The following is a 258,880-nucleotide window of genomic DNA, read 5'->3' as shown; positions in this document are numbered from 1 at the left end:
TGCTTTTCGGCCTCTCTCGTTAGCGTTTCCCTCTGTGAGAGTAACAGACGCTTTCTGTAATGTCGTTCTGGAGATCTGCAGCTCCTTTGCTGGAGATGGAGCATTTCTTCACCTCTCAACTGCAGCTAAAGGTGAAACGTCTACGAGGTCACTGGCAGGAGAGTCCATGATGCCCCAACTTGTGCGGGTGAGCATTTGGTTCTGCACAGCCTTGACACCAAACCCGCCACCCCCGGGGATGAAATCTGGGTTATATAAAGCCATTCCTGCCTCGAAACGGTGAGGTTAAAATGAGGTTGTCCAAGATGAGAGCTGCCTCGGGAGGACGATTCACTGCCTGCACCAAACTTGGAGTACAAGTGAAAACTGAAACGCTCGGTGCTCAAATGCACATAAACACACAGGCCAGGACACTGGGAGCTGCTTGAGCATTCAATGTGTTTGCAAATGTTCTGGAAAATAAGTAGGTAGTGAGCTGGCAACATCTGGAGGTGATACAAAATCAGCAAGGTGCATCCATGGTAAAACAGTGAGGAATCTCATGATGTGCAGTGGCTGGGTAAAAAATTAACTTATTAAATTCAGAATTTGTAGGTTCGAAGTGATAGGTTAAAAAAACCCAAACCGTAACTGAACATATTTAAGCGATGGATGTGGTGTTCCTCAGACGTTCACGGAGAGCTGGCTGCAGGATGTGGGAAGGAGTGCAGCTACCTGCCGTGCCTGTATGCTCCTTCCCTGGCTGCTCCCTACCAGGCACCGTGAAAGGCAGGCTCCTGGCGCGATGGATTTGCACAATCCCAGCAGGGCAGGGCTAATTCTTATATTTGCACCATTCCATTTAAGTGACAAACTGTACCGAGCAGGCAGCGTGACGGTCCACAATCACAGAGCACTCTGAAACTGTAGGATGCCAGATAAACACACCAGAGAGAAGTTTTATACTGTATCTAACCACAGTTCCTACTCATTTCACAGCCCTGTATATAGGCAGCACTGAAAACTGCACAATTAAAACATTTTTAAAGGGTGCAAAGCCTGCATTATTCCTTCTTTCAGTGCTTTATGAAAACGGCCAGCTGACTGGTATGCTGTGGAAGGGCCACCACATGAAAGTGGACCCAGGTAAGAAAGGTGTAACAGAAATGCTAAATCATACTTTAAAGGCAGATATTTATTTTCCAGAATACTAATGTAATTCCTACAGCACAAAGAACAAAAGCTTCCTTCTGTAAATCCATTTCACAGAGACCACGAGATGGGGAAATCCATCACGCTTAGGTAACTGGCATTGGAAGGGAACTACTCGGAGTGGCCCGGGTTTAATGTATCAGCGAGCTTCGATGCTGGAGATTTAGTAATTCAGTGACTGGAGAGAATGGCAGTGGTGGAAACCACTAAAACCAACACACAGACGCCTTACAACTTCAGACCATCGCAAAGGAAGAGAGACAGAAGTCATGTTATCAAGACCACACAAGTTTGTTGAGAAGGACCTACTGCCTTCTAATGGCATGGACAAAAAAACCACCTGACTTTCCATCTCCATGGTAACTCCTTCCTCCAAAGCATTTTTAATGCAATTTGTTTCCTGTTCCTCTTAACTTCTTTGATGGCTTTAGAACAGAGCAGTCAAGGCTGAAGTGCTGGTAACACACCTACAGCAGGACAGTAGATGAGAAACCATGTCTTTGTCTTTGGCAGCAAGTGACGAGCTGAGCTTCTGTCCCCTCCAAGGAGATACCTGTGTTACCATCGCTAAACTGAGTATGTGCGGAACGATTACAGATTCTTTCTGCCTGCAGAAAGAAGCCAGAGGCAAATTCTCTGCAGAAGACAGCAGGAGAGGATCAACGCTGCTCCAGCCTCTCTCCTTGCAGGAGTTGGTACACGAGTTACACAAGTCATTTATCCCATCTCAGGATGGATCCCTGTATTCCAAAGGGCCTTGGTTTGTAATGGTAATGTTGTTGTAGGTAACTACCCATGCTGGCCTTTGCTGCTCTTAGCATCCACACACCCTGTCGTGTTACTTGTCTTCCCTGTTCATCTTAGAGGATAGCCAGGGTGAGAGCTCAGAAGGGCCAGCCAGGGCGATGCTGTCTTACAAAACCCTGCTCCAGTCTGACGGAGTGGTACTATGAAAGGGAATTATCCTGAGTACAAATATTCACTCAGATGGACCATGGACACAGCCGCAGGACGCTTTGTTAGCAACTGATAATGTACGAAAGAAGTATTTTGTCAAATGGGCAGTGAATGAGAACATGTCTGAGTGAAAGAAACTTCAGCCTCTTAAATATTAAAGTTCCAAAATTAAACCCTTGTTTATATAACGACTGGGTCACTGCTGCAGGACATGGGAGTTTGCAGCACTGTACCAAAAAAGGCCCTACAAAACGCAGCCCTTCATAGAGGGCACCGAGCCTCCCGCAGAAGCAGACTCTGCAGCGTGCTGCCGCTTGCCACGGGGGCTTTCTGCTCGTCTCTCTCTGTCTCTCACAGGCCTCCCCCCCATTCATGTCCCCACCTGATCCACCCGCTCAGCCGGCACCGCACCATCTCCTGCAACCATCGGGTGAGGTCCCATCCGCCGGCCGGGCTCTGCGCAGGCGGGGGGCGGCACGGGGGAGCCCCATGCAGGGAAGATGCTCGCGGGCCGCTGGTGCCAATCGCCTCTGCGGGGAGAGGGATCCTGGTACCTGCAAGCAAAGGGCTGCTTTGAGACTTAACCCTGGAACTCAGATCCTCGTCCTTGCTGCTCATTAAACCTCCACGGGGGTGGATGGGGTGGAAGAGCAGGGGTGGTGCCGCTGGCTCCTAGCTAAGCGTGTTGAATGAAGTCCATCCTCGGCACCTTTTCCAAAACTCTCCTTCCTTCGCACTGTCCTCCTACACTGAACACAGTCATTTTGTAGGCCACGACTTGGATTTGGGGGATTTAAACAATGAGGCAAACTGTATTTCTTACTCTTTTCGGAGTAAAGAAGATAATAAAGACATTCGGTAATAAAGACAAGAAGTCTGCAGTCACTGCAGAAAGCAGTCGGATATCCCTGCTGCTTTAGCTTGGCTAATTACAAATATCACCACAGCAAACTACAAGTAAGAAAATTTACACACAAAATATAGAAAACAACTTTATGGAGCTTCCCTACTGCAGAGTATCTTTAAAAAGCCTTCTAGAAAGCCTTTTACCACATTACTAAACACACCTTTATTTATTGTTTTTTAAGAAAAGAGCATAAAAGAACTTAATCCAAAATAAATATTTAACCAAATAGCAATTAACTAACAATGATGAATGGTAAACAGTCCTAGTCCCACGCTAAACCAGGACTTGAAAGCCCATTTATCTAAGCTAAAGCTGCTCAAGGGGAAAGGCAAGTTTATTGAGTAAACTTTGTCTCAGCCACCTCGCTATTAAAAGTCTACAAACAGAAACTACATCATATATTCTGAGAGAAAAAAAAAAAAGGAGCAAGAACATAACAATCCTTCGCACAGAAGTTACAATGCTATATGGAGCAATTATCCCTAAATATAAAAGCGGAGAAAACATGAAGCTGTGAAGGAGCCACTTTCAACCCCCGTGGCCTTGTGTTAAAACAGAAATAAGTGAGGCACCCCTTAAATTCCACCCGTTGCTCCCCGAGGGCCTAGGACAGTCATTCCCACTTACCCACGAGCAAGGAGCGAGCCTGGGCAGAGCTGCCCCAGGTGCGGACCCCTTCTTGAGGTGTAGCAGAATCAGCTGCTGCTGCCTCTCCTCAGTATTAGTAGTAGTAGTGGTATTTTAGATCATCCCCACCGCTCTGGCGAAGCAGACCAGCCCGGGGAGGGTTGGGTTGGGCCGGGCCGAAGCCCCCGGCCGCCCCCGCTCCGCGTGTGCCCACCCAGCCCCGGGCGCCTTTGGCAGCGGGGGCGGCGGGAGCCCCGTGGCCGCTCCCCATCGCTGCGCGCCCGGCCCCGGCTGCGCTGGGGGAGCAGCGGGCGGCGCCGCAGGGCGGGGAGCGCCCGGCGGGCGGGGACGCGACCGGGATGTGCGTGGGGTGGGGCGCGGGATTCGTGCGGGATGTGCGTGGGAAACGCGTGGGAGGGAGAGGGGATGTGCGTGGGATGCGCACGGGATGCGCGGCACGGCCCCGGCCCCGCAGCCCCGGCCGGCCCCGCTCCCCCCGCCGCCCCGCGCGGTACCTGCCTGCTGCGCAGCATCCCCGCGGCTCCCGGCCCGGCCCCGGGGGGGCCGCAGCGGCCGCCGGGGCTGCCGTGGGCCGGGGCGGAGCGGGAGCGGGAGCGCGGCGGGGGAGGCGGCGGGGCCCCCCGGGCCCCCGGCCGAGGAGGCGGCCGCCCCCTCCGGCCGCCCCCGCCCGGCGCAGCGCCGCGGGCCGCCGAGCCAAGGTCACCCCGCGCTGCCTACAACTCCCAGGAGGCAGCGTGGGCCCGGGGGGGGCCGGGGGCGGCTGGGGGGCGAGGGGTGCGCTCCGGCCTCCCCCGAGGTGCCGGCTCCCGGCACGGGGCGGCGTTTTCCTCTTCCTTCCAGCGGACCTGGGCCGTCCCGACGCAGGGCATGGCAGAGAAACCTTTTAAAATCCTGCACGGGAGGGACAGATCTATTTCGGGATTTTCTTCAATACCAAAGCAGCAGGAGGAGAAATTAATTTCTAAAGGTTGGTTTTAAAGTGCTACGTGTTCCTTCCAGGGCTGCAGCTACCACGTGTGTCACTGCGCATCTCCGTGGCCACCTTCCAGTACCTCCACAATCATTAGTGCGTATTATTTGCGTTCCCTCTTAGGAAGTAGGGGGATAATCATTCCCCATTTAACGGATGGGAAACTTGGCACAGCACAGATTAAGTGATTTGCTGACAGGCACATAAGAAAATTGCGCTAGTCAAGCATTCTCTCAATTATGCCATCCTTGCAACTGCATAATTTCCCTGTGTGATTCCAAACACGGCACATACTCCCTGTGTAAGGGCTTCAGCTCTGCAAAGTGCGTGGCTAGCATCAACTGGCACCCGCACATTCACGGCGGGATGGCTTACACCGCTCTGTGCCCTCGGCGTGGGGGTCCGCAGGGCACAGAACAACAGCTCTGGCCCCGCAGACACGTACCAGCCGGGGGGGGCAAAGATTGCTGGATCCAGGAGGGCAGAAGCCCAGGACGTGCAGGTATGAACTGGGGGGACACGAGAGGTCTCGGGAGCCTGAGGGATGCTCCGCTGCACGGGGTGTGCTGCACAGACGCCCGCTCCAGCGCGCACCGCTGCAGCCAAATGCTGCCTTTGCAACCCACGCAGAGGCCAGCAGCTCCTTCCGCAGCCCAGTGGAAATTCCCCAGCAGTGCCAGCACCGGGGCCTCCGGGGACCAGCAAACCTCCCTGGACCCAGCCAGGAGTTGGGGTGCTGCCATCTCGGTGCAGCATTCCCCCCGCAGCGAGCCTGCCCGGGCGCCGGGGAAGGATAATCTGGAGCAGAGGGGCTGGTGGGAGCTGAGCTGGGGCTGCACCTGCCCCTTTGCCGCTCCCTGCCCTCGCCTCGCTGCCTGCGTCATCCCTGCGTGTTTTTTCGGGCTCCCCTGCCCTCATTTGAATGGGCCCTGCCTGCCCAGCCTCCTAATCTGCCACTAAGTGGGACTGCCGATGAACGCTGTGATAAATTTAGAAAGAAATCTTTGTGTGGGTCAGAGGAAAAACACGGCGGCCTGGGGAATCCGAGCTGCAGCGCAGTGGTTTGATTTCCCTCCGCCGGCTCTGCTCTCTGCCTGCGAGCGGGATTTAACGCTGAGTTTCTTACTGGTCAAAGCAAGAGGCATCCACAGGGTTTATAGGTGGACCTTACTGCTGGAGTGTAGAAACCAAGGATGCCTTCATATAAAAAGAATCAGTTTTAGCAAATATTAGCGAAAAAGGAGCGGAGAGGATCGTAGCCTGTGAGCGGCTGAGCTGCCCCAGCTCGGAGCACGACCTGACATTTCAGCTGGAGCCTCTTAAAGAGCAAGTTTACCTTCCCCCAGGATTTGTTTATATGCAGAAGTAGGGAAGGCAGTTTTACTTAATTCCGCTTTCAGGCTCGTCAGGCTCCTGCCTGCTGCACCACAGTGACATTGTTCCTTCGCAATTGCTTTTGTTAATCTGTTAAATTGTTTTTAAACAACAACAACAAAATAATAGTATTAGTGGTGCAAAATCCCCCCATGAAATCACGAATCCAGTGCCACTTTCCTTACTAAAAGTCTGAACGCCGTTCAAAACTGCTTTATCGTTCGCTGGTGAATTATATTGTACCAACGCAAGAAAAGGAAAAGAATTTTCTGAATGTATTTCCTTTAATAAGCTATTAAGACCTTGTACTGCTAATTATACTATTAATTAAACGTCTTATCGTTCCTAAACACATTACCAAAGCAGCAATAAGCCCCTGGGGCAGGCAGAAGATAAGAAAAGAATGAAGATGCAAACACAAAGATTAAAAAAAAGAAGAAAAAAAAAAATCACAAGTAAAAATACCAGAAATAGCAAATAAATAACCAAAGGTTGGTAGCATAATGTATTGTTTAATTTACAGGAATAAAAAAAATATGTACCCTGAAAATGAACTTTCTAGGTAGAGGCCCTTGGGACATCTCCTATGTCTTATGCAAGGCAAAAAGAGACATAGCTGGTTTCAGACTCTTTTTTTTTCTACAGTTGGAGTGGGAACCTGGAGCTAGTCTCCTTTTCCCCCAACAAAATAACTTCCCATTAGAAAACTAACAGAAAAACTGTTCAATTTTTTTTTCCTCCAGAAAAAAAACATGGACAATTTTCAATAGGAAAATCTTAACCCAATGCAATTCCCGCATCTGCCGCCACGGCCGTCCTCCCCAAACCAACCCTCTTCCCCAACAAACAGCATCCCAGGCTTATCCCTTCTTGTCTCGCCTGGTTTTTTTAAGGTTAAAAGAAAAACTTGAAGCCTCACAGCACTTAGGACACTGTCTCTGCACGCTATGAAGGTGTTTCCTCTGACCCTCGTGGGTCCTTCAGAAATGAAAGGAGCAGGTGAGCCTGCAAACACGGAACAGCTCCGTGCATCAGCCCCAGGGTCCTTCTCACGCGGCGCGTTGGGTTTGAGACCTGAGCCCTGGCTCACACTGATCTACGTTCATCTCAGGCTCCACCTCAGGGTTTGCAACACGAGCATATTAAAATGTTTTTAGAGCCCAATTCTTCAGCATTTGCCTTTGACGGTTTATCTCAGGGGATAGATAATCTCATTTATGTCTGTTACTACAAATCAAAACACCAGCAAATTAAATGGATCTGAAGGCTAAGATTAAAGACTTAGAATTAAAACACCTGTGAAGTGCCAGTAATGCAAATAGTTGTAAATATCTTTTTTTTCTGGGGGATGGAAAAGCCCTACACAGATGCTGTTCCCTTTCCCTTGAAAGCAAAGGCAGAAATATCACATCCGCGCAGACAGATTATGTACACGGGTGTTACATGACGCTGGTTTATTTTCTACCGTTAGAAAAGAAAAGGAAATGAGCCCTTTACCAACGCTGGGAGACGTCTTTACGGCCATCTGATGATGACCGAGCTTTTGGCTGACTCAAAACTGGTATGACACACGAATGCAGCGGGACTGGCTGGAGGAAGCCGAGGGCACTGCCAGTTCCCAGGCTGCGGCCGCAGGGATGTGCCCTGGCTCCACCGACGCTGCTTCGCCAGCTTCTTCTCCATCAGCCACCTGAAGTGTAACACAGGACGTTATCAAAGCCTGCCTGTGTTTCTGCGTTCCCTGTGCTTGGATCGAAATGCCTGCGTGGCCTTGCAGCAGATGGTGCAGCAAATATTGTAGAACTCCCACACGAGTTTTGCAGGATCAGGCATCGAACAAGCAGATGGGAAGTGGATGGATGGGAAATTCGTTTTAGAAATTTCATTTTAGATGTTCCCCGTTCCTAGGATATGAGCTTCAGAGCCCACTGTATGTATTACTTCTTTCACAATTTCATAATGTTAATAGGTCTTGGCTGTATTGCTGGCACCCCGGGGTGCAGCAGGGGATGGTGGTGGAGCAGGACTCTTCTTCAGGTGCACTGTTACCTAAGTACCAGCTTCCCTCTAGAGCAAAGTATTAAATGTTTTAGCAAAGCATAGCCAGCAGATAGCAGCATTGTTATATATAATATACTCTAGACTATTTCTGCTGTGGTTTCAAAGTCATGCAGAAACCTTGGTGCATTGAAGTCTGTGGCCGTGACCCCCCTCCATTTCTGTGCAGCGGGGCGGTGGGTACGCCGGGCACCGAGCACCCGCTCAGCTGGGCTGCAGCCTGTGCTGCAGAGGCGAACACTTACACTTAAAGAGAAGCAGCATTTGTGTAGCCTCTAAGCTAAATTGCATTGAACAAAATTTTACAGGCGGTGAAAATTTCACAGCGCCAATGCATGCGAGGCATCTACCCTTAAACTGAAATTTTAGCACAATGCTCAAGTAAATCTGTCCCGGCAGATCTGGAGCACGGAGAGCACCAGGAGAGCTCATCTTTTTTCTGCTTTTTTCACAGCAAAAGGCAAAACATTGGTATCTTCAAAGGGCCATGAGTAGGAATTGGGCATCTTGCTGCTGGTGGAAGACTGATCCTGCTGCTGAGGGATCTCGGGCATCGGGGCAGCTCTTCCCAGCGCTGAATCAATGAAAAAGAAATTAACAACCAGCAAACAGAGAAAGGAGCTACTTTTCTCTGACCTGGGACACGCTGTTTTGCTGTGAAGGGCCTGTGATACTGAAGGGCAGGAGTTTTCTCAGCTGGGAGGGTTGTGCTGTTTTTATTATGACAGGGATGGAAGATCCACTGACGGACAGAGCTAATAAGACTTAATTAAAACTTGTTTGCTCTGATAAATTTGATTGGTTTCAGCAATACACAGAGCAAGCCACCTTAAACTCACAGTAGCATTTTATAGCAGTTCAGATAGGAAGGTATTTCTTCATTTCTGAAACAGTCTTTGATTTCAACCTGCAGAAGGATTCGAGGGCTGCCTGGATGGGTGTCAGAGCTCCTGCTTCTGTTTCAGGCTGGGACATGGACATGTCCTTTAATGGCTGTGTCACATTTATGTTTATCTGTAACACCTTGTATTTGTATTTGCCACCATTCTTCTCCAGAGGATGCTTTCATGCTGATTATTTTCATCAGGGCATTTCACACCAATATAAGGATCCTCACCAGCTAAACAGACTGTATATGCACTGGATACGAGCAGGACATGAGATCATGAACCAGGCAAGAGCCCTGAACCATGTTTATGGGAAAGCAGGTCGCTGTTGGAAGCTGAGATGGATTTAGCCCCCCAAAAGCCCCCAAAAGTGGCCCAAAAGCAGCTGCGAGCCCGCAGGCAGTGCAGGATGGCGAGAGGAGGAGGTTGCCTGGCAGACGGTGGGACCGGCAAGGAAGGAATGCAAGGGGTTTGATAAGGAAGGAATAATAATAATAACCTTTTTGGCAGGGCCAGAGCTGAGCCTGCCTGTGCTTACACACAGGCAAAAAACTTCCTGAGCTGGAAGCGTAGCCTTTTCCGCTGGCTCGGCACGGTCCCTGCTCGGCCACTGCCGCTCTCGGCATTTCCCTCAATCTGGATGTTTTAGAGAAAGCTTTTGTTTTGCCAAAGCAATTGACTGTAACTTTATTGTCTCTGCTTGGCTGTAGGACATACCCTGAGCTGTGAAAAATGCACCTGACGTTTGATTAGATCTCCTACTTTCGATACGGCGAGTAGCGCTGATTAGATAAACAACTGCCAAAAAACCAAAGAGCCAACCCCAGCTCCCTCTCCTACCCCGCAGTGCAAATCAAGCCTCCGGGAGAGCTTCCCCTGCGCTCTGCGGCAGCCAGGCCTCTCGGGAGAGAAAGTAAATTCCTTTTCCTGCATCTGTTCCCCTTGCAGCCAGGCTGTGGAGGTCAGAACACCCTGAACTACCACAAAACTGGCAGCGGTGGCTTCTAGCTGTACTCAGTACCCCCAAGAAGTACCCGGTGTGCCGCTGTCCGTGAGCCCATGCCTAGGAAACAAGCACTGGGAAGGGTCGGGCATCCCAGAGAGGAGGGGGCCAGGTCAGTAAAGATACCCAGCCCCAAACCTCCTGCTTTCAGTGCAGCTTGAGCATCTCCGCAAGAACACACACTAAAGGACTGCCGTGCATCGCCCTGCCAGTTCTTTGAGGCCAGAACCGTTGCTGGTTATTGCACAGTGCAGAGTGAGGAAGCCTTCATCTTCCTACGTACACACACACGCGTGCACACACGCACACCCCGATGATCCCAGCCCTGCAGATCACTCCATGAGACTGGACTCTCATTTATTTATCCAGGAATTAGCTGGGCATCTTAAACATCAGACAATCAAACAAACGAGGTTTAATAAAGTGATGTACGGCACTTGTCCTGCAAACGTGTTTGTTGAAAGACAAGGAAAATGTGCACAGAACAAGCCACAGCCTTTAGTCATAGTACTTCTGCTGGGAAACGACCTCTCTGCGAGGCGTTGTCCTCTCATCGCGCTGGCACACGGTGCAGCCAGAGCCACGCGTCCCGGTGGGGTAAACACGCTGTTGTTCCAAGGACACAACGGAGAAGCTGATTTTTTAATACTCAATTTTTTTTTCAACTGGGATTATTTACAATGAGATTTGGGAGAAGCAGTTCACACCAAAACAAACAAAACCTGAAACTTTTAAACCATGTTTAAATGACTCTTGCACCCATGCAAACAGCCCCTGATAATGACGGACGTTGCTGTCATTCCTTTAAGCACTGTACCAAAAAAAAAAAAAAGCCTTCCCCTCAGGTGTTCAGCACCAAGAAAAGGTTGTGATAAATTCTGTATCGAGAGGGTAGATCAGCTTCAAGGGCCATTTTTGTCCTTATTTTGGATGTGGCAGTCACTGCTGGTGCCAGCAGAGATTCTGGTCTGAACCGCAGCCTCTCGTGGTCTCGCACCATCAACACGGGGCTTGGACGACAACACCTTTGGCTCCCTACAAACGAGCTGCACTTGCTCGGGACTGAGCTCAAACCTGCCCCGGGGCCCTGGCTCTCACCGAGCTGCACGTAGCTCAGCCTCGGTGGTGCGGCTTGCAGCACCGCTTGCCTCGGGAGCAGGATCAGTGCAGAGCTAGGTAGGACCTGCTCCTGCTGTTGGGATTTTGGTGTTGGCCTTCACTTACCAAAGCGAAAAGACTTCTTTTTGTTCATGTATCCACTGCTGATGCAGAGAGAGAAACACCCGTCACGGAGCCAGGTTTCTGCCTAGCACTCATCCCACTGGGAGCCCCTTGGCATCTTTTATTCCCAAAAAGTCCCACCCTGGGCAGCACCCCCGCGTGTCGGGAGGGAGGGCGATGGGACTGCCGGCCCCGGGCGCGTGCAGAGCTGTCCACGGCCGTATCAAACGTTCTCCATCTCGCTCGAGTCATTGATTTGCTGGCTCTGCCTCATCAAACGCCATCGCCAGTCCCTGACATGAAGAGACCGGGGAAGATTTTACTCTGAAACAACTACCTGCATACTGGTAGGATTAAAAAAGAAACAAGTTTGAGGTCTATTCACATTTAAACCTTCAATTCCACATGGAAAGTTTTACACAGAGCTTCAGCAAATTCTGCTGGAGTAGGAAATACGAAAGAAGACATAAAGCACAAGAAGGGGGATTAAATGCCTGATGTTCTTATAAAGAGGAAGAAATCTTGCACTTAAACGTAAAGATGAGATAAAAAACAACTCTGTTAACCAAAATTATCTGAAACCTGAGAGGTTTTTGTCACTGAACTCCCAATTTAACTATTTTAATCAGCCTAACACACTGCCACCAAAACTTTTGGCTGTTTGGAGTCTGGCTCAAGGCTTCTGTAGCTTCAGTCTGCCTCTGCTGAAAAGCTGTTCAGGGCTAAGGGCACTTGCATTTCTCATTATGTTCTTCTAACAAAAGCAGAGAACAGCTGTGAAGAAGTGTCTTGTGTGGTCAACGGGAGAAGTAGGAGGAGGCAGAGAAGCAGGTCTTTGGCAGCTCTGGCGCTTAATGTGCCTTAGGCTGATTTTGAAGTTCTTCACAGAAATAATAATAATAAAAAAGGTCTGCAATTCCCTAACTGTCCATAGAAAACTCCTGCCCTCCCTTTTCTCTCCGCTCCCCTCTTAGTTCGCGCTAAGGATGCACTTCTCCGCCCGGTTCACATTTCAGTGTCGGCAGGACTGTGCTGCCTGGCTGAGTGGCCGTTTTTGGAGGACGCTTGCCCAGTCCCGTTCTCCTGAGTCCCACCGTTGAGGTTTGGCTTCTCCTGCAGCTCAGGTTGCTCTTGGGGGGGCATCATCAACATCGTGTTTCCCTGGCTACCGTTTTCCGTGTAATATGGGTCTTCAGCCTAAACAGGTACATAAATAACAAAGGCAGAGTTAGGGAAGGGAAAGGGCTGACAGCAACCGGCTTGGATTGCAGGCAGCGGCTTGGCTGGCTGCCCGCGCTTCCTGGACAGGAGGGACAAACAACTGCAGGCATGGGAACCTGCTCTTGCTGACAAGAAGGGGAACAGAGGGCCTGAACCATGCCGTGGCAAGATGAAGCAAGAAAACCAGCCAGGAACTGCACTTTTTTTCTCTCCTGGACCTGAAAAGAGAAGCTGTCAGGTTTTGTTGTTTTCTCATACAAAGGGTTTTGGAGCTGACCCTGCCTTGGGTTTGCAAAGCTACCCCGTGACAGACCACCTCTGCTTTCCACTTTGGCCAAGTAAGAAGCACCATTGAATGGAAACTATGGAAATTGCCTCTTTTTCTTTCCCTATCCTTCTTTCTTTCAGCCTTCTTTCGCAGCAAGGTGCTAGCAGAAGCGCAGGACTGCCCTCCAGCAAATGCAAAGACATGCTGCGTGGCTTGTTACTGCTATTGCTATAAGGAGCAGATGCCTCTGGAGGATCTGGAGCAATAGCAGACCTGCCTGCGTCCCCCACCACGGTAACGTCCCACGTGTCGGACTGTGGCAGGACTGATAGCAATGCAATGGGCGCTGGTGGTCCTGGGCTGCGGGCGGCGATTGCCAGCTGGTAGCAGATAGCCCCGCTCCTTGTTTGCTCAGTGGCATCCAGCACACATGGAAGACTGCCGAGCTTCCTGCCCGCCCCGTCGTTTCGCTTGGCCCCTTTGCTGACACCCTCATCCGTGGCAGGGAGATGGGCGTGCGGGACACATCTTACCTAGAAACTGGATTGACGCTGCCATGCATTTACATGGGCAGCTCCCAGCCATGCATTTACGTTGCCTTTCACTTGCTGCCAGCATCCAGGAGACGGTACCTGGAGGCAGCAGGCTCGAGAGCACAAGCTGCGATGTCCCTGCCTCTGACACATGCACTTGACTTCCCAGCTGCATGTTTTGCAAGCATCCTTTCTGGCAATGAAATAACCTAACGGCTTCCCAGGACACAACTGTTCACGTGTCCACGAGCAGCGATGGGGAAAATGCATGGCCCATCCTCACTTTACAGAGGGCTCACATCCCCAAAAGTTACTGGTAGGGAAGAGTCCTCGGTGGTCAGCCTACCTGGAAAGGGGAAAATGGAAGTAGGAAATTTCTTTCTCTTTCTTTCTTGATATATTTTATTACCATTGCTTGTTAAGTGAGGGGAGAAATAGCCTTTTATACAGCATCGGTACAAGACAGACATATAACTCAAACGCAGAGAATGGAAAGTTAAAGTGTGTCACTTTTAATGACAAATTCATAAGATTTCGGTGTCTCTGGAGGGGGTCTTGCTGGATGAGTTCTTACTGCTGAGCAAAAATAAGTGTTAGACCTAGACGTACGAGCGAGAAAGGGGCGGTTTTCCCACAGGAGCAATCAGCTAAGAATTAACTTTAGAAGGCAAGAGAGGGTTCCCTTCACCCTGTACAGTCTGGCCTCCCCGCTCCTGCCCTTCACCTTGCCCAGGCTGACCCAGCCCCGGGTCACAACGCCCCGTGCGCCGGCCGAGCCGTCCCGTCGACCTGGGGACACACACACAGGCTGAGGGTACCGAGCCGCAGGGTGCGGGGCAGCCCCCTCCTCTCCCACCCAGGCACCCCTCCACCGCCCCGGCACTGCCGGGCTCCTCTCTACCGGCTGTTCTGCCATCTATAAGCACTGACCAGCCTCTCCCCCGCAGGGCTCCAGCTCCGCCGCTTCATCAGGAAATATCCAGCCAAGCCCAGGAATGCCAGCATCAGTCCCGATGTGACCAAGGCGATCAGGGTCTTCTGAGAAAAGTCCTGGTGGTTCCTCACGCTCCCCCGTTTAATGGATTTTATTCCAAACTGGAAAAAAAACAACAAAGAGAGCCGGGAGGCTGACAAACAGGAAACATGTGCATCTGCTGAACAGGCACCAGGCTTAAAACAATGCTGCTCTTCACCTCCTTGTTAAACTTCACGTAAACAAAGCTGGGCTTTGCTACCCAAGCTCGTGAGCTTTGCACTTGCCCTGTGAGCTCTCACATCCTCGTGGTCTCATTTCCATCCTAGTGTCTTCTGTGGCTTAGGGAAATTTTCTCCCTTGGACGAGAGTGTTCAGGCCCTGAGATTTAGGGCGTGCATCTGCACGGCTGAGATATCTCTGTGCACCACTGTTGCAGCTCTGTTGGCTGCCTATATATAAATATATAGGCAGCCATGCCTATAAATGGCAGCCATTTATATAGGCACCTGGAGCTCAGCTTTACAAGCCAATGGCAGCCTCACTGGAGTGTTGAGAGGAGGAATTAATTAATGTCAGCGTGGTACTTTGAAGAAGCAGAGTGCCAATTACATCCTAAGAGTTATTGTTGGAATCTAGGCCTTTTTTAAGAAAATACTACCAAATTTTACAGTAACTATTTCAAGCATTTCTGCCTTCAGGGGTTGTATTAGTGCTCTTACGGCGCACTGCTGCCTCGCTGCAAGTCTGGTGGTTGGCTCCAACCATCTCATGTACCAACGTTCAACAAGCACCTCCGAGATGGAGGCAGGTTCAGGTCTCAGCCGTCTGGCCCAGCCTCAACTGACCGTCTAAAAATCTCCTTTCTCCAGCCACTCAGGTCATCCCTTTTTCTCAGCTGAATTTGCTCAAGGAATTTACCTTTTCCCAGAGAGACTCCTGGAGCACATCTGTAGCAGGATCTGCAAGGTTTAAAAGAGGAGAGGCACATTACATGGAGGGTCACGCTGCAGTATTGAAGAGCCTGGCCATTGCTGAACACGGAGGAGCTGTGAGCCCCTTCGCTGCTCTGGAGGCAACACCACGGCTCTGTGGATCTAGAGAGACCCCAGAAGAGCAGTAGTTGCAGAGAGAAGTTGCAACCTCCCAGGCTGCAGCTGAGGATTTGTGTTCCACAGCCTCTCCCCACAAACAGTCCCCTCTCCCATTGCCCACATCGAGGTCGTTATCCAGCAGTGTCGATGACAGCCAAAGGAATTAGCTCAACTGACCTCTCTCACCGACGAGGATGAGCAGCATACAGTCATGGTCCACCTCAGATTTAGCGAGCTTAATCTGGCAGGGGGAGGGAACGTGGTGGGTGCTCTCTTCACATATTGCACTCCATAAGTCCGATCCTTTCGTCTCTAAAAAATCTTTCTGCAAAATTTTCAAACAAACAGCCATTGAACCAACCAAATCGACTAATTCTCCATCTCAGCTATGCTGAAGATGTACCTTCTACTGGTAATGATGTTGTGCATTCACCCTTTGTGTTTTGGTGGCTTATCTGTGCTGTGCAAAGCTGAGCAGAAGCAGCAACAAGTGACAAACAGCGCTGGGCTGGGCGTCAGACCTTCACCTCCCACTTCACCACTGCTTGAGCCCCAATACCAACACCTAGAAAATGGAGATGCTTACTTCTTGTTTCTTAACTTAATGAGATTCAATTAGATGATGATATTATTAGCAACTCTTGCAAACGGCATTTAAACAAAGCTAAATTTAGGATCTGAATTGCACGGCAAGTCCCTCCAATTTTTGGACTGAAACAGCCGCCTGAAGAGCCCTATTGTTTCAGAGTCCCAGGCAAGGGCTGGGAAAGGAGGGAAATAACAAAGAAGCATTGAGCCTTCCTGTTTAGGAAATGTCTTCAATGTTTTTGCTAGGTTGCTGATCAAAGACTAGGCAAAAAAACCCAAATTTCTCACATTTTAGAGCTGAACCGACTCTTGGGTGGAAGAGGAAGAGGAGTGAGGAGCTGCAGCCTTTCCCTTCTGTGGGCCAATTTCTGTATCAGACAGGATAAGCTTTCTCCTCGGGTCTATTTTCAGCCACAGTCAGGCTTAGAGACAGAGCCCACAGTTGCTAAAAGACGTTATCAGCTTCCCTAACATCCTCCCAGCTGGGGACAGCATCTGAACTGTGGTCATGCCCACCCCCTCGAGACAGAGAGCAGCTCCAGCTGACTCCCCTGTCCTGCCCCTGCCCTGCGCTCGCTCCCCGGGAGGTACCCACCAACGTGGGGCTGCGAAAGAGGAGAAAACCCTCTTGTCTTGCAGTGTTGTGCAGAGCCAGGCAGCTCAGTACCTTCCTCTCTTTGCCTTAGAATTGCCTCAGTATTGTGCTCGGATCGCCACATCCTCTTAGCATACAAAAATGCAGAAACTTGTCCATGGGAGAATAACAAACAAATCATTTTCAGCTGTTTCTGTAGAGCTTGGCTTGGGGTGAGAAAGGCCAAGATGGAACAAGAGACCCAAGTGTGTATTTTCCTTTCTCTGCTGTGGAAAGAACTCATCGGAGTGTCAGAATTTCCCTTTGCAATTAGCAGCACTGGGTGCCAGCTTATTGCTCATTTGCTTTGGGAAAGGCCAGCAGGAAAGCAAGACACGGCACGGTCCCTCCTATCTGCTCTCCTCGCAGACGCTCTTATCTGGTTCCCAGGTTCAGCGGCTGCTGAGCCTGAGCTGGTTTTTCCCACTCGGTGATTAGTTGAGCTGGAAGCATGGGAGAGGTCTGCTGTGGGGTGAGAGCTCCCAGAAAAACACGGTTGGAAGTGGGGCAGTTTGACTCGTTTCACGTGGCGGGAGGGTTAAGAGTAGGTGCAATGAGATACAGCTCTGTAGGATGTTCTGTAGGTTACATACGCATCCATTTAAGTATGTGCAGGTGTGTAATGCGTGCATAATTGCTAGAAACCCGGTGCCCGGCGGTGCCGTCGCCACTAGATGGCATCTGTGATCGGAATCGCTCGCTCCCGGAGGAGTTTCCATGTGAATTCCTGCTAAAGTGCAGTCCCTGTCAACAGGAACAAATCTAAATGCCATTTAATCGCCAATTTGCAGAGAAAAGCCAAGTTAGAATTCACTCATCCCAAGCGGTGGCAGTACGGCTGACCAGCAGAAGTAAAATTAATCACCCTCAGTTTATACCCAGGGCATTGCCGAACCTGCTGTCCCACAAGATCCAGCACCATCTGGCCGCTGTTGCAGGTTGCACCTCCTGCATGAAAGGTTTCTTTCCTCCCACCCACAACAGTGTCTCAGCCGGACCCTCTTCTGCTTTTATAAAAGCGTCATTTTTGGTGCACAAGGCCAAGGGCAGTTGCAGAGAGCCTGGGATCCCCTGAGGAGCTGGTGCAGATGGGGACACTGCTCTGCCACCCGTGCTCCTTCAGATGCCCTGTTTTCTTTCCTAGGGCAGTTGGCAAGACAAAAAAAGGCACTTGCCTTCCAACAGGAAGAGGAAGAAGAAGAACAAAGGCAATTTCCTGTTAAACATGGTGGGAGATACTTTAGAAGCTAAACTGACCCCAGAGCTTAATCATGAAAAGGAGGTTTTATGCAACCAGGAGGTTGCATTTCCCCTGGGACTGCTGGGATCGTCCCTTTGGGATCCTCCTGGGACTGCTGGGATCTGTCAGTTTGGCGCAGCTCAAATGTTCTGCCCCAGGGATAACGGTGTGAGCTCCCCACCCCAAACCGACCCCCCAGGTATGGTGGGTGACCCCATCGCTGCAAGCCTGAGAGCGCTGCAGGAACCTGCCCTCGGGTGTTTGCTTGCAGCCCCCCTCCTCCTGCATGTCCCCCCCCCAGAGACGCGTGCCCACCCGGGGCTGCAACTCACGCAAGTGTTGGACTCTTTGAGCTGCAAGCAGATGGCTCCAGTGTCACTCACTTCTTTGACATTGTGGCATGTGATGGGCTGCAAGGAAAAAACCACAGTGGTGGTATCGGTGAACTGTCAGGGGGGTGTGAGACAAGTCCAGCCTCCTCGCGGTCCCACAGCCCACGGTGCCCAGCCGCATCCTCACCTTTGGGATGTCCCTGTCTGTGTGCAGTGGCATGGTGGCAGCTGAGACGCGAGGATGCCCCGAGGTGGCAGGAGAGCTCATCAGAGCCGACGTGGACCCTGGGGTTTCTGCCGTCGTGCTGGGTCGAGTCGCTGGGCTCTCGGTTGTGGGGACCCCTTGGCTCGTGTGGTCTGGCTCCGAGGGGGTGCCCAGCAGCTGCGTGGGCGCTTGGCTGGGCTGCAGGCTCGTCCGCTCGCTGCCGAGCCCCGGGGAGGTGGGGCTGGCTGCCAGGAACCTGGTCGTAGCTTCGGTTTTGAAGAAATGCAATGAAAAGGATGCATGAGAAAGCTTAAGTTCTCTAAAATCAGTGCGTGGCATTGCGATGACTGAAGTACAATATTGATTTGTCATAGCTGGCGGTACCAGAACATGTTATTGGCCGTATAAGAAATGCGCATTAGACTTGCTTCAGTTACCTAATTGTTACATGCGCTTCATAATCTCTTTACAATGGGCTAATTTCCTGGGCATACGCTGCACCACAGCACGGATGCCATCGCCCGACCTCCCCTGCATCGCCCTCGCCTCCCCCTTGGCCCAGAGTCTTCACAAAGATGTACTGACTTCAGACGGCATAAGAGAAAGGCACCGTACATCTGTGCAAGGGTCCCTGCTTCACAGCCCTTCAGAGCTTACCGTAACGGCTGGCAGACCTCTTATGGGTGCCATTTGCTGAGCAAAGAACAGGTATGTTGAGATAAAAGATTAATGAGCATTTTGTCCCCTCATCTCTTGGCTGTTTTGAAAAGGATGGGTCTAAGCCGCCTGTCCTGAAGACAGCAGTGTTAGGTTGCCCCAGGTGGGATTTTCTGGACAGGATTAAAGCTTTTGACCATACTATCAGGCTCTTTTTTGAGAGCACAACCCATGCACTGACTCTGCGGTTTCTTAGGGCAAGCCTGTGCACTTAATAAATCTGATTATTAATGCAAATGCTACCAGGCATCACGGGGGGAGCAATTACCGGATGTCTCTGGTGTCGGCTCGGCACTGCTGGGGGCTCCGGGGGCTCCGGTGGCTGCCGCGCTGCTGGTGGCTTTCGTTTCTGTGGCTGGGGCCGTGGGTGTGGGGGTGTCTGTTGGGCTCCCAGAAGCTTTGCCTGGGGGCAGAGGAAGGTGTTAGGGGCTGCCGTCCCCCCCCCCCCCGGCCCCGAGCCCCTGCCTGCCCCCGACAGTCCCTGCGGGCAGGGCAGGGAGGCATTAGCTGCTTTCACAAATTTGCTTTCTTCTTGCCCCAAAATGGCAGGCTGCCTTAGAGCTCATATGGGAGAAGCTCAGAGACTAAACATTTCGGTTGGGCGAGTACCAAATTTTGGTGCAGCCCTTGCAGAGGCTCCAGGGCTCCTGGGGCGACACTGGAGGAGGACGGGCTCGTTTCTGCCCTCATCCTGCCTGACCCTCGGGCTTCCCGAGGGATGCACAAAGCTCTGCACAAAGGTGGGTTTCATAGTATTTTGGGTTTATAATCCTTGGAGGAAAGACTCAGGCCTTGGAAGAGATCACTTGTGCGCCTCAGGAAAAAATAAGTTGGATTTGCAGTTGCAGGCACAATCTCAAAGTAAATAGAAACATTCCCATTGGCTTGGGATCAGCTCTGACTCATGAGCAAAAACATCTTTGGAGGTAAAACTGAATGTTTGGAGAATGGTTTGCTGTTCTAACTTAAAGTTTATATATTGCTTCCTGCTACGTTACAAAGGTGACACTTCCAGCTTTTTCTTCTGAAATGAACTATATGAGTCAGTGAAAATGCATTTCTTCCCATTTCTTAACCTTTTCTATCCTTAAGATCTATTTCCACTTTTTACAAACAGCTTCAGTCTCTACTCCAGGGCTGTTGCTGTTTAAGATTCTTATCCAGACACTAAAGAGAAAATCATACAAAATACGTTGTTTCATTTGTATTTCTGCCCAGGAGAGCCCGAGCTCCAAAAAGAGTTACTTCATCCTTCCAAACAACCCTTCAGGATGGAGCAGCACTGAGAGATCCTGAGCTGGGGCCCAGCACCAGCGTCAGGGCAGCGGCTGGGCTGAATGCAGCCCCTGCCAGTTAAACGTGCATTTACGTGTTGTGCACTGCACTGTCGTGCACTGCACTGTTGTCCTGGCAGGATTTTTTCTGAGTTGGGGTGTTCGTACGTGGCTGGATCAGGTCCAGAGAACCTGGACGGTTTATGAAAAGCAAAGACTGAGATCACCGCAGTTCATTTGGGCAATGGGTGACAGCAGGCAGAGCTGCTCGGCTGTTCCTGCAGCCTGTGGGTGGTTGTACCAGAGGGTGCTGAGGGGGGAGCGTGCCCCAGCCCAGCCCCACGGGGCCACCCGTGCTGGCGCATCCCGTCCCATCCCATCCCATCCCATCCCGTCCCATCCCATCCCATCCCGTCCCATCCCGTCCCATCCCATCCCATCCCGTCCCATCCCGTCCCATTCCATCCCATCCCGTCCCGTCCCGTCCCGTCCCGGGCCGGCCGGGCTGCAGCTGCTCTGGGCGCGGGAGCACCGGGGGGGAGGCGGGGGCCCTGCCGAGGGCTCGGTGCAGGTGTCTGGAGCTGGGATTTAGCTTCTGGCATGGCTTTCATTTAAGGGAGAAGTTTCTTCTCTCCAAGACAATTCAGTTCCAACTGGTTAAATCACCACGTTTTTCTGACGAATTTTAACAAATCAAAAGCAGGAGGCATGACTGCATGCCCAGAATAACGAGTAGCACAAAGTTAAATCCACGCTTGGCACACAGCTTTGTGTTTGCATGGCCATCAGCAGGAACCTGTACATCCCTAGAACAATGTAGCGCCTGGGCTTGACCTCCCCAAGTGCCACAGCCACCCAAGCACCTTTGAACTATTCCAGATGTTTGTAAAGCACCAGAGGTATTTCTAATCAAAGTCTTTTCACCGCTGAATATCATAAATTGAAGCCTGGATTATTGCTCAGTGTAATTTGTGAGAAGACTTGTCACATAGTATTTCTTTTTCTTCCCTTTATTGTAGTGTATGCAGGCACTTTTATAGAAAACATGGCTAAGTTTTCTGAAACCTTAGGACTCATGAGATAAATAATGATCCAGATGTGAGCTGGATAATCCACATGGTGCTCAGCTAAAGAGGGTCATTTATTGCACCATACATTTTTACTAGCTTTGCTAAGCTTTGTCAATTTGTTAGTATTAAGGGTTTGAGAGTTTAAGCCCAGCCGTTTATTAACCTCAGAGAAATCTTCACCTGGTGGTGCTAGCACATGCAGGAGAAAAAGCATGCAGATATGTGAAAGAAAACTGTACTCCACAGTACCTATTGTATTTACCTATCTAGCTTTTAAAAAGTAAATGCCTCTGATTTTTAAAGATATTTTCATAATGGGGCTTAGGAAGTATCTCAGCTCAAACCAAATTAAAAAAAAGCAACAATATAAATGTTAAAGTAGTTGACTCGGTCCAACACTCATCCCTGAGCACTAAACCAGGACCGTAGCAGGCAAAACTCTGCAGTGGCAAAGGCTCAGGAAACAGCAGAAAAGTTTCCGTAATTTGTGCCCTACTCTGCACCCACAGCAAATTAAACACGGGGGTTTGTCCCCTGCACCTCCATCCCTGCAGGGGACCCAGACAGTAATTCCACCTCCTGTGCTGATCCCGGCTGATACACGAATCTCTTGGTAAACCTTTTGATAAACCTTTTGCTAACCGGGTGCCTACTTCAGTGCTCCGACACGGAAAGCCTGTGCCAGGGTAGTTTCTCGACTTCTTCTGTGTGTTTCACGAAGTGTTTTTCCAAGCTCAGCCGGTGCACCAGAAGGGCTGCGGCCGAGCACGGCAAAGCGCCGCAGGTGAGCCGGCACCGTGGTACCGCTGGTACCGGCGGCTGCCGAAGAGGAGGGTGAGGAAGCCAGGGGAGCGGGGAGCTCTGGAGCTGCAGCCAGCCCGGGCTTCCCGCAGCAGCTCCGCCGAGGGCTCCAGCCTGCATTACTCACGCCTTCCCAGTTTTACTGCTCTCAGCCATGTGGCAGGAATTCAAGCGGGTGGAGCTCTCTTCCCTCTGGAAATATCTGATAAAAATCCCTTCCCTCCCCCTTTTCCTTCTCCCGGACAGGATATGGGTGTGGGGCCGCAGTCACGCAGGGCGCCCAGGGCAGGGGGCTGCGGGAGCCCCCCGAGCCGCTGCGCCAAACCCCAGCTGCTGAGCCAAGGTTGTCTTGGGCTCGGGGCCTCTCCGGCAGCGGGGTGCTGCTCAGGAGCCCGACGCCTTCCCTGGGACCGAGGTTGCTCCTGGCTCGCGCAGGGACGATGTGCAGCCCTCTGAAGGACGTTAAGCTCAAGTGGCTGCGAGTTTTAAAGCGCCTTTTGCTTCCCTGATTTTTAGAGCCTTTCTAGATCTTGTAAAAGGAATGAAGGAAAGAACGACTGTTTTAAAATGACAAGAAAAGATATTTTTTTAAGAATCAAGTTGGGCAGAGATGAATAAAAAAGATATAAAACAGAAAGATAATTTTTTTTTTTTAAAAAAAGAACATGTTTGTATTAGGTACAACTAGAATATATACACTCTTTTCCATGTAAGTTTTGAGACAAGCACAGGACAGCTCTACACGTGGTTTATTGATACCCAATTTTGCCACCGTGAACCGCTCACAGCATCACCCGGAGGGTTCTCGAGCAGCCCCGGAGCATCAGCCCGCTCTGCGGACCAGGGACAAGCATAAAGTTCTCCCACCCTCACTGCAACTCAGGGGTTCCCCAAAGGATCAGGCAAACCCCAGAACTGCGTATTTCACATGCGATTCACTCCCTGCGAGGCTGGGCGAGGCTGCTCGTTGCTCAGAGTCAGCGTGCAGTTAGCAGCTAGTGGGTACCCGGCCTCGGACCTCCCCGCGCCGCATCCACGCGTGGCATTTGTGGAAGACCTCGCCTGGCCCAGCGTGGCACGGGGGGGGGTTCCCCTGTAAAACGCGTGGCTTTAGCTGAAGCTGTCCTGGGGGCAGGTGGAGGCTGGTCGTCCCCGTCCCACCCTCGTCAGCGCTGCCAGGAGCCAACCTGAGCACAAACGCCCCAGAATTGGGATTTCCCTCCGGAGATGCACAACTGAAACCTTCGCTTAATTCACTTGGACTCCCCAAAGAGATGAAGAGCCTGCAGAGCCCCAAGGATGGGCTCCCTCGTTTTTCTCTGCTCTGCACGGCAGTTACATTGAATAGAAATAAACCTCCTCTACTTTCCAGCAAGTGCTAATAAAGCACCATAATATCCTGCAGAAATGTGGAACATTGGCTGTGCCGGCAAAAGGAATGACATTTTGCAGCACTAAACCCCCTGTCGCCCGGTAGCTTCGTCTTTACAAAGGCAAAGCTTTTTATCACTTTTGTATCACTTTTGCTTTGTACTACAAGGAACTCAGGTTTTGCATTTCAGGTAAACACTTTTGTCTTACACCCTCGCTCGCTGCTCACTTCAGCCCAGCCAGACAGTCTTGAATTTTATTTCTCTCAAATAAAATTGTTTTTTTTTCCTTCCTGTAAAATTAACATAGACTGGAGGGTCAGGCACAACGGCTCGGGTGAGCAATATACCTTGGCAGCAAAGGGAACATGAAAGGAGCACCGTGAAACAGAAGAACAAAATACAGCAAATTCTTTCAATAGATCTAGTCGCTCACATTCGTGTAAGGAAAAATTACATTTGAGGAGACACCCGCAGGTTCCTGGCTCCTGTCCCAGCACAGTGTGCAGCACACAGAGTGCTGCTTCACTTTTTTGAAGTCCCTTTTTATTACTTCATGGTTGTTGGGTTTGGGACAAAAATGATAATATTTCCCTAAAATATAACCCTTTAAAAAGTACTACCTGGAGGAAATCTCTGTATTACTATTCACTTTTTCATATGATGAATATTTGAAGAACTGGAATAGGAGATGTTAATATTTATGGAGATGCATTTGGTTTTCAGAAAATGTTTAGTTCCTACCACAAAACAAAAGTAAGGCTAATTTACACCAATGCAGACTGAGAAAGGACTTGAACTGCGGCTGCACTTCACAGCTGTGCACGCTGCATTTGCATCCCCTTGTGTTATCTGCAATATTACAGGGAGCTCTTATATCCTGGTTGCTCTCCTTTTCAAACCAGCAGCATTTGCGGTTTGCAGCACATTGCTGTGAATGTGTTGGCCAGGATGCCCGATGCAGTGCTGGTCTGTCAAATGTCACTGCAGTGTTCTTTATGTGAAATTGCAATCCCCACTCATTAAAATGCATCCCCCCAAGCTGCTGTCTCAGAAGTTAGAAAGAACTTGCCCCATGCACTAGTCTCACGCCGCTCAGTGCTTGTAAGCCTGGTATTTTCTGCAGTCAATACTCACCAGACAACTCCACAACACAGAACGCAATCCAGAAAAGCTGCCTCCACTTCATTATTTTTAAACTTCCCAAGAACAGCATTCCGGCTCGCAGCTCCCACTAAAACTGGATCTGGCTGTGACAGCTCTTGGATTTTCAGTCCTGCAGCAGCTCTGAGCTCATGTAGCTTGGTTTGAGTTCAAGCCTTTGAGATCACTCGGCTGTGGGGTGGGTTTCTTTTCAGGGGTTGTGCTTATGGTTCAAGACTGCGAGGTGGAGTTTCTCCGATTTGATTTCACAGTTTTATACAGTTCATGGCAACCTCACTATCACTTAGGTAATTTTCTCCTCCCTACTTTCCTGCCAGCGCTTCAAAACAAACAAAAGAGCAACCCTCTCCCCAGCAAAGGATCCCAAAGCCTCGCTGGGCTTAACTCTTTCCTGAGAGCTGCTTGCTTTCCCATTACAGCAAAGGCTCCAGCTGGAAGGAAGGATTACGGTGGAGCCTGCTGCTAAACTTCCCTCAAAGCAAAGTAAACACAATCTGATGGGAGCAGAGAAGTGGAGAAACCCCAGGTCCAGCCACCCCCGGCGAGCCCCGTGCACGGTCCCAGGGCTGTGCTGTGGCCAGTGCCCTGCAAAGGGGGAACTCTGAAAACTGTCTTTAGAACCTGAAATTTTCTCAGCAAATTAAGCAAGGAACTCAAGGATGCAAAATCATCACTGACCTGAAGAGAAGTAACTCCATTAGCTTCACTAAATTGACTTCGGTCAAACAGAGAGCACGAATGAAATGGTTTAGAGAAGGTCTAGAGGAGAGGAAAACCCACAGGCAAAAACTTCTGCATAAAACCTGGAGCAGAAGAGGGACTTGAGACTAATAAATAACTTCCTGGAGCTCATTTCCATTAATAACGCATTATAGAAACATTAAAAACAGTATAGAAATACTGACTTCAGTTTTATTACCAGGCTGAACTTTACCAAGTGGAAATGGTTGGTCCTGGCTCCCTGGTTTTCCAGTGGCTGCACCGCAGGCGCACGCAGGATCAGCTCTAGAGCCGGGGGATGCTCTGCAGTGGGCAGCAAACGGGGCTGAGTCACTGCATCCTAACGTGGCCTTAAAGAAACATGAGTTTCTCCAAAAGTATTGATTTAAAAAAAAAATTAAAAAAAAAATTAAAAATACTTTACTGTTTCCATTTCTTGATTTTTATGTCTGGGGACACCAAAGACAACAGAAATGTCTTAGTAATCATTTTGGCCTTTGGGGGTAAAAAACCCGCTATGATCATTTGGGAAACTAAACTCTAGTTAAGTCCAAATTCTTCGTTTTCTTTTACAGCTAAATGATGCGGTCACTAAAGGCATCATTGCTAACAGGAAATCAAAAATGAGGTGGCCAGGAAAAGAGCTACGGAAGGAAGGACAATGAAGCACTGTCTCAATGTAGTATCTTTTTGTGGATGCCCCCATTACACTTCTACAGTCATATGGCTACTGTCGGCAAAAGGATTAAAAGAGCGAAAAAAAGATAGGGTAGTATTATGTACAAAGCAAGCCCCAAATAGCATTTCCAGTATACACATTTATTGCTATGACAAAATTCCAGTAGCTTTTGTTTTTAGGTCAGGACCGGGGTTGCCCGAGGTGATGTTTAAAGGTCCCTTCCAACCCAAACCATTCGGTGATTCTATGATAGGAAAATGTCTCTTGGAAGGAAACATCTGTAGCTAAGAAATGTGCTCCAACATCTATATAAAGATTTCTATTATGTTCAGTAATCTATTACTGAATGACAGAGCTATACAGCTCCATTAAAGACCAAAATATCCTGGTAAAATATGGTCTACAACACAGCGTAAAACCTGAGTGCGGACACAGCCCGGCTGTCTCCAGCAGCTCCCACCAAACATTTTCTCTTTTTTCCTCTCTCAAACACACACATGCACACATTGGGAATGCGTGACTCAGTGCAAGCACGGGTTTGCATGCATATAAGTTTAGAAAATATATTCAAAAGATGAAATGAGAAAAGTAGAGTGAGACAAAGGTCCTATTTAAATAACAGAGGGTTTTTTTTCTGTTAAAGTGAGAATTTGGATTGACTAACACAACTAAACATAAAAATTTGAAATTTCAAAGTTCAAAGTTCAATGAGGTGAACAATGAGGTTCACCTCATGGTCCATGAGGAGGACCATCTGGTGAGGACCAACATGCCATCACACTGAAAAGCTTCAAGAAAAGCTGCTGAGCTACCTGTGGCAGGGCAGGGCTCGGGACCACTCTTGTACAGTGGAGGCAAAAATCTTAGAAACGCTTAGAAATTTTATTTCGGTACTAAAAATAAGCGAACTGTAGGAAACGAATAAAACAAACCAGTTCGTGCCGAGCCCCTTGTTTGCACGGGAGTTGCAGGGGAGCTCTGGACCATGGACTGGTGCAGCCCATGGTGGGTCCCCGCGGCGGCCGGTCCCCCTGCGCCCCCCAGCCCCTTCCTGCCTGCACGGGGGGCTCTCCCCTCCGCCCTGCCGGGTTTCCTGCCATTCTCCTCCAGCGCGGCTCCGGGCTCCTGAATGAAAGAAACCAACAGAATCATCCGGGTTTGGCTGCCGGTTTTATTTCACCTTTCAAAAACAGACTAAAAATAGAGAGTTGGACTAAAAATAGATGATGACCGGGTCTGCCAGACACCGAGCATGGGAAGCTCATGGGTTTGGTTTCCAGTGGTAGTTGGGCTACGTTTAAATGACATTCCCCGTGTCAAAGATGTAGGGTTTCATTAATGCTTATGTCCACTGTGTTCACTGTATGTCAGATCATGCTTTAGAACTCATTTTAGGATAGTGACTCAGCTAAGCATGGCACAACAGGTAAATCTAACATACCCTCAAATGAAGAACCAAAAAAACCCCAAATCAGTTACTTATTAAGATTATTCTTTAATTGAAAGCACTGTCTTCAGAGGATTTTAGAAGAGAGACCTAGAGATGCTTCCACCCATCCAACCGCTCTGCTTTTGAGCCTCAGCCGTTCCTCTTGCGCAGGCATCGCCGTGCTCCCCGTCGGGGGACGCGTGGCAGAGGGTGGTGGCAGTGGGACCGCCAGCAGCGGGGCTTAAACAAGGCCAACCCAGCCTAACCAGGAGCAGGTCAGGCTTTGTTGTCTGATGTCTATTCATAACCATGTTTCAGAGACGCTGTGAAGTGGGCAAGCTCTTTGGTTGGCAGGGGGGGTGTGGGTGTGTGTATGTGTGTACACACCTCCAAGCATATTCCAAATATTCAGAATATCCAGCTGTAAACAGGCTCTTCAGTTATTTCCATCTGTTTATTCAATGAGCGGAAGATAACACCTTTTCTCATTGATATGACTCTCCATTTAAACCTCCGTGTAAAGTGACTTCAGCATGTTGCAAGTGAATACTGTAGAATTATTTCCTCCTTTCAGACCCCCTAACAAATTTTTATAGTTAAAAATTTAAAGCCCAAAATAAGAAACATGCACTGGAATTATCTCGAAGCAGTCTGTATCAGCTGTATAAGGTTAACAACGGCTGAGCCAATTTCAGCTAAACATTTACAGGATCAAGTGTCCAAATTTCAAGCAGCACGGTGATGAAGGCTTGTTCACATAGACTGGGAATTTGTCCAAGTATTTAAGGGTGATTTAATTTAATTGTGAATGATGCAATAGACATATGGCTAGGAAGTTATATGCCAGGAAACATGTTTTCTATAAGTATTTTAGCAGGCAGATGGCATACAATAGTTTTGGTGTAGTCATTTCCTCACCTCTTAAAAAGTTGCTATTCTGGACAGATGAAATAATTAGATTCCCACCATCCTCCCAAGACACCAGCACTGCTGACCCAGTGGATGTGCAACGTTGGAGACCTATTTCTGTACAAAATCCCATCAAATAAATCAAACCTTACACTCACCTATCCATTGCCATTCAAGAGTTTTAAAGCATTTTAATAACTTTCCCACTTAAATCGCAAGCGAGCGAGTATGAATGCTTTACAGCACTCCCACCGCACGGGCGAGAACAGAGGGACGTGGAAGCACTTGGAGCAACGCCACACCACAACTAAACCCCAAAAGCCAGAAGTTTTCCTTCTCAATCCTCAGCCTTAGCAACCAAACTGCACCACTTCCCGGACAGAGCAACGCTTTCTAGAAATTACAACCGATCTCCTACGTCCACCACGCTCAGGCCTCCAGAGAACTGCTGCGGGAGATCCAGCTTTCGGGAGCGGTACGAGCATCCCTACGCCTGTACGGGGCGGGACAACCAGAGCAGAGTATGAAGCTGCAAATAAAATGGTATTTGAGTGAAGCTTGGGTTATTTCTCCTAGTAAAGCTTCTAAGATGCTGTTGGCGTAACATCTCCTTGGTGTTAACAGGAGGCACGGGACCAAATCCTGACCGGGGCTGAGCAAGGGGGACTCCTGTCCACTGCTAACGCAGGACCCAAGCTCTCTGCTCTGAGCAAACGGCTCCTGAGGAACAAACTGGTTGTGATTGATCTAAGAAAGGGCAAAGAGCTCAAAATCTTCCCTACTATCATCATCCTTATCGCAATTTCCTTAAGAACTTGTCATCTATTTGTTTTCTTGTGCTTGCTTTTGCACGTTATTATATTTATATTGTAACTCTTGGGGCAGGAAATGCTTCCTTTATTAGTGTTTCAGAAACTACATCCTGAGACTCCTCTCAAGGCATCCTTTGTGCGGCGAAGGCTGTTCTGGAGAGATTACTGCCTCAATTTCTACATCAGAGCTTCTCCGAAGCCATCTGCTTCGCCCAGCCCTGGAAGAGCCGCTCACCCCTGAAGAAACATCCCTGCGTGTGCCGTGGGCACGCTGCCCTCCATTACAGGAGGATGCTGGACGAGACCTCTCTTGCCCCTTCACCTCACCTGCAACTCTAAATGAAGGTTCCCCCTCTCCTCCCTTCTTTGTCATCTCAAACAAAAACCTCTTGCTTCAGCAAGCAGTACGCAACTTGTTGGGCTCTTAAATTTACTTCCAAACGGAATGCACAGAGCCTTTGATAACCATCATTTATGAAAGAACGCTGCCTTTCTACACCGCTGTTTATCTAGGTGTTTGTATTCTTTTTGTAAGTCTTATTTAAATATAGTTCTCAGAATTAAAGACCAAATATATATCTTTTTTACCTTGGGAAATGCCTTGCCTCTTCATAATCCTTGCAACCGCATTTAATGGGTGCCTTGCTATTTATTACCCCCTTGCACAGCTACTGTTTATTCATTTACACTCAGCAGAGTCATTCCTCAGAGAGAGACAGCTGAAAAAACCCAAGAATATCAGACTTTTGATCTCTAGATCTTATATTTTATTTTAAAAAGCTTTTGGAAATCTTAAAAAAAAGAAAAAGATGCATGGTTGTTGCAACTATAACATACTGTTAATGAAAGTGCTATATTAAAACAAATTGCTTAGTATGATTATGCCACTAAAATCAATATCTTCAAATAATAAAGCAAATATGAAGCACACACATGACTACATGCAAGCAAACCATACGGTGGATGGATTGCTGAACAGTTTTATGCCTTAAACTTTTACTTCAGGATTGTTGGTTCAAATCTAATCAAGGCTATGCTCATTTACTACCTTCTGTCTGTTCAGCACTTTGTAGGATATTACTAGGTCTTTAATCTAGTTTTAAGGGGCAGGCTACAATGTAAATCAAGTCACTTAAGCATTTTTCCATGAAACTGTTCCCCAGGTGCGTATTTTCTGCAACAATACCGGAGGTTGAACGACTCAGAAGGAATTGCCTTGAAAAACAAGGCAAGAATCAGCAAAACCAGAAGCCTACAAAAAGCAGTAGCTTTTCTAAGTTGCAAGAACGGGAGCCTAAATGTGAAGAAAGAAACTCTGGCACAGGACGGGCAAAGAGCCAGCAGATGCTCGGCCGGAGCTGCTGGTGTGACCTGGAAACAGTTTGCAGCACATTGAACACCGCAGGCAGGAAACCTCTCCAACTGCCCCAGCGCAAGTGCTAAATAAAAACCTTTGTTGTCTTTGAAAGAAATTCCTCCTGGCTTTGTGACGGAAAGAACGCGATCCATGGAGATGATATCTCACCACCGACCGGACAGAGACAGCAATGTCAGAGAGCTCTGCAGCACCAGCGCATCGCGCCTTCCCTTCACGGGAAAAGGGCCAGCGGCGAGGGAGCCCACCAGCTCGCGTCAGAGCGACCAAGAAAAGCCGGCAACAGCAATGAAACCTAGCTGAAAACTCTTTCAAACAGTGCTTCTGTCAGCGTGCGAGACCTGGCGCTCACCAAAGTCATGATAATGCCTCGGAAAGAGCAAATAAGCTAATTACACACCTCTATAGGATGTGGCCGTATCACTTCTGCCTGCACTAGGTACAGTCGAAGCCACGGAAGCGTAAGTTCAGACGGCTGCTGGTGGTGCGTTGAAGTGACGAGATATCCTCAAGATCTGGGTTTTTTTGTTTTTCTGGAAATATGCACATTTGTTTGAATATACAAAGAATGACAAGTAGCTGCAGCAATATAAGAAAACGAACAGGAGAGGACAGAGATGAACTAGTCATATTCCCGTTACTATCCATCACTACTTTCGGACTGTATCAGAGTCTCATTAACCTGGCTGATTTCATTGACTACTTTTCATTGCTGCACCGTCCAAAGTACTTAACTATAATAAACAGCAGCACCACAAAACACCAATAAAAATCATTAAAGCATAAGTCTCGTAATTTAGTACAAAGATTAGCTTCTCCATCCAGATCTGCAGACTGCTGATTGCAATTTATTTCTCCCATTTATGGATGTCATATGAACATGCAAGCTGGATTCATTGCTTGGGCTTTCCATCCATCACCAGGACTGCAGCAAGTCCATCTTGTTGATACACCGAGCGAACAGTACCTGAGAGGTACGAGATGCTTAAATTTTAACTTTAATTCCAAATAAATGCTATTTGCAATACTGCGCATTTTAAATGTGATGAAATTATAGAACCATAGAAACGTTTAGGTTGGAAAAGACCCTTAAGATCATCGAGTCCAACCGTTAACCCAGCACTGCCAAGTCCACCACTAAGCCATGTCCCCAAGCACCGCATCATGCGGCTTTTAAATCCCTCCAGGGATGGGGACTCCACCACTTCCCCGGACAGCCTGTTCCAACGCTTGACAACCCTTTGGGCAAAGAAATTTTTCCTGTTGGCTGTTTTTATATTTTTAATTTGTTGTATTTGCAAATATACCTTAAATATAGCCACCTTATGGGTTGCCTTATGGCCTTGCTTATTCCAAGCTTATACTGAGCGTGCTGGGCACCATGAGGGAGTGCTGGAACCGCGCCTGGCTGCTGCCGAGCATCGCCTCTGCCCAGCTCAGCTGCAGGATGAGAAGCGCTGCAGGATGAGGTAGATGAAAACCAGGGAGACACAAAGGCCAACAAGAGAACCCATCTCTGACCACCCTTCCCCTTCCCCACAAAAACCCTCAGGGGCACTCTGAGAGCCACCAAATCTGACTTCTACATTGGGTCTCAGAATTTAGGTTCCTGCCCTGTTGGGTTTCTTTATTTTTATTTTTTTACGCAGTTTAAAAGTTCTTCAAGAACTTTTTAAGTTCTTTTAAAGAACTTAAAATATACGGAGCGGCGCGGAGCAGCGCCGTGGAGGAGCAGCGCGGAGTGGCGCGGAGGGGCGCGGAAGGGCGCGGAGCAGCGCCGTGGAGGAGCAGCGCGGAGTGGTGCGGAGGGGCGCGGAAGGGCGCGCAGCAGCGCCGTGGAGGAGCAGCGCGGAGTGGCGCGGAGGGGCGCGGAGCAGCGCCGTGGAGGAGCAGCGCGGAGTGGCGCGGAGGGGCGCGGAGCAGCGCCGTGGAGGAGCAGCGCGGAGCAGCAGCGCGGAGCAGCGCGGAGGAGCGCGGAGCAGCAGCGCGGCCCAGGGGCTGAAAGACAAAGCATGGCTGAAGCCGAGCAGCGCGGGCGGCGGCAGCTGCTCCCAGGCTGCTACAAGAGGCCGTTGGTGAAGCAACGCTGCCCGAGACTGGGGGGGAAAAAAGTCTCCGTCGCCTTCCTTTCCAGGGAGAACCCCCCCTCCGGCTGTAATTTATGTAAAGTAAGCACAGCCTAAAAACTAGGGTGGTATTTCTCCGCGAGAAACCAAAACTGTAATTAGGAAATAAAGGAGTGGCTTTTACTCAGAGTAAATACCAGGTTCGTGCCAGGTGCTACTGAAGCATCAGATGAGATGTAAAACTCATCAGCGGCAGCAGTGAAAGGCATCTTTAAAAGCACCGGGGGAAAAGGACTGGAAAAGGCTCTCATCTCCACCCTGGCAATTGCTGATAATAAAGTGCTGCTGTTTTCTACCTGGGAAATGAGGTCCCAGAGGTATGAGTCTCTCCATTTTTCAAAGGAGGGTTTGTTCAAATACGTAGACAGGAGCGTCCTCAGTCATTACCAACTCCTGCCGCTACTGACCCACCGCACTGGAAACCGTAACGGCCCGCATTCAAAATGCCCTTTTGGTTTGGTTTTAAAGTCGTGTCCTTGGTCTTGGAGGGATAAATAAAATGGAATAGAAATCTAAGAGCCACTTCTTTGGTTGTCTCCTGAAGAGAAGGCTGCAACAGCAAGACTATTTCAACGTCAGTGCTAGATGACCTGAAAAAATGACAGGGCTCTGCTAACAGTTATGAGCACACAGCTAAATTCAGACACCACTTATTTATTGATGTGTTTGTACAATAGGAGTGGCTGGGAAGGCTGCAGACTCCCAGGTACCTTCTGATGGCACATAATAAGCACAGACAACACAGACCTACAGTGAATAATAGAACAAAAAGCTTCCAGTATCACTGAAAATCAAAGCGCATATGCAATCAGATGCTATCCAGTGAAACCTCCTGGGAAGGGGAGCGAGGGGCATCTTACGAGCCTAGCTCTTGCCTCGAAGGAGGCGGGTATTACAGGACAGTTGCATTAAAATATAAACATCCAACAGTATTAGTGTTTAAAATTATAGTGCTATTTCACCTTACAAATTCCAGTGTATCTCATATAATGCTATTGATAAGGTCCAACGAAAGAAGCGGCATAAAAAAGACATCCAAATTGTGGACGCAATCCCAAACCTATAATCTCAGTACTATGATGATCTGGGGGGAAAAAAAATAAATCTATTTATGAGATAATAAAAGATGCATTAGAAATGACCAAGATGAATAAACTTCCCACAGTAACAGAGAGTTAACGACTCTGGTTTTCCCCCAGAGCTGCGGGACGGATTTCAGGCCGGAGCAGAGCTTTCCAGGCACAGCACCTCTGTCCTCGCCGTGCTCAGGGTGGCACCTCCTCAGCCGCAGCGGGGTCTCGGCCAGCCCACGCGCCCAGGCGCAGCGGGGACGGTCCCAGCCCTGCTGGGCCTCTCTGCCCTGTCCCCTCCGAGGGATGCAGCCAGACCAGCCACGGGGCTGTGGTTAAATCCTCCCATTTCTGATTTGGAAATACAAGCGATTTCACACACAGGGAATCCAAAGCTGACGAGAAAAAAAGCTTGTTATTTCCAGTCCCTCCGTGGGCCCCAGACATCTGCCTACCCTTGTTGCTCTCTCCGTTTTCATGTATGACCGGTGTTACAGCAGGTCCACGTGCTCGCCGCATGGCCGCTGTGCTGCGACCTGGTGCAGTCGCTGTGAGCCCACCCTGCGCGGGCTGCCTGCCTCCCAGCACCGGCATCCCCAGGCAGCAGCCCTGAGACACCGCCATCCTCCCACAGCTCCCCTTTGCCCACGATTAATAAAAACTGTGGTTTCTCCAATTACATTTTTTCTTCCAGATATTTTTCTTCTTAGCTCCATCAAATGCATTTTCCCCCTGCGGTACCGTGCCAGAATTACTGCTGCTGAAGGTCCTGACACGATGCAGAACAGCCTCCGTCAGCTGCTTTGTGAAGAGCAGAACTCTCCGATATGGGAATCTTTGTTTCGTGCTTTTAGAAAATATTTTCTGCAAGGATCTCAAGCAATTACAACGAACAAAGAACACCTTAATTTTGTACAGACAGAACCCAGGGATCCATTAAGGGGGGAATGAGGGGAGGCCCTGCGGGGTGCTGCGGAGCGGAGCTGGGGGAGATGCTGCAATGGGATTGAGGGGAGCAGGTCAGTACGTGGGCACATGTGGGTGCACAAGGGCAGACAGCAGCGTCACAAGAAGGCCAGCAGCGCACAGCCTCTGCTGTAACAGGATTCGTGTTTTCCCGTCATCTCCCACGCAGAAGGAGAATTGCAACGGGCACAGCTTTTAGTGCCGCTCGACACGACTTTGGCTGGGGCAGTCGGAAGACTAAGGGAATTTGCACTGTAAGTTTGGAATGAGGAATACTACAAATCGACTGGTTTTTTCCACCTCCAAGAACTTTTCCTCTGACCCTTTGGGATGCAGCCCCTCTCAGCAGCATTTGTAATCTTAGGGAGAGCATTGGAGATGAGAAGTGACACCGCATCATTTAGCTAAAGCGCTCCAGTGACACAGGGCACACGATCGATACATGAAGGCTGAGGCTCCATTACTTATAAGAAGTGCTTTAGAGAGCGCTTTGGAAATGCAAGCCCTCTCCTGAGACCTCTCCTAGATGGTTTCAGATTAATTGTTACAGGTTTGTTGGTTTGTTTTTATGGAAGAAAGAAGATTTGTTTGCTTTTCCCCCCCCTGGAGTTTTACCATCATCTTTTCTCATTAGGATGGTGGCAGGAGGTCAATAGAGTCCCCTGTCTGAGCGAGATCCCTCCACAATTTGGAAGGGAAACTTTCAGAACTGCAGTGTTCGAGGTACCTTCCCCAGCATGTTGCTCTGTGTTTCACAGCAAACCACGGAACACACGACAACCTCCCCGCTACCAGGTTCTTCGTAAAACACAAAGGCTTTATAATTACTACCAAGGCATAAGAGACAAATTGTGGCTGTGCTATCCTCCAGGCTCAGACTTGCTGGCCGAAGGGTCTCCCAGCCATGCTTCTGGTGGCATTTTATTACCACGCACAGGAACAAAGCAGAGCAGAAAAGCTCCGCAGCCCAGGCTGCTTTGCCGAGGTTAGTCAGTCCTTCCCACCCAGAGGACAGGTCGAGAGCTGCCTCCCTTCCCTCGGCCCATCCTCCTTGTCACCGTTCTCTCTGGTTTTTGGTTTTCTTAATTATTTTGGAATCTAGAGAATAATCTGTCGTCAAATCCTGCAGAACAAATTGAACGTCAGGTTTTCAAACCATTCTAATAAAGCAGATGGTATCACGAGCCTGTAAATCTCCTCCCAAGTTCAATGCATCTAAACGCTGACAGATTATCCATTAATGGGCAGATTAATCCTGAACAGCAAAAACAGTGGGAAGGAAAATACATGCTTTTGTCTCCATAACAGGGAAAATGAACACGCTAATATGTACAACTCACAGGAGAGGTGCAGTTACATCCATTACGAGCACATGGAGCGACTGGCACGGCCCAGAGGCGCTGGAAGACATGCGCGGCCGCTGAGCACGAGGCGACGGCTTCCTCCAGCTGCCCAGGGCCTCACTGGGACCAGTAAAAGGAAAACAACTTCATGATGGAAGGGACAGGGCTGATTGTCCTGATGCTGGAGTCTACTTCCCAAAGGGGCAAAGTTATTGTCAGCGGTTCTGATTGTTTCCCTTCCCTTTCCTTTCCTGCCAGGCTGGGAGGGGACACGGCCTTCCTGCAGACCCCCTCCCTCCCAAGAGCTGTTTTGCCGATGTCCGTTTGGGCCAACTCCTCTTCGTCGGTCTCAACAGTAGCAAGTGCTACTTCACTGGCCATGGCACAGCCAAGCACAGGATTTTTGGTCTTCTGTGTTGCAAGCGGCGGCCCCCCCAGCACAGCATCCCCTTCTCAATGCCATCCCCTCCTCTCCCCGCTGCTGATTTGCTTGGCAGGTGTGAAATATTAATTGCCTCACATGGGAGCTTGGCTCACTGTCTGTCGCATTTGACTGAAATATCATTCTCTGCTGCAAATATAATTACTGGGGGTCTGGATTTTAAAAATAGCCTCTCGCCTGTCTGTTAATTAGGAGCCATGCTTTGCTACACAATGAGATATTTTGGTTAATTATAAAAGAGAAAAGGACAAATTTGTCACGTCTTTTGTTTTCGTTCCACCGTGTCTCCCGGTGACAGCAGTGCCGAGCCGTGATGGACTGCTCAGCCGACAGCACCAGATGCTCCCTCCCAAAACGGGGAGGGGGTCAGCGCTGGCTGGGATCTCGCCGCTGAGGGGGGGTGCTCCCGCCTCCCCCCACCACCGAGAAGTTAAACAAAGGAAAGAAAATTTCAGTCAAAACCTCGATCTTTGCTCAAATGCTCCCCAATCAATTGTCTGAGGACTCCCTGCTTCGAAGCGCTGATATATTCTTACAAAATCTGCCAGAAGCACTGACTTGAGGCATTCTGGGCTGCAGCTCCAGCATCCAGTAGAGCCTCTCCTGTCCGTCCTCTGCTTGGGCTGGCAACGTGGCAGAGGTGGCACTAGTGCATCCTTCCCTCACCGTTCCCAAATTAAGACGACCTATCTTCTCAGGTTTGCTGAATGCTCACGCCAATATTCATACACATTTCTGGTTTGTTTCTTAAAAAGAAGAAAAAAGCCATTTCATAGGTGCCAGCGCAAATAGAGGAGAGTGATGACAAGTTTGGAAATGGCAGGTGAAAGTGCTAACAAACCTCCCCTTGGCCTCATGTGCTAATTAATAATGTGTTAATAAACCTCCAGAAGAATAAAGATCAATAGAGCTGTTGCATTCCCAGGCCCTGCTTGAAACCCGCCGGGCAGCAGCAGCAGATGCAGCCCAGGAGAGGGAAGGGCCAAGCGCAGCTTTATCAGTCATGAAATTCCTGGTTACAGAAAGCAGCACCTACCCTTGGCACCTGCCAGATACGAGACACCGTTCTGGTTAAGCAAACTCATGTTAACAAGGGTCATGGAAATAAGCAGATGATCCAGCTGTGCCATCGGGGCACGAGGAGAACGCGGAGGAGTCGACCGGCGGCAGGAGCTCGCAGCCAGCACCCCAGCCTGCAGCCTGCCACCACCCCGCCGGGTTCCTGCCACCCGGGGTGCCTGTCCATCGCGAGCAGAGATGTCTACATTGCAGTAAAGGTTTTCATATGCTGCTCTGAATCATCATCCTAATGGCCAACTTCAGAGAAAAGTACCAGATCATCCAGATCAACGGTTTGATTCGATGCCCAAGAACCTCTGCAGCTGAAAAGGCGAAGGAGCCTCAGCCAGCTCTTGTCCGTGGACCCAGGCAGCAGCAAGTAAGAAACCGAAAGGAGAGAGAAGGGAAGCCAGAGGGGTGGTGACAGTTTATTTCTTGAGCTGATGCTCGAATTGCCTGGTATTCAGGTACGTGCATAAGGGAAACAACCTATTCAGCATGGTGCCATGGATTCCCTCTGCCTTTCACAAATGCAATTTTTAGTTCTGTGTTTATAGAAGATCAGCAGCAATACTTTGCACCAAGATACATTGATAGAATGTTTCATAATTATTTATGTAATTATCCAGCATTTCAAAGAACCCATGATAACAGCTTAAATTGATGTATTAAATGAGCATAATAATTATTCCAGCAATATTGAATGCTGTTCTGTCAGATAATCATTTCATATATATGAAGAAAGCTTTCAGAAATAGCACCATAATTCAAGATGCTACCAGATTAATGACACAAAAATTCCATATCCTTTTCCTGAAGACAGACAGAACTTTGTATATGGAAAATTAAATATGTATGTACAGAGCATATATGGAAGGATCATACATCAAAACCAGTAAGAAACAACAGAAGAGGGAGACCAAAAAAAATTGGCACTTCTTTAGCCTAGAATAATTGTGCGAGGATTACACTGCTTCAGAAACTTCTCCAGGTACCAAGGGAATAGAAAATATCGTCTCTAAACCAACAGCCTGGATGGTATCTTTGTGGCCCAAATTCCATCCCAAGCCAGGTCCATATTGTCCTCCCAGTCTTAGTCTCCCCCAATAGTAGTTACTGGGGAAAATAATAATAATAATAGGTTCCAATATAGCATAGTAAAATCCCACTAAAAGAACCGCAGCAAATCTGTGCTTGCCTCTTCCTTCTGCTGATACTTCAGTAACACTTAAAAGAGTGGCACAAATTTTATAACCTTGTGATGAAGATTAAAAAATAAAGCCCAGTAAAAATCCTTGTGAATTATTGAAACTGTAGCTCATTATAATGGAAGAAGTGTGCCTTTATTTTCAGTAAGTGACATGGGAGCAGAAAAATGGCAGGATAACAATGCTCAGGCAGAACAATTATTTCATTGTGATAGAGAAGTGTAAAGTTTATCACTTTGATTACTACCCTGATTTTTTTTGTGCACCCAGTTTAGAGACCAATAAATCAGGAGGGTTTCTGATACTCCATCTCTGTTGCTGGAACCGGCTCCCTGCTCAGACACAGAAGGCTGACCTGCCGGGGCGGGCGCTTGGTGCTCCATCACGTTGCTGCATCCTCAGCCCTTTCCTGCCTAAAGCACTGGATTTGTAGCAGCCCCTATCCCTCATTTTGCAATACAGAGCTTTGAGACAAACATTTTGAGCTTGGACAAAAGGCAAGCTCAGGATTTACAAGGGTCCCACCCTTGGACATGTCCAAGCTGAGCGTGTGATGCTGCTGCTAATGATCAAAACCAGCTGCTAATGGTTTTGGCAGAGCAGAAAGGGGAATTTGTGTTTTCTTGACTGTAGGAAAACAGACAACAAAAAACCTGCAGAAGGCACAATCCTTCTGCCCAGCCCTGTGATGAGCACACCTTTCAGGAGGAACCTAATGCAATGGCCATAACCCAAGAAGCAGGAGAGGCTTCCACTGGAGAGAGCCGCGAGCCCTGAGCAGGGAAACGGTTACCACCCGCCTGCTGCTCCTGCAGCACCGCTGTTTACGCTGCTATTTCTGCTCTCCTTTGGGTATGTTTACGTGACACTTTGCCCATAAAACATGTCAGTGTGATGCACTGTGTAAGAGTGACATAACTTTTAGCAAGGGGAAATTTAAGGCTTAAGTGCCTTTAAAATGCTGGCATCACTCACCATATGTGCTAGCTCTTCTTGAATATTACACCCATTATATGTAATTCTTTTTCCTCTTGGAGAAATATTAGCATGTACTTTTCGCCTCGTCAATCACTTTTTTTTTTTGACCTTTGCATCATCAGCCATCTTTAAGAGGGTCACATTTATTCTGATGTCTGTGCCTTCCAGAGCCTCCGCTAACACCACCACGAAGCCAGACTGGAAATGGGATTCTTGTACATTAATACCGCACGCTCCCTTCAGGGAATTCAAGCTGCTTCCAACTCAATACGGAGGCTCCCATCACTCACTAGGGAAAAGCAGCCATCGCCAGGGCAGGGATGAGCTGAAGGATCCCTGTGCTCGTGCGCGCGCAGACAGGCCCACGGGGAGCCTCTTGCTGAAACGCGCTCGATCCCACTCAGTTACCGAATCTCACCTCTGCTGCCGCAGCAATCGGTCCTTGCGGCATTGTGGCCGTAGTCCTGTGCTCCGGAGGGGCTCCCACCCCGTCTGGAGCGGGGTCACCTCCCGCAGCACTCCAGTATCCATACCGGGGCTGCCCCTTGTATATGCCCAGCTCCTGATATTGCAGGGTGCTGGGGTGCAGAGCATCTGAGCGCCTGAAAGGACTGATCCAAAGCCTCTGGAGCGTTTTGGGGTAAGGACCACACCGCAGGCCCTCTAAACTGGGCATCGAGCGCGTAAGTTCTCACTTCTTTTTGCACTTTTCTTTTCAAATGAGGCAATAACCCTAAAGCTCAGAAGCAGAAAAATAGAGCGCTATGTCCCAGCCCCCAGCTTGGCATTACAAACAGGACAAGCTTTTCAGATACTTTTAAAGCCATTTACAATCCCCTGTCTCTACATATAGATTGGGATTTTTTTTGTTCTTGTTTACCATTTGCCCTGCTACACAGCAACAAATCAGCATGCTAGACCACAACCGTCTTGCAAAGACAGGACATCCCAGATAATTAGTCAGGCTAGAGCCCTTGTTCTTGAGTTCATCACTGACATCTTAACTGCAGAGAAAGGATTGCATTTCATTGTCTGTGTGCACGGGGTCAGAAACACATTCAGGGCATAAACAGGGAAAAGCTCAACCAGAGGAGATACAGAAACGTGCCGCAAGAATAAAGGGCCGATTTCACTCCCTACCTAGTGCTAATCCTGTGCAATCTGCTGTTGCCTTCTGTCCCTCCGATCCCTCCAAAGCCTGGCCAGCACTTCGCTTCTTACCCCATCTCGGAAGCGATCGTAGGAACCGCCGTAGGAACTGCTCCGGGAGCTGTGCATCCCCCCAAAATAAGCAGAATAATACAAAAGCTGGAAAGCCACTAGATGGCAACAGCCCGCCGGGAGCTGGAGCATCCCCCGGCTGCCTCGCACCCCTCCTTGCTCCCCCGTTTCCTCCACCCCTTTCCTGGCATTAACGGGGTGGCGGGTCCCCCCGTCCTGCATCACCGGGGGGGGGGGGACGCGCCCCTGGGCCGGGGACACCTGCGGGGCGATGGGGGGGAACCGGGGCCAACGGCGAGGAAGCTCCACTCTCCCCAATTGCGTGCAGAAATTATCCCCGTAATTACCCCGTATAGCACAAATGGTACCTTATTAAGCACTAGAGAACGCTAATTCCTCTGCCCGCCAGCCCCGGCCTCGGGGGGAGCCCCCCGCCGAGCCCCCCGGCTTTGCCGGCTGAAGCAGCCGGAGCTGCTCCGGCCCGGGTTCCCCTGGAGATGGGCCGGGTTTTGGGGCGGAGCAGCCCTCTCCCAACGGGCGGTCATTAACCCAGCTGCAGGGTGTTGCTAGCTGAGAAATCCCCCTCATTTCCCTGAATGGGAGGCGTTGGGGAGAGCCATTTGTTTTAATAAGGCTCCTCTGTGCGTGTGTGTGCGTTTGGTGGCTGTTGCTGTGTTTTTGGGGGTTGTAATTGCGATAACAGATGCTGGAGGAGAGAAGTTTCGGTCCTGGACCTCTTGTCCTGCTCATTACAGCCTCTGTGAGCTGCCACTCGCACCCCAAAGCTGCTGTTTAATGAGCCTCACTCGGCAGCAAGAATCAATTAATACTCAAGCACCTTGGCTCGGTCTTGGTAAATGCAAAGCCATTGAGTTAAAGCAAAAATAAGTGGAGAGCAAACCCTCGCGTAATCCTCCACCACGGGGCAGCCGCAACAAACCTGGGCTCCGCTGTTAGGCGAAAGGTGTGTTATCATTATCCGTGTTGCGGGCTCGGGTCCGTTCTCCCCCCAGTATCCCACACCCCACTCCCCGGCCCAGCCATCTGCAATATTTCAGATGGCTTATTCGTGAAACATGCGGTGCGAAGGAAATTAAAAGCCCTACTGCATGTAAATGGGAACCTGTGCAAATGTGCTCAGGAGCTCTGGGGAAGGAGCAGCTGTGATTTGCCAAGCCAACCAGAAAATTAAAAAGATTGTTTTACAAACACGCGGAGGGCATGTGCGTGCGTGCCCACACGTGTGCAGGGGTGGCCCCAGCTTTGGGCACGCCCGTGGGTGCCCTCCACTCCTCGCAGGGTAGGAGCGGTGCTTGCCTGCGCTGGAGCGAGGGCAGCGGAGGCAGGGAAGGATTTGCAGTCCCTTGGTTCTCAAATCCCCTCTGCCAAAGGCTGCTTTCATCCTGAGAGCAATGAAAGGCAATTGCAGGGACGTGATCTGTAGCTTTGAGCTGCAGGGTAGGTAATAAGGCAGCTGAAAGTCTCCTTCCCTTCTAGGTCAGTGCTTTGCAGACAGGTCAGAGATCCATCTGTACGTTTAACCCCCTTTTGAAGTGAAGAGGACACCCTCGGATTCAGGGCTCAGCAGAGATGGGAAAACTCAATCCACTTCAGAACATCTCAGGCACCCCACGCCTGAGGTGTACAGTAGATGCTTTTGCTCAAGACTCGTCCTGCAGCTGAACCGAGTTCACTGAAGGTAACACAGCAGCAGAGGAGTGACTCGTGTCTGTGTGCCCAGAGCCAGGAGCTGTGCCACTCCGAAGAGCGGGGTGAAGGAGACGGCAGCGAAACGCCTGCGAGCAGTGCCTGGGCACAGGGTTACGCGCCAGGCTGGGCTGGCCCCAGCAGCTGTAAGACACATTCCCAGAGGCTCTCCAGGGATCTTCTTGCATTCTTCACCCACCAGGCCTGAATATATTTCTTGCTGCAGGTTATAAGAATGCACTCTTACACTCTAATTTAATGAGGTGTCTTAAATGTGGATTTAATCACAGCATTAAGGTAACGGTCACTGCATTCAAACTGGTGAGTGCAAACATCTTTCCTGAGCAGGCAGCTCTGCTGCATCCATATTAATCCAAAAATCATATCCATATTAATCACTCCACAGATTATTGCTCAACCCATATCCACTACCAACCTGCTAATCCTCCAGCCTGTGCACTGAGGTATTAGCTTCCCCCCAGCCACCTCCTCGCTGCTCCTCTGCAGCTGGAGGAAGAGATCTTGCCTTGTTTCGGAGGTGCATCCTTGGGAGCGAGCTCCCCGCAGAGCTCCCCACTTAACAGCTCCGTATCAAAAGGCAGTCAATTTATTAGTGTGTGTGTAAATGAGGGATTTGTTTCAGACCTGCAGTTAGCACAGTGCTGAGACTACTGTGGACGCATTTCCTACAGCCTCACCGTACCAGTACACACCGGGCCCCGGCAGCGCCCTGCCGCTCCCGCTCCGGCTCCTGCTCCGGCAGGAGGAATACCGCTCTCGTGTGCCAGACGGGCACTTACAGCATCTCCAGAGGGTGATTTAGCTCAGCTGGGGTGACTTACCTTCTAGAGGCACTGATCTTTTTTATATGTATCTGTAGCAGGAGAGGTGAATCCCACCCATTAGCGTGATCGGAGCTGCTGGCCAGGGCCATTGTTTTGCTGCCAGCCTCGCGGCCAGCAGAGCTTATAATCCTTCTGGAAGCATCGGGCCGTCCTCCTGCTTCTACCTGTATAGAAGGCAAAAAGGCCAGGCCATGCACAGAGCAGGCCTTTGAGTTCTCTCCCAAAGTGGATTTGAGCATTTCTGGTGCTTGATCTATTTGTTTGGTGTATTTGTTCTGTGTAGCCTTGAGCCACTTCCCTCCAGGGCAGGGTGCTGGCACTCTAACCTGTGCTTGTCAAAGGCTAAAATGCTGTTTGAGCACACATAAAATATGCATGAGGTCTGTGACCTAGTCTATAAACTCCTGTACAGCCTGAGGCAATGCCTTTGTGGCAAGCTCAGAGAGATTGCAGGTTCCCGCTGCAAAAATCAAATGAACGTCAAAAGAATGCTTAAAAACTCGTGCAAGAGCAACTTTCCCCCCCGAGATCATCCCAACACTTCCCTTTGTGAAAGCTGAACACGACAAAATAAAGAACTTTTAAGCATTTATATCTGCTCCTCAAAGCTCAGCCTAATTGAGTGCTAACAAAAGAGAAAATGCTTTCTCCTCTCCGGGCAGCCGGCACCGGCTGGAGCAGAATGGCAATGCCGGCCGTGCAGAGACAGCCAGCTCCGTCCAGCCCTGCCTCGCATCCCGGCGGCTCCCGGGCCACCCGCTGCCGCCTTAGCACGAAGGGTGCGTGTGTCCAGAGCCAGCCCCGGCACCCAGCGGGACTCGGCTAATGAATGTATTAGTCGCCGGTGCTTCTGCAGTGCCTTTCATCTGAGGCTCTCAAAATATAATTAAATCTCCCAACACCTGCATAAGGGATGGGAAGTAGCTCCATTATATTTTTCAGAGGGGAAGGAGGCAGGCAGGTTGCTCACATGGCAAGGCAGCAGCAAAGCTGGGAGTGAACCACAGGGGAGAAGAATTCTCTCCACTGCAGGAGTAAATGGAGGCTATTTATTGCTTTGAAACACCAGGAGGCTGTGGTATCGCCAGGTTTTGTGTCTATGGAGCTGGAGGTGCCAGTACTGGGCTCTTTGCTTTAGCCAGAGGCTGGCCATCAGCGGCCCTTCGAAGGTGCCGGGGAGGCGGGGGGGGCTGGAGGGGCTCTGCAGCCCCGGGGCAAACCCCCCTTCTCCTCCCCGAGGGGCTGATGCTGCTGGGGACCCCGCTCTGTGCACCGGGGGACCGCGGGGGCTGCCTGGAGCACAGCACATCCCCACAGCTCTTGGTGAGTGCTGAGCAAAGCAAAGCAACCACGGAAAAGGATAATTTTCAAATTATAATGACCGTTGCTGCTTTTGTTTTAAATGGGCTACAAAGCAGAAACCCCATGTTTTGTATTTATTTCAAACTGCTGAGAGAGCCTCCTGCTCCCTTCCCAGCCTGCTCCGAAACAGAGATGCTGTGAGATAAGCTCGAAGCACCAAGGAATGACCCACGCACAGCCCCATGTGGACCCAGTTACGGGGCTCCAAGATTTGCCTTGAAGTAAGTCTGGATGAAAAGAAAAATAAATAGAGTTTTACTGGGGAAAGAACGGGATCTGTTTATAAACCCCCAAACATTATTCCTGGTGCTCAGGCTATAGACAAGCCTATTTCCAGGAGCAATAAGGGCGAAATGGCAGTCATAAAGCTCCAGTAATCAAATGTGAAAAGAACAGCCCAATTAATTAACACCCAGACAAGCTGATAGAGACATTCTTAGTTATCAGATATTACCATGGAGTTAATTTTTACCTGAGTTGTTTAAGCCTGGCCATCCTCCTTCCCTTTTCTTAGACATTTTGCCATAGGGCAGCATCGAACATTTGTAATTAGATTCCTTCGCTGGAGTTAATTATGAAGCGACAATAAAGCCTGAGTGGTTTCCATTTTCATAAGTATTATTTTGAATGAAAAACAAACCCTTTGTTTTGGCATCGATATTTGTAATTTTAAGTTTAACATGAACCCTGGGGTATACTCTTGAAATAAATAGATATAGACACATTCATGTTGTATTATGCTGTACATCTATTTTATATTGTGTTATAATACTTTCACATTATTTTATATACCCTTGTCTGCACAAACATATCTATATACTGGAGCAGATACAAGATTTCTCTTCTGGAAGATCTCTAATTAGCTGCTTTTCATCCCGTTGATGTCAGATCAGTAGCCCCCACTAGCAACAGCAGGACTCTGCAGGTTCCAGATTGGGGAAATCTGGTTCCAGGAATTGCAGGTTCCGGCACTGGGGAAATGTGCCACCAGAGTGGGCACGGTGAGGGGTCCCGAGTGTCCCACGCAACAATTCTGGATTAGCGAGGAGAGGTTTTAGCACGGTTATTAGTGATGTGCTCCGTTTTTAAGCAATGAAGTGTCCAATCAACACTAAGCTACATTTCCATTACAACTGTGTGAGTTAGCCACTTCTTAAATGCAGCAAGACCACGTGTGCTTATTGGAATAAAAAGCAATAGCTTTTGTGGTTGGTATTGCCAGTTTAAAATAACTGTCTGATTACATACAATTATATGTCACCCTCTAGCTAAGCATTCACAGAGGAGGAAAGATGCTGGCATTTAAACAGGTCAATATTAATGCCATGATTGTATTTGATAATTGAAAGTGTCACCTCCATTAGCTCGCCCTGATAACCAGGCTTGAAAAGCCAGCACCAGGACGTCCAAAATCCTTTCCACTATTTACAGAGCGATGGTGATTAGTAAGCAACAGGGCAATCCCATATATTCAGAAGGTGAAATAAAAGCTGGCATAGGGGATGCAGAGGGTGAGCACAGACAAAGCTAAAATAGGGGATCGGAGGATAAACTCAAAGCTGTTTTGCTGCTGTTTCAGAGCAAAGAACTGCCCCAGGCAGCCCGCAGAGCTGCGGTACCCCCGCTCAGTGCTGCCTTTCAGAGGACTGTTTGCTCGGACCCCCAGCCTTACCCAAGTAAGGTCCAAACCTGCTGGTTTAGTGACGCCTTCCAAAGCGTGTCTTTGGGGCTCTTCACTCTTCTGCATTGGACGTGGAAAATGAGAGAGGGATCTAAGCCATCTGCATTTTATATAACCTTTATTAAGCATCACTTGACCTTATCAGTGCCGATAAAGCCCTGTGAAGTGCATGCCAGATAAAACGTAATTTTTAATTGAGTATACTTATTATATTAAATATATTAACAAGGTGCAGATGACTACAAATGACTCCATGGTCAATGCTGTCGATTCACGTTGAAATTTCTTTTGTCTTTGCTGAGCTGAAGGAGTCAATAACCTCTCAAAGGTCACCCATGGAGTGGAAACGCCTCCTGCCAGCAGCCGGCCGGCCGCCTGCCTCCAGAGTCTCTACTACAACGCAGCGGCCACGAGCAAGGCAGCACAGAGATCACCATCTCCGGAGGTCCCCTGTAAAACACTATGCTCCTCCAGGCTTTAGGAAAGCGCTGGGAACCTCAGTTCCGTTCATATTTTATTCTTGGTGTAAATTTAGACTAACCCAAGGCACAAGTGAAAAACAATCATCTCCTCTTTTATTCCCTAACTTCACAAATCATGTAAAAAGTCACTCAACGTTGGGTTGACACACCCGGTTCAGCACTGGAACCGCCAGCACCATAGCTCAGAGAGCCCATGGGATCGATCCGTGGAGGTTAAAATCTACTGGTTTAAAGTGGGAGACGGCAGGATGTGGCCCCGCTGCCTTCCAAAGGTTGATGTGAAGCTTTGCTCTCAATTTGAGGAAAATAAGATAAAATGACCTGCCTGAGGAGCAGACTGCTGCACTGACATGATATATTTGCATTAGCTTCAAACAGGAGTAGCTTCCCATCACCCTACACTACACTAAAACAAGCGGACTCAGTGTCAAACGTCTGTATAAAAACTACATCTTGGGGCAGCTCTGAACTCCCTGCTGTGATCCACAGCGTGCCATGCCTTTCCCTTCTGGGTTAAATTTATCCTTTTTAGTACCTAATTTAGAAAAAAACCCCTAAGATCCTTCAGAAAAAGCAGTAAGACCTCTTGTTCCAGATCCCCATGTTTCTTTTTTAATGCTTCCTTAAGGGTCTCCATTTTTCTGTCACTTATCATCATCCAGAGTAATTTTGGGCTGTTAGAGAAAGTTCATTGCTGTAATTGCAACCATATTGGTCATTAAAGTTGACAGGCAGCTGCTGAAGAAGTCACTTGCTGATTCCCGCTACTCAGCAGATGCCTCTCAGTGTTTGCTAAAACGTTAGCTTGAATTTATGAAATGGAAGCAAATGCATTTTACCTTAAGGACTGATAATTTCAAGGAGGGGAAAACATGAAGAACTCATCCAGGCCTTTTATTTGTAAACAGCGTTTGCCTGCTCCTTCCCTAACTGGAGTGGAAGTACCCGGTATTTCCCGCAGCCCACGAGGCTGCCTGCGTGCCCTCCCCTGCCTGCGAGGATCGGCGCTCCTCAGAGACAGCTCAGCCCTTCGGCCCCTCTTTCTGGGATGACGAACTAGCAGATCTCACGGGACATTTCTGAGCTTGAGGCCATTTAGCAACGATGCTAAAACTCTGCACTGAAGGCTCTCGAAGAGCAGAGAGGCCAGCAAGGACGGCAACAGCCCCACCTGCCCCGCTCTGCGGGGAAGGTAGCCGTGAAGCAGCATCGCTCAGTCCCACAGAGCCTCCCTGCCTCGACCGCACTTTGCTTTTCATTTACGACTGGAACAATGTTCCCTGCTGCAAAGGTGGAAGTTGCTTTTCAAAGGCCGGAGGCCAGGAGGCAATGCCAGACCCCCGTCCAGCCCAGCTGCCCCCCCAGCTTCGCTGGACAGGGGCTACTGCCAGATTTCCAGCTACCCATTTATTGCTGGTGTGACTCAGTAAGTAAATATTTCTCACCAGTATACTCAGCTTATACAATAAATGCCACACACCACATGTTAGAAAATAAGGACCCACTCAAGGGGGCTTTTTTAACCAGTAAACTTTATTTATATATAACAACAGTACAAAGTGAGTCCTTGGCTTGCAAAATAGGAGTGTTTCATATTTACAATAGGTACACAATAATATATTAGAATAATAACAAAACCCCCTTTTTTCCTTGGAACATTTTTAAATACTTAAACTTTCTTATATTTTTTCCACAACACTTGTAAAAACAACAAAAAACAGACAATCATCTTAAAAAAAATATAATACAGAACTCCAGTGTGTCAAGTATAACGGGGAGGGGAGGAGCCAGAGAACGATACGGTGGAATGGGTACGGATACAAATCAATTCATCATTCCTGCCAATACACAAATCCCCTGGAACTGGCATGTGTTTATTTTAAGGAGGGGGGGCAGAAGAAATCAGAATCTGTTCCATGGCTGATACGTCTACATTCTGTGACATTTTTGGGGACTCCAGAAGTCTTAGTACCTGTACATTCCCTTCCCCTTGCTGCTTCCCACTGCTTCTCGTAACGGCCCCCAAGGTGCCATTAACATAGAAACACTCATCAATGCGAGAAGGACATTTTACTGCAGTATCTTCTGAAGCTATGAAATAACATGGCAAAATCAGCTCATCAGCTCATTTACTTTCCATCGGCTCCTCTTGCAGGCGCACCTTTCTGCTGTCCAGTCCATGAGATGGAAACATCTGATGGAGAAGCTGTTGCATAAACTTCCAAGCTTATTTGAAATAGAGGTATTGAAAATCTCAAAGGAAAGGCCATACAAGAGATCTCGTATTTGATTTGGCAGCCTCAGGAGGCCCAGAGAGTTCGTCCGTGCAACTGGATGGACCCTGCAGGTCTTTTGAGCATATTCTCACGCGCTGCAGGAACGTCTGTTTTTTCAGTACTATATTCCACTTTTACAAAGAAAGGAGAGGAATGGGTAACACAGGGGCAAACGGGGATCTGAAAGAACAAGCACACAGACACCGCCGTGCTCACAGCATGGCCAAAACACCCGCTGCTGCGTTTGAGCTGCTCCCGGTGCAACCGCAGCAGCAACGTCGGTGCAGACGCCCGGGCGAGACGAGGAGCTGCTTTTCCAGGCAGGGAGTAGTCGGTCTCTGCCGTCCCGTGCTGCCCCGCTGCCTTCGCCTCCCCACCTCCCGTCCCTCGGCACAGCCCCCAGCCCGTGCCGCCACGGGCAGACAGCGAAGCACCCCGGGCTGCAGGCCGCGTAGCAGAGACCCAGAGCTTTCTGCCGCACGCGTGGCCGAGGAGGAGCCGGGAAGGCAACACGTACCACCCGCCGTTGGGACGCCGGCCTCTGTGTCGTGCCTTGCCTAGAACGGGACCACCGCCCGAAGCTGGGGATTTTTCATGGCGAACAGAGGCTTTGCACAAAGCCTTCCAGGAGGCGAAAATCGGTTCAAGGACTCCCATCGTCTTCCCCTTCAAAACTAATCTGACCAACCTACATTTAAATTGCACGTTCAGGCTTGCTCAGCTCAGCAAATCCTGAACGGCGCCTTCTTTGTGGTCCACACAGGCATCTTCTATTCCAATTATTTCCCCACTGCATGTCTGATTAAAAAAAAAAAAAAGCATCCTGTCAACGCAGGTGCTGGGTGGCCTCTTAGCTCTCACCACTGGTCTTGGTGGCCTTGGGCGAAGGCTGTCAGGAGGCTGGGGCGATGCAGGAGTTTTCACCGAAGACACATTCACTAAACAGACGGGACTGCTCACCTAGCTCTACCTAGTACGCAACTATATACAACGTCGCAGCTCCCTGCGTTATTGGCTTGCGGTTTATGGTACAAATGCAATTCTGAAATAGGATGGCTGAAGCTTTGTGGCATTTTAATGCATCTTTGATGTCAGTTATTTATCTTTCTCTGAACATCTTTTCTTCTCTCCAGGGTACAGTCACTCATGAGCTTTCCCTGATGTCCCAGCTTATTCAAGTCAGTCTATTTTAGTTTCATTTAGTTTGGCGAGCTGGGTCCCCGTGACAGGTGAGCTCTGACAGCACTGGAAACCGGATGGAGAAGAGCCAGCGACAGGCGAGAACGTGGCTGGGCTGCTGCCAGGGAACGGGCTTGAGGCACAGGCTTGGACAGGAGCATCACGGGGACCGTGCCGGGAGCTGCTCTGCCCTTTGCCAACCTGCCACCCTGGGGACGGGGCGAGGGCAGCCGGCAGGTCGGCGCTCCTCATCCCCGCTGGCTGCTTGGGACTTCTGGAAGTAAGACCTTGTTTGTAGGTTGTACCCACCGGGGGAGGGAAGCCCTCCCATCCTTTCCACGCAGACTTAAATGACCGGCACCAAGGTGCTCGGTGTCAGCAGCATGCGGGAACGCAACCCCAGAGCTTTAAGTCCTCTCGCTTCTGTCTTCCACGTGCTCATCCAAATTGTTTCCTACATTATGACATTTTTGGTGAAGTCCACTTGAAGGTAGGAGAGAGAACTTACATGGGGGCGGGCCGTTAGGATTTTAAGACAGTGTGTTGAAGGCACTGCTGTGATGAAGGTCTCTGTTGCCACCGCGTCGAGTGGCTGCACTCGCCATCCCCACTGCGTCACAGCACCGAGACCCTGCGGGAAGGCATTGCCGTCCGGCACGGCCACGTCCAGCCTCCTTAGGGATAAACCTCCCCAACACGCTTGCTGCCTGGGATGCTGCCCACCAGCAGCGAGGCCATGGCAGGGGTTTTATTTCTCAGGGCTGGTTCCCGTGGTGGGTCTTCACACAGCTGTGGACTGGTCCATGCTGGATCCCACCAGGGCTCTAGCACTTTGGCTGTGCTGATCTCTCCTGCCTCCCTTTAAACATAAATTCGTCCTTTATGGCAAAGTGTGGACCACTTGACGTCCACATCCTCTGTACTTTGGTGGGCTGCAGTGTTGTGGTGCTCCACAGCAGGGCTCATGCGGAGACAAGCTTGCCTATAAGTTAGACTCTTGTATATGGGTTTTTAATAAAGGCTTTCAAGGTGGAGAAGCGTTTGATTAGCACCTTGCTCCCCCTTGGAGTGGGTGCTTTGATAGCTCATGAGCAGAAGATTAAATGGAATTATTTAAGCAGTGACACCAGGCAGAGAGATTCCAGAAAATGACGTCTCCCACTTTGATGTCGAAATACCTGAAATGAAGTGAACTGGAGAATCAGAACACCAACCGGCCTTGCAGGAGGAAGGGGGCAATGAGAGGGATGTGAAATCGTTTCATCTAAGGCAAAGTCACTGCCCCCTCCTGACCAAACCTCGAGTCCAGTTTGCTGCAAGTGCGAAGAAAATGCCATTTTGAGATCTGAGGCTTCCTCTTCCCGAAAGAGTAACTGAAAAGTCGGATGCAAACAGGGCAATAGATTACAAGCGCTTTGCCCCAAGGGGATATGTTGCTTCATTCCATATAATTGCCTGTAAAGATCCATAATTCATGTCAACCACCACGAGCAGACACTTGGCAGATTATTTATAGGCCACCCCTTCCAGCCAGCACCGTGCTGTTCCCTACGCCATCCTCCTAATGCCTTTTCAGATGATGGAAGAAGAGATGTTTCTGCTGCTTCCCTCGGAAGTCAGTCAAAAGTGTAATAGCTTACTGGTTTGCAAAGTGCTCCTGCTTCTTTCCCTTTCCTCCTCTGCCCAACTTCCTTCCACAGCACAGAAAATAAACTCAGTCGTCCCCTTCTCTCCTCAGTGCTCTGGTGTATTCACGGAATACAGACCCCGTGTTTAGCCAGCTTGGACACGTCGGATTCCTTTAATCCTTGCTCACAAACCGACCCCTCTAGGCTCTGCAATTATTTTTCTTTTTCCCCCTCACCTTTACCTTCCAGGATAATCCCAGTTTATGGGCCCTTTCCCAGGCTCCTGCCAGCGGAGAGGGAGAGGCTGCTACGGGGCAAACCAGCCGAGCAGGGCGGGCAGCCCGTCGCGCCGCACCCGGAGCATCTGGAGCAGGGAGACCTCCTGCGTGCTGCCTCTCCTGCCGCCCGCCCACGGGGGAACAGCCAGCCGAAACGCACGTGGAAAAGAGACCGATCGCCGGCATCGCTGCTGGGTCGCTGCAGCACCCACCCTCCGCACTGCCCGGCGATTGTCCTTGCCAGAGAACCCAGGGGACGGTCGGGGACCTCCGCCTTTGCTGAGAAGATACTGGGGAAGGGGGAATGACAAAATGTTTGCTTATGGGGTGCTCCTGGCCAGAAGGTAGAGAGCGGGAGGAAGAAAGTAGGCTTAAAAGCGGCTACCCAAAAGCCTCTCAAATAGATGTGAAGAAAAGAAGACCACGAGGGCCTGACTCAGGCTGCAGGGCAAGCACACATTCATCAGCACCCAGGTGATGAAAAGCCAGGTCTTTGCTCTGGGCAGTATTCATATTTCGTGAATCCTGCAGAAATAACTATTCAGACTAATATTTAAAAGTGTTTGGAAACCATCTAGAGTGCTTTCTTTGGGTTTCAGAGTACCATAAGAATTTGGTGGATTTCTGGATATGAATACCCAAAACAATGACTGCAACTAGAATATAGATCTGGAAATCACTCACATAAGCTGCATGCCGGATCGCTGTGAATAGCAGTAACAGAAACCAGTAAAAAATGAGACCTGGAGGATTTCAAAACCTGACAGTCCGCAGTCCCCTGTAATGCCCCAGCAAAGAGCAGGGCAGGCTGGCGGCTGCTGCAATGACGGCTTGTTCACCAGACTTTAATAGGGCAACCTGAATATTTGCACATTTTCTGTCTTTAAAATTAGATTCACTGTGCAGAAGAAGGATCCCTGGGAAGGGAACTCTCCCGATAACGGGCAGTACGAATCCTGCTCTGCTTCTCAGTCTCTCTGTTTCTGCCAGCTCTCTCTGTGTCTCAGCAAATCTGAGCCCTCCAGTTACAAAGCTCAGGCTGGTGTAAATGTCAAGAACTTATTGCACAAGGTTGATCATTAGTATTTTCTTCCAGAGTATTAATAGGGCCTAGAGAAACTCACAAGAGCGGATTACCAAAAGAAAGTGGCTGTGGCATGGCTTTTACTGAATGGTAATTAAAACAACAAGTTTCCTGAGTATTTCTCTACATGCTTCTCCCCTCTCCTGTTGCTGGCTCCCCTTAGGACTCATCTTAAGACCTAAAGCCGGCAGCTCTCCGGCTGCATGGGGAGCCCGCGGTGACCCTCCCGGGCTCCTCTGGGCAGGAATGGTGGAGGAGGCAGACAGATATGAAAACGGATTTTCCTTCGACACACACTGGCTGCAAACTAAGGTCCCAGTCCGGCACAGCACTGCCTGGGCAGGGCTGAGCAGATGCTGGGAGCTGTTTTGCTGCCACTGCCAAGCTCATGCAGTTAATACTTGTATTTCCAGTAGACCTAATCACCCTGTCCTCCCCACTGCAGCCTGCACAAATATCAGTATTTATTACAGAGAGAAATATTTACAGCGTTCCTTCCCCTCCTGGCACTCTACAAAGGGACACACATATGCTTTGGTGTCTTTGAAAGAAATAACACTCACAAACATTTGCCTGTCACTGGCCACAAGAACACGTGCCGTCGGGGCCAGCGAGGAACTGAATATCACAATGAGACGCCGAGACAGAGACAAGACAGCAGCGCTAGCTGGCCCGTGGAGTGCTGGTTAAGGGTTTCCCTTGCCTACAGCAAACATTTCTTTCCCCTCCCCAGTGGAAATCCAAGCCCTGCGCCTGACCCCGGGCGACACCGCGAATGCTGGCAGAGAAACTCAAAGGGAGCCTGTGCTGATCAACTCTGCAAGTCAAACAGAAAAGCAATAAATATCTCATCTTGCTCTGGTGAGTCTTTTCAAGTATCGCTCACTGTAAACATTGGGGGTTTGTTGGTTTTTACTGCAAGAAATCAGAGGCGGCTGCCAGAAACCACCACTAAAACGCAACCAAGGAGGCTTCATCCCAGCTCTGCCTGACGGGGAGAGGGCAGCCGGCCGCTTCTGCTCAAATTGTACCTGCAGAAACCAGCAACGCGCCGACTGCGGCTGGGCACGACCGCGGCCACACCGCCGCCCAGGGCTGCCGGATCACCGCGGCGGTGCTGGCGTCCAGCGCGGCGGAATGGCGGGGGAAAGGGGAAAGCATTTAAAATCAGATCTTTCCTCATTCAACAGTAAATGGGATTTAAAAAAAATATATATATATTGACACTATATAAATACATAGATAAAGCTGGATTTCAAGACAGGTTGGATGATCTGATGGTTTTGCAATTCCGGTAAAGTTCCTTCTAGTGCCTATAAGTTACTCAGCCACTGAACTATTTTCTGGCTAAACTGCTATTTTACTTGTGTAAAAAGGTGTGGTGCAAACTTGTGCTCATACTTTTTATAAGATCCCAAAAAGAAGACAATTTCGGTTTTCCAGACTTTCCAATTGGCGTAAGAGTCCGTTCGCAGAATGCCTGAGCCGCGTCCTCAGGAGTCTCTCGAGGACAGGATTCAGAGCTGGACCTTGTTGCCAGGATTCTCTCTGTGGCCTCTGTGGTTTTTGCTCTATTTCTTTTTTTTTTTCCTTTTTCTTTCTTGTTTTTTTTAAAAAAACCTTTTAAATAAAGTTTTATTTTCTAATACACATCAAACAATTTTCATGCAAAGCAGCAGTCATGGAGACATCCAGACTTTCCAGGTTCCTTCTTTCCATGTATGCTCGAAGAAGTGATCCATCTTGATTTGACTTTGAGATGCTTTGTCTTTTTTTCTTCCTGCCTTTTCAAACCAGATCCTATATGATTTTGAACACAGTCAGTCCTTGGGCCAGTCTCTGCTCCCTCCAGAAGAGCCTTGGTATTTATGTGTCCAGCACCTTTCTTGCTTGTTCTCCCTCTTAATTCCCGAGAGTCTGAGCAATCCTCTGCCCTTTGCCGTCCGTGAGCACCGCAACCTTTCTTCAGCTCTCAATAGACATGGCACCAATAAGTTGCTCTACTTTGTATGCCAGACGCTGCCTACGTGCCTGTTCATCCTGCTCCAAAGCCCCAATGAGCTGGTACAGAGGAAATAAAAAGGGAAAAAAAAAAAAGAGAAAGAAGTCAGTGCGCGAGAGGGGGTGGTAGAGGTGGGTGGGCAGCAAGATGTGAGCAACTTGAAATGTGGATGTGTGAAACTCAAATAACGAATTGCAAAGCAACGCGACGAGCGCTTTGCCATGCTGCAGCCGCGCTCATTGATTTGTTGGACCGCTCGGTGCACGTTACCCACAGAACACAATCATTCCCCCTCCTGTACCTTGGACTCCACTTTTCTTGTCTCATTTAGCATGAAAGTTATGAGATTTTTGAACCCTAATCGGAAAACAGCTATGGCATTGTATCATAAACGCATACATGCAATTAAATGACAAAACCCTTCCTTTTAATGGACACAACTGCAAAACAGGTTCTTCTTACACTGAAATGAAGGGGTGGAACAGATGGCGAGAACTTGGTTTCAAGTGATGCATTCATTAAAGGAGCTCACGCTGCCAGGGATTCTTTGCAAACAGGAGTCTGCGTCACTGCAACATGGGATTTGTACCACGCTGTTCCCAAAAGACAGGGATGTTTCTGGGGAGCTTCACTGGGTCATGACGATTTTCCACTGCATTTAGGAGTGGGCTGCACTGGGCGTACGCCAAGGCTGAGGAATGCAGTTGCTCCCACAATATTTTAGCTCTCAGTCCTCCTGGGAAGTACGCTACAGGCATGGCTGGGACCCGAACCAATTTGTGCATGAACAGAACAGAGCTGGGCAGCAGCGGTGCAAGCTACGGTGGTGCTGCATCAAGGGTGAGGCAGAGGAAGGAGCTCTGGGTGGCAGCGGGGGATCGCTGCCCGACCCGCTGCCGCCCAGAAGCGCAGCTCCTCTCCCACGCCGCATGTGCCCGCCCCAGGGGACACCCACCTCTTCGCTGTACTTGCTGACATAGGAGTAGATCTCGTTGAGCGCGCTCAGCATGTTGAACTCGGCAGAGTGCAGGCGCGACTGCTCAGCGAGGTAGGCGTTCATGTCCTGGTCGCTGATGGCGGGGAGCTTGGCGATGTCTGCGTAATACCTGCGGGAAGGAAGGGCCAAGAGGGGCCATGAGAAACACGGAGGCTCAAAAGGCCCCTCTTGTCCTTGGGATTTAAACTAAGCTCTGCAGGGAAAAGGACATCATTTCGCTTTATGCTTACATCTAGCAAAATGGGATCCTGGTCTGAAAGGTGAAAATAAGAGCAGCGATGCTCGGCAGTGCTGAGCTGTGCTACCAGCTTGCTGCAAGAGCCACCCCGCTGCATCATCGGCCACCGAGAGCAAAGCTGCTCGGCTCAGGAGGTCGGGCAGGACTGGAGCGCCCAGGCCGGCCCTGCACCCACGCTGCTGCCGCCCGTGCACTGCTGCTCACCTCTCCACCCAGCTCTTGTAGCTGGGGATGTCCTTGGCATACAGCAGCTTGTTGGAGGGGGAATCCTTGCCCAGGCGGTGCTCTGAGGTGGAGCAGGAATCCATGAAGGTCTGAGCCACAACAGAGAGGCAGGCGTCCGTGATACTGCCTTTGTGGATATCAAACACAAACTGGGGGTTTTTGATTACGTTCACCCAGAATCGGAGAGGGAGGCTGTAGGGAAATCAAGAAACAAAATTAAATGTTAAGACAAAGGCTAGGAAAGGACACTTGCTGCGGTTTGTGTTCCTGAGCAGAATACAAATGGTAGGAAGAAGCAATAATCTGAACAGGAGCTGGGCCAGGTTCATCAAACACCGGTCAGCCCAGTCCTGCCTGGATTGCTTGTTATGGGTCCCGCTATGCCTGGGCTGGACACTGCTGCCCTGCGCGCCCCGGGAGCCACTCTGGGGTCTGATCCTGCACGGAAAGGTGGAGAAGGCGAGAGCCAGGCGGGCAGCAGGCGCGGAGGGCAGGCCGGCTGTGCCAGGGCAGAGCTGAGCAGCGTTCGGTGGTACCGGTGAGCGGCTCTGCGAGGAGCCCATTAAACTGAGTTTGTTAGAGCGGGAGTCTGCGGTGCAGGGCTGAGCCCAGGGCAGCCGCGCTGCTGCCCTCCTGCTAATCAGCCGCTGCCCGGCCACTCCGCAGCCCGTCATCTGCGAGCGGTGCAGCAGGCATCAGAGGCTTTGTCCCCAAATCCCGAGCCTTTGCAATCAAAGGGGAATTATTATTCCTTTTTTCTTCGGCTGTATAGCAGGATCAAAAAAACAGCTGCTGCTTTCTATTACCTTTCAAGTCTCAGCTCCCTCTATCTATCCAGCTAGCTGCACCGAAGGCTTCAGCCTTAACTCTTGCTGCACTGCGGGCAAGCAGCTCAGCCGCATCCCAGGCAGTGCCAGCTCCCCTGGCCCCCATTACCCAGCTCCCTCTTCCAAGCCCCCGTTCGCTTTGACCTGCTCCGAACCTAAGCCTTCTCCCACCTCCCCCCCAAAATTCCCTTTCTGGGAATGCTGCAGCCAGCCAAAGTGCTCAGCAGAGCTGTTAGTTCAGAGACCAAATTTTAACCCTTCTCCCGAGCTGCCCGTGCCCTGGGGCAGAAGGAAGGACCAGGGCTCGTGTGGTCTGGTGGCTCTGGCAGAGCAAACTCTGCTGGTCGGCACTTTCTTTTTTATTGCTTTAAGAAGTCTCATCTTTTTTGTGATTCTAGAGTTTTTATCCCAATAACTCCTTCTTCTAAGGCTTTCAATAAATTGTTTTTAGCTTCCCACAGCCTTAGCGGGCAACCCAGCTTTTGCAGCCATGATGATTAGAGGCCTTTTAAACCACGAGGGACTTGGGAGAAAATACAAAGTCTTCAGGGAACAACCATTTGTTGTACTTTTTTTTCTTCCTCACAGAGGTAAATTTCTAACCCACGGAGCTTTTAATCCTAAAATAACAGCAGAGGCAGAGATGTGAGAGCTCCTGTTGTTTGGAGAAGGCTTAACCTGGCTGCAGTCCCTGCCAGCCGGTGGCACGCGGGGCTGGCTCCTTCCCCCCTTGCCACCTCCTCCCACTGCCCAAATGCTCCAGCTGCTGCCCGAAGCGACGGGGACGGTGCAGCCGCTCGCCGAGCTCTCCCCTCCCAGCCTGTGCCGGCATTCACGCCACAGCACGGTTGCGCAGGCAGGGTTGCACGGGCAGGGTGGTGCAGGCATGGAGCCCTGCTTCCTGCTAGCCGGCTGGCTCTGCAAACCCAGCGATTTCCAACGTCCAGGTGTGTGGATCTATGGCCTGGGGCCAGTGCCCAGCTCCCACCGGGTAGAGGAATCGGAGACAGCCGGGCTCGTGGTTTAACGCTGCACTGGGGTTTCAGCTCATGTGTGTGCGGGGGGGGCAAGCACGAACCAGGATCAAACCCCACTGCCACATCTGCACGGGGCACTGGGACAGCAGCGGTGCTGGCTGAAAAGCATTAGCACGGCTTCGTGGTACATCTCATGCCTTGGAGCTACGGGACTTGGTTGTTCCCAGCCTTCCCAAAGCCCTTCCCCACCTCTGTTTCTCCCCAGGACACAGATAACTGCTCAATGCTCAGGTCTGCCCGCCCTTCCACCCTCCTCCTCCATTCTTACCAATTGCTCTTCCACGTGTGCCTCACATCTGTGTCATGGATGCCGTGCTTATCTGCCTGCTCATCCAAGAAATCGAACATATACTTGATGGCCAGCGGGAGCGCGCTGCCACGGTGCACGGTGCTGAACAGCGTCTCAAACAAGTCGTCCACAAATTTCTGCAGCGTACCCTAATGGGAGCAGCAACCGAGAAGGTGAAGGGAGGGACGGGCGCACGCTTGGCTAGGCAGCGGTGGCAGGAGGGGATGCCAGATGGTGTTGCCAGCTCTGCACAGCCCTGCAAAGTGCCGCCACAGACCCCACAGGAATAAATAAGGTCGGGGTCTTTACAAACGCTGACTGTGCTGCCGGAGGACCCCGGGGGAATGCTCCAGCCTGCAGCTACTCTCGGCTGCACTTACTCTTTATTTCTAACCTGAAACAATTTCTTTTGCTTTCAAAAGCAAATCTGCGTTATCTGCAGTGATGAACACATGGTGAAAGGCAGGAAAACTCTCTCTGGCCAAGGAAACGGGTTAAATATTTACAGGCACTGCTGCATCTCTCCTACTCTTTGTGTTTTAATACTGTGCAGAAGAATGAAGTATTGCAGCGATCACCTTGCAGCATGAGGAAATGTGGGCTGTGTTCCTGTTGCTGTTCCAGGACCCCTGGGGCCCAGGAGAGCCTGGCAGGGTCAGTGCCCACCCCCTGGAGCTGAGCATCATTAGGGGCTGCACAGGACCCCCGGCAAGTGTGTGTAGATGGACCTCCCTATGCATTTCTCAAGTGAATTTAGCGCACGGCAGTTACCTTTGTAGCTAGTAGCCTGGTCAGGTAGATCTCGGACACCATCTTACTGCCTCGGTCTCCTTCCTTCTGGTCTCCGTGGTCGTGGTTTTTGACCAAGTGCCAGACCTTGACCCCGCTCTCCAGGTCGGGGGTGATCATGGGGGCCCGGGAGCGCAGGCTGTCGGGGCTGCCGGTGTAGCGGAAGGTGGAGTCTGAATGTCAAGAAGAGAAGTTGGTCATGCTCAAAGCAAACCCCTTTTTCATTTCCTTGTCTCTTCTCAGTGATGCATGCCACTGTGCTCGCTAACGCCAAAATCATCTGCACTCGCTTTTTTTTTTAATGGGGTAATGAAATGAAATACCACCCAAGCACCAACAAAATTCGGTGTTTGCCAAAGATGCATGTTGGTCTTCACGGAATAGAGTCCCTCAGACTCGAGCCTTTCTGTTCTCACACTCAGACGTGGGACTTTTCTGCTCCATTCACATCCTTTACTTACGTGAACTCAATAATACAAGTCCATGCAAGACATCTCCACGAGTTACAGCGCGTACACATTAACTCTGGGCACCAACTCCTGCAGCACGGAGTCCCGATATCAGTATTTTCTAAATAATAACAAGTTGCCCAGCACAAAGGGCAGAAGAAAACTGTTGTTCTCGAGCCTTTCATTAGCGCAACAAGGGCTCAAGCTGAGCACTGACTGCAGAGCCTGCGGCCAGTCCTGCATCCCTGCCGTGCCACCCGCGGGGCTGAGCGGGGCGGCCTCCCTGCTGTCCCCACGTCTGTCCTCCTTCCCAGCAGGGAAAGGGGAGCAGACAAAGGTTTTTCCCTTAATTGCTCGGAAACCGCGGATGGATGCGAGATATATTTAACTTCCCAAAGAATGTGCCTCCCTGGCTCCCATCCACGGTGTCTCCGAGCTGAGACACGGTGCTGAATAGCACAACCGCGCGTTGTTGGGTTTTTCTCCCTCTCACTACGTTTCTTTGTTCTCTGGGAACCTCGTGCATTTTCTCAAGTTTAGCCTCCAATTCACTGCTCACTCTCCTCTGCGAGAATAAGGGGATCAATCATAAATCAGCCGAGGGAAATACGCAAGTCATTACCAAACTAGCTAGATTTTCATCCCTGATTAAGGCTTAGATAAATGAGTACTCCAACTGATATAATTAAGGAGACAGACAGGGGGACAGCTAGGGAAGCATCTAGTAATTCTATTTTTAAACATAGCTCTGTACTGATATATAATGGGGGAAGTAAATAAGTATCTCATTTAAATTCTGTCTGCACAATTAGAAGTATTAATCTTTACATGAGCAATGAGAGTTCACATCGGTAGTTTGCAAAAGCTTTTCCTTCTGACATAGATCAATGAGCACTGGAGACTCGGGTTGTGTGACCCAGCCTCGGGTTTTCCATCACCCGAAGCGCGGGAAGCGCTGGGCACTCGGCTGGACTACACCTCGCAGGGAGAAGGGCCTTTTCTCCTGGCTTTTGCCTAAAGATTCTCCTGTGGACGGCTCCTCAGAACCCTTGCTCGAGAAAAAAAACAACATTATTTTGGGAGCTATAAACAAGAGAAGGAGACGGGTTTGCCGGGAGACCTTTCGTTTGGAAAACACTCTATAAAATGAAAGATAATGAAAGATCAGCGCACTAGAGATTTTGCCACTGCTGCCTTTTATGGAAGTATATTATTGCTATTATTGTGGATTTAGTGCTATAAACGCACACCTGGCACCTTGCAGACTCATTTACCCAGGCTGCAGCGTCTTCAGGGACCCTCTGTGAAGTGCCGAGCCCTGCTATTATGCAAATAATGAATTCCCAGGTGTGTACATCCGAGCATGCCGAGTTCAGACTGCCGTTACCCATTTTTGACCCATTAGCTAAGAATTCAGGATCCTCCACTTAGAGGAGAAATAGAGGAAGGAATCAGGCGTTTCTCTCCTGCAGCCCTGCTTACATGCAAGGGACACGAAGCTGCTTTCCTGCAGCGGGAGCCCCACGGGTGCCCTGCAGCATCCGTCCCCTCCGAGCCAAAAGCCTTTCCCTTGGCTTTTCCAAGGCCCACATTTCCAAAGGCTGCTCCTGGGCTTGGCATTTCCTTTTCCCTCCTCTCTGTTTCTCTGATCTTTTTGCTGTTCTGCTCATAGATGGAAAAGCCTTTGCAAAAAAACAGTAGCCAAGGATGTTTTTCTGTTTGGCACATGAATGTACGTTAATTTTGGCTGACGTGGTGTGGTTCTTTGGGGGAAGCTGCTGCTTTTTCTCCCACCTAATTCCCTTCAGGTGTTGGCCTCCTGCAACAAAGCCAGCTTCAATACCAGCCCCATCACGATACATTCTCAAGTGAAGCTGCAAGCTCCAGGCTGGCTCTAAAACATGCAGTGCAGCAGGAGCAATGCCCAGTCGCTACCCGTGAGCCATCATCTCCCAGCCCTTAACTCTGCTTCTTACCGTATCTACTAATAGACGTCCGGGATATACTGGCAGAGGCAGGAATGTTGTAGGAGGAGGTCTGTTTGGGAACGAGAGCCACAACTGAGCGGTCTGATACCTGGGGAGGCAAAGGATGAGAAGAAAAGATCAGCAAGATCCACCATCCGCACTGCGATCACCAGCTGCTCATCCAGCAAGTGCAGGTAACACAAATCCCCAGGGCCCAGCCTCAGCAGGGAGCTGCTGGCACGGCACGGCACGGCACGGCACGGCACGGCACGGCACGAGGGCATGGGGAGCAATCCTGCCGGCCAGCCCCTGCAGGGACACGCTCCTGGTCCGGCTGAGCTCCGCGCTGAGTCGGCAGCAGCTCCACAGCAAGGGACTGAAGGAAAGGAGTGATAAATCAAAAGACATATTGAAGATGTTTTTGGTTGTTCTGATTTAAGATTACGTTTTATCCAATAAAAATGAGAATCTCAAGAATTGTTGTGATCCAATTAAAGTAACAATGCAGAGGGAATAAAAGGGCTATAATAACGTTATGGACCATAAAACATTCCTATTAAACCATTTTTTATTTTAGCAATTTTTACAAACTTTAAAAGTTTGATTTACAGCTAAGCAAGTCATAAAGCCATCTTTCAGGGTATTAAATTGTCAGTCCCTCTACTGCACCAGAGAAGGAATTAAATGCTGGGAAGTCAAACTATAAATGAACATTAGTGCTAACAAGATTTTGTTACAGCAGATTTTAGTAGCCATGTTTAATTTTATCCTCCCTATAAATCTAGTAGTCACTGGAAGTTTTTTAACTTATTTCCCTTAATTAAGAATCTGCAGGTTTCCAGCGAATGGGCCTGAGTGTCTTTTAATTTTGAACTTGTGGCCCGTGGTGCAGCACAGCGAGGGAGCAGAGTGGAGTCACCGCATCTCGCGGGCTGACGGACCCGCCGGGGCCCAGCCAACACATTATTTAGAGGAGCTCTACAAAAGAAATGCCCCTTTATGCCAGAGAAACTGCTTTTGGGGCTAAGTCCTCCGTTATTTGCCAGGAGTCCTGCGAGGGACTCGGCACTGTCCCTACGCACGGGGAAGCTCCAGGGCAGCAGTGGATTTTGCTCGCCCAGCATCTCCCCACGCTACCCGCAGAAGGGGTGTTTGTACAGCGTCCGCCGCCGCGAGCTGACCCGCACACAGCGATCGTCGCTGCCTAACGCTCCCTCCAAGGCTTTGGGTTGCGTTCAGATGAAAGGTTTCATGTAAATGCGAGTCATTATTATTGCTAGTGATAGTGGAAATAATAGTCACTTGTGTGTCACAGTACAAAACACTAAGCAAAACACTTCAAACACCTCTGTTATTTCCTCTTCTGCTCCTGCCTCACTTCATCCAATTTATTAAGTCAATGGAAGAAACGATCAGTGGTGATATTATTTTCTTAGGCTGTTATTAGCTGCCACTTCAGTTCAATTCACTAGGGAGAAACCCGAGCGTGCCGACAGCCCAGGGTGCTCCCGCGGAGGCAGCAGCTCCCCGGCCGCCGTGCCGGGATCCATTTCTACCAGGGCTGTGGTTAACCGGGAGAGAGGCATTACAAATTCCACACACACAGAGCACTCTCACTCTCTAAATTTTGGGTCGAATGGCTCTTGTCAGCTAAAAAATACCAGCGTGCAAATTAGCATCAGATGTAACACACATTCGTTTCCCATCTCGCTCTGCTGTTGCCACACTCCCATAAAACCCCAGAGACGCTTGCGAAGCTGGCTGGCTGTTTTACAACTTTATAAATATTCTGATTCTTCTACGAGCTGGAAACATGCTGCACAAAACACCTTCAAGAAAATAAAAATAAAACCTGGAGCAGGGAGAGCAGCGGTGCAGAAGCCCAGACAACCACACTGCGTTTGCGTGGGCTAGTGAGGATGCAGTAAGGATGCTGGCTCCACGTCCATGCCACTCTCAGCTCCTGGGTCTCATTTTCCACACAAATCTTTCCTCTCTGCTTCTAATTTTTCATTTAAAATAGTTTTCTAGTCTCTCGGCCCTTCCAGACTCACAGTGGCTGACAGGTATTCATGCTCTGCTGCCTCGGAGTTAACCCTGCATGAGCCACTGTAAATCATTTGATATTAAATTCAGTGTTTCATTTTTCTTGAGTAAAGCCACGTGGGGTGAGACTCTCCCAGGGAGTTTAATAGGCATGAAAAACAAAAGGATACTACACAAATGTAATACAATTCCTTCAACTCAGTTTAAAAGCTCCAGAGAATTTAACAAAGAATTACACCTATTTAACCTATACAACTATTTTTATAAATGAAGGAATAAGCAGCAAGCATATAGTTGTCTATATAATTCTATAAAGTGGTTCAAAAATATTACAGAAAGATTAATATTTCTTTTTAAATCCAATCTGGCTTTTGCACGTGAAGGCTTCCCATGAAAAATACATTTGATCAGTTGATGCAGATATATGTCGTATTGTTATCATCCTAAACATGTAGAAAACAAACATAATAGTGTCAAAATCCAGCAGCCAAGTGTGGAGCTGAGAAACTCTTGGCGTTAAATAACTGCCCTCCGCAGAGCCTCCCCACCCTGCCCCAGAGCACGGGGAGCGGGAGGAGGCTGGTTCGGTCCCCGGCAGGAGTTGGAGCCCAGGAGCTGCCGGGAACGGGGCTGCGGAGCAACGGGACCCCAGAAATCAGGAGCAGGGGCAAGGCTGCGAGGATCAGGCGGTTTCTGGTCATTGCTTCAGTGCTTACTCCCAGGTGACAGCGTCTCTCCAAAATACTACGAAATGCCAGGTGTTATCGGATGGAAACACGGGCTGTGCATCTCCAATTACTGCCTGCAAATCCAGAGATCGCTTTGCCTTCAGACCAGCAGATAAAAGTAGATGGCATCTGACCAAGAATAAAGACAAGACAGCTCTGAATAAAAGATGGAGAGCGCTTTACAGAGCTGGCTTTTCTTTTTTCTAGAAATTTAGAAAGCATCTTCACCAGTCCTCCAGAAGCTGGAGAATTCTAGGTTTCATTTTTAAGGCTTGAACCACACCCGTTTTATACGTAGCACTCCTGTCCAAATGGTCAGACAGCAGCTCTTGAAACTCAAATGGTTTTATACCCTCTTCTAAGCTGTGCCTTTGCCCACATATTGGTTTTACTGTGTAGTCCTGGAGCATCTGTATTTTTGATACCTAATAAAAACACTTATTACTCAAACAGAAAAAAACCTGGTAGGAACACAAAAAAAAAAAAAAGGCAGTGTTTATTTTTGGCGAAAGCCCTGCCTTGACAAGATTTCTGTTGCAGTGCAGAGAGCTTGGCTTCTTTTTATGGCTGAAACAGCTCTATGGGGCTGCGCAGAGCTCGGGCCAGAGCGGGGAGAGACACGTGCAATTGCGACCGTTGAGGTGTTTGGCAGCAAACTTCTACTTTGTTCCGGAGCAAATCTGACATTCAAATGGCAGGAATAGCTGCAGCATCTTGAGTGCTGCAAGGACTTTGTTTATTTTAAGGGTAAACTTGTGGCTCAGATTTTCCCACGGGCGCTAAAATGAAAGTACTCCCTCACCTCGCAACCAACACACATCAGACAAACCTGGCTTTCACTTGTGACTTCCTTAGATGACTTTTAAAGATCAAGGCATAATAAAGTCTCGCTGCTTCCCTGCATGTTGGTTAATCCCTTGCAACTGTCAGGTAAAACAGATTTTAGAAACAATGGAATTCATCTGCACAACTCGTATGACATTTTACGGTAATCCGTGTTTAAATCCTTCGGGCTGCTTGGAAAAGTTGACCCTCGAGGTGCTTTTTTACATGCACTTTGCATATTTATGCCATTCTCCCTGCCTCGCTCCCTGATTATATGGCTCCTGTCAATACTGGCTCACATTCAACTTACACAGCATGAGTCACGCTGATGGACTTGAGATGGTGTATAAACAGGGAAAGATGCCAGATTAAATACTAAACACTTCTGTGTAGGTAGTGATGGACAGTAGCAGGTTACAGGTCCCAATTAATGCAGTTATCCTCTGCTGCAGACAGGCTTTGAGGAAAAGCCTTTGATTCTCTTTAACCAAACCTTCCTCAGCTCCGTCTTTACCTCTTTTCCATCTTTCGCACACCACCAGAAGCCCTTTCCAACAGATCCACGCCTATCCAGGGCAGCCTGGGCTGGGCTGGGGCACGCACGCGGCAAAAGCTAAAGATGGCAACAATTTCTTAGGTCACCTCGCCCACCCTGGCCGATGCACAACAGAGCATCTTCACTGTCTAGCTTAGTTTTTTATGACTTTAGTGGCAAAGCTCCTGTTACTTGGCTTGGAAGACTAGGTCTGCGTCTTAGGAGGTTTGATGTCACTTTGTCAAGAAGTAGCCCCTGATATTCACCCTTTCTTGACTGGGCTTCATCCCGTACCTCCCCGCAGCACTCTCTCGACCCTCCCATGTGACACTACTTGAAGTATTTGCTCTGTTTCCTTTCTTCACTCCTTGCACGATGCTCAAGAGTCAACACATAGGAAGATCACGAGTGTAAGAGACGAACTGCCGCTGCAGCCTGCGCTTCGCATCAGATCATCTGATCGTGTGGTGTTTGCAAAGCTTGGAAGGAAGGCAGACACTCCTCTTCCTTCCCTGCTGCACTCCTGGTTGTCTCAGATCCCCACGTGAAGACCCGAGCCCCACGTGCCATCCCTCCCCTGGCCCCGCGTCTCCAGCAGCGGCAGCTCAGCCCTTGCCACTGCTCCCTCTATCTCACTAGCACGGCCGGCGGTTTTAATTTAGCCAATTTTCAACTCTGCTAGTTTCTTTAAGATCCATGTCAAGGTTGCTTTCCCATCTAATACGTAAGCACATTGAACCCTTCTGGTTTATCATACAAATGTGACCTCCCTGTCTGTCTTGGTAGACGAGATACTTGGGAATTAAATTTCTGCTTCTCTTTTCTTCCCTCCTGGCAGCTTTCTGGGAGCTGTCTGCTGGGGCTGCTTTCTTACCTGATAATGCATCAAGGTGTTCAAGCGCTTCCAGTCTCCTTCAATCTTGGTGGTGATGTCTTCATCTTGCAGGACCACACGAGCTATCCGGCCCTGCCGCCACTCTGCGGGAGAGGCAAAAACCAGGCAGACACGATGGTCAGAGAGGGAAAAGGCACTAACAGGCTCTATCCAGTTCTGGCCCAAGTAATGACTGGACAGAAGAGCCTGTGGAAAAGCCCACCCCCCAGGAACAGGCACCCAGAGAAAGCTAAATTCTGCTCTTAAATCTTACAGCTACAAAGAATGTCACACTGATAGTTTTCCTGCAGCGAAGTGCAGCATTTTAATTCCCATGCAGGGGGTTCTGCAGTGTTTAGCTAAATTAAGGCGCAGGAACCTCTGCCGCCCTGGCTCCAGTAAGATACACAAGCTTGGTGAGAAGCTTTGCTCAGCAGAGTGAAGGAGGCTTCAGGAATCATTTGCTCTGTGGTCAATGGACAATTATCTGATCCCACAGAGCTCAAAACCTATCTGGCAGGAGCAGCGCCCATGCTTTTTAGGGGCAGAAATGTGTGTGTCGTTGTGCAGCCTGAGCTCTAGCTTTTAAGCTTTGCAAAACCCACGGAGAATCACTGCTAACAACCACCTCTCTGATATTCCCCTTCCTATGAGGCAGGGAGGCTCCTACCCAAGTCCATGTCAACAGCTCTTGGTCTTTGAGAATATGGGACGTTTTTGTATACTGCATCGAGGATCTTCTCTTTGACTTGAGTGATGGTATCACAGTTCAGCACCTTCACAGGAATCTCTGGACTGTTCTCATTTTCTGGGTTCACACAGTTTAGAATCTGGAAGGGAAGGAGAACCACACCATGCTCGAAAGGGCTACAGACAAGCATCCAGGAGAACTGTAACCACACCTGTCACAACAACCCTTTCTCATAAAAAACCCGCTACATTCCTATTTGTGTCACTGCAGTTGCATCTGGTATATCTTTATAACGATTATTAAGATAGGAGCCCTGGATGTCCGTTTTCATTTGCTAGAGGGAGGGCAATGCTCAATGCACAGGGAGATAAAATGCTCCCCTCAAACCCTGCCTTTCAAAACCTTAGCTCAGGCTATTTGTATCTGCAAATTAGGGACACACCTGACTTGGGCATGGGTCTAGCAGCATGAGGCTTTATTGCACTGGCAACACTTGTGCTCCACGGTAGTGTCCTAATCACTGGAAGGTCAGAACAGCTCATGTCCAAGTGGGGAGGACAGAAGCGATTCAATGGCAGCTTCTACAGTGATCACTCACCAGAGTCTTGTACTCAATTTGCTGCCGGATCAGCTTGTCCTCACTGAGGGAGTAACGGGCTTCTCCTGTGATGGCATCAATCGGACCTTTCTCCATCTGTTGCTTGATGGCACAATAGAGCATGAAGAGCGGCTCTCCAGCACATTCCTACACAACGAGACAGACAGCAAAACTAACACAGAGGTGAAGGTGCATCTTCTCCAGGGCCACTGGCCTGCAGAGAGGTTTTGCACATGCTTCATTTCAGCAGAGGCATAGTCCCATTGACTCAATCTTCAGCACATGTGCAATCCAGGCTCAGCCCCCAGCAGCTCCTGGAGAGGACAGCCAAAACCATGAGCTCCGTTGCTCAATGGGTATGTTGTCTTTGGCTTGGTAAATCTCTACTAAATCTATATGGCTGTAAAAAAAGGAATTTGAGATCTTGATCCCATTGTTCACTCCCATGAAGCAAATTCTGTGGGGCTTCCAAAACCACAAATAAAGTTAAAAAATATGGGAGCCCAGGCACGGAGATGTAAGTGAGAATTTCTCTTAAGTACTAAAGAAGTGCAACAGAAACTCCATTACATAAGAGTTACACCAGGAGATCTGAGGGCTGAAGAAGGCTGAGCACGGAGCTGTGACAGCTTGGCTCAGCCCAGGTAACAGCAGCCCCAGGTGTAGGCATCTCCGAGCAAATTTCCACCTCTCCTGCCTTGCTACAACACCTTTTGACTTGGAGCCTGACTGAGAGTTTCAAGCCTCGATTCACCCCGGGGATGGCTGGTGGGTGAGACAGCAAAGCGGCAGAGGGGTCTCAGCTCCATCCCTCCTTACCTTGAGGAACTTGTGGAGGAGGAAGGCAAACCAGTTAGTCAGCATCTTCTCAGCCACTGACTCGGTCCTAGGGAAGCCAGGAGGACACGCACGTTACATACAAAACCAAACCACACATCGGAGGCCCCAGATCTCCCCGGGTGGTGTGACAGATGCACTCGACCTCTTAACCGAACTAGCAGTAGTTTGGTACAGGCTCCAAAGGAGGTAAAGCCATGACCAGGACCAAGATCCTCTGGTCCTGATCTGTTCTCCGAAAACCCACAAAGGAGCAGAGTGGCACAGTGAGCATTGATGCATATGAGCTTGGAACACCCATCATGCGGTTAATGCATGAATAGCGGGTGGCTTTTCCAAGACTCATTTATCAAGGAACAAAGAAAGTTGTGGGTACAAGGAGTCTCATGCATATCGTTCCTATCGCATGTAATTTGACTACAAGCCAACCACTTTATCTATAAACATGACAGCCAAAGTAAGCCTTCTTTGAGCTCTCCCTGCTAGGCAGCGTGGCTGCACGGCAGTGATCTCCCCGTGAGCAGGGACACCTCTCAAGGTTGCTCCTCGAGGCAGAGAGACCTTTTACCAACGGCAGATCTTTGGTAAGCGACCGATATCGCACATAACCTTGTAGTATGGTAACATTGATTCTGTCTTGGTAACTTTGATTGCGTGCTGAATTGATAAATCTTGCATATATAATCCCTTAGACATAAACTGTTGCCCAAGTCTGAGACTAAGATTGGACCTAGCCGCACCTAAGCTCCATCAGGAGTTTAGAAAGCAAGGGGGTCTACTCTGAACCTCGTGACTCAACAGGAGGGTCTTCATGACTCTTCATATTCCTTCCATTAGACATAAACCATTGTCCAAGTCTGAGACTAAGATTGGACCTGGCCGCACCTAAGCTCCATCAGGAGTTTAGAAAGCAAGGGGGTCTACTCTGAACCTCGTGACTCCGCGGGAGGGTCCTCCGTACCCTTTGTATCCCCGGTCTCTCTGTGAAGCACTTCAACTCGAGTGTAACCCCATTTTCCTGTGTATGTTTCTTCCAGGCAGTAATTAATAGAGTGAACCTTGCCGTCGATCTTCGTTAAGTCACACTTTTATACATCACATTAAAACCACTTTTGCTAATACCTTTGCCGGCGATGTTTTTGAGCGATCTAAATCGCTCACTTGGACAGTGGCACCGCACGGCTGCAGGCTGGCACGGCTCCGGCCGTACTCTGAGCCGGGGCCGCGGCCCTGGAGCGGGTGGGCAGCAGGATGTGGCCAGCGCTGTCCCCCCGCCCCGCTGCACGGAGCTGACAGCAGCTTGCCCAGCTGACAGCCCATCACAGCCCCGATGGGGCTGGTGACAGGGAGCCTGGTGACACTCGGCTCCTCGCACGTGGTGCAAATTACAGCCTGGCTCAGTAAATCACTGGGATTTGCAGCGGTTGCTGGCAATCAGGGACAGCAGAGTGACAATGGCAGGGAAATTGCAGCTTTCTCGCCAGTCCCACCCAGCGTCCTCTCCCCACATTGTGCCCAAGATTATCTCTAATTTAAATACAATGGCTCCTAATGATAGTTTTTAACGCTGGCTCTGCAGGACCCAGAGACTTTCCTTAAAGCACCACAACCTCTCTTCCTGGGACAGGGTGGCAGTGCTGGTGGCAGGGTGTCTCACAGTCCACATCTGAGCCCCAGCCACGCAGCTCGGGCTGGGGATGGCAGGCAGGCAGGGGAGGGCTGCTCCGCCGCCAGCCGAGCCCGCTGCCAACGTCACCCCGGGCAGCCTGGCTCTCTGCACCGTGGCTTTGCCATGGCTGCCAGCCTTCCCCTCATGCCACGTGCGATACCAGGATCTGGTCCAAATTTCATCAAGCCGCGAGGGGCGGATCCAACACCTCGCCCTCTGCAGCACCCCTTCCTCTGGGGACCATGCCTCCCCGCACCTTCACCTGCAGCAAGGCAGCAGCCCCGCTGGGTCTGGGCACCTCTCTGCGCCTTCAGCCCCTCGGCCGGCAGCTCTGCTCCCGCTGCCATTCCTGCCAACTGCCTTTTTGATCACCGTGCCACCAGCCTGCTCAGGAGATGCCCAGCGGGCACGGCAATGCTCCCAGCCTCCGCCTCTGCCCGTACCCTGAACTCGGAGCGAGTCACCATCCCGCTCCGGACCCCTTTTCCCCGTTCTCCCCCATCTGCTCTGCTGCCTTGAATTAAGGACTGCCCCTTGGTATGTATCTATACAGCATCCCGCATGTCTGAAAACTCCGGCATTTAATGACAAACACATCCTATAGAAGCAACAGGGTTTGATCACAAAGTCAAGCAGACCAAGCATAAACAGGGGTCGCAGATTTCAGCAAACAAAAACTGACGCCAGTCAGCAAACGGACCTGGGGTCACGTTATCCACCATCTCTTAGGATCACAACATCTGCCAGGAATTTGTGAAAATGTCTGCAGATCCCCAAAGAATTTAAGCCTGAATTGATTAACTGCCTAAAAATTCATCCTACAAATTGACGCACACGTTGTTCTCCCGTTTAAAATATTTCAGTCACCCAATTAAGGAGGAGAGCCACTAGCACGCTGCCGCACCAATGAGCCACAGAAAATGGAGAGTCAATGATACAAACCAAAGAATGGGTGAAAAACTCAGAAAATGATACGTTCAGGACTTCAGGGTGAATATTAATTTAATAAACTGCTTTGTTAACAGAATATTAAATTAAAAATTGGCAAGCCTCCCGATTAGCCCTACCAGTGAAGTAATACTGTGTCCCATCCCTCTTGGCTGCTCATGGCCTGACACCAACACCAGCACTGTAAAAATAACTGAAATACGGAGTGACAGAGAAGCTGGGGCATATTGTGTGGGAGAAGGGTATCGGATACTCCCGTGCCTAGCTGTTCCCTTTCATTTCTTTGTCAGAAATACAAAATCAGCTGAATGGAACAGCAAAAAAGAAACACCTTGGAGCATCTCTGTCAAATCCCATTTCTCCTTACCTCCAAGCAGCGAATCTCACTCTCATCTCGACACAGACTGACACCGTGAGATATTTGCAGTACATCGGTCCCGGGAATGGCCAACAATAAAGTTAATCATCGCTGTCCTACACTGGCCAAGGAAAGGGGCTGCTTATAGCCTTCGTCACTGCTGGGTGCAGCACGAGCACGGTAGGCTCCTTGCAAACAAGCCTGCTGTATATACTTTCCTTGGCCTCCTCTGCCTTTGAAATGGGATCGGTGCTGGAGGGCTGGGTAAGCCATCCCTTAAACTCTGCCTGCCGCCACGGGGCCTGACCTCTCTTTCTCTCTGCTGAGCGAGGAGGGGTCTGCTGAGCCACAGCAATAGCTGCTGCGGGGCTTTGGGCTGCCCCTCGGCAGGCATCGCTCTTGCTCCGTCGCTGGGTTGCTATCTGAAACACTCTTATAGATCTGCCTCTAAAAATAAAGAATAAGCTCCTGAAGATTAATGTGGCAGGGGAGAATCCCTGGACTTGGAGAAAACCCTTCTCGTATTGACCGCATAACAAGGGCAAAGCACGATCCAGGGATGACTTTCCAAAGGAGTCTGATGCCAGCAACCTGTGCCTTGGCTGCTCCTCTGACTTTCTGCGGCACCAGGAATAAAACAAAACTAAACAAAAAGAGCTGAGAGAACCCAAAAAATAAATATGTATTTTATTAATTTTCCCTGCTATATCTAGGTCTCTGAACTGCTGTGTGCTGCTCTCTGTGCCAGAAACCAGAGCAGCTATTTGATTTAATGTCAACTTTTTTGCTGTCTCCCGCGAGGGGTAGTTGCAGAAGAAAGAGAGAGGGGGAAACAAGGAAGAAAGAGAGAAAGAACCGAGTGCCAATTATCAGCTGCTGCCACCGGAGAGCTCAAAAAAAATATATATAAAAAAAAAAATCTCACTTTGTGGCTGATCACTCCTTATTAAGTCACAGCAAGATGTTCCAGCCCAGGCTGTTTTGTGCACCAACACCACCCGGGAGCCCGCGGGGCACAGGGCTGGGACAGGACTCCAGCCGTAGGTTTCCCAAGAAATGGCTAAATCCTGGCACAGGACAGCCAGCCTCGGCACTGCTGGCATTGCCCACAGCCCATCTCTTTGCTGGCTGCTGCGGGGAGGAGCGGGCACGGCTCTGATCACCAGACGTGTATTTTTGGAGCACCGCGAAAAGTCATTATTGATGGCTGAGGCAGAAGACGCTTTCCCAGCGACTCGTCAAACCACCGGGGAAATTAAGACGGCTTCCTTTTCCGATATGAGTTATTGCCTCCGCAAACACAGCCAGATTTAAAGCAATTTCCTGTCAAGTATATTCATTATGGCTGGAGGAATCCCTGAAATTTTCCTGGAGCTGTGAAATCCTCCCCTTGCCTTCATCCGCTCGCTCCAGCGAGATGCTGGCGGAGCCGCGGGCGCAGCCGATGGGGCAACTGTGTTCCCGCCGCCGGCCGAGGCCAGGCTCTGCAGCACAGCCAGGACCCAAAGGGACACGGGATGGAGGTGACTCACGACATGGAGAACAGGGGTAGCCTTTTACTTGTGGCTGCTGATCTGGCCTACATTAACACACACTTTTCCCCCTTTTTCTTTCTGCCATTTCCCAGCACGATCTTGGGTGAGGTGCTTAATCCATTCTTGAGCTGCTTCCCCCCGCTGTGAAACACAAACGCTGCTGCTCCATCCAGGCAGACATGGATGCTGCGAGGATAAAGCCCATAAATACCTGCAAGATATCTCAGGCACGTGAGGGTGAAGGTCACACAGGCACCCTGGCTGCAGAGGATGGGCTGCCATCAGGAGGGGGACCAAGCCTTGCTGGCCAGCCTGACGGCTCCAGGGGCAATTCACGGCACCGCCCATCCAAGGGGTACGCTTCTTCACTAGGTCTTTAATGCTTTACTCGCCACGATAATACCACAGCTCATGGGAGCAAGGACCCTAAGTACTGTACATGTAAGAAATCAGGCTCCTGCTCATAAGAGCCTAAAGTCCAGTAAGGTGACTTAAGGAGCTGCATCTCTGCTCCTCCAGACCCTGCTGTACCTGAGCTGGTGCCTCCTCTTCCCTGCCTGGATGCACAGGACGCTGCTTGGTACCAGCAACGTGCACACGATGGAGAGCTCCAGTTTTTGTGCCATTCACCTCCCTGCCACGACGCTGCCCTGAAGCAGCCCCGCACAGGACTGGCAGCGGGGGCTAAACCTCTGTGCTGAACTGCTCAGGCATCTCTGCACACACAGGTGAGAGATGCAAGAGCTCGGTCAGGCGGATGCAGGCAGGGCAGGGCAGGAAGGAGGCAGCTGGATGGCAGAGGTGACAGTGTAGTCTAACAGGGTAGTCTAACAGGAGCTGGTGGAAGGCCAGGGCTTACGGAAAGTTGATAAGGGGGACTCAGGATGGAACGTGGAACGTCTAAACAAGAATTACTGTCCTTGGGAGTAAAGCACATCCTGGAGAAGTATGTGAGCTAATTAAGATGTTTTGGGAACCATCTGAAACAACTAGCAGAAGCGTGATAAGAAGCACCCTCACGCGAACTATCGCCACTATAATACTAAAAGTCCCACGCCTCGAGCTGGAGACCCCGGCCCAAGCAGAGACCCCTCACCTCTGAGCGTGTGCAGAATATTAAAGTAGCACTGTAGCTTTAAGCTGAAATAAGAGAAATGTAGACCAATGGAAAACTGCTTTGTGTAATTACTTATGCCTATGCATAACTAGACTGTATAAATACTGTACCTGCGTGACCGAACTTTGTGCTAGCTTTGTGGAGCTACCACCTAGCACCCATCTCTGCGCAGACATGAAATAAAACGCCTCTGCCCTGGGTGTATATTGGCGTCTCGCACACCGGGGAAACGACCTCACACTTGTGGGATACCAACAGTGCTGGCTTGATCACCTGCTCTCAGCCAAGCCAGGGGAAGGGGGGACTGCTGGGGCTGGGGCAAGGTAAGAGGTTATGAGTGAGACAGACACATCAGAGGTAACAGCTCTCTTGGATCCAGTTTAAGACCCTGTTCAACCATCCATGGAATCATACAGTAGAGTTAACCCTGTGTCCTGGAGACAGGCGAGGAAATGGATGGGTCATCCAAAGTCCCCCGTGGAGAGCAGCGTTCTCCTTCCAACGCCAGCACCCCGGTCCCACAGAGCCCCCGGATGCTACCAGCAGCACAGCTGTGCAGCCCCGTCTCCTCCCCGTCCCCCTGTGTTACCTGCGCAGGAGCAGTTTGGGGTGGTTCTTGTTTTCCAGGTTCTTCTCGATGAGGTCTGAGAGCAGCTGCTTCAGCACATCGGTGGCGTACTCCAGCTTGCCTTGCAGACCCGTCATGATGAGAGAGGCCACGTTGCCGCGATCACGCATGGAGAAGCTGCGCTGCAGCTCCAGCGTTCGGATGAAGGTCAGCAGGAAGACTTTGTTGTTGATCAGCTGAGCGAAGAGCTTCAAGGCCTTCTCCACACTCTGCTGCCCGTTCCCTTGGACCTGTGGTGGAGGAGAGCACGACCATCAGCCGAGGCATGGGAGGACAAGGGACCGCAGGGCAGCCCTGCACTGCCGCAGGTCATTCTGCCAGCACTATGGGTGGGGTGAATGCTTTAACCTGGGGTGCACAAGCCAGCACCCCATCTCTCAGGGTCTCAGCATCCCCAAACGTGGTCTCTGGCCAGTCCTAAACAAGCATCACTCTTTCTGTCCTCCCCCAGCGCTTCAGCACGGCTCGCTTTAATCATTGCTCCGAGCTGTACTCTGCATGCCATAAAGCTGCTGCTTTGAGGCTAACAGCCCTATAAATGACATACAATTTTGCTTGTTCTGCACAAAAAGTGACACTCTTGTAAGTAAATTAAATACTAATTTAGACTATTGCTTTATTATGGGACAAGCGTAAAAAATTAATTGAGGCTTTCAGCCAGTTGCAGATTCAAGTAATTCATTACAAGTGAAAATGATGAACTACATTAAGCAACTCTTTACCAAACATCTTGGAGACTTATGTATTGGTTTTACTAACGTTACATAATTAAGCAACTGTGTAATTGGCAACACATTTATCACTTCTGCAATTCTGTTTTTCATGAGTAAAACAAATAAAAAGCACTCATATTTGTTTGCTAGAGGATCAGCTTATTTGGCAATTTAAACAGCGAACATAATGCGTGGGACTGGAAAACTCAGGGCATGGGAACGGGCTGGGAGAGGCTGGTCCAAAGCCTGCTGAGCTTTACCAACACCACGGCAACTGCTCAGTGGCGGTGGCCCACTGGAAGGGAATCTAATTCGATGCATTACGCTAAGCTGTGCTTGCCTGGGAAAGCAATGCTTGCCTGGAGCACAAGCAATCAAGACTTCTTCCTCTTACATCTCTGGCTGAAGATCTGGGCCACCCCCCGGTCGGTGTGAAGGCAACGGGACTTTCAGGAATTACTGGAGCAATGCCAGTGTCCAAGAGGGAGCGCTGAGGCCGGGACCTCCAGCATCCCGGGTGGAGGATGGCAGCCCCACGCTCGGTGGCAGATAATGTTTCTTGAAGCACCATCATTTTTTTTTTTTGCACTCTCACAGGTGAGCAGGGCCCATCTGCAAGGCGATCTGATGGACCCTTGTCTGTTAACTATTCTCCTAAATCCTCAGTGAAACCCTTATGTATATATTTACGCATACTGGTGGAAAAACCAGGGAAATGGAAGTGCTTGCGCACAGGCAAGCGGGAGGCCGGCCGTGCCTGGGCTCGGCGCTTGCCCTCCTGTGGACACGCCATGGAAGAGCAGCAGCAGCAGGATGCTCCAGGCAGGATGCTCCCAGGCACACAGCCTTCCCCTGCACCGCAAGGTGATTAAGGAGGACTTTAAAAAGACACCGATAACTTATCTGGCATGCTTTGCTGCTGGCCTATAGCAATACAAAACCCCATAAAATAAAACTAAAGCAACACTGGGGAGAAGAAACCGAACGGGATCAAGCAATGTGCGATGGAGATAAAACACCAGTGCCTTATTTAAAAAGAACTCGGGGCTCATCCTGCTAACCCCAGCGCCTCTAATAAGATTTGGTGTGGAAGGCATAAAGGCGCTTTGGGGTTTCACGCTGGCTTCCCCGAGGGCTCAGGGAAACTTCGAAGGGCCGGGGCACAGCCTGTTCGTTACCTCCAGCTCCCGCAGGACAGGATGGTCCTCGATGCCAGGGAAAAGGACCCTCATGGCATACGTCCGATAGTCGAGGTACGGGATCCCGGAGCGATCCAGGTCGCTGGTTAATTCATTGATGTCTGTCTGCAGCTCTGCAAAAGCTATTCGGGGAGAACAGAACAAGACAGAGAAACACACGTGAGCTCCGGGAGCCGAGGCTGCGGGGCAGAGGCTTCGGGGAGGGCTGGCTGCTGCTCTCCCTGGGGGCACGGCAGCAACCGTAAAGGGGCCAGCTCAGGAACCCGATTCAGAGGAGAGCTTGCCAGGTAGCTCAGGCAGACCCTCGCCCTTGGAGACTGTCTCAGCAGCCGAGAGCGAGAGAGCACGCACTGCACAGAGCAGATGACGAGAACAAAAGATGCTTATTAATTTGTATGCAGTTCACACCTGTGTATACACACCTAAACCACCTTTAAAGGCTGCAGATAGAAACGAGGATCTATGTTCATAACTCGGTACCTCCCATATTTTCCTTTCTTCTTCTTCTCCTCCCCTATCAACAGTTGCCAAAATAATCAAATCTGATGCAGATCAAATCCAAGCAGAAACTGCCTGCTGCAGGGGTCAGGAAGGAATTTATTCTTCCTCTCGTAACATAACATCACCATGTTATACAGCTCTATGTGTGTCCCTGTGTTCATTCGCCGAAGTATGAAATGTGGGCTCAGTAAGGACTCTGTACCCCGGCTAGGCTGTGCCCAGGCTGAAGCTGTGGTCTTTCCTGAATATATCTCATTTTTTGTCCTGTGCTTTCAAGGCTATCCTTTTAAAATCAGCTGAACAAATCCAATGCAACACTCTATATATACAGAGGTCACACTGTGAAATTTGCAGCTTTCTATTTATTTTTCTTTGATTCACTAAGCTCCCTTCCAGCTGAAGGATGTACGAAACAAGAGCAGCAGCCCTCCCCAGAACGCTTTTTGTCTCAACCCACCAGCTACAGAAACGACTGCCCACCTCCACCCTCGCTCCCCTGCAGAGACGCCAGGCTCAGCCGCCTCGTTGCAAGGGACAAGACTTGTGGGTGTTGAAATCTGCAAGCGGCAGGTCTAGCTGCTCCAAATAACACACAAGATTTCCCAGAAGCAAACGCTTGAGGAGCTTCTTCCTATCCCTCAGACCTGCTCCAGCTGCTCTGGGCTCACATCTTAGAGACTGGAGGAGGGATTGGATCACCTTTCCAGCCCTACTGCCTTCCATCTGGGATACGTGCTGTTTCTTGGGAGTCCGAATCTTCTCCACTCCCTACCTCACTCAGCCTTTTTAAAAGCCCTTCACTAAAAGGCCATTAGACAAGAGGGCATATTGTGCCGGGCACCCCGGGGCTCGCACCGTCCTCACAACGCGATCCAGGCATGTCGCTTAAGCAGGATCAAGCTCTAATCCTATTCTCTGCACATTAGGCAGCAGAGCCGTGTCTGCTGCTGACACGCTTGTCGCTGCCCACCCTCCCACGCAGCCTCGCAGGGCACGCACCCTGCTCCTCTGCAAAAAATCGGGTGACTGGGGTGGCTCTGGTGGGGAAAGCTGGGGACCAGAGCACGGGGCTGCAGCACGCAGAGGGTGCCCAGTCCCGGGCAGTACTGACCCTCCTTGCACTCCAGGGCCACCCGGGACTCCAGATTGTCCATCTGCATCTGCAGCCTCTTGAGGGTCAGGTCGTTCTCTCGGGACTTGCGCTTGTAGGCGATGAGGACGATGATGACGATGATGAGGAGCAGGCTGCCTCCGGCTGCAATGCTGACGATGGCTGGCAGGGTCAGGAGGCTGTCTGAGATGATGCTCACCGAACCAGGGGAGAAGACGATACCACCAACACGCACCTACAAAGCACAACGGAGGTAACCAGCAGCTTCAGGTAAGGGCGTCAGCCTGCCCCAAAGCCCCGTCCTTCCTGGCCAGGGCCCACACCACACGGGCTGTACAGACCCCTAAGGAAGCACTCAACTGCCTCTCTTTCAGCCGAGACTATAGCAACTCCGATTGCCTCCAAACACAGAGGGTGCAGCTTATGTGAATACAGGGAGGCTTCAAGTCATGATAAATGTGCCAGCCCTTCACTATCTGGGCTTTGTTCTTATTATCTGATGGCTCCATTTGACTTTCATTTTATAGGCTTTCAACTCCCTTTTGTAAACCGTGGACATTAGCAACCCGGTGATAATTTCCCTGACAAGAAACCAGAGCGACTGCAAAGAGAGAGCAGAGAAGGAAGAGAAAGCCCCATGTGAAAGCTACAGAGCAACCACGCTGGAGGTTAATGCCGGGACAGGCTTTTCCTGGATGTGCCCTGGCCACAGATGCAAGCAGCTCTCAGGCAGGTTGCACTTCTGTGAATCACGCTGTGATAATCTGAATATGTTTTGGATGCTGAACTTAAAGGGAAATAAATCACAATTACAATCTCATTTGGGCTCTACTCAAGCACTTCGGCAGCTGCGTGCTTGGTCTGTGAGTGGATCAGAGGAAGCAGAAACGCCCAAAACCAAAGCAGAAGACATCGACTGTTATCCTGGGCGAGGCCGTTGATCCAACCAGTCCAGCGTTCAGATGTCCCTAGCTGCTTCTGCTTCGGGAAAAGGCAAAACTTTTCCATCCACTTAGCAGATCAGGTCTGGCTACAAGGACTGATAAAATCCCTTCCTATCCTACAGGAGGGAGAACACAGGAGGGAGAACTGAAAATGGTCTCCCCTCGTACTGAAGGAAGAGCAAGCAGCAGCAGAGAAAGGATGGTACCTGGTGCTGAAGGCAGAAATATTTGTTCCTTCTAGAAGGCTCTGATAGTAGAAGGTGAGTCTCAAGGAGGAAATAAGAAGTTTCTCCATGCTAATCCACATCAATATTTTAAGCTTCCAATTACACAGCCATAAAGATCTAAAATCCTACCGACCCTTGGACAAGAAATTGCACTCAATACCTGAGTGAGTCAGGGAGATGATGGAGGAGGAGAAAGGATGGGAGGGAGGGAAGGGATGCTGACAGGAGCGTTTGGTCCCTCACCATCACTTTGTGCTGTCCGGTGAGATTTGGCGGCTCGCACAGCAGCTGGGTCTCGGAGACGGTGACGGTGCAGGGTGTTTCTCCGATCAGCACGGTGTAGTTGAGCTTTGCTCCTCCAGGAGCGGGTGGGCACAGGTTTCTGCCCTAGGGACAAGGGGAGAGAAGACTGTACAAAGATGCAACGCATTTCTCTGATTTTCATCTTGTTCCCAGCTTGGGCAAACGACGGGAGTCCATCTAGTGTACCCCAATCTCCAAAGGGGATACAAAACTCCTCTCTCTTGGATTTTTTTGCTGCTTCCCCCTGGGTGAATAAGAGTCTCCTTACCTTCAGGATGATGGGTGACCCCGGCTTCTGCTCCAGCACCCCAGTAGGGCTTAGGAGTTCAAACGTCGGGTTGGGGTAGTATATGAACTTGGTGTCGTTGTAGACCAGCAGGGACTGCACGTTGTTAAAGATAAACCCAAACTCATCCGGCCGCTCGACGGCGTCCAGGCCGGGCCGGTACTCGGAGGTGAGGGGGGGGGCGAGGCAGGCCAGTGCCGTGGCGTTCACCACCTTGCAGACCTGCGGGAAGGCGATGATTTGAAAGACGGCAGGGAAAACTTCACCCTGACCTGGACAATGATGTTCTGATTCCTTACATACTCCCTGAAAAGTCCAGTGGCTTCAAGTTTAGCTGGAAGTATTTAATCCAGGTTTGATGCATTGCAGCCATAGTTTGGGGGAATTTGCTTCCCTTCCGGCCAGCACGAAGGCACCGGTGCAGAGAAAGCGAGCTTCAAAATGAGCAGTGTTTTAAAGGAGCTAGAGGCTCACGTAGCAGATCACTGAGCCCTTTTTCTGTATTTTTTCTTTTCTTTCCAGTCGCATCCTCTTTGGCAATGCTGGCTTTGAAACAACCCTTAGCGAATACCTGGTCCCTGCTACAAATTGGTGATTAGAGGCAATTCCCTAATGCCAGCGAGGGAGAGGAACGATCATCTGACGCTCGGAGGTAACATGAGGGTCATCTCCCGCCGGGCTGAGGACACCCACAGCTCCTCCAGCCCTGGAAGCAGGGAGCTGGCTGATTTATGAGACTCTTGCCTTATAAAGCAGCAAGAGCCCAACCGTTTGGCCTCCCTCCGTAAGTGGAAGATTTAATTTCACTCAATTTTGTGTCTTCAGAATTATTTTTGTAGCACTATAACTGCAACTGCTAACAACAAAATTAGATGTCTTTTTAAAAAGAGCTCAGATGAAAAAGGTCTTCAGAGGGGAAGGGAGAAAGCGAATAGGAAAAGACTGCTAAGTGATTTGCCCTTTCCAAGATAATACAGATTCAGTCAGAAAGATCACTGCATAGAAACAATATTTTTCAGTTTTACTTGGTCAAAATAATCTCTGCAGGTCCTGGAGGTCCAATTCTTATTTGTAGCAAACAAGAACATTGCTTAGTTCCCGTTTAGCTGAGGATTCACTTCAGTTTCTCACTCTTGGACTGAAAAAATACAGATAGGGGAGGGAGGTGGCATTCCAGGTTAATCCCAAACTCTGCTACCAACTCCTTGCTTCGGGAACATCAGGGTGATAGGAGGGAGGAGGGGAAGGAGGCATAAAAATAACACCCGACTTCACCAAAATACCCGGAGCCGCACGCCCAGCATCCTTCGCACGGCGAGGAGGGCGCAGGGAAGCAGGACCTGGCCTTACCGCAGTGATCAAGCTGCAAAAGCGGCCTGCAAGCTTCTTGTTCAGAAGCGGTTCCCCTCTCTGCTTCCCTCCCCGGGCTGGTACAGGCTTGCCAGGCCCAGAGCTGTGGGAATAGGAGGTTTATTTATAGAGAGGCAGCTAGGGAGAGACTAGTTAAACATAGCAGCCTCATAGCTGGCAGGTCTCCGTGCCTAGCTCTGGGCTTTTACAGCAAGAGCAGGACTAAAATGGGAAGCGAGGAGCAGCTGGGGATGATGGGGACAGCTACGCTTGGACTTCCCATCATAATGTGCTTGCACAGCTGAGCTAGGTACAGGGAAGGGAAGGATGCTGGGGAGAGGAGAGCTCTCGGGGCTTAGGGGCTCTGACAAAAGGGGGAATTTCAGGAGTGAAACAAGTTTATCTATCTGACCCAAGACAGAATTTGAGGTGATGGAGATGACCTAAAATGGAGTCCTCCATTTCTAGCTTTGAAAACTCCTTGGCAGTTACTGAGTTGCTGAGGAAGCAATTTCCCATTTGTGTGTGTCAACACCCTTCTTTCCAGGGTCCCCAGGTTTTGCTGCTAACAGTTTGGGTAAGTCTAGGGCAATACCCCCTTTCAGCAGCTTTTGCCACAGCAAGTCTCACCATGCAGAGAGCACCGGCACCAGTAACCGTACGTAGGCATCTGGGGGGGACCCGCTGTGCGGCAGCGCACAGGAATGCTCCCAGGCACAGCCCGGCCGTACCGTGCTGACAGCAGCTACTTACGTTGACAAACTCCTTGCCATTGTACTTGACACGGATCCTCGGCTCCTGGATCACATCTAGGTTGGAGCCGGTGACCGTCAGAGGCGTGTGTCCGCTGCGGAGAACCAGGAGACACCTGATTAATGCATCGGGCAGGAGGGGCTGGGGCTGTGCAGAGAGATTGTGCTTGACAAGAAGGATGCTTGTTGATCTCAGAAAGATGTTTTCTGCAGAGACTTCAGGCACCAGGCGACAGCGTGGATTAATACCCACTCCCCGAGTCGCTGGGGAGTGGTGTCTCACACGTTAGCTAGATTCCCTACTCTCAGCTGCACCCTCTCCCACCAAACAGCATTGCAAGGCAGCAGGATGGGAAATGGGACCAAACAAATCAACTGAGCTGAGACTAAATATGTAAGACAATAAATTAGTCACGGTGTTTAATGATTTACATAGTGATGTTTTTAAGGAACACGATAAATGGTACGTGCAGTGAAGGAACGGACGTGCACTTGCATCTGGACTGCAGCCACAGCACGTTGTCGCCCAGAGCTGGGGAGGGATGAAGAGCAGCCGGTGCCATCAGGGCCAGGGAGGACACAACCCCCCCAGGCTACAGTACCCCCATTCTCCTACAGCCAGTGCCCCTGAGCAAAGTCTTTCACTCTTGGTTTCTTCTTTCATGTGTTAATTGGAGCAGCACAGCCCAGATTCACCCGGGTCTCCAGCACCTCTACAGCAGAGCCCAGCCGGTCCCTTAGGCCCCCTCTGTTAGCAGTCCTGACCGGCCCATCTAACCCATCTCACCCCAAACCAGGTGCCATCTTCACAGAATCACAGAATCGTAGAGGTTGGAAAAGACCTTTAAGATCATCGAGTCCAACTGTAAACCTAACGCTACCAAGCCCCCCACTGCACCATGTCCCTAAGCACCTCTTCCAAACGGCTTTTAAATACCTCCAGGGATGGGGACTCAACCCCTTCCCTGGGCAGCCTGTGCCAATGCTTGAGAACCCTTTCAGTGAAGTCAATTTGGGCTCAAAGCAAACATCTCGCACAGCCTGCTGCGAGACACTTACTTCTTTCATGGACAGTTTTAAAAAATAATTGGAATTTGAAATGAATAGCTGTGTTACAGCCCTTGTGAGCACAACCATTAAAATAACACCAGGGGACAAGCATGGCCCGGGGTTTTTAGCAGCGACGACGTCACGGTGATGTGACAGCGCCGGCCGCCCCGTTCCTAGCAGCGAATCTGGGACAAACAGTACATTTTGATTAGCATCAGCTTTTTCCTTTCTTGGTGGTTGCTGGTTTTGTTTTATTCCAGGACTACAAGAAGGAGCCTTTAATGAGCAATTGTGCACTTCTTCAGCAGATGGAAGTGATCTTGGGGCTTTATTCGTGCTCCCAGAATCTTGGTGCAAACTGCTACTGCTGTAATTGCCTTGATAAATACAACTACTTTAGTAACTCTGGACCTGATTTTCGGTAAATGCAAACGCCCAGCACTGACAAATCCATGACGCTGGGTGGGACGTGCGTTTCCAAATTGACCCTCTTTTGCCCTCACTGAGCGTATGCTGAGAGAGAAGACCCAGACCGGGCAAGCTGGCTCCTCTCCCCCTGTTGAGGACCCGCTGTCGGAGCCTTGCGTTACCTGGCAATGCTCCACTCAGGTTCGATGTGCTGCACCTTCGGATCGTCGATGTACTCAAACAGCAAGGTCTGCTCCAGCTGAGCCCGGTCGACGCTGACGGAGACATGCACAGCCCCCAGGCCGTGGGCTGATGGGGCCGACACGCAGACGATCTCGTTCATGGATCGCCTGCGCAAGAGAGAAGCCGGGGAAGCGTTAACGGGCGGTCATGGCGTGGGGGCAGAAAACGACCCTTTGTCCTGGCGCTGCCCCGCACTAAAAGGCTGAGCCATCGGTCAGCCCCAGACTCTGACACCTGCGAAGGGGATGAGCTCTGGAGACGGGCAGGAGGGCTTCGCTGCCACGGGAAGGAGGGAACGGAGCTCCATGCGGGAGGGGACTCTGCCTGCCCACCAAGAGCGAAGCGCAGGCTCCCTGAAATTACTCTTTGTGCCAAGCTGCAGCCTCCCGCATCCCTCTGTGAACCCGCTGCCTTCTGTTGGGCGTGTGAAAACAGATGGCTGCTTTTTAAATGGGATGCATAAGCTCACTCAAAAGCCAAATTCTTCCCCTCCCCACCCCACTGCACACACGGGCCCTTGTGAGCGGCATAATGGAGCCCGCGAAGCCCCCGCCGGGGAAGGGCGATGCCACCGTCACCGCTGCCTTCCGGCTTTGTCTGCCCGTCAGAGCAGGGGTGACCTCGGCCTCGGCGCTGGCTGGCCAGACACAACAGACCATCTGCTTCCATCAGAGCCCCGGAGAAGGTCGAGGCGGCAGGGTAGCGAGGTGCTGTCAAAGCACAAAGGCGCCGGTGGGCGGATGGATGGAGAAGGGGAATGAGATCTGAGCAGTGCCGCTCCCGCTGCCGGGAGAGAGCTGCAAGGAACCGCACAGCTCTGCGGCGAGCCTGGACCCTGTTCCTACAAAAAGTGCTGGAGTGACATCCCTGGAAGGCCAGTGCCCCTGCACGGCCGCCCACAGGTCGTCCCGCCTGCCCAAACCTGCCCCCGGCTCGCCAAAAAGGCCACGCTGTTTCCGTGGCTCATTTAGCTTTGGCTTCTCAGAGGGGAGAGGGCAGGCAGGTCTTCAGTACCTCGCTGCCAGTTTGGCAGTTAAATCAGAACCTGGCACTCCTGAAGGTCCAGGCTTCACCATCCTCACCCTCCTCCGAGGCTGCACAGCTCGCAGAGGTGCCTGAAGAGCTGAGGCTCGAGCGCAGCCGTGCCCCTGCTCTGCTTCCAGCAAAGCTCCCGTGCCTCTACGTGGGCAAGGGGATGCTGTGTGGTCCCCTTCTCAGGGCCCTTTCACACTCCCCACCCTCCCTGAGGAGTACGGGCACATCACTCAGCACTGGGCATTTCAGGGGGTATCAAACAGCGGGTACCACAACGTTCCCAGCTCACACCTTGGCACGCCTGTCCACCACAACCGAGGGAACAGAAACAACCTCCTAAAATATCTAAAACAAATTGGACCTGACTCTTTCTATTGCTGCAATTACGTGTCTACCCCTTCCCGCTCTCCTCCTCCTCCCTCCCTCATCTTATTCTCACTCTCCACCTAGGTTTAATTTAACCACGAAGGCATCCTTGCGTGAGGAGTGCGTTTCTCCACCCTCCTCGCTGATTCTCGCAGTGTTCCCGTGCATGCCCATGCAGCTGAAGAGCTGCCTGCTGCCTGCTCTGCCGCCCCGCGCCGGCGCAGCCGCTCAGCCCTGCCAGGCTCCACCGCGCCTGCTTAGCTCTGGCGTGAGATCCAGAGTGACGCATCGCTGCTGGCAGAGCTGCTCTCAGCTCCCTGTGATCAGTTAATTAGCTTTCTGTGCTATTATTATGTCGTCATGGTGAATCTACCCACTCCTCCGATCAGAGAGGGGAGAATGGGGGAAGCTGTAATTAGAGTGAATCTCATTAGAAACTGCTTCATCTAATCAGGCTCCCCCACACCCTCGAGTACAATTGAAGTTCATTGCCTCAAAACAGTCCAAGCAAAACAAAGTGCACAGCGTGACCCCACATGAAGGATGGTGCCATTCATATACTGCCGCTTGCTTTGTTTAAGTTTCTGCTTGCCTGCTGTAATTAGAACATACAGAGAATTCAAAACTCTTCCAGCTTTTGCAGGTCAGTATCTGCAGGTTGCCTGAATATAACCGTGTATTTAAGGGATTACATTTCAGGGCTGCTTCTGCTCTCAGGCCAGCTTGCAGGCTGCTCCTGCTACTGGCAGTGCCGTTGCCCGTGTGCATCTGAGGAAGCAAACTGGCATCTTTGCTTCGGATACAGGAAGAAATGTTGATGGATCGGTTACAGTGCTTAGCACTTGGAGAACTGATCTGCACTTGAAGACCTCGGCATGTCCAGGCCTCCCGAAGCACCGCTCTGGGATGGACATAGGATAAGCACTGCTAATATCCCAACAGCTCCCACGTCTGAATGCCCACAGCTCCCGTATCGGAGAACCTCTCAGTCTTCCAGATGAGAAATTCACCTCCAGGGGTCTTTACTTTCCCAGAAACTTCCTCGGTTCCCCCTGGGAAGCCTGAGCGAGGATCTGACAGGCAGAATCCCTTTGCACATCACACCGCTTTGCTTAGGTTCCCACACAGGCTGCGCCCACGCTATGAAATGCATACTGCCAGCTGCCTCGGGGCACCTATGTACGTTTGGTACAGGGCACAGATGTGTACGTGATGCACACAGATGTACACTGTATGTATCTTTTTTTAACTAAGCCCCAAGAAAACCCATTAAACCCTGCAAATGTCAACCCTCTGTTTACACTGCTGGGTAAAAAGCAAATTTGCCATAGAAATCCCAGAGGCGATCGATGGCTGCGCAAGTTTCTCAGCAGAAGGTGTGTGCAGATCCTGGCTTTGCTCTGCCACGCAGAAGCCCACCCCTCGCTCAGACCACTTCTAGGAGGTCGGGGTACCTGCAGCAGTGGTTGCAATAAAAGTAATGCAAGCTGTTGATCTGTGAAAAGAGAAACTAGGTGTTTCTTATAGATGTTACATTTTCTTCAGATAACCGGGCTGGGGCAGGTCCTGATGACTACCATAAACATTTTACAATTGCAGTGATGCTTGCCCGAGATTTTTGGACCAGTTAACATTGTAACTGCATTAAAATGAAATAATGGACAGCACTAATACTGATGCAATCCCTCCCTTGCCAAGCAAGGCTCAGTCACAGTAAGTGAGAAGATGGTTTCATGTAATAAAAGAGGGAATGGGAGCCTCCAGGGGTTCCCAGATGAATCTTTGCCATGGCTGCATGTTCAGCTCCAGCAGATACATGGTGCTGCAGCCCTGAGAACCAGGACGTGCACGGCAGGAGCCTGTGCTGGCCTGGCTCGGCCCCTTACCCGTAGAATTCGCAGGTCTGGTTTCCCAGGAGCACCGACACGCGGCTGCCGGCTCCCAGGTAGTGCCCGGAGATGGTCACCATCGTCCCTCCCGACTCCGGACCACGGCTGGGATTCAGAAAACTCACCGCTGGAGTCTGGAGAAAGAAAAGGACAAACTCAGCGCTCCTGCCTGCTGCGAGGGGAGCCGTCAGCAAGCGGCTGCCCAGGGGCCGTGCCAGCCGGAGAAGCACCTTCCCCCGAGCGTCTTCATGCTTTGGCTGAGTGGGGATATCGTTTTTAAAATGGAAAAGCAAAACAGGGATGCGTCCCGGACATCTGACAAATCTCCTGCTAAATTTTCGAACACAGCTCTGAAAGAGAGACGCGCCTCAACAAAACGATTGCAAATTCAGCCTCGGCAAAATTATGTATTTACCTTCATCTTTTTTCTTAAACAAAGGTAAGCTGTTTGCACCGCAGTTCCAAAAACTAAATATATCCCAAGCTAAGTGAACTGCCACAACGGACACGTGAACCCAAATGTTTAAAGTTTGCCAGTGTGGTAGAGCATCAAAAAACCCCACCAGGGTCTGGTAACGGGAAATACTGCACAACTTTAACAAAAGGCAGTACCATCCGCTCCAGCTTAATATGAACCACCAGTGACAGCACTGTGGGGGCAGAGCCCATTTCCCGTTGCTGATGGAAAGACATCCTTGGTGGGCAAACTTAGATCCCACTTGACATTTTACTGGTGACATTATTGCAGCAATGCCACCTCTTTATCCTGCCTTGCACCACAATAGCTATTTATCCCCCTTAATAGAACTCGCAGAAAGCAGGTACCTTTTTATTTGTTTTCAATCAGTGGATATTACCAAATTGTTTTACTAATGCTTTCACGTTACCCTCTTTATGACTCTCATCTGCAAAGGCTGGCAGCCTCCCAGCTCCACTCCCCTGGTACCACCTGCCTGGCAGCTGGGTGAGTTCGTCCGGTTTTCTCTCCTGTTTTCAGAATGCAACATGTGTTTTCTGGGTGCCACTGCATTTGCCGAAGCAGCTTAGACCAAAAGCCTCTTTGACCCTGACTCCTGAATAGACCAGAGAAAAATACACAATCCACCCTGTTGTGGGTAATTATGGAATAATATTACAGGAGGGAAAGATTCGTCCTTCAACTGCTCGTGGTCAGCTCACAGCTCTTATCCTAGCTGGGGTCAGGAGTTGGACTCAATGATCCTCGAGGGTCCCTTCCAACTCAGGATATTCTATGATTACCCCAGCTAATGGCAATACTAGACAATATGAATTGTCACCCTCAGTAAGTTTGCAGATGACACCAAGCTGCGTGGGAGTGTTGATCTGCTGGAGGACAGGAACGCTCTGCAGAGGGACCTGGACAGGCTGGATCCATGGGCTGAGGTCAATTGTATGAGGTTCAACAAGGCTCAGTGCAGGGTCCTGCACTTGGGCCACAGCAACCCCATGCAACGCTACAGGCTTGGGGAAGAGTGGCTGGAAAGCCGCCCGGCAGAGAAGGACCTGGGGGTGTTGGCCGACAGCCGGCTGAATATGAGCCAGCAGTGTGCCCAGGTGGCCAAGAAGGCCAATGGCATCCTGGCTTGTATCAGGAATAGCGTGGCCAGCAGGACTGGGGCAGTGATCGTCCCCTGTACTGGGCACTGGTGAGGCCGCACCTCGAATGCTGTGTTCAGTGTTGGGCCCCTCACTCCAAGAGAGACATGGAGGGGCTGGAGCGTGTCCAGAGAAGGGCAACGGAGCTGGGGAAGGGTCTGGAGCACAAGGCTGATGGGGAGCGGCTGAGGGACCTGGGGTTGTTCAGCCTGGAGAAGAGGAGGCTGAGGGGAGACCTCATCGCTCTCTACAACTGCCTGAAAGGAGGGTGTGGAGAGGTGGGGTCGGTCTCTTCTCCCAGGTAACAAGTGACAGGACGAGAGGAAATGGCCTCAAGTTGCATCAGGGGAGGTTTAGACTGGATATTAGGAAATTTTACTTCACTGAAAGGGTTCTCCAGCATTGGCACAGGCTGCCCAGTGAAGTGGTGGAGTCGCCATCCCTGGAGGTATTTAAAAGCCGTTTGGATGAGGTGCTTAGGGACATGGTGCAGTGGTGGGCTTGGTAGCATTAGGTTTACAGTTGGACTCAATGATCTTAAAGGTCTTTTCCAAACTATACGATTCTGTGATTCTGTGATTCTGTGAATGGCAATAGCAATCTTTACACTAGGCAGGCTTGGGAGCATTTCATACAACCAAGAGGAGTGATTCCAAAATGCAAAAAAACCTCCAAAGGATGTTCAATGTATGATTGCCCATCAAAAACCTCCTTCAGCCTCCAGCCCAGCCCTGGCGACTGTTCCCGGGGTGAATCAGGAACAAGCTGCAACGCTGTGAACACTCCAGACGTGTGAACACTCAACGCTGTGAACGCTCCAGGCAGCGAGAGCCCACTACCAGCCACCCTCCTCCTCCAGCCCCATCCCCGGGGCCAGTCTGCTCGTGGGAGCCCAGGGACAGAAAGGAGCAGTTATTTATCATGTCCGTGAGGTCCAGCAGTTCCCATACACACACCAGTGACAGAGCTGGATGTATACTGGAAATCACGGCCCTCCTCCGCCTTCAAAGTGAATTATAAGCACCTCCTGGCTACAAGCATCTGACATTTCTGGTGTGAGCATCACCTTGTCTAAGCATTGCAATCCTTGGAAATTCAAAGCATTGCCAAAAATAGAAACACAGGCTGTAACCCCGAGCAGTCATTCTTGTAAACAAGGAAGAGACAGGAGAGCTGAGGGCCCATCCTAGAGACCTGCAAAAACTCCCAAGGCTGGGGTGAGGCCAGCATCAGATGAGGGCCTGAAAGCTGAATAAGAATTTTGCATCTTCAGCTCATGATTTGGTGATAACTATGACAGATTTACAGAACCAAAGTAGCTCCAAGGTTCCACCTCCCCAGATAAAACGGGTGTAATTAAGGTGACAGCATCGCTCCTGTGCGGTGTCAGGCACCAGATGAGCTCACTAAGGCATGAACCCTCTCAGGGTCAGAACAGAGCTCTGCTTTAAGGTACCAATCAATTTTACTACTGACTTTAATGGCATAAACCAGCTGTAATGGAATTTGTGGCGGCACTAAAGAGAAAAATAGAGGCCAACTAACAAAAGGAAATGATGTGCTAGAAGTTTTAGGTGCTTGAGAAAAAGAAACGATATAATCAGTGTAAGTGCTGGAAATCAGAAGCAACAATGCAAAGGATGATAACGCTTGGCATATGCTCACCAGGCTGCTGCAAGGTACTGCTCCAAGATTCATCTCCGCAATTACCTTCCACTGGCTCCTGGTTATTATTTAACACAAAGCAAGGGAGCATCCTCCTTGTGTCGCACTGGGAACCTGCCTTTCGATAACGGCAAATCTGGGGACTATACTGGCAGTGCCCTGTGACGATCAGAGGGGTTTCTGGCATACTGGAGCAAAATGTGGTGATATTTTGCCCCCCTGCTATGTTGTTGAATAAATGAAATCCCAGGGGAGGGTGTCGCTTACAATGCTGATAGGGTGGCAGGGGCTGGCCTGATTTATCTCTCAATTAGTTTACAAATTGTGGACAATTGGTAAGCGCTGGCATTTCCCTGCATACAGATTCCACTAAGCACAAAATCAATGTGGCTGGATGAAGTGCCCTGTTTAGGCAAAACTGGAGATGTGAGAAACCCCATCTGTGGCTTTTAAGGTTACGAATCAAAAGGCTGCTAATTAAAGAACAGAAAGAAATGACCCACTCAACCAATGGAAGCCCACCAACCCAAAGAGCAGCTCTCCATCAAGCAGATAGAGAAAGCCACACTGACCCAGCATCCTTGGAAGGAAAAAAAAATCCCTGAATGTTTGGATGCAGAATTACCCTTCCACCCCAAAGGGCATCATGGGGAAAAGATTAAATCTATAGACCCAGAAACTAACTCAGATATGTTTAGGTTTCGCAGGCAGTTGATTAAGTTTCTAGCAGGACCTCGGTACCTGAGCTGCCGAAGGACGGACTCTGGTGCTTGCTCTCCTGGTGCGTGTTTCTGTGTCCACGCAAAGAGGCCTATCGGTGCCTACACGTGTACACACGTATGTATAGAAACATCTTCCAAACCAGCAAGAAGCAGCATCCTAGATTTACCCCCGTTAACTAAGCACCAAAATAACAATGTCCCTTCATTACAAACAGGGGAAAATTCTGAGTGCCGACCCCAACCCCTCGACAATTCCTCATGCACAGAAAGTCCTGCTGGGATCAGAACAATGCACTTTGCAAGGAGTAACCTGGCCTAGCAATTCAGAGAAGGTTATCACAATTTTGAAGGTGCAAAGCTGAAACCAAATGCTGTGGGAACCCTGGCTTTAGGTTCCCACCTAAACCCTGTTTATTCTGTAGGCCTGTGCGAGCTCTAGATCTTGAAAACTGGGCTCATTGACTGGGCTACCAACAAATTGTGCAATGCCATGGGGAAAGCAACAGAAAAAGATGGCAAATTGGGGACCGTCTTCTGGTGTTGAACCCCCTCCATTTGACACATGCATTCGTAGAGCACGGCTGTTCGGTGGGGGACGCGTGCCGCCCGCCCCCCCTCGGCAGGACACTCACCACAAACACGTACTGCTGCGCAGACCTGGCCGTGAACTCCGGCTTGCACTCTCCGATGCACAGGAGCACTGGGCCGGAGCTGATCCCTGGAAGCGCCTGCCCCATTTCACAGACGATCCTGGAAGCAGAAATGCCGCAGTGAGGCTTTGGCAGGAGATGCCACCAGCGCCCTGTGCAGCTCCACGCAGGGCTGACTTTCTTTTTTTCTTCCCCGCCCCCCCCCTTTAACTTTGATATCTGCCTCTTATGAAGAAGTTAATTACTGAGTCTATTTTTACCCCATGTAGTAATTTAAAGAAAAAAAATCAAAATTAGACATAATTATTACAAGCTGTAAACTCCAGAGCAAAGCAGAGCACTAATGGCAATATATTAGCCAGTAGCAAAGCGAGTGCGAAGTCCTTAGAGTAACAGATGAGTTCATTAAGGGAACAGCTCACACTGCAGTCTCCCAGTTAATCAAAAATGGAGAAACCTGCGCCGGGATGATAGAGACAGACGTGGAGAGCAGCCGTGGCAGGGGAGACAGGGCTGGCTAACACCGAACATACTGATCCCGGTAAAAGGAGTTCGTGGCACTGAAAGACACCGATCCTGTGCTCCTCGTGTGGCCCAGCTCAGCCCCAGGGGCACATCCCAAGGCAGGGAAAGCGGTAAGGAGAGGGGGAGCTGCTGGGGTTAACCACAGCGGGCCAGGCTGGAAGATGAGGAAACCCTCATTAAGCACCCTGTGGGTGTGTAATCCAAAAATCCCAGGGCACCGGGAATGCATAACGCCTCCTGGAGTGGAGACCAAGCAACTGCCTGTCACGCCAGCTGGTCTGAGAGAGGTTTTCAAAGGGACATCAGCTGGCAGGGCTCTCTAGCTGTACCTCAAGGGGATGGATGCCGCTTGCTCCCACGGCAACGCTGGAAAGACAAATTCAAGAGCATCCTGCCAGGCACTGGAAGCCTCAGGAGAGGAGTAACCTGCCTCGGGACGGGGGTGCAGTAACGCGGGGATGGGACACGCGTTGGTGTCTGGCCCTGAGAGCCAGACCAGAGGAAGAGCCAGAGCATCCTCTCCCCGCTGAGGCTGACGGTGCGTTTGCAGAGCGGCAGGGGAAACGCTCGCTCTTCTGCCGGTCCCATGCAAATGCATGAAAGGCTCCAATTCGTGCAGCATTAAATTCACTACAAATAAAATTAAAAGACTAAAGGAAAAAAGAACCTGCAGACGGCAGGCACAGGTGATGCCGGGAGGCCTAACGAAATACATTCACGCTAGTAAAGAGCTCTAATGCGAAAGTCCTTATTGCTGCACATCAAAACGGGTTGCCTAGAGAGACGCTGCCTTTGGAGAACAGAAACCGAAGCTTCTCAGCTGTGTGCCTCAATCTGCCACGTGCTCCTCTCTCTGCCTTTCAACCAGACATGGCCCAGGCACCTCTCCTCTGCCTGCTACTTCATTACTTCTCCTCCTGCGAGCCGGCAGCGGGGCGAGGAGGCAGGGCTTCTGCGCTGCCCAGCCAGGGCAGAGGGCTGGCATTTGCCAAGCCATAATCTCTGCTCCTGCCAGCCCACAGGCAAACAAGCAAGGTGAAGTGATTCCTGACACCCCACGGGCAGGAGAGGAGAGCGGAGGTTTTCTCCCACGAGAACCAAGGATACACCAAGTGCTGGAGACAGCGGGAAACACCAAATACTCAGCTATTTGCCAGTAAAGCAGCAGCTGCCGTGCCGTACTGGGCACGAGGGGGCACAGGACGGGGCACAAGCGACCTGGTACACCCGATCCCGATTCCTGATAAATGCCAAATTCCCAGCAGGTACCTTGTTACAAAATGATGCATTCGGCAGAGCTGTAGGGTGCTGATTGCTGGGCTAAGTGGCCCTTTCACCAACATTAACCTAATTGCTGGCTGATAGATTGTGTGGCTGGAGCATATGGTGAGTCATTACAGTCTTGGAATTCAGTCTGCCCACAGAACCCTTAAGAGGGTCCTTTTATCTGTATTCATCTTTAAAAGGCAGCTCTCATGCTAACGCTTGCTGTTATCTGCCCAGGGTAAATGTTTTAATGATGTTAACAAACTTTGAAAGCTCAAGAGCCGTAATTAGAGTCATGATTATAAAATCAGGGTTTCATACCATCAAAGGAGGATAATTTTATAATCTTCCATCCTTCATTTGAAAAATAAAATAAAACAAAATACTGCTCAGCAGAACAGCCCAAACCGCTAGCAGTGACAGCACTATCGGCACAGCGCTTGGAGCCATTCCTGCAATAACGCCAACGATGCTTTGCACGTTGCGATCACTTCATCCAGTGATCGGAAAATACTTCCTAACTGATATACTGCACACATCCTCGCTGTTTGGAAGAGGAGATTAATGTCATTTCTGTCTTACAGATGGGGAAACAAAGACAAGGAGTGAGCAAAAACCAAACCATCGCCACCATGTGCTAGTGACAGCTCCTTTCACTACGCTGGGGATCAGACTGGGACCCACCAAATGCATTTCACCACCAGAGGACAACTGCTTTCAGCTGCTGCCGAAGCTGGGGCAGACCCGGGCTGCTGGGACCACTCACGTGCCCTGGGGTCCCCCACGCTCGCCGCGAGCGGCCACGGCCCTACCACACACGACGGGGTCCTGGTCCCCAGCAGGTGAGATGAGACAACCCAAGGGGAGACACCACATACTGCTCCTCTCCTGCGCTGCACGAATGACCCCCAACACACCCTCAGCACTTGGCTACACCAGAACAACCCCCCCCAAAGAGCAACAGGAGCACATGTCACTTTGGGAGGTTTATTCGCCCATCCTCTGTTACATGCCTATTTTCTAATTTTCGATTGACGTTTTTCTTAGTGAAATAAATGAATTGACTCCAGTGGAGGCCCATTCGGATTAAGCGGCTGTCACCGCCTCAGCCGCCTAACAAATGGCTGCGTGCAGCCAGCAGCGCCGGCTGAATTTCAAGTGCGATGGGGAGCGGAGGGGGCAGAGAGGCTCAGCGTCAACAGCAAGGTGCTCATCAGAAAAGTTGCTTAGCAAAGCAGGAACCGCAGTGTGGAAGGAAACAAAACACTTAATGAAAGCTTAAAGGGCTGCTTAACCCCCCCCACCCCCGAGAGAGCATCCAAGCACCTCATCCCCTTCTGGCGAAGGAATGGCATGCCCCGGTCCAGGCACCAGCCACCTCCAGACCCCTTCCTGCAGGTCTGCAGGGCTGGAAAGGGTGGAGAGATGATGCCTGGGCTTTGGATGAGTTATTGGCCTCCTGTGTGTCTGCTGGAGGTCAGGGAAGAGGCTTTGTGCAGGCTGGCCAGCCCTGGGGACCCGCGGTGGGGACGGGCGAGGTCCTGGAGGCCACTCACTGTTCTGCGATGACGTACTGCTCGGGCAGGGGCGTGCACTGCACCCCAGCAACCTGCACCCCGTGGGCGATCTCGGAGAAATCCAGGCCCAGGTTGACGCCACGGATGGTTACCCTCGTCCCTCCTTCTGGGGGGCCTGACACTGTCAGGATCTAGAGGGAAACAAGACACAGGAAAGGTGAGCTGGTGTCCCCACCGTGCTTCTTCAACCCCACGTCTGGCTTGGAAGCAAACTTGTGCTTTGCAGGCTGCAGCCGAGTGCTGCAACCTCCACCTGCTCCCGCTGCCAAACCCAGGCCAGCACCACCTTCTCACGACCCCTCTGGATGTCCTGGAGAAGCCAAAACCCAGGCCAGTCCAACACAGATGGATTTCAGCCCAAGGATGCTGAAATCTGTCTGTGCTGAGCTCTAAGAGAGGACATCAAGGTCCCTGAGCTGGCCGAGAGGTGTGGGCAATGCCTCCCCCAGAAACCCTTGCGAAAGGTAAGACTGGCTCCTTTTTTACACACGCAGAAGATGGTAAGTCACCTTCCAGAAGTTGCCTGCTGCTTTGGAGAACTTTGTTAACTTCTGCTTTGGCTGTTCTCTGAACGTTAATGTCACATTTTATTAGTAAGTTGGCACCTCAAATGACTTACAAATGTTAAATGGTGAGGTGTGTGCTTTAAAGCTGCCTGTTTATAGCCTGCCTCAGCCATAATCATCTCTGCTTCTATAGACTTTCATTAAGGACAATATCCTCTTCAATTAGGAGTATAAATTACAATAATGTATAGTCACAAAATTTGGACCTAAGACTCTCAAACAGTTGTCCTGAATCTGCCACCGGTCTGTTGTTGCGCTTGGGTGAGTTACTAATCTTCTCCATGCTACAGCTGTTATTAATAAATAAACATAATCCATAATAATGCAATTTAATTAATTTAATGGATAAATCTTGTTTACGCTTGTTTGTTCCACCCTTGTCTTTGGCAAAAGATTTGAGCTCTTCAAACCCTTTTCCTTACCGTTTCTGGATGGATGGCTGCTCTTCTTTCACCTTCTTAAGAGCTCACTGTTCCCTGGACATGAGTGGGTTAGGAAGGCAGCCAAAAACCAGCCCCATCACGAGAGCACGTCCCGGCAACCTGCTGCACCGCGGGCTGAGCGCGCCCCAAAGCGGCACTTGTCCCCCCCTGCTCTTTCCAGTGCCACGGGGCACGTCTCCCCCGACCTCGGCGGGATTCCCCTTCCCACCCAATGCAAACTGCTAATGCCAGCAGGACACCCCTGTTCCCCATCACCTCTGCGGCTCCAAGTGCCCCCCTGCATCTTCCTGCATTTCAAATCTCAGCTGAAGCCCTTTTCCTCCTCCCTTGCTCATGGCTCGTAATTTCTTGCTCTCCACCTCTGCTCCCGTTTAAGGTGCTGCTATTGAATTTGGCCCCACGTGCTGGGGTTCAGCCTGCTCCACGCACCCAGCAGAGCCCATGAGCTGCACCGTGCATCAAGCCACCACCTCCTTCCTCTGCGTATGCTGTAGTTTCCACCTCCCTCTCCCCTCGACCGCACCACTGAGGTTTCTAATTTATTCACCATACACTGTCTGTTGTGCTGCTGTTTTCTGTAACTCATACTGCGTAGCACGTCTTTTATCATTTAGCTCCGTGAAGCACTATATGCCCATAAAAGACACTACAAAATCAAGTTGTATTGCATTACACTGAGTCCTGAAGGCCTGCAGTGGTAATATTTACATCGCTAGCTGGGAATCACCTGAACTCAGCAGTTCACATACTTGACAGTTACAACCGTCCTTTGCAGCTCTAGACTATGTTAAAATGTGTTTGCTGGGGCACTTACGCTGCCGGGCTCGTTGCCTCATCACTGTTCAAAAGAAGTCACAGTTTGCCATTTCCCGACCTTACCGCAACCAGCGGAGCCAGCCGGCCTCACTGAACAAAGCAGACCCGCTTCTGTATTTTGAAAATGTCCTGACCTGGAAAATCCCCAACATGGAGCTCCACTCGACCTAGATTTTAGTGGCCGCTAATTGAACAGTTTTGAAGTAACTGTGCCATAAAGCAGCCCCAGGGTTAGAACAGATGCATTCAATTAATTACAGCTGGAGAGATTCAGTCAAAATCGCAGAAAGAAGATACGTCTTAAAGGTCCCGTGACACTGGGTGCCGGCCATCCCTCCGAGCAGCACCCGGCCAGGCGCATCCCCGGGTCACCTCGTCGTGCTGCAGATGCGCGGCCGAGGCACCTCCAGCAAAGCCAGCCCCGGGCAGCTCTGACAGCGTGGTCTGCCTTAACCCAGGGCTGCGGCCGTGCTGGGGAGCTGCTCGGTCTGCAAGGGCGGCTGCAATGGCAGTCCGGGTTTCTGGTCTGAGACAGATAGGATTAGGAGGAAATATTCCCCATTTTCAAGAAACATACTTTAGTAGAGTGGCTTTTCACTCATGTCTGTGGAGCATCAAAAGAGCCTGCAAAGGGCAGCTAAGGAAAAACAAGGCCATCACCAGGAATTTTACATTTACTGTTTAAGGGTCTGCACCTCTGCTGGAAGTTTTTTAGGTTGGTTGCAACTGAAGCAGTTTGAAAGTCACGGAGATCTAGAGTGGGGTGTGGGAGGCAGGGCCTTTGGTGCTGCTGATCCCTCAAATTTTTCAGAGCAGGTCACCTCTCCTCCCTGCATCAGCCTTGCCTTGCATGAAACAAATAAGCAATCCACCGCCTCTAATAAAGCATGTTCCTGCTCAGTGAAAGGATTAATGCAAGTGCGAGGCACTGTATCATTCACAGAAAGGATTCAAGTACAGAGATGAAGTGGGTGGTGGTAGGAGCTCAGTTACACTCTGCCCTCACAGCATGTAGGGATGCAGATGCATCGCTGCATTTCTGCTGTTGCTGCTTCTCACTTGAAACCAAGATGGGGATCCCAGGGATCTCCGAGGTTGGGATCCAAGGGATCCCAGGGATCCAGGAGCCCCAACACACTGCCAGCACGCTCCCCTCCCCAGCCTGCAGAAGACACTGCTATAACGACGCGGGATTAATGTTCTCAGCCTCACGTCTTGCCGGTTGCATGGTTCAGTGTTTCTGACATAAAGCAGTATTTAGCCTCAAGAAGAAGTCTGTGCACAAGACAGGGAGACCTAGGACTGGCTGTGAGTCGGATGGGGCTTTCCTCCTGGAGCTGGAGGCAAGGCACGAGCCTAAGACTGTTCCACACAATAACCACTTGGCATCTGCTAGGGTGCAGAGAGCGCGCCTGGCTTGCAGAATAAATGGCATAACCCCTGCCCCCTCCCAAAATGTCATCCACCTTCACTCTCTTTGTCTTTTTTCATCCTGCTCTAAGCTAGCTGGATCCCAGATGATGAGCCCAGCAGGGAACCAGCACATAAGCATTGTCATCCCGGCATGATCCCTCCTTGTCTCTGCCTTAGCTGATAGCACATTCAGAACCTAATTGTTATCTCAGCAGAGCAACTCCATTATTCAGCCTGACACTGCACCCCCTTCAGCTGTTTGTTGCACTGATGTTATATTAATGAGGCCTGCAAATAAATGAATAGGAGATCAGAGTGCCGCTTGTTCGCAAGAAAACTGATTTTTATTTATTTATTGCTAAGACCACAGACCGTGTGGAAGTTTTATGCTGCTAAAGGGACACTGTCGGTGACAGCTGGGCCTCTTGCTCAGAAGAAGGGCTGCGTATATCCTGCTGCTCATTTACTTTTATGACTATTAAAACACAATATCTTCTTACTAGTTATGCATTCCCCGAAGACACTGGCGCCTGGGAGCAAGGCCCTTGACCTCCAGCTTGACAGAAAGAGTGAAACTGGCCAGATGAAGCAAAAGGAGTGGAAAACAGCCCGTATTAAAGGCTCTTCTAGTCTGAGTGATCCAGGCTGCAATGCAAGCCCCTGTATGAGACCAAACGCTGCTCCCCAGTCGAGCCTGTCAATGCCGGTGCTTGCAGGAAGGAGAGCGTGTCACCGGTGCCTGCTTTGAACCTGCCAGGAGCAGGTCGGTCCCAGCAGGGCCAGGTGGGCTCTTCCCAGCTTTCAGTGCACAGCTCTGTAGCACTGGACATTGCAAAATGGTACCCAAAATACTGAAAAAACTCAGATGTCAGTAAAAAGGACCCAACAGCAATGAAGGCTGTAAAGGCCTCATGGTCTCCAGGACAATCGCATATACTTTTCTGGAGGGGAAAGGAGATGAGAGAAGTTAACCTGTGCTGCTGAAAGGTTTGGGTTTAGGAATATCGACCCTGCAGGGTTCCTACTGGGGCTTTGCCGTTTTCTATAGACCTGACCGCCCAAGAACTTCGCAAAATTCTGTAAGAGTTTTTAGCCCTATACAGCACCCTTCCCATCAGTGGATCTCAAAGCACATGAAAAAGGCCACTAGTTCCCTCTGCTTTCCCCCTTCTTTTTCTACAACAGTGAAAACTGCAAACTTGACTTTCATGGGAAAAAAAAAACCAAACCAAAAGCTGTGAATTCCTAAGGAGAAGGGTGGGAAGTGGAGTTCAAGGAAAACCACCAAACACTGCAAGATAAAATCACAACAGCTCACAGCACTGCCCGAGTCAGCTGAGGCCGTGGGACAATACAGCCCCCTGAAACCTGTATTTTCTATCGCTGACGCTCACTGTGGAATAAGCCAATCTGCCAATGAACACACAGACATTTCCTACTCAATTTTCTCATCTCCAAATCCACTCAGGGCAATCTCCTGAGACTCAAAACATCCCCTGGCGAGGCACCCTGTGCTTCCCGCTTTGAAGGCTGAGACACAGACCTGGTTATGGAGGCAAGAAATCTGTAACAGCAAAGCTCTGCTCTTTTCTCCTTGGACAGAGACCAGAAGTATTGCTTTCAAGTTGGACAGTGATAAAACGCTCGGTGGCAGTGCCATGCCCGCAGCCAGCCGCGAGAGCCAGCCTGGCAGGGCTTAGATGCAAGTCACTCGGTGGCTGGAGCAGACTGTTTTTCCCCTCTCTGCTTAGCTCAAGGAGGGGTAAATAAATCAATCTAAGACTTCTTCCATGTTACAACTGTCTGAACAGTTTATGGTGAAGAAAGTCTCAGGCAAAGGCTATTTTGCTTCTTGCATCTTGTAGCATAACCTTGTGCAAGCAGAACAGCCCTCAGATAAGAAAACTTTGGTTTCTGACTACTGGCAGGACAAGGTGAATATCTAAGCAAGTCTTTAAGGCTCATTTTCTCTCTCTGTAAAGACAGCTATGACTTGCCAAACAAATAAACCAACCAAACAAGGAAAGGACAGACTCTCAACGTTTCTTAACGCTTTCACGTCTCTGCACAGTCAGCTCCACCACCACCTCTGCTCCTCCGCAGCCCCACCAGCTCCACTCTGCAGTTTACAAAACCCTGCACAAGAGAAATACCCGCCCATCAAAGGTATAATGCGGCTGGGCAGAAGGTCTAAGAAAGAAATACCAAAAGCCTGGTAACGTCCTTGCGGGATGGATGGGCCCTCCTCAGCAACGTCCTCCTCCAGTCAGCCCCAGCCCTGATACCGCACCACCAGCCTCTGCGGTTTCCTCCCCTCCTCCATAGAAAGGAGGCTGGTGCCTTCCTCCCAGGGGCTCTGAGCATGAGCCAGTTTAGCTAAGCTGGTGCACAAACTAATCTGCGTTAAGAGGAAACTTCCACATGTACTGGGGTCCTTGTTCAGCTGGCAGAAGTTTGTGTGCGGAGAAGCCCTGCTCCTGCCCTGCCAGGCGTTTCTGCAGCCATGAGCACCAGAGCAACAGGCTACTTTGAGCCAAAGCTGTTTTACAGCCTTGCCCTCCGCCTTCTGCAGTACGGACACACGCTTAGGGCAAGGGAGGCTTTTTTGGGGAGTTAATTAAGTGAGAAACCAAAATCTTCTTTCATTCCCACCTGATATGAGTGTCACTCCTAATAGTAACGTTAACAGACCAAGTGCAGTTTTACCGGTAAAAATGCTCCTGGGAGACATTTTGCATCCCTCAGTGGTCTGAACAGAAACATCAGAAGCATCAATTATAGACTAATTAGCTCCCTAGTTTAATTAGCATTCCTGCAACAGTCCATAGCGGTCACCCCAACGCTGGTTGCATCCCGGCGAGTGACAGCTGCACGCCGGGGCAGCGGGCTGCACACCCTGGCCACGTGCCGGCAGATCCGCACGTTAATTTCACAGAAAGTAGCGGAGTATTTTATTCCCTGTTCTTCAGCGCCGGATGGCCGACGGTGGGTTTTCAGACGAGAGGGAGACAGACACAAATCCACTTTGGAAGGAGAAGGGGCTGGAGATGCGCGCTCTTACCTCGGTGATGCGAGGGTTGGAGCACTTGACGTTCCTGCTGGACCAGTCGAGCCAGGGCTGGGCGGAGGGCGAGCTGCAGTGCGGCCGCAGCGTGCACTTGGCCTCGCCGCTGCACCAGCCGCACTCGAACTTGGGGTCGGCTTTCAGGCAGAGCCCGCAGCTCTCGCGCTGCGCTGCGCACTTGTAGAGGTGCACTGCGGGAAGAGGGGACGGGCACTCAGGACCAAGTCAAGAACTGAAATATTCATATGGACTACAGCTGCTCTGGGACCTATAGCAAAGGCACGCGCTGAGTTTTGACTTAGCGAGCTGCAGAGTGGACTCGCACAGGTGGTTTCCAAAGCCAAGGCCGTATCAGTGGTGCTTAGTGAGCACCACTATCAGCGGAGCAGAGTGACGTGCTCTCACCCAAAGCAGGATCCACTGGGACCACAACGTCTCTGGCTGCAGCCGCAGTGACGGCACCTAACGCTGCTCTGCCCCAGCTGCCGCTTCCCAGCCCCCATCACGGCCCTCCTTCCCGTGACTTGAAAGCCAACTCAAACAGACGTTACCTTTGAGATCCTCTGGGTTGTCAATAACAAAGTTCCCATTCCAAACCACAGCAAAGTCCACTGCTAAGTTGCTTATGTCCATCCCATCGTAGAGATACTGAAGGAGAAGATCGAGAATGAAATGCTTGGGAGGATCTATCAGAGACACTAACAGGAAAAAAGTATTTTTTTTAAAGACACCATGATTATTCTCTGCTTAAAAGCATGTGCTGATGTCTGAACCACCACCACGTCTACACTTCACCTCCAGGGTCCTCCTTTGACTCCCTCCTCCTCACCAGGAAGAGATAATTAAATCAGATCTAGTCCTTGTGAGAGGTAATAGATTAATTATTCCACTCACAGTGGTTGCTCTTGTCACTCAGTCTCTAGCTTATCAATACAGCCCCTCCAGTTAATCAGACTGGAAGGACTGCTGCCTTCAGGCTATCTTCTTATACAGTCACCATGCACCCTAGTGTGACTGGAGCTTAAAAATCACTCTGCACAGCTTTGGCTGATGAAATAGGCGACAGCTGAGAAAAAATAGATGGTGCAGAGAGGACCTTCCCCAGTTTCTGCTTCAGCCTAGTCTAGGATAGCACTGGCTTGAATTATGCACCTTCTCATGGATGTCCCGGGGGCTGTGGCAGAGTGAATCTGGACACTTTAGGTGAATTCCCAGTGTATTCTGAAATTCCCATTATCACAATTAGCACCAATGAGCTCTGATTCTGATGCTCTCTTTAAGTCAATCAAGAGCTGCTAAAAAGACTTAAAAAGGTGAGCAAACACTGCCATCCTCTTTGGGATGAGGGAATGATGATTAAACCAAAGCAGACTGCTTTGACTGTCCCCATGCAATAGTTGTACAGTTTTAACTTACATTTGGTTGTACTGATTCACCTTGTCTGGGTTTTACTAAGCTGGTGTGAAACTAGATCTCCTGTACAAGTGACAGAGCTGTGAGTACAGAATTGCCTTTACATTCTCTACCTACCACTTCCTATTAGCCTAACAGGAATAAAAGTGCTTCTGGAATGTTTATAAATTGCTTTGGATAGGAAAAGTACTATGTAGTATTAATACATTTATTATCCACCAAGCTGCAAGGCCCAAAGACAGCCAGTGATATATAAATATCCAGTGAAATTTTTAAAAATTCAAAACTTCATTAACAATTGAAGACCATCTGCACTGAATATTGAAGTAGACCCTGTTCTGCTGTCTAAACCAAACTGAATGTGCCCTGTTTGCCCGTGGATCTCTTCGAACACCCGGCGAGGAGGGGAAGGACCACGCTCTTCCCTGCCCGTCCTCCAGCTGAAGCGTGCCACGCGAGACCCAAAGGTGGGCTGCGGCTCGGAGGGTGGCTTTTGGGAAGCCTGTGTTTGCCATACGCATTTCGGCGTCCACGAGTACCTGCCATGGTGACTTTGGGCGTTCTGGGGTAAAATCCTGCCAGGTCCATTGGCAGGGCTAAGCCCCGTCCTACGGAGGAGAGCCATCCTCCCCTGCCTGCTTCTCTGGCAGCAGCGTTCAGATAATTTCCCTCTCTGCTGCACTGTGCCCTCTCCCCTGGCAGTTTTCCTTTCCCCCTCCTTCCCTGCACCACGCTGCTTTTCAGCATGACTGTATTCATCCAGCTACCGTGACCTGGAATTCGACAGCTCCCCGATAAGGGGTCTGTGATTCGCCTTATCTCCCCCGTGTGAATTAGCCTGCCTTAACACCTTCCTCGCACTCCCTCCTCCTCCTCCCCTTCCCCTCGCTGACCCCCTGCAGTCAGACAGGGAACCGCCAGATAAAGGATCTTCTCTGGGCCGCTATAATGAAACACCTCGCGTGCCCACGGCAGGTTCCCATCCGGAGTTCGGGATTAGTTCAGCTCTGGGATCTTTCACTCTCCCTGTGGCGGAGCCCACCCCCTTCGCAGCTATTCGGAGCTGACTCCCACTTTGGGCACCTTTTTGCCACGGTCCCCTCCCGGTCCCTCACCGAGCTGTTCTGGCACTGGACGCTGGAGCTGTTGAAGCGCAGGGCGGGCACGCGGTGGATCACGCCCTGGATGCTGAGGACACACTCATACCCGCGCTGGCCGGACTGGGGCTGGGGCAGGTTTCTCGCCTTCAGCGTGATGGGTTTCACCTCTCCCACCGGGATCAGGATCTCCTCTGTGGGGAAGAGCTGGGGACAGTCCTGGGAGGCAATAAAAGAGAGGGGGAGGTTACAGCGGCGATGGTGCATCCGCAGGTCTGGCCAGGTCTCCAGCAGCAGGGCTGACGTCCCAGGACATCCTCAGCACGCAGGATCAGCCGCTTCTCAGTCCACCCACACAGCTGCAGGTTAAGCGCCGAAATAAAGAAACCCCCGTTACCGTCCCCCTGCTCTGGGACTGGCGCTGATTTTCTCACCGCGGTGGCAGAAGAAGGAACACCGCTATTTGGGGAATAAACTGAAGGCATCCTCCCCGCTCTGAGCTTGCTCTGGGTTTTATCTGCGGAGACACAAGCTCTCGCCTGCCCTCCCGCAGCAGCAGCACCACGTTATCAGCTGCTCCAGCTCCGCCTGAGCCCTGCTGCTCCAGGAGGGCGATGGGCTGCTCCCAGCCACACGCTGCGCTCCCTGGGCCTCCTCCTAATCCCATTTCGCTCCTTACACCCCTCGGCCGTGCGCTGCTTCGGAGCGAGACTGATCGGCATGGGATGTGCTTTCCTCTCGCTACCAGGTACTGTTCCGCTCTGCTTTATCCGAGTAAAATTATGGCAGTGTGCCATTAATTTCTGAGGCGATGTTAATTTCTGCTCTATCTGCTCTCACCCCTTACCATGCTCCGACACCTCTGGCCTTTCCGAAACGCCCAGCCAGCTCGCTGCAATGCTCCCGCGCTGCTGCTCGCCCAGCTTCTCCCTTAGCTGGGGGCTGCCCGGGGGGATGCATGCCTCCGCCGGCCGGGTGGGCAAGGCATCGAGACCTGAACTGCCCTTTCGATCTCTAAAGCAACGCTCTTCCCTGCTCTGTGCTTCTGGGAAGTGGAGGATGTCCAAGGACGGGAGGATTTGGCTGCAGTCAGTATCCAGAAGAGTAGGGATGGGGTTTTCACAGATGGGATTAAGCACCCTAATCCTGATCCCCCTGGGCCTTCTGAAATTCTGTCTAGTCTGCAAAACTGGCCTTTTCTCTTAGGAACTGTAGCAAAGGGTTTGGCACATGCAATAAACTCAGAGCCTCCTCCAGCAAACAGCATTTGTAAAGGTCTTACGGCTTTCAAAAAAGCGGCCGTCCGTGGGTCCGAGGAGCTAATGCTGAGGAGGGATCTCTCACAGAGGAGGGAGGACTGAAACAAAATCTAATTAATTTGTGTACAACTGTACCTCGGCATGTATCAGTGAGGTGGATGCTGGGCCGTGACCGGGCGTGCCGTACGTCCCCTCATGCACAGGGAAAGCAGCAAAATTATCACCAAGCGATGGCACCTGCAGATCTCCTGCCACTGGCCGTTCCCTGGAGAGACCATCAGACGAGGAGGAAGGCCAGCCCAGAGGATGCCAAATAAGCTCTGATGCCCCTGGGATCCGAGACATCGGTTCTTTGCCTTCTTCACAGCACCCTTTGGGCTTCAAAACCTTAAGCCTCCAATCCTTCTGGACACAGTCCCTTCAGGCACCCGAAGCCTTTATACATTAGCCTGGAAACAGCAAGCCCAGCCTGCCAGCCTGCACAGGGACCCTGCCAGCCCCCCAGGCAGGAGGAAGGTGATGGCCTGCACAGGGACCCTGCCAGCCCCCCAGGCAGGAGGAAGGTGATGTCCCAGCTGAGCTGAGCGATTCAAACAAATGGGCAGGGGCTCCTGCTGCAGATCAAAGCCTTTCTGCACCTCCGGGATGCAATCGGGAGCTGCTCCAGGAAGGCATTTTTCTGAGTCCAATGCAAATTCAGAAGTATGTTACAGCTAGAGCCTTACGGCACAATCCATCACCCTGCCAGGCCAGAGCAAAGGCATCTGGGGAGACGACCAGAAAAAGCGAGGGACGCTGAGCTCCAGGAGTGGGGAGAGGCTGCTCAGCGGGAGTCCGGAGGAGGGGGGGGGGCTGAGACAAAACAGCACAAAGAGATTTCACTTCAGGCCTTTCCTGATTAGGAACTGAAGCCTCTTGCATGAAAGAGGAGATTAAACAGGTCCTGCTCCTGCAACCCCAGGCACGAGGCTGGCTGACAGCCGCCAGCAGAGCTGCAAATGAACCCTCCTGCAGTACAAAGCCAGCGTGATGGGAGCTGTACCAGCCGCTGCGGGAATGAAATGGCCTCCTCCCCGAACCCCAAAGCCTTCCACAACTGACCTAAGGGCATTAAATAAAGGTGACATTAAATAAAGAACGGTACTTCATCCCTGATGGTCGTTTTGCAAAGGAGTTATTAAGGCTCAGGAGTTGTCAGCTAGAGGCAGTGAAAAATAGGTAAGTATAGTTCCTCAGTCCCTGAAAACAGCCTGATTTTTGAGTGTACAAAATACCATGAAAGCGGAAGCAGTCTATTAAATTTTCCATTGAAAACCATGTGAAAATATTTCAAACATCTGTGTGATTGCAATAAAGGAGCAAAGAAAAGAGCAAAATGCTGCTGCCTCCAAACCGACAATATTCTGAAAACCAAGCACAGCGATTAAAACGTTAAGTACAGAGAAGTGTGATTTGTTTCCACTTCTGCCACTTTCTGGCCAAAATAACGCCACTGTAAATTAATAGCAAGTTTTAATATTGCAGTAGCTCAAGAGTTTGTTATGCAAAATGCTGTATGCAAAAGAAAAGGAAACTCTCCCTGCGAACATCATTCTAGAGATGAGCACATCTCCAGTTCCCCACGAGCACAAACTACATGTCTAAATGATACTCCGAGAAGAAGTGCAAAAAGGACCTATCAGTGCCTGGTAATTGTATGACATTCCTCCCATAAGATCTCAACATCCTAAACGTTATCTCTTCATAACACACTGGGAGATACAGTTTTTCCTCAATTTATATACCGGGAACTGCAACACGCAGAGACAAAGGCTCTGACCGTCAGAAGTATTTACATTCTGTTTAGCTCTAATTTGCTTTGATCTAATGGAACTAGGTACCTAAGCACCTGTACGTATCTGACATTAAATGATTAATCCTAAGCTAAAGTAGAAGTTTTAGAAAAAAATGGGCTGACGTCTCCCTTCCCTCTGCCAAATCCCAGACTGGCATCCCAAGCCCTTTGCCACCCTGCCTAGCAATTAAAGTAAATCATCCGGATGGCAAGGGAACAAGAGCCATCCTCGCCAGGCTCCCGCTAGGACTGTGGATCCGGGGAGAAAATCCCCGTCTCTCACTAATGACCATTAAGCCCGCCAAGGCGTGCTCTCTCTCCAGCTCACAGCCAGCCTGATGGGATGTGGCTTCGCTACTGGCTCAGGCAAGTTGTAAATGAGAAACAGATGCTACCCCAGTTTGGAGAAGCCAGTAGCTTAAACTGCTGCCTCATAAACCTTTTTAGTGGCACTTTTCCTTATATATTTTTTATTTTATTTCTAACAGGGACTTTCACGGATTAACAGCCAAGAGTGATTTTAAACTCCAAGAGCCAGAAAGCAGGCTGTGCTGGGAAGGACAGAAAAGCCCTTTTCTGCAGCGGAGCAGGTTTATGGAAGGAAGGAAATGCCACCATGAAGCTCAGCTCTGAGGTTCCCGCAGACCCTGGTATCATGGATCCAACCCCCAGCTCAGCCCTTACACTACCACCAGCAAACTCCTCAGATTCATGGTGTTTTCCATCCAACTGCCAGCTCCTCCGAGATGACTTTGCACGCATGTTCCTTCCTCCTTGTTATGCACTGCACACCTGTACCATCTTCTGCTCGAGATCTGGCTGCATTTAAGGTTCTGCATTTAACCTCAAAGTCATATTGAGGACCAATGGGAGACAAATGGCTCCATCCAGAGAGGTCCCCAGCCATGGGGAAAGCCCGTGGCTGGGAGGAAAGGCATCCTGGAGTCGTAGAATCTTTTATCACATTATGATTGAAAACAAAAAATCCCCAACCACATCACCGGTGGGAGAACCTCAGTGCACAGTCCTGAAAATAATGAATATGTTATGGACCATTATCCTTCCTGGCCACTGCCTTTCGTGAGACGACTGTTAAAGAAATGCTTCTTCCTTCAGAGACATGGGAGACAGTTTCAAATCTGCTCTGCAGTACTGAAAATGCTGGTAGCAAAAATTGTTCTGCCGTCGTTAGAGATGAGTAGGACATAATAGGTTTTCTTCCTTTGGTTTCAGTGGGAGAAAAATGTCACATTGGGATTCTGGTGAAAAAAAGGCATGCAGCCTGTGAGTTGCACGCCACTCGGGGAAACACCGAGAAAGGCAGCCCCTCTGCGTTGGCTGACAGCTACAGTGATCGCACTAATAAGGGGATATACATTTTGGGATGGAGCGATATGTAGGAAGATGCCACACTACTGAAAGCCCGGGGCACTCGTGGGGAGCCACGTTACTGCTGGCAGTTGCTGCTGAATTTATCAGATGAGCGAGTGAAGCCACAAAAGCTGCAGGAGCTTGCGGAGGGCGCGGGGCTTGCTCAGACGCCGCACGCATTGCAGAAGCGCTGCTGGAGCTCCCTCTTCCCTGTTTGTGCCATTTCCCATCCAGGCTCATTGTTCAGCTTCCAGGTCTATTTTTTTTTCATTTGTTTTTTAAATTGCTGCTGCAGTGATGTACGCGCACGTCCCTGCACACCCGGACCTTCCCATGGAGCGTCTGTGAGCGGGTCCGGGTCTCAGGAGGGTGCTGCCGCAGTAGCACCTCGGTCCCACGCTGCGCACAGAGAGCTGAAGGGGGGTGATGCCATATGAAAGCTCGCCCGGCAGGTTGGTTTGTCCGTTCACCACCTCTCCGACGTGCCACCTGACCTAAAAGCCAGTGCTAACAAATCATTTTGTTAGAGGCATGTTGTCAGCTTTAGCAATGCCTCTGTCAATGTTTATTCACTTTATAGGAATTTCGGGACGAGCTGGGAAGCGGTTGGCAGCACCGGTCCTGCTGCTGGGATCGGAGCTGGGTGGCTGAGGCAAAGGTCCCCTCGTGGTGGTAAATAACGAGACCATCCCTGGTTTGTGGGGCTCGGGTCTGGGTGCTCGATTCTGCACTTCCCCGTGCTAGTGCCAGGAAGAGCTGAGCATCCAGAAAATACAGACTAAAAAGGAGAACTGCAGCCAGTGGAATATACCATTTGTTCCATAATCAGTTTACTTTGTTTTTTTAATTCATGAGAAGTAAATCCTGCAGTGAGTTAGAAAGGCCATTATTGCCTCCTCTCCCTAAACAAACACACGCTGAATCCTCTCATTATCCTTCTTGACTTCTGTACACCAGAATAAACACAAATCAGAAGATCCGATGGAGAAAGACAAGACTCCGACACACGAGTGGCACAGACTCTCGGGGAATATTCTGCGTATGAAGTATCATCGCACACAATTTACAAAGACATTTTATGCTTCTCCAATGCTTTTTAGCCTCAAAGACTCCAAGGTCTATAAATACCTTAAAGACCCATGCTATGCATCTGTGTCCGGAGTAGAACAGAGCACCCATGGTTATTATTTGTGTTTAACAGAGTAGTTTCAGTAGGTCAAATCTTCTTGCTCTTATTTGGAAAAAATTGCCTAGAAATGGCAGGCATTTATTTTGACTATGGGATTTAGCTCAAATGCAAGAACATATAACGCTTTCATACTTTTCATCTTAAAAAACCCCCTCCACAAATGTTAACTTGCTACATGCATTTTAAAGTTATAAATATAAACGAATCTGGCACATGAATGTAAACCCCTGGCTCACAGTTGTGTTCCCAATGATATAAATTTCAGTCTCCATCACTCATGGAAACACATTATTCTTCACTTATGCTACTGGAAAGGAGAGCAGACCTTGCTCCTTAGAAACGAAACATGAAAAGAAAGGCAACCGAAGCGAGGCTTTTCTCACTGGTAAATTCCTACCCAATGCCCTTTGGTCCTGAGCTCTGCGCCGTACGCGCGTGCTGTAACCCGGGTCTTCGCCTTGCATTTGTGAAGTACTGTGATATTTACAGCCATGCAAAACGCGGAAGGCTGGAGAGCCTATTTCTCTCCCATAAACAACCCTCTGTGTACCAGGGGTGAGGACAGGAGCAATTCCCTCGAAGACGGCCAGGTTACAGGTGGGAACATCTCCCTCCGGCTCCCTGCAGCGCTCCCACCCCCTGCAGCCCTGCAGAGCATTTCCCTGCCTGGCTCCTTCCCCCTCCAAGCACCAGACCCTGTCGGTTATGCACACCATAAATCTACTGATGAAAAAAGTGCTGCCCAATAAGCTCAAACCAATCTTCTCAAATTGAGATGAGTTAATCTTGCTGCAACTGGGCTTTTTGTTACTATCGGTACTTTTTCAGACAAACACATCTCTGCAGAAGTTAGATGTGATCCAGCAAAGTCATTTGCTGACTTTGGTGGACTCAGATGTAGCTCTGAGTTATCTCCTGCACATCACAGTTCCCATTCAGGTACCCAACGGTGGGGATTGTAAGGACAGGTATGAGGAAGGCTTGATTTTGTTTTATTTCCTTCAAGGCACGTCAAGCAGCACTCAGCATCCGAGGGCACAGCCAGCTGCAAAGGTGTTGCTCTAAAAGCAATGAGAATTTAAAGGAGTCAGACCAGAGCCGAAATCTGGCTCTGCACTAAACTCCCAGAATCTGAAACGCTCCGTCCCCGATTCAGCATCTCAAATGTGGAAATGGCATTATCTGCACACAGTGGACATCAAAGAGGGACGGGATCCCACATTCTGGGAAACTAATAGGATTTATTTTGGTTCTAGCTCTCCACTGGGATGGGTTGTAAGGATATATTTATGTATCTATCTACATTCCTCTTCATCTGCATGTTTTATACATTTAGAGAGAGACATCTTATAGCCTCATACACACAGAAACCCAACCACCTCAGACACATTAAAATGATATCATAGGCCTGATCTGAAGCTTTTTAAAGTGAGACAATCAGCGCTACACACCCACGAGGCCTCTTCTTGGAGAAACCCTGCTTTTGTGGGTGCAAGCCAGCCCCAGACCTTTGCCTTCCCATTGCTTTTTGGATAGCAATGTCTAAGCAGGCACCTTCTGCGGACAAACGAAGCCTCAGGCTAAGAAAAGGCTGAGAAAATAGAGTTGCTTATCTAATTATTAACTCCCAGAGAACTGGCCACCTGGAAACAGAGGCCTCAAAAGAGCTGGGTTTACCCCATGTCAGAAACTTCCCACCAGATGGAGGATATCAAGAACAGCCAGCGCTGTCCTGGAAGACATCTCTGCTTTAAAGGCTGTGAAGGGTTCTGTATTTATCTACCCGTGACTCCAAACCAAACACGCTTTGCACATTTTCACTCTTGCAAATACAACAGCAAAACAGATGATGCAAACCAGAGATCTGAAGCTCAAGGGGCATCATTTCTCTTACCGACGGCTTCACGGGCCACTCGCTACCCCCTGACAAAGCTCCAGCCCGTCTTTGGAGGCTGTCCTCTGCATCGCCCGCGCCTACCGCTGAGCTCTGCCCTTCCATGTTAGTAAACAATTCCTGTTGACAGGGCAGGCGGAGAGACAGAAAAAGCTTGTTCTCTCAGCTGTATTTTCATGGAAAGCAGGGCAAAAAGGCAGCATTTAGCTTGGTCAATACAGCCAGAAGATTGCAAGGAGCAAGTGTACAGCTCATGAAGAAGAGCTTTCTTTCCCCCTCACCTTGTAAAGTGGCTGAGGCTTTGAGCTCTTTTCCCTTCTCAAGACAGACAACTCCTAGGAGCATCAAAGGGAGCTCGTTACGCATTGAATCCCACTGGGACGCAAATTCTGATGGGCCAGGAGTAAAAGGGAATATTCACGATATTTTCTCTTGAATTAAATATAAAAGCATGAGAAAATTTCCAACCCCGTGTGAACACGTGTACAAATTTTACATGAGAAGAGGCACATGGGACTGAAAGTAGGGCAGCACACACCGGCGCTGCTCCCTCCGTGGCGGAGGCACGGCCACGGTGATCACCGCAGCACCGCTCCGGCTCCAAACACAACCGACTCTCTGCTAGGAAGGGAGCGATCTTGGTAAGCACAAACATTTTGCTAATACGTCAGGCCATGACACAATGAGAACATTGTGATCTGAATTGGTTTAGGAGAGGAAACACTTTATGAGGCATTTATTTCATGTCTTGTGTTAGCCGGAGTGAAATGCCCATAATAAAGGCATTAGCACTGCATTGTGTACGCAAGTGGCAATTCATTTGCCTTAAATAAGCAAACAAATTAGGTTTTGGTGGCTGGTTTTGCCTGTGTGTTCAGAGGTCTGGAGAAGTCACGATGAACAGTGGAGCATCTGTATCGTTATCATCAGCCCTTATCAAAAGTTATCACCAGGAAAGCGTTAGATATCACAGAACATCCCCTGGTAAGAAACAACCTCTACAGGATGAAGACGACAGAGGAAGTTCTTTGGAGACGTGACAGTCCTGTGATCCCAGCAGGAACTGGCAGAGATACCAACTCCTCCACTCGCTCCCTCCGTGTGATCTCAGGCAAGTCCTGTGCATTCCCAGGAGAAAAACGGAGATAATGGGATTGTCCTACTTTACCAGAGACTTGTCAAACACTTCTGAGATCATGGGCTTGAAGACCTATAAAACTGAGAACTACAACTGTAAAGCCTGGGAAGACAGCGATGCTTTGTGTGTGAAGAACAACCCCCACATCACTCGAGAGAAGGAAAAGCAAAGGTTTTTGCTTTCTCTTGTTTTGTTGAAAGGAAGTTTCTTGACTTTGAACTGGACTGAGAAAGCTTTTGGTTTGTCCCCAGGGTGGATGCTTCTCCTCGGGCATCCGTTCCCTTTGCCGCACGGGGCAGCTCTTCCAGGCTGCTGCGTCAGCCCCTCTTCTCGTCCCCTGCTCCCAGTTACGCTGTCCGTCCCTCGGCTCTTGCAGGGTCCGGCTGAGGTAGGCACACATGCAGTTCATTACCATTTCTTGCCTTGTGTCTATGTGCCTCCTGGCAGCATTTTAACCAGAAAGACCCATGAGTTGTTTAAGTTTCAAGTTTATTATTGGTTTAGCAACAGCCTGGCAGCTTCAGTCACTTTTTAGCGGCTCACTGTTTTACTCTACTGACCGATCTCTCCTGCTTTTCTGTATCTCCATTACTCTCTGAAGGGTTTGTCTTCATGCTGGCTAATCTTACTTTTCTAATATTTGTATATGTCCTCACTGCTGCCTTTCCCACTTTCCAAGACACTCAGAATTTTCAAGCACCTTTTAAAGCCTTTTTTTTCCTTGCAGCTTTAGGACCCACACCCATTTCAGGTGCCACAAAGCTACGTGTAGGGGCAGTGAGGGTGAAGACCAGGACCCTACCAGCATCAGAGGCTGTATCTGCTCTGTACTTGGTGAACCTGAAGCAGACAGCGGCAGGGGAATCAGACAAGACAACGGGTGCAGAACCCCAGACCAAGGGGTTAGTGGTAACCTTTGGTCAGGAATTGGTGCTAACAAACTCCTTTCCTCCATGGATCCCTCCACCTCAGGACGTACAGAAGATCTGGCAGAGCTGTGAACGGGCTATGGTCCTTCAAACTGTTGAAAGCATTTTTGGACTTCAGTCCCACACCTTTAATTAACTGCCTGGTCTTTGAAGAGTCTTTGAGACCCCTGAAGGAAAGCACTACAGCTCTTACAGTTATTACTGAGCCTGAGCATACCCACATATCAGAGGTGGGATCAGCTTTGGCATTCAGGTCGAGACACCTCGTTTTTGCTGAACTGATAGTTTCTTGCTAAGCACCTCTAAAGCTGTATCTGCACTTTTCAATGCCAGCCAAGAGAGGAGCCCCGACGCATGGAAAGTTGAAAAACCTCGCATAAGCATTGGTGATGCTAATTGTGCCATAGAAAAGCAAAGAAGAAAGAGCTCAGGAGTACTGAAACCCCGGTCTGGTACCTCAGAGACGTTGATCCGTCCCTCCTGAAAGGAGCACGTGGTGGGGTCGTGGGTGCAGAGGTTCCGGTACTTGCACCAGTGGCAGCGGAAAGCACTGTTCACACAAGAGAGGCACCTGGGGGAAGAAAAGGAGGAGTTACGGAGGAGGTTATCGCCTTGGGAGGTCTATACGGTAATAGACAGGCCTAGCCAGAAGTCCAGGCTCAGGGTCCTTCATGGGAAAATAATTTCTTTGGAGGAATGTTTTGATACAACAAAAGTAACAAATGGGTGTGGGAAAACACACACACAAAAGACAGTCTTTAAGCAACCTCACAATTCATTCAGTAATAAAATACAAGCTGGGATTTATTGCCCATCATTGCATTGGCATAAAATAAAGCACAATATTGCACAGACATTAGACTTGATTTTTAGTTTCTAGAAAGTGGAAAGCAAGGCAAGCCTGGCAAAAATTGGATCAGTTGTTTTACAAGTCAGGAATGCTTCAAGTCAACAATAACACTTCTGCTTGGCCTTGGAGTGCAAAGAGTCCAGCAAGTGCTTTTGATTCATGTTGGAAGAAATTAACTGTTTATGAAATGTTTTTGAAAGAACGCAGACCCTTTTCAGACACGCCGGCCCAGCTGCCAGCGAACTGGCTGGGCGGTTTTTATTCCACACTAACTGGCTGCCAGTTAGACGCACAGTCCATGAGAGCTGCTAATATTTGCAGCAACCACCTCCTCCACCTCTGAGGCCAACCCTCCGTGCCACGTGGCAGCGTTTTGGTGACCGTCTGCTGGCGTAAGTCTAAGCCGTGCCCGTGGGATTCGGGTCTGCGTCGTAACCTGCGGCTCCGGAGCCCGGGGTGCTGCCTGGAGCGGGCAGTGCCCAGGCAGGGATGCGCTGGAGCGGGCCCAGGGTTGGTGCGAACAGAAGAGCGGCACCAGGGAAGTGGGAGCACGGCCTTAGGTAGGAAATCGGAAAACGAAGAAAGCAGGTCTCCGGGCAGGGCCTCTCTTACCAGCTGGGCAATGCCTCTCGCAGGCTGCTGCCATGAGAATGCGTGTTTTAATAACTCAATTGTATTTTCCTTCGATGCATTCGTACTGACCTTAATAGCTAAGGAAGCTTATTCTAATCATGCGTGTGCAAACCTGGGGAAGAATATCAAGTGCTGCAAGCTTATTTAATTACTCATTTGTTTGACCCATTTCTGTCTCCATTTCGGTCTGTAGCACTTCTCCCACTCGCCCTCACCTGGCCTGGCCCTGGCCTCCGGCTTGCCCGCCTGGTGCCGGTGGAGGTCCCTGCTTCCCCCAGCAGCACTGGGTCTGAGGGACGAGGACCTCTCTGATCACCCAGGCCTACGGCTTGGTTCAGCACCTCTCGCTGTACCATGGTTTTATGGCTGCTGCTTTCAGCTCTGCTCAGCTGAGCAGGGCGAGGGCCTCCTGGCAGGATCCTGAGCTCTCCGAGACTTACACCAGGTCACCACCTTTGCTCTTCCATCCCGATTCAGTTTTCTTAAGGACCACTGTCTCTCTTTTGCTTCAGAAAGTGCATCTCTCCACCTCATCTGTTCCTTATTAAAAGGGACTTAACACAGAAGCCACCACCACCTTCCCTGACCCACCTGCAGCTCCCTCGGGACACAGGAATTCATGCACCTGAGCGCTGAACCATCTCAGCCCATGGGTTCACAACAGCTGGATCCAGCATGGGAGGTTTCACAGACCCAGTCTGCAAGAGCAGCATGTTCCTGTCCAGCCCCAAACCCCTCCTGCCCCTCTTAGCCTAGTGCCAGCTCCCAAGGGGTATGGGCTTCATACGCCACAACCACTTCTTGTGCTGCCACGCAGCCACAGAGGGCACGGCTGCTCCCCTGCTCTCTCTAGACACCGCTGCCGTTGCAAGGAAGAGTCTCAGGATCAATAGGTCTCTCTTCTCTGCTGGCTGAGACCTGTATTCCTTCCTCCTTTTTGCATGCTGTGGTTCATTCCTGCCAGGCTGGCTCGTGCCCTTGTTGAACTCACTGATAACAAGTCCGGTACGATGTAAGTGCTGCAGAATTTACCACCGTGTTAGCACTTTATCTCCAAACACAAGCTGGTAGAAAGGCATGGTCAGATGAAGCCAAATGACAGGCCACAAAAGATGCATTGCCTCTCCTGATTCAAACCTCTGCTCCTAAGTGAAAATAGGGGTCCCGGTGATGCCACCCCTCATGCAAATTCAAAACCACGAGAATGCAGAGGAACCGCTGGAAGGACTGCAAGTGCTTGCAGCCCGAGGAGAGGCTGGTGCTGTACAGCCCTACTGAGGGAAAGGACATAAGAACAGAGTTGTGCACGAGGGGCAGCACGACAGGAGGCAGGAATCACTGGGGTGATGGATACAGACCACCATGAGAGGCAGCATGGGGGGACTGAAGGACTCACTGGGCTCCTTTCATCCCGGTACCTCTGCTCTGCGCTGTGGCTCAAAACAAAATAAAAAAAAATTGAATGCATGCCTAGAAAAACTGCAGGCCAGCGAAGCCCATCAGTGCACACAACTCTCTTCCAAGTGCAGCAGGGAAGACCCCATAGCTTGAGGCTTCAAATCCAGTGCAGAAAGATTGGGAGCGACCCTGTGCTGGCACTTCTTGACTCCCACCAGCCAGCTCGAGCAGCAAATCACGCTCCTGGAGCAGAGCTGGCAGCCGACCCTGCCGCCGGAGATGCCGCCCAGCCCCATGGGTCAGGCTGCCTTTTGCTATCCGACTGCTGGCAGGTCCTGCCCACGTTTCATTTTGGTGCTTTGGGGCTTGCTGTGTTTCCAGAGAGAAATCTATGAACGCTTCAGGTCTGTAAACGTGTTTCTAAGGCCAGCCAGCTGCATGCCGCCTTTCAGCGGCAGATGTGCCCACGGGGGATATGTTTCCACAAAGCTCAGCAGCGCTGAGCCCCCCAGCCCTCTGCGGAGCAGCCCACCGTGCCTGCCGCATGCCTGGGCTGCTGTTGCGGGCTCCCAGGGCTGCTCTGCCCGGCTGCGGGGCAGGCAGGCTGCGGGGAGCTCCTGCTGCCAGCGCGCTCGCTCACCCCATCTAAACTACAACCGCTGTCCTCAGAGCCCAGGGCTGGACGCTTCCAGGTCAGTCCCTGCCACCGTCTCCTCCGGCGGCCATGCCCTCCTCTGTCACCCCGTGGAGCACCCTCGCAGCAGCCAGCACCCTGCTCTCCCGGCCGGTGCGGCATGGAAGGGCTCTGCCTCCTCCGGCTGCCTGCAGCCCACCTCTCCGGACCCTCTGCTCTGCCTTCACCAGCTGCCTGTGAAGATGCATCCGAGTTCACAGTTGCGGGATCGCGCAGCTTGGGGGCACCAGCAGGTTAAGGTTTTTTCAGGCTCACTCCGCCTGCCTCTCGCAAGGCAGAGAAAGCTACACACCACCCGGAGAAGTTCAGAGAAGACAGGGACCGGTGGGCTCCCCTTCTGCTGCATGTGTCTGCTGGCTGAACCAAGCAGCGTGATAACCCCCCCGGCTGGTCCTGGAGCCCAGCATCCATTTCCCAGCCCTTTCTCTTTTTAGCTGGTGTCTGGCTCCGCTCGCGTACGGGGAGGGAGCACTCACAGCTGGTGGGCACTGCAGTTGTAGAACTTGAACTCCGTGCTGACAAACGTCCTCCTTGTCTCCCGCGACTTCAGCTGCAGCACCACGCCGAACCAGTCTGGGGATGCAAACCAGAGCCCGTCAGTCCCACCAGCAGTAACGAAGGAAGCAACAGCAGAGGCAGGGGCACCCTTTCCCCGCCTGCCAGTGTGCTGAGACTTCTGCTTCTGGGGTAGAAGGTGGAAGTCAGGTTGCTTTCGTCTCCCTGCTCCCCCAGGCATCGGGCCCCCCACCCGCAGCGAGCCTGCAGCAGTTCCCCAAGCCGGGGGCTGAGCAAACCCCCAGCCGGACCCTGTCCTCAAGCACCCTAGGGTGCTGGGCTGGCTGTCTCCAGCGATGCCTCCAAACCAAATCAGGCTTGCTGGCAAAGTGCATTGGAGAGGCAGGGTCTAAACGCTGCCTTGGGTCACAGTTGAAATGAGTGTGGGATCTCATCCTGTGCCCTAAAGGAGTCTGTCTCCAGTAGAAAAACACTAATTCAGTCTGCTCTGAGCAGCAGCCAAAGACTAGAATAGGAGACAATGCTGGAAACAAGGGCATTAGCGAAGCTCTTTAGGAGCCTCAGCACTGGATTAATTAAGAGCAGATTGCTCTTCCAGAGCTGCTGTGGGTAAGTCCACGCTAGCCCTGCTACCATGGCGGCTCTCAGCCCCCAGTGTTCACCAAGTCTCAGGCTCCATATAACGCCTTAGAAATACAAAGATATCAGCAGGGAAGCACAGTTGACACCTGGAAGGATGCCAAGGAGAAAATGAGTTTTAAGCAAGTAGCATTTTGGTTATGGGAAGAGAAAATATGACAGCAGTGACATTAATGAAGAAACAACCCAAAGATCAGGACCGAGAAATAGAAACTGCATCCACCTACTCGTGGGTGCTGAGCCAGGCTGAGGGGAGGGCTCCTGCTTTCCAAATCCTCTGGCGTGGCAAGGCTGCAAGCCCCTGCCCCACTCATGAGCCAGCCCGGGGGGGACAGACAGTTCCTGTAGCCCCAAGTCCTGTCTTGGAAGCTGTCTGGCAGCGCGGGGAGGCTGTAAGGACAGGGCAAGCACATGGTGCTGCCTGCTCGCAGCCTGTCTTTCCCTGTGTGGGATGCATTTCTTAAGGACGAAGCACATTTAGCTCCCTGGGTTTAATGGTCTTTGACAGGAGCATGAATTTCTCCAGCAGCAGCCCCAGAGGGTCTGCTCCACCCAGCAGATACTTCCAAACCTACGCTGTACTTTCTGGTGGCACAGATGTCATATTGCTGTCCAGAACTCAGTTACTTACCTTGATCCACAGGTATGGCAGGAACATCTTTTGCTGCTGGCGAAACACACACAACCCGGCTGCCCGAAACCTGCCCTTCCACCTCCGTCAGGTTTCCGAAGAGGCAGGTGACACCAGCCGTCAGGTCTGGAGCATCGCTCACCAGCAGGCTGAGCTGCAGCGGGGGAGAGGAGAGGCAGAGGGGAAACAAAACACAGGCATCAACCTGTTAGCAGGCAGAGCTGCCCGAGTTTTCTTCGTATTTTCATTACCTGCTGTTTTCCCATTCAATATTGACGCCCTTAAATCACCCGTCCACCCACAGGAGGTGGATGGCTGCCCTTTCATGGGAAGCAGAGGAGGAAAAAGAAAGCCAAGGATGCAGGTTCTTTACCGATACAAAAACGCCTTGCTGAGCCTTTGGGTACTGCAGTTCAGGAGAGGTGGCAATGGCAGCTTTTTGTCCCCCTGGTTGCTCTACAGACGCATTGCCACCCTCAATACCTGCCTCAGGAACCTGTGACAGCAGTAGCAGTGCGTTGCCTCTCATGCACGAGAGCAGCAGCGACTGCCCCAACAACCCTTTGCACGCACAGCAGCTCCAACAACCTCCCTGCGCCGTGGCCGCCCCCCTGCATGCACGGGAGAGACAGCCCTGCCCCGGGCACGCGTGGCCATCAGAAACGAGCAAGTCCCCATTGACCCCATCACGAATGGGGACGGTCCCCACAGCAAACCGGTGCCCGAAGGGGTGAGTGCCCTCCCAACAGCCCCATGCCATTTCAACACGGAGTGCTGGCGGGCAGGCGGGGGCAACCGGCCCCGGCGGGGAGCGGGAAGGGGCTGCAGCACGGCCAGCTGCCGCGGGGTGCTGGGGGGCTCGGAGAGCAACAGCTGGGATGCTTCAGAGAGCCAGGCCTGAGCACAGCTCACAGATGAGGTTTTTGGGAAACAAAGCCTTTCCTTTCAACAGCTAATGAAACCGGACCAAGAGAAATGTGAGCTGAGGCCCAAGGGGAAGGGGAATTTGTTTCTGCCATCCCCACCCCCTTCTTCCCCGGCTCGGATGACCCCTTTCCTCCCCAGTCCCTCTGCGAGCCTGACTTCATGAGAAAACATTTGTGCCGATGGGAATGGAGAAAGGCTGGAGAACGGACTGTTCACTGTGAACCTAAAAAGTGCTGGAAGTGCCTCTCACCAACAGGTCTCCCCCTCCCCGCCTGCCGGCAGCACCTACCGGGAGGCTGTGCTCGGAGACGGAGATGCTGCTGGGCTGCACGGTGACGCTCATGCACTGGCTGATGCTGCCTGCAAATCGGTACGGCTCGTCCGCTCGCTCGCAGCTGTCCCTCGGGGAGCACCTGCACACACGAGCACGCATCAGAGCACAGAAAGCCCCTGCGGAAGATGTCAAACTGCACGAGGTGCGACAGCTGAGCAGGGGCGAGCGAAACAGGAGGGCAGAGCCTCGGCCAGGGGAAGGGGGAGTTATCAGCAGGACCGGGGGCGATGCTCTGCACCGGGACCATGTATTGGGCACAAACTCCAGGCTGGGACCAAAGGACACTGCAAAATATTCTGTGATCAGTGGAAAGACAGACCACAAGTATCTCGGGAGCAATTCCCAGTCCCGCCTGCACTGGGACACAATCCAGAGCTGCAAAGTCCCGTGTGCCAGCGGCGGCAGCGGGCGCTGTGGGTGCGGGGTGAGCCAGGCACTCTGCTGCTGCTCGGCCGGGGCCCCTGCAAGCCATAAATTCATAATCTGCACAGAAACTAAACCGTAAAGCAATAACAGGCAGTAACAAGATGATGCCTCCATTCTAATTAAAACAAAAACACATAGTTCATTAATCGTCTCCTCCTGGAGCTGAGGATTGTGGCAGGACCAGGAACGGGACTTTCCGGCAGCTGCCGGCTGTGCTTTGGCCGGTTTTCATGCCTTGGGCTCCCAGCTCTCTCCCATTCCTGCCATCAGGAATGCAAGCCTCCGAGCATGCCAAAGTGACTAGGACTGCTCCTAGCATGCTGTGTGCTCCAGGATGGCTCCTTATCCCTGTTTTTCTATTGCAGGTGTCCTTAGAGTGGAGTGAAATTAAGTTGCTTCCAGCAGGTAGAGGAGCGCCCACCGGGAAACCAAGGAAGAATTACCGGTGTTTCAAACCAGATATCAGAGACTGCAGCACTGGCATCCCTCAGTGATTTTCTATTTAATGTCATTTGGGGAAAATCCTTTTCTTCCAACCCCCCTCCCTGGGCGCAGATGACATATTGGCCTTTTGGTATTAATGGTCTTAATAAGCTATCAGCAAACTTTATCACTTCTCACTCACTGCTGATCTTGGACCCTGTTTCAAATGGTGGCGCAAAGGTCAGAGGATCGAGATGCTGTCACCAGCCCCACGTGCCACCAGCAAGTTCCCTTCCGACAGTTACTTGAGCGTAGGTGTTACTTGAATTAACAAGGCGCTGCTGTCAAACCACTTGTTTTCCCGGTTCCCCGTGGAGCGGCTCGGGCGGTCCCAGACACATGCATCAGCAGAAACACCTCCTGCCCACGCAGAGGCTGAATTTCGCCATGCACATCTAGCTCTGACCAGCTGACAAGCACCTGGCAACACCAGGGCTTCCCGCTCTGAAACAGTGGACCATCATCCTCCCCGCAAGGCCGTTTGCTTTTGATTAAGAAAAGCAGAGTTTACACTTTCCCTTTCCAAACCACCCGTGTGATCCCCAGCAAACACTCTGGCTGTTCTCCTCACCCTCTCAGGTTTTTTTCCTTTTTTTTTTTTTTTTGGAGTATAATGGAGCAAAATATGAATGCTGCCAAAGGAAGAATTATTGAGGTTTAAGTGAATCTGTAAGATAGCTTTAAAGTGAGCTCTTGACTGGAGCCTTTATCTCATTGACTCGCTGGAATGGCTCTTTTTTATCATACTATTTATGGCAACAGCCCTAACAGAGATAAATAGGTCTGTAGACAATAACACCCTTGCAGAGAGCAGCATATGGAAGTCTTGCAGGTTTCAAATCCCACTGGGCTGAAGAGACTCTTTAACAATCTCCTTGAGGCCTGCACTTGCTCCCAACGAGCGCTGTTTGTAGAAGAGGAGGAGCAGAAGATCCTTCTCTCACATGGAGAGGACGAACTTGCACGGTGAGCAAACCCCCGGCCGGGAGGACACAGCGGAGACCCTGGGCAGGGACGGGCTGCTCAGCCCTCGCACTGCTGCTCCAGGGACCACCAGGTGAGCAGAGGAGTTTTGCGGAAGGACGAGCACCTTGCCCTTCCTGCTGGTTTTTAGCACCTTCTCAAATGTCCTGTGTCCAGGATTCCTCAGAGCCCGGTGTAAGGCATGCTGGCCTGCTTTCAGCTGAGGCAGAGTTAATGTTCTTTATAGTGGCTGGTGTGGGGCTATGTTTTGGATTTGTGCTGAGAACAGTGTTGATAACACAGAGATGTTTTAGTTGTTGCCGCACTGGTCAAGGACTTTTCAGCTTCCCCTGCTCTGCCAGGTGCAGAAGAAGCTGGGAGGGGACACAGCCAGGACAGCTGACCCCAGCTGCCCAAAGGGACATTCCATACCATAGGGCGTCATGCTCAGCATATAAAGCTGGGGAAGAAGGAAGAGGGGACGTTCGGAGCGATGGCGTTTGCCTTCCCAAGTCACCGTTACGCGTGATGGAGCCCTGTGTTCCTGGAGGTGGCTGAACCCCTGCCTGCCCATGGGAAGGAGTGAAGGAATTCCTTGCTTTGCTTTGCTTTGCTTGTGTGCGGGGCTTTTGCTTTCCCTATTAAAGTGTCTTTATCTCAACCCTTGAGTTTTCTCACTTTTACTCTTCTGATTCTCTCCCCCATCCCACCGGGGGGGAGCGAGCGAGCGGCTGGGGGGAGCTCAGTTGCTGGCTGGGGCTAAACCACGACACATGCGCTGCCCACGGCCACCACTTCATCAAGCTCCTCTTTTAGGGCAGGAGTTATCGATCTGCTTCGGTGCCTGCGCCCAGCCCGCGGCCGGCTGCCTCCTGGGTTCAGGTTCATCGCTAGAGCTACCCCGGTCAGCCTGCGCTGCCAGCATGACCGACCCAGCTTCCAGATCTCGCTGATTTAATCCTCACAGATAGCTCATTCATGAGCATCACCACTATCACTACCCTTAAATTCTAGGTATGCACACGTGTGTGCAAGCACCCCACTGCGCAACAGAGCCTTAAGCCCTGACTCAGGCCTCTAAGAGACAGCGATACATAACGAGCACACAAGGAAACCTTTATGTCATGTTGCGTAATGAAAGCTTCTCCCAGGACAACTCAGATCCTTTTACTTTTTCTTTATTATTCCTCTTTGGTTGGAGGCATGGAGGCAGGACACACTGCCTGATGCCACCTGGAATGGGGTGGTGGTCCGTCCATCTCTCTCGCATCCATCCGTACCTGTTCAGACATCCAACACATCATTTAAAATTCCAATTTTTTTTTTTCTGGCTCCCTGACAGCTCAGTACCTGCATGTCCACACTCTCAGCTAAGCCTCTGGCAACGGCAAAGGTGGATGCCAAGTGCTCAGAGAGGAGCTGCCTCATGCGCTGGCCTGCACTGCTGCTCCGCAGGGCGCAGCTCTGGCACAGAGATTCCCAGAGCTGCCTGGGGGTCTCGGTACCCGCAGGATACAGACCCGAATCTGAGGAGCAAAACCCCACAACAAGCAGTGGGGAGAAACAACGGGATTTCAATCAGTGCTGGTGTTTACCATACCCGCGCTTGCTCAGGTGGCCAGCCACTCTCCTGCTCTTTCAAGGACAAAAACCTCTCCTCCTCCTCTGCCCCTCACCCTTTTCACCAGCCTTCAGAAAACACCGCGCGAGCAGCTCACACCCTGACCCGCAACCCTTCCACTGAGCAAAGGAGCAGCTGGTCCATCTGGCAGGACGGACACGTAAGAATTAGAGGAGAGAGATGACAAATTAAATACAAACACTCCAGTGCTTGGGGCCTCCAAACAAATATGACAGAAGCTTCAGGAACAGCAAGATAAACTCAATTATTTACAGCTTAAGACAAAAGCTAAAAAATGATCATTGCTCCAAGCAGGCCAGAAAAGTGCAGACGCTCGAAGGGAGGGTTGAGAAATACCATCAGAGAAGAAACTCTTGTTGGGAATAGGTTAATGCCAAAATGTCACGGCCAAAAGGGCAGAGGAAATGACACTTTTCTCTCCTCTTGACATTGAGGGTTTTCTCTCTGCAAAATGAAGATAACAACCTTTACCTGCTTCCCAGGTGGTTTATGAAGATTCAGTTCATTAGCATTAGGAAAGCACTCAGTGATCCTTGCAGAGGAGCTGCTGCAGGAGTCTGAGGAGCCACACCAAGCACCCCCCCCCTACAGATACTCGGTGCAGCCGTGTCCCCTCCTGCTGCGCAGCTCAGCAGCACCAGGCACTAAAAGGCCACAGTCCCCAGGTGAGCGGATGCTCTCGTACCCCTACAGCCAGTTCCTGGGAGCACCTACAGACCTGCAGCTCAGGCCAGATGCTGAGCAGAGCATGTCCCCTTTCCTCGCTTCCTTGTCCCCTCACTATCAAAAGGCTGCGGTGGCTTTTGTCCCGACCGCTGGAAAGGCACAGGGGGATGGCTGCCCCAAAGGAAGAGCCAAAGGGATGGGAATCACCAGGCATGGAAATCACTTCCTTCTGACAAAGTCGCTGTGACAGTAAAGACTTTCAGACAGAACTGCACATATGGTGGCTTAGCTGTAGGGCTGGACAGACTCGTCTGAAAGGAAAAAAGCTAAGAAAAAAAAAAAAGATGCCTAGGGTGCCTGTGCCCCATGTTGCCATGCTGCTGGGGGGCTGCTCTGCCACTGCCCCCAGCCCCTGCCTGCGTGGAGCCTGCGGGATGCTCGGGGCCAGCGGCTGCAATGGTTCCGCATCTCTCCAAGTGTGGCAACGACTCTTTGCAAACCGAGCAAGCCACGGGGAGCCAGTTTGCACCCCAAAGCCCACAGGTCCCAAATCCAGGCCACATTTGCGGAGGAGCCTGCCATTCCCTGCTCCCCCTCCAGCACCTGCTCCTCAGGCAAGTGGCCAAGAGCTGCTGTTCGGGTCCCTGAACTCTGCCTCCGCCCCGATTTCCATGCATTTAACGGGGCTGCTCTGCAAGCTGGCACGTGGCCGGAGGGATTTCTATTCCTGTCCTCCAGCCTCCTCGAGGCTTTCCCCTCCTCCCCCAATCTGCCTCTGCCTGGTGGTCCCCCTTCCGCCTTAGGAAGTGATCGTTATTATGGCAGGGGAGAGAAAGGAAGGACACAGACACCTCCTGAATGCAGAGCGCGTTTCCTGGAGCTCCCCTGAAAAAAACCCCCCTCTTAGCCCTTTGTGCCTGCTGATGTGCATGAGGGGCTGCCAGCTCCGAGCCCTGCGCTGCCGGCTCTGCCCCATCGGGACGGCTGGAGCAGAGACCCTCTGACCTTTCCTTGCAGACTTTAAATATCTCTTCCTGATACATTTAATAGGGCTTGGTGCTCTGCTCTGCTCCAGTGCTGTAACCCCTCTGAAAGCCAAGTCCCACTCATGTAATCAAGTCTACTGTTGCCTTTAAAAATTCCCCATTAATTGAGAGGGACTTGCGGCTTGGACAAGCAGGAGTGTGCAAAACACGAGGCCTTCGTTCCCATTGGTTTAAATTCTGCTTTCCCATCGTGTCCATGGCACCCTCTCCGTGCGGTGTGCGACCCACCGCTCCTAAAGCAGGAATTTGTTTTCTTTTACCTCTTCACAGGAGCTCAGGGATTTTTCAATAGCATTCACGCTGCAATGCAGGGAACGTCCAGGGAAGGGAAGAATAGATTTAAGCAACTTCAACCTCATTTGCTTTTGCAAAGATTGCATGGGAGGCGCTCGGTGGCTTTGAAAGCTGCTTTTACCATCACCACCAGCAGCTCAAACGAAATGGCCAAGGCTGGACTTACATGTGGTGGAGCGTGCACCAGCCGCAGTGGGGGTCTCCCGAGCTCAGGCACTCCCCGCAGGTCGTGTACTGCTCGCAGGACTCCACGGGCACCCGGGACACCTGCAAAGGAAGCAAACACACAGGCTCAGCGCTCCTCTCCGCACAGCGGGCAAGCGAAACGAGAGCAGCGCCGGGTCGTCTTTCACCAGTCTGATTCAAGTAACACAACAGTAATTCACAAACGAATTTGTTTCAACATCCATGCAGAAGTCAGCCAAGAAGAGGAGATACTGGGGACCGAGTCATGAAGTCACTCCATCCCTCGCGCGCAGCCATGCCATGAATCATGGGTGCAGCGCAGCCGCAGCCTGGAGCCCGGCTGGCCTCCCGGCGCCAGCTCGCCAGAAACCCTCCCGACCTCCCTGCCCAGAGACGCTCCCAGGGCGAAAGCTGCGTCCTCTCCTCCCTGATTTACAGTTTGCTATCTTACATTTGCTGCTTCAGGGAGGAAAGCTGGCAGGGAATAAAATTCATGGGGATTTTGCAGGTTGGCAGCTTGTTTAGCCTACGTGGGTATTTCACTGCTTGCTCCTCCGTGGCCACCCTGAGCCCTTCCAGCACCAGCATGGACTTGGCCACCCCAGGCACGACCCTCCCACGGGCCACCCGTCTCTTGCAAGCCAGAGATGCCAGAGCAGAAGAGAGAGGGAAGCGCACGAGGGAACACCAACACAGATCGCTGCTGCAAACCCCCTCTCACACTTATCGCGCACACGAAAGGTCCCTGTGCGATGCCGAGGTGTAGCACAGTCCCGACCCCTTCATCAGCACTGAAAACCCCAAAGGCTCCAAAACGACACCGAGCTTTAACCATGGGTCGTTGCTTGACTCCAATGAAGAAATTCCACTTTAACCTTTCCAACCCGTCCCTTGCCACCTCCAGCAGGCACGGGACACGTTTGCATCTCCTGTCCTGACACCGCAGCGCGGTGCTCCTGCACTGGCCCTGCCGGTGCCGGTCTCTCTTCAATGTATTTACATTTCTATTATCAAATACTGTAAATAATTATTGCCCTCCCCGACACAGCCGCCCTGCAGTGCCGGCCGCTCCCCTTGGGCCCCGGGAGCGATGCCTGCAACTGGCTGAAAATTAAAACAACTGTCGGCATTGCACTCGCTCTGTCCTTCAAAACAGCGCCCGGCTCCCAGCAGCTGGGGCGCGCAGGGTGAAAGGAGCAGTGTCTCGCCAAACAACGGCCACTTTCACGCCAAGTGCTGTTGACACAGTGAGAACCCAGTTCCTCTCTAAACACGACACCAATAGGGCTGCTATTCTTCTTGTTTCCTCAGCCCTACTTAACAGCTTTTCCTAAAACAAAAATTGCGTGTGGATGTGCGGGGCTGGGTATTTTTTTTGTTGAGATGAAGTCCGTGGGATGGGCACAGGGCTCAGCTGGGGGCATGCTAAGAGCAAGGCAGCCCTGGAGCTGGAATAGCGGGGCAGGGACCGAGGGGGTGCAAGAGGCAGAGCCAGGTACACCGGGCACATGTTTAGCCTGCGATGGCTGTAAAGAGCTTCAGAAATGGGGAACAGAAATGCAGGGTGATGGAACAGCACAGAGTGGAAAGAAAGGGCTTGGGTTTGATTCTTGGCTGCAAAAGGCATCCGGGCTGCCCTCCTGGGGTCTCGTCTGTGCCTTGGGTGGCCGCACATGACACGCTTTTACCTGCTTTGCTTCTTCCCTCTCAGGACCTCAAAGCACAGGACCTCAAAGCCATCACGGTGGCACGGGAGCAAGCCCACCAGCCCGGCGACAGGCACAGCCTCCCCGGGGCGGCCGACCCAGGGTTAGGACATGGATCTGTAGCCGTGGCACCGCAGCCGTGCCCACACCCACCCCATCGCCAGCGATGATCTGAAGTTCCCCAGTGCAGACCAGAGATGCAGATATCACGCTGCTCCTGGATGGGAGCCTAGCAGCAAAAGTATGTTTTTCAAACCAAATGAGCAGCCCAGGGAGCCGTGGTGGCTCTGACAGCCCCCGTGGGAGTCACCAGCCGCTGCAGGATGTGGCGAGGGAGGTCACTGGGTTTCCCCTAAAGTCTGCCCAGCACGTTGAGCCGTGTTGGTGGGATGGCTCTCACCCACCCCGGAGGTCAGGACAGCCCCAAAATCATCGAGCATTGCCGATCCCCCACCTCTTACCCACAACGTGAGGCTTGACAGGATCTGTCCCTGTGATTTATATGCAGCTCAGGGCTTGTTTCATGTTTGTGAGGAGCTGGATGCTCTCATGGCGCTCTATAAATAACGGAGGATTTGAATTATATGAATAACACTTCATTACAGATGATTTTATGTTAGGCATTTGGGTTCTTTTTCTGCTCAGAAGCTGTGGCTTCTGCACATGATAATTCTTTAAAAATGACACAGAAATTTTGAACAATGCCTAGAGACCCAGGTTTCTAGTCCAAATGGGACCATTTGATCCTTTCTTTGTAATGCCTGCAAATGCAGGGCAGATAACTTCCCCCGCTCTCCTCTTCGCAGCACGCGGTGCTCGGTGGCCGAAGCAGACCTGGCAGAGGCGCGGGGGTGGGCTGGCGCTGGCTGAGCTGGGGTACCCGATCCGACCAAGCCCAGTATTGCGGCAGCAGAGCCCCAAGGGTGTCTCTGGGTCAGCACTTCTGTAGCTCCGACCGCTCGGATGCACCCCGTGGCTGCGAGTTTCTGGTCCCTGGCTGGAGGAAGGTCTAAGACTTTGGGGAAGAATAAACCATCTGCTCTTCTCCAATACTTATGCCTGTGACTTTGAAATTCACCCTTCATAAAAATTAATGCCAGAAAACCTGCACCGCTCCAATACCCAAGTAAATGTTTAAATGAAGATGTTCAAAAAGATTATGAACAGAAGGCATTTAAATGTTTGCATGCATGGAAAAGGGTGGGGGGTTTTGCAGTACTTGCCCAGCTCTCACAGTACTAACGCATAATTGACCATCTTTATCATCCATGATCCAAATATCGAAAATATTCCAACCGTCTAAAGAATATGTTTCATTTTAATGGAAAAACAAGAGAAATACCATTAAGAATAGGATATATCCATATGTTATCCCGTACCCATCATGAACACAGAAGACTGAAAGCTATATTTCCTTCAGAGACAGTACAGAAGTAAAGCTCAGATGTCCTTACTCTTCCTGACGGCAGGCTGGAAACACTCTCTTGGCTTTAGGTGTTTTTAAACTGTTCTCTGCCAGCCTAATTATCATTATGAGACCAAAGCATTTGTGCGTGTGAACTGCTGCGCTGGGGAGAGAAGAGAAGACAAGGAACACTAATGCCTGCATGCGGAAGGAAAACCAACTCAGATTGGGGCGGGGGACAGCGGACTCCCAAGTTCCCCCCATGCCCCCTTCAGCCACCGACTGCCACCAAGGAAAAGAAAAAAGAGAGGGTGGAGGCAAAGCAGCAGCTGAACAAGAAGGAAATAGTAAGAAAATGAGACAGAAAAGCACTGAAAGGAAAACCAGAAGGGAAGATAAAAGAGAAGACAGCAGAGGGATTGCTGATAGTCTCTGGTACGGCAGCGGCAGAGGCCATCGCTGTCACAAGCACGGCCACCCGCAGCCCCGGCTGCCCAGCATCACGGCAGCCTGCCGACCTTCCTGACAACAGGAGCGGATCCTGCTCGGCCTCGAAAGAGGCATCCGGCGAGCCCCTCCTCGCGAGTCCATCCCTGCCTGCCCACCCTCCCGCTGCCCGCGCCGGCAGCTCAGCTCCGCAGCAAAGGGGGAATGAGGCTTCAGAGGATCAGTCTCGGCAGATTTTACGGCCACAGGTGGCTCAAGGGAGGAATGAAAGGTTTCTATCGGTAACCAGATACAGCAGAACCAACGAAGTCTGGAGCGGTTTGCTGCCCACAGCCACGAGGCGGCCGATTGCCTGGCAGCTGCCCACGGCAAGGCAGTGGAGAGGGCAGCGGGGCAGAAAGGAGAGATCCTGTGCCGGGCAGGGCCCACGGCTTTCCAAAGGCAAAGAGCAGGAAAGGAGCGGGTGCGGTCATCAGGCACCCGCTCAGTAACCCCAAATCGTGGCCACCGCTGGGTCCCGCCTGCCCAGCCCTGCTCCGATGGCCACAGGCACTCGCGGCATCCCCATCCCCGCATCCCGATCCCAGCGGGCACCAGCACCTCGCAGTTATGCATAACCAACGTGACTCCCATCTGTCACAGCCTGGTCTATTTGCTCTCTCATCCTCGCCAGCCCCTGGGGCAGCTCTGTGTGCAGCAGAATGGCTTATTTGGAAAGGGCTTTGGTTTTCAGTATTTAGTTTTTAAATGCAAATACTTCTCTTTGTTTACATTAGAGAAGATAGGTCAGAGGAATGCTCCTGGCACTCAGAGCAAACATCTGAGAAGGTCTATCAACACTTCAGGAGTGTATTCCCCACCCCAGCCTAAGCCCCCAGAAAGCTGCTGCCTGAGCTGATGAACTTATCCGCAGGGCAGGAGCACGAGGTCCCGGCACCCAGGGAGCAGAGCTCCCGACTTCGGCCCCCAGCCTGGAGCACCAGCTCAGCGAAGCCTGAGCTTTCAAAAGCGGATGCCCCTTTTGGGTGCCTTGAGATTTCTGCTCCAGCTACCAGAAACATGAGGCGAGAGGTCCTGAAGCCAAGCAGAGGCATACAGGAATTTTCCAAATGCAGCCTCAAATCCTGCACCTCCTCGCCTGCAAGATGGACTGCTGCTCCCCTGCAGAGCCCGGAGACACCGGCGAGGCCATGCCTCTGCTGAAGCAGGCAGCAAGTCATTTCGGGGATAAGTAAAGGTGACGGGCACTCCACATCAGTGTGGTCACAGCGAATGCAAAGTGATAAAGCAGTTCAGCAGAGCTGAGGAGCATCTGCATGAAGGACAACAGCCAAGAAAACAACACTCCTGGGGAATTTCCTTACTCCTGAGGGCAGAGCCCTCCTCCCTCCAGCCCGACTGCTACCTCTCTTCCTTCTGTCTATGCCAAAACTCTGCTGCTGAGTTTTTCAGTTCCCTATTGATGAACCTGCATCTCAATAATTAAATGATAAAGTCTCATTACTGCTTTCCTTGACTGGAAATTACCCTTTTCCTTGACAAAACAAAACAACACAGACTCTCCAAAACACATGAACTCAAACTCTGCCAGCCCCCAGAGAAAATAAAATAAGTGCGAGAATCCACTTCCAAATAAATAAATATATAAAATAAACAAACAAAGCAAAGTTTCCATAGCTTATGCCTGCTGCCAGCACAGGCCTCTGACCTCTCCGGCTGGAGACAGCCCCCGGGGCGTCCCACCGCCACGGCACACTGCCTGCAGACCCCTCGGGGTGCTGGAGTTCAAACAGAAAATCTATTTTTAATGACTTTGGGTAGTGTAGTAGAGATGCCAACTAGTTCAATGTAATTAAAGCTATCTATCACTCAGTGAGCAGGAGCCCAAACCTGATGAACTTTCCAATGAGATTTTATTCTTCCCTTCATTCATGAAAAAAAACCACTTTGTGCTGCTACAGGAGACATGAAAAAGTGTGGGAAGGAGCAAGGAGGACTCATCAGTTCCAGCCGTTAACGTGTCAGGGTGACAGAGCTGGGGAGAATAAAGTCAAACTTTCTCAGAGGCTTGTAAAAAGTTTGACCGACTCTTCTTCCCGCTGTTTCTCCTCCCTGCGTCTTCACGCAGAACTGCTCAAATCTGGAGTCCTCCTGTGATACCGCTTCTGCCAAGGAAAAAACCAGCGTGCAGGGCTGCGGAGCACTTGTTGCTTTTGCGGCTGAGCAAGACCTGTGGGTCCAATCCACCCCACGCTGGACGAAAAGTCCTACCTGGAAATGACTTATTCTCGACTCGGACACAGAGATCTCGGACACACCGATGTGATCTCGGACACACTGAGACTGATGCCAGCAGCAAGCATGGAAGACCCAGCAGCGAGTGGGACGCAGCCAGTGCATCGCGTGGGGCAGCAGCCAGGACACAGGGAAGAAGGCAAAGGGGGAGCGCTTTAACTGAAAAGCATTGAGGAGCACCCCCAAAGTGCTGCCGAGCCCCCGAAGGCAGGCATACCTGCTCCGTCGGGGACTAAGCCATTAGTCCCTGTAACAGATGAAGGTACACACCCAGGCAGGGAGCGGATGAGGGGGAGTTCTCCTGACAGGTACAGCAGCTACTGGAGGACCTGGCTCTCCTCTCCCACGCTGCTCAGCAGAGAAAGGATTAGCAGAGCTACCGAAGGGCTGTCAGAACCACATCAACGCCTGTAACTTTTGGCAGAAAAGCAGCGAGTGGGAGAGGACACAGAGACAATGTTTCCATGACTACAAAGGGATTATTTAATTACAGTGCTGCAGATGCATGCAGAGAAAGTCCCTTAAACTCTGATCCAAGCAACCTTTTCAATGAGTTTGGCTTTACTGCTATAAGAACCTCATTAGCATCTTAGGAGGACAAGCTGTATTTGAGCACAGGAGACCGGATAGGTTTTTTCGCCAGTCATCAGACCTTGTCCGAGCATACGTGTCTCCTTGGCCCCCAGCTGCCCTCCATGTACAGCACTAGGCTCCTGAGGGATGAATGTAAAGGCAGCCTCCTCTGGGAAGCAAGAAAGAGTGAAAAAAACCCAGCAAATGCCCCAGAGTAAGGCTTAATCAAACTGTACAATCATCCTCAAGCCAGAGTTTCCTCCATCCACCCAGCAGCAGCCAGCAGGACGCAGGCCTGGAGCAGACTTGTGTTCTGGCACACAGGCTCCTGCAGACAAATGCTTTCCCGTGGTTTACGACGACTCGAGTTAATAATTGCATCAGTATGAAACATCTGAGCAAGATTTGTTGGAATAGTCCAACAAATCTGGAAGTGTCCGGCAGAGATCCCATCCCCACTCCCAGGAGCAGCACAGACCTGTACACCTGGAGAAGGAGAAATGGGTTTTCATCTCGAACACGGGCTGCCCACGACCATTCACCAAATGCTGGGTCTGTTCAACCTGGCAGTTTCTCCTCTGTCCTCGGCAGGCGACGATGGGTGTCCCAGCCCCTCGCCCTCCCTCGGGTCCCAGCTGTGCATCGCAGTGCAGCCCTCGGGGGTGCGCGCAGCGTTTGGGGTCCTGCGCTGCTGTTCACGTGCCCACCCCACGCTCAGGGTTAGCCCCCGGCACGCCAGCGCACGTGTGACAGCCACCGCTCCAAAGCGGCTTGGCAGCAGCAGCCCTCCCTCCTGCTTCGCACAGACCAGCTGCATCTGGGAAGCGAGGGGCAGGGGACGCGCGGTCCCCTCTATCAGCTACGCATGTCCACTGCTAGCGGGAAAACCTTGGGCACGATCAGGAAGCGATTCTTTCATTTCCAGCATAGAAATAAAAACACCGGCTGAAGTGTTTACACAGGCTTCCGGAATCAGCAAACGCAGCAAAATTTATGGATTGAATAATTAGGTCAAACCTGACCGCAGAGGTGCAGCCACACGCCCGCCACGCTCGCTCCTGCCCAGCTCCCCCGCGCTGCTCCTGCCCCGCACGGGGCCGGCTGGGCAGCCCGGTGCCCTGCACACGCGGCTGCACCGCAGCTGGGGAGCACGGGGTCCTCAGCAGGGTATCTGTCCCATTTGTGACACTAAGCTGCTCTGTTCTCCCACAGAAACTCTACTTTCTTGACAAGAAAAGGGGGTAATGTGATAAATGTTTACACACACTAATAACAGGGAATGAGATGCTAAAGGTCTCCACCACGAAAATGAGGTTATGCTGCAATACATCCTCGCATTTCCTCCCCTGGAAAACCACCGCACCTCAGGGGAGCTGCATTTTTGTTCTTGACTGCAAAAAAAGTTCAAATGAGTTTCTGGAAATCAGGCTCTTTCCAGGCGTGCTGCACAGCGCTGCCGCTGAGCAGCTCCGTCGGGCGGGAGATCCTCCGCGGCCGCTCTGCGTGCCGCTGGCACCGGCCGGGGCGACACGGCCTCCCCGCTGCCCGAGGGAGGGCCCTCTGGGCTTGCTCCGGATTTCAGGGTGAGGGGTTGCTGTGCCCGCAGTGGCCGTGTGGCACATCCGAGCGTCCCTGCTGGGGGACGTCACTGCTGCCATCAGAAGTGGCTTCTTGAAGCGTTGGCACGGTCTTCTGACGAACGGCACGCTGCTCGGCGGGACCACCCTGCCACGGCCACCCAGCCAATGAGCGGTGTCCTTTGCAGCGCTGATTAGTCCAGGCCTCAGGGGAACTAATTAATAAGGATAAAAGGGGAGCAGCTTTCCAAAATTTCTGGGCTCAGGTGGGGATCAATCCAACAGAGTAAACTTTCATCTCGCATCAGTTCACGGCCCCTGCATTCAGTGCTTTGCCTCGCTGCCACGTAACTCATAGCACACTCCCTGCAGTCATTTGAAAGTTTTAACAGAAGCTCAGAAAATTAATTGAGGTGAATAATTATAAAGTGCGCGCTTCTTTCCCTCTCTATTTTGCAAGGAAGTGGCAAAAATAGAATTCTGAATAATTCTGGAGTTATAACCAATGTAATTAGGTGTTCAACGAACACTTACAATTGGGCTGCGCTTATTAAAATTACTGTTTTAGTCAGAACATTGCCAGAGAGTCATTAACAGCACAATGGTTCAATTCCCCGGGACTCTAATTAGACTTGGACGCCTCGCAGCGCAGGGGATGCCCAGCTCCGCCGGCCGCTCGGCACTACAGGTGATGCCTGGCAGCACCGCGGGGACCCCGCCAAGGCTTCCTGGGTGCTTTGCGGCCCGAGAGTGCAGGGACCCGGCCAGGAGGAGAGCTAGGACAGGGACAGAGTCCCCAGCATCAGGCGGTGGGAAGAGGTTGCTCTGCGTCTCGAAACGCCCCGGGTCGCAGCTCTGACTCGGTGTTTACAGCGATCACGCTGGATGGTGCAGGCAGGGGCATCTCAGGCTCTGCTGTTTCCTCCTCGGAGAGAGGATCTCAGTTCACTTTATAGAAATCCTTTTATTTCTTCTGTGCAATGCTCTGCAGGGCTTTAGGCAGAAAAAGGCCAGGTTTATGTTCATTCTGTCCCTAGACCTCGCAAGCTTGAACAGCAAACAGCCATGCCGTCTGTAGGGCTGACACTGGTGCAGCCGGGAGATGTCCAGCTAGGAATATTTGCAACATGAGCTACAGCAGGACAAACCTCCCCTCCGGCTGCCTGCAGCAAACAGCCATCCCTCCGGCCCCGTCTCCTGCAGCGCGTTTGCTCCCCGGGCAGCAGCACTGGTACAAGCACCGCACCGGTGGGCACCAGCCGCACCGATGCAGCTTGCTCCGCCTTGAAATCAAAGACTGCGTTGCTCAGAGTTTGCCCCAGCACAGATGTTCTGGGGGTTAACATTTCCATGTACATCCCTGCAGCCTTCATCAGCACCTCCCCGGCCTCGGTGTTAAGGAGCACCCGTGATGTGATAACGACTGGAAGTGGGGATACCTTGGAGGGAATGATAACGCCTGTCTGGAAACACCCCGAGCACGTATAAACAACGGCCCCGCTCCAAGCAGCTTCTTATACTGGTTTGGAAATGATGGAGGCTTCAAAGTAGGTGTCAATGCACTCCCTGTGTCAGAGAAGGGAGCTCCGTGCTCTGAAGCGCAGACATCCAGATCTGTTATGAAAGACCTAAATCTCAGTGGTGTGTATCACAGGAAAGCTCAGTGCCTGCTGCTTGCAATTGCCTTCAGCCGTCTGTTTTTCCTCTCTCCCCATAAAAACCACATGCTAGACAGCAGAGGCCCCTTCCCCCAAGCTGCTAGCCTAGAACTCATGAATTCAGTTAAGTTGTTAAAAAGGATTGTGGCAGGCTAAGATAAAACAGAGGAGTTTAAAATGACAAACAGACTCCTAAATGGGATTAGAGTCTTAATGAAAACAGTAATGAAGGAATGAGGCAACCAAATATTACCCATTAATATTAGACAGATAGATTAGATCCCTAGGCGCTGCATTTAAAAACGACATGAAATTACTTCAATTACTCTGCATTGATAAATAACAAGGCCATATTTACTGTTAAAACACATTTTCTCCGCCCTCCCCCTGCTTGCTTTGGCTTCTACTTCCCAAGAGGGAGAGCAGACCACTGAGAGGCTGAAAAAAGGCACCGGGCTGGAAGCTTCCTCCGCTCCCCTCCTTTCCGCAGGAGAGCGGGGCTAGCCAGCATCCACCGCACCCGTATTCCAGGGCACCTGCTGCAGAGGACTAGTCCCATTAGTCTCAATTACTACCATCAACGCCGCTATTTCAGCCCTCGCGTTTCTGTGCAAGAGCCAAAGCAATCACTGGCCATTCACTTAAAACCTGATGCTCGCAGCATCCTTCCGTCTCAGAAATTCACTCTCCCTTCACTTGCTGGTGGATACAGCTGCTCAGCATCCTCCTTTCCACACGGGGAAAGCGAGATTAACCTGATCAGAGGCCTCTTCTAATGAAGAGATCATAGATGGATAATTCCTGCGTGCTTGGTGGCATTTACATGCTAATGATGAAAGGCGACTCTGGTAAAGGTAATGTCAACAAGAGTCCCTCGTCCTTGCGTCCCAGCCTCCAGCCCAACCATCTGTTCTCTGGGTTCAGGAAAGCCCTGGAGAACAGGTTGCTGCTAGGAAAGCTGCAAAACACCCTTTCCAGCTCTGCTGCCTTGGCTTGTGAACCTTCGAGCCTGGATGAAGTCTCCTCTATGCGACGAGGGATGCTTCTTGGTAGATGCTGTGCTCAGAGCTGGATGGCCAGCCTAGCTGGCAGGATAAACAGAGCACGACTGTAAGCACACCTATGCTGGTGTGTCAAATCACTGATGCTTTGCTGCTATGGATCTTAAATATCTTTGAAAAAAACCCCTCATTCAGCCTCATAACATATCAGTAAACAAGAAAAACATAAAATATCTCATTTCCGAGATACAAGAGGAGCAGCCTGCAGAAAGTGTGCAGAGCGAATCGCTAGCAGCACAGCAAGCCAGAGAACCTGAGCCCAAACCCCAGGTCCTTGCTGCAGTCATCAGATATGTCCTCTAGCGTTTTCTTAGCGAGAGGAGTGGAATAACCCCCCTGCGTCCCTCAGCTGGGATGCTCTCCCTTGGGGAAAGGCTACACAGCAGTTGAATGGGGCTCCTGGTCACTCCAGCTGAAATACCGCTGAGCTCGGAGGATTCATTAAGCATGCGAATGGGGGGCAGGAGGGCTGAGGGGGCTGTGTGTACCGTGCAGATATAAATTAACTTTCCAGGAAGGCAACAAACCCCAGTCTTTGTGCTTTCCCACCCCGAAACAAGGGGTAAAGCAGGAAAGTGAAGAGGGAGGAATGCGGAGAGCTCTTCCCACAGCTCGGGGGATGGATGACCTTTCCAGTACTATACCTGTATAAATCTTATTTAATGAAATAATAAAAAAAAGAATAAATTAAGGTTAAATCATTCCCTGCAGCAGATTTACATTGAAAACAAAGTCTGTTCAGACAGCGGTTGGTTTACACAACAGGCCTTCGACATTCCTTTCCTAACTACTAGGGTGACTCCCGACCAGCTAACCACACGATGAGTGATGGGAGCCCTCAAAGCCAAAGGCAAGTTGCCAAGACGGAGGCAAAAGAAACAGTGCTAGTCTGGGGTTTACTTTAAACACACAATTAGGGGTTTCGGTGGGTCACAAGTCACAACATGGTGGTTTTCACCCATCAAACCTTCCCCACAACATTCCTATCCTTTGGGACATGACTTCGTTTCCAGTGCCACCACCAAGTCAGCACTTTAAACACCCACTTCCCCTCCCTTTGCACACCGCAGAGCAAACACGGCTGCCTGTGGCTTGGAAGTGCCCCTGGGAAACTGGGAAAAACTAACCAAGGGCCTCCCATTATCTGAAATAAAAGCTGGAACCGTTTTTGTAGCCAGAGAAGGTTGGGCAAAGAGTTTAGCTTTAATCTTTACCTGCTTTTCCTTGGGCTGCTGTTTTGCTGCATGGGAGAAGTGGAATCAAAGAGCAGCTCTGGGGCTACGGCATTGCTTTGACGAAAGGCAGAGGTGATATAAGCTCAGAGCTTATACATAAACTTCAGAATTGCTGCATTAATGGTCCCAGTGCTGCAATGCTAAGTCACTTGTCCCTGGAAGCCATATCAGCTCCTGCTGTAAACAGTTACTTTGACATCAGCTTCTCACTGTCCGGATATAGCACTCAAAACGGTGGCATTTTGGGCAAATAATGCCATGAAACTATTTCTGCTCCATCAGAGCCTGAGGAACTTCTGCATATATTTCCATAAATATCACTGGCATCAGTACAGCAACAGACCCAACAGCCTGTGAGGGGGATCCTGCAGACTGCTGCTGAGCCTACCTACGGATCTGCTCTAGGAAAAGCTATGGGGTTGAATGGACTTTGACTGAAACCACAAAATAAACCGGCTTGCGTGAAAATTGGTAGCTCTCAGTTTATAGCAAGGCTGGAAACAAGGGGGAGGGTCCTCCCAGCTATCAAAATGTGCAGCTTGTTTTCCCAGGAGGCCGACAGTAGACGGCACTGAACAGACTCATGGAAGATCAGCTCATTAAGGGCCAACTTGGGAATGCCAAAAACCTATGAGGATGCACCAGGAGAAGGACTGGTGGGTATGTGACCTGCTTTCTGTCTTCTGCCTCAAGACAACTGCTTCTGGCAGGACACGGGGCACCACCACGGTGGTTCTTGCTGCCGTATGAAAGAGATGAGTCTACCAACATTTCTAGGCAAAATTTAGTCCCCACCTTTATGGTTTTTTAGCTGCAAACCTCCCATGGGAGGCAAATCCCCACCCGTGTGCAGGGCAGGGGAGGTGGAAGGGGATCTTCCCTCCCCTCAGCTGCCTTCCTGCTGGAAGCCTGCACCGGAGCAGCTGCTCAAAGGGCATTTCTCTGCAGGGTAGCTGGCAAGGGACAGGGTTAATAGGCCCGCTCCATGCGTGACCTCTCTTCTCTCTCTCTGAGAGCTTCTAATTACCAAGCCAAAGAAAGAGGGGCAGCCAGCAGTGCCTGATTGATTGCAGCCCGCTGGCGAAGGGAAGGGCTTCACCCCTGGGTAGAGGCTGAGGTCTCCTGGAAAGGCAACTTCTCCCATCCCACCTGCATGTGGAGTGAGCTAATCAAGGCCAAAGCCACCCTGGAAAAACAGGAGCATCAGCAGGTCCCTTCTTCCAAAAAGGAGAGCAGCTCGGGGGGGTCATGAATAAATAATGCTGCCAGTGAAAAGATGCCTGCGCAGCCCCGGCGCAGTGGAGGAAGCAGACCGATGACTCTATTTCTGATGCACCGGCAGTCTGACAATTGGCAAATGAACCTCTGCAGTTATCTGTTTCCCCTCTTTATTCTTTTCTCATAAAACTGGCAGGAACAGGGGTAGGAAAGAGATGCTGGCGGCAGCTGTGTTCAGTATGAAAAATGAGCAGCATATGTATGGGAGGCAGCTGGAGCCCAGCGCTCTCTGCAGAGCGAGGGACCCCACGGCTCCATCCCGCTCCCCTGCCACACTGGTTATTTCCCTCTCTCCAGTGGGGCCCCGTGCTTAACCCTTGCCTTGCTCCGCTGCTGCATGTACCGCGACGGAGCAAATCAGCCAAACCCAGAGGGACCTGAGGCTGCACCTGACGGTCACCAACACCCGGTGCCCCCGAACGGCAGCACGTTCCCTGCGTTTCTGGCGTGTCCAGGAGCTTTAAGAGAAGTTGTAGCCCTGCTGGAACGGGCAACACGCGTACACACAAAATAACAGACCACAGCTGCTCCCATAAGCAGATGAAACATTATCCTCAGTTTATAGATGGGGGACTAGCGCTGCTGCGAGCAGCGCAATGGGGCACAGCACAAGGGCTGCAGCCTGTCCTGAGCAGCACCGTGTGTCTGTTCCCAGGCTGCCTCCATGACCTGCTGCTGCTCTTCCTCCAGAGCCCGCTCGGCTGAAGGTCTCTGCAGGGCACTTTCTAGGGGCACACAGACAAGGTCTGCAGCAACTTGCCCAAAAACGCTTGGGGCACTCTGCGTCGGGGCCAGTGTCCCGATGCCAACCCTCTCCTGCCCACCACGGAGGCAGAGCTGGAGCTCCCTCTGCCATATGGCTTCTCCCCATCCCTGCCCTTACAGCATCCCCCCTCAAGTGCCTGGCCACTTGCCACCCCTGGCACGCACAGGGACACGGAGGCCACATTTTGTTTACCCTCCTTGCTCAGGAGAAAGCCCAGGGCTACACGGGAGGACGTGTCTCGCCACCCACCTTGAAAGGGACCCCACGTGGCCAACTGGCCGCGGCACAGCAGGGTGGGCAACCCCGCATCTGCCCGCTCCGAACAGAATCGCAGGCTGTGCTCCGCAACAATGCCGGCTTTGTTCCCGGCTCTGGCACGTCCGAGGGTGTCAATGACACTGAAAAGCTTTGACTGGCCCTTTCTGTTTGTTTTCTTGGCACACGCAAGTATCATTTAAATAGCCCAACCTCGGCTCTGCCCTGCACCTCGCGTGTGACTGACATTATTATTCAACAGTGGCTTTGCCCAGAGAATGGGCTGAGCAGAAAGCGACGGCTTCCAGCCCCTCCAGCTCCTACGATGCCCGCTTACCTCTCTGCCTGCTTTCCTGGGAGAGCATCGTGCATCCCAGGTTGGGCGAGCGGGAGCCTGGCCGGGAGAGCTGCGGGGCTCGTCCCTCGGACGCCCACGTCCCACGGGACATTGCCTTTCCAAGGGGACAGTGCGCTTTGGGGCAGTCTCGGGGACAGATTCAGTACAGCCATCCCAGACCCTGCTCAGCTCTTCTCCGTAGCCGGTCGTGAAGGATGGCTCCACGCTGCAACACAGGCACGCGAGCAATCCTCGATTCCCCGTTTTGTGAACCATTTCAGGGTTCTTCAAATTGTTTAAATACTGCAGAAACCTAGGACGAAAGTCACCGGCATGACCGGTTTGTGTAATGTTATAGAGCCTTGAAAATCCAAAGCATTTGAATGCCCTAAGTAGCTTTAAAGGTCACAGAGTCGTATCATTACTGTTTTCACAGCCTGACCATGGTCCTACTACTCGTTTGCTCCAGGAACACTGCCGTAGTCTCCATGGCTTTTTAGTAAGTATTGCTCTCTAACTACATTACACTGTCCTTGCCAGTCAATTTTCTGCTACTCCATCACTTTCTCATTTGTATATCATTACATACGGCTGTCAAAAATATAATTTAGGAACCTGACCACCAGTGTGAGAAATGAACCCTCCTAAGTATATCCCAAAGTCTCTAATTCTGAAAGAAAATGAGCTTTAAGCCCTTTCCCCCAAAGAAGAAAACCACTGTCCCATGGCAGTTGTAGCACGCCGGCCCTGTTATCGCACACGGGCATGCCATCAAGGGGGGCTGATTACCAAAAAGAACATCCCAGGAGACAACACGGCAAAGCTTTAGGGGCCACATCAAAATGGAGGAAAACAAAGAGCTGTCGCAACATGCCGTTTGCTCGCTCCGCGCAGAAGGCATCGCGTTTGCTCCCACCACGAGCCAGGCGCGTGCCACCACAGCCAGCATGGCAGGTACCCGTGCAGCCCCTGCACACCCTCCCCCAGACCATCGCGGGACCAGGACGGGCTGGAGTATAAGATGTTGTTTGCATTGAAGCCTCAAGACAATACACGTGGATTATCCCAATCTACTACTCCGAAAAAGGCATTTTACTTTTCCCGTAGGGATGCGCATAGAGAAAACACCAGCCACCCTCCGGGGCTGACCCTGCCCACGTTCAGTTGCGGGTAACCTTGGGTGTCTCGCTCTACGATAAGGTGCCTGACTTGCTCTCTCAAGGCCAGAGAGGAGCCGTGAACTAACAGTTTAGACTCGAAGAGCAAATTTAGACAAACAGGAATGTCACCATTCCCCTGTCTTGATTCCCAGGCTGTGAAACAGAGGCTACAGGACTGCTCTGCCTCGCCGGGCCGCTGGGAAGGAGGCGGCGTGCTGCAGGCAGCGTGGGAGGGAGCCATGCAGGCAGGGAAAGGGCAGAAAACTCGAGGGACGCCCCTCTGCCCATATACACACCTAGCAAAGGTCAGGGGCACGGCAGCACGAGTTGGGTGAGTCCGCAGAGGAAACCCCACGAAGCAAGGAGAAGGAAATGGGGTGAGGGCACAGAGCGAGGTTCAGGTCAGCCCCATCTCCTGTAGAAGTCAGCTCATTGCCTGAGCAGGTTTCCAGTCCCCCAGAAGAGCTGCATGCAGCACCGGGCACGGCCATCAGTCCGCTCTCGTGGCAGAGACCGAGCCCAGAGCAGCAGCCCTGTGCAGGCTGCAGGGCTGCTCAGCCTCGGAGCAAGCAGTCCTGCACGGATCCTTTTCCTTCCCCTCTCCCAACACACACACACACACACGCACTTCTGGCAGTGCGGCACATGCCATTAATTAGCTGTTTCATCACAGGCCAGCTTTAACGCTAGAGCTCTCCAAGATGCAGATCAAACCGCTGTGTCCTCGCCGAGTACGAAGGATACTCGTTAGGTGGGAGCAGACGGCTTCTGCTTTTGCAACAAGTTACAAGAAAAAATATAATACATTTGCTGTTGTATAGCACTCATCTTTTCCTTCTGTAAGAGAAGGTGTCGCCAAGGACCTTAAAGTCCATCACAAACACTAACAGACAGATACAGTCGGCATCGCTGCAGCTCCCGTTCTTTGGAGGCTTTTCCACTGTCACCAAGTCTCTCCCCTTCCCTTGACTCAAGAGACTCCCTCGTTGTTGGGGAAACCTGCCGACACGGGATAGAGACAGGCTGGCGCTTCCTCCCCGTACCGAGCAAACAGCGCCTGCGAACGCTCCGCGTGTCCCCGAGATGATCAGACCGAGCCGTGTCACCTGGCAGAGCAGGCTCCTTCAGCCATCACAGGCAGCTATCGGCTTCCCACCCTTCCCAGCGCTGGCAGCTTTTGATGCCCAAGAGACGGGTGGGAGAGACTCACTCTCTGCTGTGCACTGGGAGCTGCAGAGGTGAGACGTCAGCGCTGTCAGTGCCGTAGCACAAATCGACTCCAGACGTTTCATATGAAAACGCAGAGCCGTTCACATTAGTAGCTGCAGCAAGGAGATGTTCACGGTGGTTTTCACTGACAGCTATGGTCGCTCTAATTTCTTCCAGCATCCTTGGAAGCCGTGGGACAAATTTGCTGCTGGTGTAATACTTTAATTCATTTCAATGGATTTATGCTGAGACTAAATTTGGCCCTGCATATTTTACTCCCAAGCCTAGTAATCAGTAGTGGAAATAATTTGCTGTTGGCTGCTCTGATGTTGCCATCTTTTGCGCATACCGAAACGACAAAGACATCAGGCCCTCAAAGTCCGATTGAAGAATAATTGGAAATCCAAAGTGGCACTAAATGTTATTTTCTAAATAAGATGCATTCAATTACAGAACATGAGGCTGTAAAGCATTAAAAGAGATTAGTTAGAGAAGAAAAAAAAAAGTATTCAAACCTTCAGAGACTTCATTATATGCACAGGATACCCTCTATTCTTTGGGACAGGCAGGAGATAAAGCGAATGCAGAACAATGCAAATATTTCCAGCAGCCCGCGCTGTCCCAGAAGGGCCTGGATGCTTCTGCACTGCTGGATTTTCATCTCAGCTGTTGCATATAGTCCCTACCGAGGGCTATCTGTTTTCCCACTTCCCTGACAGCCAGGCACAGCTGATTTTGCTTCCACCAGCACCTTTTGTTACACAAGCAAATTTCCCAGCTTGTTTTCAAACACAGAAAGTTTGCTTCATTACAGCAAGCACATATTTATCAAACGCCAATGGCTTGAAATACTCCACCGCGGCGGCTGGCAGCCCCCGCGCCCGAGCACAGCAAGGGAGTCCTACAGCAATTCCCTGGGCGCTGCCCGAACGCCCGAGGAGCCGTGGTCTGCGCAGGGACGTCCCCGTGGCTGGGCACCGTCCCCAGCCCCGCAGGCTTGGCCGGAGCTTTGCTCTCAGCAGCAGCAAAAGCCGACAGACACTTGGAGATCGTACAGCAAACCCCGAGCAAGGTCTAGACCAGTTAGACAGGGAGGGGAAAAAAGCTCCCCTGTGTCTGTATGCATTAGGCAAGGCGGGTGAGAAAAAAATAGGTGAAACAAGGAAAAACAAGAGAACAGAGCAATAAATGTTTCTGCTTCAGCGTCTGCAGCGAGAGGCTGCACCGGGAAGAGAAGGCACGGTACGAGGATGGGCTGGAACACGAGGGGTTAGGGATCTCAGCGGGCCCTGGATGTCAGGGTCTCCAAATGGCCCCCGTAACCTGCAGAGGAGGAACACATCCGTGCACCCATCCTGGAGCTGAAAGCCAGAGTCTGCGTTAGGAGGTGTCTGCCACGGCTTTATATTAATAAGACCAGTAACACAGCAGATGCACTCAAAACTTCAGCAAACACCATAATGGCCATCAAGCAAAAGAGGACAAAGACAATCGTATTTCACACAGTAGGAGCTGGTAAACCCATGCTTAGAGCTACAAAGTCGCAGCCAAACAAACATGACCCCGAGTGGGATCTATGGCTCTGGCAGGCACATTCTCAGCCTACACAAACAGGGAAAGATGAGATGCATTTATCTCAGATACTTCGTTTCAACAGCTTTCCTTAACAGCCCTGGCCCCTTGAATTAATACATATTGCCAAGCAAGCTGCAGAGCGGGCTCGCAGTGGGGGAGGTATAATTATTTACATGTCTGATCTCTGTTTCCATAGAAGGATTAAAGACCAGGTGAGATTTCTTTGCACACTAGTGTGGTGGTTTTTTTCTTTTTTTTTTTTTTTTTAAGAGAAGATAATTGTCACTGGAAATCATTCAGGTGCAGATGCAACAAATTGCTGACCTGCGGCTGATCTCAAGCGAGGACGGCAGTATCTCCACTCCACCAATAAATACACACTCGCAATGGGGGAGAGGGGAGAACAGCCTACACATAACTGAAGATGGATTTATTCCAGCCTGTGCTATAAGGCTGAAGGCTGGGAAGCCAAATCCCTCTCTCCCAGGGTTTCATTAGCTGGGAATGACTTTCTAACGAGATTTACACAAATCTAGCCTGGAGCCTACACATTTTGCTCTGCACCCAGAGACAATAACAACAGGGAGCTAAGGAGATGCCTTCTTTTCCTCTGGTCACCCATAATTCAAGACTGTTACGCTGCTGCCATCAATGTGATTACACAGAGCGCAAAAATAAAATAAAAACTTGCCCTTCTATAGCATTAAGTCTCCAATTTCAACGGACCCAAGCCAGGAAAATTTATAGTTATTGGGACCATGTTCAGTCCATTAGGAAAGGATAGGAAATTGCCAGCTGGGATCTGAATGACATTCTCACCTCTCCTTCCACCGGCCGGGAGCTCAGCCAGGGCGAGCAGCACCACTCCTGTACAGTGCTGCTGCCCCCCGTCCCTGCGGACATCACAGAAGGGGATCGGGGGGTGATTTCGGGGGGCTCTCTCTGCATGCGGGGCGGTGGCAGGTTGAACTGTGCTCCCGAGCCCTGCTGCACCCCTGGAAGGACACGGAGAGCCCTAAGCCAGCCATCCCCTTATGCGCTTTGATGGATCAAGGGCCTTTGTTGGATGGAGACGCAGTTTTTCTGGACGGCGCATCCTCTGCTGCAGCAAACTCGCCCCCATACAAAGCCTAACCCAGACCCCCCGATATCACGCTGCTGCCTTACAGGGATGCTTCTCCCACAGGTTCCTCCAGCATCCTGCTTGGACGAGATGACAGGGACTGAGCCGGGTCCCAGGCCACCAGCCGGGCCATGCGCGCTGAAAGCAAAGACCTAAAATGGAAAAATCCAGCCTGTCTTTGACTAACAACTGGAGTTTGCACGCTCCTCTCCGCAGTCACAGAAATGCTGTTTCTGGCACGGTTTCTCCAATAACGCTATTCTACTGTGGTCAGCTCTTTTTGGATGGAAGGATTTTAAGCAAATTCTTTTTGTGGGCAGGACTGTCGGCTCGCTCACACAAAGGCCCAGCCACACGAGGAGGAGTTATTTTTTAACACCCATCCTCCCCTCTGATTCCTCCCCAAATAAAAAAAAAAATACTTATCATCATGTTCTTACGGAGATATTAATAGCACGCAAGACACTGACAGTTGCCTGCCTGTGAGTCACTTCTTAAAGCGATGGGAAAAAGCCTGCAACAATTGTGGCTTGTTAGGAGACAATGAAAATACCATTCATGAACTGTAGTGCTAAATACCATCCTTATTGCGGCAGATCAGATGGGAGATGCTCACGTGCATAGCGCATGTCCAGCACAGCTGGGTCTACCATGGGCTGGCTCTGTTACGCAGCCTTTGCCCGGACAACTGGCAAGAGAAGAAGCTGGCGGCAGGGCCGGCAGCAAGCCTTTACCAAATTCTACCTTAAACATCAGTTGACTTCGGCCATTGGGGTTTTGATTTCTATCACGGTAGTGCTCTGGAGTCCACAGCACTGACCAGGATCGTTAAGCGTGTCACTAACGGAGCAAAAGGCACGTCCCTGCCTCCGACAGTCTCCTGGGTCATTGTGACCCTGGGCTGAGGCAGCACGGAGCCCACCAACGCTTCCATCCATCTCAGCTGCTAAGAGACCCTCCATGCTTGGGTCTTCCTTCTGGGCCCCTGCACTACTTAAATCTTGTTTCTCCACTACTGGTATGGGGTTCCAAGTGGGTCTTTTAATTCAATTATTTGGAAGCATCTCTGATGACTTGACAACCTAATTTGGTCTCCTCCAGGTCTTCCCATACCGCATGTGGGAGAGCAGCAGGCACCACGTGATGCGCTCGCAATGCAAGTCGCTCCGGCTCTCTGAGCACTCAACTCAATTTCTATTTGAAAGGAAACATGAATACTAATTAAACAGCCATAAGGGCACAGAGCAGATAAATATGTGCTGCAAGAGAAACTGGAGAGACACACTCTGAAGTGGAGCCAGGGAGGGGAAGAGGCAATGTGTCATTGGGTTTGGTGGCACAACTTCAGGACAGCGCTCATCACTTAAAATATTCCTATAACCAACCAAAGCCGGGGTTGCGTGAGCGTGCTGGACTTCCTTTACTGCCTTAAAACCTTCCTCCTCCTCCACTGCGACATCCATGGCTGCCCTGACTTCAGTAATACACGTGCAAAACAATATTTTGCTCCATCTGAAGGCCGGGTAAAGCAGTATTTACATGCCAGCTTCCAGCACGCTCCAAAACGCCCGTGCCAACATCTCTGCAACTGAGCAGCCCTCTGGGCTGCAGTCAGCAGACTGGAAGGATAACCATCATCTGAAGCATAATCTTTTCCTGCCACCTCTTAGATTTAAAAAAAAAACCCCAACACCTCCATTTTTTGCCTAAGAGAGAAAGGTGAGCAGTCACGGTAGGAAGACTGGATTATACAGAGCAGCCCTGGCTCTCGCTCTGTTCAGCCCTTCGCAAACACAGCAGAAACCTTCTGGTTGAGCCCCTACTCAGGCTCATGTTAAGCACCAAATACTCTGCTCTGCTTTGTCTGCACAGACAAGGAGCAGCTGAAATCAGTGACGCTGTTCTGCACGTACTTCAGAAGGACAGAGCTATGGAGCTGCTCTGTATAACACAGGCATATCAAGGCAGAAGCAGCACCATTCCACCCAAGCTTTGGGTTTTGCCATCAAAACCAGCACTTTGGCCCTGCCAGAGTTCAAGGAGGTTTGGAGGAAAAAGTTCCCAGTCTGAGAAGAAAAAAACCCAAAACCCCAGAGTCTCTGAATATTCACAGGTGTAGCTTGGCAGCAACAATGCGCAGAAAACCTCATTTGAAACATGACGGATCAACCTATTGCTCAGTCAAGCCTGGAAACACGCCGCCGGCTACGGCCACTTCCAGCTGCTTCACCAGGACGGGAACGCGCTCCCCAAGCTCCCGAGGACCCGGCCAGCTGCACGGCACGGCACCGCGGCCTCCACCGCACCGGCATTGCCTTCAAGGAGCATCCCCCTTGGTGACAGGCGCTTGGGGATTTACTGATGAACGGTAAATGCTTTCAAAGTGATTTTGTGCACCAGAATCACCTGTTTATGACGATTTATTTTTTTTTTAAAGGTACATTTCTAAGAGTCCGAATGACTAACTGCAGCTGGGAAGGTGATGCTCACGCTGATGAAGACTTTGTAAACTATTTGTCACTGCAAACCATGACGGGTGCCTTCTCTTCCTATATTCACCTCGCTGTGACTATGGAGCACTGAACTGAACAGTGATGAAATGAAGAATGGTCCTTTGTTACGGGACTAAGGATTCGGGAGGTTTCAGTTCAATCTCTTCCTTTGCCATAGATTTCCTGTGTGACTTAGGATAGGTCACGTAGCATCTCTATGCTTCAATTCCTCATCTAAAAAGTGATATTGCTGCTCCATCTCATAGGGCTTTGGGGAGGATAAATCTGTTAGTGGATAGCAAAATGTTCACAGGCTGGTGGTGTTTGCCACAAAGAAGCCAGTGAAAATTAGGCAGCTGTGATAACTGAACCAGCAGGTAAGTGTGGAGGAAAAGGAAAGAGGGAAAACGACAATCTCCCCATGCAAGGAGCACTTTCTAAGCTTGATTACAATAAAAATGATTTCTTTTACACCTGCACAGAAACCTGCAGGACCCCACTGTCAATTCCCCTCACGCAGGCCCCTCCAGCTCTGACGAACGCTGTGCCCCTCTCGGCTTGGTCCCCAGCAGCTCGGCAGGGGAAAGTCCCGAGCCCAGCCCTGGGCACGGCTGGGGCTGGCACGCAGCCCCCCAGCCCCGCGGCGCAGAGGGGAGGCCAGAGTGTTTAGTCTGCCAGGCGCATTCCTGCATGCTGCTAAAATAAATAGAAGATTATTAATGGAGCTCCTTTTCCTCACTAGCATCGGCCAGAAATGCCAGAGCTATCAAGTGGCTCCCAAGGACAGCAGAGGGACGGGGCTGGAGGGACCCTCGGGGCTGGAGGGGTTTCTCGCTTAGACAGCTCCGGCCAGGAGCTGCGCAGGGTTTGGTGCTCAGGATTTTCATTTGGGATGCTGAACTTGCCTGCTCGCCAGAAAAGGTTCCAGGCTTTCCAGTGAAACCTCTGTACCTTCCTTCAAACCCACGGTCTGGCACGCTCTAGAAAAATCTCAACATTTTCACTACAGCAACGTTTTAACAGGGGAAACATTTTGCCAGGGAAGGAGGAGGGAAAGCAAGAACAAAACCCACGAACAGTTGTTTTTCTGCTTTCAACCAGCCCTAACTTTTATATTTAGTCCCATCTTGAAACACCATTACAGCCAATTCCCCTGGGGCACATCCATCATTTTCAACCTATCTAGAATCTGCAGGAACTTTTTTTTCTGAATGTTTCCAAACTTTTCAAATAGTTTGGTGGGAATTTGGTTTTGAAGCTGAATACTTGTCTGCGTTAAAGCTGTGCCAGTGGGACTGGCCTAAGGGTCCTACTGGCTGAGTGCATTCAGAGGTTTGGGCTGGGACTTAGACTGCATTTTTTAGCCCTGCTCATTTCAAAATTATTGCAGGAATCTGTGTTTGTAGCTGTATTTCCCTCAACTGATCTGAAATGGAACAGGAAAAAAAAAACAACACTGAAAGCCAAAACCCAGTCCATCTGATTTTGCAGAACTTTGCAGAACCTTGAGGGCAAAAATAGAAGATGGCAAAGGATGCTCAGAGGCTAGGACTCAGGGTGGATCTGAACTCTCTTAAATCTTTCTGCCCCTTTGAGCCACAGAATTCAGTCTGATGCTGATACTGAGGTTCAAGGAAGACCCAGGAGCCAAGCCTGGAGAGAAGACTGCTGGAGGGGGCTCTCAGCTGCTCTCCATCCCACCCACGGCCACCAGAAAAGGTGCCACATTGTCCCGAGCCTTCCGGGCTCCGAGGTGCACGTGCAAAGCCTGTGTCCGAGGGCAGCGAGTGCTGCATGAGACAACTTGCCGTCCTTCCTTGCAGAGTCCTCAGGTCTGAGCTCATAGGAAAAAGATTCAGCGGGGCAAGTGCCTGCACATCGTCTGCGCTTACTTCCTGCAAACTTCATAATAATAAAGTGATACTCTATACCGTAGCCCTTTTTCCATTTCACCCTTCACTGGATCATTTTATGCATCTATTCCCATTGCTAATTCAAACTAATTAAAGTATAAAATAGAATAATTTGTGCAATTCCAGAGCTCCCCTCACCATATTGTGAGTTATGTTTCTTTTTTGTTAGCGCCCGGTGTGAACAATTCCCCTCCTCACCGGCTGAATAGCCGCCAAACTCATTTGCTGAGAAGACAAACTACTACAGCAGCGTAGGAAGGGGAGGGAAGAGAAAAAGTTAAAAAAGCTCTAGTAGAGAGAAAGAGGAAGCTGAGGTTTGCTTTTAAATTTCATAGCTGAGCACTGAGCGTGAAATTTCAGATTTCTCCTTCAAGTACTTTTCTCTCTTGGGAATACAGTGCTCGCCCTCTCTCATTGCTCCTCTTAAGGACAGAAGACCATCATCCGTCTGTCCGTCCAAACATGCAAATCCCGCAGTAAAGCCACAGCTCTGCAGCGCTCCCGGCATTGCTCAAGCTCAGCCGTGAATGTTAGCACCATCCACGGAGAGGCATCAGAAACCCCAGCTTGCTTTCGGGATGGAGTGGGGGGTGGCATCAAATCCGGAGGGACGCTGGACCTTCCTGCAGCTATCAAGGAGTTGTCAACTGTCCCCTTACAAACACCCAAGGCACTGGTGTGCTGAGAAGGGGTGTGTGCGTGTATGTACGTGCGTGTAAGGGAAATTCTGGAAGTATTTCAGGACTGTGGTTGCTTGCCCACAATAGGTCTGTGGAAGAGGAGGAATTAGAAAGGGAAGCAAATGCCAAAGCAAACACATGGGAACCCTGTGGCTGTGACTGGCAGGGGAAAAAATACACTAATACAAAGAAAAAACAAAGCAAACCAAACAAACAAACCCTGAAAGCAAACCTAGCAAGCACTTGAAAGAAACAACCATATGAGCAATGTCTAAAATATATCTCATTTAGAAAAAACAAACCCACTGACCCTGATGTTGAATTTTTACATGGGGCCACTTTTTGCCACTTCTTCCAGGAAAGTTTACTTTTCAAGTACTCATTACCTCAACGACTTCTGCACTTAACTCCACACCCGTGAATGCTTGAACATTTTGTGTCTGTACATAAATCTCAGCGGGCTGCGGGGCTGTAGGAACGTACGGGAACCAGCCCGGACACCGACACATCAGCCCCACCGTGGCCAGAGCTCTGCACGCGTGACAAATGGACAGCCAGCAGGGCAGGAAAAGGAGACAGCATGCTGTCCCACCTGGCCGGGCTGGAGTTTTTTTGGTCAATTGATGTTAATTAACACATCCTTCTTGTCAGGTAGATATTGTTAATGATCTCAGACAAGTTTTTAGCTGAATTTCTTAATTATTCCTCATGGGCTACAGGGAGGAAAGTGGAAAAAACCTGCATCAACTCATGAATTTTAGGAGAGCGTAGCATGAGCAGGTGGTGGTGGAAGAGGATGGCACAGAGCGGGTGCAAGCCTCCCTGTGGAGCACAGCCCTTCCTCGGGGCCAGCACCTCCACTGCGGCAAGGACCGTGCTGCTCCGGGGGGATTCTCTCCCCATCCTGCACTCCCTCTTTCGTCCCCCTACTCTGCTCCCTCTTTGCCCCAGCTTATGGCTATTTCACGCCTTTCTGGCAGAGGTTGTGGAGGAACACAAGTTGGACAAGTGTGTTCATGCACCCCAACGTGCCGAGCAGCAGGAGGTCCCAGCCAGGCTGGTGGCACCGAGGGTCGTAGCGAGCCCCTGCCAGGCCAGCCGTGCACAGGGCCGACGAGTCCCGCCGCACCGCAACGATCTGCACGGGCGCTGGGTGACCGGGTGGAGTAGTTCAGTGGAGGCAGGATTTTGGACACCTCTGGTGGGATTCAGCCGAGCCATTTTCCCTGTCCCAGTGGTTCAAACTCTGCTAAGATTATGTCCAGGTAACTGGCTGTTCAACTAGCAGATAATGTAGTTAAAAATTTAATCAGTTCATTTTTTTCCTCTTGATGACTCCAGACCCTTTTACCCACATCTCTTGCATTTTTTATTGTGTTTTCTCAGTTCTTTTCAGGACACCATCAGTATTTACAGCCTTGCTACTCCAGAGTTGATGGACTTCCTTGTTTTTCTCAGCCCGCACTCCAATTCCAATCTCTTCCAAATCATCCGGGCAGCCCCTGCCTGCCTCCCTCTCAATCAGCATGCAGAAAGTTCAGTCTAAAGCAAAGGATTTTTCACAAGACTTAAACATCTCGGGGTTACAGGACAGGGAGCCGTGCAACAAATTATCCTCAGAGACTCCTGCAGATCTGCAGCTCCTGACACGGGGGCATTTGCAAAGCAAACATTTCCCACCCAACAGAGCAGACTGAAAGACAGTTTCTTTACCTACAGCCACAATGATGTATATGGGAGAGGGAGGGGGGGAACTTGGTGGAAAAGCAACAGGTCTGAGCGAGCTCCGGCAGCGCTGCCTGCTCCCTCTGCCCTCGGTGGAGCGAGGCGCCAGGAGCACGCGCCTGCGGGATGCTCACAGCCAGGTCAATACCGGTCATACTGGTCAATGCCCCCCAGCGCTGATGCACGCACGGTAACGATGTCTAGAGCACTGCTCCTCGCTGGTTCAGACACAAGGCTGGGAGAAAGCGGCTGCAGGCACGTAAAGCAGCCCCTTCTACCTCTTCCATTCAAATAACCTTCAGCCTCCCCAGTGCACCCCGGCAGCGAGCGCTGGCCCCCTCCCAGCGCCCGGGAGCCATCACTTAGAGCAGCGGCAGCGGCTCTGCCCTCCCCGCTGCCATGCCCTTCTCGCCACGGCGTGAGGGGAATCTTCAGGGGCCGGCATTAATCTTCGCTGCCTCCCACCAAGCGACGGGCGGGAGCGCGGCTCCGCTCGGAATACTCCGCATAAGGGTCTCTGAACTACATCAACCGGGTATAAAAATGTCACATCGGGCGCGAGAAATCGCTCAGGTGCTCTAGTGAGTGCTCGCTTAAAAACAACAAGAAGTCAGCCTGCCCCCTCTGAAGCCTCCTTGCCCCCCCCAAGGCAAGGTTACCCTGCGATGGGCACGGAGGGCTCAGCAGCACGCGCACAGGCAACCGACCACGGAGCGCTTGGTACCCACTGGAGGAGCAAAGGATTCCTCAGTACATCTTAGGCTACAGAGGCCCATGGCCCTCTGAGCTCTGCCGTGCTAATTGATGTTATCTGCATTTCACTGGGTGATTATGTGTTATTATTTCTACCACGGGAATGGTGAGTTTCCCAGTCACGGAGCAGGATGCTGCTCTGTTACATACCGTATAAAACCAGAATGAAATCATCCCCCTGTGGCAGAATTAACCACCGAAGTAACTACGGATGAGCTGAGAGCAGCAGTGTTTCTGAGGCAATGAAATGTGCAGGGATTTTGGAGGATGCTTACGGAAGATGAATTTTGCATCTGGCCAGGTATCTCATTAGGATGGGTGATGCTTCACCCATCAGGGAGCAGACCCGCATCGCGTGACCTCAGCACTTCATCAAAGTATTTTACGTGATTAGCACAAACAAGCGATAGATCATTAGCTGAAAAAAAAAGCGCTGGAGAATAAAGAAGGAAAAATATGTCTTGGTATGGTGTGCCTGCACGTGGGGAAGGGGCAACGAGAGGAGGAGGAGTGCCTGCCCCGAGCTCTGGCTCCTCTGCCCACGCCAGCATCGCGCACCCATCTCTGCCTCCTGCACCCTCTGCAGCCGGGGCTTACAGCTCTGCATTCGGGAAGGGAAGAGACCTGTTGGGCCGTGTTTCCCTTCACTAGCGCAGGGATATTCCTTCCAGCAAGCCCTGCAGTATGTTGATCACGCTGTTTTAAATTTCGTGTTTATAGCCCTTGATTAGGTGGTGAAATCTTCTGGAGACGGCAATCCCTGCCCTGGTGCCTGCCATGCGTTTGATTGAGCCTCCGCTCACTCCCAGATTAAAAATAACAAAATTTGTTCTTCTATCAAGAGCTGCAAAAATCTTTGGCCCCAATTCCGCTGACGCTTATATAATCTCCGTGCTGAAGTATGCCCACCATTTCTCACAGGGTTAGCTCTCGATTGCTGAAGGTGTACGTGGGAGCAAAGTCAAACCTGCTGCATGTGAAACCAGTGCTGCAACGGCTTGAACTTGCACAGAGAGCAGACACAGCGAGTAAAAAGGGGTTGCAGCCTTGGAGTCATAAAATTGCTCTCGTCCTACAGGTCTTGTTTAATTGAAATGCACTGAGCTTTCATACATTAAAAAAACCTACTGTCTCCCTGACTCACAGACAATTAATGCTTCGAGACTGAATTATAAAGCCACTTTTTCTCAATATAACCAGCACTCCAGCACTTTTCCTGTAAGCCTCAGTCTTTCTCTCTGAAAGCAAGAAATTGGAGAAGCTTTTCTGCACATGCAGGGCTTGTTGGTGTGGGCTCCATGACAGACTCACCATTAAAATGGGAAGATTTTTAATCTGGGGGCTCTTGGTGGCCCCACGACATTTCTCACTGGTTTTGCCCTGCACCGCCATTAACCCCTCGCCTGCTGCGCGATCGCTGGGGGCTCCCAGCCCTGGGTGCACCCTCACGTCTCACCGGTCTCAGCGGAGGTCAGCGAAACACCCGACAAGCCCGTCACGACAGCAACGCTACTGATTCCACTTCAATATTTTGTGGGGTTTTTTCCTGATAGAAACTGTTAATTGAATCTGTCTGCCCATGAAAAACAAGAGGCAGCTCACGCTGGGCACCGGCTGAGAAGAGCCACGGTGCAAGCCCGCTTGCCACAGCTGTGCCGGCTCCCCCCCAACGCCGACCCACCCGCAGCACCTACGGTTATTTTGGTGGGAGGGCACGGTGTAACTCTGCCAACGCCTGGCAGCCCCGCTGCTATTCCCGTCCTGGCACCCCTCGGAGCTCTGCTAATGCAACACGTCTCCATGTCGGCAGCATCTAGCGCTATCCAAACCTTGCTCAGCTTGTGGGCAGAAATGGTGCTTGCTTGCTAGAGCAATGCTGAGAAATGAATTTCTGCTTTAAATAGTCGGGGTCAGAATTGTTTCCCTTTTGCCGTAAGAGCTATTTGAAACCAGGTGCGGTGGGAAGGGAGCCTGTAAAAGCTCCTAATAAGCACTCTTAAATCATGTGGTTAAAGAACTTAGAATAAGTGGCTGGAAGCAAAGCTTCTTTATCCTTCTCTCCCCCGGACTGGGCTGTGCAACTGTTGCTTCTGTGCTTTGTGGGAGTGAAATCAAATGTCAAATATTCTGCTTTGGAAGAAGTTGGCAATGAAACATGAAAGGCTCATGGAGAGCTCAAAAGGACTGCGGATAAATTGGAGCGAGACACAGACAGGGCTGGGACAGGAGCCAGGGGGAGTGGGGAAGGACTGTGCCTACAACCACAACTCCAGATTTTAGGATGAAGCAACTACTTACCCTAATGCATTTCAGCACAAAGCTGATCCTAGCTGCTGCTAGCACAGAAGGAAGATGGGCTTCATACCGAAATGTTACATCTACTCTTCGCTGGGAAGCATTCACGCATCTCAGTTTATTCAGCATAATCAGCCCGACACAGAGCATCGCATTTCATCGCTGCTCTGTACCTACCACCACAGCCGCAAGAGCTCAAGACCTGATCAGTATTGGGGAGCACAGGTTTCTTAGCTGAATTCCACACCCCCCCCCCGGTTTTGACATAGGGATGTATCCTATTTCTTTCTCAGCAGATATTTAAAATCACAGGCTCTGGACAATCCTCCCCCAGTACGTTAACATGCAGCAGATCAACGTTAAGAACAGCTGCTCTCTATGTCATTTTACTGTGGCAGAATTTCATTTTGTTCCAGATTTCAAGACTTCAGAAGACATTTTAACTGTATATTCTCAGTCATTCTGAGGGCACTTCCCACCACTTACAGCCTCAGCCCCCTGAAGCTGGTGGACCTTTCTCTTTCTCTCGGTGCTGACCCCTTTTCAATCATCAGGCTCCTTTATATAGGAAAAGATACGTTCTCCCCTCCACTTTGCTGAACTATCGCGTTGCCAGGATTAGGGCAGTGGGGTCACAGGAGCTGACAAAATCCGTATGTAACGGCATGCCGGGACTTCTGGACCCAAAGCGTGCATCTCTACAAGGGCAAAAGGCAAATCCTACAGCGAGTCCAGCAAGGAACGAGGGACCGCGTCCCCCCGCTCCTGGAGTCTCCCCAAGGTGAGTGCTTTGCCAGAGCCATGGCTGGAAATGGAATTAATGTTCCAGGAATATTCTATTATTTGCTAATTCTCTTCACATCTTTTTGTTTCACAATTAAGCAAATTAGCACTTTGATGAATATTAAGACGCTCTCGCCTCATAAAAGATGAGTTGGAGGCATTCCCACTGGAGTTTCCTCCTAAGGAAAACAGTTCCTCAACTGTTTGAGATACGCGCTGGATCGTTTCCTCCCGGGCATGAGCACGGGGAGCACATGGCTCCTGGAGAAAATGACCACAACATTAACATTTTAATAAAATAATTCGATTTCAAAGTTCGCATAGATCCTCATTATTACCATCTAATCCAAGTCCAAGCTGGAATGGGATCCTAAATTTGTGGCTGTTCATGGCAGTTTCTATCACTGAGTTGCTACAACAAGCGTACAATGCCTTCCTTAACCACAGGGGTTCATTCAGTTAAGTCTTGTAGCAGGAAGAAGACTTTGCACTCTTCTAAAGTATTTATTCCCTGGCTTTAAATAACTTTATAACCAAGCTAAGTATTTGCCAATTTTTTTGTTTTGTTACAGGTTAGCAAAACAGTTTTGCTGGCTTTGGGAGGAGCTGTCAGCTCCCCAGTGCAAGGCGAGCTGTTACGATAGCTGCTCGCTCCCTACCTCCAAGAGGAGATCTTGGAGCACTTCACGCCGATACCTCTCCGTAGCATCTCACTCGGAGCAGGTGGGAGGGAGGACAGATATTTGTTTACCAGCAGGCATGGAAAGCTGTTAGTGACCAGAGGGTTAACTCAACACAGAACAATTTAATAGCATCCAGACATCTTCAGATGCAACCCTTCTCCTGTCTCCACCACCCACAAGGCACCAGCTCTATTAATCTGAATTACACAGTCTTGAGTAATAGCCAATAAAATGCTCAACAGAGTCAGTGAACCCAGAAGTCTGGCTTAATGGCAGGGACTTTGTGTGTTTTCTTGTCTCGGAGAAGAACAGAAGGTCCCAGATTATTTACATTGCGCTGGCTCCCCTAAGCAACAGACTCCCGTGGACCACGGGCCATAAATTCTCATCATCATAATTTCGGATTTGCTTTCTGCAGTCTGGTCCTTCTTTGCAGAGCAGGAGTTTATCCTGCTCAGAAGCAGGCTCAGAGGAAGGGCTGCGTGGACAGTAAACAGTGGGGAGTCCCAGAGGCACCGGCACAAGCCAGCAGGCAGTGACCCGGTCCTGGGCTCTCCCTCTGGGATGCCGCGTGGTGGCTCACACGGATGCCAAGCGAGATGAGGCTCTCGCTTCTGAGGCCTGCCTCGTGGGTTTGCCAGTCTCCAGGGAAGAGTTTGTGCAATGAAACCGACTCCAAAGAAATCGCCTCCCGGGATCAAGAAGTTGTCCCTAGTCCGCAGACTTTAGCTGCTCAGGACTGACGTCTGTTAACCGGTCTGCCCTGGTCAAAGCGCCGTGAACGTGTGTATGTATTCACACCACCCCTCTTTTATAAGCTGTACAGACACTATGCAGCTGATATCTTATAAGCTATACAGACACTGTACAGAATTTTCCTTGTAAGACCATGCTGTAATATAGGAAAAAAAACCTACTCCCATTTTTTAAATGAAAAATGGTGGTGGAGATAACGTGATTTGTTCCTGATCACACAGAGCCAACAAGGGGCATTGGCTGTGCCAGGGGCGAGGCTCACCCAGCAGACCAGCACCCAGCGCAGCGTGCCTGCAGGCAGGGCAGGAGCAGCGGGCAGGGCTGGTCCGGGGTACCCACCTGCCCACGCCACGCTTGGTCTCACCTCCGTGCACTAGCATCACTTACTCACAACCACTTAAAATATACCGGTAAATAACTAAATAAAGCCATCATAAAGGATGCTCAGCCAAAGCTACACAAAACCACAGCCTGCCGACCTCACTGCAGGGAGTGAACCAGTAATGCTCGGGGCTCAGGATCTCGTTATTTAGGCTGGGATGGTTCAGAGCCCCGAACCCCATTTCCTCCGCAGCAGCTCAGCTCCGTTTCCAACGCCTGCAGACAAAAGTAAGTGGGCACAACTCTCTCCCCTGTGCACTGATTTCAGTCTCTGGTCAGAGGCAGATAAAACCGAGCTTCTGCTGGTGCTCCCTCTACCCGTGCTGATCTCCGCACCGTGGGGCTCAGCACACAACCTCAGCTCCGTGTGCTCCAACACCACACTCCGTATGGAAGGAAGCCGCAACCACGGAGGTACAGAAGCAGACGCCTTACCTGCCGCTCCGACATGACGTACAGATACTTCTGATCGATGGAGAAGGCCATGTCTCGAAGGACTGGGCTCCCGTCCTTGAAAACTGTCACCATTTCATACTGAATTCCACCATGGGGAGGACCATCTGCTCGGATCTGGAAGAAGCACAAACAGATTACAGGTGATTTCATAGCAGCCAAATTCCGATTTTATTTTGGGGGTGGGGGGGTAAGGGGAAGAGGATGAGGTAGGAAAAGGAATCTAATTCAAAATCTCAGCTTGCAAGCTGGAGATAGAGCAAAGAGCTGGCAAGCAACATGCACACACAGGAGTTAAAGCAAAGGCTCCTTCTCCACTGAAGTTGATGTGATTTCCCCAATCCATGAGAAATAATGAGAAAGTTTTGCGGTCACAAGGGGAGCACGCAGACTGTCAGCGTGCTATGACTGACCGTGGGCATCCAAGAGTAACAAAGATTGTAAACTTTTTAGATTCTCTCCAAAATAAGCCTGAAAGAAGACCACAAGACTCCGCAGGCAGCACAACAAAGCCAAGTTACAGCAGAGATGTTTTTTTTCCCTCCAGATGCATAAAGAATGAGACTCGGACAATCTCCATCACCTCTTGCTGCCACAGAAGCCTCCTACAACACCATCTCTGCCCAAAAATTTGGAGATGCTGCTGCCATCCCATTACTTTCAAATTTGCAGGATTCAGCAAGGCGAACCCAGTCCAGCCCGTACTGCTGAGCGAGCAGAGGACTAACACGGCGGCCATATGGCTTGTTCAGTTTGACGGGCTCTCAGTATCCATCCACCCCACCACAAGACAACTCCTCGCTCCTGCAGGAAAACCTGCCCAAGCTGTGACAAATCCCATCCCTGCCAGGAGTGGCTGCTGTTGAGGATATGCCATCTCTTCCAAAAGTTAATAATTTATGGCCTTGGGGGCCGTGGAAGGGGAAGGGAGGAGGATAAACAAACAATTTACATTGTCTTTCCTACCAGGATTTGCATTTTTGAATAGCCATTTGATTGCAACATGGTGTCTACAGAGCTGAAAACACTGGCAACCGTCAGGCAGGGAGACGAGAGCAGTCAAGCGAGCCAAGGGCTCGGAGGAGCCGCGTCCGGCCCCGTGGCTCACAGTGACAGCGATGCTGTTAGACGGGGGCCAGGAACGCGCTCTGCGTGCGGGGTGTCGTGCAGCACGTGCACGCTGCCCTGCGAGGAGAGGGATGCACGGGGGACTACCTGTCCCCGGAAAAACCTCTGATCACGAAGATGCCATCTGCTGCAGCCGCGTGCCGAGCTGTCTTGCCGCATCCCGTTTTGCTGCTCGATTACTCCCTGCCTGGCTGCAGTACGGAGGAAGAGGCATGAAGAACTGGCTTTGGACAAGTCTAAGCCTTCAGAAGAGGCAGGACGGAGCAGCAGAGAGGGACGTCTCTTTTTCCTGGTTCACGTCCCCAGGAGGTAAGAGAGCAGGTTGTTAAGTATCTTAAGATTTATCTGAGAAATGTGCCACCCCAGCTGGAAATACAAGGATATCTTCACACTCCTAGAGGAGAGATGCTCCCCTGCACCCTCCTCCAGATAAATCCTCTTCTTGGAAAGAGCCCTGATGCCTCCTGACACGTAAAGACATGTTGGGTACACAAACACATTTATTTTCTGGATTTCTCTCTTTTCTCCTTACCTTTTGAGTTTTTAGTGATAGAAAAGAACACCAGGTATGAATCTGAGTGGTCTGGTTTAACACCCATGGCCAGATGCAGGGAGCCTCTGGCAGGATTAAGCAGGCAGCCCAAGCCTGGCTCAAAAGCCCTGAACTTTCAGAAAGGAAAATCCAAAAAAAGGCAGAAGGCCAAATCCTGCTTTACTTACACCTGGGCAAATGAGGATACTTCATTGCCTTCATGAAATACTGGGAACTAGAGGCAGGTTGAGACCAGTATGAGACCAGTGCCTTGCTGGGTGTTGCAAACCCGAGCGACCGGCGCTGCCTCTGGAGCCACCTCCCTCGTGTGCACCACTGCCATCTCCCGCACCAGCCTGCGCCACGGACATAGGGACAAGGCTGCAAAATCACCTGAGTAATAAATAGCAGGGACGCTGGGCTGTCAGGGACACACAGCCGCTTCCATGCAAACATCTGATTAATGGCCAAACGGGAATGGAAACGCCGGACGTGAAGGATCAGCAGCCTTTGTGAAAAACAACTGTTTTTCAGAGTTCCCTCGGGGCACCGGCAGCTCGTTAAATTGAGCTTCTTTCTAGTAATGAGGTCAGACAGGGCTAATAAAGAGAGATGCCACTGGACAAGCCTTGTGCAGGCCAATTCCAACTGGGAATTGCGGCTCGGGGCTGGAGACAGCACCACGTGTGCGATGGCTCCTCCAGCCTGGACGAGCGCGTGGAGCTGTGCCTGGCACGGGTGTCCTGGGACACAGCCGGAGCCCTGCACAGGGTGCTGGGTGCTGCCTGCACCCTCCTGCCTCCCCCATAGGCAGGAGCAGCAGCCTGGGGCCTCTCACCGAGCCTGTCAAGGTGAGATGGCTCCATCCTGCTCAGAGACCACAGGGCAAGAGGAGAGCGGAGCCCGCGGCTCTCCTGTCCCGCACGCTGCGGTGTGCGTCATGCCCGCTCGGGTATCCCACAGCCCCACGTCCGGAGCACAGTGCCCGAGGTGCACCCACTGACACCGGGCTGCTCCACTGTATCTCTTCCTGAGGGCTTGGTTTCCATGACAACAAATGATGATGTCAGAGAAGAATGATGATTCCCGTGAACACGGAAGAAGAAAGGGATCATCTCCACAGCAGGAAGCTTCTTGTTGATGTTTGGAGAGAGAAATCATTCCTCTGCCTAACTTACGGGTGCCCTTCCAGTGCCACACAACTACTGGCCCGTCACTGGAACAGCGGCGTGGTGCCAGCCCTACGAGTCTGGGTTCATCCCTGAGCCCAGGCCCCAGGCACAGTGTGCTGGTTTTGGCTGGGATAGAGTTAATGTTCTTTATAGTGGCTGGTGTGGGGCTGTGTTTTGGATTTGTGCTGAGAACAGTGTTGATAACACAGAGATGTTTTAGTTGTTGCCGCACTGGTCAAGGACTTTTCAGCTTCCCCTGCTCTGCCAGGTGCAGAAGAAGCTGGGAGGGGACACAGCCAGGACAGCTGACCCCAGCTGCCCAAAGGGACATTCCATACCATAGGGCGTCATGCTCAGCATATAAAGCTGGGGAAGAAGGAGGAAGGGGGGGACGTTCGGAGTGATGGCGTTTGCCTTCCCAAGTCACCGTTACGCGTGATGGAGCCCTGCGTTCCTGGAGGTGGCTGAACCCCTGCCTGCCCATGGGAAGGAGCAAAGGAATTCCTTCTTTTGCTTTACTTATTGAACTGTCTTTATCTCAACCCACAAGTTTTCTCACTTTTACTCTTCTGATTCTCTCCCCCATCCCACCAGGGGGGAGCGAACGAGCGGCTGGGGGGGGCTCAGTTGCCGGCTGGGGCTACACCACGACACACAGCGATGAAGGAGAGGGGAGGAGCGGGACGGGGCTGGGCTGCCGGTGGTCGTGTTTCTTTATGTCCCCCTAACTCGACCAGGTTTTCTTCTCTCTCGACATGATGATGGGGCACGGGAAGGGTTTAGGAGGAAGACAAGGAGGGAAGCGGTGCAGGTTGGAATGGGTGGGAGCACAGTGAACCAGGGAGCAGGCGGATATGGGTATTCCAGCACATCGGTGCAATGGAAACCAGAGGTGTCCAGGATCAGAGACGTGTTCAGCCACCTGAGAGACAGCGGAGACCGGGAGGACAGACAGCAGGCTTGCACACTCGGATGTGAATCGGAGAAGTCGTTTGGGACAGATACGGTGCTTTCCTCAATTGCTCTTGATGTATGTTTACAAAGATGGCTTGAAAAGTGCCTAATGACATAATCTGCAAATCCCAATATCATCCCTGCCTCGGAGGACGCCGGGCCAGCAAAACGCCCCACGTGACGGAGCAGAACGCCGCTCAATTCAGGGAACTGCAACCCTTCAAAGGCACTGCGCAGATTTATGTCTCTAATAGCCCCACAACACAGACTGCAGGCGTAAGCTCTGCATTATCTTAAGAGATTAGCAAAATACCATATTGTGTCAGGTATATGTTGCAGCGTAGTACCCGTGGCGATAAGTGTATGAGCCATTCAAGGATCTAACGTGACGTGAAGCTCCAACATACCTATTGCACTAAAGTTTCTGTCAGGTATTTTGCTCAGCCTGTACCAGAGCTAAGACACATCTGGATTCCCTTCCAGTTCCCCCCAGCAGGCTCCCATTAGAAGACACTGAATCTCTTTGTAGGAACTTTCCATGATTAAATTACCTGTCTGTTTTCATTACGACTGTTTCAATGAGGCTGACTCATGATGAAATGCCTGGTGGCACAAAAAAAAGCTGAATAAGTCCGTGCACGAAGGGACTGATTCCCCACCCCGACCCTAGATGCAAGGCCACCCATTAACTCCTCAGGAACTGCAGCTTCTCCCCATGTACACAGGCACCTGATGGGAGATGGGTCCCAAAGCATCGCGCTGCACCCTTCCATGTGAAATGGCCCATGGAGGCATGGGATGGACTCCTCAAATGATGCTCTTGGTCAGGAGGTGCAAGGCACTGGCTGAATTTCCTTATCTTTGTACGTAACGGAGACAAAGTGAAAAGCCCAGTCAGCCCTGGAGCCTTAAAACTGCTCCTTTCATGCTAGGATTTCTAGCCCTTCAGGGTGAAGACTATCAAATAACACTGCATTTGTGTAAAATGGACGTTTCAAGTGGAAGTGTATCAGCTCTGGGAATGCGCACTGGAGCGTTACTGCATCTACTGCCTGAAACAGAAACCAAAGACAACAAGGAGCAGCCTTCACTGCCAAGGTGCATCTTTGCAGAATTGCCACTTTTCTGCCATTTACGTCTGCACATCTCAGCTCTCAGGCATTTCCCATTAAAGATTCCCATAAAGCTCTAGGATGCATTTCTTGCTTCAGTGCTGGAAATTTAGCAGAAAGACTGTTACTGGCAGCAGGTTTCTGAATCAGGCTGGAGCGCAGTATAGTTTAAATAGCCTTTCCCTACCCCTTTCTGTCTGTGGTATTGTGGGGTTTCTCCTACCTAGACCTGGTACTAAAGGAAGTTTCTGCAAGTAAGAGACTCAGCAATGCAAAAGCTCCCTAGAAACAGGACAAGATAAATAAATATCAGTCCAGATTTTGTGTGTGCCCCTGCCAAATAGTCTTTGCAGAAAGGATTTACTTTTGTTAATCCAATTTAATTAAACTGGGCTGTTCTACATTCACACCAGCCTAAAAAGGAGGTGAGATGCACGTGATGACCTGCCACTTTTGCTGTCCCCCTCACAAACACCCTTTCTCACAGTATCATTTTTACAGGGTTACCCACACCAGCGTCTGCCTCCGACAGCCAGTGAGAAAAAAGCACGGCAAACTTTAGGAGTGGAGAATCCAGAATAGAAATGGAAAATCTCTATACAAGAAGTTTCCAAGAGTCCTTCAGACCCTATATGAAATTATTCTGGGCGTCAAGTACCCCTTGGACTCCCTCAGAGCATTGCTAACATCAGCTCACCCTCGGTGCTCCGGGAGCTAGGCTGGAGCCATTTGCAGGTCAGTAATAAACCACAGGGAAGCCGAGTGGTTTGCTGAGGATGGTACAGCCAGTCCGTAGCAGATCTGGGATCTGAATCTGCTGCTGCAGACGCATGGGGCCCTGCCCGAACCGCTGGATAGCATCCCTCCCCGCGTCCCCGTCTGCGGGAGGAGAAACCCAGCCCTGAAGAAGTGGCTTTCCCTGCACACACCTTCTGCAGGCAGGAACACCGGGCCTGTGATTTAGCTCGCTGCTCTCCGCGTGGGAAGTATCCCCTTGAAATTAAAGTGAAATAGTAATCCCATTAAGTATCTTTCCTTTAAATCATAGATATGTCCACGAGGAAGTTAATGACAACCCTTACATGCACATTCAATTCAAATCAGCATATCCAATTAACTTCATTACCTGGAGGCTCCCTCATATCCCAGTCTCTTTCTCTCCTGTCACATCTTCTTTATGCATTTTTCCCAAATTAGGATAGAATACGTCTGTCATGGAGGGCATCACCTTTCTTTTTGCCCCAAAGATAGCACAGGGAAGCCTCGACAGATGGGTTCACTCCAGAAAGTCATGACGCTGTCAGGCTGAGCGGCTTGTAGCAAAACAGCTCCTCAAGACCAAATGATCTGGTCTCCAAGGGAGGAGAAAATCCATCCTTTCCAGAATTACACTGTCTGACTAAACATTAAATACACTCACTAATCCCCATTGGGGTTGCCCTTACAAAACTCTGCAGGATCATCTGGGGAGAAAAATCAGTTTGGTAAAGAGCTCTTTGCAGCGAGCCCTGCTCGCGCACAGGCATTGGAGCTGCATTGCAACCGAGAGGGTTTTTCTCGAGCACTGCCTACCGGTACCATGACTGTTCCTTAAATTTCCGCAGATATAGATCTTTCTTTTGTAAAGTGCCAGAGAGGGGCCTAGAGCAGGGCGGCTGCAGCCATCCGAGCAATGGACAGCAGGTCTGGCCCCTGCCCCACGGAATGGAATGAACTGGTGGGACCAGCACCAAGCAGCCCAGTGCATCGCATCAGCACCTCATCCCACGCTGCCCCTGGACACTGCTTGAAGACTCAATTTCAAGAGGCAGTAACGAGCGGTGGGTAAGTCGCTGGCACTTTGGTGCAAGCACCCAAACTCTCCCCACAGCTCCCCCCGCCCCTCCAGCCAGGGCCGCACAGACGACGCTGCTCTGCAAAGTCCTGGTGTTCACAGTTACTGTTCCTTTTGAACTTCAAAGAGACATGAAAGCACCATCCAAGCAAACCCAGCCTCGCATCCCAACTTCTCCCTCCTGCTGCCGGGCACAATACAGACAAAGCATCAAGGCAGCGCAAAGCCAAGACCGCCTCTCTGCTCATGTTTTCTGAGTCCTAATCCCCTTTTTTGGAGACATTTTCCTCCTCCATCCCCTCCCTCTACTTAAGGGACGCTCCCGGTGCGAGGAGACAGACCTCCTCTGTCCCCGTCTCGCTCAGATCTCGCCTTTCCCGATGGATTAAATTGCTGGTACCCTCCGCTCAGGTGATCCCTCATCTTCAGGATCTGCAAACACCACCTGCTCGTGCGGCTGCACGCCTGAGTTTGTACCTGCAAAAGGGGACGGGGAGAGGGAAGCGAATGCTGTGCCGCAGGTCTGGGGAGCGGGAGGTAACACGGGGTCGGCAGCGGTACAGCCACGCACGGTGCGGGTTCGAGCTTGCGTTTATTCTGAGCAGGCTTCATGACCTGAATTATTTATAGATCTGAGGTTTCTGTGAATTCAATACTCATGTCAAAAATGTCTCTCTGTGTGTGTCTTTCACACCCACATGTGTTTCCCATCTCTTCTGCTTGGGAAACGTTAGCTAAGTGTTCAAAGTCACAACCTGGGAATCTGCAGCTCCCCAGAGGAAGAGCGAGACAGAGGAACTGCTGGGCTAATTGGGGAAGAGCACAGAGAAACCCCCGGGGTCCCAGGTGGCTCCGCAGGGAGGAAGGGCTTGTAGTCTGCAGCACTGGCACCCACATACGCTGCTAAGCACAAACATGCCAACCCAGCAAACAAACCAACCCAAATTAACTCTCACTTCCCGCATCTCCAGTGCTAAGGGTGGAGAATTGTTCCTACGAGCAAGGCTTTCTTCCTAGCCCTGTGCGACAAGAAGGCTGCAAGCCTGCCCGGAATCAGCACACGCAACTAAAACAGAGAGACCTGAACACTTCAATCTTACCGTTCCAAAGAGTTTGAACCCATCTACAGGGAAGGCAAGATAGGTTTTAAAAAAACAAAACAAAGAAAAAAACCATCCTTCCTTCTGTGCTAAAGCTCAAGACACAGTCAACAGGCTGTTGTACCAAAGACCCCGGCTGCTTCAGCAGCCCCGCGTGTCCCCTGGCTAACGGCAACCAGCTGCGATACCAACGCTCAAGGCGCTGCTTTGGGAGCGCGCCTAGGAGGCCGGGCACTCGGATCTGCCGCCGGGAGGAGAGCTTCCACGAACACAGGCCTTCCCATTCACAGGTGGAAAGAGGAGCTTGGGAGAGGGATCCCTTGCTGCTGGCTTCTGGAGGTGGAAGAAGCCAATTCCTGGGTTGAAGCTGCAGCTCAGACGTCCTAGCAGGTGCCAGTACAAAACCTTATGAGAAGGTTGCCACTGAAGCTGTTCTCTCTCTCCCCTAAGACCTTATTTCCTTCTTCCATCCTTCTGCTCCCTCCACGCTCCTGGAGAGCTGATCCTCCAAGATAAAACAGGGAGGATGGTACAGAGGCACCATGCAGAGACTAATCAGCAGCCCCCATGTCTTTAATTTATTACTGCATGAGAGGCTTGTTTAGAACAAAGCTGCCAGTTTGGAAGATCATTCCTTTAAAAGACTTCTTATTTGAAAAGCTGTCAGCTCACACCTTGTCACAGCCCTACTTGCAGCAGCAGAACTTTAATAACGTGCCACCTCATGCAAATGAGCTGCTAATTAATTAAGTAGTATTCTTCCGGGGATGGATTCATTAGAATCAGATTTGGGCAGGCTGGCTGGCTAGGTCATATTGCTTTGGACAGCGCTTCAAGTCAGCAGCGTTGCCTTTTCCTTGAGTCCCAGCACTCGGGCGGTCCCCACCGGGGGGAAGCTCTTTCCCATCCCTGCCCTCTCGGGAAGGCTCAGCACACCCCAGCGAAGCGGTGCAAAGCCACACCGCAACCCAACCACTTGCATGGCACAGACCAGACCTAGCTTAGCTAAGAACAGTAGTGAGATGAAAGAAATGATTGAATGAAGCGCCCAAAAGAACGCCTTCTCTCCTATTCAGGAAAGCCAGTGTAGAAGAGGGCCCAATTCAAAAGGAGGAGGCAGAGACGATTAACTCGGAGGGCTCCAGGAATCAGGCTGCCAGGCAGGGAACACTGCAGAGGAGCAGTGCTCTTTTTTTGGAGCACTTGTTGCAAAGAGCCAATTGCTGGGGGTTCAGGGCTATCAGCCTTGCACCTTCCACCAGCATCAAAGTACAACCCATTAAAGGCGGAAACACTCGAGAGCGTCCTGTGGATTCACTCCCCGGGAGGAGGACAGCTCGGGGCATGTCTGCAGCATGGTACAAAACCTGTTCACTTCTAATCTGTCCCCTAATAAAGAGCCACAATGTGCAATGACTACCCTTTTCTTTTGTTCAGCAATAAGCACCCTTCTCCCTTTACATTCCCATATTATTTTTGAAGAGATGGCTCAGTGCTTCTCTCAGAAACGGGAATCATTAAGTTAGCAGCGCTTTGCTGCTTGCAGGCTTTACATTTTGGCACTGAGCAAGGAAATCATCAAAGAGACTAAGTGTTGGCCTCCAAGAGAAAGGAACGAAGTAGGTGTTGCTGTATCACAAGGCACTGCGCGCTAACCTCTCTGCAATGTGCTCCTTCAGCCTCTGCCATTCTTCCCTTGACTTACCCCTGCTTCTCCCGCTTTGCGCGGCTTTAATCCAGCTCCTTCCCTTATAGCTGGGAAGTAAATGAAAGCACAGGCAAGCAAAGAGGACAGCTCCAAAGAACAGCCAGAGATTTTTTTTTTTTCCTAAAGCATCCTCTTCTACATGGCACTAGCAGTCCCTAGCAGGGACGCACAGCCGGGTTAGCTGGGTGCAACAGGAGCCCTGGCTGCGCAGAGGACAGGCTGATCCCACTCTGCCCTTCAGCCCTCTGGGTACGCCAAATGCCCGGGTCATACTCTGGCTTCTTCTCCTCTCTGCCCTGAGCCCATAGCTGGGCCCAGCGTTAGCAGGCGCCCGGAGGGACTCACGAGCAAGGACAGAAGAGGGGCACGCCTCGTCCTTTGCTGCCTGCAGGACACAATTAGTGATGGAGGGAGTTGCGAGCAGCATTTTAGGGAGTGAGCAATAGCCATAGTGAAGGGAAACGGGACAGGGTGCTGAGCCTCTCTAAAGTCTTCTGTGGCGGACAGAAAATACAAGAGGAAGCACAGAGCTGGTATTTTTTAGGGCGACAGAGGTACTGGGTTTCTGCTCCGAATTGCTTGTCACATACCATTTGCAGCTCTCCACCAAAGTCCCCCAAATAGCACCGTATCTGTGTTATCTATCCACACCTCACCTGTGCCCTTCCAGCTGAATAATCCTCCACAGCTCGGAGTCAAGCTCTCTCCCTGCGATCATCCTCCTACAGCAGTACATTTCACAGCTGAAGGGATTGGTCTTGCTTAGTTTGGTTTGTTGACCTTGAGTGGCCATGTAAAATGAAATAAAAAGCCACTTAGACAAGATTGTCTAATGTGGAGTTTGCTCTGAACGAGCAGCAGCGCGTTGCGATTCTCCCCAAGGAGGAACAAACTAAACGACTGTCAAACTGTCACGTGAAAACCCTGCTTCTCCCCAGTCAGGGCTTCCAGCTGATCAGGTGGGAACCAAAAAGTTCCTCAGGAAATATTATTCTCTTTCCTTTTCAAAAACATCATGTAAGTAATATGTTTCAAATGACAGACTTCCTGCGCAACACCTCCCGGGAACGCTGCAACACAAGCCAAACTGTGAGCCACTAAAGGCCAAAACCCAGAAGGAAATAAAAGAATCTAAATTTTGTTATCTTTTGGTTTTACAGACTTGTGGACAAATCCTGCCTGGTAGTTTTGCAATGCTTTAGGCCTGGCAGGAGTGATCAGGTGAACAAGGAGGCCGTGCGTATTTTTGGTTTCACTTGTACATGCAGAACCAGTCATGTGTTACTGATCAGATCTAACCTTGCTCGGGCAGAGGATGTGAGAAAATTACAGAGCACGTAGCTTAGCTTAAATCCCAGGAAATGAGGCTCTCCCACATCGCCTGCTGCTCTGTCCCAGGCACTGGCCAGCTGCGGGGAACACCGTACGCCCCTGGGTTACATCCGCCGCAGATGCCCAGCGGGAGGTAGAAGCGCAGATAGCAAACGGGTATTTTCTAGTTAAGAACAGGCCAGAACACAAGAGTCAAAAGCTCTCGCCAGCCAGTGGCTGACCATGCCGTTTGTAGGCAGGTTGAATTTTACTAAAGCAACAGCCTTGCAAGCGAGGTCACTTAAGGACGGGCAGAGCCACAGCCAAACTGGCACTGCCCCACGGCTCCCGGAGGGCAGCTCCACGCTGGCACCGCGGGCAGCCGTGCCGACAGAGCTCCCGGCTCTCTCCCCTTCCCTGTGCACCGCAGCAGCTCGGCTCATCGGTGTTTAACTGCCTACCGGGGGATACACGCTCTGCGTTTGGGTCCTGTTCATCACCGGACATACGGGAGCTGGACCAAACGCGGTTTCATCAGGCAAGGCAAGACACAGAACCAAGACCCCCAACGAACTGCTGGGCTGGTGTGCTGCTCAAAGGACATTTGCTTATACAGGGCCCTCTATTGGAAGTATTAAAGCCTCCTGATAGGATTCAGACAAGTATAAATCCACGGGAGCTGAATCTCTCCTTATGCTTTCCTGTTTGCTCATTCACGCTCAGATCTCCCCGTCTCCAGCCGACGGAGGCTTGAGGTAGCTCATTCCCAGCACATGTGGCACACGCCGTGGAAGACAACTTTGGCCTCTGTGAGCTGCTTCCCAAATGCTATTCTGGGGGCAGATCAAGGATAAAAAAAAAAAAATAAAAAAAAAAAAATCTCTCTTCCATCTCTGCACTGTAACTCACTAAGCCTTCGGCATATGCCCTTTCCAGCATCTCAGAATTAATCAGCAGATAAGCAGATGAACTGGCTCTGAATAATCTGTATACACAACACATGTAATGCTGCTGAACACTGCCTTGAACACAGCAGAGAGATTGCTGGGCTCAACACACTTCTTGCCCCTGTCTGAGGAGAGTCAGCACAGCTATCGGGCACACACCGCAGCCCTGGGACAGCACGAAACACCCTGCTCCGCGTCAGGCTAGAGAGGAAGGAAAGGAAGAGGCTGATGGATGGATCAACTCTCTGGTCCTCAAATGTCCAAATTCAGAGTTAAAGTTCAAATTCAGCTGAGGAAGGAGGGGAAAACCGAAGGAGCTTGGTGCTCTGCCTGTAACCTCTGAAGCAGTCAGGACAGCACTGCAACCAGCACTCAGGGATTCTGCTTAACACTTGAAGCACCTTGCAGCTCCAACCGTGCTGTGAGCAGGGAGCGTCGCAGCCCTGCAGAGCAGCAGCGAGCTGCAGCCCCCGGAGCAAAGCCTCACCCCGGTTCTGGCAGCACCACCCAGGGGCAGGCGGGCACGGAGCGCTGGGCTTCCCTCTTCCCCTCGTTCATGGTGAAAAGAGTCACAAGAGGCAAGTGGATGTGCCCAAGGCCATGCTGCTCGCTGCACACAGCTTCCTTGGTGGCATACCGTGGGGTCATTTAAGCTGATGCCACAGCTCTTCCTCTGGAGGTCATGGATGCCATTGGCATGTGAACACAGAGCAGCCATGGGAGCAACACGGGGTGACCCAGCCACAGCACACCAGCAACATTAGACCTCTCCAAACGGGGAGGAGGGAGGGAAAAAGGGGCCACGGCCAAAAGGCTGAAACCGAAGAGCGGCAGCACATCGCCCCGCAGAGCGACTGATCAACCAGCCCGCGCCTGGTTCATGCTGAAAGGTTTTGCTTGGACTTTCCTCTGCACGATGAGGTGGAGCAGCTCTGCCCTAGAGCTGTGAAACACCGCACTAGAAGGACTGAGGCAGCTCTTCCCCAGGCCCCTGCTTTTGTTCGCACACCAGCCAGCACAGCTAATCTCTTATCGTGCCCATGGCCCAAAATCAACATCATGAGATAGGTTCAGGCTGGGGTCCACGGATGGGAGAGACAAAGCTACACCACATTACTGCTTTCGCTTCCATAATTGACCTGTAGATAAACACATGGCTTCCGCCTTAATCCCCTGCAGCCTCATGAACATCAGCCGCGCTAAATTTTTCATGTAATTAAGAGAAAAACCCTAATCCAGTGTAATTAGCTCCCTGATTGCCAAACAGCAATTCAGGTCTAGCTGGCTAGGCAAATACTGTGTGTGTGGTTCAGTAATTTAACACTGAAACAACTCCCCCTCTGCTGTCCTTACAGGCTTGCTTTCCTAAACAGTACTAAGTGGTTTCATGACTGCAATAGGCCTGATATCCCCGAAACTGCTGTTCCACCAAGCTCCGGCTATGTCCCTGAAGGGCCGGTCATGAAACAAGCCAACCAGTTCCCCGAGAACCACACTAGTTGCTGATTTTGGAGTGGTCCCCCACCCCATCTGCATCCTTAAATGATTGCCACCAAGTTATTAAGACTATACCACCCCTAACTGCCTAAACTCAGGATCTGACAGTCACAATTAAGACGCTGATGGAGAAACAGTCTCCTTGTGAGCGATGCTCAGCACCGTCACCACGACCTGCCGGAGTGCGAGGCGATAGCAGTGCTTACAAGGAGTTTTACGGTGCGGGTCAAAATTCATCCCAGCCACTGAGCCTTTATGGCCTACAGCAGTAATTTTCTTTTCCATTCATATACATGAAGGCAAAATTTTAAGAGTAAAAATGTTAGAAATTTGGGAGGTGGAAGCAGATGGGAGAGGAATAGAGAACGTGGATGTATGTGCCAACGGGGAGGCAGGGAAACCAAGAAAGCACGGCTTGGAGATACCTTCATTTAACCATTTAATCCATCCCCCAACAAAAAGAAAAGGATCTGAACTAGCTAAGCCACTGCGAAATATTTCTGTTGTCTTTTAAAAAGTCGCCTGTGATAAAAATTACAGACTACTCCAGTTCTCAACTAGTTATATCTTCCATCTTCAGACTTAATATCAGACAGTCTCCTGAAATACAGCATTTGAAAGAGAGATCTTTCTGGGAGGTATTTGTTGGGGTCTCTCTAAGCAGGATTTTAATACTCACCCTATGCAATGTTACAAAGGTTTTGTGGTTTTGGTTGGCTGTTTCTAGAAAAAAGGAACCAGCAACACAGTTAGTCTCTGCATTGCTAGTTTTGCTGTAGAGGCCAAATTTCTGTGCCTGGGAGACTGCAGAACCACCAGCCTGCTTTCTAGAAGGAGAAAGCTGAAAACCATTTCACAGCTTCAGCTTTGCAGACTGAATTCTTGCAGAATACTTGTTTATATGCCGTGGCAGGCGAGAGACAACCATATATGTTTTTGCAGCTATAACTCTTAATTCTGACAGAGGCCACAGGCTGATGAAAGGCAGGGGGTTGTGCCTGGCTTTGCCCATGTTTGGGCTCCAGGCTCTGGGCTCCCCAGCACTCTCCCCTCCTCATCACACGGATGGTCTGTAAACAAACCAGCAGCGAGCAGAGCAAGCTGCTCCTTTGTATCAAAGCCAGGGAGATTTCTTTCTATAAAAATGAGTGAAAATTTATCAACTCAAAGCTCCTTTTAAAGAGAAGCCTTTTAAAGAGAAGCCCCTAAGGAGAGCAAGCCCAGATGCTTGCTTGCATTGCATTGGTAAGCCAATTCCTCTTTCTCCCTCCCTTCAAACACACATTATTTTCCATGGAAGGCACTGTAGATGAACTATCGACTGCGAACAGAGCCTCCTGGTCGGATGGCAACGCACCAATATGGATTGAAGTGAGCAGCAATGATATGGCACAGTTTGGTGCTTTGCCATCGTTCCCTTTACACGCGAACAGCACTTCAAGCCAAGCAAACGACCTTCTGCTTAAATGCCTCCCAGAGGACCTCCAGCCAGCGAGCCCGTGTCTCGCAGGCGCCTGGTGACCACGTTTCAAAAGGCAATGATAGCAATTGCACGTCTCCCTCCTCTTCGCTGTGGCTCAGGAGGTGGGAACCTGCAGCCACGTCCCCAGTTGCGTTTACAACCACCCAAACTGGCAACGTGCTCTCCCCTTCCCCTTCTGACCACGCTTTCTGCACCAAGTCAAACACACGGACGGGGACGCTTTTGCTAACGCATTCCAGATGGCATATCACGTTTGCACACTGTGGCTGTCAGTGGTTGCAGCGATCTGGGTGTATTTCATTTTTCTGTCTCATAGTAATTATTCCAGCTTTTAGTCAGCTTTGGGGAAATTCTTCCTGCCAAAACCCCCACAGTATCGAATGCCAGCGACACATGAGTCTGTGTTGACTGGTCTGTGGGCTCTTTGCCTTAGATCCAACACAAATTCTTCCCTCCATCGCCCATGCCTTCCCAAAGGAAGGCATCTTAAAGGTCTGTGGAGAGCTGCTAGCTGATCAGAAGAGCTGCGCGCAGCTCGTTGGGGGCTGGCTGCCTTTTTTTGCTCACTTTCCCCGTTGCACATCCAGCAACGTACAACTGGGAACGCAGCCCCAGGTCAGCCTGGCAGGAAGCTGGGACCAAGACACCAACTGGGTATATGCAACAGCCACCCCAGCATCTTCTGCTACCGGCTCATAGGCGATAAAGCTACATCAAAGCTACATCCCAGTGAGGCGGATGTTTTCTCAGCCACCGTTTCGCCAGAGGATGGTGGAAGTGTCTCCAGACAGACCCAGGAGTCTCGGGAGTCTTTGCATTCGTGTTAATGAGCACTGGCAGGAGATTTGCAGCTAGGTGGTAAGAAGCGTCAGGGGGTGGCGAAGGGGGCAGAAAGAGGTGTTGGAAGGAAAGGGAGCTGCTCAGCTTCACCCATAGCCAGCTTTTAAGTGACCTGAAGGACAACACTGGGTCGTGAGGCTACCGGCTTCCACCTTCCTACCCCCAGAAGCCGAAGTGTCTAACAAGGTAAGTTTTTTTAATTGCTCTCAGTAAAAACAGACCAGGCATCAAACATTTCTAAAGCTTTTAGAGTAAGAGCTATAATCTGAGCCAAAAAACCAAGACACAGAACTGACACAGAAAGCTACCTTCCAGGACGGATTCTTCCAGTGACTGAGTGCTGGTAACTGCAGCAGCCTCTTTGCTTCTATAGCATGATGCCACTGGTTATTATCAGAGGAGCTGAGCTATCTCTTGCCCTTCTCTTCCTATTGCACCAGAACTAACGCAGTCCCCCCTCCATATCCATACATCTGCATATTGTAATCTGCTAATGATTTCAGGCCTCATATTTTGTCAGTGTCATGATTTATTAGTTATGTCATGGTTTGCACTCAGCTGCAAAGAAATCTTTCAGTGACCTAAAACCATGAGACTGGAACTTTGCTGGTACTGGAGTCCTATGGCCTGGCAATTTCCACACACCAGGTATTTCACTGCCTGTTCCTGCACTTTGTGTTTCTACGGGAGTGGAGCGAGAAGTCTGGCTGGGAGCCGGGTCCTGTTCTCTACATCTGGAGTCCTGCGATTTGTGACTTAACCAAATGGCTGAGCCAACCTCCAAAGAGTCTGCTCCTGAGAGGTTTTATGCCTTGAAAATTTATTCTAAAGCAGCTTCAAAAACTCCAGTTTTCATTATTAATATGACTTCTTTCATCAGAGTCCACTTATCTTTTTGCTTTCTATTTCTGTCTCTACCCTTTTGTTTCCCCGAGCGCTTCTATGGGAATGATACCAAAACCCAGACCAGGCGACCACAGCATCTACCCACTCTCTCCTTACCAGCATGAATTTATTTCCATCAAAGCTTCCTTCTTGAATTAAGTTTTTTTTCCTTTTAATTCCATCTGTATTTAATCCCCGACAAACACAAACAACAACCTCAGCTCCCTAAGGCCATCGCTTTCTAAATCAGCTACAGCCAACTCCAGTTAGCAGGCAGGCAACATGAGCAGCTTCATACGCTCCTGTATCTTTGGGAGTGAGCCAGCCCAGAAGGTCCTTTTCCCCAGACTGTCCCTTTTTTTCTTCTGAAGAACTTGCACCGTCATTAGAATCACAGGCTCTGCAAGATAAAACACGCTCACCTTTGCTTTTGCCACCATGGAGAGCCAGGAAGGATGCTCTGAGGCCTCATTAACACTGTTCTGTGGTTCTGCGCTCCCACTCCTGGGGGCTACCTGCATGCTTTGATTTATAAGAGGATCCCAAAGCTTCTACAAGTGCTAAAGGGGTATTCTTGGTCACTTTAGCTTCCCTCTTAACCTGCACTTGAAACAGCTTCTTCATAGCCTCTCTAAGCCAGGCTGCTGGAGAAGCAGTGCCAGCTCCTGCCAGGCAGCGAGCCTCTCCCTTCTCAGGCCACGAGAACATCTCTCAGGCGTACCCTGGAGAAGAAGCCACCAGCCCTCGGTGGAGCTCACCACGTTCGACAGAGGAAGCGTAGCAGCTCATGGGGTTATTGGGTTTAGCCTGATTGTGAATTCACTGTCTGAATTCACAGTGTGAAAACTGCTTTTAACTTATTTTGGTGAGAAATGCCTGATCTCAGAGGCTGGCTGGACTGTGCTGGACTTAGCCAGGCTCCGGCCGTGGGCAGGCACTTGCTCGTTAGAGCTCAGACTTGGCGGTGCCCCCTGCGCCGTCGCGGCTCTGCGGGGCTGCTCCCCCCTCGCCGGGTGCCCGGAGGGTGCTGGGGGCAGCGGCGGGCTCAGCCCTCGGACCCGTGTCCGACGGGACGCCCGCACCCAGCGTGCCAGCAGCCGGGGCAGACTCGGCACTTTAACTGAGCAGATAGCTCTCCCTCCACCAGTGAGCTATTTCGGGCAATGATTTCAAATGAAAATCTGTATTTTATTAATTATGCGTCTGCTTTGCTGCTGAACTCTTTAATGTGTTTCCCAGCTGTATCAATCTACAGCCATGAGGGAAGCCATTAAATCTAAATGCCTTGAGCATGTAGCATTTCTGCTGGGACACATCCATCACCCGGGTTAGCCCAGAGGTGCGAGGCCACAGCCAAAGCTGCCGTCTCCCCTCACCCGCAGGAACACCTCCCGTCTCACCTAGCAGGAGCAAAGCAAGGGACGTTGTGGGACTGGAGCGGAGGATGTGCCCTGACAAACCCATCGGGATTGTAAATGATTGCAAAGCAAAGTCCATCTGGTGACGCTGCCGGGTTTCACACCGGCTGGCAAGAAATGCAAGGAGCCAGCTCCGGCACTGCTGGGCTTCAGCTTAGCGTGCTGCCAGCAGCTGTCAAAGAGAGAAGATGAGGATGGGAGCGAGAATCATTTGCATTGCTGCAAACTCTTCCTCCAGCCTCATTTGCTAACCTCCGTGTTGGGGCTGAGAGCACCGAGTCCCTTGCATTTCTCCGCTCGTCTCCTGTTGCACGTACACACCTCTCCAGCAGCTGGGAAAAGGATTTCCCCAATTCGTGCCCTTTCCTGCCACGGAGGGGTTTTAGAGAGGGCAGCGTCTGCAGGCAGGCAGATTTCTTCACCTGTCCTAACTGGCAAAACTGATGGGGTTTGACGGACACGCAGGGATGTGCAGATGCATTAATGACCAGTTTAGCATGGAAACCGGCAAAGCAATGCACCTCACTGATGTTATTAGGAGAAGTTTATTTAAAGTAAATTTTATGGCTGCGGAGAACATATTAGATCAGCAACCCCAAGAAAAATCGCCTCAGACTCCTTCCCTAACAAATACATAAAACATTGTAAAATAAAATAAAACAAAACACCCCCCTCCCCCTCAAAAAAAAAAAGTGCAAGACATAATTTTACAAACCAAATTCTTTGCCGCTGAGATGACTTCATCTCTCGGGTGAAAACTAAAGAGGTCACCAGCACTCGGAAGCAAAAAGGGCTGAAATGCATCAGCCGTAGCCAGTGCAGCCCTGCACGCCCCGTCCGTGCGGATCCTCTGCTGGCAAATTGGCCGTTCACGCGACCTGCCTTTCCCCACCAAGCAAGCCATTGAAGTCGCATTATTTTAGAGCGTCCTTGAGACAGAGCAGCATTAATGGGCTCTACTGTCTGAAAAGGGCTCTTGCTTAGATACCCGCAAAGCTGAGCAAGAGAGGCACAAGGCTAAAAAATGTTCCCTCTCAAGCAAAACAGACTTGCACTTGGATTGCACAGAAATTAAAGCAACAAAAGGTCTCTGAAGCCAATTGCAATATAACTGAGAAACGGGCTCGTCACTTTGTACATCCATCTGGCAAGGACATACTTTCCATTTCAGCAAGTGCGAGAATGGGTGGACAGCAAAGGGAAATGTGAAAACAGCAAAGAAACAAGAAGAATGAAAACCTGCGGGACAACACTGCTACCCTGTTATGAATACTGTACGTCTATTCATATGAAAATCCATACGGCTGCTGCTGTTGCATACACTCTTCTTACACAGCATGAAATTAAAATTCCTCTTCAGTATCATATTGCCAGCACTACAGAGCAACTTTAGAGTAAGCTAGCAGACAATTTATCCTTTGGCTTCCTCAGACGGGCTTGTGCTAGGATTGAAAGCCAGTGGGGTGAGGGAGACAAGTCTATTGCCCATGGTAAAAAATTCTGCTTCCAAAACAAATCCCGGAGAAATATTGCTGGCCTAGAGTCTGACTGTTGGTGCTAATTTCACAGTGCAGTTTCACATGCATAATTCCCCCCAGGCCCCCCTGCCACTTTCCTTCTTATCTTCCCAGAACAAACTCAACATGCAGGCTAATTTCAAGGAGTGTTTCACCCAGAGTCCAGCCAAATGTCAGTGGATCTGCTGGAAATGCAAATTGAGACAATCATGCAAAAGAGGAGGGCTTATAGATTGTGCATAAGGGCAACAGAAGGCAAATAAAAGCTGACAGAAAGAGGTAGCAAGGAACAAATCTCTGTCTCAAGTTGTTGATCGTTTGCACACGTGCTCAGCGAGCAAAGATAGATTTCCAAAAACATACAAGTCCCATTGATTTTCACTGCTAAATTGTCTAGGTGCCTCTAAACCCCACATATCTCAAAGCTCCTAAACCAGCATCTTGCATTCACTCGCACCATTTCCATCCACTTCGCGGGGCTGTAAATGACAACGGAAGACAGAAAAAGCAGAGATCTGGTGCTGAACTGGGGAGACCAGGAGATTTTTTGTGGTTTCCCAATTGCAAAGAGCCATTGAGTTGTCAAAAGCAATTGCAACTTTCACAGAAAGTGTTTTATTTTGCGCTTTTGAGAAAGTTGGGAGAACTGTGGCTCCCTCAGATCATCTGAGGACAAACCAAGGAAAAGATACTGGAGACGGGAACCTGATTAGCTCAAACCCAGCCACAAAATTTTTCAGATACAAGCAAATTCATAAGAAGGTTTGCTCATTATGTATGCAAAGAAACAGCAAGAGGAGAGAATCTATACTATGTGCCGTAACATGATATAGAATTAATCCCCCTAGGTTACAAAATTCCTCATAAATCGCAAATGGGACGATATCTACTGTATTATATTTTATCACACTGTCAAAATATCCCCTGCAGGGAGCCTTTTTGACGATGCTATCACAAGCAAAGCCTTATTTGGGGAGGAAGATTTGAACTAAACAGCAGCAAACTATCAATATGTTCCTTGTGAGACTGCTAGATAGAAAACCCCTTATAGCAGTGTTAGCGGTGTCTAATTTAATGCAGCTCTTCCTTAAATAACGCCGTCTTCTGGTTTTGCTCAGGCCCATATGGAGCATATACGTTACTTAGTTTTATTAACAGCACTACCAATACAAGCTGGCTGCTGTGCTTCAACACGCCCCTAAGTCCCCAAGGGACTGCAAAACACTTTGCAAAAGCATCCGAGGAAAACTTTGCCACCTCGCAGGCAACACGGGGCCACGCGCACGTTACACGCTCCGACTTGCAAACCCCAGTCGTCATCGCTCTGCGGGGCTGAGCGCGGGCTGAGCTCCACAGCGGCACTCCGGCACGTGGCAGCTGGGCTCCTCCATCCCCGCCATCGCCAGCCTTCGATAACGACGGCTGGCTGAGTGCTTCTGCTTCGCTAGGCTCCGCACTTTTGTAAGGGGCTCCGGCGTTTTTGGCAGCCACTGAACTGGAAGGAAAAGGGTCTGATTATCTCCTCCATCACCTCAGTGGTGACCCAGACCAGTGACCCCTTTCCTGTCACTCTACATTTGCTCTGGATGTTTTGTGCGTGGAAGAGGCAAAGCCTTCACAACTGATCCAGGCTGCATCCATAGGCTCCGTCTTCTGCATGTGGCACGGAAGGCAGATGCTTTGTTTATCGCAGGGTTTCAGCTCCGTCTCTTGCTCGGGGGCTCGTGATCCACGCGCCCGCATTAGAGGAGCGATATGGGAGGCAATGCCAAGGTGTCAGCACGGGGGTCGGTGGAGCAGGACCTGCTGACAGCCCAGATCCAACGCAGGCTTGGCAGTATTCATCCAGGAATCGGCTTCTTCACTTCCACTGCCTGCTTAAAAGCAAGCCAGATAATACAGCCTCCATTTTGCTTTCACTATCCAAAACACTGCCATCCTCAAAAATCTTTAAGTGCATCCTGAGTTTTTGAGCTACATAGCAACAATGAAAACCAGCCAGCTGAGACAGACGGCATCCGACGGAAGAGGAGAGGAGCGGAGCAGCGAGACCACCTCCTTCTTCCACAGCAAGCACCCGAAATCTTTTAACGCCTACACAAGACTAGCTCCAGCTGCACAGTTCCATTGTAGACAACAACACGCAGCCTTTGTCTACGGACTTGTCTTGACCCACTGACAGCAGCTTTGTGACTTTAACATGAGCGTCCCCGGGTTAGGGACATCGATCAAGGCAACTGCCTATCAATCAGCTGGCACTAACCTACTCCAACAGGACGCTTGGGAGGATGCTCCCCGCACACCACAACAAGCCTTAATTATTTACATTTCTGTGACTTTTTCGATTACTCCTTCAGCAGGGAGGCAACACACCCTGTTCTGCAGAGGGACATTGATTACATGGGGGAGAAGCAGGGACAAGGGGGAGGTGAAAGGTGCCATTAGCCCAAAGCACAGTGCACTCTAATGGAGAAATAAAGCGGCTTGGTTGCTTGGAGGGGCAGAGCCTGTCTTCCCCATGTGTTGCACTGCTCCCCCCAGGCCACATCCAGAGGACCCGTAGCATCCAGAGGACCTGTAGCACGAGGGCAGCCCTGGCTGGCACCCATCCTGCACATCCCTTGCAGGGAAACATCTCCCTGCCTGCAAGGAGGGCGAAGGCATGGGGAGCAAGTCAGAAGCAGCTTCCCAGGACATCCCGTCTACCTCGGTCCAGCTTTGTGCACACCCAGCCAGCGGGTCCAACCATTTTCAACAGTGCATTTAAGTCGTCTTTGCCACAGGTGCTGACGCTGCTTCCAGGTAAAAAAGATGCCCAGGGTTTATGTTACTTTAACACCGAAAACTGGCCCGAAATGACTTGCTGCTGTTATCTGACATTAACCCCGACTCACGGCTTGGCCTGCGCTTTAGGGTAAAGCTCTCTGCAGCATCCATAGGGCATCCAAATCCCCCAAAGTTTCTCGGTCCTGCCTGATGGGAGCAGAGGTTTGCCAGCCTTTCCACGCAGAGATGCACTCACCTCTAGCTGAGCCTAGCGTGACCAGATTGTGTGAAAAATGAAAACCAGCCATCTGGATTCCTGCGGTGAAGGCAGCCAGGAAAGTTTCTGGAGAAGGCACCATTCTGTGGGAATATGCGGAAACGTCCCTGCAGCAGCAGCCACCGGTGCCAGAGGAACGCGGGGGGTTGCGCAGCGGATTGCGATACAAAGCCTTTGCCCATGAAGCCACTGGCTCCAGTCCAGTCCAGACTGGAAGATGCTGCTGCCCTGACAGTGGTTTGGCAGTCTGTGTGACTTTGGGATGGGTTCATATGTAAGCCCTTCCTGATGTTTCAGCCATGGGTCAAGGATAGAGGTAGATCTTGTCAGGGATGGGAAGGGGACCTGTGGGCCACGACAGCCTTCTCCCCTGCAACAGGAGAGAAGCTGGGGGCTACGACCTTCTCACCCAGCTCCAGCAATCTTCTTTGCATGCCCTTGGGCACATCACTGTGTCCTCCTTTTCCAGTTGTAAAATGGACGTAAAGTTTATCCTCCTTTCCATCCCAGTATATGCTCGTTGGGGCTGTGTACAGGGAACAGCCAGCACAGTAGTGGTGGAGGGATTTGCTCTGTATTACTGCAGTATAAATAAATAATGCACAATCCCTGCTGATATCTGAGCAAAAAGCTTGAGTAGAAGGCAAAAGGAGGCATGAAAGAGGAGCTTGCACAGGTGCTCTTTATGCTCTAGTAAAACTGCAGTTCCTTGTACTGAATGCATTTTAAAACTAAAGTAGCACTGGTCAGGCCCTGATCTTTTGTCCATGAAGTTGTAGAGCAGTTGGGAGATGCAGGGAGAAACCTGCACGTTTAAAGCCAGAAGGGCCAATGAAAGCAAACTGAACAGGAAACATAGAGGAGTCCGAGAGCAGTGCAGCTCCCAGATTATCACCCAGATGCCGTGTCAGCAGGTCATCTGAGCTCCGCTTGCTTTTCCCAGCCTCAGTAGCTGCAGCGTTACCATCTCTCTGTCCTGTTGTTGATGCTGCTGGGACACCTCTGAGGGGGCTCAGGATATATGAGGCTGGAAGCAGAGCCACGCGAGCCACGCGTGCACGTGCAGGAGACCCAGGGCCAGGGCGGTGACAGCTAAAGCCTGTCCCGTCCCAGCCGTGGGGTGCCACCACCAAGGGACGCCGGGCAGTCCCTGCAGCACAGAGCAATTCCTCAGGGCTCAGCCCCCGCGTTTCGCTCCAGCCTGTCCCCGCAGCGAGCCAGAACACGGCACCCGCCTCTGCTGCGAGCCCACGCCACGCTCGGGGCCGGGAACAGCAAGGCCAAGTCGCAAACGGACCGGCTGGGGTGTCAGCACGGACGGCAGAGCTCCCAGCAAAGAGAGCTGAGCCTGGGGCGTGGAGGGGGCAGCCCCCAGCGAGCTCTGGGCAGGGGGACGGGGACGGCGCTGGTCAGGACGCTGCTGCGCGTAGGGGGTGGCACGGGCTCCCCACGGGCACAGGGACTGGGACCCACCGGCTGTCTCACACGCTGCTGACAAAGAGAGGATCCAACACCTCTTTAATAAATTCATCAAAGTATGTTTAAATTAACTGTGGCACACTTTGTATCGCCTGTGCTCCTACTCCCGGGAGCGGCTGTAACAGACCTGGCTTTTGGTATATAATTAAATATCCACACATGTATCCTGTGCTCAGCACAGTTTCTGTATTTGCTTGTGTTAATTGGGATGTGAGGTAAAGCGTCTCACAGCAGAATCCTACGTGCTTCCAGACTTATTTTCCTTAAAGATTTAGACAGCCAAATCCCATCTGTCCATGCTCCACCTTCCTCTCCAATTCCTTTCCCCAAAAAAAGATGCTGCCTGGCATTTCATTTCACCACCTCCTGCTCAAATTAACTCCCCTTTGATGGAGCACTATCTTCGCGAACATCCCCGTATCACACACACCCTTCTCTTGGGCACATCTTTTCTGCAGAAACCCACCCCCATGTCTCTCCCTCGCACGCTCGCCTGCTCCGAGCCATCTCCCCTGCCCGCCGGTGAGGAGCACAGGGAGCCACGCATGCCTATATACGTGCACATACACGCGTACTTGGTATGATAGGTGCAATTTTGTGCAATTTCCCTGCCACTCTCTCTGCAATCTCATGTAATCTCCCCCCAAAGGGGATCAGAGATCCCATGGTGCCTTTGCTTGCCCATAAAGAATGCAAATCACATCCCCCCGATGGTTTTGAATAATGCAGACAAGAGCAGCCAGCAAAATCCAGGAAGGTGGGGTGTCTGCTCGCTGCTTGTTAGCTCACGTTTGTGGTTACTCCGGCTCCACGTTAGATCAGAGATGCACAAAGAACTTCAGCAGCGGCTGGGCAAGGGAAATAATTTGTTTAGACCATGCAAACTGCCAGCTTCCTGCAGGTCCCATATTTAAAGCTGCTGGGGACCTGTCAAAAGGTGCCCTGCGGGGTTTCGTATTCAAATGGTCTCACCAGTGCCATGGACGACGGCTCCCTGTATTATCTGCGCTAGTACAGGAAAACAACACTCAGCAGGCCAGGTTCGGGGCTTGTCCCCTGCAGGGGCTGTCCACCGAGGCTCCGAGGGAGATGCACTACGGCTGGCAACACGGAGTAAGGGCTCCCCGGGCTGTATCTCACTCGGATGATGTCCCCCTGCTCCCACCCTCAACAGCCCATGCACAGCAGGCCAACTCTTCCACATCCCATTTACCTGCATATGCCAGAGCCTGCAGCTTAATGTACAGTTCTCGGGGATGGAGGTACAGAAGGTAAAACACGGGCTGCTTTTCTCCTGGCACTACCAAACACCAGCTAGAATTCAGCACAGCAAGTCCATGCATTAAAAATATCTCCTCCTCGTAACACAAACCATAGCTATTTAACAGCCCAGTTGGCAATTTCACAAGAGCATTATAGTTCAAACGCTTCTCAACCCTTGATTTAAGGTGGAGTTGAAATTCACGGGTATCGCAGATGCACCTGAATGCTCCTATTGCCCCAGTTCTCACCCCGGACCCTCGAACCTGCCAGGCGGGACGGGGAGCTGAACCCACCACTGAACTTCTCGTTTCAAACCTTGCCTCTAACGAGCAGCACTAAGTCTCTAGCACTGAGCAACGCTGCCGGGAAAAGCAAGCAATGGAAAGGGCAAATGCAGAGAGGCAAAAAAAATAAGGAGGGAGCGACCACAGATATATTTGACTTTATTATTACAAATGGGACCTGAATTGAGAGAAAGTTCCCAGAGGGCACACAAAACTTCTGCAAAATCATTTTTCCTTTTAGAAATCACACTCAGGATGACAGAGCACTCCAGATTAAAAAGAGATTTGCTCATTCTGGGATTTTGCTGTAATCCAAACCACAATTCCCTGATAAGCTGTTACCACATTTGTGAGTTGATGCATCCCACATGCTCGGGCTGCCAGAAGAACCTACAAACGGGTTCCTCCTGGGACTGGTGGCCAATTCCCAGCACTGTCAATCTCCCTTTCATGGACAAAACCAGTAGAAACGGCACAGCCAGGTAAGAACATGACAGCCCTGGGGTAACTGTCACGTACTGGAGCAAGCATGCAATATTTATCTGCCTGGGCACGTGGGAAACGCGTGTGCCTGCACAGCCGTGAGCACACGCATCCCCACACGCCGGTGGAGGGGATGGGGAGAAGGCTGATTTGAGAGCGCAACCCTCAAACAAGTGCAGGAGCTGCAAATCTGAGCTATTTCTCCTAATTAAACTAGCAAGCTCTTCTTTCCTAAAAGCTACTTCTTATATTTGGAAAACGATTCCTTTAAAGTGCATGCATTCAATCTCATTTAAACTCCTCCTTCGCCATAGCAGCACTCGGATAAAAAAGCCCCCATCTTTTTGAAGACACGTTGCCAAGAGGCATTTCCATCTGCTCCAAGACCTCAGAGTAGAGCAGTGCGGGGCAGCCCCTGCGAACACAGACCCCCAGCCTTGACCTCGCGCCACTGCCAGCCACAGCAGAGGGGAACTGAGTAGCACAAATGTGATGCTGCTCTGGGCACAGACACATCGTGTACCACGTACACAGGCACATGTGAGAAACACCACTGAAGAGTATGCTGGCAGAGACACGCAAGCGGCACAAGAGGAGCCTTCTGGGCGATGACATGCAGATCTACCTGTAGGAAATAAAGTGAAGGGAGCCAAGGGGTAGACTAGTATTTAATCAAAATACATCAAAATCAGCGGAAAGGCTTACTTTCCAGGACTAATGGCAAATAGACCTTGCTGCTTATAAAGGAGTAACAGTAAGCAGGGCCCTCTCCTCTCCCCGAGGCACTGCGCACGGTTCGGCTGCTCGTCTGAGCCCTGCTCGGAAGTGGCAGCGTGTAACGGTCCCATGCTGTCCCATGCCAAGAGGTAAATTGTCCTCAGCACTACAGGGCTGCCAGAGGCCGAGCCAAACCATCTCCTTAACAGCAAAGGCATCCCCTTATCTACTCTCCCTACCCACAGCTCCCTGCAGTGAATACTTTTGCAGTACCTCTTTTCTTTCCCTTAAAGGAACAAAACACAGCCTTTACTTTCTACATGAGCTTCAAGAAAACACAAAACTAACTTTAAACAAAGGCCGACATGTCTTGAAGCAATTATTGCCCATCTGGGGGAGAGGGGGGCTTGGCAAGAGATTATTTTTAGAGATTAGGCTTAGAGTGACTGACAAACTGATATGCAACAGCGTTTGTTTTTAATCTGAAACAGGTTTGGGATGGAATTTAAAAAAAAAAAAAACAAAACCAAAAAAACCATGCAGCCACCCACCGACAAGAGCTCCTCGAAGGCAGGAAAGCTGCAGCCAGCAATACTAATGAGTTTCTCAGTTACCAGCCACCCTCTCCTTCAAAGGAGACGTACATTGCTGCTTCCAGCACCAGCGTGGGAACGTGCCCTCCCTCCCCAGGGCAGGGGACAGGCCCACGCGCGCCCGCAGGAGAAGCGGTGCTGCGGCAGACCCGCTCGAGGGGCATCGGTCACGGGCTTGTGCTCGAGCCTGGCAGCCGGACCTGGCAGCTCAGCCCCCTCCTGCGAGGGCTGGCTGGGAGCCCCCAGGGAAAGGGATGCAGGGTCCGGGCAGCCCAAACAGCAGCAATTCTGTCCAAAATCCACTGCCGAGCTGTGCCGTGCCGTGCCTACCCTCGGCACTAAGCACAGGAACAACCAAAACAACCCCGTGCTGAGGCTGTGCGTTGCACCTCGCACCCATCACCCAAGCTGGGGACCGGGGACAGACTGGCCCCTTCTGCCACGCAGACGCCAGTCAGGAGGAAGCCGTGACCCAGTCCCGGGCTCCAGCCCACCCTGCTCCGTCCCGGCCGCCCAGCCCTTGTTTCATATTCAGGCTTCCCTATTTTTAGACACACTCAGAAAAGGCCCGGCCGATGCCAGCGGTGACGGGGATTACAGCCCAGCAGCTCTGCAGGGCTGTTCTCAAAGGGGTCGTGTTACCCTGTGCCGGGGGCTGCGTCGCACGTTGGCAGCTCTATCGCATGCCAATAAGTCCCTTTGAATTGCACCGCAGCGGTACCAGAGGAGACCGGTCTCACACAAAGTCCACACTGCTGGAAAAACAGAAATAAAAATATATATTGCCAGGCAGCGCGGGGCGGAGGAGGACAACTTTTGAACTGGTCCACTCCATCAAAGTCAAAATGTTTTCAATTATTATTAGGATTTGCAAATATTCGTCTTCCTTCCCATCCCGGCTGCCAGGGATGGGCAATGGCAGCGGGAGGTGCTGGGGGAGCCCAGCGTGGCTGCACCCCACGGCAGCCGGTCAGCTGGGAGAACCACAACCCAACGATTTCACGAGCTCCAACACTAGTCAGAGACAGAATTATGCCAATAAAAACACTAACAGATGAACAGGCATACACCAGCTGCATGAGAAGCTTGGGGTGAAGGCAGGGGGAATTAAATTAATCCCTTCATTATCAACCTGACCCCTGGAAAAATCTGAAGGAATGGCTGTGAAGGTTCACAGCGGAGCACTAAAGCCAGAAGATCAGCTAACACAGCATCTGCCAGCCCAGACGGGCTCTGCTCTAATCTCCACCGCTCCAGCTGGGACCGCGGTCGCTCGAGGCTGCCGGGAGCCAGGCGATCCCACCAGCAAGAGCCCGTGCCGTGCCACGCTGGCGGCCGCTCCGAGGGGAGAGCCGGAGGAGAAGAGGGCTGCAGGGGAAAAGCACATGGAAAGGCAGAGCTAGCAACGCAGCCCTGCAGCAGCGTTTTCTACAGGAGGACTTTAGAAATGACGTTCGTTACCTCCTAGGTACAAAATAGCCCAAAGCCCTCCAGCAGCAGGGCATCCTGCAGGACGTGTGCCTTTCCCGTGGTCCTGGGGTGGCTTTTGCTTGCCCATTTCCTACCCCTTTAGGAGGAAATTCAGTTGTTTTTCTTTCGCTGCCCCGATAGCTGCATTATTAACAAAGAACTGGATTGGTATTTATCAATGCATTATGCTATGCTGCTAAGTAAGTTAATGCCGTAAGCCTACGTACGGATTTAAATATTAGGTGAGCTTTGGATAAGTGGAGATGGGAGGCAGACGTGGCCCATCGGGAAGGGGAAAGGAGGTGAGGATGAGTCACTCGGGGATTTTAGGGAAGAAGGATCAGCCACCAAACATAACTCCAGTGGAAACCCGAAAACCTTCTTGTGTTATCGTATCTCTGGTCTCACAGCCACGCTGGTTGCTGTCTTCATGGCCAGCTCCCATAGACAGCTCTGCAAACACCCCCAGACGCTGGTACCCCACCACTACAGCACTGTGGACCCAGGCAGGGGAAGATCCAGCCTGGGCCCACGCTCTGAACCTGCCCAAACCTTCACCCCAACCTGCCACGTCCCAGGTCTGAGGCACAGCTGTGCCTGCCCCCTCCTAGTGCTCTCCTAAGCTGAAGATGGCTCAGTACTAACAGCAGCTGCCTTAGTTCATCCTTCACCACATTTTTAATAAAGGTCTCAAGAGGTTTAAAAAAAAAAACCTCAAACACCACCCCAAAGAAACCTGAACAGCCACAGCACACACGCACAGGATGGTCGGCGCATTCTTGGACCGAAAGAAGAGCGTGGAGCAGAGGAGGCCACAGGCAGCGACGGGTGCGACAGCCTCACCTCCGGTCGGGGCAGGGAACAGGCAGTGCTCCGAGGCCAGATGCCACATGGCAGAGTAAAACCAAGCGCATAGTGTGGAGGGATTTGTGCTCCCAATGCCCTCCGCTGAACTGCCTGCCAAGTGCGCTCCCGGCCCCGCTGCTGCAGAGCGGCTGCTGCCAACAGATACTTAGGTGAAGTTTGGGAAGAGGGGAAAAAAAAAAAAGACAAAAAAAGAAAAAAACCCTCTTCTTCCTGGGATTACTCTCTCAAATTAATTTTATTATGAAGAATAACAGCTGGGGAGCTAAAGGCAGAGAGCAGCAGCCCCCAGCTCGTCTCTGCTCCCCCCGAGCAGCGCGGTCGTGCCGGACGGCACAGAAGAAGCACCACACCTGTGGGGGGGATTAACGCAGCGGGCTGCTGCACGCCGTTCCCAGCACAGAAAGGCAGCTGAAAGCAGATTTATCTGCTGGATAATAAAGGCAAAAGATTCTCAAAAGGGACAAGTTTCAAGCCAAATTGCTAGACTTCTCTCTTAATCCCTCTCAAAACTGTTGGTATTATATGTGGGGGGAGAATGGGGGGATCTTCACCCAAAAGGCAAAAGAGCAGAAGCCGCTGAAACGCGGTACCCCAGCCAAGCGCTGCAGAGGTGTCTCGGAGGCACAAAGAGGAGATTAAGGCTGAAAGGCTACAGCGCTGAGCCAGGCAAGGAGTCTAATGGAAAGGATGGGGAAGAGCACATGGGAAGTATTTTGGATGCCTGACAAGGAGACGCAGAGACCATCTGGGTGAGGGGAGGAAGGGCAGGGTGCCAAGGAGAGCCGTGGGAAGGATCGGGCCAGCCAGGGGAAGGCAGGTCTTCCCAGCTGCGTGTGCGGGACCCGCTCCCACCCTCCTCATCCTCTCCTAAAGAAAGTGAAGCAACAGGTTGGAGCTCAGAGAGAGAGAGAGGGACAGGCATGTTGGTTTGGTATGGAGGACCCGGCTGGTCGCGCAGCCATCCTTCCACCCATGGGAGGTCTCTGATGGGAAGTGCAGGTTTGCTCCCATTTGACATGTTTTTGTGGACCTCGGAAGATGTGGGGCCGGTTAAAGCACAGCGTTCCCTGCGTGCAGGTGGAGAGCACCACGCTGGCAGCCACGGAGGGGGGAAGTCCCACCCGGTGGCCAACACGGCTTGTGAGCAGCCACGTACCTCGCTCTTTGTTCTGTCCACCGAGCCAGCACTGGGATCGGGGCTGGGTCCCACTGCTTGAGAGACGAGACCTCGGCTCCTTGCGGCAGTCCATAAAACTGCCACCTCATCTACCTTCCAGCTTGCTCTAAAGGCACCGTTCGGGATGTAGCTGCTATTAAAGGAGGGTAACATGAGAAAAGGGGCATGATTCTAATATGGTTTTATTCTTCCCTTACTCTTTCATCCTGGAAGTGTAAGCACGGTACAGAGAGCATCAGTTCTGCGCTGATACACCATGACCTCCAGCAATTCACCTCACCCCCGCAAGCTCAGCCTCCTCGTCCCTCACAGGGGGACAGCGAGGCTTTACCTCTCCTGAAACAATTTGGGATGTGCTGATAGGAAAAGCTGCACGAGCCTGGAGCATGGTTAACAGCTATTGTTTGATGACAGCGTCCAGCTGGTCTTTCACTCACCTACTCAAGGCCATCAGAGTGGTGACAGCAGGTTTTTGGGATATGGACGCCTGCCCATGTTGGGAACGGGACCAGGACCCAGTGACTCATTTTTCACAGGGCACTGAGCAGCCATTAGACATTAACGACTTTTGGCAACTACTGACCTGGGTCAGATTCAAACCAATGACCCAAAAGGGAGAGGTTTTGCTTTCCCCATCAGCAGCCCCTGGGAGCCATCCTCCACCGCGCTGCCTCTGAAAAAAGGAGCTTAGAAAGGAAAGCCAAAGAGGTCCTCAGCTCTGGCGCAGGGTAACCCTATCAACATGCACTGCAGATAGAGGCGGCTTTTTCCCTGGGAGGAATCAAAGCCTCATTGACACGTGAATTATGAATGAAACCTTAAGCTTTTAAACTTTTAACCTGTGCATTTCTAAGAAAGTCTTAATTTAGCCAGAGACATGGCAGGAAAGAACACCGGTTCAGCAGAAGGTACTGGATTTTCTGGGCTTTTAAAATACACCCTTGTTTAAGATGAATATTTCGTTTACTGAACCATTCCCAACAGAAAAAGAAAATCCTGATCCACACTGACCAAAGACATGGACCAAAATCTGCGTTACAATCAGACTTGTGGATGAGACTGACTTAAACTGACGTTGTCCCCCTGTCCAATTCCCGCTCCGATCACTTCCTCGGCAGCGCCCGGGGCTTCTGCTTCTCTCTCCTCCTCTCACCCAAGTTTCCAATTTCAAGGCAGGCTGTGAAAGGCTTTAGCAATGAACAAATCGCTGAACATCTTCCGCTGCCCAATGCCAGGGTGGACACAGCTCCCCGGAGCCCGGCTGCCACCCACCCACCGCTCCACGCTCTGCAATGGGCCTTCAAGTGCGTTTTAGGCTGAGCCTTGCACCGTCCTGCTCAGCGCAGCAGCTGAGACAAGCTCAGGGATGGGCTTTACCCAGCTCCTGTTTGTGAATTTATCCCCAGCCAAAGGCATTGAAAGCCAGGGCTGGGAGAAAGCTCTGGGGAAGGCAGCAAAGCAATAACAGTGATTCAGTACGACAGAGGTCAGGCCACCTCACACCAAAGAAAATCAGGGTGGGTCAGTTCGGTGGAAGTAACACTCATTAGAAGAATAAACTATATAATGAAGAGGGTAGGGGGGTGCTTTGCTTGGGTCTGGTGAGGCACTGTTAGACCTTATACCATTGATTCAAATCCTTTTCAGCTTCCACTCCATTGGAATTCACCCAAAAAAAAAAAATTGCCTTGCTGACCAGTGCTGAATGAGATTTTGTTTACTTTCTAGACAACTGCAGGCACATTGCTTCCATCAGCAGCAGAGCTGGCACAGATCTGGGATGTGAGCAAAGCCAGGAACAAAATGAGTCAGAGACTCAAGTCTTCTGCTGCCCTACAACTGAGCCATCTCCAGGACAAGGGTGCAGCGAACTGCCCGGGTAGAAAGGCTGTGCAAAACCCAAACCCAGCCCAGAAAGAACAGGGAGGATACAGGTGTCACAGGCAACTCGGGACAGGAGAGATCACCTCTAAAGAAAACAGCTGTATATGGCATCATGTCCCTCCATCAGTACATATCTGTTGCCAGTGTTATCTGGACACAGATAAATAGGTGCATTTGTATTTGAAGCCTTTCACACTTCAGAGCTTCATCACCAGGTTTTCTCAGTGTCCACAGCTTCCCTTAAATTTTAAATGTTCAGATCTTCAAAAACATCTGATTCCTTCTGGTTGTTCAACACCTGCCGGCTAGCTGACTATTTCAGCACCCGAAATGAAAGGCAGCTTTGAAAACATAGGCCCAATTACAATATTCTGCAATGGAATTAGCTGTTAGACCTCACAAGCCTGGTGGGTCCGTGGATCAGGACTTTAACAAATGAGCAAATTCTGCTGATGTGCTTCAAGAAGTTACGATCCCCGGCTCCGAGCCCAGAGGCATTAGCAGAAGACATATATATCTGTTTCAGCAGCCCAGGACAAAGCCTGTTACATCAATTTAAATCGCTGGTGGAGGTTTGAAGCAAAGCAGACAACTGGGTGACACTGTCTTAAATCACTACACGAGGGTCCTCCAGAGGAGCTTGGACCCGTTACAGATCTGGAGGGAGCAGCACTGAGCGCAAAAATGCAGCTAAGGCAGAACTGAGAGAAGGAGACGCGGGGGGCGAGCCTTGGGTCCATCCCCAGGACACGCGCCCAAGACTCGTGTCCTGGGGATGGACCCAAGGCTCGCCCACCGCGTCTCCTTCTTGGTGGCAGAAGATGTTGGTGCTCAGGAGGAGGGACCAGGAAGAATCGGGGCAGGAAAGGCAGAGGGGGAGGCAACACCGCCCTTGGGTCTGCAGGGGTTAGACTCGGCCGTGTTGCAGGCTGACAAAGCTCCTCATTTTCAGAGGAGGGAAGAAAAAAAATTAAAAAAAAAAAAAAGAAAAATCAATCAGCCACGAATTATAAATAAAAGAGATGAAAGTTAAGAGTGAAACTAAACAAAGCCCCAGGTGGCCCTCTGCCTGAGGCACTTCTGCTAATTTTAGGTTCTCTGTTCTTCCCTGAGCCGTTTGGTTCAATGACTGTACGGTTTTAGAGCATTTACTTTACTGCAACTGCCTGAAGTGTTACACGCCGGGATGGTCCAACCTGGGCATCAGCGTGAAAAGGGAAGGCAATGAAGAGCTGCCACGGGAGCCATCCCCACCGTCCCACCACCGCCACCACACAGCCAGCGGGTCTGGGTTCCTGAGCCGATCTGGGGCGGCCGAAGGGTCGCTGGCCATGCCATTGCATACACAGATCAACATGTCCACAGACCGCAAGGATGGCGGGTCCATGCCACCACGGATGTGCATGAACCTGCAAGCCCCTTCTGGCGCCGAGCGCGCACCGGGGCGTGCAGCCGCCCGCACGCGCGCCTCCCGCTCGCCCCTCTCCTGGGCTGCCCTCGCGCAAACCCCCCGCGCCCTCTCCAGAGGCCGAGCGATGCTCCTGCAGCCCATCAGCACCTCTTCCCTCACGCTCCTCCGCTCCCTGCCGAAAACACTGCGGCTCTGCTCTGCGCTGGGGAGGGCGGCCGGGAGAGCCGTTTCGCAGCCACCGCATTTATTCCACAGAGAGAAAAGGCAGCAGCCTCACAGAAGCATCCTATACAGCAGAATGTATTTAAATACCTAATGAAGGAATAAATCTGCGAGAAGGAGACATTTACTGCATACTTATTCACACAGAGCCTTTGTGCAGGCGGGGGCAGCGGGGGGGCGGCAGGGCTGTGCACTGCACCTGCGCTCCTGGCCGACAGCCGCTTTGCCAGGGTAATGAATATGGCAGGATCCTATTAAATGAGACTCTACCTGTCAGGGAGGATATTGAGCACTCCCAGCCTCCACATCCATTCCGGAGGACTCGTCTCTGCTAGCACAAGATGCAGCACCTTATCGACAGGGGCCTTCCCAGGGGTCTCGGAGAGCAAACACCACGCTGGGGGGGGACAGAGACAGATTGGGCCACTTTACAGCACCAGTTTGCCTCTGCACAAGACAGCAGGGCTTTTTTTTGTTTTTTTTTTTTAATCCCCCCCCAGGCAGTACGTCAGAGGGTAGAAGTCATGAACAGGCAGCATCCCATCGCACAGGCAGGGCTGAAGACCAAGGGCTGCACTGGAGCCCCAGACCAAAGGGTGCAAGTGAAGGTCCCAGGAGGACAATTAAGTCTACGTGTGCCCTCGGGCCCTGGAAATGTGCTTCCTTCCGCCGGCGCAGGGCCTGGGTCCTCTGCCATTTTACTGCAGGTGAAAGCGCATTTTGCTTTTGTTGTCATAAAGGGGCGAGAACAACTCGCTGCTGTGGCGGAGCGGGGAAGGAGCAGCACCAGGCTGTGCAGAAGCAGGCTTGGGTGGGATGGCCGTACCAAGCATATTGCATTTGTCTGGGTTCAGATACAGAAGTGCCATAGCCCATCGAGGCTGAGCCATACCCCGTGTCCCCAGCACTCGCTGCCTGAGAAGACAGGGAGCAGGACCTGCCACCAACCTGCACATTAAAAACCGAACACCACGAGCATCACGCACGGTTCTCCCTGCCTTGTGCTATCAGAGCTATCACCCCACACCCCCAGCAACCCGTGATGATTTTGCCACTTCTCTGCAGAGCAGGACTGCTTGGCAGGGTGGTAAGAGTAAGTGCAGAGTGGTAGCGATGAAATACAAGAGCTCAGCCGTTCACTTGCATTTTACATTTCAGGAAACTAAATGCACCGGCAAGCATTCAAGACGGACACTGTGTGATGGAGCAGCAGCACCCGCTCCCGTCCCAGCAGCCCAGCACCCCACACTCGCACCCAGCACCCCACAGCATCCTTATGCCTCCAGCCATCACCTGGCTTTCAGTTTTACCTCCCCCACCTCCCAAATACAGCCAAACTCATCTTGCTCTTTGCTTGCCCTTCTGCCTGCCCTCCCTCCTCCATGACACAAAAGGTCAGTTTTGAAATTCAGGGGTCAGGAGGAAGAAACGTAGCAGGGTCGGGGTGAGAGAAGCAGAGAGGGGAGGAATTTCACCTCTCCAACCATTTGCTTCCATGAATCAGCAGCCTCAGAGTGCCTGCCAGGCGCGGGGGTGCTGGGCTCGGCCGGGGCAGCGGGGCAGAGGAGGGTGCTCCCCTCCCGCAGCCCGGGGCAGAGCAGCACAGCAGCCCCTGCGCTCCTGCAGGCTTCTCTCCTTTCTTTGGGTTTTCTCAAGCTTATCAAGATGCCAGCAAAAACACATCTAAATGCCAAACCCCCAAAGCAAAGCTCCAGCAGAAACAGAGCGAGAGGAAATTAAAGACGTGCTTAACATCTGGAGTTTACATTTTCCATGTGCAGAGCTGAGTGAGGCACCCGGAGAAAGCAAAGGTCCTTCAGGTCCCTCTCCAGGTGCCTGCTAAGGGGACCGAGTTCGGCTCACGCTGCCTCTCTGCAAGCAGGGTCTGGGGTGAATAAATATATCATCCCACATCGCTTATGTCATCACTTATGCCCTAAACACTAGCTTTTGGTTTTTTCTTTAATCTACATTATCACATATGCTCACTATCCGCCAGACATCTCCATTAGCTCTCATTTTCAAAACTGCTTCTCCTGCTGCCTAAAGCTCTACAGCCAGAGCCAGTCACTTTGGGAAACTCCGGGCGGATTCCTCCCCGCTCAGGGATTTTACGCTTGCCTCTTTCTGCTAAAAAGGTACAAACAACAACTATGCACAGGAGGAAACGAAGGCACTGAGCATCCCAACCAACTTACAAGATGGCTTAAAGAGAGCGGAGAGCAAGGGATGAACAGGGAGCTGTAACATCCCACCCTGGAGCACGGGGAATGCAGCGGCTGCCGCGCTTGGAGATGAACCATCACCATATGTGTGTCCCTGAGCCAGTGCAGATGCAATCATGCCCAGGAGAGAGGGCAGCCCCATTTCAAGGGAAGGTAGAGATCTCTGGCTGAGGAAGCGCAGCTGCAATTGGGGAATATGCTGCGAGAGCAAAAAATGCTGTTTTCATGGAAATGTCCCTAATAATAAAAGAGTGAATGAAGAAAGCAACACATACAAACAAGAAATAGTACATTTGTGCTAGAGAAGCAGAAAAGATTCTAAAAAGAGAGCTTTATCAACATTTTCCAGAAGGCATCGGCTGTTCTTTAATGCTCCTCGAGGAATAGCACATTGATCCTGCTGAACCTGGGCTGCCTGGTGCCTCTGATCACAGGTTTCTTAACAATCCCAGCCTCGATGCAGCACACTTAAACATGAAGCTTGTTTGTTTTCTCAAGCAAATATTGAGCCACTATTCTTGCACCCCATAACTGGCATTTTGTGCTGTTTGCCCTCTATCTGCACACAGTTTCTGCAGCTGTTCCTGCTGCATTTCCATGGCAATCCGGACTCTGAAGCTGCTGGTATCAGCCTAACCCCAGCCGAACCCCGCCAGTGGCAACAGGGCTTCCCTGTACACAGAGAATTTGATTGCTCTCAGCCACCAATATAGAACGCTTTGCTTTTATTAGTTACGTGGATACCTTCCTCTCTGACCACGTTGCAGCCATTTAAGCCTCACAGCTTTTCCAAAGATCAGTGCTTCCCTCTTGCAGGGAGGGGTAAATCCAGTCTAAACTGCTGAAAATAAGTCCAAAGTTAAGTCTTTGGAGTTTACAGCTGGTAAGTCCCCAGTCATGCTCCTAAACAGCTTCCTGGAGTGAGAAAAGGACCCTCAGTCCCTTCCCCACACAGCAGCATCCCATGTGCTGAGTTTAACAAGCAGCAGGGAAACGGGAGACAACGTCTGTTGTACCTTGGTTAAACGTCCTACGAGTTCAATGGAAAAGTGCTGGAAACACGCGGTCAGCTCTTGCGGCAGCTGGGCTGAAGCACGCCGAGGGAATTTCCGCTTTAGCTTTTAATTAATAAGTGCAAGCTGCAGGACACATCTCCAGCAGAAAACAAAAACATCGCAAGAAACTCTCCAACAGCTCCTCAGAGGAACAGCATCACAAGTGAAACACCGGCGTGGTGCCGGGAAAACCGCAGCACAGCGAGTGTCTCACCGTTCGCCCCGTGCCCGCACCCTGGCACGGCAGCGCTCCATTAAAGCCGGCAGCCTTGTAAAAATCAAGGGCAAATATTAGCTGTGCCCTATGCAGTGGGATGTGTTTTGTTCTGAAATATCGGGCATTTAAACATATTTATCAGTTGATGACTAACAGTGACGCTCAGTATTTATCTTGTTTTCTTCGCACTTTGGATTACAAAGTAATTTTCTGACAAGCTCCCTGGAAAGTGAGAAAGTAAGGTTATCCCCTTTCCTGGTGGGAAAACTGCAGGCAGAAAGGAGCCTGCTCATCTTTCAGACTTCTCAGTCTCTCTTCCAATATACCTGTCCCTCAACCTGTACCTTCCAGATTATTCCAATTATTTATTTCTCAATAACAAAACCAAGTTCCCAATGCAAAAGGCTCCGCACAAAAAAGGGTGAAAAGAAAAACGGAGAGGGTCAGCCTGCTGTCCTTCGGCTTCAAAGCTCTGCAGAATGATCTAGGCCAAATATACGCAAGAGGTGCAATTGGTCTGAGAGTCAAAAGAGAGGAGAAGGTGGGAGGAGGGGACTCTGGTTTTATTCCAACTCTGCCATTTACTAATTTAAGCATACAGGACCAGGATAGCCCCTTCTCTTCAGCATGCTCACTTGCATTTGCGGTACAAAGTCTCTCAGAGTGGCAAGCTTTAAGAGAGTCAGGCAAAAAGCATCAAAGCAACTCCGAACTGGAAGCAGGCAAAAGGATGCTCTGTTTTTCCACTAATAAGCCACTGGCTGCAGGATGACTAGCAAAAGCAAATATCGCATTAGTCAGCCAAATGTTAACTCAGAGCTGCGAGATTGCAGGCTGCGAACACTCCCAGCAGCTCAGGAAGGTAAGTGCTCCCAGCTGGAGGCACAGCAATGTTTATTTGAAAGACCTTGTTTTACCCCAGTGTCTCTTCCTCACCCTTTTGTCTTTACTCTGAGCAGCTCAAGGGACCGACTCTTGTTCTTTCCGACTAACGGGGATCTCAGGATTGGCATCCTCTCCAAGCAGCAAATGCAAATCACTCTCTAAGTTAGTGGCAATGATCAACTTAACAGGCCCCACTGCTTTTAATGAGCTGATGAGGCGGAGGAAGAGGCCGAGGCAAGACCAACAATTACCACCTACAGCCACGGCAGGGCTTTGTGCTGCCTGGCTCGCGCGCTTTACGGGATGCTCAGGCTGGGTTGCGTAAGGCCTGCAGGCAGGTTTATGAGATTAAAGCCCAGCACACAATAAATAATTTAGCAGCTTACCACAAAAAAAATCCCAGACTGTATAATAGCTAGGCTGTATGGTGTGTACATTCATTTTAAATGCACATCACTTTCATCTACGTGTATCTATTTGATGCAAAGACATGTAACCAAGCGAGGAGGAACAACCGGGAAAGGTGACAGGGTCCCCGGCTGAGGCGCAGGCAGTGGATGACGGGACAAATGCTGCCGAAGCCGCTAACGAATTATTCCAGGCCTGCCCGTGCTGCTGCCTGCGCTCTCCTGTTTGCATGCGTGTGTCGGAGGCATCTTAAACCCTCGCTCAGCCAATTATTCCTCCACCGTCCTCCCCTGGTCCCAGCAGGCTGCCCAGTATGGACTGGCAGTGGCTGGTGGCAGCTGCCCTGAGCTCAGCGCTGACCCGGAGCACGGTGCAAAGCCTTGTGCAAACCCCATGGGACCGACAGCTTTCGGTGACGCACCGGGCAGCTTTGGCCCCGCCAGCCGTCATCCCCTCTTTCGGTGGGATTGCACGGCGTTCGCGGTGCGGCAGCACCTCGAGGCTGGCGGCGGGCCCTGGAGCACAGGGCTGGGAAAAGGTTTATAATTTTATAGACGGGGAATGGGTGCACAGGGAAACCTGCCCGTAAGGGAGAACTGCCTGACAGATGGGAATCACTGACACGTCTCCTCGGTCCCAGGCCAGACCTTTCTGTGACCAGAGCACAGATCCCTTTCAGCGTCCTCAGGGCTCACCGAGCCCCAGGTGGGATACGGCCATGTACAGGGGTGTAAATCACAATGTGCAAATTCAAGTTATAGAGCAGAAAATCGCAAGCTTGACTTAACATATTCAATGTCAGTTCAGTAAAACTAGTGGCTAACATGAGAAGAAGAATCCAAGCATCCTTACCACCCTCACAGTACCACCACGTTTCTCTCCCCCAGCCACTAGATGTGGCTCCCTCCCCGTCTGATTAGCATCATCTGAGATTTTTTTTTTTTTGAGACAACCCTTATGAATGACCATATTCTTCCAGCCTACAGTTAAGGTGACAGTGGGGAAACACACCCACACCCAAAACCTAAAAGCATGGAAAGACTGAATGCATCAGACCCTCGGACAGTGTGCGTGCAGGGGGCGGCTGGGAGAAGAGCCAGGAGTTGCTACCATTGCTGGTAATAAGCAACGGTCACATTTAGACTTAGCATTTTGTTGCTCTTTTCGTCCAAGTCAGAGCCAGGAAAGCCTACGGCCGCACCACAGACCCCGGGGAACTCCTCCGTTGCAGAATTCCCCTGGGCACTGCACTCCCCAGCCGGGTGGGGGTTTATCTCCCTCCTTTATTGCTCAGGCTGGGCTGCCTGCAGAGAGCTCCCTGAAGGCCTGAGAAACGTAGGCATCTGCCTGTCCATGCATCTCGGCAGAAATGAAAAGAGGGTAATAAAAGGCAGGGGGAGGTGGGGAGACTATGCATCATAACAGGCGTAATGGACTAATGCTAATATAGAGACTGGCCGCATCCAATCCACGCCTGTCTGGCACATCCATAAACATCAGGCAGACGTTCAAGTGATGGATTTGCCTTCGCCAACCATGCAGTATTTTACAGCCCCGCTAACGCTGTCGTGCCCTGGCCGGCAGCAAATAGCAACCGTAACAACAATGGGTAGTAAACTTGATTGTGGGATTGAGGAAATATTAAAGACAGCATCAGTCAGATGCACAAGGGAAAGCCTAACAGCAAGTCCCATCACAAGCCATGGCGGTACTGCTTCTGCATGGCATTTCACTCCCTGATTGTCCCCAAATCCCAACCTTTTTGCAGCAGCAGCAGCTCGGGGGCTGTGCCAGCACAGGGGACTCTTCCTGCGGATTCCCCCGTCTCTCCCAGCACGTTTGTGTTTTCCACATTCGTTTTTTTGCCTCAAGGAGGCATTTATAGAAGCAACATAGCATGGTCTTCTCACAGCATTTCTTGCCACCCAGGGATTTAAGATCTTACAAATGGACCAAAACTCATGTTATTTTGACCTCTGAGGATTTTAAAAGCCTGCAGAAAAAAATATATATAGTAAAGAAAGCATGAACTTCTTGACTTATAAATAGAAAGGCAGGAGTCTAACACCCCCTCCCCCCAAAAAACAACAACATCCAGAACACAGCAACTTCTTCAGATTTACACTCAGAGGAAAGCAGGGGACAGTCAGAAAAACTAACATGAATTTACAAAATAGTTTGGTATTTCCTGATATTTTTCTCCAAGACTACTTCAAGAAGAAATGCATTACTGAACTAGATGAAAATGTAGCTCTGCTTCTAGCATGAAACAGAGGAGGAATAATTTCTGCCTCACTTCATGCTCATAAAGGAGATAATACCTCTTCCTATAAAAGGTGTGGGGATTAATTATCTTCTAAGTATGTTAAAGGAAAAAAAACCAACCCATATGTGCACAAGGGGGAAAACAGCCTTTTTGGTAACCATTTCCCAATAGTTACTTTGGCAACTCGTCCCAAAGGACTGATGCACCTCAAAACTCCTTTTACCCTCACGTGCGCCGCTCCGAGCTTTATTCCTGCCTGCATAAAAACCCAAGAGCACTGGGAAAGGTGAGACGAGACATTTTTCTGGTTTAAGGCTGTGTGCACCTAAGGGAGGCACCAAGAGAGACTTCGTGTCAAACCTCCCAGGACCTTGCCAGCGCTGAGGGCGGTGCAGGAGCAGGAGGCAGATGCTGCAGGGAAAGCCCAGCAGCGCCGGGAGCCACAGGGTCCTCCGGCTCCTTGCCCAGGAGCAGGGAACCTCCTGCAGGCATCGTCGGCAGAATTTTTCCTACACTTGTAACGTTTAAGACAATCAATAAGAGCATTTGACAGGGAGTGCCAGGACCAAATCCCAGAGATGAATCTACACAAAGAGCTCTTCAAGAGAAACCCATTTCAGCACATGGAGCCCCTTGCCTTCAGGGTGCTGGTTGCTGCTGGTAGAGCTGGTGAGATCTCCGAGGCAGGCTGTTTTTCATGCATGAGGCTGTCCAGCCACTTGCAGTCTTTACTAGCTCCACTTCGTTTGGAAATGAATAAAATGTAATTGTTGCACTCAAAAATTTCAAGCTGATTTTTCAAGGTGCCTGAACCCGAGTAAGAACCAGAGTCGTCACCATGTCATGAGCCAAGAAACAGATTAAAGCAGACTCTGAGCTACCTGGCTTGATTTCATATAGCATTTCCTAAGCACCTGCCCCTTAGCTCTCCAGCAGCTATAAAAATACATCCCAACTTCTCTTTTTTTTTCTTCTTTTACTTGCTCTGCCAGGCAACAGATAACAGAGCTAGAAAAGTAATGCTGGGGGAAGAGGAGGCCAATTTCATGCCTTTAAGAGGTGGTAGGGACATTCCTGAACTGCTCAAAACCAGAGTCTAGAGGGACTTGGCAGCTCTGCCCCTTCTCCAGCCCCGAAACATGCACGGTAGCGCTCTCCTTTGGCTTCGATCACTTTTCATATTCCCTTGCACAAATTCCAATTAATAAGTAAGACTCCAACTTCTGGCTACTAAGGACAACAAGTGTAAGGGACCATCGGGCATTTTGGGGACACATTTCTGGGGTCACAGTTTGACAGCGCCCTTTTTACACGGATGGAAGCAAAGGGGAATTACTGTCTGAGGCTGGAAAATCCTTGTTTAGGGAGAAAAAGAATCCCAGCTTCTCCGACCACACCAGAGCAAACCACCAGCAATAGAGTACCAAATAAATACCCCCCTATTTCACGTCCTAGGGCAAGAAACAGAGACTTCTTTCTCAGACCTTTCAATTAAACAACTTATTCAGTCAAGCAAGGGTCCTCTGCCATCTTACACCTCTGCTGGGACAGAGGTCTGCGCTCCGAGGGTGATGGATTGATCACTGAGTCAGCAAAGCACCTGACCTTACAACCTATAGCTAAAACCAGGCATCTCCTTTGGAAGGCGTCTGCAAACGGATGATTTTCATCTGTTCAGCAACAGCCTGATGTCCTCTTGGGCTTCTCTACACGCTGATGCAACTGACTTCTTCCTAAAGGGCTACGGAATGCATGCGGGGGCGATAATTAAGGATAAATTAAAAGGATGAGATAACCATCCATAGAATGAAGTCAGATAAGGACAGGTTCGGACGTATATTTCATTGTGAAAGACCTATTTTATTCCCACTAATGGAACAAATTAAATCAGCCAAGCTGAATAAAACCATCACATGCCAAGACGTAGCAGCACACTTAAAGTTTGCCTTTCCCCTGACTGCGCAATCCTATCAGTTATCACTGTCCCTTGCAAAAGTGGAGGTTCACCTTCGTTGAAAGCAAGGAGAGACATTACGCGCCACGCATTCAGGCATTCAACAGGTAAGCAGGAATGCGTTTCCAATCATGAAAACTAGTTACAGCACTACGCGTTTTTCTGTAGCACTTCTCCAGACAGATCCCAAACAGCTCTTCACAGGTGACCTTGCATGCCAGAATTGATTCAAGCCATGTCCAGCACAGCTGCCATTGGGACAGCGTGTTACAGGAGTTCAGAACGACGTCGGACGCCCATTTATCCAGGAGAGTGGGGTGTGAACGGAGATGCACACGCTATCCTTCACCTCAGGGCATCTGAAATAACCTAACCTGGGTCCTTGCCTATAGCACCAAAGTTTACACTGAAGGCAGACAATGCAAGAGCACTTTCTCTTTGCTTTGTAGAAGCAACCCCTGGATGCAGAACCCAGCCTTCAGACCTAGCCTGGATAGCTCTAAGACACCAGCACCGAGAAGCACGCTCCACACCTCCGAGCATCTGCAAGCACCCAGATCAAAGCCTTGTCGCCACTGGAGCACCCAGGGCCGGGTGAAAACCAGCCGCAATGTCACCGTTACTGCTTTTCCCTGGGAGCCATCCCATGGGCACATCCAGGAGCATACCCAGCTCATGTGAACGCAGGCAAGGGATGACAAGGCTGCAGGCTCCCACTGCAGGAACTGCGTTTTTCCTTCACCAGGCGTAAACAGCATGATGGTACAATAATACATAGATGGTGCACTGTCAGACATAGAAGAGACATTTATTTATTCTTGATCACAAACAGTGTCCTCCATTGACAAGCTGAATGAAGGGCACTTCACTGATTTATTAGATCTAATAAGAAACACACCTCTTGGGATGAAATACAAGATTGATTTTTAGTGATGAGCCATGCTGCTATCCCAGCCACTGTGCTCAGCCTGATGAGATGAAACCAGGCATGCACAGGGACAGAGAGAGTTGAAACAGCATTGGGCGGGAGAAATAAATGGAATGATTTGCACAAGGAAGGGGAGCTGTAATGGAAACAAGGCTTGCGACAGCAGCCCTTCAAACTGACAGTTACTCTGTTCTTCCTGCAATCCTTCTCTCCCACTAAGCCTATATATATATATAGGCTGCTCTTAAAAGAGCAGCAACCTACTAGGAAGTTTAAGGGCAACTCCAGTGCAGCTCTTGGGAAACCTCCAAGTCAGACCCTTCCATGCATCTGCCTTTCAGAGGAGCCCCTCTAAATATAGCAAGTATAATTTTCACATCAGTCTCAGCATCTAACAGGCAAACCACATTAGCTGAGTTCCGTGGATGCCGTTTTCCATCAGGAAAAAGACAACTAGCACAGCAGTGCTTAGCTTGAGGCCCTATTAATAGCAGTCCTAATTATATGGCTGCAAATTTAATTCATAGCAATGATTAGTGTCAAAATCAAAGGCATCACACATCAATATTGATGGAATTGTATGAAGCCCATAAACAGAACAAGCAAGCCGACATATCTCCCCCCCAGCAGTTAGTTGCTGTTAACTGTTGCATTAATGTCTCTTCTAATTTTGCTCGATGAAAACTGTTTTATTGCAGGAATCCACAATTCTGAACGATTACATCTCTAACATGATCCTCTTCCCCCTCGCTCCCCCAGCCACAAAGTTGAGACCCTTTGGAAGGAGAGCTAGACCACCAAGCTGCAGGGAGAACTGCATCCCACGTACCTGTGCTTTACCCAAAAGGCCACGGCACAATCAGCACATTTGCTTTTCACCCGCTTCGAGAAAACTGCTGAGGAACAGTAGCTCTCAAACAGAGCGGGCTGCCAGGGAGCAGGCGGGCGGCGTCACGGGGGTGCAGCCATTTCGTACAGTGCACGCACCGAGCGCACCACGAGTCCCCCTGCCCGAGGCACGGCCCACGGACGGGCGGATTGCAACGAGAGGCAGCGGGCTGGCCGCGACAGTGCTATGCGAGAAAAATTCATCCTCCAGCACTGAGTTTTAATGGAGAATAGATCCATCGATTCATCCTTCTCCCCCTTCAGTAGTAACCAGGGACAGAGGAAGCACTCACGTGTGTCACCAGCCGTGCGAGGAGCAGCTGACCGGTCCAGGGCAGCCACAGCAGGTACAAGCACACCCTCAGCCCTGAACTTGAACCCTGACCCCAGCAAACGCTCTGGTTCCCCGCAGGAAAGATGCCAACTTCATTGTCAACTGCCTTATCTGATACTACTGACTTATTTGTCAGTAGCTCCGGCACCAACACCCCTCCAGTGCAGCACGGCTGTGCCGAACTCACAGCCGGGCTGTGCGGACTCTGCAGGCGACCTGCCCAGGCTGCCTGCACCAGCCAGACCCCACGGGGCTCCGAAACCTGCAAAGCAAGTGGCGAGCTCAGCCTGGGAAAGCCGGAGCCTCGCACGGGGCTCCGCACTGCTCCTGAGCAAACGGAAAACTTCTCTCCTTCCTTTACACATCAGCCGGTGCTGGCTGCTGAAAGGAGCAAAAAGGGACTTCAAATGTACCCAGGAAAGAGGGAAGGGGGTAGAGCTAGCAAACAGAGGGCTGTACCGAAGAGCGCAGGCAGGGACGTCGGGCAGGCAGGCAGGGGCGTGGGGATCTTCAGCATTCGGCTCCTTCAGAGGAGAGAGGCTGAAGCAGCAGCAGCCACTCTCCTAGGGAACGTCGCACGAGGCAGTTAGGTGAATAGCTAATGGGAAGAAGGACGTCAGTGAGATAACACAGCATTTTCAGTAATGAATTCTCACTGGGGAAGCACGGACAAATTTGAAAGATTTCAGAGCTGGCTCCCTGACTTCTTTCCTCCAGCTACACAAAAGTGTCTTCTTTGAAACCCCAGACTGAGCCACCAGCTTGTTTCCAAAGTAAATCAACGGCTGTGGGAGAGAGAATAGGTGTGACGTAGCTCTCAGACATTAATTGTGTAGGTAGATATGCAAGGTGGCGAGCTGGAGGAGACAAGGCGTCTATCTATAAATCTCTGGCACTTACAGAGGTGCGTACATTTTTACCATCCTCATTTCACATATGGGGAAGAAGAGATATGGAAACAGTCCTGAGCATCCTGAGCACTCACTGACTTCAAGACATGTCTGGTCTTGGAACACACACAAAAACTGGAGACAACCTGTTAACTTCCCACCGGGTCTGCAACGCCTGCTCTGCAGTGAGTCTCCCAAGAGCCCCACAGTTCAATGCAAAGCTGCTTCCTACGCCTCATACGACCTCTCTTAGGCCATGTAAAAGATAATCCCACATGTCAAACGAGAAAAGATTTACTAAAGTTGTGGACAGGACCGCAAGATAGAGAAGAACAACATTCCCAGCCCCATGCAGCGGAGGACAGGGCAGCGATCGCTCCAGCTAATGATAACAGGAGGCATAGGTCTCATCAGCTGCAGACAACGCTAATACATGTTAAATCAGGGTGCTTGGCAGATGCCATGAAAGGCTGACTAGAGTGAACGCCTGGAATGCACTCGCTCGAGAGATGAACCCATTTTCTCAGTGCCTAGTGACCACTGGCTCAAACACAGGTAAAACAGGAAGGATTCCTGCATCCCTCCTTCCCCATCTGCCCCCGCCCCATCCTGCCCAGCCGCCTGCCTTCTGGCCAGAGTGACGTGGATAGGCATGAACAGGTCAACTTCGCATCAAAAAAGTAGGTGTTCAATGCAGAATAGCACAAGGAATTAAACCGTGCTGGAGAGACTGCTTCTTCCGTAATCCTACATAATTCATGGGACACGACGGTAAATACCTAGTGTGCAGGCACAAGCTGTTTGCTTTAACTGCCTCTAAGTGAGGCACCTCCCCTATCCCCCCCAAAACACTGCAAACAGCAAGCACCAGGCTGCATGGCTGGCTTGAAGCTTGACAGCATATGCATTTGCAATATGCTGAGGGCGGCTCTTCCATCCATTTAGCTAGAAAAATCCCCGTGCTCCCATGTGCCACGGTGGGTGGGGTGGGCAGGGAGAAGAGGGGCTCTGCTTACAAGCCCACTCTCCCCCATGTTCAAAATTGCCCCACTGACACTCGAGAGGCACCAGGGAGGCACCTAATTTGCTACTACTCAGCATTTGTAAAGTGCTGAATGAATATTAATGAACTGATGTAATTAAAATGATGCAGACGTTCAAGTGTAGTATCTGCCTGTCCTTGTATCTTCCTGGATAGATGAGGAAGAAATTCCCTGCTGCTTAAGGACACAAAAAATTAGCAGCCTGCTGTTGATTACATTTGTTAACTCTTTCCCTGGTACGAAGAAGCAGGGTCTGCATTTAGTGGGTTCACTTAACGCCATCATTTATATTTTAGGTTCATTTGCAGGATCTCAGCTTTCCAGGGCAGCATCTCTAAGGCTGGTTTTGCTGGAGCTGGATCAGACTTCTGCAGACACTGATGAGCTGGCTTCCAGTTGCAGCTCCAGCTCTAAAGACCAACAGCAGGGGGGTTCCCCTCCACTTACACACCCCAAGGCCATTTCCACACTCAGTTTAGACATGGAACTCCTGAGAGAGGACTAGTGAGGACTACACTCAACAGATGTATGACTGGGCCTGACCAGCCTCTGCACACTACTTACTGAAGAGTGGTTCAGAAGATACAGAGCGGGGGGAAATGGCAGTTCAGCTTCAAAATTCTAAAACCCACCGGAGCCCCCCTACCTCCTGCGCTGGGGGAGGAAACCAGCGGGAGCATCTCTTTGCCCTGGGCAACTAGCCCCAGCTTCCTGATGCAGAGGGTGAGGAATGTTATCTTCCAGGACTGATCAATCATTCAACTGTCAGAGGGAAGAGCAGGAGGTAAAAGGCAGAAAGAAGCAGTAGGACTCTGCCCTGAGGCTCAGTTTCCAAAAGCAGCCAAGTTAACCCATTCCTATCTCTCCATGACCAAATGTCCTGCCACCATCAGCAATTTTGCCATCACCGAAAGCTTTCTAACTGGTGGTCTTCTGCACAAGTTGCAGAACGATTGCTGGGAAACAACTCAAAACCACTGCAAGATTTCCATCAGTTTGTCAAAAAGGAGGAAAGATCTGAGACCTTGGATACAGCTTGCTGAGATTCACTCGAACTCAGAAATTGCAAGCCAGCTCCTCACTTGTCTCTAACCAGACTGGCCCATTACCGCCCTGATAATTTCTGCATTAGCCCCACAAACACACACACACCATAGTTTACTAAATGATAAAATGCAAAAAAACCCCAGACAAACAACAGGGTAACGCTGTAATATACAGGCAGGTGGTGCACGCAAGAGCTGGCACGGTGCTGAGACCTGCGTTACCCTGCTGCTGAAGGAAGTTGCTGGCTGGAAGCGCAGGAAGGTGCCCTCAGCCCCTGCAAGGGGATGCTCTGGAGCTGTAATGCCGCAGAGCAATGGGAACTGCGTAGCTTCGGTCCCTTTTCCAGGACCAGGCTGCAGCAGTTTCCGCTGCACCTTTCCCAAGGCTCGGTGCTTCTCTGCTTCGAATGAAACAGCAGCAACACCACCCTGTACTAACAGTGCTGATGGATCAACTCTGCCTCGCCAACGCGAGGCTTTCTGTGACCCAGACCCTGTGATTTTTGCCCCTGATGGGCTCCCAGTTTCACGCTGGGAAATATCTGTAAGACACAGCAGCAGCTATGCACATCAGAGATTTCTGAGAGAGATGAGAAATGGATCCTGGCTCTCCAAAGCCACGGCAATAAACTTACCTTCTTCAGCTTGCCAGTCTTAGTCCCCACGAACACCACGCTGTAGCCGTTGTAGACGTAGGAAGCAACAGAAGTCATCCGGTCCCGGCTCGAGGTGAAGAGGGTCACTCCGTCCACCGGCGTCGAGCCTCCCAGGGGCTGGTTGATGTCGAGGCCACAGAAATTGTCATCGATGGGGACTGGCTGGAAAGACGAGGTTTTGGGCAGCTGTGAGTGAAACGCAAAGCACGGGGCAGCCCCGCACACCCGGGCTCACGCGGAGGGGAGCCAGCAGAGCTGACAGCAGCGTGGGAGCCACCGCCACACAACCCCCTGCCTGGGGACCCTGCCGGCTTCGGCCACCTTCTGCAAGGGCTTGTTCCCTTCACTGCCCGAGGCCAAGACACTCTGCAGCTGCTCCAAAATGTGTTTGGACAGGGCTGTGGAGGAACCCTAAGTCCAATAGAGACTTTCACTCCTTTTCTAAATCTACTAGGTTTCTCATGGGTTTAGCCCCGCTGCATGGCCATGCAGGAACTCTCTCCTCCACTCATCTCACCTCCTCTTGGCCTGATTTCCAGAGGTGCCCAGCAGTATAAGCAGAGAGGTGCTCAGCATCCCCACACGAGCAAAGGCTTCCCTTGAAGGCCACACAAGCCCTGCTGCTGACAGCTGGCAGCAGCGCTGGCAGTGCTGCGCACGAGGCAGGACAGGCTCAGGTCGGTCCCCAGCCAGAGGACAGCGGGACACGGTTGATCCCACGCCATGGGAGAGGAGAGGACGCTGCTCTTCGCTCCTGTCGGGAGCGGCCACCTCCGCCTGGCACAAACAGCGCAGCTCCAGGGCAGAGTTAAACCTTCCCCGTGCAAACATGGGCTGGTGGAAAGCGCCAGCCTGGCTGCCCTGGAAAGGTGGGCGATTGCACAGGGAACGGGCTCCGGCAACATAAAATACCCGAGTGCTAAGTGGGCAGACCCACTCTTGCTCCTTCCACTGCCCAGCTGTGCAGTCTCCTACAAACCACCTCTCTGTGCCTCGGTTTCCTTTCTACAACACAGGGAATATGGATGCTGGCTTCTCCCTGGAACACCACTTGCCAAGAGTAAAGGAAAATCATTCTGCCAACAGCTAAGTATTATTAAGCCGTATCAGCTGAGATTGCTCGAGTGAATTCCTACATGGCATAGGCAGCGGGGTGGTGACATGGGTGGCCACTCGCCATCACGCTGACTGCAATCCACTTATTTTCCACAAGGGACATTAACTACCAAATGCTCAGGCACATCTAGCTGCAACTGTGATGGGATGACTCTCCCCCGTGCAAGCCAGCCCTCAAGCTTCTCTTCGCCTTCCTTCTTTCATTTCATTTCATTTCACCCACGTTTCTCTCTTTCCAGCAGCCAAATTTAATATGCTTGGCAAAAGAAGGCCCCAGGGGTTCCCAAGTCAGCCCAGGAACAATCTGCATGTGAATCAAGATTAAAGAAATCACCTGAATAAAAATACAAAAGACACAACTGTCATTTGTATTTATCTTGTTAGTTTGCTGATACCACCCTCCTGCTCAGGGAAGGGCAAGAGCCTTCCTCCAGCTTCCAGAGCCCCAGGTTGGGAACAGCAAACACTTCCAGCAAATTGCACACCTTTATTTATCTGCCTTAATGCTACCCCTTCCTTTCATTGTCATCACTGTCTGATAACAACAGGGATTAAAGAGGAAAAGGACTACTACATCTGTTTGGTGTTCAGGGAAACTGAGGCACAGAAAGATTGATCCTATTCTGCAAGCTCACATGACACCGGGCCAGGCATCGATACCGGTTCTCAAGGGCCACCACAGCCAACAGCTGGAGCGTCCTTACCGCTTTAGTGCACTGGACGTCTTTCCCCAGCAGCCAGTTGAGCTCCAGGTTGCCTTCCCCCTGGTAGCAGGACTGCAGGCGGTCCTTGATCTGAGCGTTGATGGTGCGAATGGGGAAGACGCAGAGTGCAGAGTCGTCGGGTGGCTGATGGTACTGCTTCTGTCCCTTGGAGAAAATGGCAAAGAGGACATCCTCCTGGGCTGTGATATTGAGGGACTTGGCCAGCACATCTCCTGGCTTGGAGAGGTACGCTGCTTGCAGGAGGCGGTACTCCGTGTCCCCCTTGATGCAGCCAAAGGGCAGAGAGACATAGGAGTGGAATTTGGGGTCGTCTTTGCAGAGACGGACGATGCGAGACGTGTAAAAGAGATCGCTGGCGGAGTTGATGGAGACACCCTCTGGGGTCTCTGGCTGGACAGTCAAAAAATAGACAAAGTTGCCGCTGGCAAAACCATAGATGTAGAAGATGTCGAAGTGCGAAACAAGTGCCAAGGTATCTGAGGGGATTTTGATGAGGGATGAGACAAAGTCACTGTGGAGCTCATAATCCAGCATTGCTGATGACTCTGGGTCCCGGGGAAGCTTGCGGCTGGAGAGGGTGGGGAAATAATCCTGCTTCCCATCCACCGCTGTGCCAATGAAGAGCTTTCCATCTTCACCTTCCGAGCGCACGATCACACCATACATTGTGCCCGTCTTGTTGACGCTGGAGAGGTAGTGCTCCTTTTTGTGCGAGGGCTCTACCAAGATGAAGAGGTCATCCAGGCGCAGCAGCTTGCAGACCCCCTGGTAGAGGCTGCCACAAGCCAGCAGCCGGTTCTCAGAGTAGTCAATGATCAGCAGCTTGTTGACATTGTTGGTGAGGGTGAGGATCTCGCTGCACGGCTGGACGATGAGGGGTGGGTAGCAGGATTTATTGTCCTCCTCAGGACCAGTTTTATGAGCCACCAAAATGGTCAGGTTACCCGAAAGCTTATAAACCCTGTTGATAGCTCCAACATAGACTGCTCCGGTGCCTTGGTGGACAGTCAGGTGGTTGAACGTCCAGTCCCAGTTCTCAGAGTGGAAAGTGCTGAACAAGGCATTGCTGGACACATTTCGGGAGAGCGATGCCAGGAAGAGACAGAGCAAAGCCACCGACCAGCCATCGGAGTCCGGTACCCGAGGCCAGTTCTTCCTCTGATCCATCCTGGGAAAGGCAAACTTTGTGTTCCCCGCGTGTGTCCTGTGCCCCAACAATGTCCCTCACATGGTTCTGGGGAAAGAAAAGAAAACACACAGAGCAGAGGATTAGATCCAGTGTGCCCTGCAGATAAAATTCAAAGGAGACTTTCTAATTACATAGTCCTTGAGATAAAGTGAGGACATCTCTAAGCCCAACAAGAATTAAGCAGGTCTCCTAACTTATTGGTAAACAGTTCAGGCTTGATGTTTTGCCACTTGGTTCAGCTTCTGTGTGTTAATTTGTTATGTGGTTTAGCTGTTTATAATGTACTCTGCTCAGCCATGGGAAGGGATAATCAGCTTCAGCCCAAGACAAAGCCCGCAGCTCGCACACCCAACCATCAATCTGCAACCTTGGCTAAAAGGATGTCTCCTGCAGGGTATGTTGTTGGAAGCAACAGAGGAAATAAGAGGTGTTTTCTACCTTTAAATCCTCTATGATTTAATTTGGAAACCTGAGGAAGAAGTCTCATGCAGGCAAGTTCATTAAACATATACACACCAAAGCCGTCACCACCTCCCCTCCACCACTCCCCCGAGCCAGAAGTACCTCTGCAGGTGCTTTTCAGGAGGAAACTTCTCACAGCCTTCACAAGGTACCCCACTGCTGAAAATCAGCTGCCACCAGGGTGGGGGCACGTCTGGTTAGATCAGCAACAAACACTGCCAGCAGCACCACGTGCAGGGGAGAAGCTACCGGTCTGGGAGCCTTGGACAAAGTTCCTGCTCTGACAAAACTTCCAGGTGATGACTGAACCCCACGCAAAGCAGCAGCTTGGACACTGGGTCCAAAAGACCCGATGCCAACCAAACCACCCATACGCCCTTCCCGATAGCTCTATGGATAACAGGCAGAAGCAGAATCTCCTTCAACTAACGTTGTTTCACTCATACGGACAAGGCGAGGTAAGACTCGAGCTGGAGATCTCTGGCCAAAATCTATGTGGAAATGAGGCAAGAAACACAGACAGGTTTGGTTGTTGTTGGTTTGCTGTTTGTTTGTTTTTGTGGGTGCTCCCAAAGCACCCAGACCTCATTCAGGCCCGAGGGATGGCTGGAGCCCCGCTGATCCCCATCCCCATCCTCCCTGCTCACGCAGGCGGCTGCCAGGCTGCAGTAGGAATCACCAGGCTGGAATTTCCTTAGGAAACGGGCGCTCGCCTCGGAGAGACTCTGGCTGCGCGAGGCATGTTTACATCAGAGCTTTCCATCCGCCCTTCCGGACAGCGTGCACACGCGTGCAGACACAGCAGCTGTTGAAGAGGACCCTTACAACCCTCTGCCGGCTCCACCTCATCACCTAGCACCTCTGCGAAGATGGCAGACTCCCCTAGCAAAAATATGAACGTTAAAGATAATGCAAATCCATGCATTTCCATATCTATCTCACCTAAGGGGAGTCTAGCTTGGACCATCCCACACAGGAGGCATCAGCTCTGTTCCCAGCTCAGCCCTGGACCTCCAGCACCACCCTGGGCTCCCATAGAGCAGCTGGAAGCGATGCCAGCCAAGCACCCTGCCAGGCAGCAAGGACCCAGATCGTGGAGCTGCTCAGAGGAGCTGTGGGGCCAGCAGAACAACGATCTGAGGCAGGCACCACGTAAGGGCCCTGAGAGCGTCCCTGCACCGGGGCTCTGCACCTCCCTTGTCACCACAGACACGCCTGGAGGTCACTGGATTGTGTCTCATCCTTGTTATCATCTCCAGACCTGACTGTGGCTTGTACTCCTGCCTTGACCTCAACCTTGCTCATCACCACAGATGTGTCTGACCACCTGGACTCAAAAAACCATCACAAAGTTCTCCTTTATCCCAAATTATGCATTCCTTACATGCTCCAGGCTGGATCATCAAAGGAACCATTTCAGCCTGCCTTGGGGAGAGATGTTCTCCACCTTACAGCACCAGAGGGTCCCACCAGCTCTGGTAAGAGGCTGAGGACGAGCCACCTGCCCTCGCCACACCGAGGTTCCGTCACCACTCTCCACGGCTGGGCAAGCCCCAAGCACACGCGCCGGGGAGAAATTTGCACTTTGCAAATTTGACTCTTCTGCCCTGCCCTGTGTGCAAATGCAGGAGGCTGCTCCCTAATGCAGCCCACGCTCAGCTGTCCTCACCTGCGGGCAGCCACCAATTTGATTGATGCTGATCTCCGTTTTGGTATTTAAAATAATTCACACTGCTGAAAACCTACACTGAGCTCATAAGCGAGTGTCACCGAATGGGCACTCTTTAGGCTTGTTAACGCCGGGAGCCGGAGACGGGTGTTTCTGAAAGGTGACAAAGGAGCTGTGTCCCTGGGCTGCACGTCTCGGTGTCACTGACAAGACAGGAGAAAGAGAGCGGTAATGGGTTTCTCATTCTGCTCAGGGATACATTTCCCCGGCTGCTTGCTTCTTATTTCCAGTCTCTTAATTTCCACCTTTGGCTGAAGCACTTTCTCTCTCTCCCAGCTATGACGCAGACGCTGCTGCATTCTTATTATTGTTTGGATGATTGTGGCAGAAAGCAGCCGCCCGCGCTGCGGACCCAAATGTGCCACAACAGCACCAGGGTGACCTCCCCGGCTCTTCTCATTAAATTTCCGAGTGAACATCCCACAACTGTTCTCTGAATCGAGAATCTTTTCAAAAGGGCACAAATCAAACCGAGGATCTGCTCAGAGGAAGGCTCTCCATGCTGCCCACCCAGCCAGGGCTGCTGGTGACCCATGGTGGGCACCACCAACCCGATCACGGGCACCGGGATCTCACGGCAGCTTTGCTCTTGTATAGCACGGCACTGCAGCCCAAGACACAGAGAAGCCCGCGCGTGTCGCTGGCAGGGAGATGCCAGCCGGTGGCCGATAAACGCACAGGGAACCCCGCACCATGGAAGAGCCCAAGAGGAGCCCAGGAAAGCTGCCACGAGAGCTGCAGGTACGGGAGTCCCGCGGAGCAGCCAAGTCAGTGGCAGAGCACCTCCAGATCAATGCACAAGAAACCTCAAGCACCGCAGTGCCCCAGCCAAGTGCTTGGACGCGGCACGCCAACTCCCCTTGCCTTGGGGAGGGCACAGAGGCGGTGGCTGCAGCGCCGAAGGGCACAGAGAAAGCAGGCTCTGCCCTGGGCAGCACAAACGGGCTTTCCTCCAAGGCCAAAGCGTCCCTCCCTAACAGCAGCCCAAAAATAAAGCCTACCTCTGTTTCTCATTCCCTGGGAAGAAGAGATGCTTCTGGAGCAGAGGGCTCTGGTTCAAGGGAAGTCCAGAAAGTGAAAGAGATTCTGCAGAGAACGGGGAGGCTCCGCTGTAAAGCTCGGCACACAACAGTTTTCCTGCTCTGCAGCTTTCCAATTTTTAAAAAGTTGTTCCATTGCAAAGTGAGAAAAGAACAGTGCAAGCTAGAAATTAATACATTTAAATAATTAAATTTTAGATACATATGGGACAACAGAAGCTCTTCACTTAGACCGCAGCAGTTTTATATCTTTTCCAGCAGCGTTTTCATTCAGAGCCAGTACCAAAGCCAGAGCCAGGCTGGAGCTGTTGTGCAGCAGAGCTGTCAGCTGAAGCCCAACTTCTATGCAGTGCCTTACAGTGGAGGTTTTGCAGAGTATTTGTGAACAGTCACTGCCAAAGGCAAGAGAGATCATCCGGGAAGAAGAATCTGCGCTTTCAAACATTATTTGAAGATGACAGAGCATGGCCGTGAACTGACATCCTACCCCACGGAGCCAGGGGACGATGATCCGTCCCCAGCTCCACGTCCCCCCCGCGGGAGCAGCTCCTGCCGGCTCCCCGCTACCCCGGGCCGAGGTGGGCAGGCGGGCAGCGCGTGGGTGCGGGACACGGCTTACACAGCGCTCGGTGACACAGACACCGAGCATCCACAGAAGCCCAGTGCATGCCCTGCGGAAGAGTTTGGGGATGGCCGAGTACAGCTGGGGAGTTAAACTCCAGGGAAACAGGAGAGTGGGCAATTTTAACTCTGATCCTTAATACTAATTGACCATTAATTTTTTTCTCTCTTTTTTTTGGAAGCGAGTTTAAAATATGGCCTTAAAAGCAATCTGAAGCTATTAGTAACGCAAGGTGAAAGAGAGAGTAAATTCAGGGACACAATATAAACCCAAGCAGCTGAAAGGCCTCAATTAGGCTGAAAGGAGTTATCTGGTATTTAAATAATTATTAGATTGAAGGAATAATCACAGGTCTGAGCCGATTTTTTTCCCCCACTGTCATCCTAATGGAGACTATAATATTATTATTCAAATGCCCATGATTCTCATTGAGGGGGGAAGAAAAAAGGGCTCATTTAATCTCCATGCGACAGGGCTTCAGGAGGCCCGATTAGTCATTTCTCTTATTTCAGCTGTCACTCACTCATGGGCACCATGGTTTGTCATTAGTGGTATTTTATGCACGGGGGGGGGGGGGGGGGGAAGAGCGAAAAAGGAAAATTAAAGCAAAACCAAAAAGAGAATCTCCTGTGGAAAAAAAAACAACGGATCAAAGGACCAATTTTGATGTCACCAGTGCGGCAGCTGCGTTTGCTTCGTGGTGCCGGCATCTTTTCTTTTGGGAGAGGGTTGGTCTCGCGAGCGGTGATTTACACACAGCCCCACGCCAGCACTGCTGAGCCCTCGCCCAGCCCCTCTGCTCCGTCGGGTCCTGTGTGCCTGGGACGCTCCCTCCCCTCCGCAGGAGGCAGCTCCCACGGCCCCTGCGCTCCAAGACACAGCGAACGCGTCTGCGCCAACCCCAGCATCCTCACCTCCGCCCTCCCGGCCCCAGCTCTCAGCATCCGCGTGCCATGTGCTTTTCCTAGCCCGTCCCTGCATCGCTCCCGGCCCGGAGGCCACGGGGGTCCCCAAGCACCCCACAAAGGGGGAGCAGAGAGGGCAATAAAACCCACTACGTTTTTTTCTCCTAAGGCGACACAAGTTCGGGGAGTTGCCTCACAGAACGAAGCCTCCTGAGAAATGACTGAGCTTGCGGGGAGGGGGACAGCGGGCCCATGATTGCTTTCTAAGCTGGAGGCGGATTCTGCCCTTTTTGCTTTTTATAGTCAAAAAAGATTCATTGCTGCGAGGCCGGGAGCAGGGAGACCGGCTGGCTCGCACTGCTGACCTCCCCTGCAGGTCACCGGGCTGTCAGAAGTCCCCCAGAATTATCAAAAGGGTCGCCAAAAGGGCAGGCTACACTATATAAACTAAAATACAAGAACAAACCATTTGGAACAACCTCACCCTTGCACCAGCCTGACCCTTTCTCTTTGCATTGGCTCCATATCGTATCTGCCAAGTGGAATGAGGGATAAAAGCCGAGAGCTTGGCCGTTTCTTTGTAGCAAGTGAGAACGTGCATGCTGGGTCTGCATCCCTCCTGGAGGCCATTGGGAATTTTTCTATGAAACATTTCCAACCATTAAAGCTGCCGTAGTGATTTATCCCCTTTGAAGAAGTGATATTCAGGACACATTTGTCAGCTACGGAGGAAGACCTTACAATAATTAATAGTTTTGTTTGGTTAGAATTCGACAAAAGCTGTGAGCCAAACTGATCTAAGCATCTCTGAGCTCTGGGACCTTTCCCGCCGGGATCGGAGGTCTGGGTCTCAGTCCTGCCTCCTCGGCCGAGCCACAGCAGCCAGACGAGCCCACGCTGCTGAATCCCCCCCTTACCCAGCAGAAACCTGCACACCCGCTCGCCCGAGCCCCTTCCCTGCCCTCAGTGTCTTTGCCTCTTTCTCCAGCAAGAGAAGCCTTGGCACGTTCGAGCCCCGAGCAGAGGGTTTTCCCAGCCGTGCTGGAGCAGGGCTGCCGGAGCCCCAGCGCCCATCGCAGGCTGCGGCAGCAGCGCCGAGGAAGCCTGCGGTGCAGCAACGGGGCGTTTTAAACCCAGGTAGCAACAGCCAGCTCAATCGTTTGCTCCAGAGTTTGACACCAACTGAAGTTACCAGCAGCTTGATGTGAAGTAACTGCAGTTTTGTAATACCAAGCAACGAGGAGAGCTCCTAGCAACTTTTTTTTTTTTTTAAGTATATTTTGACTCTAACAACAGTAAGAGCAAGCTGTAAATCACCAGCAAGGTGCCTGGCAGCAGGTCCGAGGTCTCTGCAGAGCTTACTGAACCACAGGGATGACGAATACCAAGCCTTTCCTACAGCATAACCTGCAATACTGAACCCTTTGGGTATCAGGCTGAAAACCACCTTCGTGCCTTCTGCTTCGCAGCCCCTTGGCCGTGCCTGTCCCCGGCTCCGCAGGGCTGTGCTGGCAGCCGCAGGCAGGAACCGTGCTGAGAGCCGCGTCCCTGCTTCCCTGGAGCTGCTTATTCACAGGGATGGTATTTGACAGGCTCGGCAGCTTTCTGAGAAAGAGTTAAGAGGGCAAAATACAGCATTGTGATTATTGCTTCCTCCAGCCCTGGGACAAGGAAGAGGAGGGGAAGAACGAAACCCAGCCATGAAAAGGCATTTCCCTGATAACAAACACGATTGCATGAATTATGCACAAAATTTGTTCATATTGTCCAGACCTCAGATATTGTTTATACAACGCATACCGGATAAGCCACGTCTCCCCCCCATCTGCCTCCTGAGCACACACATCCCAACAGGTCTGTGGTAAAGAGAAACAGAAAATCCCAGGGAGAAACCCCCTGTAAGCCTCATCTTTGCAACTGCATTTTGGAGAGCATGGCGCAGCACCCTGACCAGTGGTCTGACATTACTCCTGGCTTTGTCCCAGACTTGCTGAATAGACCTGGACAAGGCGCGTTGCTCTCTGCCTCAGCTGTCCCACCTGTGAAATGGGAATAATGCTCTCATACACGAGGCACTCGGATGTTCAATCGATGGAAGACTCAAAAGGGAGTTACCAGGCATAAACTGCTGTAGTAAAGTATGTGTAAGGGACTGGTTTAGAGCTTCTTGGTGCGCCTCTGTTCATAAACTCTTTGAGCAGAGGCTGTTCAGCAGAGCAGGGCTACTCTCCCCTGACAGTGGTGACAAGCAAACACGGGCACAGCTACCTCTGACCCCCAAGGATGCTGAAACATCCCTGCGACACAGCAAGGAGGCACTTCTTTAACACTGACAAAATCATCACTGTCTCCAAGGGAGCACTGGCTCCTCTGGCAAATCTAAAGCAGGACCGCAGCTGTGGCTCTGGCGTGGCTCACACCCAGCTGTGCATTGCAGCTGGAGACATTTAACCCACCAACCCCAAAAGACGTCCAGAAAAATTCATAATCAACCTAGGACACCTAGGTGGCAGAAATTAGACACCTTTTTCTTTCCCTGTGCTGATACTTGACACCTGCTATCTGAGAAACCCCAGCTGGCAGCTATTGAGCTTCAAGTACACTGCTGTGAAATAGCTTATAAATTACCTTGCATCAAGAGAGGTGCTGGGAAAAGAGGACTTGATCCACCATGCAGTCCCTGAGGACAGACCCAAGGCTGCCAACACCACCATGCACTGGAGCACAGAGCAGAAGAGATCCTTATTTTCCTGGTTGCCTTGAAGTATGACACAAAGGGAAAACATAACACACACGTTTCATAGCTGCTTTATTCAAGTTTTGGGAAGTCTCAGTTTCATCCAAACCTGTGTAAACAGGCCAATGGCTTCAGATAACATTAAATCATCCAAATTTGTGGCCAGAAAGTTGTGATTCTCTAATCCAGTCTCCTGCTGCAAGGAGCAGCTGTAATCATAATTCAAGAGATGTCTCTCTAAACCATCCTTAAAGACCTCCAGAAACAGAGTCCACAACCCCTCCAGGCAATCTAGGCCAGTATGTCCCTTAGAAAGTGCTTTTTCTAGTTTCTTACCCGAGTTCTGATGGACTGAGGTTTATCCACGCCTCTTCACTGGTGCACCTGAACATCGTTTGATCACTCATGGACTTTATTCCCAACAAAATAGAATTTAATGGATGGTGACCTTAGGTGCAAGCAGATTAAACGATTAAATGATTTGCCCAAGGCTAGTCAAAAGGTCCCAGTGGCAAAGCTAGGAGTTTTATCTCCTGAGCCTCAGCCCAGCACTCTCTCCCCAGGTGACATCCAGCTGCAGTTTATTACAAGAGAATATTACAGTGCAGCACGAGGGAAGATCACAGAGCGGCCACCGAACTGGAGGAGAAAAATAAGCAGCAGCTTCTCCTGGCCTCACTCCAAGTGCACCACAGGCAAGTGAAGAACCCCAGCTTCAAATTAAATGGGTCCCCAGCCACTCCATTAAACAGAAATCCTGAAACAGAAATCCTTTGGCTGTGCCAGCCCTGTACAGCAAGTGGTGTTCGTTATCCCCAACATTCCCTACGGCAGCCAGATGTATTTACACAGTAGCCACAGTGCTGTTACCTAAGTAAACCAGGAAATTGTACATTTGTTAAAATTAGGTTCTGAGATGCTGAATCCCCAACTGTGCAGCTATAGATTTCACTCAGCCAGCAGCGCTGAAATTATTAAGACCACGCCACTGCCTGTGTGTACATTCAGGCACATTTCCCCATTCCGGGGTGTTTACTGGTTGTGATGCTCCATGCTGCTCCAGAGCAGGATTATCTTTTCAGATTATGAGCAATAACGACCAAGTCAAACCCACATCGTGCTGTCCACCACTGCGCTTTCCCCCATCGCACGGGGAGGGTAGGGGTGGGATGGCACCGAACCGGGGCAGGAGCCGTCGGGACGAGAAGTGGAGAAACACGCAAAGGGAGAGGTTCATCCCTGCTGCGCGACCAGCACCGTCAGCTCACTGCTTCGCTACAGGTTTCAGCTGCCAGACGCAATGCTGGCATTCCCACCGCAGAAGTGGAAGAAATTATCACACAGGTACCACCGTGGGATCACAAGGATTTGGAAAGGCAGAACACAACTGCAAAAGCCCTTAAATTAACAAGAGAACTGAAGCGACAGGTTGATGCAGGAGAGAGCCACATAGCACTGAAGAACCCTTCAGGGACCATTAACCAGCTCTCGTCAGACCTGTCTTAGTGGAAGTATGCGCTATGAACTGCAAGCAACACCAGCTTTGTCAACAACACGAAGGAAGGGCCTTTACCTACCAAAGCCTCTTTACACAGGGTTGCCTGCCCCGTTCAGTGCATCACTGGGGTGCTTGACGCAGTTTTTGAAAGTGTTTCGAGGTGCCCGAATCCTGGGAAACGTAAAGCGTCTTCATTCCCTGCCCAGTCTGCTTCACCAAGCATGACAAGCAGCGACCACCGCAGAGCTCGCGGCCACGGGGACAGTGGCTGGTCGCTGGCAGGATCCCGGCGGGTCTTGCCCATCAGTGCCGGGGGGTCCCAGTGCTGGCAGCCAGGTGCCCCCAGCCTTGCGCCGAGCTCCAGCCAAGGACCCCAAAGCCTGGAGCCATCTCAGCTCCTTCCCACCATCAACTGAACATCATCTCCTCTCCTACAGCATTTGGACATCGATGCCTACCCGAGAAAGTGGCTTCTTCCCACTCATCTGCTCCATGCTCCTCTACTCTGCTTTTCAATTTCAGAGCTCTGGCAGATCACTGATTAATTCAAGCCTGTTTAATAACCCTTCTGTTTAGATGAAACAAGCTGTCTTGTTTTCTTTATTTTTAACACTAACTCTTGTTTCTTTGCTAAGGATCTTTCTGTCATTTAAAAACTTCTCTCTCTCCAACCAAGCTGATAATAGGATGGAGAAAGCATCTGCTTACATCCACGTCTGACATCAGCCAGACGTTACAGCACGAGGCTAAAGAGGGACTGGACACCTTGATGGCTAAAATCCTAAAAGGTCCTAAAATTCTGAGCTCGTCTTGCCAGATCATTACCACCTCTCCACTTGCTGTGGCAAATCCCTGTATAGTTCAGACCAGACTGCAAACACCAGGGACCGTGGGGCCAGCTCCAGACAACACGAGCAAGAGAAAAGGAGATATGGGAGCCAGAGCACCCAAACTCCTCGCGTGGCACGTCCGCAGGGAGGGTCACTGTGCTTCTCCACCCTGCTGTGGGTGGGAAACATGCCTCGGAAAACCTGAAAGCCGTTACACTGCTGCGAGCTCTGCCCCACGCCGTGCCCCCGGCGCGGCAATCGATTGGCGATGGTCAGGCGGGCGCGGAGCCCGGCAGCTGCTCCCACCACCGCAGACCGGCCTCGCAGCGGTGCCGCAGCCCTCTCCCCTCCGCCGGCCCCCAGCTTCACTTGCCATCACCTGCTCTCCCGTGGTGTCCTCGTGCCCGAGGGGTTTCGAGCCATCGGCTGGTTCGCAGCGTGACCGCTGCCCAGCAGAGCCTCCTCTCCCTCCCCACCCGCTGCCCCGTCCCGGCTGCGACCCCCAAGTGCTGTGCACAAAGAATAACAGACACACAAGGACCTGCCTCCCGATGGGAATGAGTTGGAGCCTCTCAGCTGTCTCCTGCCTCTTTGAATTTCAAAGCTGCACTTGTCTGTAGAGCAACTGAGTCATTTCCTTCCTATATCCAGCCTATCGGACTGGATCCAGCAGTGCCCGGAAAACAATAAATCCTTCAAGGACTTGTAAGGCCATATTTCACAGGAATGCAGCAAGCCTGCCTGCCTGGAGAGCTCCTCGCACACCCTTTAATTCAACACTCCTCTGTGGAAGCTGTCTCGCCCTGGCCCCGGTCCCATCCGAGCACAGCAGCGGTCCCCATCCCTGCCACTCCCAGCTCCCGGGGCAGCGCTGGGGCACGGCAGATGCCCAGGCACGGGCCAGTGCCCATGGTCCACGTGGAGTGACACCACCTCATCACCCCGACCAGGTACATCACCGAGGGGCTGATGGATTAAGAACTGATAATGAAATTTCCTTGATTCCATAAAACATACAGAGGATCTAGAAGGGAGAGAAGCTACAGCTGAATTTGTTGCAGGACTTCACCAATACTTCGGCAGACCGGAGGAAGGCTGCAGCAGCAAATGAGTTTGCTCTACAAAATACAGCGGAGCAAAGCAACACACGAGAACCAGCACGGGCTGCAGGAATACTTTCAGGTGTTCAATTTTATACCTATCTCCTTTACAACCACAAGTTGTTTTTCCAGATCCACAATACATTTATATCAAATTCATCAGGATTGTTGGGGACAAAACCAAGGCAAAACTCAATGATTTGAGCTATATAATCGGCCTGAGAGCTGCAGAACTTCCACTGCAACAACAGGGTTGAGATGCTTGGTCAAAAAGAAACTCTCTCCGCACCCAAATTTGAGTTTCCATGCAGCTCTGAGGAAAATTGGTGCATTTTCCAGGATCACTTCAGTGCTGCTTCCATTGTCTTTTTAGAGGCCCAAAGCAGGGCCCAACTGATTTACATTAAGATTCATAACACTTAACCAAATGATCCCACATACATCAGAAAAACTAAATGACAAGGAAATTAATATATCCTCTTCAGTAACAAGATGGCTAAAGCAGATAATCTGGCAAAGCGTTGCGTTTATAATGGAAATTTGCAGAGAACATAACGGGAATTGTCAGGGATGAACAAATTAGTCAATATTTTGCTTTTTCTCAAGTTAAAATTTGCACTGTTTGTAGGAAAAACATTCTTTTTTAAAATCTTGGGAGGAGAATGAAATTAAGCCAAAATGGTTTGGTTTTCAATAGGTCTTTGCAGCTCACGTAAAGGACAACGCGAGAGCATGCACTGGCGGGGAAGGCAAGCTGCCCACAGCCCTGTGCTGGCAGGACTCGCACCCAGGGAGGCCGTACCTTTACTTAAAAGTAAATTAGATCTCATATCAAGAATAGGATTGACATACAGCTCATTTTGTACAAGTCTGCAAGGAAGCGAATGGTTAAAAAAACCATATTGCTGAATTCACACTCAGAAATTAAAAACTCCATCTGCAAAGTCATTTTGATCCCACCCAACCTGTCACTCCTGAGGTTAAGCCTCCCAGTGACCCAGTACCCTGGGCAGGGCTTCTTTTTTTTAAAGAAGTTATACAACATCCTTGGAAGTCCTTAAAAGAGCCTCTGCTTTTGTTTCTTTCCGAGAATTTGTTCTAGCACTTTTCAGCTCAGCCCAAGGCAAGTTGTAGCCACCTCCAAGTCAGAAAATTTATTTGGTGGAACCGATGGAATAGATTTGCCCCGTCACAGAATTTATGCCTTGAAAAGCCCAGTTACGCAAGCACTTGTACCAGCACCTTATTATATCCCAGTGGACAAGCAAAGAGGCTCCTGCCTCTTTCTTCCAGTGAACTCCGGAGTGCTTGCCCATGCTCCTTGGTTGCTATGAGATTTTAAAGACGCTCCAAACCTGTGACCACCAAACGGGCCTTTAACACAGTTCCTGCTCCATAAGGCTCCCCATTTGGCAGCCAAACATACCCCAGTCCACTGATCAGAGAAGGGCTCATCACCGCCGCTGCAATTAACTCCTTGCGAACTACAGAGAAAACTGTCTAACAACTAGGAGAGAAATAGCCTGCAGCGAACCTTTTGCTGCGGCATCATATCTCAGCCAAATAGATTACTTACTGTGGATGTTTTTCATCTGGCCCTTCCAGCTTCTCTAACACCACGGATGATGCCTCCGTAATGTAAAATTGATTCGGAAATACAGAGGGGCAGACATCAAAGGTCAGAATTTTTAGCAAGTTTAGGGCAAAAAAGCATTTCTCATTCCAAGGTGGACTTTGAGAAGCTCTTACTCCCAACTTGCTTACTCCAGATTTTGAGAAGAGCTTATCCCCCATATAAGTATGTAAGCAGCATCTTTGGAAAGCACTCCATATACAATAAACCGACTCGGAAAAATAACAAAGAAAAACCAGCTCTCACGTCGCAGGCTGGCCTCAGCAAGCAGTCTTGCCTTTCTGGCTGCCCTGCATCTCCCAGAGTCAATGGCTGAACAGAGGAAGGGATCTGGGCATCTTCATTCTTACTTGTGCCCTACCCTCAGCATCAACACTTAATAAAATGAAAACAGCAGAAGAAATGCTTGGGGGCCTGCAGTAGTACAGGTAAAGTCTGCACCCATGTACATCGACAAACCGGCGCTCTCCTGTGCTTTTGTGAATTTTGATAAAGCAGGTGTCTACTACATCCACAAAACCACTTCTCATCAAATCCCAGGATGATAACAGAGGTGCTCGGAGTATGCACAGTCACACCCGGCTGTCCCCTGAATCACACAGAATACCCGGCAGTAGCTTAGCAGCAGGAGTGAAACTCTGAGTTGGGGGTTTGATGCTGGGACCTGACCGTGCTCCTGCACCGTACAGTCAGAGCTGCAACACCCCAACCACGCTCGGGCCCTCTCGACACCCAGGAAGGCAGGAGCCCCCATATTTTAGCTTCAGCACAGACTTAAAACCTGTGAGATGGCAAATTTTCAGCGTAAGAATAATTTAGCCAGTTAGGAAACCTGCAGCCATGCTCCCTTTTCCTCCCCACCCCACCTCTTTGCACTTCCATTAAAAATGAAAAGGAAATTCACAGGCTTTTTTTTATTTGTTTGTTTAAATAACATTACAGGCTGTGACATAGACCAGCAAAGGCAGGAAATATGATCATAAGGGCAGTGCTCCATCCTCCGCTCCTGTCACTGCGACTTTTTGGGGACTTGGCAAATGAATGAGTAAAGGAGACAGCCTGCGTGCTTTATGGAGTTGAACTGTAACATCCCTGTTAAGCAGCCAACTTACCATTTCTCTGCTCTGACATCCATAAATCTACCCAGCCACGGGGAACAAAGCTCTTCACATGAACCGGCTACACGTGAATCCCTTGTATTTGGCTACCTGGGCAAGCAACCAGCCTGCTGTGGTCTGTGGCACTCGCTGCTGCTTTTGTAATATTCTCAAAGAAGTGGGAAATCACCCGTTTCAGTAACATGACTTGGGAAGTTTTAATCCGGCCACCAACACACGCATGTTCATTACGGCACCTGCTTTTCCAACAGCCAATTCCCAGAACCTCAGCTTCCCACTCCTGGGGAGAAAAACAGCCACTTTGGGCTATAAAGAAAATCTCGACAAGGCAAACTCTGAAAGCCCAACAATCACAAAGCAAATAAAAATAATTCAAAGCCACTGCTTTAAGTATTATAATTAACCTCAAAACCTTGGAGCTCAAACTCACTTTTTGAAAGCTCGTTCCCAGGTTAACAAACCAAAGTGATGTTAAGCATGAACACTGAGGAAAACCCCCGCACACCTCCGGATTCCTGCCCTTCTCTCGCTGGATGCCCAGTTTCCTCCACCGCACCACGCCGCACACGAGGGATTGCTCCGAGCTCTCTCTTACCGATGACATGAAACTGCTACGGAAGAAAAACTACACATAAATCTCTCCAGGAGGCATTTGTTCCCAGGCTCACTGAGCCTGGAAATAACACGAGGAACTCGTTCCACGCTGAGTCAGGGTCTGACGGCGGCTCCTGGACCAGCCGCAGTGGATCCGCTTCCTTCCCGGCGCGCGTCACGGGCGGCAGAGCGAGAACAGCCCGGCGCTGCCCCAGAGGTTTCCTGTTTTCCCCAGTGCCGAGACACGGTACAGGGAAACGGGGCTCCGGAGCCTGACATCGAGCTGCTGCAGGAATTAAAACCCCTGTTTTTCAAATGCTGTTAAGAGCCAGCCAGGAGCTGAAAGCAAAACAAGCTGTTTCCTTTAACCTTCCCTGATATACGCAGGGAATGGCCTCTCCAAGGACTATCGCTCCCCCATCCAACCATCCCTTCACTGGGAAAATGGAGTAAGATTTGCCTGTGCATCCCAAGGGCTTCCCCCCACACCTGCCCCGCACATCCCAGCACTCCCACTGCGGAGCCCCATGCCCGAGTCGAGGCCATGGCAGGCGGGAGCCACTGGCCCAGCCTCAGGGAGCCCTTCTGGCCCCTCCAAGTCACCGTGGAGAGGCAGAGGCTGGCTCCATGCTCAGCTCCTCCCGCCTGCACCCACTCCTCTGAACAGCCTCCTGCTCACACAGATTTTTGCTGGTGTTAACTGTTCCCACAGAGGCTTCTGCTAGAGCAGCAACACCCTAAACCAGCACCTCCCCTTCCTCCACCAGCATTAGCGGCCACGGCTGGGCTGCGAGCGCAGCTACGGTGCTACGTGGCACCGGCACCCACCAGGAGAGCCCACACCGCTCCCCACCGAGCCCGAGCAAAGGCCGATCGAACATCCACTTACCGCGCTTGGGAGGAGGCTCAGCCTCTCGGCAGCGGCCAGGAAGGAGATGGCCCTTCCCGTCCAGCTCCCAGCCGCGAGGCGCCGGGCTCGTGCTCCAGCCCCGAGCCCCTGCCGTGCTCCGAGCGCAGCGCCAAGCCCCCTCCTCAGCGGCACAGCCCCGGGTCAGCCGGCGGCTCCGTTAATGAGCCCTGAGAAAGGAGCAACAGCAGCAGGAGGCGGCGAGGTGAGAGGTCAGTGTAATATTTACTCAGACATCACCTTTCACTTTCATGAAGCAGGGAAGTGATGCCAGAGCAGGAAAAGGGCTGCGAGGGACGTTCCTGCCTGGGAAGCTGCTGTCACACCGAGCACAACATGCAGCCAGCTCCAGAGAGGCTCCGGAGGGGCAGGAGCCCTCCATCAGACCCTCAGACCCCCACCGAAACCGCACACGGCTAGGGACAGGCTCCGGGCTGTCCCCACCGTCGCTGCCATCGGCTCCGCCACTGCACAGAGGGGCAGAGGGAATGGCTGGGGTAGGCAGGACCTCTGAAGAGCAGAGAGCCTCTCCAGGTCCCCTGTGTCTCAGGAGATCCCCAGCCAAACAGGAGCCTATCACACCAGCGGGCCGTCCCTCCGCACCGTGATTTCGAGGAACCCACAGGAGGGAAGGCACACAGTGCAGGGAGCTAACATAGAAATGCATCAGCTGGTAACAAAATTTCCCCAGTGGACCTGTTTCTTGGAAGAACCATCTCCGCTGCCAAGTGGAGAGATGGCACCGAGCGTGCCTCCCCGCACGGAGCTTTGTCAACGCAGCGGGCAGGGCTGGTCCCGGGGCAGGGCTGGCCCCGCTGCCCTGGCACGGCGGGGGCCCTGGCTGGCAGGGCTCTCCCAGGCTCGCTATCACTCCGCCTTTTGAGATGATCTGGGCTCTTTTTATAACACGACTCTGATGCCTTTTATCTCCTGCTCTGAATGTAATTTTAGCCCAGGCTAAGCAGGATTAAATTTTCATAATACGATACATTTATCTCGCTTTTCATTCCCCCCCATCACCACCTCCCACTTCGATTTCACCCAAACAGAAGCAGCGATTACGGTGAGAAACATGAGATGGGCTCTATCCGATAACGGAGGGGAGGGCACCTCTTTCCCAGCACCCTGTCCCTGGCAGCCCCCCACCAGGCAGCAGGCAGCATCCCTGTAGCCAACGCCAGGCTGACAGCATCGCTCGGGCCCTCCGAAATGCACAGATGGATCATAATTCAGACTCAAAACCCAGCAGAGAACACGCAGCAAATTAGGTACATCACTGACATATGTTGCACTCGTGTGTTTGGTAAACTTGTGCTTTCTTGGTAAAGTCCTGCTAGAGCAGCCTTGCCCCCATCCGAGCAGCTCCCAGCGCTTGGGCTCAGACCACACTGGGCAGAGGAGCCACAAGCCATGCTGGGGAGCCACGCTTTCCCAGACAGGGAGCAGGGAGAGGCAGCCACAGCCAGCCTGCCTCGGCTGGGAATGCCTGAAAAGCACTAAAATCCTCCTGCCCCCCCCCCCCCCCAAGTGCTGTCCTCAGCAAAGCGCCGGCTCAGACTGTAACCCGTGTTCCCCCTCCCAGGGACCGGGGCTCAACACCAGCCAGAGGCTGCATCTCAGTGCAGCTTTGCCAGTCGCTGGTTTTATGTTCATTTTTCAGTCGGGCTCCACCAGCCTGATCCAGAGGATCCCCTCTAGTGGGATGAGGAGGAATTTCAAGCCCACTCCCATCTCATCTCCTCCCGAGCTCTCTCTGCACCAGCCGCCGGCCGGCCCTGCTGCCCAGGGTGGGCGGTGGGCTGCAATGGGGAGCCGGCTCACGAATTACTCGCCCGGTTTTGCCAGAGCCATTTGGGGCAAAGTCAAAACCAGGCTGGAAAAGCAGATGCCAGGGAGGCGGCACAGACGGGAAGGACAGGAGGAGGGAGAAAGAAGACGGCAGACATCACGGATAAGTCCCCTTCACGGCAGCAAAGAGGGGATGACTTCCATCAGCAAAACATCTACCTTTGACAATAACGTGCCACCCGGACCATATCCTTCACCAGCGAGCCTGGGCGCTCGCTGCAGAAAGCGGGCTGGAGGCATCACAACCACAGCCGGGCTGGCGCGACGGCACGTGGGGTCCAGCCCGAGGCACCCCCTGCTCGCTGGGTGCGCTTGCAGCCTACCTCCCTCGCTGGCACTAAACCACACAGTAAATACGTATATTTTAACTGCAGAGAAATAATCTGAACGCAAGCCCCAGGCGGCCGCCTCTGCCGCCCAAGGACAGCGCGCTGCCCTCAATTCTGCTTTTGTTCCCGCTTTGCTTTTCATCCCGGAGGCTCCCTCTGCACCACTTTTGCAGACAAAGAGCTCGTGGCCTCCTCAGACCAAAACGCCTTCAAGTCTCACACAGCCGAGCCGTGCCCTCGCCCTGCGCCGTGGAAGGTGGGCACCCAATTAGCAGAGCTAAGGAGGTCGCGCGCAGGACGCTCCTGGGGACAGACGCATGGGATCCGGCCAGCGGCATTTGTGGCTCAGCCCCAGGAAGAACTGGGGAGCACCTTTTCCCCCATGGTTCCCCCTTGCCCTCCCCTTGGCCTCCTAGCCAAGCTGGTTAAGAGATTAACACTCTAAAAACCACATTTACTCTAATTAGCCATGAAATCTTTGTAACTAAGTGAAAAAATGTTTCCCTTGAGGGATTTTTGTCCATTCATCACTGTTTGAATTGCCGGGGGGGGGGGGGGTGGGCCGGAGAAAAACCCTCAGATCTAATGAATTAATAGCAGAATGCCCTGGGGGAGCAGCGGGCTCCTACAAAACACGGGCACCTCAAAGGGGGCTTTTCACAGGCTCGCCGAGGGGACGCTTCTGAATTATTTCGAGTTAACAGACTGTAACACAACGCTCCGCTCCCTGCACGAGCTGGGCAGCTTGGCCAGCGCGCTGCGCTCCTCCCGTCCCTTCCGCAGGGATGGACAGACGGACACCATGCCTGGCTGCATGTGCGGACAGCTGGGGGGGACGGGGCTCTGCTGGCAGCACAGCCAGCACCCCCAGTTACTATTTTACTGGGGAAAACGTTTCAGAAAGAGTTAGGTGGGAGGGGGGGGCAGAGAATCTTGCCACAACTTAGGCCCATAAATATTTCATATTGCTGGAATAAGAACGATTATATTCCTGCCAGCACTTTTCTTGTGTATTTTAAATGTGTCACCGCCTTCTACTTTCTCCCCCGTTTGTGTTTCTTGTAACAGGCCCATGAAATAAAGATTAGCTGAATAATCAGGAGTGTTTAGAAATGTGAAGGGGCCTGTCTCAGGAGCACTGCATGCTCAGGTTCATCTTTTTTTTTCTTTTTAAGGATGCCAAACACAGATGGAGGAGAGCAATTTTCACACGCTGCAAGAGATGGGCTGGAGCAGGAGCGAGTGCGGCGCCCGAGCACGCAGGGACGAGGCAAGCAGAGAGCACACGCTTCCCCGTCAAAAATGACAGCCTCGACGCCGTGCGGAAGAGGGGGGCACTCTGCCCCATTACATATTTATTGTTCAAACTGCAGAGGGGCCAATTAAAACAGCTTGATCACTGCCACGTTCAAACAGACGCATATATGCTCAGAGAAGCGGGATGAGAGAAGCAGGTGTACGTTTTCCTGTCGCAATACAGTGCAGTCCGCTCCTCCGAGAGTCACTAACACAACCTCAGCTGAACAAAGGTGCTTCTGAGACGCAGCCCAGCTCCCACAGGAAAGCATCGCGTTGGCACCTAACAGCAAGCACAGCTTTCCGCCTTCAGCCTTCTTGCCACACGCCCCATGCAATTTCTCTGTATGAGCTTTTGCTTTCTTTCCTAGTTCAATTCTTCATACAAGCTGCCTACGGCATGAGACAGTCTGCACCTACATCTGCCCTAGCTTTTGAGCAATTATTCCAAGACATGCTCCAGCCTCCCACATTTAGCTGCAACAGGAGTTCCCAAAGTAAGTTCTGGAAAGCCTTGTAGTGGTAGTTAAATCGGAGATCTCGGGAAGATACTGCAAATCACATGTTTCCCCGAGACACCACAGGGTCTGCACAGCAAACTGCTCCAAATGTCATTTCCATTTAGCTGCTTTGCAAGCCAATTTGTCACATACTAATGCAATTTGCTGAAGAGAGTTAAAGAGCACAGGGCAGTAGCAGTCACCTCTTCTCTGGGCTCCCACAGCCAGCCTGGCTCTGCATTTTCCCTTTTGCATCCAGCTGAAGTTCCCTTCCGCCGAGAGGCAGGGGAGCTCAGGGTTAACACAAAGAGCAAGACCAAGCGTGGTAGGAGCACCGGGAAAAGCTGTTTCTATCGTATTAGTGGATTGTGTGCAGCTCTTACGCAGCATCTGTTACCTGTTTCCACCACACAAACTTGTTATAAGCCGGGGGGAAACTCCACAATTAATTACATCAAACAACACTATAAAGACAATGAAGAGTAAATTGGGTTACTTTATCTTCTTGCAACAAGCGCTGTGGAGATGGTTAGAAGAGTTGAGAAAGATGACTGGTTTGCTAGATAAGCCATTTCACAACAGCAGTTGTTCATTCACATTGCTCCTTGCTTGCACCAAGTTCCTTAAATCAAAGCCATTTTATCCGGTTCCCTGCACCACCCCAAAGTATCACATTTAAGCTTTGAGGGTCCTCAAAGTGACAACAAATGGCAAAAGGACAGCAATAAAGACAAAAAAAAAATTGCATTTTAAAGGATCTAACACCTCTGTGCTAAAGGAAAAAAGCTAAACATCTGTTCTGAAGATGGCACAGGTTTCTTCTGAGGCATCTGTCTTTCAGCTGTAAAGTAGGTCATTCGATTTAACTTTTAGACACCGTATCAATGAAGCCATCCAGAGAAGGAGAGACAAGACCATCTCCCCAAGTCAGCTGAGATCTATTAAACACACTCAAGCCACCAGTGAAGCATCAAGTGCTCAGCAAATAACAGGGAAAACCTGTCAGCAGTAGGTTTTTACATCGCAGTACTCTGCTAACTTCACGGTCTCTCACCTCCAACCCAGTGTCTTGAACTGTAGGTCACAGATGTACGGCTTTTTTCCCTCTACCACTTACTATTCACCTCACTTAATATTAACCTATTGACTTTCTGATACCCCTTAGAACACAGATTAATTGAACATCATTCACTTCACCTCCAGGAACGTGAAAGTATTGGCCGTAGCTTGAATGGAGACAAAGCCTGTAATGCCTGACCGTGCCAGGTTAAACGCAGGTCACGACAAGAGAGGACAGCGCGCCATCGCGAGTGCTCGCACAGAGCAGCCTCTGCTGTGACCAGCACACGCCATCCAAAGAGCCACGGGGCTGGAGAAGGCTTGGACCATCACGCAGAAGTTAGCATTTCCCTAAGGGAGCACAAGTGCGTTTGCCTTCCCTCCCCTCGCTGCCTTTCAAAAAGGGTCTTGCGAGGATTTAGGAAAGTTTTAGTGGGGATTTTTTCCAAGATTCAAGGGTGTTTTCAGAAGAGTCCCTCCTTGCCAACGGTAACTTTTTACGGAAATGAGTTTATTCTGGTGCATTGACTGCTCCAGACCGTGACTGAGCGGTTACGAACGACAACAGAATCGACGAGAAAATACATGCATGTATAGCGCGTATAGGCACGTAAAGCAGACCGGGGAGGGAGGAGGAGGAAGATGACCAGGACCAGGGGACCCAGAGGGATTTCTTTACCCCCTGCAAGCAGCGCTCGGCAGCGCCTCCGGGCGCCGCTCCCGGGCGCAGCCGCTGCCCAGCGCGGGTTCCCCGGGCACGGCCGGGTACCGGCGCGCCGCGGCAGCGCCGGTGCCGCCGAGCACCGCCCCGCGGTCTGCAGCCCGCCGTGTCACCCGCGGGAGGCGGCCGCGGGGAAGGGGCCGCGGTCGGCACGGGGCGACAAGCCCGACCCTCCTCCCCGCACCTCCCCGGCCGCCCGCCGCCGGGACCGCGGCAGCGGGGATGCCCGGGGGAGCCCCAGGCCCGGGGATGCCCCGCGCCCCCGGGGATGCCCGGGGGCAGAAGCCCCTCGCCAGCCTCGGCCACTCACCAGACCTCGCAGCTCCGGTGCCGCCCGCCTCCTCGGGGTGCCGACTCCCCGGCTCACGGCGGGGTAATCCACACGGCCCCCGACACCATGGAGATCCAGGGCCGGGCGCCCGCTACTCCTCCGCCTTCCCGCAGCCCCTCAGCCTCCCCCGGCGCGGCGCGGCTCGGCTCGGCTCAGCCCCGCCGGCCTCTCATGCCTCCGCAGCCCCTGCCCGAGTACGGCGGCGAGCCCCGGCTCCCCTCCGCCCTCCCCCGCGCCGCCCCGGCATCCGCCCGCCGCCGAGCCCGGGCGCGCTCCCCGCCGAGCCCCGAGCCCGGGCGCGCTCCGCGCTCCCCGCCCGCCGCTGCCGCCGCCCGCCCCCGCGCCGCCCCCGCTCCCGCGCTTAACCCTTCCCCAGCCTCGGCGCCGGGCAGCGGGGCTCAGCCGCCCGCTCGCAGGAAGAGCGGTACCGGGAAGCGCGGCGGGCTCCCCCCCGCCCCCCCCGCCGAGCGGAGCGGAGCGGAGCGGAGCCGGCTGCCGGGGGAAGCCGCCCCGCGCCGAAACAAAGCCCGAAAACGAGACGGGGAGCGGGCGGCACCGGGGGCTGCCTCACCTCGAAAGGCTGCGCATCCCCGGGCACCGGCACGCCTGGGCTGGGCCAAGCGGCGGCGGAGTTAAAGGCTCCCTCCCCGACCCCTCTTAAGGGCTCCTTCACCCGTGCCCTCAGCTGTCCCCCATTTCTTGGGCTATAGCCCCCCATTAGCTCCGGGAGGGAGGGACGGAGGGGAATGCAGGCTGCTGGTTTCTGCTCCCATCTCCAACCCCCTGTCCACCCCCCGCACACCGTTGTGGTGGGGAAAGTGACACCTGAGCTCTCTGTTCCTCAGTTTCCCCACCTATGAAATGGAGTTGACAACGCAGTTTTCTGCCAAGGCCATGTCACCTCCAGCAGAGCAAAAGCTGTATCTGTGCTGTAGAGCCCCTGAAGCCACTGACCTTCACACCTGGCCTGCCAAAACCACAGTGGCCTTGGCCAGCTGGGATAGGGAGTCCTGTGACCACCCACTGCCGAGAACCAGGGGATCCCTCCTTGGGATCGAGTGGCTCACCACAGAGCCACCACCTGGCCTCTCCCGCTGGCCTAGCACGAGGGTTTGAAAAACACCCGGAAGCTGTAGGGTACCCAAAGTGGGGAGCATCTTCAGCCACCCCTGAGCCACACTGGTTATCTGCATTGGCCTACAAGGGCTGGGGAACGCCTGCAAACAGGGAGGCAAAGCCAGCCCCAGTGCTGCGGCAGGACAGCGCGGCCACGCTGCTCCAAAAACCCAGAAGCGCCGTGGGCCAGCTAAGCCTGCCCCAGCAAGGCAGCACGGGAGCGATTTTGAGGAGTGCAACTGGTGAAGGGAATCGATAACATGATGGATTGCTGTTTTCCATTTCTTGTCATCAAGAATTTTTTAACAATTTATTTATTACATAGGAATATTTGCGAGAGAAAATTATAGCCGTCATCCTGGGCCTCTTCGCAATAAACCTAAGTGACTAAACCAACCCAATCTGCTTTTGGAAAGCAGCAGACAGGGCAGTTCCCCTCCAGCCCCTCCACTGCTGTCAGCATGGCTACAGAAACAGCCTCACTGCATCTTCCCCTGGTTCATCTCATGGAGGGACACGCCTGATGCAGCGCTTGGGACATGTTAGCAGGACCCTGCAAGAGCGGTTTCGGGGGGGAAAGACGCAATCGCCGTTAGTTTTGCAGTTTGCCCCGTGTAGAGGGTTCAGGAGCCTCTTGCGCGGGGCTCCGGCAGGGAATGCCTTTCCATCCCACTGCGCAGCTCCTGATCCTGCGCTTTTCCCCCTCCTGGGAGGGCCGTAAACCAGAGCCTGCGCTGCCCCCTCTCCAGGGAGAAAATGACAGGTTAGCTTCCCTGTGTTTCTCCCCATCCTCACCACATTTACCATCCTTCAGAAAAGGATTTCCTTTCCGATAGTGCCTGTATCGCTATCAGTGGAGCACTGATGTACCTCCCTACACATCACAGTCAAGAGCCCAGCCCTGCTCCCAGGAAAAGGGTCCCCTCGACTTCACTGGAAGCTCTAGAGCAGGGGAGTGTGACACCCTGGAAAGATACAGGGGTTGCAGCTGTTCCGCTCAGGAGAGGAAACAGAAGACACTCAGTGGATGGCAGCATTGGTTCCTTAGCAAGCTTTTCTCTTTCACTATTCTGTCCCTAATACATTTACTGTGTCATGCATTCACAGCGAATGGTACTAAATCCTATTAAAAATACCATCCCTGGTTAAATGCACATTCCGCTAATGCAATTTCTCCTTTTGCAGAAAGCCATACAAGGCAGGTCAGAGTGTCTCAACAACCATTTCTCTCCTCTTCGCAGGACTGTCTGCATCCTGTCTTCTGTTTATTATTTATTGATGGTCAATTATGTTCCTGTATGGAGAGTCTGTCTCAAGCTAATTACAGGATTGCTCAGCTGGGGAACAGCCCTGAGACTTGCGGAGTAGCTCATGCATGGAGCACGTGAGCAAAGGGCTGCTCCAGCATGTGGGGAGCGAAACAAAACAGGTGGAGATTCACCTGGGTTTGCTCACGTGATGGATGTGCTGCTGGGCTAAGGAGTTGTCTGTGTGCTTTAAATATTAGCAAGCTCTGTGCTGAAACAACTGCTGGAGAAATCCTTCTGTGGATATTTGCATTTGCCTTTTCCTGAAAAGGGTGATAGGCATAAGCCTTGGAATCAAAGTCTGGAGCCATAACAGAAGAAAGGACCTGCCTCTAATTCAATCAAATACATATGGTGACAAATGTATGGAGACGCACATACACGTAAGTGTACAATCCTATGTCCACAAAACTCCACACAACCTCTGCACACGTGCATATTTACACACACTCGCAGTATCGCTGGAGACACAAACTTAATAGCCAAGAGTGCAAATACGAGTCCACGCCTGACACTCCCCATCGCCGTATGCATCTGGGCGCCCATTGCTGGCGCTGGGGGACAGAAAGGGCCCTCGGACCGAGCTGGGATACAGCAGCGTGGGATCCACCTGGGCGCCAGTGGCTGCGTCCTCAGCAGCAGGGTCACTGACACACGCACCCGCGGCTTGGCCGAAGAAACCGTGGGCGGCGCGGGTGTGGGCACAGAGCCCCTCAGCCCGCCTCCCAGAGAGCTCTGAGCTGTGACATGATGCAAACCAGGAGCTCAACAACCGCTGGCCAAGCTGGGAAGATCAACTACAAAGCCATCTTTAAACTCTTGGCACGCATCTTCTTGTCCCCGTGTCATCCGACATAGGGAGCTACGCCGAGCGCTCCTTTTCTGCGGGGCAGGATCTGGACCGCAGATGACAAAGCAGTCTTTAAGCAGCTGGTGAAGCAAGGCATCACTGAAAGATCGGTCTCTGTTTCTAGCCTGTGTATTCACAATTTCTCTCTGTCCTCATCTTTGATAAACTCCCTTGCTTCAGAGCGCAGGGGTCATGAATCTGTCTGAGCCGTGTGAAGCGACAAGCCTTTCAATCCTTCCAGCACCCGGCTCTTCATATTCGTTAAAAGTCCTGGATAACGTGGCTTTATACGTTGCCTCTGGCGCTTCTCTTGATGCCCGCAGATGCAGCAGGACCCGACGTCAGTATTTGCTCTGCATTTGCCATTCCCAGGGTAATAAGACAGATTCTGCTCTTCCCTAATTTCTAAAGCAGGAAAATATCCTTTTTTTTTTCCTTCCCCTTCCCTGTGTCCATTTAGGCCAAGCCGCTGAGTTCAGCCCAGGCCTCTGCTCCCCAGCCAGGGCTGACTTGGAGCAGCTGCTGGAGCTGTGCGAGGGGAAGAGCACCATCTATAGGCACCGTCTATAGGCACGGGTCGCCCGGCTGCTCGCCGGCGGAGCATCAGTCGATAGCACAGATGCCAGCAGCTGACAGCTTCTAGTTACTCGCATCATATCTATCCATGCAATATTCAGCAGAGCTAATAATTATTCAGCACTAATCACTACAATAGAAGAATCATAGGCAGTTATTTAGAAATGATTGTTTCCACTCAGTTATTACCTATGACAGTGAAAGGAAATATCAAATAGTCAAACCCACATGTATATGGGAAGCTGAGTGAAAGATCAATGGGAATTTAACCAGCACTTTATGCTATTCTTCCTCTTTAGAAGAACCTTGTCAAGTAATTTTTTTCCTGTTCGTGGAAAAGTCATGAAAAGGACTTTTCTTCTCCTAACGCATCTTATGCTTTCCCTTCCTCAGATTTTCTCATAAATGTGAGCTTCGGCTCCTGCCTCTGCACCCCCTGGTTTGAACTGAGCTGAAATGAACTCAGAAAGGTTTTTCTCTTTCTAAAACAAACTCTGTTTTCATTAAGTGCAAGGGCAGGAGAACAGAAAGTCTCCAAATCCTGAGTTACAGAGTGTCTTGTTACTGTCAAAAACACAATTGCCGACAACGTCTGTGCTGAAGTTGTGTCAGAAATTCAAGGTGCAGACAATATGCCATTTTTAATCATCTTCCTACAGCTAAGAATTGCCTCAGCTGAAAAAAGGGGGATCTTACAGGGAAGAGCACAAAAGTAACCCTGCAAAGATACTAGTAACGTTTAGCGATTTAAAAAAAAAACCCAACAGGAAAATATTGGTCATATTGGCCCATACCCAGAAGGTAACTGGATCGCCTTTGCCTGGCTCTTCCTTTGGCTTCCTTTGGCTCCGCAGCGTGACCCCTCAAGGTCTACACACCACACAGCTCCCGTCTCTTGTTTTAAATACATATTCTGCTGCATCCTGGTGTTGGACACTCCTGGGGCTGCACATCTCCCTTCGAACACACTGCCAGGAGCAGGGAGAAGTTTTCCATCTCAGCCATATGCTAGGCAAAGCAGTCCAAAAAAAGGTCATCCAAAGAGGCTGTCAGCTCTTTGTGGCACTCTGGTCTGACTCTGAAAGAACTGTTTCCAAAAGCATCATCAAGGTGATTTGCGAGCCCATCGCCATCGCACAGAGCTGGGCAGAGGCATCAGGACGATGCCGGGACTGGTGGGTGCCCAGGAACAGGGACCCTGGAGATGGGCCCTGGGGCTGGGCATCCATCCACCCATCCATCACTTTTGGAACCGTTACCCATCCCAGCTGCTGACCCACGATCCAGCTGTGCTGCCTTGGCCCCGGAGCAGCCCCTCCAGCTCCTGAAGCGACGCTCGAGGCCGGGAGCTGCTTTGCTGGAGCCTCGCAGGGCTGCGCAGGGCCGGGCTGCACCTCCACCCCAGACCACGACTGTGCGGGGTGAGCAATTACAGCCCATTGAGTCAATTATCGACCCTCTAACGAAGGAGTCTCCACACAGCCTTTGACATGAAACAGAAGACCAGCACTACTCCGGCCTGTCACATCGAGAATTTACAGCTTAATGATTTCCTAAGGGCCAAATCCTGTTCTGACATGAGCGCGCCTGCTTCGCCATCGATCAGAGGCACGTTCTCCAGCGAGGAAGGGATGTTTCTCTGCTCGTGAGGTTTCTCTGCTCGTGGAGCTGCACACCAGCACCAGCCGCGCCTGGTTGTCTTCACTGGCTGAAGCAGATGCAGCAAGAGAGACCCTGGGCTTTCCTGTCATTGGTTTGTCTACATTATTAATTATTTACTAATAATGCAGTTACAAACAAGCCCGCTGTGCTTGAGGCAGCCTTCAAAGTTATCCAGCCTGTGTTTGTTCTAGTAACAGGGGAAAAAGTCTTTATTGCTCTGAACTCCAGACACGCACAGGCCAAGGCACTTTATCCACCGTTAATCCAAGATGCTGGTGGTCAACATGGTCCTGTTTCCCACCACCTCCATCCCAGGCTGTTGTTGGTGAGCCCTCTGGGCAGCTTTCGACATTCCTAGGACCCACGGCTAGGAGAAGAGTTGCAGAAATCCTCAAAAATTGCAGGAGAGCCCATTGCGACACTTACGTCCAGTGTTTAAGAGAAGGGTATCCTAGGAGGGGGGCTTTTCACAGCGAGCTGTAACAGCGGTTTTCCAAAATCTCTGCTCTAAATACCTGCGTCTGATTTTCCTCAGGACCTGCTGAAGTTTGTTTGCAGGGTTCCCATTTCCCCAGTACACCAAAGGGGTGTCTTGGGGGGGAAGCATCTATACGACTCAGTTACTCGCGTTGTGAAGCCTGAAAGGTGGTCGCTGTGATTAACAAGCTGTTTTAGCAACAAATCTCCCCAACACGCTCATTGCAGCATGTTCATTGGAAATCTTTAGTTCCTTCATCATAAAGAAATGAGTATTTCAGGCTCCCTGTCCTAATGAACATAAAATACGGAGCATATTGTCAAACACGCTGTGGCTCTGCCTTTTATTCTATAATAATCTTTTTAATTTTTCTGTAGGCAGTGTGTATTACTGACAATGCAAAACTAAATTAAATGCAAACCTAAATTATTTCAAACCTTAATTTCATCTCTTTTTCCCCTCTTGTCTGAGGAGATTGAGATTTTTTTCCCTGCATAATGGTGGGAGGGGGGTGGAGCTGGAAATCCTTTGATTTGTGGGTCTGTGAGTGTTAATCTGCTGCTGTGAATTCTGCAAAGCATTTTGTAAGTGACTGAGAAATGCGGAGCCTGAAGTCTGCTTATCGTTTCATACTCTTTTCAGTATTTCTTAGGAGTTTTTTCAGGAAAGGGAGGGGAGGGAGATGTTTGTAGCCAAATGCAAACTCAGAAGTTTATAGCAACTCCGTTCTCTTCAGGGAGTTCAGCCGAACTCAGAGAAAGGCAGAACAGGTACGGGTTCATTTTAAACATTCTTATTATCAATCTTGATACCACCATGAAGAATACAGACTGCCAAAGGAAAAAAAAAAAGAAGACTTCAAGAGCACCAACCTTTTAATTTACCTCCTAATTTAGTCCATCTAACCTGCTTCTCCAGAATCTCCTTCTAGCTCTCTCGGTGCACCTGCGTACATGCATCGGGCAGGGTTGTGTGAGGAAAACACGGTTTCATACCTCCAGGGAGATGTTCTGCTGGAGACCAGGCCGCCCGGGCGCCACGCCTGAACCGGGGCTCCCCTCTCCTGCCTTCCCCCATCGCATCTCCTCTGCAGACAAGTCTGCCCTGAGTCAGAAAAGGTGTATCATACAGGGTGATTTATTTCATGTGTGTAAGTGATTATTGCAGAAAGGTCTTTGGCTTAATTGATGCATTGGATCATGTGTGATAAGTGTATCCAGGGAGTTTTCACATCACAGGCAGATGTATAGAGAGGGACCTCCTCTGGTTCCTTTCTTTGCCTCAATACCCAGCAAGGGGCCCAGGAATATTCGGGGATTAATGTCACAACAGAGGGAAAAAGTCTGCCATTCAATCTATTTAAACATTTTATTTCACCAGTGCACCAATTAAACATTCCCTGTCTGAAGAGACCATGGATTAAAGCAGTAGCAATGCTGAAAAAAATAATAATCTCTTTGGAGATCTGTCTATGGATGGATCTTTTCTCTCAAATGATCAAGGAAAATATATGAAATCGAAAAAAAAAAAAGACCTCTTAGAAGTAAACTTTAGGGCTATGTGAATAATTTCTCCCTTCCTTGTCTGTGCTCCCTTTCATGAGCTTCTTTTACTTTCACTGGCACCTTCCCCTTGCAGCCCATTTGCATTGCCTTAATTAAAGGGAGCTGGCAGCGATGGCAGCTCTGCGGACGGCCGCCTACTGCCCTTGGTGGGGTCTGGATGAAGCGCTTCAGACGCTGAGCCCAAGCACTCAGGTCTGGGAGAAGCGGCTGAAACCATGCTCCACTCCAGCGTGGACAGTCCTGGCTCATGCTGGGATCCAGCCTAGGACCACACCAAGGGATTCCACTTCAGCTTACACCAAGGCCAGGAGAAAACATCTCAAGGGGTTTCCTCCAGCGAGAGTCCCAAGAGCTCTCCCAGGCGGTCTCTGCTGAGCTGGTGGTGTCCTAGCAAGCTGGTCTGGTTTTAAGCAGCTTCCTTCTCACTAGAGAAGGACCCAAAGCACAATTTTTTTCTCCCAAAAGGCCACTCAAGGTGGTGGCGATGGCAATTCCCCGGTGCCAGCCTGGTGGGCAGTGTACCCTTGCTGACTGGGATCTGTGATGAAGTACTGGGGAATAAAAAAAGAGTAAAATGCGTGTCCAAACCGCTGTGTTACTCCATGACTGACACCAGAAACAATACCATGTGCTTTGCAAGCTGTGCACCTGCTGGTCAGCTATTTAAGCAAAGCAACTCATGATTTCAAATTGATAGGAACGGACTAGATCAAAAAAAAGCAAACCAAGTGTATTATTTTTCCTAACTCAAATCCCTCCATGGCTGTGCCAAGACATACTTCCAGCTCCCCTCTCTTTATTTGGATAAGTGGAAGGTTTAAACGAGAAAGTTTTCCTTGGCAAATATGTATTGGCAGCAGAATTGGACCAGTTAAATATACCCAGCCCAGACAAAAGGAAAAGACTGTTTCTGATTACGAATGCTTGTATTTTTCTATTCCATGATTTCTGATGTTGCCTGGGCCAGAGGTTTAACTCAGGGAGAGGAGAAAAGGGGCAGGGGGAAACCAAATACGCAGATTTGCCAACATCTGATCGATTTGCCAATATCTGAATTCCTCAGCACCGCTGGTGCCGCAGCATCCTCAGGCTCCACCTCCCATGGTGTTTTCAGGGCTTGAATCATTTCAAGTTATTCACGGTGACTCCAAAAACAAGCCTTAGAGCCCACTTCTCTGTCGGATGGGGTAATTCCCACGCGAGCCGAGCCCTCACCTTGAGCTTGGCCATCCAGGCGCCGGCCCAGGAGCCCTCGCACCCCTCGCAGGCGGCACCAGCAGGTTTCCCATGAGGGTATGGCCCTTCCCTCTCTCACCTCTCAGGATGCACAGAGGAACAGAACTCCTTTGCAGAACTCCTTAGCCTAGAAGTAATTCAAACTAAATTTAAATAAGAGGAGACTTGAGCAGACTATCCATATATCTGAATATCTTATTTTAAGATTATTTTATCGTTTACTTCTTTTGTGGCATTGAACACCAAGCGGGAGAGATACTGGGTACCCGTTTAGCAGTTATGGCACTCGCCACGAACAAGTAAGAATTTACTTTCTGTTAAAGAGGCTTTAGAAGAATTACCCCAATGTGCTGCAGTGAATGTTTCATGGAAGAATCCCAGCTGGGTCTATATTCTGCATGGATAAGCTCTGGGCTGTATTTCATTACAAGGTATTTCTTAGTGAAAAGCAGAAGAGACTACAACACCGTCCCTTGCAAACAATAAAGAAACATAAGTCATTAACAAATCCAAACAAAAATAATAAAAGAGAGCCAGAAAAACTGAATGTGCTTGACACTGAAGAACAAAAGAAACGGGAACCATTTGTTACCTAATAAAGGAACTGGAAAAGAAAGTCTTTGATGGTAAGGGAGGACGATTTGCTCTCATGGGCCAGTGAACATCCAAATATATACAAGCTGTTCGCAGCAGACTGATTGCAGCTAGGCCATAATGCCATTGTACATGCTCTAAAAAAAAGGGGGGAAAAAACACTACCACAGAGAGGTACTTCAGAAATAGATCATGGTCTATTCATTAAAACAGATTATTTTAGTGAAATCTATTTTTCCCCTCTCTTTATTGCCATGTTTTCTTTTATGTTAATTTTGCGTCTGTTTAAAGTTGAATTCCTTGATCTGCAACATCTTTAGCTTTAATTTTTTTCTCTTCTCCTCTTACCAGTGAAATGAATTCAAATCATTTGCATTTATTGCAGAGAACATACAGCCTCGTCTGTAGCCTTTAGTCTGACTGAATTGCTTTTCTGCTTCACAAGGCACATAGTGTAAGCTGGAGCATGCCCCCTCGCCGCTCTGCTACAGCCAGAAATAATCTAGTTGGCACTTCCATGTTTCTGTAATATTTATCACATTGATCATATATAAAATAAATAAGCAAAATTATATTATTGGAAGCGATGATCGGATGAACCTATGGACCAAATCAATCACTTGGCAGAGACTTAAAAAAAGCAGCAGCTTGCTCTCAACCATTTCCAAAGTCAATTTTCCTTACAAATAGGTTTCTCATCAACCTAAGCACCCTAGAGAGAGAACGTGTCCTTCCACTAGACCTCCTTCAAAAGTAGGTGTATTATATGTGGATGCTATGCCAAATCTAACTTCTTTGTAAGTATATACTTCCATTTCTTTAATTAACTTTAAAATCTTCTTTAAAAAATACTGTATTCGTTTCATGGATTTAGCTTAAAGACACCCAAAACACTCAGAGGGAATCACGACACACGAAAACAGAGCTGGCTTCAGACTAGGCCTGTTTGTTTAAATAAATTTGTAACAACTATGGATATACAGGGAATTTGCACAGCTTGTATTACATTATCATCTCTTGTGCTACTGGATGAGAAGTCATCAGGGCCACTCAGGGATGGGGTAACAGCATCGTAGGGAGTTAACAGGAACAATATTCTTCCTGCAATCCTATGTGGCAAAGGGATAACTGCTGGAGCCAGGGGAAGGAAACTGGAGACCCAGATTCAGACAATATGAAAACTGACCTCAGCAAATACATCATTAAAACACGAAGCTTGTTCCAAGTGGTTCTCTGCAGCTGTAAAGCCCCAAGTGCTCCATTTCTCATAGAATCCTAGAATGGTTTGGGTTGGACGGGACCTTAAAGATCATCTGGTTCCAACCCCCCTGCCACGGACAGGGACACCTGCCACCAGACCAGGTTGCTCAAAGCCCCATCCAACCTGGCCTTGAACACTTCCAGGGATGGGGCAGCCACAACTTCTCTGAGCAACGTGTGCCAGTGCCTCACCACCCTCAGAGTGAGGAATTTCTTCCCTATATCCAATCTACATCTACCCTAATGTGACCCCAAACAAATGGAGAGACATTTAGGAGAGGTGCTCCAGCCCTCTGATCGTCTTCGTGGCCCTCCTCTGGACTCACCCCAACAGGGTCCGTGTCCTTGCCTCCACCATTTCCAGCTCCACAGTCTCTTCCTTGGAGAAACTGGCTCTGGAGCAGCGAAGATGAGAATTACTAGGGGAGATTTAAATGGATGGCAGGGGAACCCTGACGCGGCGGTGGATCCCCAAAGAGAAGACACACTAAAGTGTGCGCCTATGTTTAAGCACAGGCATTCTGTTATCTCCAGGAGATGCTACATCGCCTTGGTAAATAGAGGTGGACCTAAGCACATGCCTGAGTGCATGGCAATTAGGGTCGAAACGGAGTGGCCGAGGCACACCCAGGTGGGTGACGATTGCTCCAGAGCATTGCCACTAGCCACCCACCGGACGGTCAACGCCGTCGAGGGGGCAGCGCACAGGCTGAGGCTGATCCTTTCCCAATTCTTCCAGCAGCTTTATCAGCAGCAGCAGATGCTGCTGCAGTCAGATGGAAACAACACAAGGAACTTTCCACATGGCGTCTAGTCAAAGAGAAAACAGAGGATCTGCTAGAGGCTGGCTGGGGATACAGGGGAATCTCACTGCAGGAAGCAGACGCAGCTATTTTCAGGTCAAGCTTTCCCTGCTGCGGTGCCACGTACGCCATGGTCCCAAAGCGCTCTGGGTGCAGTACGAGGCCCCGGTTGTACCTCTCCAGCCGAGAGCTGTTGTATCTATTTAATTGACAGAGAAGCAAAAGATTGAGGAGGGGAAGCAGCAGCAGGAGGGGATGCAGACAGGAGAAAAATCTGAACGTCTTGGCAATAATCTCATTGCATATTCTGTACTTGTGATATGTCTCATGCCTTGGGATTCATATTTCCTGTAACTTCCAAGTTGACATATTTAGAAGTAGCATTCGCAATACCTCAAGTGGCAATATCTTGGTCTTAATCCTTCTTTCCTATCTGTCCCTGCAAACCTGGAGTATCAGCCAGTGAACCGTGCCAGATCCTTTGCAGTGTCACCAAGATCCAAACCCTCTCCCCATCTGCATGCGGTCAAAGTCCCACTAATGACCTCAGTTCTTTTCTCATATAGTCCACAGTGAAGGCGAAGAATTCCATGAGAAATCAGCATGACTGGGGAAAGACTCGAAGCTATTGATTCCAGTATCAGATGTACACAATAGCGGTAATTAAACACCACACAGGCTGTGCACTGGTTGTCTGCCCTTGGGTTTATTCCATGAATAAACTGCAGACGGACAGACTCGCCCCCGGTTGTGACTGCAGTCTTGTGGAGTAGGAATAAATTAATGAAGCTCACCTCTCTTTGCAAGAAAGCCAATCAAGCTGGCTTTTCAAAGTATAACTGCTATCAACCCTGCATAAAAAGGGAAAAAATACAGCTGGGACATACACATGGGCTTTTTAACAGCTGTTTGTAAATATGTCTAATAATTCATCCTGTCAACATGCTCACTTTTCCATTACAAGGAAATATTCATAAATGGTATTCCCACTGCTGATGGATCCATTTCCTTAATGAAATACACATAGTTTACTTTACCGAGTTTAATTGCTCAAGGAACAGGTGTCAGGTTTCTTTATTCGACCGGCGGTACTGAAATCCTTCCAGCTCACATGTACAACAAGTGAAGAAGTTAATGGAGCTTTTGCAGCACTGGCTTAGTAGCTAAGCCACCTTTAAGCAATAATCCCGGCAAATATAGATGGAGATGCTGGAATCTCCTGCCTTCTAGGACTATACATGTTAAGTAATATAAAATTCAGTCCTACTAATTGACTGAGCAGGGGATTTCTATAGGGAACGCCTACAGCATTGAAATCAAGTCATTGATTATATTTCTTAGATATGAATGTCTGCAGCAGGACTGCGCAGCGAGAAATGCGGAGCTGGAAAAGGAACAAACTGGATGAGAAGTCATCAGGGCCACTCAGGGATGGGGTAACAGCATCATAGGGAGTTAAGTGGGCTAAGTCATCATATCAGTAACGCACACACCAAATTTCTGGTGTTTGTCAGCTTCCACCTTTTATCCATTAAATTTGTGACAAACGGAAGGCTGAAATTGAGTGTCTCTGTAGCCTCGACTCCAAGTTAGCAGAGGAGAACCCTGCATTTCCCCACCAGCAAGATGCCTGAATCTCATCAGGGATCTCAGACCATGTAAAACCATCCCCAAATGGGGCAAAGCACAGAACTGAAGGTGTGGTTTAGCAAACGAATCGCCACGCACAGGACCTGCACACTGCACAGCTCGGTTCTGTTAGCATTTCTGGCTAACATGGTTCTCGGTGTCTGCGTCTTCCCCAAGACGGAAATGGTACGCTATGTGAACACACTATTAATGATCTAATCCTAGAATGGTTTGGGTTGGACGGGACCTTAAAGATCATCTGGTTCCAACCCTCCTGCCATGGGCAGGGACACCTGCCACCAGACCAGGTTGCTCAAAGCCCCATCCAACCTGGCCTTGAACACTTCCAGGGATGGGGCAGCCACAACTTCTCTGAGCAACGTGTGCCAGTGCCTCACCACCCTCAGAGTGAGGAATTTCTTCCCTATATCCAATCTACATCTACCCTAATGTGACCCCAAACAAATGGAGAGACATTTAAATCAAAGCCTGAAACACATTGCTGAGCCAATTGTGGTGGTGTGATTTTGAGAGACATTCAAAAACGTTACTAAAAGCTAAACAAACTCGTTTAAGCATGATCTCTCTCCTTCTGTATGCTAATATGGAAAATGGAAAGTAGCCTAAAAAATATTGTATGCTTTCGACAGCAGGCAGGAAGGTTAGCTGGATGCCAATACTTAAACACGATCAATCATTCCTAAGAGTAGTCTGAGGGTGTAAGCAAATCTCTCTACATGCCACAGCAGCTTTACATTACTGAAGTTTCTCCAGTTACGTAAAATTAAGCTAAAGACTTACTACTGACTCAGTCTGTGAGGCATATGATGGGAGCATAGGTGCAACAGATTTCCCATTAAAATGAAATATTATGCATTAAATCAAATCCTGACCACAGCATTTCCTGGTACTGTTCATGACCTGTTAGCTGGACTCCTGGTAAGTTTTTAGATCACGTAGAGATTTTGCTCCACAAAGTTTCAACTACTGTCAGAAGAAAATGGGTTTAATTTTTTTTTTTCTGAATTTTTGCAAAGTATTGTTGCTTCACAATATTTCACACTGGAAATGACTGTGTCATCAGAATAGGTCCAAAAATTTGTCGGGATCTCACAGGACAAAGAATGATACAGACATTTAAGTTGGTTCTTTCCTGCAGACTGCACATTCTCCATTTCCACCTCGGGAAGGGATGAAAGCCGAACGGCACATCCACCTCCTCTCGTCCTCTGCGTAGGACGGGGTCCGTCTCCTCTGCTCCAGGATCAGTTAAGCCTGTGTTGTGGCTCCCCTCCTGCAGCAAGACCCGGAGAGCTGTGCCTCATGGTACAGTGACAACCATGAAGCGCCTAAGTAGCCATAGATTAGTTACAGTATTTAATCAATTTGTGTGATGTTCACAGAGCTGTGAAAAGCCTCAGTGAAGCTCTTGGGCACGCGAGTAGTTTTAACATACTTTTCGGCTAAACACAAGGGTTAGGGACAGAGGCTGCCTGACGAGCAAGCTTGCTGGACACAATGGTGGAGAAGCGTCTCCTCTAGCCCCGGCTGCTGAGGGAGAAGGAAGGCATCCCGCAGCACATCGGTTTGTCCCGTAGGCAAGTTTAGCACAGGGATACCTATACTGTAAGCACAGGGGGATGCTCCTGTTTTAGCAAATAAATATGCATGTGCTGGAACCACCACATTCCTGGCTGCCATGGTCCTGCTCCTGCCAGCGTGGTCCTGGGGCACGTTCCCTGCTCGCGGCAGAGCACCGGCTCCCTCCGAGCCCTGCAGAGATCCTGCCAAGGGGTGACTGTGCCCCTGATGGGGTCAGAATCACAGAATCGTATAGGTTGGAAAAGACCTTTGGGATCATCGAGTCCAACCGTAAACCTAACACTACCAAGCCCCCCACTACACCATGTCCCTAAGCACCTCAGCCAAACGGCTTTTAAATACCTCCAGGGATGGGGACTCAACCCCTTCCCTGGGCAGCCTGTGCCAATGCTTGAGAACCCTTTCAGTGAAGTAAAATTTCCTAATTTTTGGAAATTTTGGGGTCCAGCCACATCGTCCCCCTGCTCAGCACCATCTGCGTTGTGTGTGTCCAGCCCTTACGCAACAGGAGGGAGGTGATGGACGAGCATCCCCGAGGGGCAGCCCCGCGGCACAGCCTGGGGACTCACTGCTAAAGGGGTCGGCGATGGGAGGGGAAGGGCTTGAAGCCTCCGCAGGAAAAAAGGCCAGAGGACTGCACGGTGGTTGTATCAGGGAGTAGAGGTCTGTTTGTTTTTACTTCTGCCCGACTCCAGCAAAGCAGAAGCTGATCATATGTGAAAGAGCCAGGATTTGAACAAGATCTCAGACAATAAAAAGGGCAAGGCAGAGGACCCTGCAGCAGGAAGACTGATGCAGTTTTATTCCCAGATGCCCAAATGGAGGCATTCTCTGCTGCTTCAGATGTTAAGGTCAGAGGAGGACAGATAACTGAATCCCCTTTTAAACCTCATAAGGTGAGTGACCCTCGTATAGCCCCTCTCTGAAGGGGACAGACTATTTTTCTATGAGCCCTCTTAGAAGTACATAGCAGAAGCAAGGCTTCATCCTCTTAAAAAAATCAAGCTGCAAAGGCTTGCTCTGCTCAGGTTTCAAAAAAAGGGGTGTGGGATCTTCCCAGGACCTGGCGTCCAGCCCACCGCAGCAAAGCCGGCTGCGAAGCAAGATGCCGCTCGCAGCACTCCCATCCCGCAGCCCAGACGCTCCGGCTACAGCCTGAAATAAAGGATCCAGCTCACATATTTTTGAAAAAGACGTGCTGTTTAACACAACCAGCACAGGAGGCAACCTTGGCTGAAAGAACCGAGCAATCCTCCGCCACCGACTGCAGTGACAGATGCCGGTTGCTCTGCCTCCTCGCAATGGTTTGTACAAACCGGCGCGGGAGCTCCGGCCTGCCAGCGCCCGCATCCGCGCAACCCGGGAGGCAGCTGGAGTGGAAGGAGCCAGCCGTGGGGATTTTTGGAGTGACCATCTATGAGAGCCACCTGCATCCGGCTGAGCACGGCACAGGGCGGCGCGGAGCCGGACGGGCTGCTGGGCTGCGGAGTCGGGCTGCGGAGCTGCCTGGGAACTGCCCAGCGTGGCTCCACTCGCCTCTTGGCACGAGAGGGCTCTGCACGGCTGCCCCGGCTGCGTGACGAGTGCTCAGGGCCATGCTGGGGCTGAAGGTTTTGTGTGTTTGTTTGATACGAAAAACAACCTATTTCCCCCTTCCCCTGCTCTTACCCTTTCGTCCCATTCCTCTATGCTAAAGTGACACCAACCTGCGGAAATAAAGCACATCTGGTGATTTACAGAGCAGCCGGGGGGGGGGAACCAAACCCTCAAGTACTCTCCAGTTTGGGCTCCCAGATCATCGTACAATGCAGCCATGAAGATAAATACATGCTAATGCTTGACTGGGTGAGAGCATCTGACAAGATGGATTTTTAAGCCAAAAAGTGTATGTTAACATAAATCCTGCCGGCTCTGCGTGATCTGCAGAGCCTCTCCTCAAACAGGCTCCCCCCACCAAGCAGGGCCGTAGATGGTCGCCCAGCCCCGCAGCATCCGTGTCCCCAGAGCCAGGCTCCAGAAGCCCAAGGACTCTCCATCTGCTGCTAGAGCGCAGTCACAATTCGGTTCCATGTGAAAATGGGCTTTCAGGCTCCGATCGGATCTTCAGGCTCATTCTGAGGCAAAAGACAAAGGGCTGGAATAACAGAGACTGATCATATTTGCCTTCATTAGGTGGGCACCTAAAGCTTCGTTGGGTTTACACAGAGAGTTAGTAAAGCCCTCCAAGTGCCTGAATGCTTTTGTCAATCTGTCCCCAAATATCAGACTCTGCTGTTGGCAAATGCTGCAGTTTCCCAAGGAACCTTTTCACTCATTTTTTTATAGGGCTTACTTTCTTCAAAGGCAGACTGGGGCTGGATGTGAGAAGGGAAGCTAATATTTCACTTTCATTCTGTTGCATTTTAATATTGAAGTTTGGCAGCTGCCTGAATGCTGCCCCAGTTTGCCAGGGAAGACATCAGGAGCCAGTAGGTAACCGAGATCAGAGTCATTAGCACAGAAGAGGATGGAATGTGGTTAACTAACTTAAAGGCTATTCAATTTTTTTCTTTTTATTTTAAAATCAAGCTTGCTGTTTGATCCTTCCCATACCATCAAGTAGTTGTCCCATTTGAACAAGGCAGGTGGTTAATTAAGAGCTATTTTGTTTTACCAAATAATACTCTTCAGCGAAGAAAGAATGAACTGAGCAACGAAATGTTTAGAATGGTGATCCCTAACATTTACATAACTTAGCTTAATTTCCTTGGGACTTTAGCAGGGCTGACAGATGACTCGTCTCCACCAGGAAAGGGTTCCCCTATGGTAAAGCACGGTAGTAGGTTTTCTCTTTTTGGCTCTGGTTCCGTATAAGTTATCGTTCAGTCTGAGCACATCTCGCCTTGGTGGCACGATATCGTATCAAAAGACAGACGTGGCGAGCACGCTACCCAAACAGAGGATTATTACCGCGGTGACTGGCAATGCAGCTTGGCAAGCTGCAGACACGCAGTCCTGCTCATCAGCTGCGCCATGGGTCCCGGTTACAACGTACCCATGCCTTTGCAAATGCCTCTGGCATCCGCTATCACGTGCATGTCGGTCTCACAGCAAAACTGACGACGAGAGCCTCTCTGGTGTGAGTAACACAGCTCTGCCGAGGTCGGCAGAGTATTTATGGAGGAGTACTTACACCAGCTGAGGATCTGCCCCTGTAGGAGCAAACCCGGGAGCAGCCAAACGTCCGCACTCCAGAGATGCTCGGGCCAGGCTGCAGTGTGCACGGCTGCTGCTGGCAGGGGAAAGGGGGAGCTGATGTAAGGGGTTAAAAAATTCACAGCGTGCTTCTATGAGTCTTACAGCTTTGTTACAGGTTTTCCACTTCCCGTCTTGGAAAGCCGGGTGTCTCCATCAAGACAGTGTTTAATCGAAACAAAACCTCACCGGTAAGAGTTCAATCCCAAGAGGACCAGAAGCTAATTACAGTTTTGGCCAATCTGCAATTTTTTTCCCCTAATATAATTTTATTAATTTCATGCAGACTTTCAGTTGTGGGTAGTGTGTCAATCTGGGAGGATATCTTCTAGCAGATAAGCTATTTCATCATTAAAAAAAATTGACTTTGTTTCTGGCTCATGTAACAGTTTAGATTAATGTCCTATCTCTTCAGTTCAGGAACCTCAATTTAAACCCTTTCCTGTTAGACTTGATCAAGAAAGAATCCAGTCTGGTCCCAGCACAGAAATTAGTCTGTACAGTCTATGCTGTTAAAAATTAATTTTACCTGATGGCTCCTCAAAGCTAAGTGAAACGCAGCCAGGAGCTGTGCAGAGCCCTCCTACCTATCGCTACCTTCCTCTGCTCTCACTTTTCCTTCCTCCTCGTCTTCATCACGTCTCATCGCTGTTCATTTCTTTTAAAATGTTTTGGGTTTAATTAATCCCATAAACAGATACAAATAAATGTGAAGAAAGGAAAGATTGGAGTCTGTTATCTACTAAGTATAGTCTATATGAGATATTTTAGATAAATGAACAGAGCACGGCGTATCTACAGAGCTCATCCTACTGTAATTAATTCAGCAACAGGGTTACACCCCGTGTGGGTTTTCACATTGAGCTTTTCTTCACGGCACAAATTTGTTACCTCCTTCCTCCCTCACAAAGAGCCTCATTGACTTCAACTCTGAGCAAAATAGATCTTACTTGACCCGAGTGTTGTTTTCACCTTTGTGCAGAATTTATTTCTCCTGCCTTTCTGATCAGCATCACCACAGGCTCCGAGCACGCGGCTGGGAATCCGCCTTCTTGGTTTTTATTGCTGCCTCCATCCCTGACATCTGACTTATGATGGGCCGAGTGTGACTTCTCCATTCTCATCCTCAGCTTGTTCTCTTGTAAAATGAATCCTAATTAATAAATGTCGGTATGTCAGCTTGAGTTCCTCAGATGGAAGGCAGTAAAGATCTACAAGGTGTCATTAATTTAGAATTAGTTTCAGAGACATCATTTCTTTAACTTTATAACTGTCTATCCCTTCACCAATCCATCTCTATGCAATTTACATCACGATCATTTACCAAAATATCCTAGAGGCTGTTATATTTTAAGCCTTTTCCATTTTTCTTTGTGGTTGCTCTGATTTAGGATGTGGACTCTCAGGAAAGACAGATTTGCCAGTGAACAGACTCACTGTCAGGCAACAGGTCGTTGTCTTTAACCCTGCAAGGGCCATAGCAAGTCACAGTCTCGTGCAACCAGACAGCATACAGCGATTGTTGTTTTCATCAAAACCCTGATCTATAATTCATCTTTAAATGCTTTCCCTCCTTGTCACTCCCCTTACGCATCCCTCCAGGAACACTGCAGTATGTATATTTAATTGGGGAACTAGAGAAGTGCTCACGTTCAAGGTGAATAACTTCAAAGAACGGAGGACGAGAAAATTGAAGCACACAAAGTTCACACTTATTTCCCAGACTTGCCTAAACCAAAGCAAGAGGATGGGAAATCATCACTACTGCAAATAAACAAGATCACATGGAAAGTTGCTAACATTAGGTAGGTAAAACAGCAGCAGTAAGAGCCTGTTGTAGCTATTCCCTTTCATAGGAGGTTACAGCAACTGTCTCGGAGCCTATGTCGCTACTATTTTCCCTGCTTTTATTGTTCTTCTTTTTTTAATAAAAGGGGTTTAGGAAAATAAATACAAATATTTCACAGAAAGTTCAGTATCTGGAGAAAGTGCTCATGCATGCATTCATATATTAAAAAAAAAAGACGATTTATTGATTGCAAATTGGCAGATCTTTTTGCAAAAACCCCCCAACTCTCTCCAACATTCTCCCTCTGCCCCCACCTAATTTGAAATCCCTGTTGTTGGGTTAATGCTGAGTTTCAGAATACTTTTCTTTTTGTAAAGTCACACCCCCTCCCTCTAGTTCCTAGCCAAACTGTTTGTTGGAATTGGCAAATTTCTGCCAAATGTTTAAATTAAGTCTCCTCACCCCCCAAACCACAGAACCCTCTGCAAGGTGCTACAGGGGTTTGTTCTGAAAACTCCGCAGGAGCAAACGAGTCCGCAAGCAGGACCAGGAGAGAAGCGGGGGGATTTGGAGAAGACAGAAAGCTGTCCTGCCCTGGGCTTGTGATATTACAACGCAAAACCCTTTGCGGAGCACCCCGACGTACAGGTGTGAAACTGGGAGTTCCCAAGCCCTCTCACGCTCTGTCTTTGGTCCCAGCCACGCCGGCGGGGACCCCTCAGCCTTCTCACTGCTTCCCCGGTCAGCCGCCCTTCCCGCCCGCGGTTATCGAGCGGACCCCGGGGCTGGCCCGCAGGCAGCGGTGCCGTTCCTGGTCAGAGTGGGTCTGCAGCCGAGAGAGGGGCACGAGCAGGACGCGGGGAACATCGGCTTCCTTGACGGCTGGTCCTATGGGAGAGCTCAGCAAAACCCAGCAGGCTCAGGATGTTTAGGTCATTTTTTTTTAAATTATTTTTACATCTTTATTTCTCTTTGGCAAAGCAGTTTTGGAGACAACTGCAGGACATGGAACAACTCGCACGCGGCCATGCTCCATCCTGCCACGCAGAGGACAACCTGCCACGCACGCGGCACAAGCCTCCGCACGGTTCTGTTTAATGAGAGAAAAATTGATGCGCTCATGTCTCTTCAGTTGAGAGCTCTCCTCAGGGGGTTTCATCTCCGCTTCTCCAGGAAGAAAATCGGAAGAGTGGGAGGGGTGGTGGGGATACACGCGCTCCTGTCGATATTCGGAGGTTACAAAAATCTTTACAAGAGGAAACGCTCAAAGCACTTGTGCTCACTCCGTGTAGCGGGGACAGCAACACCTCCTCCACCCTACCACTCCTTTTTATCTTTTTTCCTATTCTTTTTCCATCTCCCATTCCCCTCTATCCTTTCTCCCTACCACCATCTCCCTTCCTCCTACAGTCCAAGCACTCACAAACACAATTGTTTTTTTCTTGCCAATTTTGGAGATTAAATTTTCCAGCCAACTCCCAGGAAGAGAGGGAAATGGGAAACGCACCCAACAGGGAGGTGACAATGTTAATAGGAAGACAAGTCACTCACGCGGTCTGCCACCGGCGCTCTGCCGCATTGCCCTTTCGTGCTTGACCCTCTCTCATCTTCGGAATTTAAAACAACTTAAAACCATGTAGCATAAATGTATGCCTAATCTCATTACACTAATAATTCATAGGCCTTGATCTGCAGGAGTTTTGCAGATAAACGGGGAGAGTTTTATAAAAGTGCCCATCATCTTTAAGAAGTCGCATTTGGAACGTGTCTGCCAGATCATCCTTCCAGCAACGACAGCTCTTAACCCGTGCCACGGGGCTTCATCCGTTTAAATGTCACTTTTTAAAGAGCCCTTGAACTAAAGCAGCAATCAGACAGCACCTGGGTTTGTGCGCTGGCGAGAGCCGAGGCAGCTCTGCGGGCTGAGACCCAGCGCTTCCTCGGGATGCTCCGAGGAGCTTTGCTCACACTTCAGTACAGTTTATTCCCCAGTTCTCTAGTCTCTAACTTTTTTTTTTTTAGGAAACAGATTATTACCACATCAAAAATTACCTACATAGGGAAAACGGTGATCCTTATTGTATGTTTCGCATGACTTCTGTGCTGAAAACCAGGCAAAAATTCTCCTGGGTGCAGTGAAAGCCTGGGTTTGGGACGAGGCACTTGGGGTGCCTGGTTTGGTACCTGGCTAATTGCTGCTGGTCAGAGGTTTTTCTGGTACTGCAATTATACAAAAACACCTTAAGCCATTCAGGAAATGTGAGCATATAAATTTAAAAGGTTGAAACAAAGCTGAAGGACACTCAGCGTGTACCAGAAATACCTGGAGAGACTTTTCTTGAAAGCTAACGTGTCCACTGGGGCTTTTCCTCTCTTGCAGTCCCCAGCTCAGACCCATTTATACTAGCGGGGGTGCGTTTGCTTTGGTCGCACAGCAAACACCTTCACGAGACGCAAGCGCTCTGTTTAGCTGAGCGGTTTGAAACTTTCCTCGCTGCTCGTGTGTGTGCGTGCTGCAATCACCACCCGCTCGGGGAGGACAGTTACCGGGGGCTGTTCCCTGCATGGGCTGTAACGCTCCGCGTTTGCCCCTGCAGACCAGCCTGACCCAGGAGGGCTGCTGCATGGTTTGCTCAAGACATTAGTCAGTTATTTGTTGGCTTTACAAAAGCAGGAGCTAAATCCTATTCTAACATTAGGACACACATGTAGTACAACTGGTGTCACGTAACTGCTGCACAGATAAGGCGAAATCGCGACGATTATCCTGGCCTCAGCTGAGACCGGTCACCAACTGCAAAGTTGCAGGATCCATGGTAATTTACGTTGCCTGGAGATCTGGGAGTTTTTCTGAGTCAGAACCAGATAAATATTGAACAAACAGCTCGGGAATTGTCCCAGTAGGTGGGAATTATATTACAACCAAGCTCATAAAAATGTAGATATTAGTAATGGGAAAGCTGCTAGATTTTTTTTCCATTTTAGCCTCCCAGTCCTAGCCCTGGATGGTTTTCAAACGCCTCTGGCTAGCACGATGTGTACATCTGTACGTGTATGGCCACTTCCCACACAAGCCATACAAATCAAGTCAAGCAGACAATCTACCCAAAGAAACAATTAAAAAATAATGTTATTAGCTTACATTAAAACCGGGTAAGGCTCAGAAATGAAGGAGAAATTGCTTTGCATTAGTTTCTCTGCATGTCATCCTGTTCCTAGCAGGGTTTTAATAATAAGCGTACTTATTTGAATAGTTTGCCGATCACACTCATCAATCCTAAAATGCAGACTCCTGCCAGAAGAATTTTAAACCCTTTTAATACGACCTGACACGGGAACGCATTCAGACTCGCGTGAGGAGAAGCAGGCGGCAGTGCCCTGGGCAGAGGTGTTGGGACACACGACCCTCTTCCAACGGGAGAGAGAACGGGAGCCCGAGACGCTCGTGGGGAACAGCGATGGTTGCACCGACGGTGACCTTCCAGGGGGCACCAGCAGAGAAATGGAATAAACTGTTTGTTAAAACCCAAATCAAACAAAACCAGATGGTTTTTTCTGTTGGTTTTGAGAGTTTGCCTGTTTTCTTGGTGAAGACTTCAGAGGCAGCAGAACATTTTCAGGCTCTTTATTACACAGAAAATACTTCTGGGAAATAGATAAAAAAAATATCTTTGCTCTTAAACTTTAGTTCCTTCTTAAATGATGCCAGTATAACACAAAAATATAGGAGAATGGCTGCAGATTTAAAAAGAAAAAAAAAAGTGGTTGTGTATAGACCTGGAAGCAGTCCCTGGCTCTAGTGATAGCATAAGCATTATATCACCCCATCACATATAGCCAGAATTACTTGTCCCCGTTGGCTTTTTTCCTCTCTTAATCCTTTTCTGCAGCTTTACTGTGTTCTTTACTTTCTTTTTATTATTTCCGGGGGCTTAAGTCAAGTTTTCAGTCAGGCTTTAAAGGCCCTTATACTTTTTGTGCCTGTAATTTCTGGAAACCAACAAATGCCAGAATAAAGTTATTTGGACTCTGGAGGAGCCATTTGCAGGGATAATTAAACATTTGCAGCTGCAACCTATCCCCATCATGTTTCCAAATAGTTGCAAGGAAAAATATTAATCCCCAGATGATTTGTATGTGCTGCGGTTCCACACCAAATTGGGATATTCACGCCTCAAGATACTGCCGTCGGTGAAGTGTCTCACCTCAAACCTGACGAAGTCAGTAAGATCATTTTAATGAGCTTTCAGTCACACAGACTACGCCGTGGGAGCACCTGCTCATGGCTCAGAAAGATGCATGGCGGGGTCAGATGCTATTAAATAACCCTGGTTTTAAATCATTTAAGAAGGGTCTTCCTTAATCCAGCACTCCTGCACGAGCCACTGGGCCTCATGGATTTCAAAATAAGTATTTGCTGCAGTGGGCACAACTGGCAGCCCCTTTCTGAGCAGCTGGCTGAGGTTAAACAGCAACACCACCAACAAGCAGCAACACAGAGCAAGGCACTTGTGTCAAGAAACACACTTAGTTATTCCTCAGGTGTTGCTTATTTTTTAATAATTAACAAAGATGCTCCATACAATGCCAGTAGGTACCCAAGAGCCTATTTTGCAGCATGGCTGGCGGCCAGGTCTCTCAAGGACAGTGCTGTCTCCTCTTACATTTCTGCTCAGAAGTGGGAAGGGACTATTGTTCTCCCTCTGATAACTTATGAGCTCAGTGAAATTTGTTTTTCATGTGTAATAAAGTTGCCGGTGGTGTGCAATTTGCATTTAAGTTGGCTGTATGCACGCTGACTGGGACTTTTAAGCATTGTTCACAGAGCTAAAATAACATAACAGCTATCTGTCATTTCAACCCCTTCTAAAGCAAAGAATCCATGAGAAAATAATTTTAAATATAGCATCACCACCACATCTTCTGTCTTGTATTAGGTCCCCTTGATAGGGTTTAGAGCAACTCAGAAACTGTTAATAACAGGCGATCCCTATTCTGGGGCTTGTGGAGAAGCACAAAACCGGGCTGCAGCAGTGAGAGAATGAAGGAGTCGCTGTCTTCTTTGTGCTGCTGGATAATCTGGGACTGAGCGGAACCAAACCTGTAACACACAACCTGCGCCCGAGACGGAGCACAGCTGCCCAAGAGCATCTCGGACAAGGTCCGTCTGCAGAATCGGGAAGCGTAATGCCACGTGGAGCCCCACAACTAACAGAAGAAAAGGGTCCAACGGGTCCAAGAGCACCATTTTGCTCAGAATAATTATGTGCTCATATCACAGAAAGGCCCCGTGATGCAGGTCTGGAGAATGAGGTCAAGACACCGATGACTGCTTGAGGTAGTGTTCCCGGGAAAAACCATAACCCCTGCTGCTGCTGGAGAACGTCACCTTGTCCTTCAGCCTAAACCACGGCCAGCTGCCCTCAGCTGAAAGCAAATGAAACAGGGGAGAGGTGCTCCCATCAACCCAGGCCAACAACCGAGAGGTTTCCTTTAACAAGAACCGGACCCTGACCCGCACACGATGCCGCTTGCTGGAGTTCTCTGCCCACCCTTGCCTCCCCAAGCCCTGCCCTCTGAAACCATCTCCATTTCATTTGCAAGCTGATTTCATGATGGAGCAGAAACGCCAATCAATTGTAACAGCCATCAGCATGAGAGCATCCCCAATCTGCATTAGCCAGCTGGGCAGCTTTCCAGAGCATCATCTACAACACATGAATTATTACCCAAACATTACTGCTGTCAGCACATTCCTCTCTATACAACTTCCTATTATTATTTTTTTGGCGGACAACCCTGAAATTTTAAACAGCTCAATCTTGCTAAAGTAATGCAACTGCCTGCTGCCTCCAGGATGAACTTTTCATAAAAATCAACAATAATCCTTCTACTGAGAATAGCAACAAAACCCCCCAAACAATCCTTTTATTTTTTCTTTGTTTGTTTTGGTTTTGGTGTCTTTAGCAGCTCTGACTTACATTCTAATTTGCAATAACAGCCTTTTATTTGTCTTGCAGAGGAAAAAGAGACTTAAGGGATCCTTAAGCTTCAGTGACAAGAGTATGAAGCAGCTTATAAATCAGGCCACAGACGGCAAGGTCAGCGGCGCTGCCGCTCGCATCTCGGCTCATTAAGAAAAATACGTGTTGAGTACCATTTGCTTTGAAACCGCTTGTGCTGCTGTGATTCATTCAGAGAACGCAAGAGTCCAAGAAGCACTAGAAATAGTCTTAAAACCCCTGAAAATGGAGTAGGTAAATTAGTTA

At 50.8% G+C, this 258,880-nt stretch overlaps 2 protein-coding genes across 2 annotated transcripts; both read right to left on the bottom strand.

Moving 5' to 3' along the window:
- Positions 1 to 12,221: 12,221 nt before the first annotated feature.
- CD34 (CD34 molecule) lies at positions 12,222 to 24,752 on the bottom strand. The gene is made up of 8 exons (XM_072844983.1): positions 24,674 to 24,752; positions 19,290 to 19,430; positions 18,287 to 18,570; positions 18,100 to 18,177; positions 15,483 to 15,630; positions 15,133 to 15,173; positions 14,169 to 14,333; positions 12,222 to 12,413 (listed from the first exon to the last, which is right to left on the bottom strand). The coding sequence occupies exons 1-8, from the start codon at positions 24,750 to 24,752 to the stop codon at positions 12,222 to 12,224; spliced, it is 1,128 nt and encodes a 375-aa protein (XP_072701084.1).
- A 30,542-nt stretch (positions 24,753 to 55,294) lies between these two features.
- Positions 55,295 to 233,042, bottom strand: PLXNA2 (plexin A2). Its single transcript, XM_072844595.1, has 32 exons — positions 232,890 to 233,042; positions 210,442 to 211,696; positions 208,601 to 208,783; positions 159,478 to 159,612; positions 126,902 to 127,002; positions 121,171 to 121,294; positions 119,955 to 120,108; positions 118,645 to 118,741; positions 115,050 to 115,164; positions 104,998 to 105,198; positions 103,021 to 103,117; positions 102,467 to 102,660; positions 96,147 to 96,298; positions 92,782 to 92,899; positions 88,143 to 88,279; positions 84,795 to 84,962; positions 83,156 to 83,249; positions 81,035 to 81,274; positions 80,707 to 80,850; positions 79,293 to 79,527; positions 77,660 to 77,802; positions 75,730 to 75,998; positions 69,496 to 69,562; positions 68,677 to 68,823; positions 68,058 to 68,217; positions 67,388 to 67,491; positions 62,389 to 62,488; positions 59,946 to 60,136; positions 59,154 to 59,323; positions 57,001 to 57,213; positions 56,517 to 56,667; positions 55,295 to 55,620 (listed from the first exon to the last, which is right to left on the bottom strand). Exons 2-32 carry the CDS (start codon positions 211,627 to 211,629, stop codon positions 55,525 to 55,527), a joined length of 5,688 nt encoding a protein of 1,895 aa, XP_072700696.1. The 5' UTR covers positions 211,630 to 211,696; positions 232,890 to 233,042; the 3' UTR covers positions 55,295 to 55,524.
- Positions 233,043 to 258,880: the final 25,838 nt, after the last annotated feature.

Source organism: Ciconia boyciana, chromosome 23, assembly GCF_034638445.1.
Source record: "Ciconia boyciana chromosome 23, ASM3463844v1, whole genome shotgun sequence".
Lineage (NCBI taxonomy): Eukaryota > Metazoa > Chordata > Aves > Ciconiiformes > Ciconiidae > Ciconia > Ciconia boyciana.
The sequence above is the reverse complement of the archived record's forward strand: the minus strand, read 5'-3'. Positions and strand labels throughout refer to the sequence as shown.

Coding starts and splice junctions, on each gene's coding strand:
- CD34 (XM_072844983.1), bottom strand. CDS start 24,752: ATGCTGTTCTTGGGAAGTTTAAAAATAATGAAGTGGAGGCAGCTTTTC. Junction 18,571..19,289: donor GCCGACACCAGAGACATCCG/GTAATTGCTCCC, acceptor TCAAAACCGAAG/CTACGACCAGGTTCCTGGCA. Junction 15,174..15,482: donor CATCCTCGTCGGTGAGAGAG/GTCAGTTGAGCT, acceptor TAAACCTTGCAG/ATCCTGCTACAGATGTGCTC.
- PLXNA2 (XM_072844595.1), bottom strand. CDS start 211,629: ATGGATCAGAGGAAGAACTGGCCTCGGGTACCGGACTCCGATGGCTGG. Junction 83,250..84,794: donor CCTGAGTGGAGCATTGCCAG/GTAACGCAAGGC, acceptor GGTTCTCCGCAG/CGGACACACGCCTCTGACGG. Junction 69,563..75,729: donor CCCAAACTGCTCCTGCGCAG/GTAACACAGGGG, acceptor TGGCTTCCCTAG/GACCGAGTCAGTGGCTGAGA.